Raw genomic sequence first — 269,857 nt, 5'->3', positions numbered from 1 at the left:
TTCTGTCTCTCACTGTTCAAATAAACCTACCATTCAAATTATAGAGTGATCATTTCTTTGTCAGTGGGCAAACGTACAAAATCAGCAGGGGATCAAATACTTTTTTCCCTCACTGTGTGTATATATATATATATATATATAATGCTAGTTTAACATGCCAGATATATAATAGTGGTTTTTATTCACCTCTGTGACCGTTTCCCCCTCCCTATCTTTCTCCACTCCCCCATCCATCTCTTCTTGTCTTCCATTATTTTATTAAATAGAAAACCCAACCAGCAGCTGGGGTGGATTGGGGAGGGGTCGGGAGTTAAGAGATCGAGGGCCTATAAATCACAAAATTAGACAATATTCTGTAGCGGGGGGCAGAAGGATGAGTGCATGCACATGAGTGTGTCGATGCCTCCTAAATGGTACCCAATCCCCTATATAGTGCCCTACTTTTGACCAGAGCCATATATGGGTCCTGGTCCAAAGAAGTCATTGGTTCACTTAGTTGGGTTGTTTTCTTTAAAACTGCTGGGTTATTTTAGTTAGTTTTGGTGTTCGGGAGCGTTCGGCAGTTTTTTTTCCGGCTGTTCGAGCAAACACATTTTTTTCTTGAGGCTAGTCGAAGTTCGGTAGCTGAAGACTACGCCCCTTCGTCAGTGATAAGTCAATAGTAGGGATTCTTCAATTAAGTGTTTGTTGTCATTCAACGACAGATGACTCGTTTTCTTGCACATTTTTTCACTTGAGAAATACTGCACCAAACATCTTACGAAAATGTAACATTTCCACCAAAACACCTCCAAAAAAGATCCAAATGAATTATCTTAGATTATTTTGAGGAAGTGTTCTTTTGCTGCGGCGTCAAACATTCAGAAAGACCCAGCTGATGGTTAAATTAACCTATGTTTGGGTAATCCCAACAAACCACGCAACCCAAAATAACTCAGCATGTGTTCTGTACAATATTTACCTATTGCTGGGTTACCAAAAAAACAAAATTGGGTTGTTTTAAACCCAGCATTTGTTTTGAGTGTAGGGAATAGGGTGCAGTTTGAGATGCAAAGATTAATGAAGGCAGTCAGTGACATGTCTCCTCCCCCAATGGGATTGTGAGCACGTTCTATGCCACATACAATTCAGCATGACCTGCTAGGCAGGGTGGGTTCTCCCTCTGAGGACTCAGTGTGGGCTTTAATGAGGCAGAACATTAGCTCAATCGCTTTAAATGGGTGGAGGCTAGCACAGCTGAGCCTTACACAACCCACCTCTCTCAACTCCCATACTGGTCCCCAGAAAGCAAAAGCAGTTGAAGGGAAGGTAGAAGGGATGGGGGGAGAGAGTAAAGAGGAGGCAGGGGGAGCCTTTGATTTTCACATCTAAAGGAAGCCCATTATGAAAAGGTTACACATACTGTAACTGAGAGAGAGAAATCCTGGTGTTGGTTCATAAATAGGTTATAGTTAGCTTAACAGGTTGAAGTGTGTATATAGGAATCAGCCAGAGGGTAGAGCTGCACTATAACAGAATATGGCTTTCCTGAAGAAAAAAGATCCCATTGCTCCAAAATCAGTTTGCAGCACCCTCAAGCGGCGAACTTGAGAACTGCTAAATAATGTTCACAACACAAACACAATGAATGACAGTCGATTTGCCACCAGCCAAGAGTCAACTCAAACAAACTGATGAGTTGAATTGAAAGTAGCTAACTACCTCTATTTGAACTTGTTTTGCACTCAGGTTGTTCTCACACTCATCAACCTCTAGTAACTAGGGGCTCTATTCAATCTGTATCGCTGAAGCATTACAAACAGCGAGATAGAAATGCAAAGCTAATTTCCTATTCTGCAGGGTTTCCCCTGAATGCAGTCTCCACTAACATGGGAACATTGCCTTTAAATTTCAATCACGCTGTAATGCTGCATTTCCGCGATATGGATTGTATAGAGCCCTAGATAGACTGAGTTTAAACAAAGTTTGGGGCAGCAAAGGCAGCAACTAATTTCAGTTTATGTGACTAAACAAATAAGTATGGTATAGAGAATCATTCTACCATCTTAACCGCTGTGAAATATATTTTCCATAACCCAAAATATTGTACTTTCAGCTGTTTGAAGCTGGTGTACAAAACCGAAAGTAAAAGATGCCAAATTGAAACTTAAGAACGGGAAGCATAGAAATAGTGCCCATTGAACAGATCTAGCGCTTCTTAGACTTGCTTTCATTGAGAATGACAGATCTATAACACACATTTATATGTGAATTTGGTCTGGTTGCCCAAAAAGGTACATATTGCAACTTTAACTAACAAGTTAGCTAGCTAGCTAACCTTGTGCGTGTACATTTACAATACGCCTACCAGACGTCACGGGAGCAGCAAGAAATAGGTTGTTTGCCAGAGTTCATCTTATTTAGCTAGTTAGTTAGCTATGGACTCAAGGCCTTTAATATGATGGGTTTTATTGTGACATGACTGCTCACCTTATCAAAACCTCAACCGAGAATTCGTAATGTGAATTTTTTATTCTCTTTCGAGTACCCGGCATCATAGAGACCAGCACTGGTCTGGAGTGGATTGAAATAGGCTTAACGACCTTCACAGCAAATTGGCCAGTGTTACCTTACTGAAATACTTCTAGTAAGTTGAACTGAAACTCAATGAAAGTCATTATTACTTAAAATGTTTATGTGGTACTGACTAAAAACTAAACGAAAAGTCCCATCAACTCTATTTTTTTAAAGGTCATGAAAAGTCCAAATCATGTTTTTCATGAAATTGTATGATATTTGAAGGAAACCAGATGAAAGTATGATGACCAAAGTAAGAAAAATGGCTTTAGCTTCTACATTGATAAAGTTTGATCATTACTGGTCCCCTCCCCCATGTCCAGAACCATACAACATTTTCCCTAAGTAAATGTTGGAATTTTCATTGGGAAGGAAGATGAAGTGTTTTCGAAAGCAATCTCATTTGCATGGGAAAATCCATCTTACCAATTACTACACATGGTTAATAACATCACTTTTGTTTGGCGCCAACTTCGCGGTGGGCTTTGAACAGTGCACCTGGCTCACGCCCGGGAGGTAGACCGGTTCCAAATCGAATGCAATCAACTGTCAGATGATGCAAAACACCAATGTTATCATGATGGTAAATAAGTACCGCCTTGTAACCAATATCGGAGAAGGTGTGTTTGTAGAGGGGCATGGTTTATATAGCTAGATAGCTACTACTGGTGCCAAAATGTGACAGTATGGTGTCAGCAAATATAAATAAAATGTTGCCCTATTCATCTTTGGCAAAGATACTTATATGTTTCCCATTTCATCTGTCTCTGATGTTAGCTAGTTACTGGCTAGCTAGGCTAAGTATTCACCCATGAATACTAAGCATTCAACACTATTGAATTGCTTCTAGTTTCTCTGTCCATCACTCTCCCACTCTATGTTGTTTCCAGAGCCCCATAAGGTTCTCCACTGCACTGAAATGCACAAATTGTGGTTTAGAGAGCAGATGTGCTGTGCATTAAAAAAAAAACGTTTTTGTAAGTTAGATTTTTGGGGGATTTGCTTTGATGTGCTCACAAGCTGTGCTGATGTCACTGAGAACTCTGTATCAGGTGCGCTTGCTATGCCATGTCAGAAACATGACGATTTCTCTGCGACACGTTTGTCACATAGAGGCGTTGACATCACAGGGATATGACATCACAGGGATACAGGGAGGAGTTGGTATCACACAGAAATACCAGGGCAGCAGGTAGCCTAGTGGTTAGAGTAATCGAAAGGTTTCTGGATCGAATCCCTGAGCTGACAAGGTACAAATCTGTTGTTCTGCCCCTGAACAAGGCAGTTTACCCACTGTTCCCCGGCAGGCTGTCATTGTCAATAAGAATTTGTTCTTAACTGACTTGCCTAGTTAAATAAATAAATAAAAGGAAACATGCTAATGTCACAGAGGTGGCAGGTAGCCTAGCGGTTAATAGCTTTGGGCCAGTAACCGAGAAGTCGCTGGTAAGAATCCTGAGCCAACTAGGTGAAAAATCTGCTGATGTGCCCTTGAGCAAGGCACTTAACCCTATTTGCTTTACCCTATCACAAAATTAGCTTGAGATGCTTTTACTGCAACACTGCATCCAAGTTGCTTGACATAGGCATTTCAAAGAGCTGTGAGTCAATGCAAGCTCATGAATATAAGCTCCCGACCCACTCAGCCTGTCTTTTCAAACTTCCCTGGTATTTAGCCATGAGAGGAAAATTACTTTTCAGAATGACTGTTCAGGACCTTTAAGTCAGTGTTTCCCAACAGGAGGTATGCATACCCCTAGGGGTAAGTGGGCAGTCCCTAGGGGATACATGGGAAGATAAAAAAAAAGTGAAGTGAAAAATATTGGGAAAAATATTACAAAAAAATCTATGTTCACGTTATTTAAATCTTAATAGGCAGCAAAACATTTACTGAGGTCACTGATGTAAAATATCTGGTTATTTTTATATGTATAGGCCTACTTTTTTACTTTAATTTCAGTGCATGTGCATTGAACTGCATTGAAGTGCACATGATCCTTTTCTGGTATCCTCTCAGAAACTATGATTGACAAGACAGCAGCTGATGAACTGAAGACTGTTCCATTGTCAAATGACACAGTGTGCCGTAGGTTGGATAACATGGGTGTTGATATTGTTGATCAAGTGGTGACATTTTTTTGATTCCGGTCTATTTTCTCTGCAGTTGGAGAATCAACTGATGTGTTTGTGCGATACAGAAACATTTAGGAATTTAATGAGCACATTCTGTTCTGCAAGAAGCTAATGGGGAGAACTACATGTGAGGATGTGTTTCACGTTATTCAAAGCTTTTTCTCAGATCACAATCTGGATTGGAAATCCTGTGTGCATGCATCGTGCTGCATCAATACCTGGTAGAGTGAAATTATTAATTGCCCACAGAAAGAAGGTAAATCCCACTGTATCATTCACAGAGAGGCGTTGGCCAGCAAGATAATGAGTCCTTGATTACATGATGTTTTGAATGACGCATTGCAAGTGATTCACTTTATCCAGTCCAGGCCTCTAAATTATCGACTGTTTGAAAGGCTCTGTGATGACAGTAGGAGCGGAGCAACAGCAGCTACTACTTCACACTGACGTTGGTTGGCTATCCAGAGGGGAAATGCTAAAGAGGCCTTTTGAGGTGCGCGCAGAAGTGATTTTCTGTCTGAGCACTCACACCCCCTTGTGGTTGTGCTAGAGGACAGACTGGGAAACCCGCCTTGCCTATCTTGCTGACGTGTTCAGGAAACTGAATAACCTGATTCTAACTATGCAAGGTAAAGACACACACATTCTAAACATGTATGACAAAGTGTGTGGATTCATGAAGAATATTAAACTCTGGGAGAGGAAATGTGAAAATGGGGATTTAAGTTGTTTCCAGCAGATTGACACCTACCTTTCTACAGGTGATGTTGACAGAGCTCCTATGGTGCAAATAGTAAGCTCACATGTATCTAAACTCAACAGTGAGTTCAATTCCTACTTCCCTGACATTGAAAACAAGTCTGCCAAACATGACTGGGTGCGAAAAAACATATTTTTGTGACATTTATGAATCACGCCGGTCGCAGATGCATGAGGGGGTACTTCAGGCAGGTCAAAGTGTTTTAGGGGTCCAGTACCTCAAAATAATTGGGAACCACTGCTTTAAGTTATGATAACGAATGCCATTTTTCACAGCGTGCTCTATTGTTGGTCGATTTGTTTGGAATTGTTTTTAATATTTGTGTTTTTTGCATGTACTTTGAGTGATTGAATAATCTCATGCTACACAAAGATACATAACATACATTTTTCTAAACTAATCCAATCCTTTAGCTAGATTTTTTGCACCCGTTACCATATCAATCTTGTTTGTATTTGTCACACAACAGTATTGTAATTTTATTGTTATTCTAAAACACAAAGATGGATGGTTGTTCTATTTTAAAAGGCTTAGCTAGTCTCTCAAATTGTCTCTAATTCTGGCACACATTATGAATGCAGGTTGTGGGTGAATAAAAATGTCAACTGTTGGATATCTTAACTCTAAATTCATCAATAAATCACTCAAAAACACAGAAAATAAAAACAATGGCTGAAAATCTAATTGCAGTAGAGAATGCTGGGAAGAAAGTTCATAAATATAATAATTGTTTTAAATTGAGTTGATGTGACATTTCGTTTAGTTAATACATTTTCATTTCTAGTGTTGATTCTGGTGTTAAATTAACTCTGTGTCAAATTAACAGTCATTGGTGTAAAAAAAACAGTGTTGGTGTTACAGTTTTTCTCGATTGTTTACACACATTTTCTGAAAGCATGCCTCATATTCTCAGAACTCTACACACAAATCAAAAAACATAACACAATGGGCAAAACCCCTCAATTCTCCAGCAAAATGAAACTTTACATTCAAAACAATGTTATTTCTTATCAAAATGGTATTTTGTTTTCAAATGACACACACAAACCATCATATGAATAGACATTTATAAGAACCAGTTGAACACTGATGTGCTCAATGTAAAACACTATGATGAATGGAAAACACTCCATTCATCATAATGACTTAGGCCTTTTTTTGGTTCAGTGTTGCCATTACTACAGACAGTACATACATAAGTGTGTTGTAAAATATTTGAGAATATTGTTTTTATACTCAGAACACACAAATACATGGTAACAAATGTATTTTATTTTTCCCACAAAAACAATGTACACAGTGTACATCCCATTCCCAACCAACACAAAGTTGCACATACAGTGGTCTACATACAAAACAGAAGAATTTAATGTATACAGTTACAGTAAAAAAATAAAAAATAAAAACATGCTGCATCCTCTGTTCTGTTGCGGTCTGGCCACAGCACCTCATCCACATCACAAGCAATGTTTTCCCTGGCCAAGCAGCAGGGGAAATATCGCCTAGCATGGCGATTCCAGCCATGAAAAGCATCAGCTGCTATATCTCCACATGCGTCTTCCATAGCTTGGAGAAGAGGTATACGCGTTTGTGGATTTCAGTCATACACTTTCCATCTCCAGGCAGAAAAAAATTCCTCAATAGGATTGAGGAATGGAGAATATGGAGGGAGATAAACAACTAAAAAGCGTGGGTGGGCAGTGAACCAGTTACGAACCAGAGCAGCCCTGTGGAAACTTACGTTGTCCCAAATGACAACGTACCTGAGCTGCTCTGGGCCATCTACCTGATCTGGTGGAATGAGTGTGTTGTGTAGGGTGTCCAGGAATGTGATCAGATGGGCGGTGTTGTAGGGGCCAAGGGTAGCATGGTGATGGATGACGCCGTGATGGGTAATCGCTGCACACATTGTGATGTTCCCTCCGCGCTGGCCAGGGACTTAAACAATGGCACGCTGGCCGATGTTATTCCTTCCCCTCTTTCGTCTTTTTGTGAGGTTGAATCCAACCTCATCAATGAAGATGAACTGGTGCTCCACTGCAGCCACCTCTATCTCAAGGACTCTCTGAAACACACATGACAATATCCGAAATAGACATGGAGTGGTCACTATTGTGAAGCACAATCATTATGATTACAATACTGAAATATGTATAATTTATACAGTGTTGAGAGTATGCATCAATTGTGGGATTGTATAGGACTCACTTGCACATAGTTATATTGCAATTCTTTGACTCTTTCTGAATTGCGTTCAAATGGCACCCTGTAGACCTGCTTCATCCTGAGATTATTTCTGCGCAAGACACGGACCAGTGTTGATAAGTTTTCTATTATTTTTCTTTGTATTTGCCGTAATGTTATGGCGTTATTTTCTAGGACCATGTTCATGATTTCAGTTTCCTGTTCAGGAGACAGAACACGTTCCCGACCACCTTGTGTTGGTAATCTTTCAGTTCTGCCAAACAAATAGTAAAATACTGTAAATACAAAGTAGGAATACATTTCCCAAATACTTGAAACATACTTTATTTTTACAGTCCTACAGAACAGTCCACAGGCAATACTGTACTACTGTACTCATTGAGTACTGTATTGATATGCAGTACTGCAATTTTCTAGTGAGAGTAGATTTCTTACCTATTCTCATTTTGGAATGTCCGGGTGATGGATGCTACAGTGTACCTGCTCAAATTTGGCTGTACTCTTTGCCCAGCCTCCCTCATTGTTAGACCATGGTTGACCACATGATCAACCAAAGTGGCTCGGATCTCATCAGAGATTACGGACCTTGGCCTTCCTCGTCCTCCTCCTCCTCCTCCTCTTACTCTCACTCTCACTCTCACTCTCACTCCTCTGGCTCTGCCTCTGTTTCCAATGTTGGCATCCATTGCTCCAAAACAGAAGAGCTCACCTGTTGCCCTTTTATGCTAAAGCTCTGATTGCTAATTGTAAAACTGTGTGACGGGTGTTTGCCCATGTGATGAGTCAGTGTGCATATTTGAATGGCAGTGTGTTCATCGTGAAAACAAAAGATGTTCTGCATGAAAATTGTGCCAAATGCAAAGAATTGTGTGTAGTGTTTTGAAAAAAGTGTTTTTTAGAACTGCAATTTGAGTGTAAAGCAGGAATTGTGCTTGTAGTTTAGCAGAATTGGTTCAGGGGGTTGGCGCATGAGTTACATGTTGTGGTCATTGTGTCTCAAGTACTAGTCTTTGTGTGTAAACAATTGAGAAAAACTGTAATAACCAGCATTAAACCAAAACCATGCCTATCATTATCCTCTTTCCCAGCACGCTCTCTTTATAGTTTTTTACAATCGTTTTTTCGGCATCTATGTTTTTGAGTTGACATGGCGTCAAATTTAATATACTAGAACCAACCAAGAAGGAAAAGAGCTGAGTGTGAGGGAAGCGGTGTGGTGAGGAAGATTGGCGTCCAAGTATCAAAATAAAATAAACGGCTTTCACTTGAAGTGACTGTAGTGAGATAAATTAAGTGCAATGGTAATTGTACACTGTAAACCCCAGTGTGCTGTCATTACTTTGAAGAAACCAATTGCACTTAATATATTTGAGCACAGTTAAAGTGATTTTGTAGTCATTATTCAAACCAACAGTCCCTGTAATGGGTCCAGATTTGAGTTGAATCAGCTTGAAGGTTCTGGGAAATTAACCAGAATTCTGCAAGACATATTATGCTGGTTTACAAAGTAATGTGTAATGTCTATTGGAGTCCAGCCAGACTAAAATATCCAATAGCTGACATGTACTGTATTCACTAGCAATGATAATGACTGCCAGGATTAGGAACAACATGACCAGACTATCTAAGGCCTAATGTATTTAAACTGGAACAACCATTTCAGTAATGGGTGCAAAACATCTAACTAAATGATTGGATTAGTTTAGAAAAATGTGTGGTATTTATCTTTGTGTAGCATAAGATGAATCAATAAATCACTCAAAACACAGATATTAAAAACAATTCCAAAAATATGCCTGCAGTAGAGCATGCTGGGACAAAAGTTAATTCATATCATAACTTTAAAACATTGTTGATCTCCTTTAGTTAATAACTTTTCATTTTTAGTGTTCATTCATTTAACTCTGTAACACTCATTGGTGTAAATGAACAACTCAAGAACCCCAATGCTGATGTTAATAACCAGTGTTAAACCAAAACCACGCCCATCATTATCCTATTTCCCAACATGCTCTATTGCAAGTCGATTTAAAAAAAAATGTTTCAGCATCTATGCATTGCATGTACAGTGGGGAGAACAAGTATTTGATACACTGCCGATTTTGCAGGTTTTCCTACTTACAAAGCATGTAGAGGTCTGTAATTGTTATCATAGGTACACTTCAACTGTGAGAGACGGAATCTAAAACAAAAATCCAGAAAATCACATTGTATGATTTTTAAGTAATTAATTTGCATTTTATTGCATGACATAAGTATTTATTTCCCTCATTAAAATGCAAATCAATTTATAACATTTTTGACATGCGTTTTTCTGGATATTTTTGTTGTTATTCTGTCTCTCACTGTTCAAATAAACCTACCATTAAAATTATAGACTGATAATTTCTTTGTAAGTGGGCAAACGTACAAAATCAGCAGGAGATCAAATACTTTTTTCCCCCACTGTATTTGTGATCATTGTTGAGTGGTCCCTGCAGTGTATGATCACAAATATGTGATTGGAACAGTAGCAGCAGAATGTATGATGTAACAAATGTGTCTAAACAATATTTTGTACTGATGGGAAATAAAAGTCTTCACAAATGTATTCTTCAATTTCACCTTTTATTGTAAAAGATAAATGTGAGCTTTATCATCCTAACATCACACGGAACACATCCACAGCTAAATTTATTCCATAACCAAGTCTAAATAACAGGTTGAGCTGACAAAAAAACAAAACACAAGTTAACAACCTAACAGCTAGACTTGTTTACAATGTACCACATCTGCGGTGAGCACAAGGGAGAAATGTAATATTGTTTAGAAAAGAGAGGCGTGTCAGCAAAGCTAACAGCAACTAAATTCTTTATGATGGCAGCCATGTTTGTTTATGTTTGACTTGGCGAAAACTCCCTAAACCCAGAATACCATTCACTATAAGACGCAAATAACATCAAAGTCAATGATGGCTGCGCCCATTGCCTGAAAAATATTAACTTAGTTTAACCACTTTTCAGCATATTACAAAACTTCAATGTACTTGTTTCAGTGTATACACTAACCGGAGCACATGCCTTGACAAGTTGTTTACTGTTTTTGACAAAGAAAAAAAGGTTATCACCTCACAGATCACATCAAATACAAGCCTAATGCCTAGTCTAACCATAGTGCGAAACCTAAACAGGGATGAAACCATTTTTTTTGCAGGGTTCATTTCATTTGTGGGAGGTTTTCAAGTAAATGGTGGGTAGAAATGGGGGAAGGTATCATGGGGGAATATGATGCAGGAAATATTATTATGATGGGAGATTTATCAATAAATGGGGGGCACACACAGGAGAAGTTTATATGCTAAATAAAAATAAAACCCCAGGTAAGGGGGGTCAGAGCTGGCAACCCTGAGGTACCAAAGTTACATCTGTGCGTAGAAGACAACTGGGAACTCGGAAAAAAGCGAGCTCCGACTGGGAAAAATTGTTTTGAACGGTTATCCAACTCGGAATGCCAACTCGGGAACTGTTTCTAGAGTGCCAACTTTCCGTCCTGAAGATCCCTGACGTCATGATTTGAACTAGTATTTTTCAGGGTTCCCAGTTGTATTGAAAGCACCATAAGTCCGTTGAGTGAACTATCCCTTGTTATAACTTCTTTGGTCTGACAGACGTTTACGTGACAATCAGAATGCATTGTATGATGTCAACAAACACAGCGCCACATATAGCCGGCAAATAGCTTAGCATTAGCTCATCATAATCAGTACAACCTTCAAAAAAGTATTTTACACATATGTGTCCATTACAATCTATGCAAGAATTGGAATGCATGATCTGTCACCAGTACTACAAAACATGAATAAAACAGTAAATACATTATGATTCATACATACATACAGTGTGCTACAGTAGAAACGATATACAGAAAATAAGCCACTCACTTTGATAGGAACGCACATGTCCAAAGTACAATTTGTAGGGAAAACAACAATGAAGGCAATGTGGGCGCCAGCCAGAAAATGTGCCAGGGGAAAAAGTTTGTGCAAGACCTGTTCTGACTAGAGATGCGCAATGTCTTCATACTTGATCTGGGGAAACACTGGGGAAGTGCTTGTGCTCTCATTGAAGAGAGAAGTTTGCAGGCTCAGTAAAGCCTCAAACATAATTGTCCGCAATAGTGAAATGGGCTACTTCTTATGTAAATAAATGAGGAGGCGGAACACACCTCAATTCAAACTGTTGTTAGAAAAAAAACTTGTTCGAAAATAATTAGAAATTGACAAGTTAAGACATGGCCCATAGATAATTAGCAGGCAGCGTGCCTTTGTTTGAGGGCAGCGTGGCTTATCTGTCCTGTTGCGTATCAATCACATTTTGGAACAGTGAGTGCATTCGGACATCACATGCATTCAAAAACTCACGCTGGGCCCATTACAGATATTTGGAACTTACACGTGAAAAGGTTAAAGGGAGATTTGACTCCCCGATAGAGTGGTGGGAAGTGTTCAAGGCCAGAACTAAGGGCTACTCAGGAGAATATGGCGGAGAACTAAGGGCTACTCAGGAGAATATGGCGGAGACAAACTTTGCAAAATAGGGTCAGTTTTGAACACAAGAACAAGACCCTACGATGTCTCAGCCTCCTCCAGCTAGAAGGGTGGGACATGGCCCGAGAGCTGGCTGACACCAAAGAATACCTTTCCACCCTCTATTGGGAAGAACAGAAGAAAATCCAGCACAAGTCAAAACTCCAGGGTCTGGAAGAGGAGGAGAAATGCACCCGCAGGGCACGGTCAAAGCAAAAACCCATCCAAGAAGTTCTACAATAGACTGTACGACATCAAGCATGATGACGAGGCTTGATGTCATACAGCCTATTGGAGAACTCCCTGGCCACCCCCAGGATGTCATCGCTGTTGGTCACAGAGTCCCCTTGGTCTAGACCAGAGGTGGGCAAGTCCAGTCCTCGAGGGCCTGATTGGTGTCACAGTTTTGCCCCAGCTAACACACCTGACTCTAACACTACTCCAATCCTTTTCCCTCTCGCTCTCCTCCAACACTACTCACTCTGCCCCTACTCAGATGGCATTGCGCCGTCGCAACCTTCGCTCTCTCTCTCCTGCTACTCTCTCCTCTTCCATCCTATCATCTCTTCCCTCTGCTCAATCCTTCTCCAACCAATCTCCTGATTCTGCTTCCTCAACCCTCCTCTCCTCCCTTTCTGCATCCTTTGACTCTCTATGTCCCCTATCCTCCCGGCCGGCTCGGTCCTCCCCTCCTGCTCCGTGGCTTGACGACTCATTGCGAGCTCACAGAACAGGGCTCCGGGCAGCTGAGCGGAAATGGAGGAAAACTAGCCTCCCTGCGGACCTGGCATCTTTTCACTCCCTCCTCTCTACATTTTCTTCCTCTGTTTCTGCTGCTAAAGCCACTTTCTACCACTCTAAATTCCAAGCATCTGCCTCTAACCCTAGGAAGCTCTTTGCCACCTTCTCCTCCCTCCTGAAACCTCCTCCCTCTCTGCGGATGACTTCGTCAACCATTTTGAAAAGAAGGTTGACGACATCCGATCCTTGTTTGTTAACCTGTTATGGCTAGGGGGCAGTATTTTCACGGCTGGATAAAAAACGTACCCGATTTAATCTGATTATTAGTCCTGCCCAGAAACTAGAATATGCATATAATTATTAGCTTGGGATAGAAAACACTCCAAAGTTTCTAAAACAGTTTGAATGGTGTCTGTGAGTATAACAGAACTCATTTGGCAGGCCAAAACGTGAGAAGATTCTGTACAGGAAGTACCCTGTCTGACCATTTCTTGCCCTTCTTTTTTATCTCTATCCATTACAAAGGATCTCTGCTGTTACATGACACTTCCTACGGCTGCCATGGGCTCTCAGAAGGCGGCAAAAAGCTGAATGACGTAATTCAAAGCCCTGGCTGAAACACACGAGCGCTTTTGCTAAGTGGTCTATCAGAGGACAAAGGGCTTAGGCTCGTGCACTGGCCGCCCCCGTCTTTCTGTTTTTCCCTCTATTTGCCGAAACACAGATTCCCGGTCGGAATATTATCGCTTTTTTATGAGAAAAATGGCATAAAAATTGATTTTAAACAGCGGTTGACATGCTTCGAAGTACGGTAATGAAATATTTAGAAATCTTTTGTCACGAAATGCGCCATGCGCACGACCCTTATTTACCATTCGGATAGTGTCTAGAACGCATGAACAAAACGCCGCTATTTGGATATAACGATGGATTATTTTGGACCAAACCAACATTTGTTATTGAAGTAGAAGTCCTGGGAGTGCATTCTGACGAAGAACAGGAAAGGTAATCAAACTTTTCTAATAGTAAATCTGATATTGGTGAGTGCTAAACTTGGTGGGTGTCTAAATAGCTAGCCCTGTGATGCCGGGCTATCTACTGAGAATATTGTAAAATGTGCTTTCACCGAAAAGCTATTTTAAAATCGGACATATCGAGTGCATAGAGGAGTTCTGTATCTATAATTCTTAAAATAATTGTTATGTTTTTTGTGAACGTTTATCGTGAGTAATTTAGTAAATTCACCGGAGGTTTGCGGGGGGTATGCTAGTTCTGAACGTCACATGCTAATGTAAAAAAGCTGGTTTTTGATATAAATATGAACTTGATTGAACAAAACATGCATGCATTGTATAACATAATGTCCTAGGGTTGTCATCTGATGAAGATCATCAAAGGTTAGTGCTGCATTTAGCTGGGGTTTTGTTTTTTGTGACATTATATGCTAGCTTGAAAAATGGGTAGTCTGATTATTTCTGGCTTGGTACTCTGCTGACATAATCTAATGTTTTGCTTTCGTTGTAAAGCCTTTTTGAAATCGGACAGTGTGGTTAGATTAACGAGAGTCTTGTCTTTAAAATGGTGTAAAATAGTCATATGTTTGAGAAATTGAAGTAATAGCATTTCTTAGGTATTTGAATAACGCGCCACGGGATTTCACTGGCTGTTACATAGGTGGGACGAAATCGTCCCACTGGCCCTAGAGAAGTTAAGGATAATCTTATCTTTAAAATGGTGTATAATACTTGTATGTTTGAGAAATGTGAATTATGAGATTTTTGTTGTTTTGAATTTGCCGCCCTGCTATTTCACTGGCTGTTGATAGTGTGTACCGCGGGTGGGACGCTAGCGTCCCAGATGTCCCAGAGAGGTTTTAAAGAACATATCTGATGTAAACGAATTGAGTGGTCATGTGATAATGAACTAGAATGTATTGGCCTGAACGTTGCACTGTCTCCCCAAATGTCTTTTACCCTCATTGGAATGTATAGACCACCTTCCATCAAAAGTGTGTTTTTTGATCAGTTTAATAACATGCTTTGGGAATGTGATTTTGGGAAAGAGGTCATCTTAATGGGGGATTTTAATATTAATTATGAAGACAAGTCTTGTAGGAAAACCCTCAAATGGATCACTAATACCTTTGACCTTACACAGCTAGTTAAAGGGCCAACCAAGGTGACTTGTTGCTCTAAAACACAGATTGATCCGGTGTTCAGTAATAAACCAGAGATAGTGACTAAATCATTCAATATGGTTACTGGGCTATCTGATCATAATCTGAGACTTATAGCCAGAAAGCTGTCTAAGAGCAGGTTTAACCACTCTACTGTTAGAAAGCCGTATCAACTAAGAATACCTAAGAGTGAATTAAACTATTTTGAAAACGCAATTAAGGGAATTAACTGGAACGATTTCTTGTCCTATACAGACGTGGAAGCTGATAGTCAGGTTTTTCTATCCACAATCCAGACTACAATAAATGGTTTCCTAAAGAAAATCAAATCCAAACCTGGCCAAAAGAGCCCTCTTCCTTGGCTAAATGGGGAAATCTGGAAATTGATGAAAGAACGAGATTATGCTCTAAAAATAGCCCTAAAATCCAAATTAGAGCATGACAGACGTAGGTTTACCATGTTGAGAAATAAGGTGATGAAAGAAATCAGACAGGCCAAGGCAAACTTTTATATTAACATAATTGGTGAAGCAAAGGGAAATTCTAAATTGATCTGGGAGAATCTAAAAAAGTTAACATGGAAAGACCATAGTAACACTGCAAAAAGACTAGAAATCATGGTGAATAACAATCTAACACAGGATGCAGTTGAAATAGCAATAGCCTTCAATTCCTACTTTATTGACTCTGTCAGGGTACTGACACAGAACCCCTCCACTGGTTTCTTGGGCTCAGTGCTAGTGAATGACACTCAACTTGTCTTCATCATAAGGGAGGTTCCTGAGTCAAAGGTGAACAAGGTGATTAGCTCACTAAAGAACTCTAAAGCCAAAGATGTGTTTGGGCTGGACTCTACCTTTCTTAAAAACTACAAAGAGTCACTCATTGGCCCCATTACTAAGGTCACCAACACATCTATTGGTCTGGGGGTGTTTCCAAGGGTATGGAAGTCGGCCATAATAACAGCCATCTTTAAATCGGGCGACCCTGCTGACGTGAGTAACTACAGGCCCATTAGTATACTACCTGTGGTGTAGAAGGTTGTTGAAAAGTGTGTAGCAGAACAACTGATAGCCTACCTCAACAACAGCCCCTTCACATTACACTCCATGCAGTTTGGCTTCAGAGCGAAACACTCCACAGAAACGACCAACTGCTTTCTTCTGGAAAATGTGAAGTCCAAGATGGACAAAGGGGGCAATACTGGGGCCCCTCCTGTTCAGCCTGTACATTAATGATCTGCCTTCTGTCTGTACTGGGTCTGAAGTTCAAATGTATGCAGATGATACAGTGATATATGTGCATGCAAAGAGCAAACAACAAGCTGCACAAGAACTCACTAGTGTAATGGTCCAGGTTACAAAGTGGCTCAGTGACTCGTGTTTGCATCTCAATGTGAAAAAAACTGTTTGCATGTTCTTCACAAAGAGGGCAACAGATGCTACTGAGCCAGATGTCTATGTGTCAAGGGAGAAGCTCCAGGTGGTATCTGATTTTAAGTACCTTGGCATCATACTTGATTCCAACCTCTCTTTTAAAAAGCATGTGAAAAAGGTCATTCAAATAACCAAATTCATGCTAGCTGGATTTTGTCTTGTTGCTTTTTGTTCTATGTTGCTCTGTCTGTATGCTATGTCTTGCTTGTCCTATGTTGCTCTGCGTGTGCTCACTGCTCAATGATTGTCTATATTGTAAGTGTTTTTAATAACCTGCCCAGGGACCTCGGTTGAAAATTCACCGGCTGGCTAAAACTGGTACTTTTACTGAAACATTCATTAATGTGCACTGTCCCTGTGAAAATAAAATAAACTCAAACCTCCTCTCCATCAACTACAATGACCATGATCAAGGCCCTCACCTACCCTCAGTAATAGCCCCAGACCAGACCTGCAGCATCCCCGGTAGGTCTATTAATGGCAACCTGCTCCTGGTGAGAGATCTCATCCTGCACTCTCAGGAGTGGAGGTCCCCTTTGGGTTCTTCTCAGCCTAGACCAGGAGAAGGCTTTTGACAGGGTTAGCCATGGCTTCATGCAGAGGGTGCTAACCAAGATTAACTTCCCCCAACACCTCATCCACTGGACTGAACTCTGCTACCAGAACATCACAAGCAGAGTTCTGGTAAACAACACCATCACAGACCCATTCCCCCATCAGATCCGACGTATGCCAAGGTAGCCCCTCTGCTATATGTCATCTACCTAGAGCCTTTCCTCCAGAAGATCAGGTCAACACCAGAAATCTCTGGCTACCAGAGGGAGAGGCTCAAAGCGGCTGCGGCGGCATACATGGACGACATCACCATCGGCGGCACAGATAGTTGCTCCATCGCCAACAAAGGTGTTGGACGACTACTGTGCAGCCACTGAGGTAAGAGTGAACTGTTGCTGTCACAGGACTGGCATGAGACTCACCACATCTTTCCCAGTCAAAACAAAGACCATTAAGCTGCTGGGGGTCGCCTACCAGAGGGATGGAGGTGGCTCCTTCAGCTGGGAGGAGACCATCCACCACCTTCAACACAAGATCTGAGAATGGAGCGCATAGTCCCTCACGATGACGGATAAGATCTTGGTCCTGAAGGCAATCGTTCTCCCCATTCTCTTGTACCAAGGCAGGGTGTTTCCCCAAGACAGAGCGACCATCATGAAGATCGAACTCATGATGTTCACTTTTGTCTGGGGTAGACAGATGGAGCGACTCAAGTGCAGCACCATGTACAAAGCAGTTGAATAATGGAGGGAAGGGGGTCCCAGACATCATTAACGTCATTAGGGCACAGGGACTATCCAACTTGGTCACCAACATAGAATAGAATATAACTTTATTATTCATCCAGGATGGGTATTTTTCTTTAGCATCACCTTCCATTAAAAGGATCACATACACATTCAGTGCATTCGGGCAGTATTCAGACCCCTTCACTTTTTCCACATTTTGATACATTACAGCCTTAATCTAAAGTGTATTAAATGGTTTTTTTCCCTCATCAATGTACAAACAATACCCCATAATGACAAAGCAAAAACAGGTTTTTATAAATGTTTGCAAATGTATAAAAAAAATGTAAACTGAAAATTCACTTTTACATAAGTATTCAGACTCTTTACTCAGTACTTTGTTGAAGCACCTTTGGCAGCGATTACAGCCTCGAGTCTTCTTGGGTATGACGCCGCAAGCTTGGCACACCTGTATTTGGGGAGTTTCTCACATTCTTCTCTGCAGATCCTCTCAAGCTCTGTCAGGTTGGATGGGGAGCGTAGCTGCACAGCTATTTTCAGATCTCTCCAGAGATGATCGATCGGGTTCAAGTCTGGGCTCTGGCTGGTTCACTCAAGGACATTCAGAGACTTGTCCCGAAGCCACTCCTGTGTTGTCTTGGCTGGGTGCTTAGGGTCATTGTTCTGATGGAAGGTGAACCATCGCCCCAGCAGGTTTTCATCAAGGATCTCTCTGTTTTTTGCTCCGTTCATCTTTCCCTCGATCCTGACTAGTCTCCCAGTCCCTACTACTGAAAAACATCCCCACATCATGATGCTGCCACCACCGTGCTTCACCAGACATGACGCCTGGCATTCAGGCCAAAGAGTTCAATCTTGGTTTCATCAGATCAGAGAATCTTGTTTCTCATGGTCTGAGAGTCCTTTAGGTGCCTTTTGGAAAACTCCAAGTGGGCTGTCATGTACATTTTACTGAGTAGTGGCTTCCATCTGGCCACTCTACCACAAAGGCCTGATTGGTGGCGTGCTGCAGAGATGGTTGTCCTTCTGGAAGGTTCTCCCATCTCCATAGAGAAACTCTGAAGCTCTGTCAGAGTGACCATAGGATTCTTGGTCACCTCCCTGACCAAGGCCCTTCTCCCCTGATTGCTCAATTTGGACAGGCGGCCAGCTTTAGGAAGAGTCTTGTTGGTTCCAAAATTCTTCCATTTAAGAATGGATGGAGGCCACTGTGTTCTCGGGGACCTTCAATGCTGCAAACATTTTTGGTACCCTTCCCCAGATCTGCACTTCAACACAATCCTGTCTCGGCGCTCTACAGACAATTCCTTCAACCTCATGGCTTGGTTTTTGCTCTCACATGCACTGTCAACTGTGGGACCTGATATAGACAGGTGTGGGCCTTTTTATTAATCATGTCCAATCAATTGAATTTACCACAGGTGGACTCCAATCAAGTTGTAGAAATATCTCAAGGATGATCAATGGAAACAGGATGCACCTGAGCTCAATTTGGAGTCTCATAGCAAAGGGTCTGAATACTTAAATAAGTGATTTATTTATTTTTTGCAAAAATGTCTAGAAACCTGTTCTCGCTTTGTCATTATGGGGTATTGTGAGTAGATTGATGAGTATCATTTTGTATTTAATGCATTTTAGAATAAGGCTGTAACGTACCAAAATGTGGAAAAGGAGAAGGGGTCGGAATACTTTTCAACTGCACTGTACATTCTCACATCTTTCACATTCAAACCAGTCAGTCCATCATATTGCATACACTAAAAACATAGAGGACATTGACACACTCACTCACAACCGACCGATGTCCCAACTTCACTGGATAGATAAGCACATATACAGCTATAATTAACCCTGCATTTAGTAGTCCTACAGCACAAAGAACAAATTAATATTTGAACACGTTCTTCTTGGCCATGGGCATTCTGAAGCACTGGCCAGAGGGAAGCCTCTCGAACTGAAGGTGTGGAGGGTGGGAGGGGTTGCCAACGAGAGCCATTGCCTTCTTTTTGGTTGCCTTGTTGAACAGACTGCTCAAATGTGCCTGCGGTCGACCAATTGTGTTTACTGGTTGTGTTTATTATTCTGGTAAATTTGCTTTTGCTCCTCACGCTCAGATTACTATACCAGACTGTCATATTGAACATGAGGATGCTCTCAACCAAGCTGCTGTATACCCTCTCCAGAACATCTTGGCTGACCAAAAACCCTTCAATTTCCTGATTAAAAGCAGGTGTTGGCTTGCTTTGTAAGAAATAAACAGTCTGCATTCTCTGTAAAACTCAGCTTGTTATCAATTTGTGTCTCAAGGTATTTGAAACACTCAACCACCTACACTGGTTGGTCGTTCAGAGAGAGTGGTTGGGACATTAGCAAGTTGTTGCCATTGATGATCAGCTCCTTTGTCTTTTCCACATTGATGTGGAGGGCACTTGACCGCTGTGTTCAGGGTCAGTTCATCAGAGAGGGCTCCATTCATGAGGACCCTCGGTGGGCAGTCAGTTAAAAAGTCTTTGATCCAACCTGCGAGGCCTCCGTTGACATTCAGGTCCAGTAGTCATTTCAGCAGTGGGTGTATTTGCATTATATACAAAGCTGAACTAAAATCAATAAATAAAATGTGTGCATATGACTTTGCATGTTGAAGGTGACTAGCCACCATGTTCACCAAGGTCAGGGCAGCATCCTCAGTCCCCCTCTGTGCCTTATAGGCAAACTGTAACAGGTCCAGTTGCTTTGCCATGGACAGGGTAAGGTGCTTACTAACAACCCTTTCCATGCATTTGGCCAGAATGGGCGTAAGGGCCACAGGTCGAAAGTCATTTGGTGATTTGGCCCCTGACTTCTTAGGCACCAGTACAATGGTTGACACCTTCTAGGAGTTTGGCACTGTACAGGTGCTCAGTAGGTGTTGAAACGGTCATGTGAAGACCAGCTTGAGCTGGTTGGCGCAAACCTTCAGACCATCCACAAGACGGAAAGGAAAGCCAAGTACTTTGAACGTTATTTTGCCACCCCTATCCTCAGAACCCTCAGACTCAGCACCATAGACCGCACTGTGCCCTACTGCTGGGACCTCCCACCAGTGTACAAGTGATAGATTTTGCCTTCAGGTCAGGTCTGCCCAAGGCTGGGCTGGCATCCTGGAAGTACAAGGACATCATGGCCCAAATCCGTTCCAAGGATGGAAGGACATTAAAACCTGTTAGGGACAGATGTTCCGCTAGCGGAACGCCTCACCAATATCCAATGGTATAGAGTGGCGCGAATTACAAATACCTCAAAAAGGCAAAAACTTCAATTTTTCAAACATATGACTATTTTACACCATTTTAAAGACAAGACTCTCCTTTATCTAACCACATTGTCCAATTTCAAAAAGGCTTTACAACGAAAGCAAAACATTAGATTATGTCAGGAGAGTACCCAGTACCCAAATCGGGTACGTTTTTTATCCGGCCGTGAAAATACTGCCCCCTATCCCAAACAGGTTAACATCTAAACCGCCCTCCGTGCCACCAAGACCAACCCCAGACCCATCCTCCGACTTTCAGCATCCAGCTTTGCCACCGCATCACTCCTCCTCCATGCCCCACGCCACCGACCATGCCCCCAGCACCATCCAAGGCTGATGGACACATCCTCTACTCTCCCCCCACCTTTCTCTCTCTCTCCATTTCTCTCTTCCCCTACCTCCCTATACACATATCAGTCTCACAGTACTGGCACCAGCCCAGAACAAGGAACCATTCACCCCCACAAGAGGGCGGAGGAGAGACCAAAGTTCAGACCTTCACCCGGAGTGAGCAGACCACAGGGGAGTGCCACCACTGACCTCCAGGTCTAGGGCTTCCTTGTGTGTCTTCTTGCTACTCAGGTTGTCCCTCCCTCCCCCTATAGATTCAGCACCAGTCCCATTTCCAGCATCAGCACCGACACAGCTCCCTGATTACAGTACCAGCACCAGAGCACCAGAGCACCACAGCACCAGAGGAGGTGTGGAGGAGGGACCAAAGATCAGACCTTCACCCGGAGTGAGCAGGCCAACAGGAAAGTACCACCCGGTCTGGGGCTCTATTGTGTGCTTCTTGTTCCTCAGGTTGTCCTTCCTCCCCTCTGCAGATCCAACACCAGTCTCAGTTCCAGACCCAGCACCAGAACATCAGACGAGATGGACCAAACATCTAACCTTCACCCAGAGAAGGCGGACCACAGGGGAGTGCCACCATTGACCTCTGGGTCTACAGTAGGGCTCCCTTGTGTGTCTGCTTGCTCCTCAGATTGTCCTTTCTCCCCACTACAGATCCCGACCCAGCACCTGGTTCCGAGACCCTAGTCCCAACACTAGACCCAGCACCAACCCATGTTTTCCAGTTTCAGTACAGAATTCAAACGGATCAGAGATACTCTCAAACGAACACTACTGTCAAAAAAAGATATAAAAAAAGAAAATGAACTGTTAAATGACACTAAAACTTTTATTTCTTTTTTTGTATATAAAATCTGATGCTTACTGATTATGTATTTTTTTCTTTACCTAATGCTTGCATTTGTTGCCATTTTTCTTGCATATTTTTTATTCAGTGACTACTGCTTACGATTTATTGACTTGACATATATTGAATTGATTGAATAACCTCCTTTAAGCTTCGTTAACTTGAATACAATTTGAATTATATATGACATGCATAACCAAATAAAATGACCTTAATCCTTAAATGTTTGAGCATTTTCACCATGTCCTTTTTTGATCTGTTTTGTCCTGCAGTTGATGTCAGTTTGGAAGCCTTTGTTAAGGTCTCTAGCAGTGCATGTGATATAAAACATCTAATATTCATGAATATGCTGTCTATGTGTAACACAGCCAACCTGCTTGCACCAATCCCTTGTAATGACAGTAAAATACAGTTAAATACAAACCCATCCTCTCCTCAATTAATTTAATTTATTCATTCATTCCGATTACAGTAGCATTTACTTTTTAAACAGTATAATAGAGTCAATTTTACGGTGTTGTGCTATGTCATTACACAGTACCTACATTGATACCATATTTATATTTATACTGTAATATGAAATACAGAATTCATGGCAAACTCTTTAGAGCCCTCAAACTCAATTCTGGACCTCGAAGCCAGTTCCATTGCATTTTTTTCATTGTTCCCCTCTAATCAGGGACTGAATTAGACCTGGGACACCAGGTGTGTGCAATGAATTATCGTGTAGAACAAAAAAGGCTCCAGACCTCATAGGGTAATAGTTGAGTACCCCTGCTTTAGAGTGTGGGCTCAAGGCTGTGTCAACGGTGAGTTGTGAGGCTCTTGGTGGCTGTGGACAGACTTAACGTTACAGATTTTGCAGTTTCATCTACCCCAGTGCAGAGCTGGGTGATTCCCCATAATGTGGAGGAAGATCCATGGATGGTGAGTCCTACACACAACCACCCCCCCTAGGTAAGGAACCCTCAGATCCCTTGAACCCCCGGGTATACCCCTCTGGATCAGTAGCCACCTCCTGGTGCACTGGTAGACATGTGGTCCTTCTTTCCACACACATACGTTTGCGTTATGTCTATGCATTTTTCTTACTTAATCATCTTGGTCATATGATCAGCAAGGACAGCTCAATTTATAGAACCTGATGGTTTTTGTCCCTCTCCCATGTTGTCAGAGAGAGGAGAGTTTATCGAACAGCCCAGCCTGCGAGGATCAGATTTGAAGAGGACCTGTCTAGTAAAGAAGGGATATCAGTGGAGAAAGAGGAGCAGAAAGGGAAAAGACAGGAGACCCAGCCTGGGAGATCTGTTTGATTGACACACTGGCTGATTTTAAACTGCCACTGAGTTTTTAATAATGTTTGATTATTATTATTTAATTATTTCCACTGAAATACAGGTGAACTCTGATTTTGAGATTCTAATTTTGAATGTAGGACAATTTTAGATGGTATTTATTTGAAGTAATTTACAATTTGTCAGAGATTATCTAGTTTGATCCCCTATTTTGTCATCAGTTTAGCAATATGTCAATGTTTTAATAAAATATCATCAAAAAAGTTGAAAAATAATATAAACAAATCCCAGAGTGGAATAGTAGTCCAACCACTCGATGTCACTGTTGTATTTTTTCATCTTTAGCATCCTCATACTGCGTGTGCGCATTCATTCGTGTGTGTGTGTGTGTGTGTGTGTGTGTGTGTGTGTGTGTGTGTGTGTGTGTGTGTGTGTGTGTGTGTGTGTGTGTGGGGGGGGGGGGGGGGGGGGGGGGGGGAGAGAGAGTGAGAGGTTATCCTGTGATCTTGTCCTTCACTAGGAAAATTAAACATGCACTAGTAGGTCATCTTTGACTGGTGTGGGGCTGATGGTGACCCCCTACGTCTTCTGACCCTCCATCTGTCCATGACATAGACATTTTGTAAAAAAACAATCATATTTAGCTAGGCAAGTCAGTTAAGAACAAATTCTTATTTACAATGACGGCCTACCGGGGAACAGTGCCTTGTTCAGGGGCAGAATGACAGATTTTTACCTTGTCAGCTTGGGACTTCAATCCTGCAACCTTTAGGTTCCTGTCCCACCGCTCTAACCACTGGGCTACCTGTCGCCCCAAAGATATGAATAGACAAAAACTGAAGTTTTCATCTGATGTGGATGTGAAGTTAAAAGGATTTGGGAAAGTCTGGGGAAAAGGATGATGACATTATGTCAGACTAGCCATCCCCAAATGTGTTCCTATCTGGGGCCATTAGCTATTCCCCAGAATGGCATATTGTCCAGAGTACTCTAAGAACTTATGAGCCCACTAAACAATAGCCTTACATAGACCTTTGATTTGTATATTCAGTATGCTGTGAAAGGTAATGAGAGTATGTTTCTACGTACAGTGGAATAATACCTGATAAGAAGAATGGATTTGGGAACCCTTTCAAGGGTATGCAGGTCCTCTTAAGCCTTTGTGTTAAGAAAGAAGTGGAAATTGTCGTATTATTGAATTCAATGAGACTTCTCTACCCGTGACCTGCTCATCCTCAGCGCCTATGTATGAAGGGTCCACCATCCCACACATATTTAACAAATAATGGAGACTAGCCACACACACATACCTACAAAATGGATGTGGGTGCATATTACCATCATCAGGAGTCTTATCTGGCAGTAGTGGTGCATGGGTAAAATCCCCGGGGAAGCCAAGCCCCCCACCCAAAAAAATGTGTTGTGATAATTGCGTTGTTTGCTCTATAACCTGTTAGTTCATATGCCTTGACACTGTAGCATACACATTGTTGGTTAAAGGCTTGTAAGTAAGCATTTCACGGTAAGGTCTACACCTGTTGTATTCGGCGCATGTGACAAATACAATTTGATTTGATTTGATATACTGTAGGCCTAAGGTTGAGACAATAAGAAGACACAGTGGCAGAATAAATTCACCACGCAAAAACTTAATCTGTTCAGTGAAGTCCACAAAACATATTGCATGTAACAAAGACCTACATGACCAACAGCACGGTCAAGCAAGGTAATGTTTCCGACATTGTCGGACTACTAAGCAGCTATTGATTTAGAACCACTGAGAGTTACCGCAAGTCACAAAGAAAACAGGAGCTGCCTCCACTATTCCAGCATCATTTCAAGTTCAACATTTTAAACATAATCTAATCACCTACAGTATGTTTAGTCTAATACAGTGACAACTAAAACATACCAAAAACAATTTAGTCAATCAACATAAGCTAAATATGACGTGGCTGTGTGTGTGTGTGTGTGTGTGTGTGTGTGTGTGTGTGTGTGTGTGTGTGTGTGTGTGTGTGTGTGTGTGTGTGTGTGTGTGTGTGTGTGTGTGTGTGTGTGTGTGTGTGTGTGTGTGTGTGTGTGTGTGCATACGTGCAAATAGAAAAAACATGTTGACTCACCCTACTTGTAGAGAAACGCCAATGCCATCCTCCTCTTTCATGTTGCCTAAACGGTCTATAACTGTCATACAGTACACACTTTAAGTTCTGGTTGTCCTAGGCTACCTGGCTAAAATGCTTGCTAGCCTAACGTCCTTTCTTGGGCCACGATGCGCCAGGCCAGCTAGTTAACATTAGTCTACTGTCACGTCCTGACCAGTAAGGGGTCATTTTGTTATTGTAGTATGGTCAGGACGTGGCAGGGGTGTGTTTGATTTATGTGTCTTGGGTTTTTGGGTAATGTTCTATGTTGTCTATTTCTATGTTTGAATGTCTATTTAGTCTATTTCTATGTTCAGGTTTTGGTTTGACCTCCAATTAGAAGCAGCTGTTCTTCGCTGCTTCTAATTGGAGGCCATATTTAAGTAGGGGGTTTTGGTCATTGGGTTTGTGGGTAGTTGTTTCTTTGTATAGCTGTGTAGCCTTACAGGACTGTCGTTCGTGTTTTTGTTTAGTGTTCATGTTTAAAAAAATAAAAGTATAAGTATGGACACTTACCACGCTGCGTATTGGTCCGATATTTCTTACTCCTCAGAAGACGAAGATCCTGACACCTACTACATCTAACGTTAGCTACATGTTGAACTTCCATCCTCTCAGGCCAGGGGCACAATGTATGAATGTATGGTTACATTAGAATCGCCGTTATAATCATTGGCCAGTACGGAAAATTAAGTCCGCAAGTCCAAATCCCTATCTCCAATTTAGTAAAGGGATGTTTTTAGCTAGCTAGCTAGTTAGCCATCGGAGGACAATGACCCAACGGGATGCAACAATTACGTTTTTTTTTGTCAATGACGTTTGGCTTCTGATGTGATTGTTCTGAAGTCAAATCCAAACGGGGTTCCCTTGACACTTTTTTTTGGTTCACCAGGACCATTCACAGCTGAGCACACTCAGTTTAGCTCAACACTGATTGGCTATTTTTATTTTTTATCAAGAAAGGCCAAATGCTTGCAGGCTTCTCTTGCATTCAATGTTATGTGCGGCAACAATGTCATACTCTTTTTGACCAGACAGCATCAGATAGATATACGCTACACATAGTGAGACAGAGGAGCGCTGTTTTGTTTACTCGGATGCTTTCTCCGGTTAGATACTTTCAGCCTCTTGCGAATTGAAGGACATTTATGAAACACAAAGACGAAAGATAAATTATTTACTATGTTTCTAGATTTTTTTTCTTGGTACATTTTTGGGGAAGCCTGGCTTACTTTGGCATCCATGAATACGCACCATTTATCTGGAGTTAAATTGGGATAGTGGATCAGTCTTAACATTTGTCAAAAATTGCCACTATATATTCAGTTTTGCTACACCCCCCACCCACCCCATGCACACACACACACACACTTTAACCTCCCCAGACCCACTCACATCACCACCACCAAACCCATTAGCCATGGGATTGATGTTGGGGGGTGGGAAGGAGGGAGAGTTACCTAATCCCTGTTAGGGTGGCGGCACACAGAGCATGTTAGTGCAGGGGCCAAAAGCTTCTGTCTCACTCTGATGACATGTTTGATCAGCCTTTTATAGATCAACCCTGCCCTTTACTTCTACAAGACTTAGCTTTCTGACCGCACATTGTCACTCCAATCAATACCTGAATAGTAAAAGAGTTAGGGTGAGAGGATGGTTGGGGCTGGGACCAGGGTTAGGGTGAGAGGATGGTTGGGGCTGGGACCATGGTTAGGGTGAGAGGATGGTTGGGGCTGGGACCAGGGTTAGGGTGAGAGGATGGTTGGGGCTGGGACCAGGGTTAGGGTGAGAGGATGGTTGGGGCTGGGACCAGGGTTAGGGTGAGAGGATGGTTGGGGCTGGGACCATGGTTAGGGTGAGAGGATGGTTGGGGCTGGGACCAGGGTTAGGGTGAGAGAATGGTTGGGGCTGGGACCATGGTTAGGGTGAGAGGATGGTTGGGGCTGGAACCAGTGTTAGGGTGAGAGGATGGTTGGGGCTGGGACCAGGGTTAGGGTTAGGGTGATTGGAGTGCTACAGACCAGGGTTAGGGTGAGAGGGTGGTTCATGCTGTACAGACCAGTGTTAGGGTACGATATTTGGTTGGGGGCTCTGCTGTGGAATGCATAGAGAGTGGCAGGAGGGATAGCAGACCTTGATGGAGGGACAAAAGAGCTGGACATCTGTCACACGCTACCGCACGCCCCTCACCCCCAACACAATAGAACCAGGGACAGGGGGGCCAAAGGAGAACAGGCTAGTTGTCGCTTTGACTCTACTATCTTTCTCCTTCAGCTCCACTCATCAGCCCCTCTTGAGCCTTTTGGGGGGTTCTCGACATGACACAATTGGTCCTTTGTTTCTCTTGACAATATTTACCCCGCCACCCATTTTACTCTCTGAAAACATTTATATCTTCCTTATTGAGAAATGCATGTTGCATATGTCCCCCATACTGTGTGTCCCCTTGTGTAGATGTGCAACTAGACTGGTTTAGGCCTTTCACTGGCTATGATGATGGGCCTGAAGTAGGTGACAGGGAATTCAGAATAATGAATGAATGTTTTCACCATGATAGAGGTATTACTTAAGGTGACACAATCACAGGGGCGCTATGAAGAATGTCACCTCAGAGGTTGGACAGCAACCAAGTATGCTGGTGGAATATTAAGACCACGCAGAATTTCCATGGGCACACCATTTTAGTATACCTCTTCCTTTGAAAATTACATCATCTCAAGTCAGTGCACTACAGTACGTATTCATTTAAATACAGAATGAAATCATTAGACCAAAAAGCAAGGCAGGGGATATTTGAACAGAGGGTTGGGTAGTGACAGGTGGGATGCTATGGGGTGGTAATGAAAGAGATAAATAAATGACCTGCTATCTCTTAAAAAAGATACTGCAATCAGGCATTTTGAGAGACTACTATAGAGACCATGTGGTCATGGTTGTCTAAGGTCTATTGAGTGTTTGATGATTGAGCGTGTACTTTATTGTAAGCCTTTCAATATGATATAACGGTTGAGGTTTTAATTGAATATGTTATATTCAACGGCTAGACCCTCCTCGACGTCATTTCCGGTCACAACTTGCAGACTTGTTAACATGCTGCTGTGCGTTTTGTTGCCAACCTTACTTTGCTACCTGACAACTTTACGGTTTTTACTTTTTAATTACCGTTTATATTTTTAGTTTTTCCCTCACTCAACTTTTTTCATTCAACTTTTTCACTACGGACGTTTTATCTGGACATGGTTCGTCAGGACTTCCAACAGCCGAAGCTAAGTAGTAACATTAACATGATGCCTTCTAATTGCAGTTGTTGTACTCATAATATACAGGAGAACGATCGCCTTACGGCGAGGATAGCTGTGCTGCAAGCCCAGCTTCAGACGCAATCGTTAGGCAAGGGTAATTTCAGCGTAGGAAAGGATGAAACAGCGTCTGTGCCACCAGTAAGTACAGATAGTAACGTTAGTATAAATCCCCTCGCACGGTTCCCGCAGCCAGACAACTGTCTCACAGCTTCTGGAGGGAAATGCTGTAGGAATACTCAACCGGTGACGCTCATTCAGCCAACAGAAACTTTCAACCGGTTCTCCCCATTAACCTCTTACATCTAGACGTTCCGCTAGCGGAACACCTGCTCCATTATCCAATGATGGGCGTGGCGCGAAATACAAACTCCTCTAAAATACAAAAACTTCAATTTTTCAAACATATGATTATTTCACAGCATTTTAAAGATAAGACTCTCCTTTATCTAACCACACTGTCCGATTTCAAAAAGGCTTTACAACGAAAACAAAACATTAGATTATGTCAGCAGAGTACCAAGCCAGAAATAATCAGACACCCATTTTTCAAGCTAGCATATAATGTCACAAAAACCTAGAAGACAGCTAAATGCAACACTAACCTTTGATGATCTTCATCAGATGACAACCCTAGGACATTATGTTATACAATACATGCATGTTTTGTTCAATCAAGTTCATATTTATATCAAAAACCAGCTTTTTACATTAGCATGTGACGTTCAGAACTAGCATACCCCCCGCAAACTTCCGGGGAATTCGCTAACATTTTACTAAATTACTCACGATAAACGTTCACAAAAAGCATAACAATTATTTTAAGAATTATAGATACAGACCTCCTCTATGCACTCGATATGTCCGATTTTAAAATAGCTTTTCGGTGAAAGCACATTTTGCAATATTCTAAGTACATAGCCCAGGCATCACGGGCTAGCTATTTAGACACCCGGCAAGTTTAGCACTCACCAATATCAGCTTTACTATTATAAAAGTTTCATTACCTTTTGTTGTCTTCGTCAGAATGCACTCCCAGGACTGCTACTTCAATAACAAATGTTGGTTTGCTCCAAAATAATCCATCGTTATATCCGAATAGCGGCGTTTTGTTCGTGCGTCCCAGACACTATCTGAAATGGTAAATCAGGGTCGTGCGCATGGCGCAATTCGTGACAAAAAAAATCTAAATATTCCATTACCGTACTTCGAAGCATGTCAACCGCTGTTTAAAATCCATTTTTATGCCATTTTTCTCGTAAAAAAGTGATAATATTCCGACCAGGAATCTCCTTTTAGCTAAACTGAGGAAAGTAAACAAAGCTTTCGGTCGACGCGGGCACGAGCCTGAGTCTCACAGTACTGTAACCAGCCACTACCCAAACGCGCTACTTTGTTTCAGCCAGAGCCTGCAAAGCCACGATTCAGCTTTTTAATCGCCTTCTGAGACCCTATGGCAGCCGTAGGAAGTGTCACGGGACAGCTAAGATCCTCACTCTTCAATAAACAGAGACAAGAAGAACGACACCTTGTCAGACAGGCCACTTCCTGCCTGAAACCTTGTCAGGTTTTTGCCTGCCAAATGAGTTCTGTTATACTCACAAACACCATTCAAACAGTTTTAGAAACTTTGGAGTGTTTTCTATCCATATGTAATAAGTATATGCATATTCTAGTTACTGGGTAGGAGTGGTAACCAGATTAAATCGGGTATGTTTTTTTATCCAGCCGTGAAAATACTGCCCCCTAGCCATAACAGGTTAAGCAGCGAGTCGGAGTTAGAGGCCGAGCCTTCTCTGGTCTCTACTCCTCCCGTTACAGGGTCTGAGACACCGAAGCTTCCCACCGTTAGCTCTGACAAATTGAAAACCCTAGTCATTGGCGACTCCATTACCCGCAGTATTAGACTTAAAACGAATCATCCAGCGATCATACACTGTTTACCAGGGGGCAGGGCTACCGACGTAAAGGCTAATCTGAAGATGGTGCTGGCTAAAGCTAAAACTGGCGAGTGTAGAGAGTATAGAGATATTGTTATCCACGTCGGCACCAACGATGTTAGGATGAAACAGTCAGAGGTCACCAAGCGCAACATAGCTTCAGCGTGTAAATCAGCTAGAAAGATGTGTCGGCATCAGTAATTGTCTCTGGCCCCCTCCCAGTTAGGGGGAGTGATGAGCTCTACAGCAGAGTCTCACAACTCAATCGCTGGTTGAAAACTGTTCTCTGCTCCTCCCAAAAGATAGAATTTGTAGATAATTGGCCCTCTTTCTGGGACTCACCCACAAACAGGACCAAGCCTGGTCTGTTGAGGAGTGACGGACTCCATCCTAGCTGGAGGGGTGCTCTCATCTTATCTACGAACATAGACAGGGCTCTAACTCCCCTAGCTCCACAATGAAATAGGGTGCACGCCAGGCAGCAGGCTGTTAGCCAGCCTGCCAGCTTAGTGGAGTCTGCCACTAGCACAGTCAGTTTAGTCAGCTCTGCTATCCCCATTGAGATTGTGTCTGTGCCTCGACCTAGGTTGGGCAAAACTAATCATGGCGGTGTTCGCCTTAGCAATCTCCCTAGAATAAAGACCTCCTCCATTACTGCCATTATTGAAAGAGATCGTGATACCTCACATCTCAAAATAGGGCTACTTAATGTTAGATCCCTCACTTCAAAGGCAGTTATAGTCAATGAACTAATCACTGATCATAATCTTGATGTGATTGGCCTGACTGAAACATGGCTTAAGCCTGATGAATTTACTGTGTTAAATGAGGCCTCACCTCCTGGTTACACTAGTGACCATATCCCCCGTGCATCCCGCAAAGGCAGAGGTGTTGCTAACATTTACGATAGCAAATTTCAATTTACAAAAAAACAACAACAACGTTTTCATCTTTTGAGGATCTAGTCATGAAATTTATGCAGCCTACTCAATCACTTTTTATAGCTACTGTTTACAGGCCTCCTGGGCCATATACAGCGTTCCTCACTGAGTTCCCTGAATTCCTATCGGACATTGTAGTCATAGCAGATAATATTCTAATTTTTGGTGACTTTAATATTCACGTGGAAAAGTCCACAGACCCACTCCAAAAGGCTTTTGGAGCCATCATCGACTCAGTGGGTTTTGTCCAACATGTCTCTGGACCTACCCACTGCCACAGTCATTCTCTGGACCTAGTTTTGTCCCATGGAATAAATGTTATGGATCTTAATGTTTTTCCCCATAATCCTGGACTATCGGACCACCATTTTATTATGTTTGCAATCACAACAAATAATCTGCTCAGATCCCAACCAAGGAGCATCAAAAGTCGTGCTATAAATTCTCAGACAACCCAAAGATTCCTTGATGCTCTTCCAGACTCCCTCTGCCTACCCAAGGACGTCAGAGGACAAAAATCAGTTAACCACCTAACTGAGGAACACAATTTAACCTTGCGCAATACCCTAGATGCAGTTGCACCCCTAAAAACTAAAAACATTTGTCATAAGAAACTAGCTCCCTGGTATACAGAAAATACACGAGCTCTGAAGCAAGATTCCAGAAAATTGGAACGGAAATGGCACCACACCAAACTGGAAGTCTTCCGACTAGCTTGGAAAGACAGTACCGTGCAGTATTGAAGAGCCCTCACTGCTGCTCGATCATCCTATTTTTCCAACTTAATTGAGGAAAATAAGAACAATCCGAAATCTCTTTTTGATACTGTCACAAAGCTAACTAAAAAGCAGCATTCTCCAAGAGAGGATGGCTTTCACTTCAGCAGTAATAAATTCATGAATTTCTTTGAGGAAAAGATCATGATCCTTAGAAAGCAAATTACGGACTCCTCTTTAAATCTGCGTATTCCTCCAAAGCTCCGTTGTCCTGAGTCTGCACAACTCTGCCAGGACCTAGGATCAAGGGAGACACTAAAGTGTTTTAGTACTATATCTCTTGACACAATGATGAAAATAATCATGGGCTCTAAAACTTCAGGCTGCATACTAGACCCTATTCCAAATAAACTACTGAAAGAGCTGCTTCCTGTGCTTGGCCCTCCTATGTTGAACATATTAAACATCTCTCTGTCCACCGGATGTGTACCAAACTCACTAAAAGTGGCAGTAATAAAGCCTCTCTTGAAAAAGCCAAACCTTGACCCAGAAAATATAAAAAACTGTCGGCCTATATCGAATCTTCCATTACTCTAAAAAATGTTAGAAAAAGCTGTTGCGCAGCAACTCACTGCCTTCCTAAAGACAAACAATGTATACGAAACGCTTCTGTCTGGTTTTAGACCCCATCATAACACTGAGACTGCATTTGTGAAGGTGGTAAATGACCTTTTAACCTGTTAGGGCTAGCGGGCAGTATTGACACGGCTGGATAAAAAACGTACCCGATTTAATCTGGTTACTACTCCTGCCCAGTAACTAGAATATGCATATAATTATTGGCTTTGGATAGAAAACACCCTAAAGTTTCTAAAACTGTTTGAATGGTCTCTGTGAGTATAACAGAACTCATATGGCAGGCAAAAACCTGAGAAGATTTCATGCAGGAAGTGGCCTGTCTGACAAGGTGTCGTTCTTCTTGCCTCTGTTTATTGAAGACTGAGGATCTCTGCTATAATGTGACACTTCCTACGGCTCCCATAGGCTCTCAGAAGGCGGCAAAAAGCTGAATCGTGGCTTTGCAGGCTCTGGTTGAAAAAAAGTAGCGCATTTGGGTAGTGGCTGGTTACAGTACTGTGAGACTCAGGCGCGTGCCCGCGTCGACCGAATGCTTTGTTTTCTTTCCTCTGTTTACCTAAACGCAGATTCCCGGTCGGAATATTATCGCTTTTTTACGAGAAAAATTGCATAAAAATTGATTTTAAACAGTGGTTGACATGCTTCGAAGTACGGTAATGGAATATTTAGAATTTTTTGGTCACGAATTGTGCCATGCTTGTGACCCTTATTTACACTTCGGATAGTGTCTTGAACGCATGAACAAAACGCCGCTATTTGGATATAACGATGGATTATTTTGGACCAAACCAATATTTGTTATTGAAGTAGCAGTCCTGGGAGTGCATTCTGACGAAGACAACAAAGGTAATCAAACTTTTGTAATAGTAAATCTGACTTTGGTCAGGGCTAAACTTGGTGGGTGCCTAAATAGCTAGCCGTGATGGCTGGGCTATCTACTGAGAATATTGCAAAATGTGCTTTCACCGAAAAGCTATTTTAAAATCGGACACCTCGATTGCACAAAGGAGTTCTGTATCTATAATTCTTAAAATAATTGTTATGTTTTTTGTGAACGTTTATCGTGTGTAATTTAGTAAATTCACCGGAGGTTTGCGGGGGGGTATGCTAGTTCTGAACGTCACATGCTAATGTAAAAAGCTGGTTTTTGATATAAATATGAACTTGATTGAACAAAACATGCATGTATTGTATAACATAATGTCCTAGGTGTGTCATCTGATGAAGATCATGAAAGGTTAGTGCTGCATTTAGCTGTCTTCTGGGTTTTTGTGACATTATATGCTAGCTTGAAAAATGGGTGTCTGATTATTTCTGGCTGGGTACTCTGCTGACATAATCTAATGTTTTGCTTTCGTTGTAAAGCCTTTTTGAAATCGGACAGTGTGGTTAGATTAACGAGAGTCTTGTCTTTAAAATGGTGTAAAATAGTCATATGTTTGAGAAATTGAAGTAATAGCATTTCTAAGGTATTTGAAAATCGCGCCACGGGATTACACTGGCTGTTGCGTAGGTGGGACGATTTCGTCCCGCCTAGCCCAGAGAGGTTAATGGCATCAGACCGAGGCTCTGCATCTGTCCTCTTGCTCCTAGATCTTAGTGCTGCGTTTGATACCATCAATCACCACATTCTTTTGGAGAGATTGGAAACCCAAATTGGTCTACACGGACAAGTTCTGGCCTGGTTTAGGTCTTATCTGTCGGAAAGATATCAGTTTGTCTCTGTGAATGGTTTGTCCTCTGACAAATCAACTGTAAATGTTGGTGTTCCTCAAGGTTCCGTTTTAGGACCGCTATTGTTTTCACTATATATTTTACCTCTTGGGGATGTCATTCGAAAACATAATGTTAAATTTCACTGCTATGCGGATGATACACAGCTGTATATTTCAATGAAACATGGTGAATCCGACAATTAATCTTGATGGTTGCACAGTTGTCTCAAATAAAACTGTGAAGGAGCTCGGCGTTACTCTGGACCCTGATCTCTCTTTTGAAGAACATATCAAGACTGTTTCAAGGAGAGCTTTTTTCCATCTACGTAACATTGCAAAAATCAGAAACTTTCTGTCCAAAAATTATGCTGAAAAATTCATCCATGCTTTTGTGACTTCTAGGTTGTACTACTGCAATGCTCTACTTTCCGGCTACCCAGATAAAGCACTAAATAAACTTCAGTTAGTGCTAAATACGGCTGCTAGAATCCTGACTAGAACCCCAAAAATGTGATCATATTACTCCAGTGCTAGCTGGCTTCCTGTTAAGGCAAGGGCTGATTTCAAGGTTTTACTGCTAACCTACAAAGCATTACATGGGCTTGCTCCTACCTATCTTTCTCATTTGGTCCTGCCGTACATACCTACACGTACGCTACGGTCACAAGACGCAGGCCTCCTAATTGTCCCTAGAATAGCTGGAGGCAGGGCTTTCTCCTATAGAGCTCCATTTTTATGGAATGGTCTGCCTACCCATGTGAGAGACGCAGACTCGGTCTCAACCTTTAAGTCTTTACTGAAGACTCATCTCTTCAGTAGGTCCTATGATTGAGTGTAGTCTGGCCCAGGAGTGTGAAGGTGAACGGAAATTCTCTGGAGCAACGAACCGCCCTTGCTGTCTCTGCCTGGCCGGTTCCCCTCTCTCCCCTGGGATTCTCTGCCTCTAACCCTATTACAGGGGCTGAGTCACTGCTTACTTGGTGTTCTTCCATGCCGTCCCTAGGAGGGGTACGTCACTTGAGTGGGTTGAGTCACTGACGTGGTCTTCCTGTCTGGGTTGGCACCCCCCCTTGGGTTGTGCCGTGGCAGAGATCTTTGTGGGCTATACTCGGCCTTGTCTCAGGATGGTAAGTTGGTGGTTGAAGATATCCCTCTAGTGGTGTGGGAGCTGTGCTTTGGCAAAGTGGGTGGGGTTATATCCTGCCTGTTTGGCCCTGTCCGGGGTATCATCGGATGGGGCCACAGTGTCTCCTGACCCCTCCAGTCTCAGCCTCCAGTATTTATGCTGCAGTAGTTTATGTGTTGGGGGCTAGGGTCAGTCTGTTATATCTGGAGTATTTCTCCTGTCTTATCCGGTGTCCTGTGTGAATTTAAGTATGCTCTCTCTAATTCTCTCTTTCTTTCTTTCTCTCTCTCGGAGGACCTGAGCCCTAGGACCATGCCTCAGGACTACCTGGCATGATGACTCCTTGCTGTCCCCAGGCCACCTGGCCCATGCTGCTGCTCCAGTTTCAAGTGTTTTGCCTGCGGCTATGGAACCCTGACCTGTTCACCGGATGTGCTACCTGTCCCAGACCTGCATTTTTGAACTCTCTAGAGACAGCAGGAGCGGTAGATATACTCTCAATGATCGGCTATGAAATGCCAACTGACATTTAATGTTGAGGTGCTGACTTGTTGCACCCTCGACAACTACTGTGATTACTATTATTTGACCATGCTGGTCATTTATGAACATTTGAACATCTTGGCCATGTTCTGTTATAATCTCCACCCGGCACAGCCAGAAGAGGACTGGCCACCCCTCATAGCCTGGTTCCTCTCTAGGTTTCTTCTTAGGTTTTTGGCCTTTCTAGGGAGTTTTTCCTAGCCACCATGCTTCTACACCTGCATTACTTGCTGTTTGGGGTTTTAGGCTGGGTTTCTGTACAGCCCTTTGAGATATCAGCTGATGTAAGAAGGGTGATATAAATAAATGTGATTTGATTTGATATTAGCTTTACCACCACCTTGAGAGATGATAAATTACACAGATTGAGAGGCTGTAAATCAGGATGAATCAAGTTGCTCTGGATCTGTAGTCGCTTCCATTGTTGTTTGGCATTCCTTTCTGAACTCTGTAGATCTACGGTTTGGACGCATTACCTTCAGAAGAGGACAAAGAGTAGCCGTCAAATAGACTCACAAATTACATTTGCAAAAATAATAGTTTGTGTGAGCAGTGGCGTAACGCAGTATTTCAGCGCCCCCCCCCCCCGCAAGGTCTGAGCGAGGGGATGTTTTTGTTTGCCATGGGGCAGAGAAAATGGTTCTGTTTTTGAGCTAATCTTATACTATTTTGCCATGGCGCCGTGAGATCGGCTAGGCAGAGAGCTCCTGTACATTTTGTAAATATTTAATATTTTGTATTTGTTTTTTGTTTGAATATTTTTATTTGGGGTTTTGAATAGCTAAATGAGTATAGATTAAGTCTGGGTTACATCTATTTGTTTGATGGCAAATCAGCTCTTTCAACATACTTTTGTATAGATAGTGTATGTGGACACCCCTTCAAAATAGTGGATTTGACTATTTCAGCCACACCTGTTGCTGGCAGGTGTATAAAATAGAGCACACAGCCATGCAATCTCCATAGACAAACATTGGCAGGAGAATGGCCTTGCTGAAGAGCTCAGTGACTTTCAACGTGGCGCCGTCATAGTACCCGAAGTCAGTTCATCAAATTTCTTCCCTGCTAAAGCTGCCCTGGTCAACTCTAAGTGCTGATATTGTGAAGTGGAAAAGTCTAGGAGCAACAATGGCTCAGCCGCAAAGTGGTAGGCCACAAAAGCTCACAGAACGTGACCGCGAGTGCTGAAGCGCGTAGCGCATAAGAATTGTCTGTCATTGGTTGCAACATTCACTCCCAAGTTCCAAACTGCCTCTGGAAGCAACGTCAGCACAATAACTGTTCGTCGGGAGCTTCATGAAATGGGTTTCCATGGTCGATTAGCCACACACAAGCCTAAGATCAATGCCAAGCGTCGGCTGGAGTGATGTAAAGCTTGCCACCATTGGACTCTGGAGCAGTGGAAACGCGTTCACTGGAATGATGAATCACGCTTCACCATCTGCCAGGAAAACGCTACCTCCCCCAATACATAGTGCCAACTGTAAAGTTTGGTGGAGAAGGAATAATGGTCTGGGGCTGTTTTTCATGATTCTGGCTAAGCCCCTTAGTTCCAGTGAAGGGAAATCTTAATGCTACAGCATACAAATTCATTCTAGGTGGTTCTGTGTTTCCAACTTTGTGGCAATAGTTTAGGGAAGGCCCGTTCCTGTTTCAGCGTGACAATGCCCACGTGCACAAAGCAAGGTCCATACAGAAATAGTTTGTTGAGTGTGAAAGAAATTGACTTGCCTGCACAGAGCCCTGAACTCAACCCCATCGAGCACCTTTGGGATGAATTGGAACGCCGACTGCGAGCCAGGCAAAATCACCCAACATCGATGTCCGACCTCACTAATGCTCTTGTGGCTGAATGGAAGCAAGTCCCCACAGCAATGTTCTAACATCTAGTGGAAAGCCATATTAATGCCTATGATTTTGGAACGAGGTGTTCAACAAGCAATACTTTTCCCCATGTAGTGTGTATATACAGTAGATTCGGGAAGTATTCAGATCCCTTCCCTTTATCCACATTTTTTACATTACAGCCTTATTCTAAAATGGATTAAATAATTTCCCCCCTCATTAATCTACACACAATACCCCATAATGACAAAGCAAAACATATTTTTAGAATTTTTGCAAATCTATTAAAAATAAGAAAACAGAACTTATTTACCTAAGAATCCAGACCCTTTGCTATGAGACTTGAAATTGCGTTTAGGTGCATCCTGTTTCCATTGATTATCCTTCAGATGTTTCTACAACTTGATTGGAGTCAACCTATGGTAAATTCAATTGACTGGACATGATTTGGAAAGGCGCACACCTGTCTATATAAGGTTCCACGGTTGACATGGCATGTCAAAGCAAAATCCAAGCCATGAGGTCGAAGGAATTGTCCGTAGAGCTCCGAGACAGGATTGTGTTGGGGCACAGATCTGGGGAAGGGTACCAAAAACATTCTGCAGCATTGAAGGTCCCCAAGAATACAGCGGCCTCTATCAATCTTAGATGGAAGAAGTTTGGACCCACGAAGACTCTCCTAGAGCTGGCCGCCTAGCCAAACTGAGCAATTGGGGGAGAAGGGCCTTGGTCATGGAGGTGACCAAGAACCCGATGGTCACTCTGACAGAGCTCTAGAGTTCCTCTGTGGCAATGGTTGTCCTTCTGGAAGGTTCTCCCATCTCTGCAGCTCTCCACCAATCAGGCCTTTATGGTAGTGACAGATGGAAGCCACTCCTCAGTAAAAGGCACATGACAGCCCACTTGGAGTTTGCCAGAAGGCACCTTAGGGACTTTCAGACCATGAGAAACAAGATTCTCTGGTCTGATGAAACCAAGATTGAACTCGTTGCCCTGAATGCCAAGCGTCACGTCTGGAGGAAACCTGGCACCATCCCTACGGTGAAGCATGGTGGTGGCAGCAGCATGCTGTGGGGATGTTTTTCAACGGCAGGGACTGGGAGACTAGTCAGGATCGAGACAAAGATGAATGGAGCAAAGTACAGAGAGATCCTTGATGAAAACCTGCTCCAGAGCGCTCAGGACCTCGGACTGGGGCGACGATTCACCTTCCAACAGGACAACCCTAAGCACACAGTGCCCCTGTAAAAACAATTTTGGACCCCCTTGTGGCCCCCCTAAATGTGGTGTGTGAAATAATTTTTACATAACAAATTTTTGCTATCATTCTTTTTTTACATCCATTATTAGACAGTGGCAACGATGATGATTATGAACATGGTCTTTTGCCTGCTAATGCCTGCAATGCAGTGAAGAAAACGATATGACAACAATAACGTCTAATGTAACTGGCCCCTCTAACAGTACAACTGGCCCCAGCTTGGCCCCCCCAGTTGAAATGGTCTAGCACCGCCACTGCTGTCGAGTGCTGCAAGACTTGCAGCTGGCCCAGAACAGAGTGGCACGTCTTGCTCTTCATTGTAATCAGAGGGCTAATATAAATACTATGCATGCCAGTCTTTCTTGGCTAAGAGTTGAGAGACTGACTGCATCACTTATTGTTTTTATAAGAAACATTTAATGTTGAAAATTCCAAATTGTTTGCATAGTCAACTTACACACAGCTCTGACACACACACTTACTCCACCAGACATGGCACCAGGGGCCTTTCACAGTCCCCAAATCCAGAACAAATTCAAGAAAGCGTACATTATTATATGGAGCCATTATTGCATGGAACTCCCTTCCATCTCATATTGCTCAAATGAAGAGCAAACCTGGTTTAAAAACCCTAGATAAAGCAAAACCTTACAGCACAATGCCTCTCCCCTATTGGACCTAGATAGTTTGTCTATGTATTGATATGTAGCCTAAATGTGAAATTTTTTAATTGATGTAGTTCTGTCCTTGAGCAGTTCTTGTCTATTAATGTTCTTTATTATGTCATGTTTTGTGTGGACCCCAGGAAGAGTATGGTATCCTAAAAAAATACCAAACTGGAACAACCATCTCCTATAATGGGTGAAATAAGTCCAACCACTTACAGACTGGGTTGTAAAAATGTATGTTTATTTATCTTTGTGTAGTATAAGATCAATTAATCAATCAATGTGCATGCAGAGAAATATCATAATGAGGCCCCTCCATGTCTTTTTCACTCAAAGTTAACGGAAATTAACTCACACAGTCATGGGAAGGTGGTAATTACCAGTTGTGAAGTCGTAAATACCAGTTGGATGCATTCACATGCTTTGAACTCGTTGAGAAACGCTGATTAGCTAATGGCCAACAAGCTGCGTCAACAATAAACAAAAAGTATAGCTGTCATGCTTGTAAACAAATTAGTGTTCGAAAACCTTTTTAGTAAATAGATTACATATGAATAAAATGTTGTTATAGAGGTAATTTCCTTAGTAGGTAATATCAGAGGGGAGAAGTGGGAGCTCAGGATGTTAGGCGAGTTTCCCACTAGTAATTACCAGTGGTAAATTTACTGAATGTGGTCAATTCCCACTTCCCGTTTGGTAATGAATGCAGCATTACAAAAACACCACCTGGTTAACACTTCATTTTACTCACTGCAGGTGGCGTCAATTTTAATCCCACTGGCGTTAACCCCACTGGAGTCAACACTCAGATATAATGGTGCTTTCAAGACAGCTGGGAACTCTTGGGGGGAGGGGGAACCGAGGTCAAATCATGACATCTGTGATCTTCAGTTTGGAAAGTTGGAACTCTAGAGGCCTGAGTTCCCAACTTGGAATTTCGAGTTGGATGACAGTTCAAAACCATTTTTTTCCCAGTCAGAGCTAGTTTAAAAATATATATATATATATTCATGTTCCAGTTTTGAACTCACTGAAGTCAGATTTCCTAGTTCCCAGTTGTTTTGAACGTGTCAACACCATTTTGTCTTTTTTTTCTTCTTCTTCACCAACTATGGAGTTGGGGAAACATGTGTGGACCTGAATTGTGATAACTGCGGTGGCCAAAACAAGAACAAGTTTGTGCTCTGGTATTGTGCCTGGCAGACCATGCACAAGCTCCACCACAGTCTGGACCTTCACTTCCTATTCACAGGCCACACCAAGTTTCCCCTGACTGGTGCTTCGGCCTCATCAAGCAGCGCATCAGAAAGACCAGAGTGAACACTTTGTCTGAGATCGCTGGTGTTGTGAAGGACAGCACTGTGACAGGGGTCAACATCCCACAGCTGGTTGGACTGGAGGATGGTACGGTGCTGGCGGAAAGCTATGGCTGCCAACAATACCTGACTCCATACTTCAGGCCGCTGCCACAGTTCAAGCAGTACCAGCACTTCAGGTGAATATAATTTTCATTGCATTGCATGAGGTTATTCTTCTTATCTACACTTGGGAGGTGAATTGATGCTGTGCAAGGTTGTAATGTCTATATTTTTTTGTTATTTACTGTTTTACAGCTTTGATGCTGCCTGGTGTTGTTGCCAAGGAGCATTCGGACTCAGTCGGGACCAGGTTTCAGCTGCTGGGCAACGCTGACATCCTTCCTCCCATAGATGGTCTTTCTGTACAAGCACCACCTGGACTGGACACAGCTAAACAAACTTATGTTTTTGAGAAGATCAGGGAGTTTTGTGACAAAGAGGCTATGGACATCAGATGCCCTTCAGCAAAGTCAAGGGCAGGACAGAAACAAGCTCTCCGAATATAGATTCCCTTGTTCATGCGTGGTTCGGACGGACCAGTCATCGGCACTATCTGCAGTGCCTTTATTCAAATGACTCTCTCCCAAACCACATGCCACACGTTGCTGCTACAATTTTTTTTCCTGCTGCTCAGCCACTTTACCCCTGATTATATGCATATAACTACCTCGTCTATCACTGATATTGATTTTGTTCTTGTACATACTGTATATTATTTTATTTATATTTACACGATCTATTTCTGATATTGCTACTATGCAAGTAACAATTTGGCTGTACCGTTTACATCTTCTGTAGAGACCCATCCACTTGGCAATATGTGGCTGGGGGTAATAGCATTTCTTTCACATGACCCATCAATTTATAGTGATGTGTCTGGGTAAGTGTCATCTAACATTTTTATCTGGACACTTTCTCTTAACTTTGAATTTTTCCTTTATTGTAGGCTACTACTTTGACCACTTTTAGTCTTAATCTTTACTACACTACTCACTGTTTAGCACATGACCTCACATGTGAATCCTTAAAGAGATGGGTGGGGCTGCCTCAAGAGGGTGTGAACAGTGCTGAATGGGTGTAGACAAAGGAGAGCTCTCCAGTAGGTACCAAAACATTCAAACTCAATTTTCTCAAAAGTGAGTTTATCAATTTTAAAAGCAGAATTACGATCCCATTGTTCCTCAAATGCAGTGTATGACATACCATTTTGTAGCTCTGAGTCTCTACTTTTATCCAATGTAAAAAACACAATTTCAAATTTTGCTACATAAAACCGATTTGAGCTAGTCGGTCACATATGCCACCATGATATATAGGCCTAATGGTTTCCACATGCTTCGGTTCGGCTGGCAGCTAAGCGAACCGAACGAGGGTGCTTGCATACCTTTTAAAAAAAGCAGAAATGGTACTGTTTGTCCATCTTGAGATGCTATAGCCAGTACACTTCCTCCTAATAGTCAGAATTAATCTAAGATAACTCAACAAATCTGTCAATAATGTTGATGGTTTTGCCGATGAGGTCTTAGTTGCCCAATTTTAAATCTAACTAAGATGTTTTCTCAAGTATTTCTCTCAAACTAGTCATCTGTCGTTGAATGACAACAAACACTTAATTGAAGAATCTTTCCTGTTGACCATTCACCGACAAAGGGGCATAGAGTTCAGCTACCGAACTTCGGCTTGCCTCAAGAAAAACTTTGTGCACTCGAACAGCCAAAGACAACTAACAAAAACTCACAAAATGTTGTCATAATATTATTAAATATTATATTTGCGAACTGTTTAGACTGGGAAGCATACATTAAGCTTAACTGTGGTCAGTTCATGTAAATCTGCAATAGAGTAGTCTCCATCCAGTGTTGTCTACATAAAGAGTCATCCATCCACCATCTAAAGAACCCTCAAACTATGCAGGTGTTGTCTTCCCATGGCAAGATCAGTACTGCAGTTAACCAGGTATCCATGTTATATGCCCATTCACCATGACCTGCAAATTTCAAGATTTTTAGGATAAGAAAACAAACTGGAGACAGAGTTTGGTATAGTCTCTTAATTTCCATGAAACACTTTATTTTTAAATACAGCCTTTTTTTGAGGGAGACTATAACAGTTCAAGCATCATCATCATTATTCCAAAACAGACATGTGAAACAACAGGAAATAAATATTTCCATGTACAACGTCTTCAAAATGAGGTAGAAATGGTTACAGAGAATGTACAAGATAAAATAATGTTACTACTGTATTTAAAAATTTAAAATCCCACTTTAGTTGGACAAACTTATCTCCATATACAACTTCACATTGGTGACGCTGAATAACATTAACTTGGGACAACAAAGAAAATAGGTCTAATCTTATTAGTAATTGGGTCTTAAAGCTTAATGCACATAGCATTATGAGTGTCAATTTACTGTTGCTAAGCGCTTTTCCAACGTCCTTTGATTTTCTGGACTCTGAAACTATTTGCTCAGCCTTTCACACAGTCAGCACTCAGTACTGATACAATTCTATAATGCTAACACAAAGTTAAATTTATAATGCTAATCTAACGTTTGTTAGATTATTATTAATTGGCATAGATGCACTCCACTGTGTCATATGTTGCTATTGTGGATGTTTTTCTGGTGCAGATGATTGAAGAGCTGCTGAAATAGAACTGAAATGTGTTATCACAAAACCTTGTGCACACATCTAGATGTGAAACTGTCATATGCCATACTTTCAGCCACTGACCACATCCTCCTATGTCAGTGGACTCTTACTACCGTAACCGCGCGGCAAAATAATGTTAATGTTCTCAAGATATCCCTGTTGCCAATAACGCCAAGGTAACATGTCGAAATGAATTTCGCCCTGTAGCACTCACATCAGTAGCCATGAAATGCTTTGAAACGCTGTTCATTGCTCACATCAACACCATCATCCCAGACACCCTGGACCCACTCCAATTTGCATACCTCCCCAACAGATCCACAGATAACGCAATCTCAATTGCACTCCACACTGCCATTTCCCACTTGGACAAAAGGAACACCTATGTGAGAATGCTATTTATTGAATACAGCTCAGCGTTCAACACCATAGTTCCCTCCAAGCTCATCACTAAGCTAAGGACCCTAGGACTGAACACCTCCCTCTGCAACTGGATCCTCGACTTTCTGTCGGGATGCCCCCAGGTGGTGAGGGTAGGCAACAACACATCCGTCATGCTGACACTCAACACGGGGCCCCTCAGGGGTGAGTGCTTAGTCCCCTTCTGTATTCCCTGTTCACCCACGACTGCATGACTCCAACACCATCATTGATTGCCGACGACACAACGGTGGTAAGCCTGATCACTGGAGATGATGAGACAGCCTATAAGGAGGAGGTCAGAGACCTGGCAGTGTGGTGCCAGAACAACAACCTCTCCCTCAACGTCAGCAAGACAAAGGAGCTGATTGTGGACTGCAGGAAACGGAGGGCCGAGCATCAACAGGGCTGTAGTGGAGCGGGTTGAGAGCTTCACGTTCTTCGGTGTCCACATTACTAAGGATCTATCATGTTCCAAACACACCAACACAGTTGTGAAGATTGCATGACAATGCCTTTCCCCCTCAGGAGGCTGAAAAGATTTGGCATGGGCCCCAGACACTCAAAGTTCTACAGCTGCACCTTTGTAGCCTATTTATTGTCTTACCTCCCTTATCCTACCTCATTTGCACACACTGTATATAGACTTTTTCTATTGTATTATTGACTGTTTGTTTGTTTATTCCATGTGTAACTCTGTGTTGTTGTTTGTGACGCACTGCTTTGCTTTATATTGGCCAGGTCAGAGTTGTAAATGAGAACTTGTTCTCAACTAGCCTACCTGGTTAAATAAAGGTGAAATAAAAAAAGAAATAGGCACAGTGAGGTCCAAGGTAACAAGGATGGATTCTCTGTGTCTCTACGGAGGCCCAGCAGCTGTATACTGTATGATGGTCTGTATAATACTCAATGTGAGGGTTACTGGACATTGATAAGATGGCTACTATAGAAAACACAAAGTAAAGAGGGGGGATGGGAGGTAAGAACTGTTACTGGGCTGTAAAGTCACGCAGAATTTAAGACATTTCAAAAACATATATAATGTAAGTTATAGATTACATTGATAGAAAGGTATTTGATGGATGTAGACATTCACTTCTTATATCTCTAAAAACTATTTTTGGTTTGAGCACTACAGGCTAAAAGTTGTCATTTCCATTTTGTCATAGGTTGTCAAAGTTTGTCCACCAAAAGTGTTTTTCCCGCTTTGCTAACTACATACTACTTCATGAAGATAATCACTCCACCAAAATCTACATGGGAAATAAATCTAAACACGAAGAAAATGTTTTATATATCTAAAAACATTATTGATGTACGTTATGGTATCTATTGTCCTTAGAAGAAAATATCTGAATTACATTCAACATTTCAGGCCTTGGTAGCAACCTCAAGTTTCAATTCACCAAGTTCAAAGACTGTGGCAGTGTACTTAGGGTGTTAACTTTTGAATGTACACAGCTGTGTGTGTGTGTGTGTGTGTGTGTGTGTGTGTGTGTGTGTGTGTGTGTGTGTGTGTGTGTGTGTGTGTGTGTGTGTGTGTGTGTGTGTAAGTGTGGATGCTAACATTGGTGGCCCTAAAAGCTCTGAGTTCGCTGAAGTTTACAGTATATGTGTATTACTACAAAGCCATGACTCCATTATAGCATCCATAAAGCTCCCTACAAACACCTTAAGGTAATACATTCATTCTTATGTTTTAATTCTGAGGCAACAATAACATTCCTGAGTATTCAATAACAAGACTACATATATTTCTTTTAAAAAGGCGAAAAGTAAACAAAAATGCATACATAAAAAAGAATACTGTCAGATTTAGGATTATAAGAATAGTACAGCATCTGTATGAAAACGACACATTTGGGAAATGCATTAGTTTGATAGTGCACTGCTTATAAGATGCTGTGTTAAAATGTGCATTCACTCTCCAGCTCACTCTCTCAAGTATGTTTCTACTTAACCATTTCTCTCTTTCAGCAGGTTTACGTATCTGAATGTATTGATAAAACTGCATGTAGCACTCCGTAATGAGATTAGATGTATGAGAGCGATTGAATGTGAAATTAACAAAAAGAGAAAGAGTGACTGAAACAAAACAAAACAAGCATGGGAGGGAAAACGTGGAGAGTGAGCTAAGGTAGTGATGAAAGGTAGAGGATGGGTAGAAAAAAGAGAGAACTGAGAAACCGGGAAAAGGGAATGGGTGAGAGGGGGGACATTTGTTTCCAAGCGAGGTATATGGAGGCACCAAGCCTCAGAAGAGACGTGATTGTGCTGGAGGTGTCAAGTTATTAAAATACACCACAAGAATGTTCTTCTCTACATTTTGGTTTGAGAGGATATGATTCTTATGGTGCTTGAGGGGGTATTGCAGTCAAAGGCCCTTTTCATATCAAGCGGCCACTCTAATTAAGAGAGCAACTCATCAAAAAAACACTTTCTGCCATAGTGGCAGATTGAAAAATAAATTGGATCCTGAGAGAAGCAGTAGGTAATCCATTCAGACAGACAGTGCTAAATCAGGCAATGTAGAACCCTCCCTCCCCATACCACCAACACCCACATCCAACCCACACCCCTACAGGACAAAGTGCCCCTTGACTCTTTGGAGAAAATCAAATAATTCAAATTGTAAAGATGTAAGAGGAGGATACAAGTCATTTGCCATTTTCTCTCCTGACTGGTTAGATCACATGACCTTTCTTTGCAATATCCAACGATTGTTTTCCCCCAGTTATTGGCTGAGTAAGTACTCTACTTGGTTTTCAAATGCCAATACAACGGAGGGACCCCCAGAGAGCTGTCTTCTCAAGTGCCTGACCTAGCGTCCTCCAGTGGGGTCCTCAGATCGTGCACGTGACGCAGGCGTCTTCATGGCCAGCCTCTGATGGGGAAAGCCGTGTTCCCCTCCTCCCCTGCTCTCCCCACCTAGGCCTGAGGGGCAGTACTCCCTCTGCCCACCATAAGGAGGCAACACCAGTTGCTTGCCAGGCTTGTAGGCCTGGCCTTCTGAGCCCGCCATGGCGTAGTCATTGCCGTGGTTCTTGCTGTGGCCATTTCCATGGACGTTGCCATACTTCCTGTACTGCGAGCCATCCCCCTCTCCTTCTCCCTCCTCCCCCTCTTCCACCATCTCAAAGGCCTTGCGTTTCAGTGGCCCTCCTGTTTCAGAGCCGGCCCGTAGGCTGTGACTGGAGTGTCCAAAGCTGCTCCCCACCACGGTGGACCGGGGTGTCAAGGAGGTGGAGGTGCTCAGCCCAGAGGGGAGGTAGGAGGCACTGGGGTGGCTGTAGCCAGATGCCAGGCTGGTTTGGGGGTGGGGGTAGCAGCCTGGCAGGTAGTTGTAGACTGGATTGTTAAGGTTGTAGTTGGTCACCAAGGTGGGGGTGGTATGCAGAGAGTGTAGAGAGGCTGGAGGAAGTGCTGAGCCTGTCTGGGGGTAGTATCCAGAGGAGAGGTAGCTGCTGTTGTAGGAGGGTGGGTAGTCCTGAGAGGGGGGGCCATTACAGGAGCCACTGCTGCTATATCCGGGATCAGAGGTCAAGTTACTGCTCACTACCGTCACACTGCCCGTGCCAGTGAGGCCCACTGATACTGAGCCCACTTTGGCCCCTGCACCCAGGGCCTCCAGCCCAGAGTAACACTCCATTCCCTGCCCCAGGGACCAGGGCTCAGCCTCGGTCTTCAGGAAAGACCCAGGCTCTGAGTATGCCCCTGGGGCAGGTCTCTCGTAGGGCAACTCCAGGCCTGTGTACTTCTCGGCATAGTGTTTTAACAAGGAGGAGGCAGTGAGGGCCGAGATGTCATCACTGGCCCAGGGGTAGCCGGCTGCAGGGGTGTAACCGCAGCGACCTGCGGTGGCGTAGGGATCGTGTTTGTGGACGGAGGGAGGGGAGGTTGTGGAGGACACATCTAGGTGCTGCTCAGGCCACTGGGACAGGGGGGCCATGTGCTCCGGAGACCAGTGCATTTTCAACAGACCTACAGATACAGAGAGAGGACCGAGAGAGAGCATGGTTATTCACCACATATTACTTTTTAACCTTTCAGTCCAGAGCAGACATAACTGCAGATTTTCAGGTTGTTCAGAGAACCATACCACATTGGTAATACACTAACTACATTCAAACAGATTGAGTTTATAAAATACAACATAGTTCCACTTTACTCTAGGTTTCATGGAGATTGTACCTCTTTCTCACTTGAAAACCCCAGGAGGTAAGGTTTTCTAAATAACCATTACAGTCCCGCAGACCATCGGAGCCTAATCCATTATAATGTATTTTCTTAGCAGTCCCATTTCTCCCCAGTGGCTCACACTGCTCCTACAGTTCTACTTGTGGAGGGGACCTAGTGCTCTGAGCTCCTCCATGCCGTGTTGTTACGAACAACACAGCCCCTGGCCTTGTCCCCACAGCGATAAGCCCGCTCCCTTCTGCCTCGCTCTCTCTCACTGGGACCATTGTTGTCCCTCTGTACAGGGCTCTGTGTGTGTGAGACCCCCACTCCACTCACTCACTCTAACACACACACACACACACACACACACACACACACACACACACACTCACACACACACACACACACTGGTGCAGTGTGTTCCACTGGGGCAGTGGTCGACCATTCTTTTTGATTGACTTTACAGGCTCTGTCTTTGGGCAGGCATTAGGCTGACATTCCAGGCATTGTAGAGCATTATTAAACTGTCCCGACCCTTTGAGCCTAGACCTGAGGGGCTACAACAGAACTGAGAGAGAGGGGAAGAGGGAGAGAGAAATAAGGGAAAGAGAGGGAGAGAAAGGTGGAGACAGAGTGAGGGGAGAGAGCGAAAGCAAAGAGAAACATGGGGTTGTTCACATGCTTTCCCCAATCCTAGTCAGTAGCATGGTGGTGAGGGTTTATTGTCTCAGTGTTGCGTTTGTTTACAATACAACTCTAGAGCACCTGGGGCCTACACCAGACTGTCTGATCTCTCCACAAACACACAAGTGCATACGCACGCGCACACTAACACACTAACACACTCCCTCTGTGTGTGTGGTTTAGTCACACATTGACCAGGACCACCAGATGGGCCGCTAAACGATCCACATGTTGATCCCTAAATGAAATGATCACTCAGTCCCATAATCCCACTCATCCAATCCAGAGATCCCAGGTCGCCCTGGCTGAGTCTCCCAGCCCCTCCCCAGCCAAGTCCCAATCCCCCCTGGAAATGTCTCTGTGAAATCCCCCCGATGCTCCAGGGAATTCCAGCCAGTCATGGGACTGTCCCTGTCCCCAGCTCAAAAACAAACACACCACTTCTGGCACAGAGTCGATAAACCCTTGGTAAAAATTGCACTCCTAAGGGAAATAATAAACACAATCTACACAGACACATCTATACTAGTGTACATACAAAAGCTTACAAAAAGGGACTTCAAGAGAAACACATAAACATAAGCAGAAACAGTCTGAGACACACACTGCCCCACACATGAAGGGGTCGTTCCATGAAAAGAGCACTTTTTGCATCCCTTTGATATTTTAAGGAGATATTGTGCACCAATATTGAATTTGATAAAACGTACTTAAATAGTACTTTAAAGTACTTTTACTTAAGTAGTTTTGGAGGGTATTTGTATTTTACTATTTATATTTGACAACTTTTTAACTCCACTAGATTCCTAAAGACAATAATATACGTTTTACTCCATACATTTTCTCTGACACCCAAAAATACTCGTTACATTTGGAATGCTTAGCAGCACAGGAAAATAGTCAAATTCACACACTTATCAAGAGAACATCCCTGGTCCTCCCTACTGCCTCTGATCTGGTGGACTCACAAAACATTTGTAAAGATGCTTGAGTGTTGGAGTGTGCCCCTGGCTATCCGTACATTTCCAAAACAAGAAAATTGTGCAGTCTGGTTTTCTTAAAGCAGGGTTTCCCAAAATCAGTCCTCGGGACCCAAAGGCGTGCATGTTTAGATTTTTGCCCTAGCACTACACAGCTGATTCAAATAATCAACTAATCATCAAGCTTTGATAATTTGAATCAGCTGTGCTGTGTTAAGGCAAAAAGTAAAACATGTAGCCCTTGGGGTCCTGAGGACCATGTATGGGAAACGCTGGCTTAAAGGAATGTGAAATTATTTATACTTTTACTTTTTAAGTATATTTGAGAAATTACATTTACTTTGATACTTAAGTAACATCAAATACTTTTAGACTTTTACTCAAGTATTATTTTACTGAGTGACTCACTTTTACATTAGTAATTATCTATAAAAATGATTTAGAGTCTAAGATGTTGGGGAGGGAGGTTGCTAAGCTGACATATGGAATTGTTTTAAGATGGTCATGCTATGTATCATTTAGCTATTTGATTTAGAATTTTAGGACTCCTTTAGGTATCCCCAAAAATTATCAAAAAATTGTGGGGGACAAAATGTTGATTTTGGTCTTTACTACTAAAGCCCATAGAAACTCATTGAATAACATATTCATAAATGGCAAAAAGGACAGTCAAAAAAATTATCATAATTCTAAATCTAAGAGATATAAAAAACTCTGGTGGATTGAGACGCAGATATCTCTATTGACAGATTTTAATGCAGATTTTCTTTGTTATGTAACTTAGACTGACTCACCGGTATGTCATTTGATTCTAAGGGGTTAAGGTATTTTTACTTTTACTCTAGTATGACAATTAGGTTATTTTTCCCCCACTGAATGAAGTGCCCTTTGATATAGACCCCCCCCCCCCCAAATGTTGTTAATCAGATTTGTTTTATATGAATAAAGACTTTCTGATGTGCCACAATTCAGCATTTTGACATGTCCCTCTGTGCACCCTCTGTGAATTTAAGATTTTAACCAACTTAACCCAAATATTTCTCCAACTTTTCACCATCATTGTAAATATTTTGTTGCTTTGACGAAGTCATTTCGTAAGATTATTTATTTGATGTGATGTGATGCAATGCATGTCCCTCATTTTAAGGTCAACCCTGTCAGTGAACTGAACTCTCATTTTAATGTGGTGAAACTATTCCTTTTTAAATAATATTTTCAAAAGAAATAGTGAACATCTAATAGTCAAATCATAGTGTATGTCACGACACCTACGGAAGGTGGTGCCCCTCCTTGCCCGGGCGGTGCTCGGCGGTCGTCGTCGCCGGCCTACTAGCTGCCACCAATCCTCTGTTTCACGTTCTGTTAGTTAGGTCTAGGATAGGCACGCACCTGTTTTGTATTAGTTGTTAATGGGGGGGTATTTAGGCTAGCTAGGTACGGTTGTGTTTTGTGCGGGATTGTTTTTGTCAGGGCTCATGTTTGGAAGTGAGGGTCTGTGTTTTCCTCTGCCAGTGTTTTACGCAGAGTTTATATTGGGCTGCGTCCCTGCATTATGTTTGGAGAGGGTGGTGCGTTTTATTTATACGCCCTGCCCGACCGTGCTTGTAGTTTTTTTGTGTGGATATATTAAAGAAGTATTCACGGAATCATCTGTCTCCTGCACTTGACTCTACCTCTCCTGCTTCCTTGAGCCACACCTTTTGACAGAATCCCGCACCAGTAAGAAAATGGAGTCAGCAGGAGCTTCAGCGCCAGCCCCGTCCATGGAAGAGAGGGTTGCTCAACACTCCACCCTCCTCCACCGTCTGGGTACCGCCATGGACCAGGTGCTGGCGCGCCTGGAGAGATGGGACCGAAGCGCTTCCGGCCCCACTGACCAGGCGGTTCAACAGCCGGCACCCCAACCAGCACACACAGCACCCAGTACCAGCGGGGTTAAACTCGACCCCCCCCCCCCCCCAGGGAGTACGATGGCACGGTCGCTGGGTGTAAGGGGTTCCTACTCCAGCTGGAGTTATACCTGGCGAATGTCCGTCCTCCTCCCTCGGGGGAGGAGAGTGTCAGCATCCTCATCTCGTGTCTCACGGGTAGAGCCCTGGTATGGGCCAACGCCGTTTGGGACAGTCCGGACTCAGCCAGGGACAACTACCTGGAGTTCACCTGCCGCTTCCAGGCAGTGTTTGATCATCCCCCGGAGGGGAGAGCGGCGGGGGAGCGGCTGTTCCACCTGAGACAGGAGACGAGGAGCGCGCAGGACTTTGCTCTTGAGTTCCGGACACTGGCCGCTGGAGCGGGGTGGAATGAGAGGGCCCTTATAGATCACTACTGGTGTAGTTTGAGGGAGGATGTCTGCCGGGAGTTAGCCTGTAGGGACACGACCATCACCCTGGACCAGGTGATTGACCTGTCTATCCGTTTGGACAATCGCTGGCCGCCCGCGGGCGTCCGAACCGGGCCCTGCTCATTCCACCTCCCAGCCCTCCTGCTCCCACGCTGCAGCCAGGAAGACCGGAGGGGAAGCCCTCTCCTGTACCGCCTGTGGTCGCAGAGGACACACTGTGGACCGGTGCTGGAGGAGCTCACCCGGGAGTCTAGAGGGCAGGTAGAGCGCTTCTTTGACACCTCAGGTGAGTCAGCACCAGCCTCACCCAGACCCCCCTGTCAGTCACAGGTATGCGTTAGTGTTCTTTCCCTCTTTTTCCCCTCACTCCCGGCTTAAGGCGCTAGTCGATTCAGACGCGGCAGGGAGTTTTCTGGATTGTGTGGTCGCCGCTAAGTTAGGGATTCCCTTGGTTCAGCTGGACCAACCCTTCCCTGTGCACGCCTTAGACAGTCGACCACTAGCGTCAGGGCTGGTCAGGGAGGTCACCATGCCACTGGTCATGGTAATGTGGGGGGGTCATGAGAAGAGTATCAGTCTCTTCCTCATTGATTCCCCGGCGTTTCCGGTGGTACTAGGGATCCCCTGGCTAGCCACTCACAACCCTAAGATTTCATGGAGACAGAGGGCTCTTAAGGGGTGGTCAAAGGAGTGCTTGGGCAGATGCATAAGAGTTTCCGTCGGTGCGACTACGGTGGAGAGTCTAGACCAAGTCTCTACCGTGCACATTCCCTCAGAGTATGCCGATTTGGCTATCACCTTCAGTAAAACGAAGGCGACCCAATTACCACCTCATCGACGAGGAGACTGTGCGATAAACCTCCAGGTAGGCGCTGCACTTCCCGTAGTCACGTGTATCCCCTGTCTCAGGAGGAGACAGTGGCTATGGAGACATACGTCACTGAATCCTTGAGGCAGGGATACATTCGCCCATCTAACTCACCCATCTCCTCGAGCTTCTTTTTTTGTGAAGAAGAAGGAGGGGGATCTGCGCCCGTGAATTGACTATAGAGGTCTAAATTCCATCACGGTGGGTTTCAGTTACCCGCTACCTCTCATCGCCTCGGCGGTAGAGTCATTTCACGGGGCGCGCTTCTTCATGAAATTAGATGTCAGGAGTGCATACAATCTGGTGCGTATCCGAGGGGGGGACGAGTGGAAAACTGCATTTAGTACCACATCTGGCCATTATGAGTACCTCGTCATGCCGTATGGGTTAAAGAATGCTCCCGCCGTCTTCCAATCCTTTGTGGACAAGATTCTCCGGGACCTGCTCGGTCAGGGTGTGGTGGTGTACTGGTGGAGCATGACCTATACGTCAAGGCTGAGAAATGTGAGCTCTCCAAGCCAGCCGTCTCTTTCCTGGGATATCGCATTTCCACATCCGGGGTGGTGATGGAATGTGACCGCATTTTGGCCGTGCGTAATTGGCCGACTCCCACCACGGTGAAGGAGGTGCAGCGGTTCTTGGGGTTTGCCAATTACTTTCGGAGGTTTATCTGGGGCTTTGGGCAGGTAGTGGCTCCCATCACCTCACTGATGAAGGGGGGCCCCGGTGCGGCTGCGGTGGTCGGCGGAGGCAGACAGGGCCTTTAGCCGTCTGAAAGCTCTGTTCACCGATGCTCTGGTGCTGGCCCATCCGGATCCCTCTTTGCCATTCATAGTAGAGGTGGATGCGTCCGAGCTGTGCTATCACAATGCTCGGGCACGCCACCGAAGCTTCGCCCCTGCGCTTTCTTCTCTAAGAAGTTGAGTCCGGCAGAGCGTAACTATGATGTGGGGGACAGGGAGTTGCTGGCTGTGGTAAGAGCCCTGAAGATGTGGAGACATTGGCTTGAGGGGGCGCGTCACCTTTTTCTCATCTGGACCGACTACCGTAACCTGGAGTACATCCGGGCGGCGAGGAGACTGAACCCTTGTCAAGCCAGGTGGACGATGTTCTTTGCGAGATTTCAGTTCACAATCTCGTACATCCCAGTTTCCCGGAACACTAAGGCCGACGCACTCTCGTCTCCATGACACCGAGGAACGGTCCACCGATCCCACCCCCATACTTCCAGCCTCCTGCCTGGTGGCACCGGTGGTCTGGGAGGTGGATGCGGATATCGAACGGGCGTTACGGGCGGAACCTACTCCTCCTCAGTGTCCCGTAAGTACGTCCCACTCGCTGTCCACGATCGGTTGATTTGGTGGGCGCACATGCTACCCTCCTCGGGTCACCCAGGGATTGAGCGTACGGTGCGTAGTCTTAGTGGGAAATACTGGTGGCCCACCTTGGGGAAGGATGTGAGGTGCTATGTCTCCTCTTGTTCGGTGTGTGCCCAGAGTAAGGCTCCTAGGCACTTGCCTAGAGGGAAATTACAGCCCCTCCTGGTTCCGCAGCGACCATGGTCCCACCTGGCGGTGGATTTCCTCACCAATCTCCCGCCGTCCCAGGGCAACACCGCGATCCTGGTCGTTGTGGACCGGTTCTCTAAGTCCTGCCGTCTGCTCCCTTTACCCGGTCTTCCTACAGCCCTGCAGACCGCGGAAGCTCTATTCACCCACGTCTTCCGGCACTACGGGGTCCCCAGTTCACGTCCCGGGTGTGGCGTGCATTTATGGAGCGACTGGGGGTCTCGGTCAGTTTGACCTCAGGGTTCCACCCCAAAAGTAATGGGCAGGTAGAGAGGATAAACCAGGATGTGGGCAGGTTTCTGCGGTCCTACTGCCGGGACCGGCCAGGGGAGTGGGCGAGGTTCGTGCCGTGGGCCGAGTTAGCTCAGAACTCTCTTCGCCACTCCTCGACCAACCTGTCACCTTTCCAATGTGTGTTGGGTTATCAGCTGGTCCTGGGGCCCTGGCATCAGAGCCAGACAGAGGCCCCTGCGGTGGAGGACTGGGTCCAGCGCTTGAGGGAGACCTGGAACGCCTCCAGGAATCACTGGAACGGGCCAGGGGACAACAAAAAAAGAGCGCAGACCGTCACCACAGTGAGGCCCCAGTGTTTGCCCCAGGGGAGAGAGTCTGGCTCTCAACCCGGAACCTGGCCCTCTGCCTGCCCTGCCGGAAACTGGGTCCGCGGTTTGTAGGGCCATTTAAAGTCCTGAGGAGAATAAACGAGGTGTGTTACAGGTTACAACTTCCTCCTTATTATCATATTAACCCCTCGTTTCATGTGTCTCTCCTCAGGCCGGTAGTAGATGGTCCGCTGCAGTTCGATGATGTGCTGGAGGTCCCTCCGCTCCCCCTGGACATCGAGGGGCCCCCGGCGTATACAGTCCGGTCCATCTTGGACTCCAGACACCGGGTGAGGGGTCTGCAGTACCTCGTGGACTGGGAGGGGTACGGCCCGGAGGAGAGGTGCTGGGTACCGGTGGGGGACATATTGGACCCAACGCTAATCCGGGAGTTCCACAGCCTCCACCCGGATCGCCCTGCGCCTCGCCCTCCGGGGCGTCCTCGAGGCTGGCGTCGGCGCGCTGCAGGAGCCACGCGTCAGGGGGGGTGGTTTCCCTCCTCGCCCGGGCGGCGCTCGGCGGTCGTCGTCGCCGGCCTGTTAGTTAGGTCTAGGATAGGCATGCACCTGTTTTGTATTAGTTGTTAGTGGGGGGGGGTTATTTAGGCTAGCTAGATAGGTTTGTGTTCTGTGCGGGATTGTTTTTGTCAGGGCTCATGTTTGGAAGTGAGGGTCTGTGTTTTCCTCTACCATTGTTTTACGCAGAGTTTATATTGGGCTGCGTCCCTGCGTTATGTTTGGAGAGGGTGGTGCGTTTTATTTATACGCCCTGCCCGACCGTGCTTGTATTTTTTTCGTGTGGATATATTAAATACGTATTCACGGAATCATCTGTCTCCTGCGCTTGACTCTACCTCTCCTGCTTCCTTGCGCCACACCTTGTGACAGTGTAAAAGAATGTGAGCTGGTTCTACACTTTTTGGACATTTCTCTGGTCTTTTGTGTTGAAAAACTGAGCTGGCCGAGCACAACACGTCACCACTGTTACCAGTAGATAGACAAGCTAGAAATGTTTTAACCTGTTATGGCTAGGGGGCAGTATTTTCACGGCCGGATAAAAAACGTACCCGATTTAATCTGATTATTACTCCTGCCCAGAAACTAGAATATGCATATAATTATTAGCTTTGGATAGAAAACACTCCAAAGTTTCTAAAACTGTTTGAATGGTGTCTGTGAGTTTAACAGAACTCATATGGCAGGCCAAAACCTGAGAAGATTCCATGCAGGAAGTGGCCTGTCTGACAAGTTGTGTTTCATCTTGGCTCTTTTTATTGAAGACTGAGGATCTTTGCTATAACGTGACACTTCCTACGGCTCCCATAGGCTCTCAGAGCCCGGGAAAAAGCTGAACGATATCGAGGCAGCTTCTGGCTGAAACACTTTATCGCCTTTGGCAAGTGGCCGATCAGAGTACTATGGGCTTAGGCGCGTGCCCGAGTCGACCCCATGCTTTATTTTCCTTCGTCTGTTTACCTAAACGCAGATTCCCGGTCGGAATATTATCGCTTTTTTATGACAAAAATGGCATAAAAATTGATTTTAAACAGCGGTTGACATGCTTCGAAGTACGGTAATGGAATATTTAGAATTTTTTTGTCACGAATTGCGCCATGCTCGTCACCCTTATTTACCCTTTCGGATAGTGTCTTGAACGCACGAACAAAACGCTGCTATTTGGATATAACTATGGATTATTTTGAACCAAACCAACATTTGATATTGAAGTAGAAGTCCTGGGAGTGCATTCTGACGAAGACAGCAAAGGTAATAACATTTTTCTTATAGTAAATCTGACTTTGGTGAGTGCTAAACTTGCTGGGTGTCTAAATAGCTAGCCCTGTGATGCCGGGCTATCTACTTAGAATATTGCAAAATGTGCTTTCACCGAAAAGCTATTTTAAAATCGGACATATCGAGTGCATAGAGGAGTTCTGTATCTATAATTCTTAAAATAATTGTTCTGCTTTTTGTGAACGTTTATCGTGAGTAATTTAGTAAATTCACCGGCAGTGTTCGGTGGGAATGCTAGTCACATGCTAGTCACATGCTAATGTAAAAAGCTGTTTTTTGATATAAATATGAACTTGATTGAACAAAACATGCATGTATTGTATAACATAATGTCCTAGGGTTGTCATCTGATGAAGATCATCAAAGGTTAGTGCTACATTTAGTTTTTGCATTTTTGAGGAATTTGAATAACGCGCCACGGGATTACACTGGCTGTTGAGTAGGTGGGACGCAAGCGTCCCACCTAGCCCATAGAGGATAACATAATGTCCTAGGAGTGTCATCTGATGAAGATCATCAAAGGTTAGTGCTGCATTTAGCTGTGGTTTTGTTTTTTGTGACATTATATGCTAGCTTGAAAAATGGGTGTCTGATTATTTCTGGCTGGGTACTCTGCTGACATAATCTAATGTTTTGCTTTCGCTGTAAAGCCTTTTTGAAATCGGACAGTGTGGTTAGATAAAGGAGAGTCTTGTCTTTAAAATGGTGTAAAATAGTCATATGTTTGAAAAATTGAAGTTTTGGGATTTTTGAGGAATTTGTAATTCGCGCCACGCCTATCATTGGATATTGGAGCAGGTGTTTCGCTAGCGGAACGTCTAGATGTAAGATTAACAATTGTGAAGCTTGACTTCAATTGACCCTCCCTGTTGTACACAAGCTTCCATTCCCACTCTAACAAGGGGATTTATTGCTGATTTAAGATTAAATCTCCAACCCTGTTGCAGTCAACCATGTTATCGTCAACCCTGTCCCTTTATTTGGAACTTAATTGGCACTTACTGTTGTCCTTTTTTTTCTCAAATTAATCTCTTAAAATTAGAAAACTATTTTTTTACTAAGTTGAACATATGTTCATGACAAAATGTTACAATTGGTTGAATTTGTGTGAGTGCACATGCATGTCTATGTTTACAGTAGTATTGATTCATAAAGGAGGGTGAGGAGATTTCAGACAAGATTAGGGAAAAACAGTGAGTATATAACACAGCCATCTGTATCAGATGATGTATGGGGAGTAGGGCATGGAGAAGAGGGGTGTGTTCGCTCCCCTAACCCTAATCTGGTCCCCCTTCCTCAGGGCTTAGAGGGGCACCTCTCATGGGTAAATCCTATCTGCAAGCTTACCAGGAGACTGAGATGATGAGAATGATGAGGTATAAGACGGCCTTACAGCCATGCATCTCATAATGTTTTTTTAATCATCATGTATGGGTGTTTTTGTTTATTATCATCTCTGTTGTTTTCCTTTTGTTGGAGGTTTATTCCTGTTTGTGATGTTGTGAGTCCTCAAAATCAGCGGTCCCCAACCTTTTTTGGGCCACGGACCGGTTTAATGTCAGACAATATTTTCATGGACCGGCCTTTAAGGTGTGGCGGATAAATACACAAAATAAAATGATACGACCGGCATAAAAACGGTGGTATTTTTTAAATATAATAATAAACGTGAATCCACTGTGTACTCGTATGCAACTTTGTTAGCAGCATCCTCGTAACATCGCACCAACAACATAACATGAGTAACATCCTCTCTGCCCACTAACACTCTCTGGTCGCTATGGTAATGTTTAAACATGCCTTAAAAATAAGATACAACACAAAAACAAATATAAAGTGCATGAAAAATACAACTCACCATAACGCTAAATCAGTGGGAGCCCTGAGCTTGTTTCTCTGCAACGAGACGGTCCCATCTAGGGGTAATGGGAGACAATGACACCCGAAGTGTGTTGCTTATGTCCAGTTTACACCATCATTTTGTTTTGGTTGCTGTCACTGCAGAAAATCCCGCTTCACACAAATAGGATGTCGGAAATGGCAACAGTGTTTTCAGTGCTGTTGTGGCGATCTCAGGGTATTCTGCCGTGACTTTAATCCAGAACACCGGCAGAGTTGTTGTCTCGAACATACTTTTAAGGCCGCCGTCATTTGCGATGTCCAGCAGTTGATCTTCTTCTTGCATAGACATGCTGGATTCACCTGGTTTGTCGACAAATGGGTCGCGGATCTATTCCTTGGCAGTTCGTGGGTCTTTGTGGTTGGGAAGTAGCGCTAAAACTCTTTTAAAAGCAAAGACAGGTGATCGTGCACCAGCTGGGACAATGAAGGCTCCGGCTCAGTCTCTTCCAAAATCCCCGCGAATGTTTAAAACATGTCAAATATACCTCTGTTCACGCGCCGTCCCCACAAATCCAGTTTGGCTTTAAATGCAGCTACTTTATCTGCCAACTTGAAGACAGTTGTCATTTTCCCCTGAAGTGACCGATTGAGTTCATTGAACAGGTTGAATATGTCGCACAAGTAAGCGAGTTTTGCGACCCATTCCTCGTCACTGAAATGTGCTGCCAGCAGTGACTTTTTTCTGAGAGAAATCTCTGCAGCGGCTCTTGTAATTTAAACACTCTGGCCAGCGATCTTCCTCGGGATAACCATCTTATTTCTGTGTATAAGAGAAGGTGTCTGTGCTCTGCGTTCATCTCCTCACAAAGCTGCTCGAACAGGCGCAAGTTAAGGGCTAGGGGGCAGTATTGAGAATTTTGAAAAAAATATGTGCCCATTTTTAACCTGTTGGGGATAGGGGGCAGTATTTGCACGGCCGGATAAAAAACGTACCCGATTTAATCTGGTTATTACTACTGCCCAGAAACTAGAATATGCATATAATTATTGGCTTTGGATAGAAAACACCCTAAAGTTTCTAAAACTGTTTGAATGGTGTCTGTGAGTATAACAGAACTCATATGGCAGGCAAACACCTGAGAAGATTCCTTACAGGAAGTGGCCTGTCTGACCATTTCTTGGGCTTCTACACTCTCTTTATTGAAAACTGAGGATCTCTGCTGTAACGTGACACTTCCTACGGCTCCCATAGGCTCTCAGAAGGCGGCAAACCGGTGAATGATGTCTTTGCAGGCCCTGGCTGAAAAACATTAGCGCATTTGGATAGTGGTCTATCAGAGGACAATGAGACTGAGGCGCGTGCACGAGGCGACACCATGTTTTTATTTTTTCGTCTTTGAACTAAAACAGGGTTTCCCGGTCGGAATATTATCGCTTTTTTACGAGAAAAATTGCATAAAAATTGATTTTAAACAGCGGTTGACATGCTTCGAAGTACGGTAATGGAATATTTAGAATTTTTTGTCACGAAACGCCTCGGGCGCGTCACCCTTCGTCACCCTTCGGATAGTGCCTTGAATGCACGAACAAAACAGAGGATATTTGAACATAACTATGGATTATTTTGAACCAAACCAACATTTGTTATTGAAGTAGAAGTCCTGAGAGTGCATTCTGACGAAGAACAGCAAAGGTAATCAAATTTCTCTAATAGTAAATCGGAGTTTGGTGAGGGCCAAACTTGGTGGGGTTCAAAATAGCTAGCCATGATGGCTGGGCTATCTACTCAGAATATTGCAAAATGTGCTTTTGCCGAAAAGTTTTTTTAAAATCGGACATAGCGATTGCATAAAGGAGTTCTGTATCTATAATTCTTAAAATAATTGTTATGTTTTTTGTGAACGTTTATCGTGAGTAATTTAGTAAATTCACCGGAAGTTTGTGGGGGGTATGCTAGTTCTGAACGTCACATGCTAATGTAAAAAGCTGGGTTTTGATATAAATATGAACTTGATTGAACAAAACATGCATGTATTGTATAACATAATGTCCTAGGTGTGTCATCTGATGAAGATCATCAAAGGTTAGTGCTGCATTTAGCTGTCTTCTGGGTTTTTGTGACATTATATGCTAGCTTGAAAAATGGGTGTCTGATTATTTCTAGCTGGGTACTCTGCTGACATAATCTAATGTTTTGCTTTCGTTGTAAAGCCTTTTTGAAATCGGACAGTGTGGTTAGATTAACGAGAGTCTTGTCTTTAAAATGGTGTAAAATAGTCATATGTTTGAGAAATTGAAGTAATAGCATTTCTAAGGTATTTGAATAACGCGCCACGGGATTCCACTGGCTGTTGAGTAGGTGGGACGATTTCGTCCCACATACCCTAGAGAGGTTAACTGCCTCCTACACCAACTCAGAAGCTAGGATATGCATATTATTAACAGATTTGGATAGAAAACACTCCTGATTTTCTAAAACTGTTTGAATGGTGTCTGTAAGTATAACAGAACTCATATGGCAGTCAAAACCCTGAGACAAATTCTAACAGGAAGTGGATATCTGATGTGTTGAATTACTTTTAAGCCTATGCCATTGAAACACACAGGGACTTATTAATCATTGAGCACTTCCTACGCCATCCACTAGATTTGAACAATCTTTACAAAGTGGTTTGAGTCTACTGTGAAAACTGACCGAACGAGAGGCTTGGAAAGTTGGTCATAAGTGGATGGCCTATACTACTCTGGTGCGCGAGTGCATGTTTGGGTACTCTCGTTCCAATACGTTTTAAAAGAGAATGCAATCGTCCGCCTTGAATATTATTGAAGTTCTGATTGAAAAAGGCCCTAATGATTTATGCTATACAATGTTTGACATGTTTGAACGAATGTAAATATATATTTTTCCCTCTTTGGTGAAGACAAGACCGGCGGGCGACGTTCATGTTTTTGAGTAGCCTACAGGACGCGCTAACAACACAGAGCTTTTTGGACATAAATTATGAGCTTTTTCGAACAAAACTACATTTGTTATGGACCTGGTATCCCTGGAAGTGCCTTCTGATGAAGATAATCAAAGGTAAGGGAATATTTACATAGTATTTTTGATTTTAGATCTCTCCAACATGGCGCCTAGTCTGTATCGCCAAGCCTATTTTTCTGAGCACAGCACCTCGTTTATTGCAAAGTGTGATTTCCCAGTAAAGTTATTTTTAAATCTGGCAATACGGTTGCGTTCACGAGATGTTAATCTATAATTCTTTGAATGACAATATAATATTTTACCAATGGTTTCGAATAGTAATTATTTAATTTGTTGTGCTGATTGACTGGCGGTATTGGAGGGAAAATATTTTCTCAACATCAACGCCATTGTAAAATGCTGTTTTTGGATATAAATATGAACTTGATAGAACAAAAAATGCATGTATTGTCTAACATAATGTCCTAGGAGTGTCATCTGATGAAGATTGTCAAAGGTTAGTGCATAATTTTAGCTGGTTTTCTGCTTTTGGTGACGCCTGTCTTTGCACTGATAAAACATTACACATAGCTATTTTCAATGTACTGTCCTAACATAATCTAACTTTATGCTTTCACCGTAAAGCCTTTTTGAAATCGGACAACGTGGTTAGATTAAGGAGATGTTTATCTTTTAAAGGGTGTAAGATAGTTGTATGTTTGAGAAATTTTAATTATGACATTTCATTGTTTTCAAATTTGGCGCCCTTGATATTTCACCTGCTGTTGATAGGGTGTACCAGGGGTGGGACGCTTGGTCTCCAAGTGCAGGGTGCTTGGTCTCCAAGTGGCGAAGCAGTTTTGAAGGCTTCATTGCCTCATTAGAGAGCCGGTCGCCGCATATTATGCAGAGCGGGCTTGGTGCGCGGGAATCACCTGTCGCGATAAATCCATATTTTAAGTAGGACTCCTGGTATTGTCTGTTAAATGCAGCTCGCTTTTTCTTGGAAGTCGTAGGCTCTTCTGTCTCCTCACTGGGCCTTTTCCGCTTTGCAAAGAAACTTTCCAAAGACGTTTGTTTTTTACTCATTTTGCTAGCTTGTGGGTTTAATTTTAGCGGCAACGTATCACGTGACCGAGACAAGCGTCAAGAGTGAGTCATAGACGGATGTAACAGAGGGAATCCGGACATTTTTCAAAATAAAACATCGTTCAGACTCAGATAATAAATAAAACGGAAATAATGTAAGTTATTTATTCTTTCTCTGCGGCCCGGTACCAAATGACCCACGGACAGGTACCGAAAATAATGTAAGTTATTTATTCTTTCTCTGCGGCCCGGTACCAAATGACCCACGGACCGGTACCGGCAGATACATGATGTGTAACTCAATTGTTTGCGATTGTTTATAGCTCAAAATTGTTTCAAGCCACTAGTTCCAAATACTGCCACCCGCGTGCATCGCATGCATCTAACAGTTTACTAAACTCTGGTTCTATAATCACCTCCTTATTCTGTACTAAGAGTTCCGACTTTGGACCTAACTCTCACTAGATGTTTTGACTGTGTGGATGAGTCATGTTGGGCGACTGAGATTGGAGGGGCATGTTTGTGCATATGTATGTGTGTGGCATACGTGTCAACACTGTCGTGTGGGCCCCAAAATGAGACAGCTGTTTTGAGCAGAGGGGCCTTCTCTCTCTGTGTCCAGCCTGTCCCTCAGCTCCTATTGTCCCCCCACGTCCCCTAACAAAGCCACGGGACCCCATTGTCTGACAGCAAATCCTATAAGAGCCCAAACATCTCACTAATTCAGACCACCAGCTCCATATATCCACCAGCAGTACTGACAGCTTACAAGGCGTGTGTGTGGTGCATGACTGCACATGTGTAATGAGTATTCCCAACAGGATAGTGGCTCCTGAAATCTGAGACCTGGAAGAAGTGAGCTAGAGTTAACCACCCTTATCCATCCACCACACACATGCCACACACATATATGCGCACACACACACATGCACCACGCTCCTCCTTCTTCTCCCCAGGGGTCAAGTGCTACCCTAACTCTACACCCCAGCTTTTGTTTTCCTGCCTTCAGGATGAAGGCCCTCACATGGATCCAACACGCCTCGAAGGACCAGGAAGCCAGTAAAACAGAATGATTGTGTGCCTGTGTGTGTGCGCGCCTGCATTAGTGTGTGTGCCTGCACAACGAATAGGGAAAAGGGGGCTTGTAAACAAGAGCTTGATCAATCCAATCAGAGGATGGCCAGTATGTGGACCCCCCCCCACCTCCTCCTTCAACACCATCCACTCTGTCCAGTTCTGTGAGAGAAAGCAGCTTTGTCTCGCTGGACTGGTCGTAATTACATAGCCAGGTGGAGAGACAATTTAGCTTCTGCGCTGATCTCTCTCTCTCTCTCTCTCTCTCTCTCTCTTACCTACCGTCAACCACCAACAAGGGCCAGTGTCCAAATTACCATTCCACAGCCAGCATAGACCATATGTGCTGTTCAAGTGTTGTGTTCCCTAGATCTCACAATAACGCAAATCAGTAGTACCATTAACACTGGAGAGACCAAACCCATTGGCATGTCTGATCTTACTAATTTTCTTATTTGTTATACACACTCTTATTTAGTTCTGCTCAACAATGAATCATGTGATCAGTTAACATATGGGCCAGAGTTTGTGCATGCATGTCATGCCCTGACCGTAGAGATCCTTATTATTCTCTATGTTTGATTAGGTCAGGGTGTGACTCGGGTGGGGAAGTCTATGTTTTTTCTTTCTTTGTTTTTGGGCCAGTGTGGTTCCTAATCAGAGGCAGCTGTCTAACGTTGTCTCTGATTGGGAATCATACTTATGCAGCCTGTTTTCCACCTGTGTTTGTGGGAGGTTGTTTTCTGTTTAGCATTCTGAGCCTGACAGAACTGTTCACTTTCGTTTTGTTTCTTTTGGTTATTCTTGTTTGAGTGTTTTCTTGAAAAAATTATCATGAACACTTACCACGCTGCGCTTTGGTCCACTTCTCCTTCGAACGACGAGCGTTACAACGCATTTGATCTGTGTGACCAGAAGAGCTGCTGGTGTGAATTATATCTCCTTCTTGGTAGTGGTCCACTGCACGGTCAGTGTGAGCAATTAAGGGTTAATTAGATGAATAACGGAGAGAGGGGAGGCGGGGAGGGGACATGGGCATGGGATTTGGAGTGTTTGCAAGGCATCAGAGGCACTGATAGATTGGACTGGATAATTTTCCCTAAGGGTAGGTAGCCTGACCACTCCAAAATCACTATTACTCAGTAACAATACACAAAGACTTCATTGCACACACATACTGTTGCTGAGAAAGTTGAATTGTGTTGTGTTTGACTGAGATACGCAGATAGGTCTGTGCGAAGACCAGGATGTTTGAGCATGCCGTGCAGGCCTGCCAAGCGGCAAGAGAGAGAATCCTGCAGATGACTTAGGCTATTGGAATGTATGGAATTCAGAGAGAGAGAGAGAGAGAGGGCTCTCTATCAGCTGCTCACACAGTATTCGTAAGTATTAATTTAAGCCATATCTGGATCAGTACGGAACGCATCAGATAACCAATGGGACATTAAACTCTTCCATTCCATTCTCTCCCTTTCTACCTTCCCTCTCCTCCCCTCCTGTTCCCCCTCTCTCTCTTTCCCTCCCTCAGACCTGTACTAACGTGTGTCCATGCCCTGCGTGGTTTAGGACACCCCTCCCCCACACTCGGTCTCTTTCAGCTCACACACTCATGTGGCCGGAGCTGCCTTGCCTCTTTGCTCATTGTGTCCACGCATATATCACTCTGCAGCTGACCAGTCCATCTGCCCTTCTCTCTCTCCCACCTCTGTCTCTAAATCCCCATCCTTATACTATTTCTCCATAAACATAGTCCTCTTTTTCCCTTCCTCCTTTCTTTGGGTTACTCTCTGCCTGCCCTTGGCTGTTTCTCCATGCATTCCTCTGTGTGGAATGGCTAAACGGTCACTCTGATCTTGCTGTTGGCTACAGACTGAACAAACTACATCATTGCAGGCCAGGGCTCTATAAGCCTTTACCACCTAATGAGGACCTTAAATCAACTGGACTCAAATGTGCTTAATGAGCTGTCATGAACACTATGGTGGCCTGATGTGTGTGTGTGTGTGTGTGTGTGTGTGTGTGTGTGTGTGTGTGTGTGTGTGTGTGTGTGTGGTGTGTGTGTGTGTGTGTGTGTGTGTGTGTGTGTAACAGAGAGAGAGAGTGTCTGTGTGTGCATGTGAATCCCTCCACACCACTCTAATTAGAGCTCATTTACACCCCGACACTAATGACCTGACTCTTATTCACAGAACTACTTCACCCCAAGCAACTGTTTAGCTACGATCCACAAAAAGTATTCACTACCATGTTTTTATCACACAATCCTAATTATGACGTGTGTGTGTGTGTGTGTGTGTGTGTGTGTGTGTGTGTGTGTGTGTGTGTGTGTGTGTGTGGTGTGTGTGTGTGTGTGTGTGTGTGTGTGAGAAAGTTTCTCTATGGGGAGAAATATAACACAGAAGTGTGAGTCTTTCCAAAAGCAGGTATGTTACAGACGTATGCTAAACAAACTCATCGCAGACAAGACACAAGGCATGTGTGTTCACACAATTCACTTCTTCTTTTCAAAACCCCCCCAAATAAAATTTTAGGCTCCAATAGAGATATTGCCTATAGTAGCGGTCCTGCTAGTACACAGAGGTAGGTAAGGTGTGTGTGTCCCTAATGTATTATTCAAATCATGTTAGGGTGGTAATCCTGTTAAACCTTCTCTTAATCAATAACATCAGTCAATATGAGCATATTCATTAGCTTGTCTTAGAGACCCCTCATGCAAAGCACACATGCATGTTGAAGCATAACAATCTATCTACCCAGCTATCACCAAAAATACACATCTATTTATGGGAATGCATTACTAAAAACAATAACAAGCTAGAAATGTGTCCGAAGAAAAGAATTAACATCCAAAACACACAACATAATGTACGCAGAGCCAATTCATTCTTTGGTTTAGTTTAACACCAAGGAATATCTAAGGATATGATGGCAGAGTCCAAGGGTGCTAAATTTACTCTCTCCGTGTGGATAAAGCGCTAAAATTATATAACGAGGAGGGACTGCTCACTGTGACATAATCAGTCCCCCACTGTACCGGCACACTTCAATTACATGGAGGATAGAGGATAGATAGAATATTCTCTACCCCAATAGATTGGACAGCAAGATCATTGTTGCACTGACTATACGCACACACACTGGACTCTACCCACACACTCCCACAAACTTACATTGACATCCTAACACACACACACACACACACACACACACACACACACACACACACACACACACACACACACACACACACACACACACACACACACACACACACACACACACACACACACACACACACACACACACACAGTGCATTTGGGAAAGTATTCAGACCCCTTGACTTTTTCCACATTTTGTTATGTTACAGCCTTATTCTGAATTGATTCAGAAATCTCCACACAATATCCCGTAATGAAAAAGTAAAAACAGGTTTTAAGAAATGTTTGCAAAAAAAAGACACCATATTTACATAAGAATTCAGATGCTTTGATATGAGACTCGAAATTGAGCTCAGGTGCATCCTGTTTCCATTGATCATCCTTCAGATGTTTCTACAACTTTATTGGAGTCCACCTGTGGTAAACACAATTGATTGGGCATGATTTGGAAAGGCACACACCTGTCTATATAAAATCCCACAGTTGACAGTGTATGTCAGAGCAAAAACCAAGCCATGAGGTCGAAGGAATTTTCTGTAGAGCTCCGAGACAGGATTGTTTCGAGGCACAGATCTAAGAACCCGATGGTCACTTTGACAGAGCTCTAGAGTTCCTCTGTGGAGATGGGAGAACCTTCCTGAAGGACAACCATCTCTGCAGCACTCCACCAATCAGTCCTTTATATTACAGTGGCCAGAAGGAAGCCACTCCTCAGTAAAAGGCACATGGCAGCCCACTTGGAGTTTGCCAAAAGGCACCTAAAGTCTCTCAGACCATGAGAAACAAGATTCTCTGGTCTGATGAAACCAAGATTGAACTCTCAGACTGGGGTGAAGATTCACCTTCCAACAGGACAATGACACTAAACACACATGACGCCAAGACAACACAGGAGTGGCTTCGGGACAAGTCTCTGAATGTCCTTGAATGGCCCAGCCAGAGCCTGGACTTGAATCCAATCGAACATCTCTGTAGAGACCTGAAAATAGCTGTGCAGCAACGCTCCCCATCCAACCTGACAGAGCGTGAGAGGATCTGTAGAGAAGAATGGGAGAAACTGCCCAAATACAGGTGTGCCAAGCTTGTAGCGTCATACCCAAAAAGACTTGAGGCTGTAATCACTGCTAAAGGTGCTTCAACAAAGTACTGAGTAAAGGGTCTGAATACTTATGTAAATGTAATATTTCATTTTTTTATTTTTAATATATTAGCAAACATTTCTAAAAACTTGTTTTTGTTTTGTCATTATCGGGTATTGTGTGTAGATTGATGAGGGGGGAAACACTATTAAATCCATTTTAGAATAAGGTTGTAAAGTAACAAAATATAGAAAAAGTCACGGTTCTGAATACTTTCCGAAGGCACTGTATATGTACATAGCTACCTCAATTACCTTGTACCCCTGCCCATTGACTGGTACTCCCTGTACATAGCCAAGTGACTTTTACTCATGATGGTTTTTGTTATTCACTGTATTTATGCCGCATGCCACTATTTCAAATTGTTTTAAACTCTGCATTGTTGGAAAGGGACTTTCACCCTAAGTCTACACCTGTTGTTTACAAAGCATGTGAGAAATACTAATTTATTGGATTTGTTTAAAACTAGCCTTAAACACGCTGGTGGTCGCCATTCAGAAATAGAGAGAGAAAGAGCAAGAGAGCCAGAGAGAAAGAGACAGCAACTCAGCTCTTTCTTTAAAATTCCTCAATGTGAAGCACAGAGAAGAGAGACTCAGCTGTTAGAGTTATTATTCCCTCTCCAATATCTCCTTTCCCAGCTCCCTCCCTCACTTCCCCTTTTCCACTGGCCGCAGGAGAAATGTCCAGGACTGAGTGTCAAGACTGAGAAAGACAACCATGTTAGCGCATGCACATGCGCGTGCACACACACACAGTGTACCCCCCATCCGCTCCATACACACACTTACTGTGAGGGGTGACAGGACTGAGCATTCTGCCGCCCTGCTCCCTGGTAAAGATTAGAGGACTGAGTCCACTCAGTGTTGGTGGAAGCGGGGACACACGTTACACTTTCTGCTGCTGGCTGGTCCCGCGCTGCTGGCCATCTGAGTGGGTCTGTTAGTGTTTGTTGTCATACACCACTCCATTGCTAGCCTCAGTACCCTCCACTACACACTGACGACTGGAAAGGAGAGAGAGCAGTGAGTTAGATAGCGCTGGAAAAATATAACACACCAATATGTACGTAATCACATAAAACTTGAAACATCAAAAAGCTGTATTCACTCTCTGGCTATATGTTCCCATTGAAGTGACCCAAATGCAAAGACTTATTCTCCTCCACAAGCGCGTTCATGCTCACTCACTACCACTTGCTCACTCTAACCCCCTAGGTCACTAGCTCACTTGGTTAGCCACTTGTTCACTCACATGCAAAAGTATTTACAGACCAGAAAAACAATTGTCAGAAGCACTTATTACTAATGCTAATACATATTTACTATGACTGAAAGGAATAATGTAATTGAGAGTAAAATCATCTAAAACGTGTAAAACCTTAATATTTCCGTACACATTAGGTCTATTATTGGAAAATGATGTTTTTTTTGATAAGCTAACGGGAATGGGAGTACTCTTCAGGAAAGGCATGTGCACAATCAAAACCAAACAATATATAGTGTTGCTCACAGTCTGAGTGTTTGTGTAACAGCGGTGCTAAACACTCTGACAGAAAGGGAACAGTTTCTGCCCTTAGACCATAAAACCACAATATCAACATCAGAAGAAAAATTACTAAAGAGTATCCAATCCTCTGGACCAATCCACATGTCCACACACTCACACAGTTACACACCAAAAAGAACCATCAGATCTTTGCACTTTGTCAAGTGTTGACGAATGCAGCTGTGTTATTACCATATAAAGCAAAAATGCAGGAAACAGGATGAAAATATGAAGATAACTGAGGAATTTGAGTATTAGAGATTATCAACATTTAAATAATAGACACATGGTAGACAAGAAAAAATGTAAATAAGGATTGAGAGAGTGGATTTTTTTTTTGATTTCTATCAGAGGACATAAATATCTAAATTCAACAGCAGGTTTAGAGAGGAAGAAATAAAGGGATATCACAAAACCAGATACGGGAGAGAAAGAGAAGAGAAAAGCAGAAAAGAATAGGAATGTGAAGTGCAGAGTGAGAGAAGAAAAACAGAACATAGATAGAAAAAGCAGGAAAATGAAAGAAACAGAAGGAAAGGAAGATAAAACTCTAAAACAAAATCCAGTCCTTACCTGCTCATGCTTGTATTTCCTTGATATGATGCATCCTATGTGGAAGCCAATAGAATAACCCACACGGTAAGGCAGTGTAGAGCAGTGGTGTGTATGGCCATCCCTCTTTTTCACTTCTGGGACCCTAACCTTCTCTCTCTGCTCTCCCACCCTCTCCCTCCCTTAGTGACAACAGAGCAGCACATGCATCCCCTCCCCCATCCACTCCTTCCCTTCCCTTCCCTTCCCCTCTCCCTCCCTCTCTTTTGTTAAAACTATTTAAGCAGGAAGGGAGAGGGAAAAAAGTGACCAATCATACCATGTCAGAGAGGTGTGTGTGTGTGTGTGTGCGTGTCTGCGTGTGCATGTGTAAAAAAGAGAGGATTGGTGTTTTCTAATTGTGACTTGTGCACTATTGAACACACATTCATCATACATACTGTAGATGCATGCATGCATGCATGCACACAGGCACATGCATACAGGCGGCTGAAAGGTGCTGAATTTTCTCCTTCAGCGCTCACATAGGAAGTTGAGTATATGACTTATTGATTATAACATTGATCTAAGCATTGATGTAATGTTGGGAGTGAAACAACTCCCCATGTCAATGACTAATACCTAACATTCCCCCTGCACATACAGTAAGTGTACAACACATTAGGAACACCTTCCTAATATTGAGTTGTACCTCCCACCCCTTTTTCCCTCAGAACATCCTCAATTTGTCGGGGCATGGACTCTACAAGGTGTCAAAATCATTCCACAGGGATGCTGGCCCATGTTGACTTCAATGCATCCCACAGTTGTGTCAAGTTGGATGGATGTCCTTTGGGTGGTGGACCATTGTTAATACACATGGGAAACTGTTGCGCGTGAAAAACCCACCAGTTTTCCAGTTCTTGACACACTCAAACCAGTGCGCCTGGCACTTACTACCATACCCCGTTCAAAGGCACTTCAATCTTTCGTCTTGCCCATTTACCCTCTGAATGGCACACATACACCAACACTCTGATGTCATCAGAGTGTGCAGCTGATCACTGTATGCTGGAAACACTTGGTTTGTTATTTTAACTAAAACATAACCAATCTTTGTTAAACATGAATACCAAACTTGTTTTTGCATGGATCCCGCAACGTGGTTAGCTTTTACGGCGTTCACATGTTGGATGCATCTCCGTCTTGTCGTTTGTCGTTATCCGACTGGCCGGTGTTTTGCCCGGAGTTCGTTCGCCAGGGGAGAAATCTCCTGTCTCTCCTCCCCCATCTGATAGCGAAGGAGCACAGCAAGAGGAGCATGGCAATCAACGATGGTCGCATGTCACGAGCCGTGGAACTCGAAGACAGCGGCCTCCGGTAAAACAGTCTACATTCCCAACGAGAGGCCCGGAGCGGATACAAACAACAAATAGTTTCGCCACCTTGGAGCCTGATCTTCCTGCACCATCGTTGCTGAGGATACCTGTTTCTGCGGCCGCTGTGCCTACCATCTGTCAGAGGCCTACACCATCCTGTGAAGTGTGGGAGTGGACGGATTTCCTCGTCCTTCTCGCAAGCTGTGATTTTGGGCAGCCCTATGGTAAGAAATGTGACTGTTCCTGGTGCAAAAACAACGTCCCATCCCGGGGCTCGAGTAAATTACATTACTAAGCTGCTCCCGAATGTATTACGCCAGGATATGGACATTAATTCTACCGTAGTACATGTGGGTTTTATTGACATAATGAATGACAGCTTTGAAAAGTCTAAACTGGATTTCAAAGAGCTGACTGACTCTCTGCTAAACACTAATAAAAGACCCATCATATCTGGCCCTGTGCCCTCTCTGAATCGTGGCATTGAACACTTTAACAGGATTCTTTCTCTTCACAACTGGCTACGTGATTATTGCAGCTCAATGGGTGTAACTTTTGTTGACAATTTCGCTACCTTTTGGAAACAAAACACGTTTTATAAGGAGGATGGGATCCACCCAAATCATTTGGGTTCCTGGATACTTTCACAGCCATATAAGGCTGCGGTAAGACAATGACTTATTAATGACACAAGCCCAGCTCAGTTACTCCCTACCATTGTGTCACTGAGTCATCATAATGCATCATAATGCAAATGTACATTATACCAGGGGCATTGGTAGACACAATGAAAGTAACCTAATTTAACCTGTCTGGGCTAGGGGGCAGTATTTTCACGGCCGGATAAAAAAACATATCCGATTTAAACTCGTTACTGCTCTTGCCCAGAAACGAGAATATGCATATTATTAGTAGATTTGGATAGAAAACACTCTAAAGTTTCTAAAACTGTTTGAATGGTGTCTGTGAGTATAACAGAACTCATATGGCAGGCAAAAACCTGAGACGATTCCAAGCAGGAAGTGGCCTGTCTGACAATTTGTAGTCCTTCTGTTGCATCTCTATCGAAATTACAGTATCTGCGCTGTTACGTGACACTTTCTAAGGCTTCCATTGGCTCTCTAAAGCCTTCAGAAAGCGGATTGACGCGTCTCCTGTCTCTGGGCAGATAACAGCAGCAGAGTTTGTCAGTGGTCTGCCTGGGGACAGAGAGACAGGAGATGCGCGTTCACAAGACCTCGCCATTCTTTTCTTTCCCTCTTTGAATGAATACAACGTTGTCCGGTTGGAATATTATTGCTATTTTATGAGAAAAATACCATAAAAAATGATTTTAAACAGCGTTTGACATGCTTCTAAGTACGGTAATGGAACATTTTGAATTTTTTTGTCTCGAATTGAGCTCGCGCGTTACCCTTTGGATAGTGACCTGAACGCACTAACAAAACGGAGGTATTTGGACATAACTATGGATTATTTGGAACAAAAACAACATTTCTTGCGGAAGTAGCAGTCCTGGGAGTGCATTCTGACGAAGATCAGCAAAGGTAATAACATTTTTCTAATACTAATTCTGAGTTTAGTGTGCCCCGAAGTTGGTGGGTGTCAAAATAGCTAGCCGTGATGGCTGAGCTATGTACTCAGAATATTGCAAAATGTGCTTTCTCCGAAAAGCTATTTTCAAATCTGACATAGCGATTGCATAAAGGAGTTCTGTATCTATAATTCTTAAAATAATTGTTAAGTATTTTGTCAACGTTTATGATGAGTAATTTAGTAAATTCACCGGAAGTTTTCGGTGGAAATACATTTTCTGAACATCACACGCCAATGTAAAAAGCTGTTTTTTGATATAAATATGAACTTGATTGAACAAAACATGCATGTATTGTATAACATAATGTCCTAGGAGTGTCATCTGATGAAGATCATCAATGGTTAGTGCTGCATTTAGCTGTGTTTTGGGTTTTTGTGACATATATGCTTGTTTGGAAAATGGCTGTGTGATTATTTTTAGCTCTGTACTCTCCTAACATAATCTAATGTTTTGCTTTCGCAGTAAAGCCTTTTGGAAATCAGACAATGTGGTTAGATTAACGAGAGTCTTATCTTTCAAATGGTGTAAAATAGTTTGAGGTTTTTGTATTTCGCGCCACGCTCTTCCATTGGATATTGGTGAGGTGTTCCGCTAGCGGAACCCCTAGATGAAATAAGTTTTAAGCCTACTAGAAAGTGTGTGCCCTCAGGCCTGGAGGGAAGCAAAAGTAATGCCACTACCCAAGAATAGTAAAGCCCCCTTTACTGGCTCAAATAGTTGACCAATCAGCCTGATACCAACCCGGAGTAAAGTTTTGGAAAAAAATTGTGTTTGACCAGATACAATGCTATTTTACAGTAAACAAATTGACAACAGACTTTCAGCATGCTTATAGGGAAGGACATTCAACAAGCACAGCACTTACACAAATGACTGTTGATTGGCCGAGAGAAAGTGATGATAAAAAGATTGTGGGGGCTGTTTTGTCAGAATTCAGTGCGGCTTCTGACATTATCGATCATAGTTTGCTGCTGAAAAAAACATATGTGTTATGGCTTTACACCCCCTGCTATATTGTAGATAAAGAGTTACCTGTCTAACAGAACACAGAGGGTGTCCTTTAACCTCTATGGGCTAGGTGGGACGCTTGCGTCCCACCTACTCAACAGCCAGTGTAATCCCGTATTCAAATACCTCAAAAATGCTATAACTTCAATTTTTCAAACATATGACTATTTTACACCATTTTAAAGACAAGACTCTCGTTAATCTAACCACACTGTCCGATTTCAAAAAGGCTTTACAACGAAAGCAAAACATTAGATTATGTCAGCAGAGTACCCAGCCAGAAATAATCAGACACCCATTTTTCAAGCTAGCATATAATGTCACATAAACCCAAACCACAGCTAAATGCAGCACTAACCTTTGATGATCTTCATCAGATGACAACCCTAGGACATGATGTTATACAATACATGCATGTTTTGTTCAATCAAGTTCATATTTATATCAAAAACCAGCTTTTTACATTAGCATGTGACTAGCATGTGACTAGCATTCCCACCGAACACTGCTGGTGAATTTACTAAATTACTCACGATAAACGTTCACAAAAAGCACAACAATTATTTTAAGAATTATAGATACAGAACTCCTCTATGCACTCGATATGTCCGATTTAAAAATTTTAAAATTTTGCAATATTCTCAGTAGATAGCCCGGCATCACAGGGCTAGCTATTTAGACACCCAGCAAGTTTAGCACTCACCAAAGTCAGATTTACTATAAGAAAAATGTTATTACCTTTGCTGTCTTCGTCAGAATGCACTCCCAGGACTTCTACTTCAATAACAAATGTTGGTTTGGTCCCAAATAATCCATTGTTATATCCAAATAGCGGCGTTTTGTTCGTGCGTTCAAGACACTATCCGAAAGGGTAAATAAGGGTGACGAGCATGGCGCAATTCGTGACAAAAAATGTCTAAATATTCCATTACCGTACTTCAAAGTATGTCAACCGCTGTTTAAAATCAATTTTTATGCCATTTTTCTCATAAAAAAGCGATAATATTCCGACCGGGAATCTGCGTTTAGGTAAACAGACGAAAGAAAATAAAGCATGGGGTCGACTCGGGCACGCGCCTAAGCCCATAGTACTCTGATCGGCCATTTGCCAAACGCGATAGTGTGTTTCAGCCAGAGGCTGTCTCGATATCGTTCAGCTTTTTCCCGGGCTCTGAGAGCCTATGGGAGCCGTAGGAAGTGTCACGTTATAGCAAAGATCCTCAGACTTCAATAAAAAGAGCCAAGATAAACAACAACTTGTCAGACAGGCCACTTCCTGCATGGAATCTTCTCAGGTTTTGGTCTGCCATATGAGTTCTGTTATACTCACAGACACCATTCAAACAGTTTTAGAACCTTTAGGGTGTTTTCTATCCAAAGCCAATAATTATATGCATATTCTAGTTACTGGGCAGGAGTAGTAACCAGATTAAACCGGGTACGTTTTTTTATCCGGCCGTGTCAATACTGCCCCCTAGCCCTAACAGGTTAATGGAAGCCTCTCCAACATAATCCAGATAGAATCAGGAATTCCCCAGGGTAGCTGTCTATGCCCCTTACTTTTTTCAATCTTTACTAACAACATGCTACTGGCTTTGAGTAAAGCCAATGTGTCTACGAATGCGGATGACTCAACACTATACACCTCAGCTACTACAACCACTGAAATGACTGCAACACTTAATAAAGAGCTGCAGTTAGTTTCACAATGGATGGCAAGGAAAAGGTTAGTCCTAAATATTTAAAAAACTAATAGCATTGTATTTGGGACAAATCATTCACTAAACCCTAAACCTCAACCAAATCCTGTAATAAATAATGTGGAAATTGAGCAAGTTGAAGTGACTAAACTGCTTGGAGTAACCCTGGATTGTAAACTGTCATGGTCAAAACATATTGAAACAACAGTAGCTAAAATGGGGAGAAATCTGTCCTTAATAAAGTGCTGCTCTACCTTCTTAAAAGCACTATCAACAAGGCAGGTCCTACAGGCTCTAGTTTTATCACACCTGGACTACTGTTCATTCGTGTGGTCAGGTGCCACAAAGAGGGACTTAGGAAAATTGTAATTGGCTCAGAACAGGTCAGCACGGCTGGCCCTTGGATGTACACAGAGAGCGAACATGAATAATATGCATGCCTCCTGTCTCAAAGTAGAGGAGAGATTGACTTCATCAATACTTGTATTTGTGAGAGGTATTGACATGTTGAAAGCACCAAGCTGTCTGTTTTAAATTACTAGTACACAGATCAGACACCCATGCATACCCCACAAGACATGCCACCAGAGGTCTCTTCACAATCCCCAAGTCCAGAACAGACTATGGGATGTGCACAGTACTACATAGAGCCATGACTACATGGAACTCTATTTCACATCAAGGAACTCATGCTATCAGTAGAAAAACAGATAAAAATACACCTTATGGAACAGCGGGGACTGTGAAGCAACACAAACATAGGCACAGACACATTCATACACACACAATAACATACACACTATTCTTCAGCGCCCAGAAACCTGCTCCTTTTACTCTCTGTTCTGAACACACTAGACGACCAGTTATTTTAGCCTTTAGCCGTACTCCTAGGAGTGTCATCTGATGAAGATCATCAAAGGTTAGTGCTGCATTTAGCTGTGGTTTTGGTTTTTGTGACATATATACTTGCTTTGAAAATGGCTGTGTGATTATTTTTGGCAGGGTACTCTCCTGACATAATCTAATGTTTTGCTTTCGCTGTAAAGCCTTTTTGAAATCGGGGCAATGTGGTTAGATTAACGAGAGTCTTATCTAGCAAATGGTGTAAAATAGTCATATGTTTGAGAAATTGAAGTTATAGCATTTTTGAGGTATTTGTATTTCGCGCCACGCGATTCCACTGGCTGTTGACTAGAGTGGGACGCAAACGTCCCACTGGCCCAGAGAGGTTAACCCAGGCCCTGCAGCCCCCCGGCATCACTCCCATTCCCCAGGCACTCTCATTTATTGACTTCTGTTACCGTAAAAGCATTGATTTCATGCATGTTAACATTAGAAGCCTCCTCCCTTAGTTTGTTTTATTCACTGCTTTAGCACATTCTGACAACCCGGATGTCCTAGCCGTGTCTGAATCCTGGCTTAGGAAGGCCACCAAAAATCCTGAAATGTCCATCCCTAACTATAACATTTTCTGACAAGATAGAACTGCGAAAGGGGGCTGAGTTGCAATCTACTGCAGAGATAGCCTGCCATAATAGCTGTCATAGTATCCAGGTCTGTGCCCAAACAATGCAAGCTTCAAAAGTGCTTTCCTCTCCATCTTAAATAAGTATGCCCCATTCAAAAACAAATGAACTATGAACAGATATAGCCCTTGGTCCACCACAGACTTGACTGCCCTTGACCAGCACAAAAACATCCTGTGGCATTCTGCATTAGCATCGAATAATCCCCGCGATATGCAACTTTTCAGGGAAGTCAGGAACCAATATACTCAGTCAGTTACAAACAGAAATTTGCTTCGTGTAGCACTAATTCCAAAAAGTTTTGGGACACTGTAAAGTCCATGGAGAATAAGAGCACCTCCTCCCAGCTGCCCACTGCACTGAGGGTAGGACACTGTCACCACCGATAAATCTACGATAATCGATAATTTCAATAAGCATTTTTCCACGGTTGGCCATGCTTTCCACCTGGCTACTCCAACATCTCAGCACCCCCTGCAGCAACTTTCCCAACCACCCCCCAATCCCGCTTCTCCTTCACCCCAATCCAAACAGCTGATGTTCTGAAAGAGCTGTATAATCTGGATCTCTACAAATCAGCTGAGCTAGACAATCTGGACCCTCTCTTTCTAAAATTATCATCCGAAATTGTTGCAACCCCTATTACTAGCCTATTCAACCTCTCTTTCGTATCGTCTGAAATCCCCGAAGATTGGAAAGCTGCCACGGTCAGCCCCCTCTTCAAAGGCGGAGACAATCTAGACCCAAACTGTTATAGACCTATATCCGTCCTGCCCTGCCTTTCTAAAATCTTCGAAAGCCATGTTAATAAACAGATCACTGATCATTTCGAATCCCACCGTACCTTCTCCGCTATGCAATCTGAGTTCCGAGCTGGTCATGGGTGCACCGCAGCCACGCTCAAGGACCTAAACGATATCATAACCGCCATCGATAAAAGACAATACTGTGCAGCCGTATCCATCGACCTGGCCAAGGCTTTCGACTCTGTCAATCACCACATTCGTATCGGCATGGCATCATGAGGGAGGGAAAATTATGTGGATAAATTGAAGCAATATCTCAAGACACAAGTCAGGATGTTAAAGCTTGGTCCCAAATGGACAATGACCCCAAGCATACTTCCAAAGTTGTGGCAAAATGGCTTAAGGACAACAAAGTCAAGGTATTGGAGTGGCCATCACAAAGCCCTGACCTCAACCCTATAGAAAATTTGTGAGCAGAAATGAAAAAGTGTGTGCGAGTAAGGAGGCTTACAAACCAGACTCAGTTACCCCAGCTCTGTCAGGAGGAATGGGCCAAAATTCACCCAACTTATTGTGGGAAGCTTGTGGAAGGCCACCCAAAACGTTTGACCCAAGTTAAACAATTTAAAGGCAATGCTACCAAATACGAATTGAGTGTATGTAAACTTCTGACCCACTGGGAATATGATGAAAGAAATAAAAGCTGAAATAAATCATTCTCTCTACTATTATTCTGACATTTCACATTCTTAAAATAAAGTGGTGATCCTAACTGACCTAAGACAGGAAATTTTTACTGGGATTAAATATCAGGAATTGTGAAAAACTGAGTTTACATTTATTTGCTTAACCTCCCTGGGCAAGGTGGGACGTTTTAATCAAGGTTAATAAGGACAGACGCTAGCGGAACGCCTCACCAATATTCAATGGTAGAGCGTGGCGTGAAATACAAATACCTCAAAAATGCTATAACTTCAATTTCTCAAACATATGACTATTTTACAGCATTTTAAAGACAAGACTCTCGCTAACGTTCACAAAATACATAACAATTATTTTAAGAATTATAGATACAGAACTCCTTTATGCAATCGCAGTGTCAGATTTGAAAATAGCTTTTTTCGGCGAAAGCACATTTTGCAATATTCTGAGTATATAGCCCGGCCATCACGGCTAGCTAATTTGACACCCACCAAGTTTGGCCCTCACCAAACTCAGATTTACTATAAGAAAAATTGGATTACCTTTGCTGTTCTTCGTCAGAATGCACTCCCAGGACTTCTACTTCAACAACAAATGTTGTTTTGGTTACAAAAATAATCCATAGTTATATTCAAATACCTCTGTTTTGTTCGTGCGTTCAGGTCAGTATCCAAAGGGTGACGCGCGAGCGCATTTCGTGACAAAAAAATGCAAAATATTCCATTACCGTACTTAGAAGCATGTCAAACGCTGTTTAGAATCAATTTTTATGCTATTTTTCTCGTAAAATAGCGATAATATTCCAACCGGGCGACATTGTATTCATTCAAAGGCTGAAAGAAAAAAATTGAGAATTCACATGAATGCGCATCTCCAGTGTCACTGTTCCCAGCCTGACCACTCACAAAATCTCCTGCTGTTTTTCGCCCAGAGACAGGAGAGACGTCATTCCCCTTTCTGGCGCCTTCTGAGAGCCAATGGAAGCCTTATAAAATGTCACGTTACAGCAGAGATGCTGTATTTTCGATAGAGATGCCACAGAAGGAGAACAAATTGTCATACAGGCCACTTCCTGCATGAAATCTTCTCAGGTTTTTGCCTGCCATATGAGTTCTGTTATACTCACAGACACCATTCAAACAGTTTTAGAAACTTTAGGGTGTTTTCTATCCAAAGCCAATAATTATATGCATATTCTAGTTACTGGGCAGGAGTAGTAACCAGATAAAATCGGGTACGTTTTTTATCCGGCCGTGCAAATACTGCCCCCTATCCCCAACAGGTTAAATAGGTCAACATACACAAGGCTGCGGGGCCAGACGGATTACCAGGACGTGTGCTCCGGGCATGTGCTGACCAACTGGCAGGTGTCTTTACTGACATTTTCAACATGTCCCTGATTGAGTCTGTAATACCAACATGTTTCAAGCAGATCACCAAGAACACAAAGGCAACCTGCCTAAATGACTACAGACCCGTAGCACTCACGTCCATAGCCATGAAGTGCTTTGAAAGGCTGGTAATGGCTCACATCAACACCATTATCCCAGAAACACTAGACCCACTCCAATTTGCATACCGCCAAAACAGATCCACAGATGATGCAATCTCTATTGCACCCCACACTGCCCTTTCCCACTTGGACAAAGGGAACACATCTGTAAGAGAATGCTATTCATTAACCTGTTAGAGCTAGGGGGCAGTATTGACACGGCTGGATAAAAAACGTACCCGATTTACTACTCCTGCCCAGTAACTAGAATATGCATATAAGGATCTCTGCTGTTACGTGACACTTCCTATGGCTGCCATGGGCTCTCAAAAGGCGGCAAAACGCTGAATCGTGGCTTTGCAGGCTCTGGCTGAAAAAAAGTAGCGCGTTTGGGTAGTGGCTGGTTACAGTACTGTGAGACTCAGGCTCGTGCCCGCGTCGACAGAATGCTTTGTTTTCTTTTGTCTGTTTACCTAAACGGAGATTCCCGGTCGGAATATTATCACGTTTTTACAAGAAAAATGGCATAAAAATGGATTTTAAACAGCGGTTGACATGCTTCGAAGTACGGTAATGGAATATTTAGAATTTTTTTGTCACGAATTGCGCCATGCTCGTAACCCTGATTTACCATTTCGGATAGTGTCTGGAACGCACGAACAAAACGCCGCTATTTGGATATAACGATGGATTATTTTGGACCAAACCAACATTTGTTATTGAAGTAGAAGTCCTGGGAGTGCATTCTGACGAAGACAACAAAGGTAATCAAACTTTTGTAATAGTAAATCTGACTTTGGTCAGGGCTAAACTTGGTGGGTGTCTAAATGGCTAGCCGTGATGGCTGGGCTATCTACTCAGAATATTGCAAAATGTGCTTTCACCGAAAAGCTATTTTAAAATCGGACACCTCGATTGCACAAAGGAGTTCTGTATCTATAATTCTTAAAATAATTGTTATGTTTTTTGTGAACGTTTATCGTGAGTAATTTAGTAAATTGTTAGAAAATTCCCCGGAAGTTTGCGGGGGGTATGCTAGTTCTGAACGTCACATGCTAATGTAAAAAGCTAGTTTTTGATATAAATATGAACTTGATTGAACAAAACATGCATGTATTGTATAACATAATGTCCTAGGATTGTCATCTGATGAAGATCATCAAAGGTTAGTGCTGCATTTAGCTGTCTTCTGGGTTTTTGTGACATTATATGCTAGCTTGAAAAATGGGTGTCTGATTATTTCTGGCTGGGTACTCTGCTGACATAATCTAATGTTTTGCTTTTGTTGTAAAGCCTTTTTGAAATCGGACAGTGTGGTTAGATTAACGAGAGTCTTGTCTTTAAAATGCTGTAAAATAGTCATATGTTTGAGAAATTGAAGTAATAGCATTTCTAAGGTATTTGAAAATCACGCCACGGGATTCAACTGGCTGTTGCGTAGGTGGGACGAATTCGTCCCGCCTAGCCCAGAGAGGTTAAGTTTGCAGACGACACAACAGTGATCAGGCCACAGTGGTAACAGTGGCCTGATCACCGACAACGACGAGACAGCCTATAAGGAGGAGGTCAGAGACCTGGCCGGGTGGTACCAAAATAACAACCTATCCCTCAACGTAACCAAGACTAAGGAGATGATTGTGGACTACAGGAAAAGGAGGACCGAGCACGCCCCCATTCTCATTGACGGGGCTGTAGTGGAGCACGTTGAGAGTTTCAAGTTCCTTGGTGTCCACATCACTAACAAACCAGAATGTTCCAAACACACCAAGACAGTCGTGAAGAGGGCATGACGAAGACTATTCCCCCTCAGGAAACTAAAATGATTTGGCATGGGTCCTGAGATCCTCGAAAGGTTCTACAGCTGCATCCTGACTGGTTGCATCACTGCCTGGTACGGCAATTGCTCGGCCTCCGACCGCAAGGCACTACAGAGGGTAGTGCGTACGGCCCAGTACATCACTGGGGCTAAGCTGCCTCCCATCCAGGACCTCTACACCAAGCGGTGTTAGAGGAAGGCCCTAAAAATTGTCAAAGACCCCAGCCACCCCCAGTCATAGACTGTTCTCTCTACTACCGCATGGCAAGCGGTACCGGAGTGCCAAGTCTAGGACAAAAAGGCTTCCCAGTTTTTACCCCTAAGCCATAAGACTCCTGAACAGGTTATCAAATGGCTACCCGTACTATCTGCATTGTGTGCCCCCCCAACCCCTCTTTTATGCTGCTGCTACCCTCTGTTTATCATATATGCATAGTGACTTTAACTATACATTCATGTACATACTACCTCAATTGGCCCGACCAACCAGTGCTACCGCACATTGGCTAACCGGGCTATCTGCATTGTGTCCCGCCACCCACCACCCGCCAACCCCTGTTTTACGCTACTGCTACTCTCTGTTCATCATATATGCATAGTCACTTCAACCATAGCTACATGTACATACCTCCCTCAATCAGCCTGACTAACCGGTGTCTGTATGTAGCCTCACTACTTTTATAGCCTCGCTACTGTATATAGCCTCACTACTGTTTTTCACTGTCTTTTTAATGTTGTTTTTATTTCTTTACTTACCTATTGTTCACCTAATACCTTTTTTGCACTATTAGTTAGAGCCTGTAAGTAAGCAATTCACTGTAAGGTGAATCACCTGTAGTGACAAATAAACTTTGATTTGATTTGACATTGGCATGTCATTTACAAAATAGTCCCCAACACTCTACTCAGAAAACTGGATGTGGTCTATCACAGTGCCATCCGTTTTGTCACCAAAACCCCATATACTACCCACCACTGCAACCTGTATGCTCTCGTTGGCTAGCCTTCACTACATATCCTTCGCCAAAACCACTGGCTCCAGGTCATCTATAAGTCTTTGCTAGGTAAAGCCCGACCTTATCTCAGCTCACTGGTCACCATAGCAACACATAGCAACATAGCAATCAGGAGATACAGCTGTCTGCAATTACCGACTCCTTCTGCAGCTTGAAAAGCCAGTGTTCCTTTGTTAGGAGAGAGATTATTTGTATGTCCTGTGTTTCGTTGTTGGTCTATATAATTTGTTGTAAAGTATTTTGTAGCCGGTCCTGCAGAGGTATGTTTATGTCAATAGGACTCAGTGTTTTTGACGATTGAAATTATTCACTTCAAGTTTGTATTATTCTCTTTCATTTGTTCCCGGGTGGGGAAAGGGAAGGCACCTTGGGAGTGCTTAGGTAAGAGGCATGAGGGTGTACATATACCCGTAGTTTGTACTCTGTCCATGCACACTAGGTAAGACCTGGTCGGACCACCCCCTGTATTTTGGTTAGCGCGCCAGGTGGCGTAAGGTTAGGTAAGTAGGCAGGTAAGGTAGGAGAGAGGACTCTAACTTCTACTTTCTTTGCTTTGGTTCCATCCAGCCCCTTTTTCCCACATTACCTTGTTAAGGAAATAAATTCCCAGTAAACGGTAATATTCTCTGTCTCTGTCATCCTTACCCTCACCTACAATCACATACCTCTTTCACTCCACCGGGAGTTGAGTATAGCAGGGTGTTGCGTTCCCCCTCTAAGAGGCGTGCGTAACAGCTGCCTTTCCATCCAGTTCTCTGCTGCCAATGACTGGACCGGATTGCAAAAATATCTGAAGCTGGGGTCTTATATCGCCCTCTCTAACTTTAACCTCTATGGGCTAGGCGGGACGAATTCGTCCCACCTACTCAACAGCCACTTGAAGCCTGTGGCGCGATTTTCAAAACCTTAAAAATCAATTTCTCAAACATATGACTATTTTACAGATATTTAAAGACAAGACTCTCGTTAATCTAACCACACTGTCCGATTTCAAAAAGGCTTTACAACGAAAGCAAAACATTAGATTATGTCAGCAGAGTACCAAGCCAGAAATAATCAGACACCCATTTTTCAAGCTAGCATATAATGTCACAAAAACCCAGAACACAGCTAAATGCAACACTAACCTTTGATGATCTTCATCAGATGACAACCCTAGGACATTATGTTATACAATACATGCATGTTTTGTTCAATCAAGTTCATATTTATATCAAAAACCAGCTTTTTACATTAGCATGTGACGTTCAGAACTAGCATACCCCCCGCAAACTTCCGGGGAATTCGCTAACATTTTACTAAATTACTCACGATAAACGTTCACAAAAAGCATAACAATTATTTTAAGAATTATAGATACAGACCTCCTCTATGCACTCGATATGTCCGATTTTAAAATAGCTTTTTGGTGAAAGCACATTTTGCAATATTCTAAGTACATAGCCCAGGCATCACGGGCTAGGTATTTAGACACCCGGCAAGTTTAGCACTCACCATAATCATATTTACTATTATAAAAGTTTGATTACCTTTTGTTGTCTTCGTCAGAATGCACTCCCAGGACTGCTACTTCAATAACAAATGTTGGTTTGGTCCAAAATAATCCATCGTTATATCCGAATAGCGCCGTTTTGTTCGTGCGTTCCAGACACTATCCGAAATGGTAAAGAAGGGTCGTGCGCATGGCGCAATTCGTGACAAAAAAATTCTAAATATTCCATTACCGTACTTTGAAGCATGTCAACCGCTGTTTAAAATCAATTTTTATGCCATTTTTCTCGTAGAAAAGCGATAATATTCCGACCGGGAATCTCCTTTTCGGCAAACAGAGGAAAAAATCACAAAGACGGGGGCGGTCAGGTCACGCGCCTAAGCCCAGAGTCCCTTGATCGGCCACTTGAGAAAGGCGATAATGTGTTTCAGCCTGGGGCTGGGATGACGACGTTCAGGTTTTTCCCGGGCTCTGAGCGCCTATGGACGACGTAGGAAGTGTCACGTTAGAGCAGAGATCCTTAGTAAAAGATAGAGATGGAAAAGAAGTTCAAGAAATGGTCAGACAGGCCACTTCCTGTAAAGGAATCTCTCAGGTTTTGACCTGCCATTTGAGTTCTGTTATACTCACAGACACCATTCAAACAGTTTTAGAAACTTTAGGGTGTTTTCTATCCATATGTAATAAGTATATGCATATTCTAGTTACTGGGTAGGAGTGGTAACCAGATTAAATCGGGTATGTTTTTTATCCAGCCGTGTCAATACTGCCCCCTAGCCCTAACAGGTTTTAAGCATCAGCTGTCAGAGCAGCTTACCGATCACTGTACCTGTACACAGCCGATCTGTAAATGGCACACCCAACTACCTCATCCCCATATTATTACTTACCCTCTTGCTCTTTTGCACCCCAGTATCTCTACATGCACATCATCATCTGCACATCTATCACTCCAGTATTAATGCTAAATTGTAATTATTTCGCCTCTATGGCATATTTATTGTATACCTCCCTACTCTTCTACATATGCACACACTGTACATAGATTTTTCTATTATTTTCTATTGTGTTATTGACTACGTTTGTTTAACTCTGTTTTTGTCGCACTGCTTTGCTTTATCTTGGCCAGGTCACAGTTGTAAATGAGAACTTGTTCTCAACTGGCCTACCTGGTTAAATAAAGGTGAAATAAAATAAACACACACGTACACATGGATTTTGTGTTGTAGATATGTAGTAGTGGAGTATGGGCCTGAGGGCACACAGTGTGTTGTGAATTCTGTAATGAATGTATTGTAATGTCTTAAAAATGTAAAACTGCCTTGGCAGCAGCTAATGGGGTTCCAGAATAAATACAAATACACAATCCCTGTCTCAGTTGTAAAAAATCCTCCTTGAACCTGTGTTCAAGGAGTGGATTTAACAAGTGACATCAATAAGGGATCATAGCTTTCACCCTTGATTCACCTGGTCAGTCTATGTCATGGAAAGAGCAGATGTTCTTAATGTTTTGTACACTAAGTGTATGTGTCACGTGTGCCTATAGTTCCATTTAGTCATTATTCCTTTTCCCTCGTGTGCTTCATTTTGAAATGAGTTACTTAAACATGCTTTAATATTTATTCCTAGTGTGTGCTGTGTTTTGGTTTACTTATTTGAGTGACTTTCCTTTGAATTGGTTAACCCCTTTCGAGCTCTCGTCTCATTGTGTGAATGAGTGTTAATTAAGGACCTGAGCCACGCCCCCAATACCTGAGGAGTATCGGGTTTAATGAGCTTCCCCTGCACAAAGGCAGCTCTCAGACAACATTCATGAGATTCAAGCAAACAACTGGAGAGGACAGGTGCCATAGGCTATGCTCAGCCACACCATTACCGCCGCGTCTGTGGAGAGGAGACTGGATGAGTGGCACCCTGGTCGGGAAGAGCTGATCGGAACGACCCTGCTCGGGATGAAGAGCCAAATGACGTGTGAGTGCGTACTAAAGGTTTTCAATATGATAATGTTACGGATTAAGCTTTCTCCAGAAATGGCCTGCTACGACAGAACTGCAGAGGCCAAAATTCCCGCATCGGAACCCTATGATGCCAACACCAAGGCGACGGAACGCTCCATGCCAAACAGCTATGGACTCTAGCGTGTATGTGGTGTGAGTGTGCCCAGGCCTGTCCATGTTTTGCATTCTGTGTTGCTTTTATCCTGTAACCCCCTTTTAATACTAAGAGAAAATTAAGATATTAAAGAACTTTAAATACTGTCTGCCTCCTGCCTGTGTCTGTGGTATTGTATTTGAAATAACTTCAGTTTTTGACATGCACACCCACGCACGCATGCATTGACAAACACAGACACTGCTGTAGTTCTGTATTTAGAGTTATGACGTAGGTGGGACACACTCATGCACTGCTCATGTTACTCGGATCATAAACACTCCAGTCCGCTGTACACCATACACAATCCTGCTGCTTACACCCTCCGCACACACATCTATCTCTGCCTCTTCACATGCAGGCAGACACACACACACACACACACACACACACACACACACACACACACACACACACACACACACACACACACACACACACACACACACACACACACACACACACACACACACACACACACACACACACCCCTATCCACAATCACACAGAATATGTTACTATCTTTGTGGTGACCTAAAATGTATTTCTATTCAAAATCCTATTTTTACAAACCCTAAGCCCTTACCCTAAAATAGCCTTGGTCCTCATGGGGACCTGGGAAATGTCTCCACAAGGGAGAATTGTCCTTGTTTTACCATCCTTACAGTCTACCCTAGTTCTTTATCTTCGGCTAGGTTGAGAAATAATATTGCCCCTATGGTGCATCTGTAGGAATGATGGTTGGCAACAAGGTTTCCAGCTCAGGGTATTAACTAAAAGGCAAAGCACAAGGACACAGGAGCACATAGGGGGTAGGATGAAGATTTGATGGTTTGTAAGGCCGGTAGATAAGTTTGCAAGATATACGTTTTGATGGGAAGTTGTGAGATGGCATGATCTTTCAGAACAGCCTTTCCCGAGTTTCCATAGAAAACTCATATTAAGGGAAGGACCATGGAAATGGGGAGTGGCTGATGGTTAGGGGTGACTAAAGGGGTTCAGAGGCCAGGTAGGAGGGTGATGGGAGGGATACCGCCATCCCATGAGGCACAATGGGTGGTGGTTCTGGAGGAGGGCAGAGTGCCTGAATGGCAATTGGAGGAAGGGGGCGGAGTTTGCCATCCATCACGCCAGTTGGAGGGTTTGGCTTGTTGGACGCAGGAGTAAGGCTTGGGTTTGGCTCTAGAGCACAGGAGGGGGGGTTGGAGGTGAAGGGTCCTCTTTTCCAGGAGCTGGGTTGGCCCCTAGGGTCAGAGTTGGAGGCCGATGCTTGGTAGGGATTGGTGCACTGTCCGCAGGAGGGGTCTTGGAGGGGCTGGCACGTTGGCCACAGAAGGGGGGCCTTGGAGGATTGGAGCCGGATTGACACCTTAATGTGGAGCCAGATTCGCGCCTTGAGGATCGGAGCCGGATTCTTGGCCCTTGGATGCGGAGCCGGATTTTCTCCTGGATGCGGAGCCGGGGTGACTCCTTGGAATTGTTCAGGCTTGGTTTCTATGGAGGCAGGTACGGTGGATTCCTCTGCGCCAGCAGGAGGAGGTTGAGGGGGTGCCAGTAAGATTAGCACCCCCCTCATCCTTAAGGATGGCACCGTTTTGCTGCAGTTGGACACCATTTCGCTTTATTGTGTTGTGGGTTGTGTGTAGGTTACTTTGGATGTATCTTAGCATGCCTAGGAGGAGCTGTAGCAGTTGTTCCTTCTTATACTCTTTGTGCGCCTGTGCCTTGTATGTGTCATAGTAAACTAGGCTGTCTGCCGGATCCATAGCAACAATCGAATCCGGCTCGAAGGACTGAGGAAATGGGTATAAAAGTATCTATATCCACAGTAAAATGAGTCCTATATCGACATAACCTGAAACAACGCTCAGCAATGAAGAAGCCATTGCTCCAAAACTGCCATAAAAAAGCCAGACTACGGTTTGCAACTGCACACGGAGACAAAGATCGTACTTTTTGGAGAAATGTCCTCTGGTCTGATGAAACAAAAATAGAACTGTTTGGCCATAATGACCATTGTTATGTTTGGATGAAAAAGGGGGAGGCTTGCAAGCCTGAAGAACACCATCCCAACCGTGAAGCACGGGGGTGACAGCATCATGTTGTGGGGGTGCTATGCTGCAGGAGGGACTGGTGCACTTCAAAACATAGATGGCATCATAAGGGAAGAAAATTACATGGATATATAGAAGCAACATCTCAAGACAAGTCAGGAAGTTAAAGTTTGGTCCCAAATGGACAATGACCAAATGGACAATGACCCCAAGCATACTTCCAAAGTTGTGTCAAAATGGCTTAAGGACAACAAAGTCAAGGTACTGGAGTGGCCATCACAAAGCCCTGACCTCAAGCCTATAGAACATTTGTGGGCAGAACTGAAAAACTATGTGTGAGCAAGGAGGCCTAAAACCCTGACTCAGTTACACCAGCTCTCTCAGGAGGAATGGGCCAAAATGATTGTGGGAAGCTTGTGGAAGGCTACCCAAATCGTTTGACCCAAGTTAAACAATTTAAAGGCAATGCTACCAAATATGAATTGAGTCTATGTAAACTTCTGACCCACTGGGAATGTGATGAAAGAAATAAAAGCTGAAATAAATCATTCTCTCTACTATTATTCTGACATTTCACATTCTTAGAATAAAGTGGTGATCCTAACTGACCTAAGACAGGGAAATTTTACTGGGATTAAATATCAGGAATTGTGAAAAACTGAGTTAAAATGTATTTTGCCAAGGTGTTTGTAAACTTATGTCTTCAACTGTATGGCAGGCAAACAAGTTCCCTACCTTCTCCCTTTTCCACTTGCCTCCTCCATTTTTGTGGTAGTGCTGTAATCAGTTGATTGTAAATTTGGATTGAGCAGATATTCCCATATATTTTTGATAACTGTGTATGTGACATAACTCCTCCATTTCTATTCATAATATCATTAATAAATATAATAAAAAAAATTAACATTTTTTTACATAAAGAATGTTTTTTCGTTAATCAATATATTTGAGTTTAACCATAACATTTGTTGTAATATTTGTTCTATCTTTTCAGGAGGATAAAACTGTAATTGAAACCAGCTTTATATGGCTTGTTTAAGAAAGGGCAATACTTTAAGCACAATTTCATTTTCAATTAATCGGAAACGAGAATTTGTAATCTGTATGAAGGCAAAAAAGCAATTTTTGAACAAAGGATAAGCTTTTCTTAATAATCTACTGGAGAATCATTTTGGGTTTAAGTATAACTTATGTATGAGTGAAGCTTTTAGTGAGAGGTTTAAAGCTTTAATATTGAATCATTTTAGCCCCACAAACTCATATTCAGTATATAAATAGACACTATTAATTTTGTATGGCTTAGCATTCCAAATAGAATGAAATATGTTTTGCTCATATGAGTTTAAAATTGAATCATCTGCAGTAGGCAATGCCATTAGTAAGTAAGTAAACTGTGATAGGACCAAAGAGTTAATCAATGTAATTTTTCCATAAATAGACAAGTATTTACCTCTCCATGGTTGCAAAATCTTAGCTATTTTTGCAAACTTTCTATTGAAATTAATTGTAAGTTAATTTATATTTTTTGAGATGTGAATACCAAGTATGTCTACTTCACATCCACCCATTTTATTGGTAAACTACAAGGTAGTGTAAACACTGTATTTTTTAACGATCCAATACATAATATGGTACACTTTTCATAATTAGGTTTTAATCCAAAGAGGCTAGAAAAGTTATTCAATGAGACTGTCCAGGGATCCAGATTGCAGACTTAAGAAAAAACTAGAGTCATCAGCATACATTGACACTTTTTTTATCCCCTGGATTTCTAAACCTTTGATGTTCTTGTTGGATCTAATTTTAATAGCAAGCATTTCAATGGCTTTAATAAATAGATATGGAGACAATGGATAGCCTTGTTTTACTCCTCTTAAAAGCCCAATACTTTCTGAGAAATAACCATTGTTTACTATTTTACATCTGGGGTTGCTGTACATAACTTCAACCCATTGTATAAGAGATTCACCAAAATTACAGTATTCCAGGCATTTATATATAAATTCTAATCCTACTTTATCAAACGCCTTTTCAAAATCTGCTATGAAGACCAGACCTGGTATCTTCAATGTTTCATAACGTTCAATTGTTTGAAGTAATTGTCGTATATATTATCTCCAATACATCATCCATGTAAAAACCTGTCTGATCAGGATGAACAATATCTGCTATAACCTTTTTTATTCTATATGTTATGCATTTCGCCAGGATTTTCGCATCACAACATTGAAACGCCTGACCTCTGTGATTGCCAACAAGGCTTTTGCTACCAAGTACTAAGTCATGTTTTGCAGAGGGGTCAAATACTTATTTCCCTCATTAAAATGCAACTCAATTTATAACATTTTTGACATGCGTTTTTCTGGATTTTTTTGTTGTTATTCTGTCTCTCACAGTTCAAATAAACCTACTATTAAAATTATAGACTGATAATTTCTTTGTCAGTGGGCAAACGTACAAAATCAGCAGGGGATCAAATACTTTTTTTCCTAACTGTAGCTCTAATTATATCCTGCTCTATTCTGACAAAAAAAGGAAGAAGGAAAAAGGAACATAGATTCTAATGGCTGCTAATGGCTGCAAGTAAAAAATGTGTCTTAGGCATCCCATTATATCCTGTTATATCGTGCCATGGCTGTGCCAGAGCCGACCGCAAGCCAACCCCGGGCACTCCCTTATGGGAAAGTTCAACTCACAATCGATTCTGCCACAGCATGACAGCAAAGAACACAGGTAATACTGAAAATCCAGAGCGAGTAAACCTGTTAAACCAACCCTCTCTCCACTCTACACATTATGTTTTATATTCCAGGGTCGTTGCTCTATCACCTCGGCTGTTTTACACCTAGGCCTATATCATTAGGATCAAGAATATAAAAGGTAGCGTAAATAGTTTATATAGAATAATATACACCTAATATACCTTTCTCTCGCTTCCATAAGCCAATTATTGTATTGGTTCTACCGTTAACTTGAATCACTTTATCCCAGTGTTAACCAGCCCACACACACTAGAGACAATAACCTTGTTGACAATACCTAATCCATCCATCCATCCATGTGTCACGGAAGTCGTAAGGATTAGACCAAAACGCAGCGGGAATGTGTATACTCATCTTCTTTTTAATAGGCAGAAAGAAGGAAAACCGAAACAAAACACACGTATACAAAAACAACGACGATAACAGTCTTGTCAGGCACACAGCTAAACAAGAAACAACTACCCACAAAATCCCATAGAAAACACCCCTCTTAAATAGGACCTTCAATTAGAAGCAACTAGGAGCAGCTGCTTCCAATTGAAGGTCAACCCAACAAACACCACATAGAAATAGACATACTAGAACATAACCCAACAAACCCCGAAACACTCTAAACAAACACCCCTCTCAAAACAGAACATAGCCCAACAAACCCCGAAACACTCTAAACAAACACACCCCTGCCACATCCTGACCAAACTACAATAACAAATAACCCCTTTACTGGTCAGGACGTGACACCATGTATCAGAACAATAATAATTCTTGACATGTTTTATATTGAGAAGTATTTTTTAAATGTAAAGGGTAATACCAATTATTTTAGGATTGTATAGGCCTATTCCAATAGAGAATCTAAGCAGGTTTTTAATTATATAGCCCTTCATCCTAGCCCCATGATACATCTATTCATATGACGTTTTATCTTAAAAGCTAATCATTCCGATTCACATCGGCGAACAATCTTCAAATTAAATACATAAAAAATCATAAAGAGAAAAAAGGTCAGCCTTACCCATCGTCGCCTTCCCCTAAATCATAACCTGATATTACATCCATATAGTCCAAAGTTCCATATTGCCTAAATAGAAAAAGGATACGTTTATCATACCCATTCTGCATTACCATAAGTCCAACCTTATTTGAAGTCCACATAGTCCACGGTTCCATAACGCACTAATAAAAACAACAACAAAAAGTTGTTCATGCAAAAAAAAAATGTTTTTGTAAAAAAACAATGAATCCATATTTGTACTGTGTAATGTGGTGCAAATGTGTATTGGGGACTTCTTCAACAGGAGGTAGATATCACTCACAGCCACGTTGTAATCTTCGAGTCCTTGAACATTTTATTATTTACATAGAATTTATCGACCACTAGATGAACATTCTGCTTCTCTGCTCAGAGCCTTTTGAAAGTGGGGTACAGGGCACATCGTTTCTCAACTATTTCATGAGGAACTTGTTCATTATTAGAGAATGGGGTTTTCTTCAATTCCCCACCCTGTTGTAACAAGGACATTTTCATTTTGTAGAGGATTAGCATAGCTACGATCGGACGGGGCCTTCCCTCTGCTCTGCTACCAAAATGGTGAGCTCTTTGAAAATCAATTGTTTCCACCCCAGCTAGCAATGAGGAATCGGCCCAGAAGCGGACCTCTTCCGGGGGCCGGAACTGATTGGATCGACCCGGAATCGGATGTCGGACTCGGCCCGGAATCAAAATGAATGACTGCCAGGAATCGGCCCAAGTACATCGGGCTGTTTATGTCTACTGGAATTCAGCCGACTTTGCTAGCATCCTAATCCCTGTCACATGACATCGGCCGAGTCTGACTCTCAGCCGAGTGCCCCGACTCTCAGCCGGAATCGGCCTAGACCCATTGTGCTAGCTGGGACCTGTTCGTCCGTCATCTTGAGATTACGTTTCATGAACACCTTGATTTTTTCCTCCGGTGACTGATAGTTTTCATTTTCATCCTCCTTTATTCCCATTATAAAAATATTATTTCTCATACTTCTGCACTTTAGATCAAGTAATTCGGCTTTCATTGTTTTATTATCATACCGTAGCCTCTCTGTGGTGTCTTTTAGGGAGTCCACGGTAGTTTTCAATATCTTATTTTCCACTCGTATTTCTTCTATTATTTTATTACTGTAATCCATTCCTGTTTTTAAGGCCTCAACCAACCCCAGTAGGCAATAGATCCCATTTTTTTAACTGCTCGCTCATACTTGTAAGCAATGCTCTATCTTTTGGAGACATAGTTATAAAAACGTCCCCCTCCAATGTTAAGTTTGGAATTTTAGACGGCGGCTTTCCTCCTGTTTTGCTCGCAGAACTCGAGGAAAGGTCTTCTCTTGTTCACTTCAATGTATCCGTTTCTTTTTTGAGCATATCAAAATTATGATCAATAAATAGTTCCAGATGATCTACATTATCTAGAATGTTTGTTTCGAAGTTATCAGCGAATCCTCAATTTTTGTGATTAATTCATGGGACAAGCTGTGCCTAACACACTGCCACCTGCCACGTCATCCACCCAGAGTATGGGCTTTTAAGGTGAGAGCTTACGCTGCCCTTTGATAAGCAGTGCCCACTTTGTCAAAGGCAGGGGCGCCAAATATTTTGCTTGTCCATTCCCAGCGTGCCTCTCCAGGGTGCTGTTGGAGAGACGCATCTCCGCAGCGCACCTCCAACGTTCCTTAAAAAAAAAAAAATTTTACAAAAACATCATGTACCAGGTACAGGATATGGTAGAAATAGTATGCAGCCTTTGTTCTGTGGCCTATAGGCTGGAGATAAAATGTATGACAATTTCATGAGATGGACACTTTTTACATCATGCAGGTTTCTCCGATCAAATAGCCTGACCTAAATGGCGCTCAATCAAATAAAAAATGATCTGTCATGTTAACAAGCAACATATCCTAAAAACAGGACAGGTCAAAGTAAAATGGACAATATGAAATGGACAATCACAACTGTTGCCCAGGAGTTTCACCCCATTGTCATGATCAGTGGTTTCACGTTTGTATCCATACATTTTTGACAAGCTGATCATAGCGAAAAAGAAAATACTTCTGCATTTCCTGCTGTGTAAACACATTGCAAATAGGCTCATAATAACTCCTGATAAAGTTGGGTAGCTGATATTCAGAGCTTAAATAGCCAAATTGATAAGTCATAGGAATCAGGACTAATACAGCCAATGCAATGGCCTGTTTTACAAATGGTGGGCCTACCACATGGATGGGCATTCATGTGGACTGACATGGTAGGCTACACCCCAGTAAGCACGAGCCAACGACTTTTTTTGGTCCTGTCCGGACGTCGTTCTTTTATGTTTTACAAACGGTAGGCTTACCACATAGATGGGCATTCATAAAATTAAATTTCAGACAACACCGTAGGCTACACCTCAGTAAGTATGGACTGATTCCAACCCCTTTTGGATGTCTTTTTTTGGTGCAGTTCCGGACCGTCCTTGATTTCCACATCAAAGGACATTGGTTTGTGGTCCCGTCCAGACCAAATCTGAACCAATCATAGACGTCTATTTTTGGTTCAGATTTTATCCAGTCTGAACCAGCCTTGATATGGCCCAAACATAGACTCCTATAAATGACCTCTTTTCAACTTTCATTCAGAACCAAAAATTAGCCTGATTTCAACATTTGGAAAATTGATATTTTCTACCTCTGTAAAATATGTATTTTCAGCATCAGAAAAATAAGTATTTTCAACTTTCATTCAGAAACTAAAATGAATCTGATTTCAATGTCAGGAAAATGCGTATTTTTCAATGTCCGGAAAAGATGCCTCAAAATATGACATTCATTGATTAACCCACCTGGTGGAGAGGCTCCCCATTAGCTGCTGTCAAAGCAGCAGCTACTCTTCCTGGGGTCCAGCAAAATTAAGGCAGTTTTGTCACTGCTCTCTAGGAATGGTGGGGAGGGGAGGTCAGGTGCAGGAGACCAAAAGTGCACTTGCAGAGCATGTTTATTCCAGAGTCCAAAAAAACCATGAACAGGCATAAATTAAACCAGACAAAATAGTCCACCCCAAAAAGTGCTGGGACGCAGTCCAGAGAGAAACGTAAGCTCACAATAGACAAAGAAAAATAAACGGAACCCCAAAACCCACAACAGGTAACAACAAACAATCCCGCACGAACCCAACCTAGACAAGCGAGACTAAATACCCCACTAATGACCCAGCTCAAAACAGGTGCAACAAAAACCAAACGAAAAGGGATCGTTGGCAGCTAGTAGACTGGCGACGATGACCGCCGAGCGCCGCCCGAACAGGGAGAGGAGCCACCTTCGGTAGAAATCGTGACAGTACCCCCCCCGATGCGCTGCTCCCGTAGCGCGCCGACGCCGGCCTCGAGGATGACCTGGAGGGCGAGGCGCAGGGTGAACCGGATGGAGGCTGTGGAACTCACGCAGCAGTGATGGGTCCAAGATGTCCCCCACCGGTACCCAGCACCTCTCCTCCGGATCGTACCCCTCCCAGTCCACGAGGTACTGCAGGCCCCCCACCCGACGCCTAGAGTCCAAGATGGAACTGACTGTGTACGCCGGGGCCCCCTCGATGTCCAGGGGGGGCGAAGGGACCTCTCGCACCTCAACGTCCTGCAGTGGACCAGCTACCACCGGCCTGAGGAGAGACACATGAAACGAGGGATTAATACGGTAGTAAGAGGGGAGCTGTAACCTATAACACACCTTGTTTATTCTCCTCAGGACTTTAAATGGCCCCACAAACCGCGGCCCCAGCTTCCGGCAGGGCAGGCAGAGGGGCAGGTTTCGGGTCAAGAGCCAGACCCGGTCCCCCGGCGCGAACACGGGGGCCTCACTGCGGTGGCGGTCAGCGCTCTCCTTCTGACGACCACAGGCCCGTGGTTAAGGGATCAGTTGCAGCTAGTAGACCGGCGACAACGACCGCCGAGCGCCGCCCGAACAGGGAGAGGAGCCACCTTCGGTAGAAGTCGTGACAAGTTTATACAATTTTAAAAACATTACAATACATTCACAGATTTCACAACACACTGTGTGCCCTCAGGCCCCTACTCCACCACTACCACATATCTACAGTACTAAATCCATGTGTATGTATAGTGTGTGTGTGTGTGTGTGTGTGCGTGCGTGTTTTTTTAAATCTAATTTTACTGCTGCGTCAGTTACTTGATGTGGAATAGAGTTTCATGTAGTCATGGCTCTATGTAGTACTGTTTTGAGGAATTAAGGTCACTGATTAGTAAATAACTCCCCTCACCTGGTTGTGTAGGTTTTAATTGAATGCAGAAATCAAAAACCAGCAGACACTAGGTCCTCCATGGAATGAGTTTGACACCCCTGCTGTAGTACTAACAGTAGTAGCAGTAGTAAGACTAGTAAGATGGCACCGGAGCAAAAGGAAGACGTTTTACGTGCCCCTAACCGATTGTGTTTTTTTTTTTTAATCTGCGTTTGTAACTTATTTTTTCACTCATTTTGTACATAATGTTGCCGCTACCTTCTCTTATTACGGAAATAACTTCTAGACATCAGGACTGCGATTACTCACAACGGACTAGCAGAATCCTTTTTTTCTTTAACGACTCTGACGAGCCCGAGGTGGAGGATATACGGCTCCCTCGGGAACAGGCCCCGACCCCCGTGATCTGCGTGAAGAGGAGGTGAGGAAAGAGAGACCGGAGAGCGGGCTGCCTTCTGAGAATTCGAAGGCGATCAAATAAATCCCCACTTCCCTCAATTCTGCTAGAAAATGTGCAATCTTTGGACAACAAAATCGATGAGTTACGGGGAAGATTAAACTACCAAAACTGTAACATCTTATGCTTCACGAAGTCGTGGCTGAACGACGACAATGTCAACATACAGCTGGCTGGTTATACGATGTACTGGCAGGATAGAACAGCGGCGTCTGGTAAGACAAGGGGCAGTGGACTATGTATTTTTGTAAATAACAGCTGGTATCAATGGAAGTCTCAAGCTATTGCTCGCCTGAGGTTGAGTATATCATGATAAGCTAAAGACCACACTACCTACCAAGAGAGTTCTCATCTGCATTCTTCACAGCTGTTTGCATACCACCTCAGTCAGAGGTTGGCACTAAGATAGCATTGAATGAGCTGTATTCCGCCATAAGCAAACAAGAAAACGCTCACCCAGAGTCGGCGCTCCTAGTAGCCGGGGACTTTAACACAGGGAATCTTAAATCAGTTTTACCAAATTTCTATCAGCATGTTAACCAGAGGGAAAATAACTCTGGATCACCTCTAGTCCACACACAGAGACACATACAAAGCTCTCCCCTGCCCTCCATTTGGCAAATCTGACCATAATTCCATCCTCCTGATTCCTGCTTACAAGCAAAAATAAAAGCAGGAAGCACCAATAACTAGATCAATAAAACATTTCAGATGAAGCAGATGCTAAGCTACAGGACTGTTGACTTGAATATGTTCCGGGATTCCTCCAATGGCATTGAGGAGTACACCACATATATCATTGGCTTCATCAATGGGTGCATTGATGACGTCTTCCCCACAGTGACCGTATGTACATACCCCAACCAGAAGCCATGGATTACAGGTAACATCCGCACTGAGCCAAAGGTTAGAGCTGCCTCTTTCAAGGAGCGGAACTCTAACCCGGAAGCTTATAATAAATCCCACTATGCCCTCCGACAAACAGGCAATGCATCAATACAGGACAAAGATCGAGTCGTACTACACCGGCTCTGATGCTCGCCGGATGTGGCAGGGCTTGCAAACCATTACAGACTACAAAGGGAAGCACAGCCGAGAGCTGCCCAGTGACACGAGCCTACCAGATGAGCTAAACTACTTATATGCTCGCTTCGAGGCAAATAACACTGAAACATGCATGAGAGAACCAGCTGTACCGGAAGACTGTGTGATCACGCTCTCCGCAGCCGATGTGAGTAAGACCTTTAGACAGGTCAACATTCACAAGGCAGCAGGGCAAGACAGATAACCAGGACGTGTACTGTGAGCATGCGCTGACCAACTAGCAAGTGTCTTCACTTACATTTTCAACCTCTCCCTGTCCGAGTCTGTAATATCAACATGTTTTAAGCAGACCACCATACTGCCTGTACCCAAGAACACTAAGATAACCTGCCTAAATGACTACCGACCCATAGCACTCACGTCTGTAGCCATAAAGTGTTTTGAAAGGCTGGTCATGGCTCACATCAACACCATCATCCCAGAAACCCTAGACCCACTCCAATTTGCATACGCCCCAACAGATCCACAGATGATGCAATCTCTATTACACCCCACACTGCCCTTTCCCACCTGGACAAAAGGAACACATCTGTAAGAGAATGCTATTAATTAAGTACAGCTCAGCGTTCAACACCATAGTGCCCTCAAAGCTCATCAATAAGCTAAGGACCCTGAGACTAAACACCTCCCTCTGCAACTGGATCCTGGACTTCCTGATGGGCCGCCCCAGGTAGTAAGGGTAGGTAACAACACATCCGCCACTCTGAGCCTCAACACGGGGGCCCCTCAGGGGTGCGTGCTCAGCCCCCTCCTGTACTCCCTGTTCACTCCTGACTGCACGGCCAGGCACGACTCCAACACCATCGTTAAATTTGCAAATGACACAACAGTGGTAGGCCATGTGACTAATAAAATTTGATTTGATTTGAAGACTAAGCATCAGGTCACCCAGAGGAGTAATTGCTAGTGCAAAGCTCAGCGCTTTCTCCTTTACCTGCTCTGCTGACAGACATTGAAAAACAGCCTCCCTGTTGTTGTTGTTCTACAGACCAGAAACAATCTATCTAAACAATCACAAATATGCTGGTGAAAGCAGTTTTTTTCATAAGATACAATGTAAACTCCTCACCAATAATACTTTTCAAACATAAAAGCCCTCCAGATATTGTTTCTCATGACATGAGACAACAGTGTGTCAGTGTATCTCTCATGACATTCATTGAGATATCCACACACAATTGTGTGTATCATAAACCAGGTCACTAGGACAAAGGCCATTACGAGTAATGATTGATGAAAAAAATGCTTTCGTCAGCAAGTTTTCAAACCAGGTCCACGATATAAAGAACATGGTGCCTGTGGCTGCCTCTCATGCTCACAAACACACTCAAATAGCACATATGGACACAAACACACATGACATGCACACGTGTGCTGCTTGTGATTCAGGGCAGTAACCCTACCCTGGTCCCTATCCCCCTGTGGGTGGGAATGTCACATGACCATACCTCCGAGAGGCTCAGCTGTTTGTTACTCTAATTCTGGCTGTGGCAGCTGAGCACTGCCTGGGACACTATCCTAGATCCACTGGAGGTAGAGGGGTTACATTTAGCCCCCGTGGTGCAGTAGGAGAGCTAATAGGGGGACCCGAGGATGGGGTAGAGGGGGATGGGGGATAATCTGAAGCAGCAATTCAAGGATATGTCCCACTATGGGTTGAAGAACCACAGGCTCTCTATATGGGGCGATTAGAGTCAGCAAGATTGTGTATGTGTGTGCGTACATGCGAGCATCTTCCCTGTGGCTCAGTTGGTAGAGCATGGTGTTTGCAATGCCAGGATGGTGTGTGCAATGCCAGGGTTGTGGGTTCGATTCCCACGGGGGGCCAGTACAAAAAAAAATACATAAAATGCATGAAATTAAATGAAATTAAATGTATGCTTTCACTACTGTAAGTCGCTCTGGATAAGAGTGTCTGCTAAAATGACTAAGATGTAAATGTAATGTGCATGTGTTTGCTCGTGCATGCATCTGTTTGTGTCAATATGAGGGACAGAAAGATAAAGAACCAAAGTAAATTGTGTGTGTGTAAGATCTCAATCCTTTCAACGAACTCGGATGCTGCATTTCACTGACAGAGAGAGAAAGCAACCAAAACAGAGACAGGAAAGCTTTGGACACAGAACAGGAAAAGTGTTTGTTGAGCTGGGCATTGTCTCTCAGAAACGCTGTCAGCACTCTTATACTTACTCATCAGGGCACATGGGCGCACCACACACACTTGTGTCCTTTCCTTCCTCAAGTACAGATCATCAATTAGCTGGCCAGAGTGTATGACAGTATCCCACAACCCTCCAACAGAGAACATGACAGTCCAGCAGCCTGCCTCTCCACTGCTAATACAGTCTAGTCATGGCTCAATACATTATAGTCACGGCTCGATTCACCTCCCTGTTTGTCATCCTCAGTTCCATTTAAATTCAGAAAATGAATTTACATTCCAATGGAATTTTGAGTAGTGCCTTCTATTAGCAATAAGGGATTTTTGGAATTGGCTGAATTAAAATGCAACTGAGCAGATCCCTGCTTCCTCTTCCTGTTGACCCTCTATGGGGTTCTAAGAGAAAGACCAGCGTTGATGGGGTTTCCTGAAAGAGCCAGATAGATGACTGACCAGATCATAAAAGCAAGTTTTAGAGAATGAACAAGAGAAGAATGGAGGTATGTGTCAGATCAGGATGTTGTGTTCCTCCCCCCATCCCACACACATACACACACAACCTCGGGGCTAGGTGTTTGAGTGGCTCATTGTTTCCTGGTTAGGAAAACACAATATCCAGAGCCTGGTAATGGAAGTTAGATGAATTGCTGACAAATCTGTATTCAGCAGCTCCCTTTCTCTTCCTCTGAAAGATTTATGACAGAGATTGATGGAGGGAAGGGCCGGGCATGAGAGCTGCCTCTGTTAGGGAGAAAGGGAAACAATGGTCTACTGACTGACTGAGAGAGAGACGTAAAACACCAAATAATGCATGCAGAGCAGAATTAGGCCAATGCTTGCTAATTATCAAAATCCAGAAAAGAGCCGTTAAATTCTACAACCACCTAATAGGAAGCGATTCCCAAATCTTCCATAACAAAGCCATCACCTACAGAGAAATGAGCTCTGTTCACAAACAGACCCCACAGAGCCAAGGACAGCAACACAATTAGACCAAATCATATGAGAGAGAGAGAGAGATCCATAGAATCTAACCACTTCTGGGAAAATTGGGAAACTCCAAACAAACAACAACACGAAGAGTTATCTATCCAAAAATGGAGATGTATGGATAAACCCCTTCTCCATCTTTTCGGTTTTATAACAAAGAACAAACAGCAAAAACATATACATGATCAAATACACTGGATTCTCCAATTACATGGAAAGAACAAAAATGACACAATACAAACCCTCCAACCCAAAAAGGCCTGTAGGGTTGATGGTATCCTAAAAAAAAATCTAAAATATACAGACCACAAATTCCAATTGGCTATACTTAAACTCTTTAACATCATCCTCAGCTCTGGCATATTCCCCAATATTTTGAACCACCCCAATAAACAAAGGTGGAGACAAATTTGACCCCGATAAAAGTGGTGTTGGGGGAAAACATACAACATTATAAAATCAATTTCCACAAACAACAAGTGTGCAGTAAAAATTGGCAAAAAACACATTTCTTTCCACAGGACCGGGGGATGAGACAAAATCAAATTAAATCAAGTTTTAATGGTCATATACACATGGTTAGCAGATGTTATTGCGAGTGTAGCAAAATGCTTGTGCTTCTAGTTCTGACAGTGCAGTAATATCTAACAAGTAATCTAACAATTCCACAGCAACTACCTAATATACACAATCTAAGTAAAGGGATGGAATATGAATATAGAGATATAAATATATGGATGAGCGATGACCGAGCGGCATAGGCAAGATGCAATAGATGGTATAAAAATACAGTATATACATATGGGATGAGTAATGCAAGATATGTAAATATTATTAAAGTGGCATTATTAAAGTGACTGGTGATTTATTTATTAAATTGGCCAATGATTTCAAGTATGTATGCAGGCAGCATCCTCTCTGTATTGGTGACTGCTGTTTAACAGTCTGATGGCCTTGAGATAGAAGCTATTTTTCAGTCTCTCGGCACCAGGTTTAATGCACCTGTACTGACCTCGCGTTCTGATGGTAGCGGGTGGTTGGCTCGGGTGGTTGTTGTCCTTGATGATCTTTTTGGCCTTCCTGTGACAACGGGTGGTGTAGGTGTCCTGGAGGGCAGGTAGTTTGCCCCCGGTGATGCGTTGTGCAGACCGAACCACCCTCTGGTGAGCTCTGCGGTTGTGGGCGGTGCAGTTGCCGTATCAGTCGGTGATACAGCCCGACAGGATGCTCTCAATTGTGCATCTGTAAAAGTTGGTGAGGTTTTTAGGTGACAAGCCAAATTTCTTCATCCTCCTGAGATTGAAGAGGTGCTATTGTGCCTTCTTCACCACACTGTCTGTCTGTGTGGGTGGACCATTTCAGTTTGTCCGTAATGTGTACGCCGAGGAACTTTAAACTTTCCATCTTCTCCACTACTGTCCTGTCAATGTGGATGGCGGGGGGTTGAGAGGTTTTTTTCCTGACACCTCCTCCCTATAGGCTGTCTCGTCGTTGTTGGTGATCAAGCCTACTACTGTTGTGTCATCTGCAAACTTCATGATTGAGTTGGAGGCGTGCATGGCCACACACTCATGGGTGAACAGGGAGTACAGGAGGGGTCTGAGCACGCACCCTTGTGGGGCCCCAGTGTTGAGGATCAGCGAAGTGGAGATGTTGTTTCCTACCTTCACCACCTGGGGGAGGCCCATCAAGATGTCCTGGACCCAATTGCACAGGGCGGCCAAAGGCCTCAAGCTTAATGATGAGCTTGGAGGGTTCTATGGTGTTGAATGCTGAGCTGTAGTCAATGAACAGCATTCTTACATAGGTATTCCTCTTGTCCAGATAGGATAGGGCAGTGTGCAGTGTGATGGTGATTGCATCGTCTGTGGACCTGTTAGGGCGGTATGCAAATGGTGTGGGTCTAGGGTGTCAGGTAAGGTGGAGGTGATATGATTCTTGACTAGTCTCTCAAAACACTTCATGATGGCAGCAGTGAGTGCTATGGGACGATAGTCAATTGGTTCAGTTACATTGGCCTTCTTGGGTACATGAACAACAGTGGCCATCTTGAAGCATGTGGGGACAGCAGACTGGGATAGGGAGAGATTGAATATGTCCATAAACCCACCAGCCAGCTGGTCTGCGCATGCTCCGAGCATGCGGTCAGGGATGGCGTCTGGGTCAGCAGCCTTGCTACCCAGATACCGTGGATAGATGGTGGAATTTGCGCAAAACTGAAAGCGCGAATCACCGCATTTAACCATGGAAAGATGACTGGGAATATGGCCGAATACAAACAGTGTAGTTATTCCTTCCTCAAGGCAATCAAACAAGCAAAATGTTGGTATAGGGACAAAGTGGAGTTGCAATTCAACAGCTCAGACATGAGACATATGTGGCAGGGTAAATAGGCAATCATGGACTACAAACAAATCAGCCACGTCACGGACACCGATGTCTTGCTTCCAGACAAAGTAAACACCTTCTTTGCCTGCTTTGAGGATAATACAGTGTCACCGACGCAGCCTGCTACCAAGGACTGCGGGCTGTCCCTCACCGACGTGAGTAAGACATTTAAAGATGTTAAAGCGTCTTCAGGCTAGGGTCCTTTTCTCTCAATTTCCGCCTTACTAGCGTGCCCAAAGTTAACTGCCTGTTGCTCAGGCCTTGAAGCCAGGATATGCATATAATTGGTACCATTGGAAAGAAGACACTTTGACATTTGTAGAAATGTTAAAAAAACAATCGGAAATTCTTTTTTTTTTGAGAGCCCATGCTCTTACAGTGGAGCGTATAGGGAAATAATCAAATCTAGCACCCAGTATGCAATTCCTATGGCTTCCACTGGGTGTCAGCACTCAATGTTCAAGGTTTCAGTTTTATGATTATTTATTTGAATTGCGCGCCCTCCAGTTTCACCGGAAGTTGTCCAGCTAGCGGGATGCCTAGCCTGAAGAAGTTTTTAAAACCTCTTGACGGTCTGGATGTCCGTCCCGTATGCGGGACGGACATCCAGCGGACATCCAGCGAAAAATCCTATCGCCATTAGCGTAACGAAATTTCATATATATTTTTTTCAAATGTAGGACTATGTTATATCGTTTTATAGATACACCTCTCCTGAATCGAACCACGTTGTCCGATTTCAAAAAGGCTTTACAGCAAAAGCAAAACATTAGATTATGTTAGAGGAGTATATCGTAAAAGTAGCCACATAGCCATTTTCCAACCAACCACATGCATCACAAATAACCAAAAAACAGCTAAATGCAGCACTAACCTTTGACAATCTTCATCAGATGACACTCCTAGGACATCATGTTACACAATACATGCATTCTTTTGTTCGATAAAGTTCATATTTATATATAAAAACAGCATTTTACATCGGCGCGTGACGTTGACTAACTATTTTCCCTCAAATGCATCCGGTGAAACAGCGCTACAATTTACTAAATTACTATTCGAAAACATTTTTAAAATGTAATATTGTCATTCTAAGATTTATAGACGAATATCTCTTGAAAGCACCTGTAATGCCAGATTTAAAAATAACTTTACTGGGTAATCACACTTTGCGATAAAAAGGGATGCGATACTCAGACAACTAGGCTAGCAATACAGGTCAGCGCCATCTTGGAACAATCGCACATCAAATCTACTCTTGTATACTATTGTCAATAATCCCTTACCTTTGATTATCTTCATCAGAAAGCACTTCCAGAAATCCCAGGTCCACAACAAATGTTTTTTTGTTCGAAAAAGTTAATCCTTTACGTCCCAATAGCTTGTTCTTGTTAGCGCGTTCTGAAGGCTGCTCCAAAAGTTCAGTCGGACGCGGGACTCCTCTTTCAATAAAATGCTTTTTTTAAAAAAATGTAGGTTCGTTCAAACATGTCAAACGTTGAATAACATAAATCTTTAGGGCCTTTTTCAACCACAGCTCCAATAAGATTCAAGGGGGACGATTGCATTGTCTTTCTAAACGTTTCGAAAGGGGAGGGTAGCCAGGGGCGCCGGCGTCATAATGGTGATGGCCCTCCTCATGTGACCACTTTCCACAGCCTCTCATTCTGTCAGTTTTCACAGTAGGAGACTCAAACCAGTTTGTAAAGATTGGGGACATCTAGTGGAAGCAATAGGAAGTGCTCAATGAACCATTGCTCACGGTGTGATTTATAGGCAAAGTGATGAAGTTGAGTCCGCAATTCAGAATTCCACATCCTGTTACGATCGGTCTCGGGGTTTTGACTGCCATATGAGTTCTGTTATACTCACAGACACCATTCAAACAGTTTTAGAAACTTTAGGGTATTTTCTATCCACAAGTATTAATTATATGCATATCCTAGCTTCTGAGTTTGAGTAGGAGGCCGTTTTAAATGGGCACAAATTCTTTTCAAAAATCTCTGTAGCGCCCCCTATCCTAGGCGACCGACAAGAGGTTAATAGTCACAGTGGGTACAACATCTCCAATGCACCGTTATAAATTCACTCACCATATTAATCTATATTATTCTCTGAGGCTACCCGGAACATATCCAAGTCCGCGTGATCAAAACAATCTTGAAGTGAGGATACCGATTGGTCAGACCAGCATTGAATAGTTCTTGTCACGGGTACACCCTGTTTGAGTTTCTGCCTATAGGACAGGAGGAGCAAAATGGAGTCGTGGTTAGATTTACCGAAGGGTGGGCGGGGGAGCCTTGTTCTCAAATTTGCTTTGTTAAAATCCCCAGATACAATAAATGCAGCCTCAGGATATATGGTTTCCAATTTGCATAGAGTCCAGTGAAGTTCCTTGAGGGCCATCTTGGTATCGGCTTGAGAGAGGATATACACGGCTGTGACAATAACTGACGAGAATTCTCTCGGGAGATAATATGGTCAGCATTTGATTATGAGAAATTCTAGGTCAGGTGAACAAAAGGACTTACACCATGAGTCGTTAATCATGAAGCACACACCCCCGCCCTTCTTCTTCCCAGATAGATGTTTATTTCTGTCGGCGCGATGCATAAAGAATCCAGGTGGCTGGATCGACTCTGACAACATATCCCGAGAGAGCCATGTTTCCGTGAAACAGAGTATGTTATTAAAAAGCATTTAAAAAATGTGCTATGTGTAACTCGTTCAGTTAACCAGGTGCACAGCTGTCCATTTGCAATGTCTTACAATGGGCATTTACCATCACAAATTTGACATGCTCTAATATACTGCCAAAATGCCAATTGACTGGCCCGTTGAACTCGGGATGGACGGGCAGTGATAGGGGTTCCTCTCCATCGCTCGTTGGTGTTGATTTCAGCCTGTCAATTTGGTGATGGTTCATCACTGTTTAAACTTATTGCAAACGGACAAAATTCAGCCATCAAGTCAGCATCCATTAGTCAATAAGATATCATTCTGACACCAAACTGATACATACTGACACCAAACCCACTTTGTCCAACTCGTTTAGAAGCCAACTATCACATATTTCAGAGCAGGCCCAAAATTCACAGCGCCTTCTGTTTAAATCATAATAAAAACTTAAAACATGTAGTTACATTCTAGCTGCGGGTCCAGTTCTGACATTATGTGTAGGCCTAGCTGAGGCAACCCCGAATCCCGAGTTTCGGCTCGATAGGTCATTCGGAGCCCGAGCAGAGACCTTAATTAGTGCTGAGAATTCACTTTTTCCAGGCGTTGCTACGGGGTCCCTGAATGAGCTATTGGACAGAAACTTTAGGGTCTGTCTCTATGCGTTTCAATGCACTTAGTCTGGTGATTCTGGGACTTTTCTATATGTCATAATTTTCGCGATGATCAAAATGAATTGAAGTCGTTGCAAATGGACGTGGCTGTTTCTTGGCCTGAGAACCTTCCAGAGCCTTATAACTCACCGTGCACTATCAACTTATGCTCTAGAACATGTATATAGGGCTTCAGAGCTCTAGGTCTGACGGTTCTTTGATAGTTCAAACACAGGTAACTATTGCAAGCTCTGTGTGTCTGTGAACCTCACACTGTGTCACTCCCCATTGACTGTGTGTGTGGTGTGTGTGTGTGTGTGTGTGTGTGTGTGTGTGTGTGGTGTGTGTGTGTGTGTGTGGTGTGTGTGTGTGTGTGTGTGTGTGTGTGCGCGCGTGTGTGTGTGTGTGTGTGTGTGTGTGTGAGTTCAGAAAATTACAGAAAATCACAGAAATCACGAAAAGCTCCGAAACCCACCTTCACGGAATTGTCTGAACACGCTGCAACTGGATCTATAACTTTTTTGAAGCGAAAACAACACATTTCTTTAACCATCACTGAACGGACGTAGAATTATTTCTCATAAATTACGATAGATAAATGGCTGGTTCTTTTTTTCCTTACACCGAAGGTTCATGTACTTTGACGTGAAGGGGTCAAATTAGCGCTCTATTACAGTGTTTGACCTTTACTCACAGAAAATGGGTTTTTAACTCAAAAAGCGTTGAGGTCTCGATGCCATCTTGTTTCTGGGCTAAAAGCCCATTTGGCCAAACCTGTGCTCGCCAAGTTTCGTCTTTGAAGTCTTATACGTTTATGAGAAATGGCCATGTAACTTTGGTGATGTTTTGTCCATTTGCAATAAGCAGCCAGTCGCCATCTGGTGAAATTTTCCGGAACAGCGGAAAAATAATATATTTTTTTACATTTTATAAAACGGAAACCAAATGTCCGAGAGACTTTATTTGATGACTTCCCAGAAGATCCAGCCCTGGGGCACGACCTAAGTCCATCGGCCTATTTTAAAAACACTCGCAGATGTCTAGTAATGGACCGTACATTTGCAATATGGAGATCCTCGTCAATCATACGGGTAATGCCATCGGCGTCCCTTATGTAAGAAAACATTAATTACTGTGCTCTATTTAAGTGATAATGCCAGAGAAGCCGGTGTTTGGAGGATATATTGGCACGGGTGTTGTTTGTCGAGGGCCAGGAAACCGGGCCAATATATCTTCCAAACATCGGCTTCGAGGTCATTATCACTTTTAGTCAACAGGTTACCAACATATTCAAATAATGATTGACATGCTTTTTACAGTGGAGATAAAGTTTATAAATTGTATCTCCATGCTATATATGGATCTGTTCAATTCTAGTTTCACAAATGATTTTAGTTTAGACATAATAATGTTCTAATATCTCTATATATTCTGAACCTGATTCAAATTGCATAAGATACAGTATATACAGTGGGGGGGAAAGTATTTGATCCCCTGCTGATTTTGTACGTTTTCCCACTTACAAAGAAATGATCAGTCTATAATTTTAATGGTAGGTTTATATGAACAGTGAGAGACCTAATAACAACCGATCCCGTAGAGGATAAGCCATTTAGGGGCCATTGCACCTTCAGGCAGTACATACTGTCTAAACCCGCAAAATATGGAATCAAGATCTGGGCTGCGTGGAACTTGCAAGTGTATACGGGAAAGCCAGATGGAGGAGCCCCTAAGAAGAACCAAGGGTTGCAGGTTGTCCTGGACATGACACAGGGACTCCATGGCCACAACGTCACATGCAATAACTTTTTTACTTACATTTCCGTTCACATTTACGTCATTTAGCAGACGCTCTTATCCAGAGCGACTTACAAATTGGTGCATTCACCTTATGATATCCAGTGGAACAACCACTTTACAATTGTACATCTATATCTTTTCTGGGGGGAGGGTTACTTCACCCAAACTGGGACAGGAGCTCCTCAAGAGGAAGCTGACGATGGTACGGACAGTACGAAAAAACAAGCCAGAGCTCCCACCTCAGCTGTTGAATACACGGAACAGGCCTGTCAATTCCTCAAAGCTTGTGTCCACTGCCTACACGTCCCTAGTGTCCTACGTGCCTAAGAAAGGCAAAAATGTGGTACTCATGAGTACGCTGCATAGGGATGGGAGAATCTGTGGCCAAGAACATCAAAAAACAGAAATCATAATGGATTACAATGCCACAAAAGGAGGGGTGGACAATTTAGACAAGCTGGTGACTGGCTACAGCTGCAAAGAAAAACCCTACACTGGCCACTTGTGATATTATTCAACATCTTGGACATCTTGGCGTACAACGCGTTTGTCATCTGGATGGCGTTGAACCCAGAGGGAAACTCCAGAGGAGATAGCACTTTCTCGAGGAGCTGGGCAAGGCATTGGTAAGACCTCAAATCCAGGGAAGGCAACATATCCCAAGAACCCCAGCTTCTGCAGCCAGTGAGGAGGATTCAGGAGGAGGATGCTGGTTCCCCATCCGCCTGACCCACAGAACCAACGACTCCAATACCGGAAGTAAGTGTGAGTGATGTTGTTGCGTGTGTGTTGGTGGGGTTGGGATTTGGGTTTGTGGGGTTGGGAGTGTTGGCCCTTGCCCTGACGGCCTAGGAACTAGGGTGTGTTCTGAAGAAGTTTCCCCTTTTTCCACACAGGTTGCAGGGGCGTGTGGCGGTACAATCTGAGGTTGGATTGTTGTGCTTTCGGATGATGTCAGTGCAGGCTGCGTTGGCCGCAGTTCCTGCACAGTTTGGGCATTCCGTAGTTCTGGACGGAGCCTGTGTTCTTCCCCACATTAGTTGTTGATAAAGCAGCAGCTACTCTTTCTGGGGTCCACACAAAACACAAAACATGAAACATGACAATACAGAACATTAACAGTGTTAAGAATTAACAAAAATTCAGGGGAGAGGAACAGACTTGAATGTAATGCTTAACCTGTTGGGTCTAGGGGGCAGCATTTGCACGTCTGGATAAAAAAAATGTACCCGATTTAATCTGGTTACTAATCCTACCCAGTAACTAGAATATGCATATACTTATTATATATGGATAGAAAACACTCTAAAGTTTCCAAAACTGTTTGAATGGTGTCTGTGAGTATAACAGAACTCATTTGGCAGGCAAAACCCTGAGACATTTTCTGACAGGAAGTGGATACCTGATGTGTTGTATTGACTTTAAACCTATCCCATTGAAAAACACAGGGGTTTAGGAATATTTTGGCACTTCCTATTGCTTCCACTAGATGTCACCAGCCTTTACAAAGTGTTTTGAGTCTTCTGGAGGGAGATCTGACCGAACAAGAGCCATGGAACGGTGATGTTCCATTAGACACCTGGCGCGCTAGTTCATGTTGGGTACCCTCGTTCCAATACGTTATAAAAGAGTATGCATTCGTCCACCTTGAATATTATTCATGTTCTGGTTAAAAAAGGCCCTAATGATTTATGCTATACAACGTTTGACATGTTTGAACGAACGGAAATATATTTTTTCCCCTCGTTCATGACGAGAAGTCCGGCTGGCTTACATCATGTGCTAACGAGACGGAGATTTTTGGACATAAATGATGAGCTTTTTTGAACAAAACTACATTCGTTATGGACCTGTGATACCTGGAAGTGACATCTGATGAAGAGAATCAAAGGTAATGGATTATTTACATAGTATTTTCGATTTTAGATCTCCCCAACATGACGTCTAGTCTGTATCGCAACGCGTATTTTTCTGGGCGCAGTGCTCAGATTATTGCAAAGTGTGATTTCCCAGTAAGGTTATTTTTAAATCTGGCAAGTTGATTGCGTTCAAGAGATGTAAATCTATAATTCTTTAAATGACAATATAATATTTTACCAATGTTTTCTAATTTTAATTATTTAATTTCTGACGCTGACTTGACTGCCGGTTATTGGAGGGAAACGATTTCCTCAACATCAATGCCATAGTAAAACGCTGTTTTTGTATATAAATATGAACTTGATAGAACTAAAAATGCATGCATTGTCTAACATAATGTCCTAGGAGTGTCATCTGATGGAGATTGTAAAAGGTTAGTGCATCATTTTAGCTGGTTTTATGGTTTTGGTGACCCTGTCTTTGACTTGACAAAACATTACACACAACTCTTGTAAATGTACTGTCCTAACATACTCTAAATTTATGCTTTCGCCGTAAAACCTTTTTGAAATCGTAAAACGTGGTTAGATTAAGGAGATGTTTATCTTTCAAATGGTGTAACATAGTTGTATTTTTGAAAAATTTGAATTTTGACATTTATTTGGATTCAAATTTGCCGCTCTTGAAATGCACCTGCTGTTGATGGAGTGCACCACGGGTGGCACGCTAGCGTCCGGATAAAGCACTAAATAAACTTCAGTTAGTGCTAAATACGGCTGCTAGAATCCTGACTAGAACCAAAAAATTTGATCATATTACTCCAGTGCTAGCCTCCCTACACTGGCTTCCTGTTAAGGCAAGGGCTGATTTCAAGGTTTTACTGCTAACCTACAAAGCATTACATGGGCTTGCTCCTACCTATCTTTCCGATTGGTCCTGCCGTACATACCTACACGTACGCTACGGTCACAAGACGCAGGCCTCCTAAGTGTCCCTAGAATTTCTAAGCAAACGGCTGGAGGTAGGGCTTTCTCCTATAGAGCTCCATTTTTATGGAATGGTCTGCCAGACTCAGAGACGCAGACTCAGTCTCAACCTTTAAGTCTTTACTGAAGACTTATCTCTTCAGTAGGTCCTATGATTAAGTATAGTCTGGCCCAGGAGTGTGAAGGTGAACGGAAAGGCTGGAGCAACGAACCGCCCTTGCTGTCTCTGCCTTGCCGGTTCCCCTCTTTCCACTGGGATTCTCTGCCTCTAACCCTTTTACAGGGGCTGAGTCACTGGCTTACTGGTGTTCTTCCATGCCGTCCATGGGAGGGGTGCGTCACTTGAGTGGGTTGAGTCACTGACGTGGTCTTCCTGTCTGGGTTGGCGCCCCCCCCTTGGGTTGTGCCATGGCGGAGATCGTTGTGGGCTATACTCGGCCTTGTCTTAGGACGGTAAGTTGGTGGTTGGAGACATCCCTCTAGTGGTGTGGGGGCTGTGCTTTGGCAAAGTGGGTGGGGTTATATCCTGCCTGTTTGGCCCTGTCCGGGGGTATCATCGGATGGGGCCACAGTGTCTTCTGATCCCTCCTGTCTCAGCCTCCAGTATTTATGCTGCAGTAGTTAATGTGTCGGGGGGCTAGGGTCAGTCTGTTACATCTGGAGTATTTCTCTTGTCTTATCCGGTGTCCTGTGTGAATTTAAATATGCTCTCTCTAATTCTCTCTTTCTCTCTTTCTGTCTTTCTCTCGGAGGACCTGAGCCCTAGGACCATGCCTCGGGACTACCTGGTATGATGACTCCTTGCTGTCCCCAGTCCACCTGGCCGTGCTGCTGCTCCAGTTTCAACTGTTCTGCCTGCGGCTATAGAACCCTGACCTGTTCACCGGACGTGCTTGTTGCACCCTCGACAACTACTATGATTATTATTATTTGACCATGCTGGTCATTTATGAACATTTTAACATTTTAACATCTTGACCATGTTCTGTTATAATATCCACCCTGCACAGCCAGAAGAGGACTGGCCACCCCTCATAGCCTGGTTCCTCTCTAGGTTTCTTCCTAGGTTTTTGGCCTTTCTAGGGAGTTTTTCCTAGGGAGTTTTTCCTAGCCACCGTGCTTCTTTCACATGCTTTGCTTGCTGTTTGGGGTTTTAGGCTGGGTTTCTGTACAGCACTTTGAGATATCAGCTGATGTACGAAGGGCTATATAAAAATAAATTTGATTTGATTTTTGATTTGATGAACGCAGCTCCTTAACAGCATCAGCTCATTGTTAATCAGCCTCCACACCTGTCCTTACTCTCCTTAAAACCCCTTACATCTAGATGTTCCGCTAGCGGAACACCGCTCCAATATCCAATGATAGGGCGTGGCGCAAATTACAAATTCCTCGAAAATCCGAAAACTTCAATTTTTCAAACATATGACTATTTTACACCATTTTAAAGACAAGACTCTCCTTTATCTAACCACACTGTCCGATTTCAAAAAGGATTTACAACGAAAGCAAAACATTAGATTATGTCAGGAGAGTATCCAGCCAGAAATAATCAGACACCCATTTTTCAAGCTAGCATATAATGTCACAAAAACCAAAACCACAGCTAAATGCAACACTAACCTTTGATGATCTTCATCAGATGACACTCCTAGGACATTATGTTATACAATACATGCATGTTTTGTTCAACCAAGTTCATATTTATATCAAAAACCAGCTTTTCACATTAGCATGTGATGCTCAGAACTAGCATTCCCACCTAACACTTCCGGTGAATTTACTAAATTACTCACGATAAACGTTCACAAAATACATAACAATTATTTCAAGAATTATAGATACAGAACTCCTTTATGCAATCGCGGTGTCCGATTTTAAAATAGCTTTTCGGTGAAAGCACATTTTGCAATATTCTGAGTAGATAGCCCGGCCATCACAGGCTAGCTATTTTGACACCCACCAAGTTTGGTACTCACCAAACTCAGATTTACTATAAGAAAAATTGGATTACCTTTGCTGTTCTTCGTCAGAATGCACTCCCAGGAATTCTACTTCAACAACAAATGTTTGTTTGGTTCCAAATAATCCATAGTTATATCCAAATAGCGGCATTTTGTTCGTGCGTTCAAGACACTATCCGAAGGGTAACCAAGGGTGACGCGCCGGCGCATATCGTGACAAAAAAATTCAAAATATTCCATTACCGTACTTTGAAGCATGTCAAACGCTGTTTAAAATCAATTTTTATGCGATTTTTCTTGTAAAATAGCGATAATATTCCGACCGGGAGTCGTTGTTTTCATTCAAAGACTGAAAATGTAAAATGGACTCTTCATGTGCACGCGCGCACCCGTCTCATTGTTCTCAGATCGACCACTATCCAAATGCGCTACTGTTTTTCAGCCATGGACTGCAAAGTCATCATTCAACGTTCTGGCGCCTTCTGAGAGCCATTGGGAGCCTTAGAAATTGTCACGTTACAGCAGAGATCCTCTGTTTTCAATAAAGAGGCTAAAGAAGGCCAAGAAATGGTCAGAGAGGGCACTTCCTGTTTGGAATCTTCTCAGGTTTTGGCCTGCCATATGAGTTCTGTTATACTCACAGACACCATTCAAACAGTTTTAGAAACTTTAGGGTGTTTTCTATCCAAATCAAACAATTATATGCATATTCTAGTTTCTGGGCAGGAGTAATAAACAGATTAAATCGAGTACGTTTTTTATCCTGCCATGAAAATACTGCCCCCTATCCCTAACAGGTTAATCACCACTGCCACCCCACTTAAACCTAACCAAACAGTGTTCTGCAGTGCATGCTGTGTTGCACGACACTGTGTTCTACTAGCATTATCAAGTTTACATGAGCAAGTTAATTGTTATCTTTTTTAGAATCTCACACCTGGTCAGGTTTAATTCCCTAACGTCTACTCTGTTTGTCTCCCAACCTCGCTATTAAAATCAGTTGACTCTTGGCTCTTCATGCTTTAGAGTTTTATTTCATTTTTAATTGCTGTCTTTAGGCTCTTTAAATCCCTCATTCCTCTCCTAACACAGAACAACAAGCTGCCTGCTTTCACAACATTTCCTCTGCGCCAAGCTAGCCAGCTACACGGCCCATTCCTAGCATGCTCTTCCAAACACATTTCACAATTACGTCCCTGCTTCACCAAACCCACAAGCGCATGCCGCGGCCAAATGTAAGCCGTATACCCAGTTCCTCAGTGGACCTGTGAGACCGTGCCACCAACAATCAAGTCCCGTCTATTCAACCATCGCCATTACAGTAATTCATTTTCAAGAATTCAATACATTCTATATTAATTTCCATTCATGTTAAGAGTAATTGATATACTTTGCTTGGCACTCTTCATTATGCCACTAAATTAAGCTTGTCCAGGGTCACGTGTGCCACATGTTTTGGCAGGACAGACGTATCATATTGCATCAGGTTATTGCAAAAGCACCATATTGGCCACATCCTTTCATCCTGTAGACTAGTCTTCTCACTCTAGAAATACCATCTTCATATCATTGCATGGCGTTCGTCCAGCCATGATTGTTTTCACATACTATGATCTCTCACTCTGTCGGAAAGGGGGCATGCTCTGAGGCCGTTAAAAGGGGTTCATCTTTACAATTTCTTAATTTTGACCAATACTGTTCTCGTAACTGGTTCACCTTGGCAGTATTCTACTCGCCTCAAGGCCTGCAGTCATTTGTCTCCTCCTCAGTCAGCAGTTCCAGTGCTGGTTCTGGATGCTGGTGGGGGGGTCCGGGGTGGTCCTTGGACTGGGGAGTCATGGCGGCCACGGTGATGACACTGTTACCGTTCAGTCTTCTCCATTCCTTCCGGAGATTCAGGCTATGTCCGCTCTACCAGAGAGTCAGCGCCAGTTGCGGTCAAGTCACTGTTACCGTTGTACATCAAAATAAAATAATAGTGAGACAGCGGGAATCAACCTCAAATCTCCACCAAGCAGAGTTGTGCGTAATGAAGAGAAAAGAGAGTCATATCTATATTTCAATTCGTCCTGGCGGGATTACAACCAGCAATAATTATGCCTGGGCTGAACCTCATTGGCTATGTCGTGTCTTTGGCTATGCCGGATTAAGTGATATGACATGCTATTCTATAAAATCATTTCTCTGTAATTAATATTAACTGATTAAGCTAATCAGGTAGATAATTAACTAGAAAGTCGGGGCACCACAAAATAATGTTTATAGAGCTGTTATCTTCCGAATCCTTTACATCAATAGCAGTCAATATTTCATTGTCACTTTGTTTAGTCTCATCTGAAAGTTGTAAATTCTTGTTTATCTTGGCGAACCCTGGCTAACAAGTTGAATCAGCAATAAAAAATGTCATTTAATTATTTATTTACTAAATACCTAAATAATCACACAGAATTACATATACACAGAATATATCATACATTGATTACAAATTATGTCATAAAGGAAAACGTCCTTAGCGGACGGAACAGATATGACAGCTGGTTACACAAAGCGTGGTTGGGCTTGAGTGAAAGAGCGGGAAGACTGAGTAACAAAGGGAGAAGCTATGCTATCGTAAATACAGAATCTTATGCATTCTAAATAACCGCCTATTTGAAAAAGGAAAATGGAATAAATATTTACTCTGAGCTGCGCTTCGGTAGATTGGTCTTAGATGGTTGTCCAGTATGGATCTCTGGTCCTCTGAAGACTGTCTAGTGGTGCACAGGAGCATGGTATAATGGATACTCTGTCCGTCCTCTCCTAGCCCACGTTTAGCGGGCGGAGGGGGTAGCACTTCTTTAGTGAATAAGAGTTCAAAGTTCATACCAAGTTGCCATACTTTAAGCTCATGCTATATTCTGGCTGGTATAGTCGAAATTCATCCTTCCGGCGTGTCGGTTGTGACCTTCACATTGAAATTCGATGCCAACTTTGTTAGGTTCTCGCTGATGTTGGCTTAGTTCTGTAGGTGGTCTTTGTCCTTTCAACGTGGGTACTGCCAGTCCGCACATCCTTGGAACAGGTTATTATCTGAGCCCTTTTAACCTGTTAGGGATAGGGGGCAGTATTTTCACGGCCGGATAAAAAACGTACCCGATTTAATCTGGTTACTACTCCTGCCCAGAAACTAGAATATGCATATAATTAGTAGATTTGGATAGAAAACACTCTTAAGTTTCTAAAACTGTTTGAATGGTGTCTGTGAGTATAACAGAACTCATATGGCAGGCCAAAACCTGAGAAGATTCTATATAGGAAGTGCCCTGTCTGACAATTTGTTCTCCTACTAGGGCATCTCTATCAAAAATACAGCATCTCTGCTGTAACGTGACATTTTCTAAGGCTTCCATTGGCTCTAGGAAGGTGCCAGAAAGTGGAATGAGAGCTCTCAAGTCTCTGGGCGAAAAACAGCAGGGGTTTTTGTGAGTGGTCCTTCTGAGAACAATGACACTGGAGATGCGCGTGCACGAGATGACTCCATGTTTTACTTTCAGTGTTTGAACGAATACAACGTCGCCCAGTTGGAATATTATCACTATTTTACGAGAAAAATGGCATAAAATTTGTATTTTAAACAGCGTTTGACATGCTTCAAAGTACGGTAATGGAATATTTTGAAATTTTTTGTCACGAAATGCGCCGGCGCGTCGCCCTTCAGATAATTACCTGAACGCATGAACAAAACAGAGCTATTTCAATATAACTATGGATTATTTCGAACCAAAACAACATTTGTTGTTGAAGTAGAAGTCCTGGGAGTGCATTCTGATGAAGAACAGCAAAGGTAATCCAATTTTTCTTATAGTAAATCTGAGTTTGGTGAGGGCCAAACTTGGTGGGTGTCAAAATAGCTAGCCGTGATGGCCGGGCTATGTTCTCAGAATATTGCAAAATGTGCTTTCACCCGAAAAGCTATTTTAAAATCGGACACCGCGATTGCATGAAGGAGTTCTGTATCTATAATTCTTAAAATAATTGTTATGTATTTTGTGAACATTAATCGTGAGTAATTTAGTAAATTCACCGGAAGTTTGCGGTGGGTATGCTAGTTCTGAGCATCACATGCTAATGTAAAAAGCTGGTTTTTGATATAAATATGAACTTGATTGAACAAAACATACATGTATAGTATAACATAATGTCCTAGGAATGTCATCTGATGATCATCAAAGGTTAGTGCTGCATTTAGCTGTGGTTTTGGTTTTTGTGACATATATGCTTGCTTTGAAAATGGCTGTGTGATTATTTTTGGGAGGGTACTCTCCTGACATAAACTAATGTTTTGCTTTCTCTGTAAAGCCTTTTTGAAATCGGTCAGTGTGGTTAGATTAACGAGAGTCTTATCTTTAAAATGGTGTAAAATAGTCATATGTTTGAGAAATTTAAGTTATAGCATTTTTGAGGTGTTTGTAATTCGCGCCACGCCATACTATTGGATATTGGTGAGGCGTTCCGCTAGCAAGTTACATTTTTGTCAAGGGGCTTATATAGGATTGGGAGAGAGGGCTGTGTTTCATAGTTTACAACCCATGTCTGTTTACTTGAGCAGAGCCTCTGAGTGAGCAGAGTGGTGTTCTTCTGACAAACTGTTCTCTCATTAAGAAGCTAAAAATTACATTTCATCTTTTCAGAAATAGTTTCATATTTAAACATTTAAATTGCACAACAATTCCATGTGAATCTGATAACTAGAATGTGTAGATTTTCCAAGATACAGTTTATGTCGTCCTATCATCAGTAATCATGTCTCAGACGCCAACTGAACTGACATCATATTCATTAAGTCCCAACGCATATTTTCAACTAGTTTGATAACCGAAATATGGTAAAATTTCAAATTTTTTGATGTCAACAGACTCTCTCTCAATGTTATCAAAGGGATTTTCAATAGTCACATCGGTAGAGTAGAGAGAGGAAAAAGGGGAAAGGTATTTATGGGGGTCATAAACCTCAGGCCAATGTCATGACAGCTACAATATTGCCTCTGCGAAGGAATACCAGAAGACAGCCACTCAAGCCTTTTCAACTCTGCCTTTCCACCGCTGCCTCTAGTGGAGGCAAGAAGAAGTGTAAAAAAGCAGCTTTGGGTACACTTCATTCTTGCCACCACTAGAGGTAGTGTGGTGGCAAGACTGAGTGGAAACTGTTTCGGTTCACGACCCAGACCCACTGTTGCTGACTCTACTCTCGCCTGGACTACTTCTGACACAGCATATACTACTGACACCTTTTTTTCTGTTTCTACTTAGATGCAAGATAATGTGCACCTGTCAGCTGAAACATCACGAAGTCTAAACAGCAAATTAGTGAAATGCAGCCCAAGGCACCATCTTCTCTTTCACATGTATAGCAGTCTGGTATGAGACAAAAAATTTGCCAGGGCTGACTAAATTTCGTCCCAAGTCGTCCCTGGCGTGGGCATAGGGTTAAGATTTCAACCAGCATTAATCACGCCTTGTCTGGACCTTATAGGTTATGATATCGCCTCTGTGAAAGAATACCAGAAGACAGCTACTCAAACTGTTTGCAGTATCTCACACAGGTTCTCATCAAATGGCATTTGTTTTTCTTACATTGGTATGTCTAGTAGTTAGTCCCCTACCTAACACTTTGGTGGATTCTTGATTACATGTAATTCTTGGCAAGGTGGGGTAGTTGCCTTTTTTCCTGTAGAAAACCAATATCGAGAGCAAAAGCATTTTGGGTAATCTGCACCACTGACTCAGCTGCAATGGGTCGCGAACCCAAAACCTTTTGTACTCAATATTGCCACCGCTGCCTCTAGTAGAGGCAAGAAGAAGTGTATAAAGTGGCTTTGGGTACACTTATTTCTTGCAACATTAGAGGCAAAGCTGAAACTATGGACCCAAACCTGCGGTTGCTTAGTCTATTCTCCCCTAGACTACTTCTGACACAGCATATAAACTCAGCAAAAAAGAAACATCCTCTCATTGTCAACTGCGTTTATTTTCAGCAAACCTAACATGTGTAAATATTTGTATGAACATAACATGATTCAACAACTGAGAAATAAACTGAACAAGTTCCACAGACATGTGACTAACAGAAATGGAGTAATGTGTCCCTGAACAAAGGGGGGGGTCAAAATCAAAAGTAGCAGTCAGTATCTGGTGTTGCCACCAGCTGCATTAAAACCTCTTTGGGATAGAGGACAGTATTTTCACGTCCGGATGAAAAGCATGCCCAAAGTAAACTGCCTGCTACTCAGGCCCAAAAGCTAAGATATGCATATAATTGGTAGATTTTGATAGAAAACACTCTACAGTTTCTAAAACGTTTAAAATAATGTCTGTGAGTATAACAGAACTTATTTGGCAAGCAAAACCCTGAGGACAAACCATCCAGGAAAACAATAATTGAGTTCACTGTGTTTTCTATTGGTTTCTATGGGAAACTAGATTTATGAGGCACCTGGTTGCAGTTCCTATGGCTTCTACTAGATGTCAACAGTCTTTAGAAATTGGTTGATGTTTTTCCTTTGAGAAATGAAGAAGTACGGCTATTCAGTATGAGTGTCAAGCCAAGTGGACTCTTTTGTTTGGTGCGCACAACGTGTAGCTCGCCCAATTTGATTTTATCCGCTATTGAACACAGTATATTCCTTGCTTAAATTTGATAGATTATTTATGTTTTAGGATACCTAAAGTTGGATTAGGAAAGTTGTTTGAAATGTTTGGACCAAGTTTACAGATAATTTATTAGATAATTTCTAGTCATGTTGGGCGAGTTGGAACCGGTGTTTTTCTGAATCAAACATGCCAAATAAATGGACATTTTGGGGATATAAAGAAGGAGTTTATCGAACAAAAGGACCATTTGTGATGTTTCTGGGACACATTGGAGTGCCAACAGAAGAAGATCTTGAAAGGTAAGGCATGAATTATATCGTTATTTCTGACTTTCGTGTCTCACCTCCCTGGTTGAAAAATGTTTGTCATGCATTTGTATACAGGGTGCTGTCCTCAGATAATCGCATGGTTTGCTTTTGCCATAAAGCTTTTTTGAAATCTGACATGGTGGCTGGATTAACAAGAAGTTAAGCTTTATTTTTATGTATTACACTTGTGATTTCATGAAAGTTAAATATTTATAGTAATTTAATTTGAATTTGGCGCTCTGCCATTTCACTTGATGTTGTCAAATCGATTCCGCTAAAGGGATTTGATCCCTAAGAAGTTTTCAATTACTGCAGTGCATCTCCTCCTCATTGACTGCACCAGATTTTCCAGTTCTTGTGTGAGATGTTACCCCACTCTTCCACCAAGGCACCTGCAAGTTCCCGGACATTTCTGGGGGGAATGGCCCTAGCCCTCACCCTCTTATCCAACAGGTCCCAGACGTGCTCAATGGGATTGAGCTCCCATCGCTGCCATGCAAGAACACTGACATACCTGTCTTGCAGGAAATCACGCACAGAACGAACAGTATGGCTGGTGGCATTGTCATGCTGGAGGGTCATGTCAGGATGACCCTGCAGGAAGGGTATCACATGAGGGAGGAGAATGTCTTCCCTGTAACGCACAGCGTTGAGATTGCCTGCAATGACAACAAGCTCAGTCCGATGATGCTGTGACACACCGCCCCAGACCATGACGAACCCTCCACCTCTATCCCGCTCCAGACTACAGGCCTCGGTGTAACGCTCATGCCTTCGACGATAAACGCGAATCCGACCATCAACTTTGGTGAGACAAGACCGCGTCTCGTCAGTGAAGAGCACTTTCTGCCAGTCCTGTCTGGTCCAGCGACGGTGGGTTTGTACCCATAGGCGATGTTGTTGCCGGTGATGTCTGGGGAGTACCTGCCTTACAACAGGCCTACAAGCCCTCAGTCCAGCCTCTCTCAGCCTATTGCGGACAATCTGAGCACTGATGGAGGGATTGTGAGTTCCATTTTCTTTTGGAAAAGTTTAATTGTTGCATTTCCTTTAAAAACAGCTCATATATTTTTGTACATCATTTTATACACATAAAAATGGCATAAAAGCATAAAACACAGCATTTGAATATTATATTTACATTTGATAAAAGTACATGTTGTTAAAAACAATCGAAACAACCATACATTTTTCTTGTAAAACATCCAATCTGTAAAAGCCATTTAAAATGTGCACAAATGATTTAACAAAAGTAAAACATTTTTAAGACATGAAAACATGTTAAAAAGTCCCTTTGTTAAAAAGCTGTCTTCGGTCCTTTGTACAGGAACGGGATGAGTCCTTATCAAGCTCGCCTCCTCCTGCTCTTCTGAATCAATAACCGTCCTGTCCTTTGGGGCCCAGAGGAGATCCCTCCCCTAGGCGCATCGCCCTAGGTGCCACAGCACTGTCAGCCGTGGTCGCCGGGACCTTGGGTGTTGTGGAGGACACTTCGCCTGGGGTCGAGGACCCCTTTTTTCTGTACCACCCCAGGGCTTCCGTGGCTACCATGGCCACTGTCTGGGGGGTGGTCTCTACTTGTTTCGCTACCAGCAGGTTGTTGGAGGGACACAGTGCATCCTTCAAACACGTGAGGGTGGGCCAGAGCTTAGTGAAGGACATTAAGTCCTCCCCTGCTGGCAGACATGGGGAGATCAGGGGTCCCTGGTGGCTCTGCGCTCCCAGAGCAAAAGCCTCACCGACTCATCTTGGCCGCAGCTTGGTTGGGGGCATGCTGATGTGCTCGCCATGCCCCGGGAGTGCATAACGGCCCTGACCGGGAGGATCTCGTGGGCGACCATCCAGGACAGGTCCCGGTGCCGATTCAGCAGAGCAGGATGGGCCACATTGCGCCAAACCATTGTGTGCTTGCCTATAGCAAGCCCGTGCACTGGACCCCCTGGTTCCCACTCGTGCACAAGACAGAGAAGAGAGCGGTGTTTAGTTAAGTAGAGCAGAAAGGAGAGGGGCGGGAGAGGATTTTAAGGTAGATGGGTCAAGTGTTTTATTGCAAGGGTTGCGCAGGGATTTTATCCTGTTATGGCTAGGGGGCAGTATTTTCACGGCCGGATAAAAAACGTACCCGATTTAATCTGATTATTACTCCTGCCCAGAAACTAGAATATGCATATAATTATAGAAAACACTCCAAAGTTTCTAAAACTGTTTGAATGGTGTCTGTGAGTATAACAGAACTCATTTGGCAGGCCAAAACCTGAGAAGATTCCATGCAGGAAGTGGCCCTGTCTGACAATTTCTTGCCCTTCTTGATTATCTCTATCCAATACAGGGGATCTCTGCTGTTACGTGACACTTCCTACGGCTCCCATGGGCTCTCAGAAGGCGGCAAAAAGCTGAATCGTGGCTTTGCAGGCTCTGGCTGAAAAACATTAGCGCGTTTGGATAGTGGCTGGTCACAGTACTGTGAGACTCAGGCTCGTGCACGAGTTGACTCCATGTTTTATCTTTGAACGAAAACCACCACTCCCGGTCGGAATATTATCGCTTTTTTACGAGAAAAAATGGCATAAAAATTGATTTTAAACAGCGGTTGACATGCTTCGAAGTACGGTAATGGAATATTTAGAATTTTTTTGTCACGAAATGCGTCGTGCGTGTGACCCTTCGTCACCCTTGGATAGTGTCTTGAACGCACGAACAAAACGCCGCTATTTGGATATAACAATGGATTATTTTGAACCAAACCAACATTTGTTATTGAAGTAGCAGTCCTGGGAGTGCATTCTGACGAAGAACACCAAAGGTAATCAAACTTTTATAATAGTAAATCTGATTTTGATGAGTGCTAAACTTGCTGGGTGTCTAAATAGCTAGCCCTGTGATGCCGGGCTATCTACTGAGAATATTGCAAAATGTGCTTTCACCGAAAATTCTATTTTAAAATCGGACATATCGAGTGCATAGAGGAGTTCTGTATCTATAATTCTTAAAATAATTGTTATGCTTTTTGTGAACGTTTATCGTGAGTAATTTAGTAAATTCACCGGCAGTGTTCGGTGGGAATGCTAGTCACATGCTAGTCACATGCTAATGTAAAAAGCTGGTTTTTGATATAAATATGAACTTGATTGAACAAAACATGCATGTATTGTATAACATAATGTCCTAGGGTTGTCATCTGATGAAGATCATCAAAGGTTAGTGCTACATTTAGCTGTGGTTTGGGTTTATGTGACATTATATGCTAGCTTGAAAAATGGGTGTCTGATTATTTCTGGCTGGGTACTCTGCTGACATAATCTAATGTTTTGCTTTCGTTGTAAAGCCTTTTTGAAATCGGACAGTGTGGTTAGATTAACGAGAGTCTTGTCTTTAAAATGGTGTAAAATAGTCATATGTTTGAGAAATTGAAGTAATAGCATTTCTAAGGTATTTGAATAATGCGCCACGGGATTCCACTGGCTATTGAGTAGGTGGGACGATTTCGTCCCACCTAGCCCAGAGAGAGGTTAGAGATGCCATCTGTTATGCTAGAGACAGAAACATGTGGCTTGAAGTCTTAAATTTAGATTTTGAAAAAGCTTTTGATCGGATCTCGCACCAGTACCTCTTCAAGGTACTGCAAAAAATGGGCTTCCTGGTCAGGTTCTTAGCTTGGGTAGGACTGCTGTATGGGGATATCACCAGCAAAATCCTTGTAAATGGGTATTTGTCAAAAGCAGTGGGAGTACAACGCTTCATCCATAAGGGCTATCCGTTATCTCCTCTTCTGTTTGTGGCCTGCATCAAACTACTGGCACAGGTCTTGCGAAGGGACCAACGGATCAGTAGGGTGGGTATCCCGGGGAGTGGGGGGGATGACCGCCGAGTGCATTTTTTACATGGATGACGTTAACATTTTATGCACTAACCTTTTATCTGTCAACAGGACCCTGGAAAGGACTGAGCTTCTGGGGCGAGACTGAACAGAGACAAGCCAGAAGCCCAATTTTTTGGACCATGGACAGACCCAGACTTGACCAGACTACCAATGACAGTTAACCTGTTGAGGGTAGGGGGCAGTACTGACACGGCTGGATAAAAAACGTACCCAATTTAATCTGGTTACTACTCCTGCCCAGTAACTAGAATATGCATGTAATTATTGGCTTTGCTTAGAAAACACTCCAAAGTTTCTAAAACTGTTTGAATGGTGTCTGTGAGTATAACAGAACTCAAATGGCAGGTCAAAACCTGAGAGATTCCTTTACAGGAAGTGGCCTGTCTGACCATTTATTGTCTTTCTTTGACATCTCTTTCTAAAACTTAGGATCTCTGCGGTAACGTGACACTTCCCACGGCTCCAATAGGCTCTCAGAGCCCGGGAAAAACCTGAATGTCGTCATTCCAGCCCCAGGCTGAAACACATTATCGCCTTTCTCAAGTGGCCGATCAAGGGACAGTGGGCTTAGGCGCGTGCACTGGCAGCCCCCGTCTTTGTGTTTTTTCCTCTGTTTACCGAAAAGGAGATTCCCGGTCAGAATATTATCGCTTTTTTACGAGATAAATTGCATAAAAATTGATTTTAAACAGCGGTTGACATGCTTCGAAGTACGGTAATGGAATATTTAGATTTTTTTTGTCACGAATTGCGCCATGCTCGTAACCCTGATTTACCCTTTAGGATAGTGTCTGGAACGCACGAACAAAACCTCGCTGTTTGGATATAACTATGGATTATTTGGGACCAAACCAACATTTGTTATTGAAGTAGAAGTCCTGGGAGTGCATTCTGACGAAGACAACAAAGGTAATAACATTTTTGTTATAGTAAATCTGATTTTGGTGAAGGCTAAACTTGCCGGGTGTCTAAATAGCTAGCCCGTGATGGCTCGGCTATGTACTTAGAATATTGCAAAATGTGCTTTCACCAAAAAGCTATTTTAAAATCGGACATATCGAGTGCATAGAGGAGTTCTGTATCTATAATTCTTAAAATAATTGTTATGCTTTTTGTGAACGTTTATCGTGAGTAATTTAGTAAATTGTTAGTAAATTCCCTGGAAGTTTGCTAGTTCTGAACGTCACATGCTAATGTAAAAAGCTGATTTTTGATATAAATATGAACTTGATTGAACAAAAAATGCATGTATTGTATAACATAATGTCCCTGTAGCTCAGTTGGTAGAGCATGGTGTTTGCAACGCATGGTGTTTGCAACGCCAGGGTTGTGGGTTCGATTCCCACGGGGGGCCACCACAGGAGAAAAAAAAAATAATTATGAAATGAAATGTATGCATTCACTACTGTAAGTCGCTCTGGATAAGAGCGTCTGCTAAATGACTAAAATGTAAATGTAAATGTCCTAGGGTTGTCATCTGATGAAGATCATCAAAGGTTAGTGCTGCATTTAGCTGTCTTCTGGGTTTTTGTGACATTATATGCTAGCTTGAAAAATGGGTGTCTGATTATTTCTGGCTGGGTACTCTGCTGACATAATCTAATGTTTTGCTTTCGTTGTAAAGCCTTTTTGAAATCGGACAGTGTGGGTAGATTAACGAGAGTCTTGTCTTTAAATAGCTGTAAAATAGTCATATGTTTGAGAAATTGAAGTAATTGGATTTTTAAGGTATTTGAAAATCGCGCCACTGGATTACACTGGCTGTTGCGTAGGTGGGACGAATTCGTCCCGCCTAGCCCAGAGAGGTTAACTTCTATGGGCTAGGTGGGACATTAGCGTCCCACTCTATTCAACAGCCAGTGGAATCGCGTGGCGCGAAATACAAATACCTCAAAAATGCAATAACTTCAATTTCTCAAACATATGACTATTTTACACCGTTTGAAAGATAAGACTCTCGTTAACCTCTCTAGGCTAGGCGGGACGAATTCGTCCCACCTACGTAACAGCCACTGCCAGCCTGTGGCGCGATTTTCAAAACCTTAAAAATCCTATTACTTCAATTTCTCAAACATATGACTATTTTACAGCCATTTAAAGACAAGACTCTCGTTAATCTAACCACACTGTCCGATTTCAAAAAGGCTTTACAACGAAAGCAAAACATTAGATTATGTCAGCAGAGTACCAAGCCAGAAATAATCAGACACCCATTTTTCAAGCCAGCATATAATGTCACCAAAACCCAGAAGACAGCTAAATGCAGCACTCACCTTTGATGATCTTCATCAGATGACAACCCTAGGACATTATGTTATACAATACATGCATGTTTTGTTCAATCAAGTTCATATTTATATCAAAAAACAGCTTTTTACATTAGCATGTGACGTTCAGAACTAGCATACCCCCCGCAAACTTCCGGGGAATTCGCTAACATTTTACTAAATTACTCACGATAAACGTTCACAAAAAGCATAACAATTATTTTAAGAATTATAGATACAGACCTCCTCTATGCACTCGATATGTCCGATTTTAAAATAGCTTTTTGGTGAAAGCACATTTTGCAATATTCTAAGTACATAGCCCAGGCATCACGGGCTCGCTATTTAGACACCCGGCAAGTTTAGCACTCACCATAATCATATTTACTATTATAAAAGTTTGATTACCTTTTGTTGTCTTCGTCAGAATGCACACCCAGGACTGCTACTTCAATAACAAATGTTGGTTTGGTCCAAAATAATCCATCGTTATATCCGAATAGCGGTGTTTTGTTCGTGCGTTCCAGACACTATCCGAAATAGTAAAGAAGTGTCGCGCGCATGGCGCAATTCGTGACAATAAAATTCTAAGTATTCCATTACCGTACTTCGAAGCATGTCAACCGCTGTTTAAAATCAATTTTTACGACATTTTTCTCGTAGAAAAGCGATAATATTCCGACAGGGAATCTCCTTTTCGGCAAACAGAGGAAAAAATCCCAAAGGCGGGGGCGGTCGGGGTCACGCGCATAAGCCAGTGTCCCTTGATCGGCCACTTGAGAAAGGCGATAATGTGTTTCAGCCTGGGGCTGGAATGACGACATTCTGTTTTTTCCCGGGCTCTGAGCGCCTATGGACGACGTGGGAAGTGTCACGTTAGAGCAGAGATCCTTAGTAAATGATAGAGATGGAAAAGAAGTTCAAGAAATGGTCAGACAGGCCACTTCCTGTAAAGGAATCTCTCAGGTTTTGACCTGCCATTTGAGTTCTGTTATACTGACAGACACCATTCAAACAGTTTTAGAAAATTTAGGGTGTTTTCTATCCATATGTAATAAGTATATGCATATTCTAGTTACTGGGTAGGAGTGGTAACCAGATTAAATCGGGTATGTTTTTTATCCAGCCGTGTCAATACTGCCCCCTATCCTAAACAGGTTAATCCAACCACGTTGTCCGATTTCAAAAAGGCTTTATAGCGAAAGCAAAACGTTAGATTATGTCAGGAGAGTACCCAGCCAAAATAATCACAGACATTTTCAAAGCAAGCATATATGTCACAAAAACCCAAACCACAGGTAAATGCAGCACTAACCTTCGATGATCTTCATCAGATGACACTCCTAGGACATTATGTTATACAATACATGCATTATTGTTCAATCAAGTTCATATTTATATAAAAAAAACCTGTTGCTGAGTCTATTCTCCCCAAGACTACTTCTGACTATATTTCAAGTCATTCCAAGCAGGGTTTTGGGATAAGTTTTCAACCAGCAATAATCACTCCTCAGCTGGACCTCACAGGTTATGATATCGCCTCTGCGAAAGAATATCAGGATACAGCTACTCAAACTGTTTGCAGTATCTCGCACAGCTTTCAGCAAACTGTATTATTTTTTGTTACATTGGTATGTCTAGCAGTTAGCCCCTACCTAACACTTTGGTGGATTCTTGATTGCATGTAATTAATGGCAAGGTGGGGTCCTTGTTCCATAGATGTTACCTTTTTTCCTGTACAAAACCAATATCGAGAGCAAAGCACTTTGGGTAATCAGCACCACTGGCTCAGCTGCAATGGGTCGCGAACCCAAAACCTTTTCAATTAAATCTTGCTGTCACTGCCTCTAGTGGAGGCAAGAAGAAGTGTGTAAAGTGGCTTTAGTTAACTTACTTCTTGCAACAATTAGAGGCAGTGTCGGGGCAAAGCTGAAATTGTGGGCCCAAACCCTCTATTGCTGAGTTTATTCTCCCCAACACTACTTCTGACACAGCGTATGTTACTGCCACCTTTTTTCTGTTTCTACCTAGTTGCAAGATAATGTTCACCTGTCTGCTGAAACATCAAACATTTTGAAGAGGAAATGAGTTTGATGCAGTCCATCTTTGGTCTTGACACTATCTTCTCTTTCACATATATAGCAGTCTCACATGAGACTATCAAAAATTGCCAGGGATGACTATATTTCAAGTTGCCCCAAGCGGGGTATTGGGTTAAGTTTTCAACCAGCAATAATGACGCCTCAGATGGACTTCATAGGCTATGATATCGCCACTGCAAAAGAATGTCAAATTACAGCTACTCAAACTGTTTGCAGTGTCTTGCACAGCTTCTCCGTTAACGGTATTATTGTGTTTTTACATCGGAATATCTAGAAGTTCGCCCCCTACTTAACACTTTGGTGGATTATTGATCACATGTAATTCATGGCAAGGTGGGGTACTTATACAATAGATGTTACCTTTTTCCAGTAGTAAAAAAAACTATATCGAGAGCAAAGCATTTTGGGTAATCTGCAGCACTGGCTCAGCTGCAATGGGTCACAAACCCAAAACCTTTTCAACTCAACCTAGTGGAGGCAAGAAAAAGTGTATAACCTGGCTTTGGGTACCTTACTTCTTGCAAGAATTAGAGGCAGTGTGAGGGCAAAGCTGAAAGTGTGGGCCCAAACCCCCCTGTTGCTGAGTCTATTCTCCCCAAGACTACTTCTGACTATATTTCAAGTCATTCCAAGCAGGGTTTTGGGATAAGTTTTCAACCAGCAATAATCACTCCTCAGCTGGACCTCACAGGTTATGATATCGCCTCTGCGAAAGAATATCAGGATACAGCTACTCAAACTGTTTGCAGTATCTCGCACAGCTTTCAGCAAACTGTATTATTTTTTGTTACATTGGTATGTCTAGCAGTTAGCCCCTACCTAACACTTTGGTGGATTCTTGATTGCATGTAATTAATGACAAGGTGGGGTCCTTGTTCCATAGATGTTACCTTTTTTCCTGTACAAAACCAATATCGAGAGCAAAGCACTTTGGGTAATCAGCACCAATGGCTCAGCTGCAATGGGTCGCGAACCCAAAACCTTTTCAATTAAATCTTGCTGTCACTGCCTCTAGTGGAGGCAAGAAGACGTGTGTAAAGTGGCTTTGGTTAACTTACTTCTTGCAACAATTAGAGGCAGTGTCGGGGCAAAGCTGAAATTTTGGGCCCAAACCCTCTATTGCTGAGTTTATTCTCCCCAACACTACTTCTGACACAGCGTATGCTACTGCCACCTTTTTTCTGTTTCTACCTAGTTGCAAGATAATGTTCACCTGTCTGCTGAAACATCAAACATTTTGAAGAGGAAATGAGTTTGATGCAGTCCATCTTTGGTCTTGACACTATCTTCTCTTTCACATATATAGCAGTCTCACATGAGACTATCAAAAATTGCCAGGGATGACTATATTTCAAGTTGCCCCAAGCGGGGTATTGGGTTAAGTTTTCAACCAGCAATAATGACGCCTCAGATGGACTTCATAGGCTATGATATCGCCACTGCAAAAGAATGTCAAATTACAGCTACTCAAACTGTTTGCAGTGTCTTGCACAGCTTCTCCGTTAACGGTATTATTGTGTTTTTACATCGGAATATCTAGAAGTTCGCCCCCTACTTAACACTTTGGTGGATTATTGATCACATGTAATTCATGGCAAGGTGGGGTACTTATACAATAGATGTTACCTTTTTCCAGTAGTAAAAAAAACTATATCGAGAGCAAAGCATTTTGGGTAATCTGCAGCACTGGCTCAGCTGCAATGGGTCACAAACCCAAAACCTTTTCAACTCAACCTAGTGGAGGCAAGAAAAAGTGTATAACCTGGCTTTGGGTACCTTACTTCTTGCAAGAATTAGAGGCAGTGTGAGGGCAAAGCTGAAAGTGTGGGCCCAAACCCCCCTGTTGCTGAGTCTATTCTCCCCAAGACTACTTCTGACTATATTTCAAGTCATTCCAAGCAGGGTTTTGGGATAAGTTTTCAACCAGCAATAATCACTCCTCAGCTGGACCTCACAGGTTATGATATCGCCTCTGCGAAAGAATATCAGGATACAGCTACTCAAACTGTTTGCAGTATCTCGCACAGCTTTCAGCAAACTGTATTATTTTTTGTTACATTGGTATGTCTAGCAGTTAGCCCCTACCTAACACTTTGGTGGATTCTTGATTGCATGTAATTAATGACAAGGTGGGGTCCTTGTTCCATAGATGTTACCTTTTTTCCTGTACAAAACCAATATCGAGAGCAAAGCACTTTGGGTAATCAGCACCAATGGCTCAGCTGCAATGGGTCGCGAACCCAAAACCTTTTCAATTAAATCTTGCTGTCACTGCCTCTAGTGGAGGCAAGAAGAAGTGTGTAAAGTGGCTTTGGTTAACTTACTTCTTGCAACAATTAGAGGCAGTGTCGGGGCAAAGCTGAAATTGTGGGCCCAAACCCTCTATTGCTGAGTTTATTCTCCCCAACACTACTTCTGACACAGCGTATGCTACTGCCACCTTTTTTCTGTTTCTACCTAGTTGCAAGATAATGTTCACCTGTCTGCTGAAACATTTAACATTTTGAAGAGAAAATGAGTTTGATGCAGTCCATCTTTGGTCTTGGCACTATCTTCTCTTTTACATTTATAGCAGTCTCACATGAGACTATCAAAAATTGCCAGGGATGACTATATTTCAAGTTGCCCCAAGCGGGGTATTGGGTTAAGTTTTCAACCAGCAATAATGACGCCTCAGATGGACTTCATAGGCTATGATATCGCCACTGCAAAAGAATGTCAAATTACAGCTACTCAAACTGTTTGCAGTGTCTTGCACAGCTTCTCCGTTAACGGTATTATTGTGTTTTTACATCGGAATGTCTAGAAGTTCGCCCCCTACTTAACACTTTGGTGGAATCTTGATCACATGTAATTCATGGCAAGGTGGGGTACTTATACAATAGATGTTACTTTTTTCCAGTAGTAAAAAAAACTATATCGAGAGCAAAGCATTTTGGGTAATCTGCAGCACTGGCTCAGCTGCAATGGGTCACAAACCCAAAACTTTTTCAACTCAACCTAGTGGAGGCAAGAAAAACTGTATAACCTGGCTTTGGGTACCTTACTTCTTGCAAGAATTAGAGGCAGTGTGAGGGCAAAGCTGAAAGTGTGGGCCCAAACCCCCCTGTTGCTGAGTCTATTCTCCCCAAGACTACTTCTGACTATATTTCAAGTCATTCCAAGCAGGGTTTTGGGATAAGTTTTCAACCAGCAATAATCACTCCTCAGCTGGACCTCACAGGTTATGATATCGCCTCTGCGAAAGAATATCAGGATACAGCTACTCAAACTGTTTGCAGTATCTCGCACAGCTTTCAGCAAACTGTATTATTTTTTGTTACATTGGTATGTCTAGCAGTTAGCCCCTACCTAACACTTTGGTGGATTCTTGATTGCATGTAATTAATGGCAAGGTGGGGTCCTTGTTCCATAGATGTTACCTTTTTTCCTGTACAAAACCAATATCGAGAGCAAAGCACTTTGGGTAATCAGCACCACTGGCTCAGCTGCAATGGGTCGCGAACCCAAAACCTTTTCAATTAAATCTTGCTGTCACTGCCTCTAGTGGAGGCAAGAAGAAGTGTGTAAAGTGGCTTTGGTTAACTTACTTCTTGCAACAATTAGAGGCAGTGTCGGGGCAAAGCTGAAATTGTGGGCCCAAACCCTCTATTGCTGAGTTTATTCTCCCCAACACTACTTCTGACACAGCGTATGTTACTGCCACCTTTTTTCTGTTTCTACCTAGTTGCAAGATAATGTTCACCTGTCTGCTGAAACATCAAACATTTTGAAGAGGAAATGAGTTTGATGCAGTCCATCTTTGGTCTTGACACTATCTTCTCTTTCACATATATAGCAGTCTCACATGAGACTATCAAAAATTGCCAGGGATGACTATATTTCAAGTTGCCCCAAGCAGGGTATTGGGTTAAGTTTTCAACCAGCAATAATCACACCTTAGATGGACTTCATAGGCTATGATATCGCCACTGCAAAAGAATGTCAAATTACAGCTACTCAAACTGTTTGCAGTGTCTTGCACAGCTTCTCCGTTAACGGTATTATTGTGTTTTTACATCGGAATGTCTAGAAGTTCGCCCCCTACTTAACACTTTGGTGGAATCTTGATCACATGTAATTCATGGCAAGGTGGGGTACTTATACAATAGATGTTACTTTTTTCCAGTAGTAAAAAAAACTATATCGAGAGCAAAGCATTTTGGGTAATCTGCAGCACTGGCTCAGCTGCAATGGGTCACAAACCCAAAACTTTTTCAACTCAACCTAGTGGAGGCAAGAAAAACTGTATAACCTGGCTTTGGGTACCTTACTTCTTGCAAGAATTAGAGGCAGTGTGAGGGCAAAGCTGAAAGTGTGGGCCCAAACCCCCCTGTTGCTGAGTCTATTCTCCCCAAGACTACTTCTGACTATATTTCAAGTCATTCCAAGCAGGGTTTTGGGATAAGTTTTCAACCAGCAATAATCACTCCTCAGCTGGACCTCACAGGTTATGATATCGCCTCTGCGAAAGAATATCAGGATACAGCTACTCAAACTGTTTGCAGTATCTCGCACAGCTTTCAGCAAACTGTATTATTTTTTGTTACATTGGTATGTCTAGCAGTTAGCCCCTACCTAACACTTTGGTGGATTCTTGATTGCATGTAATTAATGGCAAGGTGGGGTCCTTGTTCCATAGATGTTACCTTTTTTCCTGTACAAAACCAATATCGAGAGCAAAGCACTTTGGGTAATCAGCACCACTGGCTCAGCTGCAATGGGTCGCGAACCCAAAACCTTTTCAATTAAATCTTGCTGTCACTGCCTCTAGTGGAGGCAAGAAGAAGTGTGTAAAGTGGCTTTGGTTAACTTACTTCTTGCAACAATTAGAGGCAGTGTCGGGGCAAAGCTGAAATTGTGGGCCCAAACCCTCTATTGCTGAGTTTATTCTCCCCAACACTACTTCTGACACAGCGTATGTTACTGCCACCTTTTTTCTGTTTCTACCTAGTTGCAAGATAATGTTCACCTGTCTGCTGAAACATCAAACATTTTGAAGAGGAAATGAGTTTGATGCAGTCCATCTTTGGTCTTGACACTATCTTCTCTTTCACATATATAGCAGTCTCACATGAGACTATCAAAAATTGCCAGGGATGACTATATTTCAAGTTGCCCCAAGCGGGGTATTGGGTTAAGTTTTCAACCAACAATAATGACGCCTCAGATGGACTTCATAGGCTATGATATCGCCACTGCAAAAGAATGTCAAATTACAGCTACTCAAACTGTTTGCAGTGTCTTGCACAGCTTCTCCGTTAACGGTATTATTGTGTTTTTACATCGGAATATCTAGAAGTTCGCCCCCTACTTAACACTTTGGTGGATTATTGATCACATGTAATTCATGGCAAGGTGGGGTACTTATACAATAGATGTTACCTTTTTCCAGTAGTAAAAAAAACTATATCGAGAGCAAAGCATTTTGGGTAATCTGCAGCACTGGCTCAGCTGCAATGGGTCACAAACCCAAAACCTTTTCAACTCAACCTAGTGGAGGCAAGAAAAACTGTATAACCTGGCTTTGGGTACCTTACTTCTTGCAAGAATTAGAGGCAGTGTGAGGGCAAAGCTGAAAGTGTGGGCCCAAACCCCCCTGTTGCTGAGTCTATTCTCCCCAAGACTACTTCTGACTATATTTCAAGTCATTCCAAGCAGGGTTTTGGGATAAGTTTTCAACCAGCAATAATCACTCCTCAGCTGGACCTCACAGGTTATGATATCGCCTCTGCAAAAGAATATCAGGATACAGCTACTCAAACTGTTTGCAGTATCTCGCACAGCTTTCAGCAAACTGTATTATTTTTTGTTACATTGGTATGTCTAGCAGTTAGCCCCTACCTAACACTTTGGTGGATTCTTGATTGCATGTAATTAATGACAAGGTGGGGTCCTTGTTCCATAGATGTTACCTTTTTTCCTGTACAAAACCAATATCGAGAGCAAAGCACTTTGGGTAATCAGCACCACTGGCTCAGCTGCAATGGGTCGCGAACCCAAAACCTTTTCAATTAAATCTTGCTGTCACTGCCTCTAGTGGAGGCAAGAAGAAGTGTGTAAAGTGGCTTTGGTTAACTTACTTCTTGCAACAATTAGAGGCAGTGTCGGGGCAAAGCTGAAATTGTGGGCCCAAACCCTCTATTGCTGAGTTTATTCTCCCCAACACTACTTCTGACACAGCGTATCTTACTGCCACCTTTTTTCTGTTTCTACCTAGTTGCAAGATAATGGTCACCTGTCTGCTGAAACATCAAACATTTTGAAGAGGAAATGAGTTTGATGCAGTCCATCTTTGGTCTTGGCACTATCTTCTCTTTCATATATATAGCAGTCTCACATGAGACTATCAAAAATTGCCAGGGATGACTATATTTCAAGTCGCCCCAAGCGGGGTATTGGGTTAAGTTTTCAACCAGCAATAATCACGCCTCAGATGGACTTCATAGGCTATGATATCGCCACTGCAAAAGAATGTCAAATTACAGCTACTCAAACTGTTTGCAGTGTCTTGCACAGCTTCTCCGTTAACGGTATTATTGTGTTTTTACATCGGAATGTCTAGAAGTTCGCCCCCTACTTAACACTTTGGTGGATTCTTGATCACATGTAATTCATGGCAAGGTGGGGTACTTATACAATAGATGTTACTTTTTTCCAGTAGTAAAAAAAACTATATCGAGAGCAAAGCATTTTGGGTAATCTGCAGCACTGGCTCAGCTGCAATGGGTCACAAACCCAAAACCTTTTCAACTCAACCTAGTGGAGGCAAGAAAAAGTGTATAACCTGGCTTTGGGTACCTTACTTCTTGCAAGAATTAGAGGCAGTGTGAGGGCAAAGCTGAAAGTGTGGGCCCAAACCCCCCTGTTGCTGAGTCTATTCTCCCCAAGACTACTTCTGACTATATTTCAAGTCATTCCAAGCAGGGTTTTGGGATAAGTTTTCAACCAGCAATAATCACTCCTCAGCTGGACCTCACAGGTTATGATATCGCCTCTGTGAAAGAATATCAGGATACAGCTACTCAAACTGTTTGCAGTATCTCGCACAGCTTTCAGCAAACTGTATTATTTTTTGTTACATTGGTATGTCTAGCAGTTAGCCCCTACCTAACACTTTGGTGGATTCTTGATTGCATGTAATTAATGGCAAGGTGGGGTCCTTGTTCCATAGATGTTACCTTTTTTCCTGTACAAAACCAATATCGAGAGCAAAGCACTTTGGGTAATCAGCACCACTGGCTCAGCTGCAATGGGTCGCGAACCCAAAACCTTTTCAATTAAATCTTGTGTCGCTGCCTCTAGTGGAGGCAAGAAGAAGTGTGTAAAGTGGCTTTGGTTAACTTACTTCTTGCAACAATTAGAGGCAGTGTCGGGGCAAAGCTGAAATTGTGGGCCCAAACCCTCTATTGCTGAGTTTATTCTCCCCAACACTACTTCTGACACAGCGTATGCTACTGCCACCTTTTTTCTGTTTCTACCTAGTTGCAAGATAATGTTCACCTGTCTGCTGAAACATCAAACATTTTGAAGAGGAAATGAGTTTGATGCAGTCCATCTTTGGTCTTGGCACTATCTTCTCTTTCACATATATAGCAGTCTCACATGAGACTATCAAAAATTGCCAGGGAAGACTATATTTCAAGTCGCCCCAAGCGGGGTATTGGGTTAAGTTTTCAACCAGCAATAATCACGCCTCAGATGGACTTCATAGGCTATGATATCGCCACTGCAAAAGAATGTCAAATTAAAGCTACTCAAACTGTTTGCAGTGTCTTGCACAGCTTCTCCGTTAACGGTATTATTGTGTTTTTACATCGGAATGTCTAGAAGTTCGCCCCCTACTTAACACTTTGGTGGATTCTTGATCACATGTAATTCATGGCAAGGTGGGGTACTTATACAATAGAGGTTACTTTTTTCCAGTAGTAAAAAAAAACTATATCGAGAGCAAAGCATTTTGGGTAATCTGCAGCACTGGCACAGCTGCAATGGGTCACAAACACAAAACCTTTTCAACTCAACCTAGTGGAGGCAAGAAAAAGTGTATAACCTGGCTTTGGGTACCTTACTTCTTGCAAGAATTAGAGGCAGTGTGAGGGCAAAGCTGAAAGTGTGGGCCCGAACCCCCCTGTTGCTGAGTCTATTCTCCCCAAGACTACTTCTGACTATATTTCAAGTCATTCCAAGCAGGGTTTTGGGATAAGTTTTCAACCAGCAATAATCACTCCTCAGCTGGACCTCACAGGTTATGATATCGCCTCTGCGAAAGAATATCAGGATACAGCAACTCAAACTGTTTGCAGTATCTCGCACAGCTTTCAGCAAACTGTATTATTTTTTGTTACATTGGTATGTCTAGCAGTTAGCCCCTACCTAACACTTTGGTGGATTCTTGATTGCATGTAATTAATGGCAAGGTGGGGTCCTTGTTCCATAGATGTTACCTTTTTTCCTGTACAAAACCAATATCGAGAGCAAAGCACTTTGGGTAATCAGCACCACTGGCTCAGCTGCAATGGGTCGCGAACCCAAAACCTTTTCAATTAAATCTTGCTGTCGCTGCCTCTAGTGGAGGCAAGAAGAAGTGTGTAAAGTGGCTTTGGTTAACTTACTTCTTGCAACAATTAGAGGCAGTGTCGGGGCAAAGCTGAAATTGTGGGCCCAAACCCTCTATTGCTGAGTTTATTCTCCCCAACACTACTTCTGACACAGTGTATGCTACTGCCACCTTTTTTCTGTTTCTACCTAGTTGCAAGATAATGTTCACCTTTCTGCTGAAACATCAAACATTTTGAAGAGGAAATTAGTTTGATGCAGTCCATCTTTGGTCTTGGCACTATCTTCTCTTTCACATATATAGCAGTCTCACATGAGACTATCAAAAATTGCCAGGGATGACTATATTTCAAGTCGCCCCAAGCAGGTGTTTTTGGGTTAAGTTTTCAACTGCAATAATCACGCCTCAGATGGACTTCATAGGCTATGATATCGCCACTGCAAAAGAATGTCAAATTACAGCTACTCAAACTGTTTGCAGTGTCTTGCACAGCTTCTCCGTTAACGGTATTATTGTGTTTTTACATCGGAATGTCTAGAAGTTCGCCCCCTACTTGACACTTTGGTGGATTCTTGATCACATGTAATTCATGGCAAGGTGGGGTACTTATACAATAGATGTTACTTTTTTCCAGTAGTAAAAAAAACTATATCGAGAGCAAAGCATTTTGGGTAATCTGCAGCACTGGCTCAGCTGCAATGGGTCACAAACCCAAAACCTTTTCAACTCAACCTAGTGGAGGCAAGAAAAAGTGTATAACCTGGCTTTGGGTACCTTACTTCTTGCAAGAATTAGAGGCAGTGTGAGGGCAAAGCTGAAAGTGTGGGCCCAAACCCCCCTGTTGCTGAGTCTATTCTCCCCAAGACTACTTCTGACTATATTTCAAGTCATTCCAAGCAGGGTTTTGGGATAAGTTTTCAACCAGCAATAATCACTCCTCAGCTGGACCTCACAGGTTATGATATCGCCTCTGCGAAAGAATATCAGGATACAGCAACTCAAACTGTTTGCAGTATCTCGCACAGCTTTCAGCAAACTGTATTATTTTTTGTTACATTGGTATGTCTAGCAGTTAGCCCCTACCTAACACTTTGGTGGATTCTTGATTGCATGTAATTAATGGCAAGGTGGGGTCCTTGTTCCATAGATGTTACCTTTTTTCCTGTACAAAACCAATATCGAGAGCAAAGCACTTTGGGTAATCAGCACCACTGGCTCAGCTGCAATGGGTCGCGAACCCAAAACCTTTTCAATTAAATCTTGCTGTCGCTGCCTCTAGTGGAGGCAAGAAGAAGTGTGTAAAGTGGCTTTGGTTAACTTACTTCTTGCAACAATTAGAGGCAGTGTCGGGGCAAAGCTGAAATTGTGGGCCCAAACCCTCTATTGCTGAGTTTATTCTCCCCAACACTACTTCTGACACAGCGTATGCTACTGCCACCTTTTTTCTGTTTCTACCTAGTTGCAAGATAATGTTCACCTGTCTGCTGAAACATCAAACATTTTGAAGAGGAAATGAGTTTGATGCAGTCCATCTTTGGTCTTGGCACTATCTTCTCTTTCACATATATAGCAGTCTCACATGAGACTATCAAAAATTGCCAGGGAAGACTATATTTCAAGTCGCCCCAAGCGGGGTATTGGGTTAAGTTTTCAACCAGCAATAATCACGCCTCAGATGGACTTCATAGGCTATGATATCGCCACTGCAAAAGAATGTCAAATTAAAGCTACTCAAACTGTTTGCAGTGTCTTGCACAGCTTCTCCGTTAACGGTATTATTGTGTTTTTACATCGGAATGTCTAGAAGTTCGCCCCCTACTTAACACTTTGGTGGATTCTTGATCACATGTAATTCATGGCAAGGTGGGGTACTTATACAATAGAGGTTACTTTTTTCCAGTAGTAAAAAAAAACTATATCGAGAGCAAAGCATTTTGGGTAATCTGCAGCACTGGCACAGCTGCAATGGGTCACAAACACAAAACCTTTTCAACTCAACCTAGTGGAGGCAAGAAAAAGTGTATAACCTGGCTTTGGGTACCTTACTTCTTGCAAGAATTAGAGGCAGTGTGAGGGCAAAGCTGAAAGTGTGGGCCCGAACCCCCCTGTTGCTGAGTCTATTCTCCCCAAGACTACTTCTGACTATATTTCAAGTCATTCCAAGCAGGGTTTTGGGATAAGTTTTCAACCAGCAATAATCACTCCTCAGCTGGACCTCACAGGTTATGATATCGCCTCTGCGAAAGAATATCAGGATACAGCTACTCAAACTGTTTGCAGTATCTCGCACAGCTTTCAGCAAACTGTATTATTTTTTTGTTACATTGGTATGTCTAGCAGTTAGCCCCTACCTAACACTTTGGTGGATTCTTGATTGCATGTAATTAATGGCAAGGTGGGGTCCTTGTTCAATAGATGTTACCTTTTTTCCTGTACAAAACCAATATCGAGAGCAAAGCCCTTTGGGTAATCATCACCACTGGCTCAGCTGCAATGGGTCGCGAACCCAAAACCTTTTCAATTAAATCTTGCTGTCGCTGCCTCTAGTGGAGGCAAGAAGAAGTGTGTAAAGTGGCTTTGGTTAACTTACTTCTTGCAACAATTAGAGGCAGTGTCGGGGCAAAGCTGAAATTGTGGGCTCAAACCCTCTATTGCTGAGTTTATTCTCCCCAACACTACTTCTGACACAGCGTATGCTACTGCCACCTTTTTTCTGTTTCTACCTAATTGCAAGATAATGTTCACCTGTCTGCTGAAACATCAAACATTTTGAAGAGGAAATGAGTTTGATGCAGTCCATCTTTGGTCTTGGCACTATCTTCTCTTTCACATATATAGCAGTCTCACATGAGACTATCAAAAATTGCCAGGGATGACTATATTTCAAGTCGCCCCAAGCGGGGTATTGGGTTAAGTTTTCAACCAGCAATAATCACACCTCAGATGGACTTCATAGACTATGATATCGCCACTGCAAAAGAATGTCAAATTACAGCTACTCAAACTGTTTGCAGTGTCTTGCACAGCTTCTCCGTTAACGGTATTATTGTGTTTTTACATCGGAATGTCTAGAAGTTCGCCCCCTACTTAACACTTTGGTGGATTATTGATCACATGTAATTCATGGCAAGGTGGGGTACTTATACAATAGATGTTACTTTTTTCCAGTAGTAAAAAAAACTATATCGAGAGCAAAGCATTTTGGGTAATCTGCAGCACTGGCTCAGCTGCAATGGGTCACAAACCCAAAACCTTTTCAACTCAACCTAGTGGAGGCAAGAAAAAGTGTATAACCTGGCTTTGGGTACCTTACTTCTTGCAAGAATTAGAGGCAGTGTGAGGGCAAAGCTGAAAGTGTGGGCCCAAACCCCCCTGTTGCTGAGTCTATTCTCCCCAAGACTACTTCTGACTATATTTCAAGTCATTCCAAGCAGGGTTTTGGGATAAGTTTTCAACCAGCAATAATCACTCCTCAGCTGGACCTCACAGGTTATGATATCGCCTCTGCGAAAGAATATCAGGATACAGCAACTCAAACTGTTTGCAGTATCTCGCACAGCTTTCAGCAAACTGTATTATTTTTTGTTACATTGGTATGTCTAGCAGTTAGCCCCTACCTAACACTTTGGTGGATTCTTGATTGCATGTAATTAATGGCAAGGTGGGGTCCTTGTTCCATAGATGTTACCTTTTTTCCTGTACAAAACCAATATCGAGAGCAAAGCACTTTGGGTAATCAGCACCACTGGCTCAGCTGCAATGGGTCGCGAACCCAAAACCTTTTCAATTAAATCTTGCTGTCGCTGCCTCTAGTGAAGGCAAGAAGAAGTGTGTAAAGTGGCTTTGGTTAACTTACTTCTTGCAACAATTAGAGGTAGTGTCGGGGCAAAGCTGAAATTGTGGGCCCAAACCCTCTATTGCTGAGTTTATTCTACCCAACACTACTTCTGACACAGCGTATGCTACTGCCACCTTTTTTCTGTTTCTACCTAGTTGCAAGATAATGTTCACCTGTCTGCTGAAACATCAAACATTTTGAAGAGGAAATGAGTTTGATGCAGTCCATCTTTGGTCTTGGCACTATCTTCTCTTTCACATATATAGCAGTCTCACATGAGACTATCAAAAATTGCCAGGGAAGACTATATTTCAAGTCACCCCAAGCGGGGTATTGGGTTAAGTTTTCAACCAGCAATAATCACGCCTCAGATGGACTTCATAAGCTATGATATCGCCACTGCAAAAGAATGTCAAATTACAGCTACTCAAACTGTTTGCAGTGTCTTGCACAGCTTCTCCGTTAACGGTATTATTGTGTTTTTACATCGGAATGTCTAGAAGTTCGCCCCCTACTTGACACTTTGGTGGATTCTTGATCACATGTAATTCATGGCAAGGTGGGGTACTTATACAATAGATGTTACTTTTTTCCAGTAGTAAAAAAAACTATATCGAGAGCAAAGCATTTTGGGTAATCTGCAGCACTGGCTCAGCTGCAATGGGTCACAAACCCAAAACCTTTTCAACTCAACCTAGTGGAGGCAAGAAAAAGTGTATAACCTGGCTTTGGGTACCTTACTTCTTGCAAGAATTAGAGGCAGTGTGAGGGCAAAGCTGAAAGTGTGGGCCCAAACCCCCCTGTTGCTGAGTCTATTCTCCCCAAGACTACTTCTGACTATATTTCAAGTCATTCCAAGCAGGGTTTTGGGATAAGTTTTCAACCAGCAATAATCACTCCTCAGCTGGACCTCACAGGTTATGATATCGCCTCTGCGAAAGAATATCAGGATACAGCAACTCAAACTGTTTGCAGTATCTCGCACAGCTTTCAGCAAACTGTATTATTTTTTGTTACATTGGTATGTCTAGCAGTTAGCCCCTACCTAACACTTTGGTGGATTCTTGATTGCATGTAATTAATGGCAAGGTGGGGTCCTTGTTCCATAGATGTTACCTTTTTTCCTGTACAAAACCAATATCGAGAGCAAAGCACTTTGGGTAATCAGCACCACTGGCTCAGCTGCAATGGGTCGCGAACCCAAAACCTTTTCAATTAAATCTTGCTGTCGCTGCCTCTAGTGGAGGCAAGAAGAAGTGTGTAAAGTGGCTTTGGTTAACTTACTTCTTGCAACAATTAGAGGCAGTGTCGGGGCAAAGCTGAAATTGTGGGCCCAAACCCTCTATTGCTGAGTTTATTCTCCCCAACACTACTTCTGACACAGCGTATGCTACTGCCACCTTTTTTCTGTTTCTACCTAGTTGCAAGATAATGTTCACCTGTCTGCTGAAACATCAAACATTTTGAAGAGGAAATGAGTTTGATGCAGTCCATCTTTGGTCTTGGCACTATCTTCTCTTTCACATATATAGCAGTCTCACATGAGACTATCAAAAATTGCCAGGGAAGACTATATTTCAAGTCGCCCCAAGCGGGGTATTGGGTTAAGTTTTCAACCAGCAATAATCACGCCTCAGATGGACTTCATAGGCTATGATATCGCCACTGCAAAAGAATGTCAAATTAAAGCTACTCAAACTGTTTGCAGTGTCTTGCACAGCTTCTCCGTTAACGGTATTATTGTGTTTTTACATCGGAATGTCTAGAAGTTCGCCCCCTACTTAACACTTTGGTGGATTCTTGATCACATGTAATTCATGGCAAGGTGGGGTACTTATACAATAGAGGTTACTTTTTTCCAGTAGTAAAAAAAAACTATATCGAGAGCAAAGCATTTTGGGTAATCTGCAGCACTGGCACAGCTGCAATGGGTCACAAACACAAAACCTTTTCAACTCAACCTAGTGGAGGCAAGAAAAAGTGTATAACCTGGCTTTGGGTACCTTACTTCTTGCAAGAATTAGAGGCAGTGTGAGGGCAAAGCTGAAAGTGTGGGCCCGAACCCCCCTGTTGCTGAGTCTATTCTCCCCAAGACTACTTCTGACTATATTTCAAGTCATTCCAAGCAGGGTTTTGGGATAAGTTTTCAACCAGCAATAATCACTCCTCAGCTGGACCTCACAGGTTATGATATCGCCTCTGCGAAAGAATATCAGGATACAGCTACTCAAACTGTTTGCAGTATCTCGCACAGCTTTCAGCAAACTGTATTATTTTTTTGTTACATTGGTATGTCTAGCAGTTAGCCCCTACCTAACACTTTGGTGGATTCTTGATTGCATGTAATTAATGGCAAGGTGGGGTCCTTGTTCAATAGATGTTACCTTTTTTCCTGTACAAAACCAATATCGAGAGCAAAGCCCTTTGGGTAATCATCACCACTGGCTCAGCTGCAATGGGTCGCGAACCCAAAACCTTTTCAATTAAATCTTGCTGTCGCTGCCTCTAGTGGAGGCAAGAAGAAGTGTGTAAAGTGGCTTTGGTTAACTTACTTCTTGCAACAATTAGAGGCAGTGTCGGGGCAAAGCTGAAATTGTGGGCTCAAACCCTCTATTGCTGAGTTTATTCTCCCCAACACTACTTCTGACACAGCGTATGCTACTGCCACCTTTTTTCTGTTTCTACCTAATTGCAAGATAATGTTCACCTGTCTGCTGAAACATCAAACATTTTGAAGAGGAAATGAGTTTGATGCAGTCCATCTTTGGTCTTGGCACTATCTTCTCTTTCACATATATAGCAGTCTCACATGAGACTATCAAAAATTGCCAGGGAAGACTATATTTCAAGTCACCCCAAGCGGGGTATTGGGTTAAGTTTTCAACCAGCAATAATCACGCCTCAGATGGACTTCATAAGCTATGATATCGCCACTGCAAAAGAATGTCAAATTACAGCTACTCAAACTGTTTGCAGTGTCTTGCACAGCTTCTCCGTTAACGGTATTATTGTGTTTTTACATCGGAATGTCTAGAAGTTCGCCCCCTACTTGACACTTTGGTGGATTCTTGATCACATGTAATTCATGGCAAGGTGGGGTACTTATACAATAGATGTTACTTTTTTCCAGTAGTAAAAAAAACTATATCGAGAGCAAAGCATTTTGGGTAATCTGCAGCACTGGCTCAGCTGCAATGGGTCACAAACCCAAAACCTTTTCAACTCAACCTAGTGGAGGCAAGAAAAAGTGTATAACCTGGCTTTGGGTACCTTACTTCTTGCAAGAATTAGAGGCAGTGTGAGGGCAAAGCTGAAAGTGTGGGCCCAAACCCCCCTGTTGCTGAGTCTATTCTCCCCAAGACTACTTCTGACTATATTTCAAGTCATTCCAAGCAGGGTTTTGGGATAAGTTTTCAACCAGCAATAATCACTCCTCAGCTGGACCTCACAGGTTATGATATCGCCTCTGCGAAAGAATATCAGGATACAGCAACTCAAACTGTTTGCAGTATCTCGCACAGCTTTCAGCAAACTGTATTATTTTTTGTTACATTGGTATGTCTAGCAGTTAGCCCCTACCTAACACTTTGGTGGATTCTTGATTGCATGTAATTAATGGCAAGGTGGGGTCCTTGTTCCATAGATGTTACCTTTTTTCCTGTACAAAACCAATATCGAGAGCAAAGCACTTTGGGTAATCAGCACCACTGGCTCAGCTGCAATGGGTCGCGAACCCAAAACCTTTTCAATTAAATCTTGCTGTCGCTGCCTCTAGTGGAGGCAAGAAGAAGTGTGTAAAGTGGCTTTGGTTAACTTACTTCTTGCAACAATTAGAGGCAGTGTCGGGGCAAAGCTGAAATTGTGGGCCCAAACCCTCTATTGCTGAGTTTATTCTCCCCAACACTACTTCTGACACAGCGTATGCTACTGCCACCTTTTTTCTGTTTCTACCTAGTTGCAAGATAATGTTCACCTGTCTGCTGAAACATCAAACATTTTGAAGAGGAAATGAGTTTGATGCAGTCCATCTTTGGTCTTGGCACTATCTTCTCTTTCACATATATAGCAGTCTCACATGAGACTATCAAAAATTGCCAGGGAAGACTATATTTCAAGTCGCCCCAAGCGGGGTATTGGGTTAAGTTTTCAACCAGCAATAATCACGCCTCAGATGGACTTCATAGGCTATGATATCGCCACTGCAAAAGAATGTCAAATTAAAGCTACTCAAACTGTTTGCAGTGTCTTGCACAGCTTCTCCGTTAACGGTATTATTGTGTTTTTACATCGGAATGTCTAGAAGTTCGCCCCCTACTTAACACTTTGGTGGATTCTTGATCACATGTAATTCATGGCAAGGTGGGGTACTTATACAATAGAGGTTACTTTTTTCCAGTAGTAAAAAAAAACTATATCGAGAGCAAAGCATTTTGGGTAATCTGCAGCACTGGCACAGCTGCAATGGGTCACAAACACAAAACCTTTTCAACTCAACCTAGTGGAGGCAAGAAAAAGTGTATAACCTGGCTTTGGGTACCTTACTTCTTGCAAGAATTAGAGGCAGTGTGAGGGCAAAGCTGAAAGTGTGGGCCCGAACCCCCCTGTTGCTGAGTCTATTCTCCCCAAGACTACTTCTGACTATATTTCAAGTCATTCCAAGCAGGGTTTTGGGATAAGTTTTCAACCAGCAATAATCACTCCTCAGCTGGACCTCACAGGTTATGATATCGCCTCTGCGAAAGAATATCAGGATACAGCTACTCAAACTGTTTGCAGTATCTCGCACAGCTTTCAGCAAACTGTATTATTTTTTTGTTACATTGGTATGTCTAGCAGTTAGCCCCTACCTAACACTTTGGTGGATTCTTGATTGCATGTAATTAATGGCAAGGTGGGGTCCTTGTTCAATAGATGTTACCTTTTTTCCTGTACAAAACCAATATCGAGAGCAAAGCCCTTTGGGTAATCATCACCACTGGCTCAGCTGCAATGGGTCGCGAACCCAAAACCTTTTCAATTAAATCTTGCTGTCGCTGCCTCTAGTGGAGGCAAGAAGAAGTGTGTAAAGTGGCTTTGGTTAACTTACTTCTTGCAACAATTAGAGGCAGTGTCGGGGCAAAGCTGAAATTGTGGGCTCAAACCCTCTATTGCTGAGTTTATTCTCCCCAACACTACTTCTGACACAGCGTATGCTACTGCCACCTTTTTTCTGTTTCTACCTAATTGCAAGATAATGTTCACCTGTCTGCTGAAACATCAAACATTTTGAAGAGGAAATGAGTTTGATGCAGTCCATCTTTGGTCTTGGCACTATCTTCTCTTTCACATATATAGCAGTCTCACATGAGACTATCAAAAATTGCCAGGGATGACTATATTTCAAGTCGCCCCAAGCGGGGTATTGGGTTAAGTTTTCAACCAGCAATAATCACACCTCAGATGGACTTCATAGACTATGATATCGCCACTGCAAAAGAATGTCAAATTACAGCTACTCAAACTGTTTGCAGTGTCTTGCACAGCTTCTCCGTTAACGGTATTATTGTGTTTTTACATCGGAATGTCTAGAAGTTCGCCCCCTACTTAACACTTTGGTGGATTATTGATCACATGTAATTCATGGCAAGGTGGGGTACTTATACAATAGATGTTACTTTTTTCCAGTAGTAAAAAAAACTATATCGAGAGCAAAGCATTTTGGGTAATCTGCAGCACTGGCTCAGCTGCAATGGGTCACAAACCCAAAACCTTTTCAACTCAACCTAGTGGAGGCAAGAAAAAGTGTATAACCTGGCTTTGGGTACCTTACTTCTTGCAAGAATTAGAGGCAGTGTGAGGGCAAAGCTGAAAGTGTGGGCCCAAACCCCCCTGTTGCTGAGTCTATTCTCCCCAAGACTACTTCTGACTATATTTCAAGTCATTCCAAGCAGGGTTTTGGGATAAGTTTTCAACCAGCAATAATCACTCCTCAGCTGGACCTCACAGGTTATGATATCGCCTCTGCGAAAGAATATCAGGATACAGCAACTCAAACTGTTTGCAGTATCTCGCACAGCTTTCAGCAAACTGTATTATTTTTTGTTACATTGGTATGTCTAGCAGTTAGCCCCTACCTAACACTTTGGTGGATTCTTGATTGCATGTAATTAATGGCAAGGTGGGGTCCTTGTTCCATAGATGTTACCTTTTTTCCTGTACAAAACCAATATCGAGAGCAAAGCACTTTGGGTAATCAGCACCACTGGCTCAGCTGCAATGGGTCGCGAACCCAAAACCTTTTCAATTAAATCTTGCTGTCGCTGCCTCTAGTGAAGGCAAGAAGAAGTGTGTAAAGTGGCTTTGGTTAACTTACTTCTTGCAACAATTAGAGGTAGTGTCGGGGCAAAGCTGAAATTGTGGGCCCAAACCCTCTATTGCTGAGTTTATTCTACCCAACACTACTTCTGACACAGCGTATGCTACTGCCACCTTTTTTCTGTTTCTACCTAGTTGCAAGATAATGTTCACCTGTCTGCTGAAACATCAAACATTTTGAAGAGGAAATGAGTTTGATGCAGTCCATCTTTGGTCTTGGCACTATCTTCTCTTTCACATATATAGCAGTCTCACATGAGACTATCAAAAATTGCCAGGGAAGACTATATTTCAAGTCGCCCCAAGCGGGGTATTGGGTTAAGTTTTCAACCAGCAATAATCACGCCTCAGATGGACTTCATAAGCTATGATATCGCCACTGCAAAAGAATGTCAAATTACAGCTACTCAAACTGTTTGCAGTGTCTTGCACAGCTTCTCCGTTAACGGTATTATTGTGTTTTTACATCGGAATGTCTAGAAGTTCGCCCCCTACTTAACACTTTGGTGGATTCTTGATCACATGTAATTCATGGCAAGGTGGGGTACTTATACAATAGATGTTACTTTTTTCCAGTAGTAAAAAAAACTATATCGAGAGCAAAGCATTTTGGGTAATCTGCAGCACTGGCTCAGCTGCAATGGGTCACAAACCCAAAACCTTTTCAACTCAACCTAGTGGAGGCAAGAAAAAGTGTATAACCTGGCTTTGGGTACCTTACTTCTTGCAAGAATTAGAGGCAGTGTGAGGGCAAAGCTGAAAGTGTGGGCCCAAACCCCCCTGTTGCTGAGTCTATTCTCCCCAAGACTACTTCTGACTATATTTCAAGTCATTCCAAGCAGGGTTTTGGGATAAGTTTTCAACCAGAAATAATCACTCCTCAGCTGGACCTCACAGGTTATGATATCGCCTCTGCGAAAGAATATCAGGATACAGCAACTCAAACTGTTTGCAGTATCTCGCACAGCTTTCAGCAAACTGTATTATTTTTTGTTACATTGGTATGTCTAGCAGTTAGCCCCTACCTAACACTTTGGTGGATTCTTGATTGCATGTAATTAATGGCAAGGTGGGGTCCTTGTTCCATAGATGTTACCTTTTTTCCTGTACAAAACCAATATCGAGAGCAAAGCACTTTGGGTAATCAGCACCACTGGCTCAGCTGCAATGGGTCGCGAACCCAAAACCTTTTCAATTAAATCTTGCTGTCGCTGCCTCTAGTGGAGGCAAGAAGAAGTGTGTAAAGTGGCTTTGGTTAACTTACTTCTTGCAACAATTAGAGGCAGTGTCGGGGCAAAGCTGAAATTGTGGGCCCAAACCCTCTATTGCTGAGTTTATTCTCCCCAACACTACTTCTGACACAGCGTATGCTACTGCCACCTTCTTTCTGTTTCTACCTAATTGCAAGATAATGTTCACCTGTCTGCTGAAACATCAAACATTTTTAAGAGGAAATGAGTTTGATGCAGTCCATCTTTGGTCTTGGCACTATCTTCTCTTTCACATATATAGCAGTCTCACATGAGACTATCAAAAATTGCCAGGGATGACTATATTTCAAGTCACCCCAAGCGGGGTATTGGGTTAAGTTTTCAATCAGCAATAATCACACCTCAGATGGACTTCATAGGCTATGATATCGCCACTGCAAAAGAATGTCAAATTACAGCTACTCAAACTGTTTGCAGTGTCTTGCACAGCTTCTCCGTTAACGGTATTATTGTGTTTTTACATCGGAATGTCTAGAAGTTCGCCCCCTACTTAACACTTTGGTGGATTCTTGATCACATGTAATTCATGGCAAGGTGGGGTACTTATACAATAGATGTTACTTTTTTCCAGTAGTAAAAAAAACAATATCGAGAGCAAAGCATTTTGGGTAATCTGCAGCACTGGCTCAGCTGCAATGGGTCACAAACCCAAAACCTTTTCAACTCAACCTAGTGGAGGCAAGAAAAAGTGTATAACCTGGCTTTGGGTACCTTACTTCTTGCAAGAATTAGAGGCAGTGTGAGGGCAAAGCTGAAAGAGTGGGCCCAAACCCCCCTGTTGCTGAGTCTATTCTCCCCAAGACTACTTCTGACTATATTTCAAGTCATTCCAAGCAGGGTTTTGGGATAAGTTTTCAACCAGCAATAATCACTCCTCAGCTGGACCTCACAGGTTATGATATCGCCTCTGCGAAAGAATATCAGGATACAGCAACTCAAACTGTTTGCAGTATCTCGCACAGCTTTCAGCAAACTGTATTATTTTTTGTTACATTGGTATGTCTAGCAGTTAGCCCCTACCTAACACTTTGGTGGATTCTTGATTGCATGTAATTAATGGCAAGGTGGGGTCCTTGTTCCATAGATGTTACCTTTTTTCCTGTACAAAACCAATATCGAGAGCAAAGCACTTTGGGTAATCAGCACCACTGGCTCAGCTGCAATGGGTCGCGAACCCAAAACCTTTTCAATTAAATCTTGCTGTCGCTGCCTCTAGTGGAGGCAAGAAGAAGTGTGTAAAGTGGCTTTGGTTAACTTACTTCTTGCAACAATTAGAGGCAGTGTCGGGGCAAAGCTGAAATTGTGGGCCCAAACCCTCTATTGCTGAGTTTATTCTCCCCAACACTACTTCTGACACAGCGTATGCTACTGCCACCTTCTTTCTGTTTCTACCTAATTGCAAGATAATGTTCACCTGTCTGCTGAAACATCAAACATTTTTAAGAGGAAATGAGTTTGATGCAGTCCATCTTTGGTCTTGGCACTATCTTCTCTTTCACATATATAGCAGTCTCACATGAGACTATCAAAAATTGCCAGGGATGACTATATTTCAAGTCACCCCAAGCGGGGTATTGGGTTAAGTTTTCAATCAGCAATAATCACACCTCAGATGGACTTCATAGGCTATGATATCGCCACTGCAAAAGAATGTCAAATTACAGCTACTCAAACTGTTTGCAGTGTCTTGCACAGCTTCTCCGTTAACGGTATTATTGTGTTTTTACATCGGAATGTCTAGAAGTTCGCCCCCTACTTAACACTTTGGTGGATTCTTGATCACATGTAATTCATGGCAAGGTGGGGTACTTATACAATAGATGTTACTTTTTTCCAGTAGTAAAAAAAACTATATCGAGAGCAAAGCATTTTGGGTAATCTGCAGCACTGGCTCAGCTGCAATGGGTCACAAACCCAAAACCTTTTCAACTCAACCTAGTGGAGGCAAGAAAAAGTGTATAACCTGGCTTTGGGTACCTTACTTCTTGCAAGAATTAGAGGCAGTGTGAGGGCAAAGCTGAAAGAGTGGGCCCAAACCCCCCTGTTGCTGAGTCTATTCTCCCCAAGACTACTTCTGACTATATTTCAAGTCATTCCAAGCAGGGTTTTGGGATAAGTTTTCAACCAGCAATAATCACTCCTCAGCTGGACCTCACAGGTTATGATATCGCCTCTGCGAAAGAATATCAGGATACAGCAACTCAAACTGTTTGCAGTATCTCGCACAGCTTTCAGCAAACTGTATTATTTTTTGTTACATTGGTATGTCTAGCAGTTAGCCCCTACCTAACACTTTGGTGGATTCTTGATTGCATGTAATTAATGGCAAGGTGGGGTCCTTGTTCCATAGATGTTACCTTTTTTCCTGTACAAAACCAATATCGAGAGCAAAGCACTTTGGGTAATCAGCACCACTGGCTCAGCTGCAATGGGTCGCGAACCCAAAACCTTTTCAATTAAATCTTGCTGTCGCTGCCTCTAGTGGAGGCAAGAAGAAGTGTGTAAAGTGGCTTTGGTTAACTTACTTCTTGCAACAATTAGAGGCAGTGTCGGGGCAAAGCTGAAATTGTGGGCCCAAACCCTCTATTGCTGAGTTTATTCTCCCCAACACTACTTCTGACACAGCGTATGCTACTGCCACCTTTTTTCTGTTTCTACCTAGTTGCAAGATAATGTTCACCTTTCTGCTGAAACATCAAACATTTTGAAGAGGAAATTAGTTTGATGCAGTCCATCTTTGGTCTTGGCACTATCTTCTCTTTCACATATATAGCAGTCTCACATGAGACTATCAAAAATTGCCAGGGATGACTATATTTCAAGTCGCCCCAAGCAGGTGTTATTGGGTTAAGTTTTCAACTGCAATAATCACGCCTCAGATGGACTTCATAGGCTATGATATCGCCACTGCAAAAGAATGTCAAATTACAGCTACTCAAACTGTTTGCAGTGTCTTGCACAGCTTCTCCGTTAACGGTATTATTGTGTTTTTACATCGGAATGTCTAGAAGTTCGCCCCCTACTTGACACTTTGGTGGATTCTTGATCACATGTAATTCATGGCAAGGTGGGGTACTTATACAATAGATGTTACTTTTTTCCAGTAGTAAAAAAAACTATATCGAGAGCAAAGCATTTTGGGTAATCTGCAGCACTGGCTCAGCTGCAATGGGTCACAAACCCAAAACCTTTTCAACTCAACCTAGTGGAGGCAAGAAAAAGTGTATAACCTGGCTTTGGGTACCTTACTTCTTGCAAGAATTAGAGGCAGTGTGAGGGCAAAGCTGAAAGTGTGGGCCCAAACCCCCCTGTTGCTGAGTCTATTCTCCCCAAGACTACTTCTGACTATATTTCAAGTCATTCCAAGCAGGGTTTTGGGATAAGTTTTCAACCAGCAATAATCACTCCTCAGCTGGACCTCACAGGTTATGATATCGCCTCTGCGAAAGAATATCAGGATACAGCAACTCAAACTGTTTGCAGTATCTCGCACAGCTTTCAGCAAACTGTATTATTTTTTGTTACATTGGTATGTCTAGCAGTTAGCCCCTACCTAACACTTTGGTGGATTCTTGATTGCATGTAATTAATGGCAAGGTGGGGTCCTTGTTCCATAGATGTTACCTTTTTTCCTGTACAAAACCAATATCGAGAGCAAAGCACTTTGGGTAATCAGCACCACTGGCTCAGCTGCAATGGGTCGCGAACCCAAAACCTTTTCAATTAAATCTTGCTGTCGCTGCCTCTAGTGGAGGCAAGAAGAAGTGTGTAAAGTGGCTTTGGTTAACTTACTTCTTGCAACAATTAGAGGCAGTGTCGGGGCAAAGCTGAAATTGTGGGCCCAAACCCTCTATTGCTGAGTTTATTCTCCCCAACACTACTTCTGACACAGCGTATGCTACTGCCACCTTCTTTCTGTTTCTACCTAATTGCAAGATAATGTTCACCTGTCTGCTGAAACATCAAACATTTTTAAGAGGAAATGAGTTTGATGCAGTCCATCTTTGGTCTTGGCACTATCTTCTCTTTCACATATATAGCAGTCTCACATGAGACTATCAAAAATTGCCAGGGATGACTATATTTCAAGTCACCCCAAGCGGGGTATTGGGTTAAGTTTTCAATCAGCAATAATCACACCTCAGATGGACTTCATAGGCTATGATATCGCCACTGCAAAAGAATGTCAAATTACAGCTACTCAAACTGTTTGCAGTGTCTTGCACAGCTTCTCCGTTAACGGTATTATTGTGTTTTTACATCGGAATGTCTAGAAGTTCGCCCCCTACTTAACACTTTGGTGGATTCTTGATCACATGTAATTCATGGCAAGGTGGGGTACTTATACAATAGATGTTACTTTTTTCCAGTAGTAAAAAAAACTATATCGAGAGCAAAGCATTTTGGGTAATCTGCAGCACTGGCTCAGCTGCAATGGGTCACAAACCCAAAACCTTTTCAACTCAACCTAGTGGAGGCAAGAAAAAGTGTATAACCTGGCTTTGGGTACCTTACTTCTTGCAAGAATTAGAGGCAGTGTGAGGGCAAAGCTGAAAGTGTGGGCCCAAACCCCCCTGTTGCTGAGTCTATTCTCCCCAAGACTACTTCTGACTATATTTCAAGTCATTCCAAGCAGGGTTTTGGGATAAGTTTTCAACCAGCAATAATCACTCCTCAGCTGGACCTCACAGGTTATGATATCGCCTCTGCGAAAGAATATCAGGATACAGCAACTCAAACTGTTTGCAGTATCTCGCACAGCTTTCAGCAAACTGTATTATTTTTTGTTACATTGGTATGTCTAGCAGTTAGCCCCTACCTAACACTTTGGTGGATTCTTGATTGCATGTAATTAATGGCAAGGTGGGGTCCTTGTTCCATAGATGTTACCTTTTTTCCTGTACAAAACCAATATCGAGAGCAAAGCACTTTGGGTAATCAGCACCACTGGCTCAGCTGCAATGGGTCGCGAACCCAAAACCTTTTCAATTAAATCTTGCTGTCGCTGCCTCTAGTGGAGGCAAGAAGAAGTGTGTAAAGTGGCTTTGGTTAACTTACTTCTTGCAACAATTAGAGGCAGTGTCGGGGCAAAGCTGAAATTGTGGGCCCAAACCCTCTATTGCTGAGTTTATTCTCCCCAACACTACTTCTGACACAGCGTATGCTACTGCCACCTTTTTTCTGTTTCTACCTAGTTGCAAGATAATGTTCACCTTTCTGCTGAAACATCAAACATTTTGAAGAGGAAATTAGTTTGATGCAGTCCATCTTTGGTCTTGGCACTATCTTCTCTTTCACATATATAGCAGTCTCACATGAGACTATCAAAAATTGCCAGGGATGACTATATTTCAAGTCGCCCCAAGCAGGTGTTATTGGGTTAAGTTTTCAACTGCAATAATCACGCCTCAGATGGACTTCATAGGCTATGATATCGCCACTGCAAAAGAATGTCAAATTACAGCTACTCAAACTGTTTGCAGTGTCTTGCACAGCTTCTCCGTTAACGGTATTATTGTGTTTTTACATCGGAATATCTAGAAGTTCGCCCCCTACTTAACACTTTGGTGGATTATTGATCACATGTAATTCATGGCAAGGTGGGGTACTTATACAATAGATGTTACTTTTTTCAGTAGTAAAAAAAACTATATCGAGAGCAAAGCATTTTGGGTAATCTGCAGAACTGGCTCAGCTGCAATGGGTCACAAACCCAAAACCTTTTCAACTCAACCTAGTGGTGTCAAGAAAAAGTGTATAACCTGGCTTTGGGTACCTTACTTCTTGCAAGAATTAGAGGCAGTGTGAGGGCAAAGCTGAAAGTGTGGGCCCAAACCCCCCTGTTGCTGAGTCTATTCTCCCCAAGACTACTTCTGACTATATTTCAAGTCATTCCAAGCAGGGTTTTGGGATAAGTTTTCAACCAGCAATAATCACTCCTCAGCTGGACCTCACAGGTTATGATATAGCCTCTGCGAAAGAATATCAGGATACAGCTACTCAAACTGTTTGCAGTATCTCGCACAGCTTTCAGCAAACTGTATTATTTTTTGTTACATTGGTATGTCTAGCAGTTAGCCCCTACCTAACACTTTGGATGATTCTTGATTGCATGTAATTAATGGCAAGGTGGGGTCCTTGTTCCATAGATGTTACCTTTTTTCCTGTACAAAACCAATATCGAGAGCAAAGCACTTTGGGTAATCAGCACCACTGGCTCAGCTGCAATGGGTCGCGAACCCAAAACCTTTTCAATTAAATCTTGCTGTCACTGCCTCTAGTGGAGGCAAGAAGAAGTGTGTAAAGTGGCTTTGGTTAACTTACTTCTTGCAACAATTAGAGGCAGTGTCGGGGCAAAGCTGAAATTGTGGGCCCAAACCCTCTATTGCTGAGTTTATTCTCCCCAACACTACTTCTGACACAGCGTATGTTACTGCCACCTTTTTTCTGTTTCTACCTAGTTGCAAGATAATGTTCACCTGTCTGCTGAAACATCAAACATTTTGAAGAGGAAATGAGTTTGATGCAGTCCATCTTTGGTCTTGGCACTATCTTCTTTTTCACATATATAGCAGTCTCACATGAGACTATCAAAAATTGCCAGGGATGACTATATTTGAAGTCGCCCCAAGCGGGGTATTGGGTTAAGTTTTCAACCAGCAATAATCACGCCTCAGATGGACTTCATAGGCTATGATATCGCCACTGCAAAAGAATGTCAAATTAAAGCTACTCAAACTGTTTGCAGTGTCTTGCACAGCTTCTCCGTTAACGGTATTATTGTGTTTTTACATCGGAATGTCTAGAAGTTCGCCCCCTACTTAACACTTTGGTGGATTCTTGATCACATGTAATTCATGGCAAGGTGGGGTACTTATACAATAGATGTTACTTTTTTCCAGTAGTAAAAAAAACTATATCGAGAGCAAAGCATTTTGGGTAATCTGCAGCACTGGCTCAGCTGCAATGGGTCACAAACCCAAAACCTTTTCAACTCAACCTAGTGGAGGCAAGAAAAAGTGTATAACCTGGCTTTGGGTACCTTACTTCTTGCAAGAATTAGAGGCAGTGTGAGGGCAAAGCTGAAAGTGTGGGCCCAAACCCCCCTGTTGCTGAGTCTATTCTCCCCAAGACTACTTCTGACTATATTTCAAGTCATTCCAAGCAGGGTTTTGGGATAAGTTTTCAACCAGCAATAATCACTCCTCAGCTGGACCTCACAGGTTATGATATAGCCTCTGCGAAAGAATATCAGGATACAGCTACTCAAACTGTTTGCAGTATCTCGCACAGCTTTCAGCAAACTGTATTATTTTTTGTTACATTGGTATGTCTAGCAGTTAGCCCCTACCTAACACTTTGGATGATTCTTGATTGCATGTAATTAATGGCAAGGTGGGGTCCTTGTTCCATAGATGTTACCTTTTTTCCTGTACAAAACCAATATCGAGAGCAAAGCACTTTGGGTAATCAGCACCACTGGCTCAGCTGCAATGGGTCGCGAACCCAAAACCTTTTCAATTAAATCTTGCTGTCACTGCCTCTAGTGGAGGCAAGAAGAAGTGTGTAAAGTGGCTTTGGTTAACTTACTTCTTGCAACAATTAGAGGCAGTGTCGGGGCAAAGCTGAAATTGTGGGCCCAAACCCTCTATTGCTGAGTTTATTCTCCCCAACACTACTTCTGACACAGCGTATGTTACTGCCACCTTTTTTCTGTTTCTACCTAGTTGCAAGATAATGTTCACCTGTCTGCTGAAACATCAAACATTTTGAAGAGGAAATGAGTTTGATGCAGTCCATCTTTGGTCTTGGCACTATCTTCTTTTTCACATATATAGCAGTCTCACATGAGACTATCAAAAATTGCCAGGGATGACTATATTTGAAGTCGCCCCAAGCGGGGTATTGGGTTAAGTTTTCAACCAGCAATAATCACGCCTCAGATGGACTTCATAGGCTATGATATCGCCACTGCAAAAGAATGTCAAATTAAAGCTACTCAAACTGTTTGCAGTGTCTTGCACAGCTTCTCCGTTAACGGTATTATTGTGTTTTTACATCGGAATGTCTAGAAGTTCGCCCCCTACTTAACACTTTGGTGGATTCTTGATCACATGTAATTCATGGCAAGGTGGGGTACTTATACAATAGATGTTACTTTTTTCCAGTAGTAAAAAAAACTATATCGAGAGCAAAGCATTTTGGGTAATCTGCAGCACTGGCTCAGCTGCAATGGGTCACAAACCCAAAACCTTTTCAACTCAACCTAGTGGAGGCAAGAAAAAGTGTATAACCTGGCTTTGGGTACCTTACTTCTTGCAAGAATTAGAGGCAGTGTGAGGGCAAAGCTGAAAGTGTGGGCCCAAACCCCCCTGTTGCTGAGTCTATTCTCCCCAAGACTACTTCTGACTATATTTCAAGTCATTCCAAGCAGGGTTTTGGGATAAGTTTTCAACCAGCAATAATCACTCCTCAGCTGGACCTCACAGGTTATGATATCGCCTCTGCGAAAGAATATCAGGATACAGCAACTCAAACTGTTTGCAGTATCTCGCACAGCTTTCAGCAAACTGTATTATTTTTTGTTACATTGGTATGTCTAGCAGTTAGCCCCTACCTAACACTTTGGTGGATTCTTGATTGCATGTAATTAATGGCAAGGTGGGGTCCTTGTTCCATAGATGTTACCTTTTTTCCTGTACAAAACCAATATCGAGAGCAAAGCACTTTGGGTAATCAGCACCACTGGCTCAGCTGCAATGGGTCGCGAACCCAAAACCTTTTCAATTAAATCTTGCTGTCGCTGCCTCTAGTGGAGGCAAGAAGAAGTGTGTAAAGTGGCTTTGGTTAACTTACTTCTTGCAACAATTAGAGGCAGTGTCGGGGCAAAGCTGAAATTGTGGGCCCAAACCCTCTATTGCTGAGTTTATTCTCCCCAACACTACTTCTGACACAGCGTATGCTACTGCCACCTTCTTTCTGTTTCTACCTAATTGCAAGATAATGTTCACCTGTCTGCTGAAACATCAAACATTTTTAAGAGGAAATGAGTTTGATGCAGTCCATCTTTGGTCTTGGCACTATCTTCTCTTTCACATATATAGCAGTCTCACATGAGACTATCAAAAATTGCCAGGGATGACTATATTTCAAGTCACCCCAAGCGGGGTATTGGGTTAAGTTTTCAATCAGCAATAATCACACCTCAGATGGACTTCATAGGCTATGATATCGCCACTGCAAAAGAATGTCAAATTACAGCTACTCAAACTGTTTGCAGTGTCTTGCACAGCTTCTCCGTTAACGGTATTATTGTGTTTTTACATCGGAATGTCTAGAAGTTCGCCCCCTACTTAACACTTTGGTGGATTCTTGATCACATGTAATTCATGGCAAGGTGGGGTACTTATACAATAGATGTTACTTTTTTCCAGTAGTAAAAAAAACTATATCGAGAGCAAAGCATTTTGGGTAATCTGCAGCACTGGCTCAGCTGCAATGGGTCACAAACCCAAAACCTTTTCAACTCAACCTAGTGGAGGCAAGAAAAAGTGTATAACCTGGCTTTGGGTACCTTACTTCTTGCAAGAATTAGAGGCAGTGTGAGGGCAAAGCTGAAAGTGTGGGCCCAAACCCCCCTGTTGCTGAGTCTATTCTCCCCAAGACTACTTCTGACTATATTTCAAGTCATTCCAAGCAGGGTTTTGGGATAAGTTTTCAACCAGCAATAATCACTCCTCAGCTGGACCTCACAGGTTATGATATCGCCTCTGCGAAAGAATATCAGGATACAGCAACTCAAACTGTTTGCAGTATCTCGCACAGCTTTCAGCAAACTGTATTATTTTTTGTTACATTGGTATGTCTAGCAGTTAGCCCCTACCTAACACTTTGGTGGATTCTTGATTGCATGTAATTAATGGCAAGGTGGGGTCCTTGTTCCATAGATGTTACCTTTTTTCCTGTACAAAACCAATATCGAGAGCAAAGCACTTTGGGTAATCAGCACCACTGGCTCAGCTGCAATGGGTCGCGAACCCAAAACCTTTTCAATTAAATCTTGCTGTCGCTGCCTCTAGTGGAGGCAAGAAGAAGTGTGTAAAGTGGCTTTGGTTAACTTACTTCTTGCAACAATTAGAGGCAGTGTCGGGGCAAAGCTGAAATTGTGGGCCCAAACCCTCTATTGCTGAGTTTATTCTCCCCAACACTACTTCTGACACAGCGTATGCTACTGCCACCTTTTTTCTGTTTCTACCTAGTTGCAAGATAATGTTCACCTTTCTGCTGAAACATCAAACATTTTGAAGAGGAAATTAGTTTGATGCAGTCCATCTTTGGTCTTGGCACTATCTTCTCTTTCACATATATAGCAGTCTCACATGAGACTATCAAAAATTGCCAGGGATGACTATATTTCAAGTCGCCCCAAGCAGGTGTTATTGGGTTAAGTTTTCAACTGCAATAATCACGCCTCAGATGGACTTCATAGGCTATGATATCGCCACTGCAAAAGAATGTCAAATTACAGCTACTCAAACTGTTTGCAGTGTCTTGCACAGCTTCTCCGTTAACGGTATTATTGTGTTTTTACATCGGAATATCTAGAAGTTCGCCCCCTACTTAACACTTTGGTGGATTATTGATCACATGTAATTCATGGCAAGGTGGGGTACTTATACAATAGATGTTACTTTTTTCAGTAGTAAAAAAAACTATATCGAGAGCAAAGCATTTTGGGTAATCTGCAGAACTGGCTCAGCTGCAATGGGTCACAAACCCAAAACCTTTTCAACTCAACCTAGTGGTGTCAAGAAAAAGTGTATAACCTGGCTTTGGGTACCTTACTTCTTGCAAGAATTAGAGGCAGTGTGAGGGCAAAGCTGAAAGTGTGGGCCCAAACCCCCCTGTTGCTGAGTCTATTCTCCCCAAGACTACTTCTGACTATATTTCAAGTCATTCCAAGCAGGGTTTTGGGATAAGTTTTCAACCAGCAATAATCACTCCTCAGCTGGACCTCACAGGTTATGATATAGCCTCTGCGAAAGAATATCAGGATACAGCTACTCAAACTGTTTGCAGTATCTCGCACAGCTTTCAGCAAACTGTATTATTTTTTGTTACATTGGTATGTCTAGCAGTTAGCCCCTACCTAACACTTTGGATGATTCTTGATTGCATGTAATTAATGGCAAGGTGGGGTCCTTGTTCCATAGATGTTACCTTTTTTCCTGTACAAAACCAATATCGAGAGCAAAGCACTTTGGGTAATCAGCACCACTGGCTCAGCTGCAATGGGTCGCGAACCCAAAACCTTTTCAATTAAATCTTGCTGTCACTGCCTCTAGTGGAGGCAAGAAGAAGTGTGTAAAGTGGCTTTGGTTAACTTACTTCTTGCAACAATTAGAGGCAGTGTCGGGGCAAAGCTGAAATTGTGGGCCCAAACCCTCTATTGCTGAGTTTATTCTCCCCAACACTACTTCTGACACAGCGTATGTTACTGCCACCTTTTTTCTGTTTCTACCTAGTTGCAAGATAATGTTCACCTGTCTGCTGAAACATCAAACATTTTGAAGAGGAAATGAGTTTGATGCAGTCCATCTTTGGTCTTGGCACTATCTTCTTTTTCACATATATAGCAGTCTCACATGAGACTATCAAAAATTGCCAGGGATGACTATATTTGAAGTCGCCCCAAGCGGGGTATTGGGTTAAGTTTTCAACCAGCAATAATCACGCCTCAGATGGACTTCATAGGCTATGATATCGCCACTGCAAAAGAATGTCAAATTAAAGCTACTCAAACTGTTTGCAGTGTCTTGCACAGCTTCTCCGTTAACGGTATTATTGTGTTTTTACATCGGAATGTCTAGAAGTTCGCCCCCTACTTAACACTTTGGTGGATTCTTGATCACATGTAATTCATGGCAAGGTGGGGTACTTATACAATAGATGTTACTTTTTTCCAGTAGTAAAAAAAACTATATCGAGAGCAAAGCATTTTGGGTAATCTGCAGCACTGGCTCAGCTGCAATGGGTCACAAACCCAAAACCTTTTCAACTCAACCTAGTGGAGGCAAGAAAAAGTGTATAACCTGGCTTTGGGTACCTTACTTCTTGCAAGAATTAGAGGCAGTGTGAGGGCAAAGCTGAAAGTGTGGGCCCAAACCCCCCTGTTGCTGAGTCTATTCTCCCCAAGACTACTTCTGACTATATTTCAAGTCATTCCAAGCAGGGTTTTGGGATAAGTTTTCAACCAGCAATAATCACTCCTCAGCTGGACCTCACAGGTTATGATATAGCCTCTGCGAAAGAATATCAGGATACAGCTACTCAAACTGTTTGCAGTATCTCGCACAGCTTTCAGCAAACTGTATTATTTTTTGTTACATTGGTATGTCTAGCAGTTAGCCCCTACCTAACACTTTGGATGATTCTTGATTGCATGTAATTAATGGCAAGGTGGGGTCCTTGTTCCATAGATGTTACCTTTTTTCCTGTACAAAACCAATATCGAGAGCAAAGCACTTTGGGTAATCAGCACCACTGGCTCAGCTGCAATGGGTCGCGAACCCAAAACCTTTTCAATTAAATCTTGCTGTCACTGCCTCTAGTGGAGGCAAGAAGAAGTGTGTAAAGTGGCTTTGGTTAACTTACTTCTTGCAACAATTAGAGGCAGTGTCGGGGCAAAGCTGAAATTGTGGGCCCAAACCCTCTATTGCTGAGTTTATTCTCCCCAACACTACTTCTGACACAGCGTATGTTACTGCCACCTTTTTTCTGTTTCTACCTAGTTGCAAGATAATGTTCACCTGTCTGCTGAAACATCAAACATTTTGAAGAGGAAATGAGTTTGATGCAGTCCATCTTTGGTCTTGGCACTATCTTCTTTTTCACATATATAGCAGTCTCACATGAGACTATCAAAAATTGCCAGGGATGACTATATTTGAAGTCGCCCCAAGCGGGGTATTGGGTTAAGTTTTCAACCAGCAATAATCACGCCTCAGATGGACTTCATAGGCTATGATATCGCCACTGCAAAAGAATGTCAAATTAAAGCTACTCAAACTGTTTGCAGTGTCTTGCACAGCTTCTCCGTTAACGGTATTATTGTGTTTTTACATCGGAATGTCTAGAAGTTCGCCCCCTACTTAACACTTTGGTGGATTCTTGATCACATGTAATTCATGGCAAGGTGGGGTACTTATACAATAGATGTTACTTTTTTCCAGTAGTAAAAAAAACTATATCGAGAGCAAAGCATTTTGGGTAATCTGCAGCACTGGCTCAGCTGCAATGGGTCACAAACCCAAAACCTTTTCAACTCAACCTAGTGGAGGCAAGAAAAAGTGTATAACCTGGCTTTGGGTACCTTACTTCTTGCAAGAATTAGAGGCAGTGTGAGGGCAAAGCTGAAAGTGTGGGCCCAAACCCCCCTGTTGCTGAGTCTATTCTCCCCAAGACTACTTCTGACTATATTTCAAGTCATTCCAAGCAGGGTTTTGGGATAAGTTTTCAACCAGCAATAATCACTCCTCAGCTGGACCTCACAGGTTATGATATCGCCTCTGCGAAAGAATATCAGGATACAGCTACTCAAACTGTTTGCAGTATCTCGCACAGCTTTCAGCAAACTGTATTATTTTTTGTTACATTGGTATGTCTAGCAGTTAGCCCCTACCTAACACTTTGGATGATTCTTGATTGCATGTAATTAATGGCAAGGTGGGGTCCTTGTTCCATAGATGTTACCTTTTTTCCTGTACAAAACCAATATCGAGAGCAAAGCACTTTGGGTAATCAGCACCACTGGCTCAGCTGCAATGGGTCGCGAACCCAAAACCTTTTCAATTAAATCTTGCTGTCGCTGCCTCTAGTGGAGGCAAGAAGAAGTGTGTAAAGTGGCTTTGGTTAACTTACTTCTTGCAACAATTAGAGGCAGTGTCGGGGCAAAGCTGAAATTGTGGGCCCAAACCCTCTATTGCTGAGTTTATTCTCCCCAACACTACTTCTGACACAGCGTATGTTACTGCCACCTTTTTTCTGTTTCTACCTAGTTGCAAGATAATGTTCACCTGTCTGCTGAAACATCAAACATTTTGAAGAGGAAATGAGTTTGATGCAGTCCATCTTTGGTCTTGGCACTATCTTCTTTTTCACATATATAGCAGTCTCACATGAGACTATCAAAAATTGCCAGGGATGACTATATTTGAAGTCGCCCCAAGCGGGGTATTGGGTTAAGTTTTCAACCAGCAATAATCACGCCTCAGATGGACTTCATAGGCTATGATATCGCCACTGCAAAAGAATGTCAAATTAAAGCTACTCAAACTGTTTGCAGTGTCTTGCACAGCTTCTCCGTTAACGGTATTATTGTGTTTTTACATCGGAATGTCTAGAAGTTCGCCCCCTACTTAACACTTTGGTGGATTCTTGATCACATGTAATTCATGGCAAGGTGGGGTACTTATACAATAGATGTTACTTTTTTCCAGTAGTAAAAAAAACTATATCGAGAGCAAAGCATTTTGGGTAATCTGCAGCACTGGCTCAGCTGCAATGGGTCACAAACCCAAAACCTTTTCAACTCAACCTAGTGGAGGCAAGAAAAAGTGTATAACCTGGCTTTGGGTACCTTACTTCTTGCAAGAATTAGAGGCAGTGTGAGGGCAAAGCTGAAAGTGTGGGCCCAAACCCCCCTGTTGCTGAGTCTATTCTCCCCAAGACTACTTCTGACTATATTTCAAGTCATTCCAAGCAGGGTTTTGGGATACGTTTTCAACCAGCAATAATCACTCCTCAGCTGGACCTCACAGGTTATGATATCGCCTCTGCGAAAGAATATCAGGATACAGCTACTCAAACTGTTTGCAGTATCTCGCACAGCTTTCAGCAAACTGTATTATTTTTTTGTTACATTGGTATGTCTAGCAGTTAGCCCCTACCTAACACTTTGGTGGATTCTTGATTGCATGTAATTAATGGCAAGGTGGGGTCCTTGTTCGATAGATGTTACCTTTTTTCCTGTACAAAACCAATATCGAGAGCAAAGCACTTTGGGTAATCATCACCACTGGCTCAGCTGCAATGGGTCGCGAACCCAAAACCTTTTCAATTAAATCTTGCTGTCGCTGCCTCTAGTGGAGGCAAGAAGAAGTGTGTAAAGTGGCTTTGGTTAACTTACTTCTTGCAACAATTAGAGGCAGTGTCGGGGCAAAGCTGAAATTGTGGGCCCAAACCCTCTATTGCTGAGTTTATTCTCCCCAACACTACTTCTGACACAGCGTATGCTACTGCCACCTTTTTTCTGTTTCTACCTAGTTGCAAGATAATGTTCACCTGTCTGCTGAAACATCAAACATTTTGAAGAGGAAATGAGTTTGATGCAGTCCATCTTTGGTCTTGGCACTATCTTCTCTTTCACATATATAGCAGTCTCACATGAGACTATCAAAAATTGCCAGGGTTGACTATATTTCAAGTCGCCCCAAGCGGGGTATTGGGTTAAGTTTTCAACCAGCAATAATCACGCCTCAGATGGACTTCATACACTATGATATCGACACTGCAAAAGAATGTCAAATAACTCAAACTGTTTGCAGTGTCTTGCACAGCTTCTCCGTTAACGGTATTATTGTGTTTTTACATCGGAATATCTAGAAGTTCGCCCCCTACTTAACACTTTGGTGGATTATTGATCACATGTAATTCATGGCAAGGTGGGGTACTTATACAATAGATGTTACTTTTTCCAGTAGTAAAAAAAACTATATCGAGAGCAAAGCATTTTGGGTAATCTGCAGCACTGGCTCAGCTGCAATGGGTCACAAACCCAAAACCTTTTCAACTCAACCTAGTGGTGTCAAGAAAAAGTGTATAACCTGGCTTTGGGTACCTTACTTCTTGCAAGAATTAGAGGCAGTGTGAGGGCAAAGCTGAAAGTGTGGGCCCAAACCCCCCTGTTGCTGAGTCTATTCTCCCCAAGACTACTTCTGACTATATTTCAAGTCATTCCAAGCAGGGTTTTGGGATAAGTTTTCAACCAGCAATAATCACTCCTCAGCTGGACCTCACAGGTTATGATATAGCCTCTGCGAAAGAATATCAGGATACAGCTACTCAAACTGTTTGCAGTATCTCGCACAGCTTTCAGCAAACTGTATTATTTTTTGTTACATTGGTATGTCTAGCAGTTAGCCCCTACCTAACACTTTGGATGATTCTTGATTGCATGTAATTAATGGCAAGGTGGGGTCCTTGTTCCATAGATGTTACCTTTTTTCCTGTACAAAACCAATATCGAGAGCAAAGCACTTTGGGTAATCAGCACCACTGGCTCAGCTGCAATGGGTCGCGAACCCAAAACCTTTTCAATTAAATCTTGCTGTCACTGCCTCTAGTGGAGGCAAGAAGAAGTGTGTAAAGTGGCTTTGGTTAACTTACTTCTTGCAACAATTAGAGGCAGTGTCGGGGCAAAGCTGAAATTGTGGGCCCAAACCCTCTATTGCTGAGTTTATTCTCCCCAACACTACTTCTGACACAGCGTATGTTACTGCCACCTTTTTTCTGTTTCTACCTAGTTGCAAGATAATGTTCACCTGTCTGCTGAAACATCAAACATTTTGAAGAGGAAATGAGTTTGATGCAGTCCATCTTTGGTCTTGGCACTATCTTCTTTTTCACATATATAGCAGTCTCACATGAGACTATCAAAAATTGCCAGGGATGACTATATTTGAAGTCGCCCCAAGCGGGGTATTGGGTTAAGTTTTCAACCAGCAATAATCACGCCTCAGATGGACTTCATAGGCTATGATATCGCCACTGCAAAAGAATGTCAAATTAAAGCTACTCAAACTGTTTGCAGTGTCTTGCACAGCTTCTCCGTTAACGGTATTATTGTGTTTTTACATCGGAATGTCTAGAAGTTCGCCCCCTACTTAACACTTTGGTGGATTCTTGATCACATGTAATTCATGGCAAGGTGGGGTACTTATACAATAGATGTTACTTTTTTCCAGTAGTAAAAAAAACTATATCGAGAGCAAAGCATTTTGGGTAATCTGCAGCACTGGCTCAGCTGCAATGGGTCACAAACCCAAAACCTTTTCAACTCAACCTAGTGGAGGCAAGAAAAAGTGTATAACCTGGCTTTGGGTACCTTACTTCTTGCAAGAATTAGAGGCAGTGTGAGGGCAAAGCTGAAAGTGTGGGCCCAAACCCCCCTGTTGCTGAGTCTATTCTCCCCAAGACTACTTCTGACTATATTTCAAGTCATTCCAAGCAGGGTTTTGGGATAAGTTTTCAACCAGCAATAATCACTCCTCAGCTGGACCTCACAGGTTATGATATCGCCTCTGCGAAAGAATATCAGGATACAGCTACTCAAACTGTTTGCAGTATCTCGCACAGCTTTCAGCAAACTGTATTATTTTTTTGTTACATTGGTATGTCTAGCAGTTAGCCCCTACCTAACACTTTGGTGGATTCTTGATTGCATGTAATTAATGGCAAGGTGGGGTCCTTGTTCAATAGATGTTACCTTTTTTCCTGTACAAAACCAATATCGAGAGCAAAGCCCTTTGGGTAATCATCACCACTGGCTCAGCTGCAATGGGTCGCGAACCCAAAACCTTTTCAATTAAATCTTGCTGTCGCTGCCTCTAGTGGAGGCAAGAAGAAGTGTGTAAAGTGGCTTTGGTTAACTTACTTCTTGCAACAATTAGAGGCAGTGTCGGGGCAAAGCTGAAATTGTGGGCCCAAAACCTCTATTGCTGAGTTTATTCTCCCCAACACTACTTCTGACACAGCGTATGCTACTGCCACCTTTTTTCTGTTTCTACCTAGTTGCAAGATAATGTTCACCTGTCTGCTGAAACATCAAACATTTTGAAGAGGAAATGAGTTTGATGCAGTCCATCTTTGGTCTTGGCACTATCTTCTCTTTCACATATATAGCAGTCTCACATGAGACTACCAAAAATTGCCAGGGATGACTATATTTCAAGTCGCCCCAAGCGGGGTATTGGGTTAAGTTTTCAACCAGCAATAATCACGCCTCAGATGGACTTCATAGGCTATGATATCGCCACTGCAAAAGAATGTCAAATTACAGCTACTCAAACTGTTTGCAGTGTCTTGCACAGCTTCTCCGTTAACGGTATTATTGTGTTTTTACATCGGAATGTCTAGAAGTTCGCCCCCTACTTAACACTTTGGTGGATTCTTGATCACATGTAATTCATGGCAAGGTGGGGTACTTATACAATAGATGTTACTTTTTTCCAGTAGTAAAAAAAACTATATCGAGAGCAAAGCATTTTGGGTAATCTGCAGCACTGGCTCAGCTGCAATGGGTCACAAACCCAAAACCTTTTCAACTCAACCTAGTGGAGGCAAGAAAAAGTGTATAACCTGGCTTTGGGTACCTTACTTCTTGCAAGAATTAGAGGCAGTGTGAGGGCAAAGCTGAAAGTGTGGGCCCAAACCCCCCTGTTGCTGAGTCTATTCTCCCCAAGACTACTTCTGACTATATTTCAAGTCATTCCAAGCAGGGTTTTGGGATAAGTTTTCAACCAGCAATAATCACTCCTCAGCTGGACCTCACAGGTTATGATATCGCCTCTGCGAAAGAATATCAGGATACAGCTACTCAAACTGTTTGCAGTATCTCGCACAGCTTTCAGCAAACTGTATTATTTTTTTGTTACATTGGTATGTCTAGCAGTTAGCCCCTACCTAACACTTTGGTGGATTCTTGATTGCATGTAATTAATGGCAAGGTGGGGTCCTTGTTCAATAGATGTTACCTTTTTTCCTGTACAAAACCAATATCGAGAGCAAAGCCCTTTGGGTAATCATCACCACTGGCTCAGCTGCAATGGGTCGCGAACCCAAAACCTTTTCAATTAAATCTTGCTGTCGCTGCCTCTAGTGGAGGCAAGAAGAAGTGTGTAAAGTGGCTTTGGTTAACTTACTTCTTGCAACAATTAGAGGCAGTGTCGGGGCAAAGCTGAAATTGTGGGCCCAAACCCTCTATTGCTGAGTTTATTCTCCCCAACACTACTTCTGACACAGCGTATGCTACTGCCACCTTTTTTCTGTTTCTACCTAGTTGCAAGATAATGTTCAGCTGTCTGCTGAAACATCAAACATTTTGAAGAGGAAATTAGTTTGATGCAGTCCATCTTTGGTCTTGGCACTATCTTCTCTTTCACATATACAGCAGTCTCACATAAGACTATCAAAAATTGCCAGGTAAGACTATATTTCAAGTCGCCCCAAGCGGGGTATTGGGTTAAGTTTTCAACCAGCAATAATCAGGCCTCAGATGGACTTCATAGGCTATGATATCACCACTGCAAAAGAATGTCAAATTAAAGCTACTCAAACTGTTTGCAGTGTCATGCACAGCTTCTCCGTTAACGGTATTATTGTGTTTTTACATCGGAATGTCTAGAAGTTCGCCCCCTACTTAACACTTTGGTGGATTCTTGATCACATGTAATTCATGGCAAGGTGGGGTACTTATACAATAGATGTTACTTTTTTCCAGTAGTAAAAAAATATATATCGAGAGCAAAGCATTTTGGGTAATCTGCAGCACTGGCTCAGCTGCAATGGGTCACAAACCCAAAACCTTTTCAACTCAACCTAGTGGAGGCAAGAAAAAGTGTAGAACCTGGCTTTGGGTACCTTACTTCTTGCAAGAATTAGAGGCAGTGTGAGGGCAAAGCTGAAAGTGTGGGCCCGAACCCCCCTGTTGCTGAGTCTATTCTCCCCAAGACTACTTCTGACTATATTTCAAGTCATTCCAAGCAGGGTTTTGGGATAAGTTTTCAACCAGCAATAATCACTCCTCAGCTGGACCTCACAGGTTATGATATCGCGTCTGCAAAAGAATATCAGGATACAGCTACTCAAACTGTTTGCAGTATCCTGCACAGCTTTCAGCAAACTGTATTATTTTTTGTTACATTGGTATGTCTAGCAGTTAGCCCCTACCTAACACTTTGGTGGATTCTTGATTGCATGTAATTAATGGCAAGGTGGGGTCCTTGTTCCATAGATGTTACCTTTTTTCCTGTACAAAACCAATATCGAGAGCAAAGCACTTTGGGTAATCAGCACCACTGGCTCAGCTGCAATGGGTCGCGAACCCAAAACCCTTTCAATTAAATCTTGCTGTCGCTGCCTCTAGTGGAGGCAAGAAGAAGTGTGTAAAGTGGCTTTGGTTAACTTACTTCTTGCAACAATTAGAGGCAGTGTCGGGGCAAAGCTGAAATTGTGGGCCCAAACCCTCTATTGCTGAGTTTATTCTCCCCAACACCACTTCTGACACAGCGTATGCTACTGCCACCTTTTTTCTGTTTCTACCTAGTTGCAAGATAATGTTCAGCTGTCTGCTGAAACATCAAACATTTTGAAGAGGAAATTAGTTTGATGCAGTCCATCTTTGGTCTTGGCACTATCTTCTCTTTCACATATATAGCAGTCTCACATAAGACTATCAAAAATTGCCAGGGAAAACTATATTTCAAGTCGCCCCAAGCGTGGTATTGGGTTAAGTTTTCAACCAGCAATAATCACGCCTCAGATGGACTTCATAGGCTATGATATCGCCACTGCAAAAGAATGTCACATTAAAGCTACTCAAACTGTTTGCAGTGTCATGCACAGCTTCTCCGTTAACGGTATTATTGTGTTTTTACATCGGAATGTCTAGAAGTTCGCCCCCTACTTAACACTTTGGTGGATTCTTGATCACATGTAATTCATGGCAAGGTGGGGTACTTATACAATAGATGTTACTTTTTTCCAGTAGTAAAAAAAACTATATCGAGAGCAAAGCATTTTGGGTAATCTGCAGCACTGGCTCAGCTGCAATGGGTCACAAACCCAAAACCTTTTCAACTCAACCTAGTGTAGGCAAGAAAAAGTGTAGAACCTGGCTTTGGGTACCTTACTTCTTGCAAGAATTAGAGGCAGTGTGAGGGCAAAGCTGAAAGTGTGGGCCCGAACCCCCCTGTTGCTGAGTCTATTCTCCCCAAGACTACTTCTGACTATATTTCAAGTCATTCCAAGCAGGGTTTTGGGATAAGTTTTCAACCAGCAATAATCACTCCTCAGCTGGACCTCACAGGTTATGATATCGCGTCTGCAAAAGAATATCAGGATACAGCTACTCAAACTGTTTGCAGTATCCTGCACAGCTTTCAGCAAACTGTATTATTTTTTGTTACATTGGTATGTCTAGCAGTTAGCCCCTACCTAACACTTTGGTGGATTCTTGATTGCATGTAATTAATGGCAAGGTGGGGTCCTTGTTCCATAGATGTTACCTTTTTTCCTGTACAAAACCAATATCGAGAGCAAAGCACTTTGGGTAATCAGCACCACTGGCTCAGCTGCAATGGGTCGCGAACCCAAAACCCTTTCAATTAAATCTTGCTGTCGCTGCCTCTAGTGGAGGCAAGAAGAAGTGTGTAAAGTGGCTTTGGTTAACTTACTTCTTGCAACAATTAGAGGCAGTGTCGGGGCAAAGCTGAAATTGTGGGCCCAAACCCTCTATTGCTGAGTTTATTCTCCCCAACACCACTTCTGACACAGCGTATGCTACTGCCACCTTTTTTCTGTTTCTACCTAGTTGCAAGATAATGTTCAGCTGTCTGCTGAAACATCAAACATTTTGAAGAGGAAATTAGTTTGATGCAGTCCATCTTTGGTCTTGGCACTATCTTCTCTTTCACATATATAGCAGTCTCACATAAGACTATCAAAAATTGCCAGGGAAGACTATATTTCAAGTCGCCCCAAGCGTGGTATTGGGTTAAGTTTTCAACCAGCAATAATCACGCCTCAGATGGACTTCATAGGCTATGATATCGCCACTGCAAAAGAATGTCACATTAAAGCTACTCAAACTGTTTGCAGTGTCATGCACAGCTTCTCCGTTAACGGTATTATTGTGTTTTTACATCGGAATGTCTAGAAGTTCGCCCCCTACTTAACACTTTGGTGGATTCTTGATCACATGTAATTCATGGCAAGGTGGGGTACTTATACAATAGATGTTACTTTTTTCCAGTAGTAAAAAAAACTATATCGAGAGCAAAGCATTTTGGGTAATCTGCAGCACTGGCTCAGCTGCAATGGGTCACAAACCCAAAACCTTTTCAACTCAACCTAGTGGAGGCAAGAAAAAGTGTAGAACCTGGCTTTGGGTACCTTACTTCTTGCAAGAATTAGAGGCAGTGTGAGGGCAAAGCTGAAAGTGTGGGCCCGAACCCCCCTGTTGCTGAGTCTATTCTCCCCAAGACTACTTCTGACTATATTTCAAGTCATTCCAAGCAGGGTTTTGGGATAAGTTTTCAACCAGCAATAATCACTCCTCAGCTGGACCTCACAGGTTATGATATCGCGTCTGCAAAAGAATATCAGGATACAGCTACTCAAACTGTTTGCAGTATCCTGCACAGCTTTCAGCAAACTGTATTATTTTTTGTTACATTGGTATGTCTAGCAGTTAGCCCCTACCTAACACTTTGGTGGATTCTTGATTGCATGTAATTAATGGCAAGGTGGGGTCCTTGTTCCATAGATGTTACCTTTTTTCCTGTACAAAACCAATATCGAGAGCAAAGCACTTTGGGTAATCAGCACCACTGGCTCAGCTGCAATGGGTCGCGAACCCAAAACCCTTTCAATTAAATCTTGCTGTCGCTGCCTCTAGTGGAGGCAAGAAGAAGTGTGTAAAGTGGCTTTGGTTAACTTACTTCTTGCAACAATTAGAGGCAGTGTCGGGGCAAAGCTGAAATTGTGGGCCCAAACCCTCTATTGCTGAGTTTATTCTCCCCAACACCACTTCTGACACAGCGTATGCTACTGCCACCTTTTTTCTGTTTCTACCTAGTTGCAAGATAATGTTCAGCTGTCTGCTGAAACATCAAACATTTTGAAGAGGAAATTAGTTTGATGCAGTCCATCTTTGGTCTTGGCACTATCTTCTCTTTCACATATATAGCAGTCTCACATAAGACTATCAAAAATTGCCAGGGAAGACTATATTTCAAGTCGCCTCAAGCGTGGTATTGGGTTAAGTTTTCAACCAGCAATAATCAGGCCTGAGATGGACTTCATAGGCTATGATATCACCACTGCAAAAGAATTTGAAATTAAAGCTACTCAAACTGTTTGCAGTGTCATGCACAGCTTCTCCGTTAACGGTATTATTGTGTTTTTACATCGGAATGTCTAGAAGTTCGCCCCCTACTTAACACTTTGGTGGATTCTTGATCACATGTAATTCATGGCAAGGTGGGGTACTTATACAATAGATGTTACTTTTTCCAGTAGTAAAAAAAACTATATCGAGAGCAAAGCATTTTGGGTAATCTGCAGCACTGGCTCAGCTGCAATGGGTCACAAACCCAAAACCTTTTCAACTCAACCTAGTGTAGGCAAGAAAAAGTGTAGAACCTGGCTTTGGGTACCTTACTTCTTGCAAGAATTAGAGGCAGTGTGAGGGCAAAGCTGAAAGTGTGGGCCCGAACCCCCCTGTTGCTGAGTCTATTCTCCCCAAGACTACTTCTGACTATATTTCAAGTCATTCCAAGCAGGGTTTTGGGATAAGTTTTCAACCAGCAATAATCACTCCTCAGCTGGACCTCACAGGTTATGATATCGCCTCTGCGAAAGAATATCAGGATACAGCTACTCAAACTGTTTGCAGTATCCTGCACAGCTTTCAGCAAACTGTATTATTTTTTGTTACATTGGTATGTCTAGCAGTTAGCCCCTACCTAACACTTTGGTGGATTCTTGATTGCATGTAATTAATGGCAAGGTGGGGTCCTTGTTCCATAGATGTTACCTTTTTTCCTGTACAAAACCAATATCGAGAGCAAAGCCCTTTGGGTAATCATCACCACTGGCTCAGCTGCAATGGGTCGCGAACCCAAAACCTTTTCAATTAAATCTTGCTGTCGCTGCCTCTAGTGGAGGCAAGAAGAAGTGTGTAAAGTGGCTTTGGTTAACTTACTTCTTGCAACAATTAGAGGCAGTGTCGGGGCAAAGCTGAAATTGTGGGCCCAAACCCTCTATTGCTGAGTTTATTCTCCCCAACACTACTTCTGACACAGCGTATGCTACTGCCACCTTTTTTCTGTTTCTACCTAGTTGCAAGATAATGTTCAGCTGTCTGCTGAAACATCAAACATTTTGAAGAGGAAATTAGTTTGATGCAGTCCATCTTTGGTCTTGGCACTATCTTCTCTTTCACATATATAGCAGTCTCACATAAGACTATCAAAAATTGCCAGGGAAGACTATATTTCAAGTCGCCCCAAGCGTGGTATTGGGTTAAGTTTTCAACCAGCAATAATCACGCCTCAGATGGACTTCATAGGCTATGATATCGCCACTGCAAAAGAATGTCACATTTAAGCTACTCAAACTGTTTGCAGTGTCATGCACAGCTTCTCCGTTAACGGTATTATTGTGTTTTTACATCGGAATGTCTAGAAGTTCGCCCCCTACTTAACACTTTGGTGGATTCTTGATCACATGTAATTCATGGCAAGGTGGGGTACTTATACAATAGATGTTACTTTTTTCCAGTAGTAAAAAAAACTATATCGAGAGCAAAGCATTTTGGGTAATCTGCAGCACTGGCTCAGCTGCAATGGGTCACAAACCCAAAACCTTTTCAACTCAACCTAGTGGAGGCAAGAAAAAGTGTATAACCTGGCTTTGGGTACCTTACTTCTTGCAAGAATTAGAGGCAGTGTGAGGGCAAAGCTGAAAGTGTGGGCCCAAACCCCCCTGTTGCTGAGTCTATTCTCCCCAAGACTACTTCTGACTATATTTCAAGTCATTCCAAGCAGGGTTTTGGGATAAGTTTTCAACCAGCAATAATCACTCCTCAGCTGGACCTCACAGGTTATGATATCGCCTCTGCGAAAGAATATCAGGATACAGCTACTCAAACTGTTTGCAGTATCTCGCACAGCTTTCAGCAAACTGTATTATTTTTTTGTTACATTGGTATGTCTAGCAGTTAGCCCCTACCTAACACTTTGGTGGATTCTTGATTGCATGTAATTAATGGCAAGGTGGGGTCCTTGTTCAATAGATGTTACCTTTTTTCCTGTACAAAACCAATATCGAGAGCAAAGCCCTTTGGGTAATCATCACCACTGGCTCAGCTGCAATGGGTCGCGAACCCAAAACCTTTTCAATTAAATCTTGCTGTCGCTGCCTCTAGTGGAGGCAAGAAGAAGTGTGTAAAGTGGCTTTGGTTAACTTACTTCTTGCAACAATTAGAGGCAGTGTCGGGGCAAAGCTGAAATTGTGGGCCCAAACCCTCTATTGCTGAGTTTATTCTCCCCAACACTACTTCTGACACAGCGTATGCTACTGCCACCTTTTTTCTGTTTCTACCTAGTTGCAAGATAATGTTCACCTGTCTGCTGAAACATGAAACATTTTGAAGTGGAAATGAGTTTGATGCAGTCCATCTTTGGTCTTGGCACTATCTTCTTTTTCACATATATAGCAGTCTCACATGAGATTATCAAATATTGCCAGGGATGACTATATTTGAAGTCGCCCCAAGCGGGGTATTGGGTTAAGTTTTCAACCAGCAATAATCACGCCTCAGATGGACTTCATAGGCTATGATATCGCCACTGCAAAAGAATGTCAAATTAAAGCTACTCAAACTGTTTGCAGTGTCTTGCACATCTTCTCCGTTAACGGTATTATTGTGTTTTTACATCGGAATGTCTAGAAGTTCGCCCCCTACTTAACACTTTGGTGGATTCTTGATCACATGTAATTCATGGCAAGGTGGGGTACTTATACAATAGATGTTACTTTTTTCCAGTAGTAAAAAAAACTATATCGAGAGCAAAGCATTTTGGGTAATCTGCAGCACTGGCTCAGCTGCAATGGGTCACAAACCCAAAACCTTTTCAACTCAACCTAGTGGAGGCAAGAAAAAGTGTATAACCTGGCTTTGGGTACCTTACTTCTTGCAAGAATTAGAGGCAGTGTGAGGGCAAAGCTGAAAGTGTGGGCCCAAACCCCCCTGTTGCTGAGTCTATTCTCCCCAAGACTACTTCTGACTATATTTCAAGTCATTCCAAGCAGGGTTTTGGGATAAGTTTTCAACCAGCAATAATCACTCCTCAGCTGGACGTCACAGGTTATGATATCGCCTCTGCGAAAGAATATCAGGATACAGCTACTCAAACTGTTTGCAGTATCTCGCACAGCTTTCAGCAAACTGTATTATTTTTTGTTACATTGGTATGTCTAGCACTTAGCCCCTACCTAACACTTTGGTGGATTCTTGATTGCATGTAATTAATGGCAAGGTGGGGTCCTTGTTCCATAGATGTTACCTTTTTTCCTGTACAAAACCAATATCGAGAGCAAAGCCCTTTGGGTAATCATCACCACTGGCTCAGCTGCAATGGGTCGCGAACCCAAAACCTTTTCAATTAAATCTTGCTGTCGCTGCCTCTAGTGGAGGCAAGAAGAAGTGTGTAAAGTGGCTTTGGTTAACTTACTTCTTGCAACAATTAGAGGCAGTGTCGGGGCAAAGCTGAAATTGTGGGCCCAAACCCTCTATTGCTGAGTTTATTCTCCCCAACACTACTTCTGACACAGCGTATGCTACTGCCACCTTTTTTCTTTTTCTACCTAGTTGCAAGAAAATGTTCACCTGTCTTCTGAAACATGAAACATTTTGAAGTGGAAATGAGTTTGACGCAGTCCATCTTTGGTCTTGGCACTATCTTCTTTTTCACATATATAGCAGTCTCACATGAGACTATCAAATATTGCCAGGGATGACTATATTTGAAGTCGCCCCAAGCGGGGTATTGGGTTAAGTTTTCAACCAGCAATAATCACGCCTCAGATGGACTTCATAGGCTATGATATCGCCACTGCAAAAGAATGTCAAATTAAAGCTACTCAAAGTGTTTGCAGTGTCTTGCACAGCTTCTCCGTTAATGGTATTATTGTGTTTTTACATCGGAATGTCTAGAAGTTCGCCCCCTACTTAACACTTTGGTGGATTCTTGATCACATGTAATTCATGGCAAGGTGGGGTACTTATACAATAGATGTTACTTTTTTCCAGTAGTAAAAAAAACTATATCGAGAGCAAAGCATTTTGGGTAATCTGCAGCACTGGCTCAGCTGCAATGGGTAACAAACCCAAAACCTTTTCAACTCAACCTAGTGGAGGCAAGAAAAAGTGTATAACCTGGCTTTGGGTACCTTACTTCTTGCAAGAATTAGAGGCAGTGTGAGGGCAAAGCTGAAAGTGTGGGCCCAAACCCCCCTGTTGCTGAGTCTATTCTCCCCAAGACTACTTCTGACTATATTTCAAGTCATTCCAAGCAGGGTTTTGGGATAAGTTTTCAACCAGCAATAATCACTCCTCAGCTGGACCTCACAGGTTATGATATCGCCTCTGCGAAAGAATATCAGGATACAGCTACTCAAACTGTTTGCAGTATCTCGCACAGCTTTCAGCAAACTGTATTATTTTTTTGTTACATTGGTATGTCTAGCAGTTAGCCCCTACCTAACACTTTGGTGGATTCTTGATTGCATGTAATTAATGGCAAGGTGGGGTCCTTGTTCAATAGATGTTACCTTTTTTCCTGTACAAAACCAATATCGAGAGCAAAGCCCTTTGGGTAATCATCACCACTGGCTCAGCTGCAATGGGTCGCGAACCCAAAACCTTTTCAATTAAATCTTGCTGTCGCTGCCTCTAGTGGAGGCAAGAAGAAGTGTGTAAAGTGGCTTTGGTTAACTTACTTCTTGCAACAATTAGAGGCAGTGTCGGGGCAAAGCTGAAATTGTGGGCCCAAACCCTCTATTGCTGAGTTTATTCTCCCCAACACTACTTCTGACACAGCGTATGCTACTGCCACCTTTTTTCTTTTTCTACCTAGTTGCAAGATAATGTTCACCTGTCTGCTGAAACATCAAACATTTTGAAGAGGAAATGAGTTTGATGCAGTCCATCTTTGGTCTTGGCACTATCTTCGCTTTCACATATATAGCAGTCTCACATGAGACTATCAAAAATTGCCATAGATGACTATATTTCAAGTCGCCCCAAGCGGGGTATTGGGTTAAGTTTTCAACCAGCAATAATCACGCCTCAGATAGACTTCATAGGCTATGATATAGCCACTGCAAAAGAATGTCAAATTAAAGCTACTCAAACTGTTTGCAGTGTCTTGCACAGCTTCTCCGTTAACGGTATTATTGTGTTTTTACATCGGAATGTCTAGAAGTTCGCCCCCTACTTAACACTTTGGTGGATTCTTGATCACATGTAATTCATGGCAAGGTGGGGTACTTATACAATAGATGTTACTTTTTTCCAGTAGTAAAAAAAACTATATCGAGAGCAAAGCATTTTGGGTAATCTGCAGCACTGGCTCAGCTGCAATGGGTCACAAACCCAAAACCTTTTCAACTCAACCTAGTGGAGGCAAGAAAAAGTGTATAACCTGGCTTTGGGTACCTTACTTCTTGCAAGAATTAGAGGCAGTGTGAGGGCAAAGCTGAAAGTGTGGGCCCAAACCCCCCTGTTGCTGAGTCTATTCTCCCCAAGACTACTTCTGACTATATTTCAAGTCATTCCAAGCAGGGTTTTGGGATAAGTTTTCAACCAGCAATAATCACTCCTCAGCTGGACCTCACAGGTTATGATATCGCCTCTGCGAAAGAATATCAGGATACAGCTACTCAAACTGTTTGCAGTATCTCGCACAGCTTTCAGCAAACTGTATTATTTTTTGTTACATTGGTATGTCTAGCAGTTAGCCCCTACCTAACACTTTGGTGGATTCTTGATTGCATGTAATTAATGGCAAGGTGGGGTCCTTGTTCCATAGATGTTACCTTTTTTCCTGTACAAAAGCAATATCGAGAGCAAAGCACTTTGGGTAATCAGCACCACTGGCTCAGCTGCAATGGGTCGCGAACCCAAAACCTTTTCAATTAAATCTTGCTGTCACTGCCTCTAGTGGAGGCAAGAAGAAGTGTGTAAAGTGGCTTTGGTTAACTTACTTCTTGCAACAATTAGAGGCAGTGTCGGGGCAAAGCTGAAATTGTGGGCCCAAACCCTCTATTGCTGAGTTTATTCTCCCCAACACTACTTCTGACACAGCGTATGCTACTGCCACCTTTTTTCTGTTTCTACCTAGTTGCAAGATAATGTTCACCTGTCTGCTGAAACATCAAACATTTTGAAGAGGAAATGAGTTTGATGCAGTCCATCTTTGGTCTTGGCACTATCTTCTCTTTCACATATATAGCAGTCTCACATGAGACTATCAAAAATTGCCAGGGATGACTATATTTCAAGTCGCCCCAAGCGGGGTATTGGGTTAAGTTTTCAACCAGCAATAATCACGCCTCAGATGGACTTCATAGGCTATGATATCGCCACTGCAAAAGAATGTCAAATTACAGCTACTCAAACTGTTTGCAGTGTCTTGCACAGCTTCTCCGTTAACGGTATTATTGTGTTTTTACATCGGAATGTCTAGAAGTTCGCCCCCTACTTAACACTTTGGTGGATTCTTGATCACATGTAATTCATGGCAAGGTGGGGTACTTATACAATAGATGTTACTTTTTTCCAGTAGTAAAAAAAACTATATCGAGAGCAAAGCATTTTGGGTAATCTGCAGCACTGGCTCAGCTGCAATGGGTCACAAACCCAAAACCTTTTCAACTCAACCTAGTGGAGGCAAGAAAAAGTGTATAACCTGGCTTTGGGTACCTTACTTCTTGCAAGAATTAGAGGCAGTGTGAGGGCAAAGCTGAAAGTGTGGGCCCAAACCCCCCTGTTGCTGAGTCTATTCTCCCCAAGACTACTTCTGACTATATTTCAAGTCATTCCAAGCAGGGTTTTGGGATAAGTTTTCAACCAGCAATAATCACTCCTCAGCTGGACCTCACAGGTTATGATATCGCCTCTGCGAAAGAATATCAGGATACAGCTACTCAAACTGTTTGCAGTATCTCGCACAGCTTTCAGCAAACTGTATTATTTTTTGTTACATTGGTATGTCTAGCAGTTAGCCCCTACCTAACACTTTGGTGGATTCTTGATTGCATGTAATTAATTGCAAGGTGGGGTCCTTGTTCCATAGATGTTACCTTTTTTCCTGTACAAAAGCAATATCGAGAGCAAAGCACTTTGGGTAATCAGCACCACTGGCTCAGCTGCAATGGGTCGCGAACCCAAAACCTTTTCAATTAAATCTTGCTGTCACTGCCTCTAGTGGAGGCAAGAAGAAGTGTGTAAAGTGGCTTTGGTTAACTTACTTCTTGCAACAATTAGAGGCAGTGTCGGGGCAAAGCTGAAATTGTGGGCCCAAACCCTCTATTGCTGAGTTTATTCTCCCTAACACTACTTCTGACACAGCGTATGCTACTGCCACCTTTATTCTGTTTCTACCTAGTTGCAAGATAATGTTCACCTGTCTGCTGAAACATCAAACATTTTGAAGAGGAAATGAGTTTGATGCAGTCCATCTTTGGTCTTGGCACTATCTTCTCTTTCACATATATAGCAGTCTCACATGAGACTATCAAAAATTGCCAGGGATGACTATATTTCAAGTCGCCCCAAGCGGGGTATTGGGTTAAGTTTTCAACCAGCAATAATCACGCCTCAGATGGACTTCATAGGCTATGATATCGCCACTGCAAAAGAATGTCAAATTACAGCTACTCAAACTGTTTGCAGTGTCTTGCACAGCTTCTCCGTTAACGGTATTATTGTGTTTTTACATCGGAATGTCTAGAAGTTCGCCCCCTACTTAACACTTTGGTGGATTCCTGATCACATGTAATTCATGGCAAGGTGGGGTACTTATACAATAGATGTTACTTTTTTCCAGTAGTAAAAAAAACTATATCGAGAGCAAAGCATTTTGGGTAATCTGCAGCACTGGCTCAGCTGCAATGGGTCACAAACCCAAAACCTTTTCAACTCAACCTAGTGGAGGCAAGAAAAAGTGTATAACCTGGCTTTGGGTACCTTACTTCTTGCAAGAATTAGAGGCAGTGTGAGGGCAAAGCTGAAAGTGTGGGCCCAAACCCCCCTGTTGCTGAGTCTATTCTCCCCAAGACTAATTCTGACTATATTTCAAGTCATTCCAAGCAGGGTTTTGGGATAAGTTTTCAACCAGCAATAATCACTCCTCACCTGGACCTCACAGGTTATGATATCGCCTCTGCGAAAGAATTTCAGGATACAGCTACTCAAACTGTTTGCAGTATCTCGCACAGCTTTCAGCAAACTGTATTATTTTTTGTTACATTGGTATGTCTAGCAGTTAGCCCCTACCTAACACTTTGGTGGATTCTTGATTGCATGTAATTAATGGCAAGGTGGGGTCCTTGTTCCATAGATGTTACCTTTTTTCCTGTACAAAAGCAATATCGAGAGCAAAGCACTTTGGGTAATCAGCACCACTGGCTCAGCTGCAATGGGTCGCGAACCCAAAACCTTTTCAATTAAATCTTGCTGTCACTGCCTCTAGTGGAGGCAAGAAGAAGTGTGTAAAGTGGCTTTGGTTAACTTACTTCTTGCAACAATTAGAGGCAGTGTCGGGGCAAAGCTGAAATTGTGGGCCCAAACCCTCTATTGCTGAGTTTATTCTCCCCAACACTACTTCTGACACAGCGTATGCTACTGCCACCTTTTTTCTGTTTCTACCTAGTTGCAAGATAATGTTCACCTGTCTGCTGAAACATCAAACATTTTGAAGAGGAAATGAGTTTGATGCAGTCCATCTTTGGACTTGGCACTATCTTCTCTTTCACATATATAGCAGTCTCACATGAGACTATCAAAAATTGCCAGGAATGACTATATTTCAAGTCGCCCCAAGCGGGGTATTGGGTTAAGTTTTCAACCAGCAATAATCACGGCTCAGATGGACTTCATAGGCTATGATATCGCCACTGCAAAAGACTGTCAAATTACAGCTACTCAAACTGTTTGCAGTGTCTTGCACAGCTTCTCCGTTAACGGTATTATTGTGTTTTTACATTGGAATGTCTAGAAGTTCGCCCCCTACTTAACACTTTGGTGGATTCTTGATCACATGTAATTCATGGCAAGGTGGGGTACTTATACAATAGATGTTACTTTTTTCCAGTAGTAAAAAAAACTATATCGAGAGCAAAGCATTTTGGGTAATCTGCAGCACTGGCTCAGCTGCAATGGGTCACAAACCCAAAACCTTTTCAACTCAACCTAGTGGAGGCAAGAAAAAGTGTATAACCTGGCTTTGGGTACCTTACTTCTTGCAAGAATTAGAGGCAGTGTGAGGGCAAAGCTGAAAGTGTGGGCCCAAACCCCCCTGTTGCTGAGTCTATTCTCCCCAAGACTACTTCTGACTATATTTCAAGTCATTCCAAGCAGGGTTTTGGGATAAGTTTTCAACCAGCAATAATCACTCCTCAGCTGGACCTCACAGGTTATGATATCGCCTCTGCGAAAGAATATCAGGATACAGCTACTCAAACTGTTTGCAGTATCTCGCACAGCTTTCAGCAAACTGTATTATTTTTTTGTTACATTGGTATGTCTAGCAGTTAGCCCCTACCTAACACTTTGGTGGATTCTTGATTGCATGTAATTAATGGCAAGGTGGGGTCCTTGTTCAATAGATGTTACCTTTTTTCCTGTACAAAACCAATATCGAGAGCAAAGCCCTTTGGGTAATCATCACCACTGGCTCAGCTGCAATGGGTCGCGAACCCAAAACCTTTTCAATTAAATCTTGCTGTCGCTGCCTCTAGTGGAGGCAAGAAGAAGTGTGTAAAGTGGCTTTGGTTAACTTACTTCTTGCAACAATTAGAGGCAGTGTCGGGGCAAAGCTGAAATTGTGGGCCCAAACCCTCTATTGCTGAGTTTATTCTCCCCAACACTACTTCTGACACAGCGTATGCTACTGCCACCTTTTTTCTGTTTCTACCTAGTTGCAAGATAATGTTCACCTGTCTGCTGAAACATGAAACATTTTGAAGTGGAAATGAGTTTGATGCAGTCCATCTTTGGTCTTGGCACTATCTTCTTTTTCACATATATAGCAGTCTCACATGAGATTATCAAATATTGCCAGGGATGACTATATTTGAAGTCGCCCCAAGCGGGGTATTGGGTTAAGTTTTCAACCAGCAATAACCACGCCTCAGATGGACTTCATAGGCTATGATATCGCCACTGCAAAAGAATGTCAAATTAAAGCTACTCAAACTGTTTGCAGTGTCTTGCACATCTTCTCCGTTAACGGTATTATTGTGTTTTTACATCGGAATGTCTAGAAGTTCGCCCCCTACTTAACACTTTGGTGGATTCTTGATCACATGTAATTCATGGCAAGGTGGGGTACTTATACAATAGATGTTACTTTTTTCCAGTAGTAAAAAAAACTATATCGAGAGCAAAGCATTTTGGGTAATCTGCAGCACTGGCTCAGCTGCAATGGGTCACAAACCCAAAACCTTTTCAACTCAACCTAGTGGAGGCAAGAAAAAGTGTATAACCTGGCTTTGGGTACCTTACTTCTTGCAAGAATTAGAGGCAGTGTGAGGGCAAAGCTGAAAGTGTGGGCCCAAACCCCCCTGTTGCTGAGTCTATTCTCCCCAAGACTACTTCTGACTATATTTCAAGTCATTCCAAGCAGGGTTTTGGGATAAGTTTTCAACCAGCAATAATCACTCCTCAGCTGGACCTCACAGGTTATGATATCGCCTCTGCGAAAGAATATCAGGATACAGCTACTCAAACTGTTTGCAGTATCTCGCACAGCTTTCAGCAAACTGTATTATTTTTTGTTACATTGGTATGTCTAGCACTTAGCCCCTACCTAACACTTTGGTGGATTCTTGATTGCATGTAATTAATGGCAAGGTGGGGTCCTTGTTCCATAGATGTTACCTTTTTTCCTGTACAAAACCAATATCGAGAGCAAAGCACTTTGGGTAATCAGCACCACTGGCTCAGCTGCAATGGGTCGCGAACCCAAAACCCTTTCAATTAAATCTTGCTGTCGCTGCCTCTAGTGGAGGCAAGAAGAAGTGTGTAAAGTGGCTTTGGTTAACTTACTTCTTGCAACAATTAGAGGCAGTGTCGGGGCAAAGCTGAAATTGTGGGCCCAAACCCTCTATTGCTGAGTTTATTCTCCCCAACACTACTTCTGACACAGCGTATGCTACTGCCACCTTTTTTCTGTTTCTACCTAGTTGCAAGATAATGTTCACCTGTCTGCTGAAACATCAAACATTTTGAAGAGGAAATGAGTTTGATGCAGTCCATCTTTGGACTTGGCACTATCTTCTCTTTCACATATATAGCAGTCTCACATGAGACTATCAAAAATTGCCAGGAATGACTATATTTCAAGTCGCCCCAAGCGGGGTATTGGGTTAAGTTTTCAACCAGCAATAATCACGGCTCAGATGGACTTCATAGGCTATGATATCGCCACTGCAAAAGACTGTCAAATTACAGCTACTCAAACTGTTTGCAGTGTCTTGCACAGCTTCTCCGTTAACGGTATTATTGTGTTTTTACATTGGAATGTCTAGAAGTTCGCCCCCTACTTAACACTTTGGTGGATTCTTGATCACATGTAATTCATGGCAAGGTGGGGTACTTATACAATAGATGTTACTTTTTTCCAGTAGTAAAAAAAACTATATCGAGAGCAAAGCATTTTGGGTAATCTGCAGCACTGGCTCAGCTGCAATGGGTCACAAACCCAAAACCTTTTCAACTCAACCTAGTGGAGGCAAGAAAAAGTGTATAACCTGGCTTTGGGTACCTTACTTCTTGCAAGAATTAGAGGCAGTGTGAGGGCAAAGCTGAAAGTGTGGGCCCAAACCCCCCTGTTGCTGAGTCTATTCTCCCCAAGACTACTTCTGACTATATTTCAAGTCATTCCAAGCAGGGTTTTGGGATAAGTTTTCAACCAGCAATAATCACTCCTCAGCTGGACCTCACAGGTTATGATATCGCCTCTGCGAAAGAATATCAGGATACAGCTACTCAAACTGTTTGCAGTATCTCGCACAGCTTTCAGCAAACTGTATTATTTTTTTGTTACATTGGTATGTCTAGCAGTTAGCCCCTACCTAACACTTTGGTGGATTCTTGATTGCATGTAATTAATGGCAAGGTGGGGTCCTTGTTCAATAGATGTTACCTTTTTTCCTGTACAAAACCAATATCGAGAGCAAAGCCCTTTGGGTAATCATCACCACTGGCTCAGCTGCAATGGGTCGCGAACCCAAAACCTTTTCAATTAAATCTTGCTGTCGCTGCCTCTAGTGGAGGCAAGAAGAAGTGTGTAAAGTGGCTTTGGTTAACTTACTTCTTGCAACAATTAGAGGCAGTGTCGGGGCAAAGCTGAAATTGTGGGCCCAAACCCTCTATTGCTGAGTTTATTCTCCCCAACACTACTTCTGACACAGCGTATGCTACTGCCACCTTTTTTCTGTTTCTACCTAGTTGCAAGATAATGTTCACCTGTCTGCTGAAACATGAAACATTTTGAAGTGGAAATGAGTTTGATGCAGTCCATCTTTGGTCTTGGCACTATCTTCTTTTTCACATATATAGCAGTCTCACATGAGATTATCAAATATTGCCAGGGATGACTATATTTGAAGTCGCCCCAAGCGGGGTATTGGGTTAAGTTTTCAACCAGCAATAATCACGCCTCAGATGGACTTCATAGGCTATGATATCGCCACTGCAAAAGAATGTCAAATTAAAGCTACTCAAACTGTTTGCAGTGTCTTGCACATCTTCTCCGTTAACGGTATTATTGTGTTTTTACATCGGAATGTCTAGAAGTTCGCCCCCTACTTAACACTTTGGTGGATTCTTGATCACATGTAATTCATGGCAAGGTGGGGTACTTATACAATAGATGTTACTTTTTTCCAGTAGTAAAAAAAACTATATCGAGAGCAAAGCATTTTGGGTAATCTGCAGCACTGGCTCAGCTGCAATGGGTCACAAACCCAAAACCTTTTCAACTCAACCTAGTGGAGGCAAGAAAAAGTGTATAACCTGGCTTTGGGTACCTTACTTCTTGCAAGAATTAGAGGCAGTGTGAGGGCAAAGCTGAAAGTGTGGGCCCAAACCCCCCTGTTGCTGAGTCTATTCTCCCCAAGACTACTTCTGACTATATTTCAAGTCACTCCAAGCAGGGTTTTGGGATAAGTTTTCAACCAGCAATAATCACTCCTCAGCTGGACCTCACAGGTTATGATATCGCCTCTGCGAAAGAATATCAGGATACAGCTACTCAAACTGTTTGCAGTATCTCGCACAGCTTTCAGCAAACTGTATTATTTTTTGTTACATTGGTATGTCTAGCACTTAGCCCCTACCTAACACTTTGGTGGATTCTTGATTGCATGTAATTAATGGCAAGGTGGGGTCCTTGTTCCATAGATGTTACCTTTTTTCCTGTACAAAACCAATATCGAGAGCAAAGCACTTTGGGTAATCAGCACCACTGGCTCAGCTGCAATGGGTCGCGAACCCAAAACCCTTTCAATTAAATCTTGCTGTCGCTGCCTCTAGTGGAGGCAAGAAGAAGTGTGTAAAGTGGCTTTGGTTAACTTACTTCTTGCAACAATTAGAGGCAGTGTCGGGGCAAAGCTGAAATTGTGGGCCCAAACCCTCTATTGCTGAGTTTATTCTCCCCAACACTACTTCTGACACAGCGTATGCTACTGCCACCTTTTTTCTGTTTCTACCTAGTTGCAAGATAATGTTCACCTGTCTGCTGAAACATCAAACATTTTGAAGAGGAAATGAGTTTGATGCAGTCCATCTTTGGTCTTGGCACTATCTTCTCTTTCACATATATAGCAGTCTCACATGAGACTATCAAAAATTGCCAGGAATGACTATATTTCAAGTCGCCCCAAGCGGGGTATTGGGTTAAGTTTTCAACCAGCAATAATCACGCCTCAGATGGACTTCATAGGCTATGATATCGCCACTGCAAAAGAATGTCAAATTAAAGCTACTCAAACTGTTTGCAGTGTCTTGCACAGCTTCTCCGTTAACGGTATTATTGTGTTTTTACATCGGAATGTCTAGAAGTTCGCCCCCTACTTAACACTTTGGTGGATTCTTGATCACATGTAATTCATGGCAAGGTGGGGTACTTATACAATAGATGTTACTTTTTTCCAGTAGTTAAAAAAACTATATCGAGAGCAAAGCATTTTGGGTAATCTGCAGCACTGGCTCAGCTGCAATGGGTCACAAACCCAAAACCTTTTCAACTCAACCTAGTGGAGGCAAGAAAAAGTGTATAACCTGGCTTTGGGTACCTTACTTCTTGCAAGAATTAGAGGCAGTGTGAGGGCAAAGCTGAAAGTGTGGGCCCGAACCCCCCTGTTGCTGAGTCTATTCTCCCCAAGACTACTTCTGACTATATTTCAAGTCATTCCAAGCAGGGTTTTGGGATAAGTTTTCAACCAGCAATAATCACTCCTCAGCTGGACCTCACAGGTTATGATATCGCCTCTGCGAAAGAATATCAGGATACAGCTACTCAAACTGTTTGCAGTATCTCGCACAGCTTTCAGCAAACTGTATTATTTTTTGTTACATTGGTATGTCTAGCAGTTAGCACCTACCTAACACTTTGGTGGATTCTTGATTGCATGTAATTAATGGCAAGGTGGGGTCCTTGTTCCATAGATGTTACCTTTTTTCCTGTACAAAACCAATATCGAGAGCAAAGCACTTTGGGTAATCATCACCACTGGCTCAGCTGCAATGGGTCGCGAACCCAAAACCTTTTCAATTAAATCTTGCTGTCACTGCCTCTAGTGGAGGAAAGAAGAAGAAGTGTGTAAAGTGGCTTTGGTTAACTTACTTCTTGCAACAATTAGAGGCAGTGTCGGGGCAAAGCTGAAATTGTGGGCCCAAACCCTCTATTGCTGAGTTTATTCTCCCCAACACTACTTCTGACACAGCATATGCTACTGCCACCTTTTTTCTGTTTCTACCTAGTTGCAAGATAATGTTCACCTGTCTGCTGAAACATCAAACATTTTGAAGAGGAAATGAGTTTGATGCAGTCCATCTTTGGTCTTGGCACTATCTTCTCTTTCACATATATAGCAGTCTCACATGAGACTATCAAAAATTGCCAGGGAAGACTATATTTCAAGTCGCCCCAAGCGGGGTATTGGGTTAAGTTTTCAACCAGCAATAATCGCGCCTCAGATGGACTGCATAGGCTATGATATCGCCACTGCAAAAGAATGTCAAATTAAAGCTACTCAAACTGTTTGCAGTGTCTTGCACAGCTTCTCCGTTAACGGTATTATTGTGTTTTTACATCGGAATGTCTAGAAGTTCGCCCCCTACTTAACACTTTGGTGGATTCTTGATCACATGTAATTCATGGCAAGGTGGGGTACTTATATAATAGATGTTACTTTTTTCCAGTAGTAAAAAAAACTATATCGAGAGCAAAGCATTTTGGGTAATCTGCAGCACTGGCTCAGCTGCAATGGGTCACAAACCCAAAACCTTTTCAACTCAACCTAGTGGAGGCAAGAAAAAGTGTATAACCTGGCTTTGGGTACCTTACTTCTTGCAAGAATTAGAGGCAGTGTGAGGGCAAAGCTGAAAGTGTGGGCCCAAACCCCCCTGTTGCTGAGTCTATTCTCCCCAAGACTACTTCTGACTATATTTCAAGTCATTCCAAGCAGGGTTTTGGGATAAGTTTTCAACCAGCAATAATCACTCCTCAGCTGGACCTCACAGGTTATGATATCGCCTCTGCGAAAGAATATCAGGATACAGCTACTCAAACTGTTTGCAGTATCTCGCACAGCTTTCAGCAAACTGTATTATTTTTTGTTACATTGGTATGTCTAGCAGTTAGCCCCTACCTAACACTTTGGTGGATTCTTGATTGCATGTAATTAATGGCAAGGTGGGGTCCTTGTTCAATAGATGTTACCTTTTTTCCTGTACAAAACCAATATCGAGAGCAAAGCCCTTTGGGTAATCAGCACCACTGGCTCAGCTGCAATGGGTCGCGAACCCAAAACCTTTTCAATTAAATCTTGCTGTCGCTGCCTCTAGTGGAGGCAAGAAGAAGTGTGTAAAGTGGCTTTGGTTAACTTACTTCTTGCAACAATTAGAGGCAGTGTCGGGGCAAAGCTGAAATTGTGGGCCCAAACCCTCTATTGCTGAGTTTATTCTCCCCAACACTACTTCTGACACAGCATATGCTACTGCCACCTTTTTTCTGTTTCTACCTAGTTGCAAGATAATGTTCACCTGTCTGCTGAAACATCAAACATTTTGAAGAGGAAATGAGTTTGATGCAGTCCATCTTTGGTCTTGGCACTATCTTCTCTTTCACATATATAGCAGTCTCACATGAGACTATCAAAAATTGCCAGGGAAGACTATATTTCAAGTCGCCCCAAGCGGGGTATTGGGTTAAGTTTTCAACCAGCAATAATCGCGCCTCAAATGGACTGCATAGGCTATGATATCGCCACTGCAAAAGAATGTCAAATTAAAGCTACTCAAACTGTTTGCAGTGTCTTGCACAGCTTCTCCGTTAACGGTATTATTGTGTTTTTACATCGGAATGTCTAGAAGTTCGCCCCCTACTTAACACTTTGGTGGATTCTTGATCACATGTAATTCATGGCAAGGTGGGGTACTTATATAATAGATGTTACTTTTAACCAGTAGTAAAAAAAACTATATCGAGAGCAAAGCATTTTGGGTAATCTGCAGCACTGGCTCAGCTGCAATGGGTCACAAACCCAAAACCTTTTCAACTCAACCTAGTGGAGGCAAGAAAAAGTGTATAACCTGGCTTTGGGTACCTTACTTCTTGCAAGAATTAGAGGCAGTGTGAGGGCAAAGCTGAAAGTGTGGGCCCAAACCCCCCTGTTGCTGAGTCTATTCTCCCCAAGACTACTTCTGACTATATTTCAAGTCATTCCAAGCAGGGTTTTGGGATAAGTTTTCAACCAGCAATAATCACTCCTCAGCTGGACCTCACAGGTTATGATATCGCCTCTGCGAAAGAATATCAGGATACAGCTACTCAAACTGTTTGCAGTATCTCGCACAGCTTTCAGCAAACTGTATTATTTTTTGTTACATTGGTATGTCTAGCACTTAGCCCCTACCTAACACTTTGGTGGATTCTTGATTGCATGTAATTAATGGCAAGGTGGGGTCCTTGTTCCATAGATGTTACCTTTTTTCCTGTACAAAACCAATATCGAGAGCAAAGCACTTTGGGTAATCAGCACCACTGGCTCAGCTGCAATGGGTCGCGAACCCAAAACCCTTTCAATTAAATCTTGCTGTCGCTGCCTCTAGTGGAGGCAAGAAGAAGTGTGTAAAGTGGCTTTGGTTAACTTACTTCTTGCAACAATTAGAGGCAGTGTCGGGGCAAAGCTGAAATTGTGGGCCCAAACCCTCTATTGCTGAGTTTATTCTCCCCAACACTACTTCTGACACAGCGTATGCTACTGCCACCTTTTTTCTGTTTCTACCTAGTTGCAAGATAATGTTCACCTGTCTGCTGAAACATCAAACATTTTGAAGAGGAAATGAGTTTGATGCAGTCCATCTTTTGTCTTGGCACTATCTTCTCTTTCACATATATAGCAGTCTCACATGAGACTATCAAAAATTGCCAGGGAAGACTATATTTCAAGTCGCCCCAAGCGGGGTATTGGGTTAAGTTTTCAACCAGCAATAATCGCGCCTCAAATGGACTGCATAGGCTATGATATCGCCACTGCAAAAGAATGTCAAATTAAAGCTACTCAAACTGTTTGCAGTGTCTTGCACAGCTTCTCCGTTAACGGTATTATTGTGTTTTTACATCGGAATGTCTAGAAGTTCGCCCCCTACTTAACACTTTGGTGGATTCTTGATCACATGTAATTCATGGCAAGGTGGGGTACTTATATAATAGATGTTACTTTTTTCCAGTAGTAAAAAAAACTATATCGAGAGCAAAGCATTTTGGGTAATCTGCAGCACTGGCTCAGCTGCAATGGGTCACAAACCCAAAACCTTTTCAACTCAACCTAGTGGAGGCAAGAAAAAGTGTATAACCTGGCTTTGGGTACCTTACTTCTTGCAAGAATTAGAGGCAGTGTGAGGGCAAAGCTGAAAGTGTGGGCCCAAACCCCCCTGTTGCTGAGTCTATTCTCCCCAAGACTACTTCTGACTATATTTCAAGTCATTCCAAGCAGGGTTTTGGGATAAGTTTTCAACCAGCAATAATCACTCCTCAGCTGGACCTCACAGGTTATGATATCGCCTCTGCGAAAGAATATCAGGATACAGCTACTCAAACTGTTTGCAGTATCTCGCACAGCTTTCAGCAAACTGTATTATTTTTTGTTACATTGGTATGTCTAGCAGTTAGCCCCTACCTAACACTTTGGTGGATTCTTGATTGCATGTAATTAATGGCAAGGTGGGGTCCTTGTTCAATAGATGTTACCTTTTTTCCTGTACAAAACCAATATCGAGAGCAAAGCCCTTTGGGTAATCAGCACCACTGGCTCAGCTGCAATGGGTCGCGAACCCAAAACCTTTTCAATTAAATCTTGCTGTCACTGCCTCTAGTGGAGGCAAGAAGAAGTGTGTAAAGTGGCTTTGGTTAACTTACTTCTTGCAACAATTAGAGGCAGTGTCGGGGCAAAGCTGAAATTGTGGGCCCAAACCCTCTATTGCTGAGTTTATTCTCCCCAACACTACTTCTGACACAGCGTATGCTACTGCCACCTTTTTTCTGTTTCTACCTAGTTGCAAGATAATGTTCACCTGTCTGCTGAAACATCAAACATTTTGAAGAGGAAATGAGTTTGATGCAGTCCATCTTTGGTCTTGGCACTATCTTCTCTTTCACATATATAGCAGTCTCACATGAGACTAGCAAAAATTGCCAGGGATGACTATATTTCAAGTCGCCCCAAGCGGGGTATTGGGTTAAGTTTTCAACCAGCAATAATCACGCCTCAGATGGACTTCATAGGCTATGATATCGCCACTGCAGAAGAATGTCAAATTACAGCTACTCAAACTGTTTGCAGTGTCTTGCACAGCTTCTCCGTTAACGGTATTATTGTGTTTTTACATCGGAATGTCTAGAAGTTCGCCCCCTACTTAACACTTTGGTGGATTCTTGATCACATGTAATTCATGGCAAGGTGGGGTACTTATACAATAGATGTTACTTTTTTCCAGTAGTAAAAAAAACTATATCGAGAGCAAAGCATTTTGGGTAATCTGCAGCACTGGCTCAGCTGCAATGGGTCACAAACCCAAAACCTTTTCAACTCAACCTAGTGGAGGCAAGAAAAAGTGTATAACCTGGCTTTGGGTACCTTACTTCTTGCAAGAATTAGAGGCAGTGTGAGGGCAAAGCTGAAAGTGTGGGCCCAAACCCCCCTGTTGCTGAGTCTATTCTCCCCAAGACTACTTCTGACTATATTTCAAGTCATTCCAAGCAGGGTTTTGGGATAAGTTTTCAACCAGCAATAATCACTCCTCAGCTGGACCTCACAGGTTATGATATCGCCTCTGCGAAAGAATATCAGGATACAGCTACTCAAACTGTTTGCAGTATCTCGCACAGCTTTCAGCAAACTGTATTATTTTTTGTTACATTGGTATGTCTAGCAGTTAGCCCCTACCTAACACTTTGGTGGATTCTTGATTGCATGTAATTAATTGCAAGGTGGGGTCCTTGTTCCATAGATGTTACCTTTTTTCCTGTACAAAAGCAATATCGAGAGCAAAGCACTTTGGGTAATCAGCACCACTGGCTCAGCTGCAATGGGTCGCGAACCCAAAACCTTTTCAATTAAATCTTGCTGTCGCTGCCTCTAGTGGAGGCAAGAAGAAGTGTGTAAAGTGGCTTTGGTTAACTTACTTCTTGCAACAATTAGAGGCAGTGTCGGGGCAAAGCTGAAATTGTGGGCCCAAACCCTCTATTGCTGAGTTTATTCTCCCCAACACTACTTCTGACACAGCGTATGCTACTGCCACCTTTTTTCTGTTTCTACCTAGTTGCAAGATAATGTTCACCTGTCTGCTGAAACATCAAACATTTTGAAGAGGAAATGAGTTTGATGCAGTCCATCTTTGGTCTTGGCACTATCTTCTCTTTCACATATATAGCAGTCTCACATGAGACTATCAAAAATTGCCAGGGATGACTATATTTCAAGTCGCCCCAAGCGGGGTATTGGGTTAAGTTTTCAACCAGCAATAATCACGCCTCAGATGGACTTCATAGGCTATGATATCGCCACTGCAAAAGAATGTCAAATTACAGCTACTCAAACTGTTTGCAGTGTCTTGCACAGCTTCTCCGTTAACGGTATTATTGTGTTTTTACATCGGAATGTCTAGAAGTTCGCCCCCTACTTAACACTTTGGTGGATTCCTGATCACATGTAATTCATGGCAAGGTGGGGTACTTATACAATAGATGTTACTTTTTTCCAGTAGTAAAAAAAACTATATCGAGAGCAAAGCATTTTGGGTAATCTGCAGCACTGGCTCAGCTGCAATGGGTCACAAACCCAAAACCTTTTCAACTCAACCTAGTGGAGGCAAGAAAAAGTGTATAACCTGGCTTTGGGTACCTTACTTCTTGCAAGAATTAGAGGCAGTGTGAGGGCAAAGCTGAAAGTGTGGGCCCAAACCCCCCTGTTGCTGAGTCTATTCTCCCCAAGACTACTTCTGACTATATTTCAAGTCATTCCAAGCAGGGTTTTGGGATAAGTTTTCAACCAGCAATAATCACTCCTCAGCTGGACCTCACAGGTTATGATATCGCCTCTGCGAAAGAATATCAGGATACAGCTACTCAAACTGTTTGCAGTATCTCGCACAGCTTTCAGCAAACTGTATTATTTTTTGTTACATTGGTATGTCTAGCAGTTAGCCCCTACCTAACACTTTGGTGGATTCTTGATTGCATGTAATTAATGGCAAGGTGGGGTCCTTGTTCCATAGATGTTACCTTTTTTCCTGTACAAAAGCAATATCGAGAGCAAAGCACTTTGGGTAATCAGCACCACTGGCTCAGCTGCAATGGGTCGCGAACCCAAAACCTTTTCAATTAAATCTTGCTGTCACTGCCTCTAGTGGAGGCAAGAAGAAGTGTGTAAAGTGGCTTTGGTTAACTTACTTCTTGCAACAATTAGAGGCAGTGTCGGGGCAAAGCTGAAATTGTGGGCCCAAACCCTCTATTGCTGAGTTTATTCTCCCCAACACTACTTCTGACACAGCGTATGCTACTGCCACCTTTTTTCTGTTTCTACCTAGTTGCAAGATAATGTTCACCTGTCTGCTGAAACATCAAACATTTTGAAGAGGAAATGAGTTTGATGCAGTCCATCTTTGGTCTTGGCACTATCTTCTCTTTCACATATATAGCAGTCTCACATGAGACTATCAAAAATTGCCAGGGATGACTATATTTCAAGTCGCCCCAAGCGGGGTATTGGGTTAAGTTTTCAACCAGCAATAATCACGCCTCAGATGGACTTCATAGGCTATGATATCGCCACTGCAAAAGAATGTCAAATTACAGCTACTCAAACTGTTTGCAGTGTCTTGCACAGCTTCTCCGTTAACGGTATTATTGTGTTTTTACATCGGAATGTCTAGAAGTTCGCCCCCTACTTAACACTTTGGTGGATTCTTGATCACATGTAATTCATGGCAAGGTGGGGTACTTATACAATAGATGTTACTTTTTTCCAGTAGTAAAAAAAACTATATCGAGAGCAAAGCATTTTGGGTAATCTGCAGCACTGGCTCAGCTGCAATGGGTCACAAACCCAAAACCTTTTCAACTCAACCTAGTGGAGGCAAGAAAAAGTGTATAACCTGGCTTTGGGTACCTTACTTCTTGCAAGAATTAGAGGCAGTGTGAGGGCAAAGCTGAAAGTGTGGGCCCAAACCCCCCTGTTGCTGAGTCTATTCTCCCCAAGACTACTTCTGACTATATTTCAAGTCATTCCAAGCAGGGTTTTGGGATAAGTTTTCAACCAGCAATAATCACTCCTCAGCTGGACCTCACAGGTTATGATATCGCCTCTGCGAAAGAATATCAGGATACAGCTACTCAAACTGTTTGCAGTATCTCGCACAGCTTTCAGCAAACTGTATTATTTTTTGTTACATTGGTATGTCTAGCAGTTAGCCCCTACCTAACACTTTGGTGGATTCTTGATTGCATGTAATTAATGGCAAGGTGGGGTCCTTGTTCCATAGATGTTACCTTTTTTCCTGTACAAAAGCAATATCGAGAGCAAAGCACTTTGGGTAATCAGCACCACTGGCTCAGCTGCAATGGGTCGCGAACCCAAAACCTTTTCAATTAAATCTTGCTGTCACTGCCTCTAGTGGAGGCAAGAAGAAGTGTGTAAAGTGGCTTTGGTTAACTTACTTCTTGCAACAATTAGAGGCAGTGTCGGGGCAAAGCTGAAATTGTGGGCCCAAACCCTCTATTGCTGAGTTTATTCTCCCCAACACTACTTCTGACACAGCGTATGCTACTGCCACCTTTTTTCTGTTTCTACCTAGTTGCAAGATAATGTTCACCTGTCTGCTGAAACATCAAACATTTTGAAGAGGAAATGAGTTTGATGCAGTCCATCTTTGGTCTTGGCACTATCTTCTTTTTCACATATATAGCAGTCTCACATGAGATTATCAAATATTGCCAGGGATGACTATATTTGAAGTCGCCCCAAGCGGGGTATTGGGTTAAGTTTTCAACCAGCAATAATCACGCCTCAGATGGACTTCATAGGCTATGATATCGCCACTGCAAAAGAATGTCAAATTAAAGCTACTCAAACTGTTTGCAGTGTCTTGCACATCTTCTCCGTTAACGGTATTATTGTGTTTTTACATCGGAATGTCTAGAAGTTCGCCCCCTACTTAACACTTTGGTGGATTCTTGATCACATGTAATTCATGGCAAGGTGGGGTACTTATACAATAGATGTTACTTTTTTCCAGTAGTAAAAAAAACTATATCGAGAGCAAAGCATTTTGGGTAATCTGCAGCACTGGCTCAGCTGCAATGGGTCACAAACCCAAAACCTTTTCAACTCAACCTAGTGGAGGCAAGAAAAAGTGTATAACCTGGCTTTGGGTACCTTACTTCTTGCAAGAATTAGAGGCAGTGTGAGGGCAAAGCTGAAAGTGTGGGCCCAAACCCCCCTGTTGCTGAGTCTATTCTCCCCAAGACTACTTCTGACTATATTTCAAGTCACTCCAAGCAGGGTTTTGGGATAAGTTTTCAACCAGCAATAATCACTCCTCAGCTGGACCTCACAGGTTATGATATCGCCTCTGCGAAAGAATATCAGGATACAGCTACTCAAACTGTTTGCAGTATCTCGCACAGCTTTCAGCAAACTGTATTATTTTTTGTTACATTGGTATGTCTAGCACTTAGCCCCTACCTAACACTTTGGTGGATTCTTGATTGCATGTAATTAATGGCAAGGTGGGGTCCTTGTTCCATAGATGTTACCTTTTTTCCTGTACAAAACCAATATCGAGAGCAAAGCACTTTGGGTAATCAGCACCACTGGCTCAGCTGCAATGGGTCGCGAACCCAAAACCCTTTCAATTAAATCTTGCTGTCGCTGCCTCTAGTGGAGGCAAGAAGAAGTGTGTAAAGTGGCTTTGGTTAACTTACTTCTTGCAACAATTAGAGGCAGTGTCGGGGCAAAGCTGAAATTGTGGGCCCAAACCCTCTATTGCTGAGTTTATTCTCCCCAACACTACTTCTGACACAGCGTATGCTACTGCCACCTTTTTTCTGTTTCTACCTAGTTGCAAGATAATGTTCACCTGTCTGCTGAAACATCAAACATTTTGAAGAGGAAATGAGTTTGATGCAGTCCATCTTTGGTCTTGGCACTATCTTCTCTTTCACATATATAGCAGTCTCACATGAGACTATCAAAAATTGCCAGGAATGACTATATTTCAAGTCGCCCCAAGCGGGGTATTGGGTTAAGTTTTCAACCAGCAATAATCACGCCTCAGATGGACTTCATAGGCTATGATATCGCCACTGCAAAAGAATGTCAAATTAAAGCTACTCAAACTGTTTGCAGTGTCTTGCACAGCTTCTCCGTTAACGGTATTATTGTGTTTTTACATCGGAATGTCTAGAAGTTCGCCCCCTACTTAACACTTTGGTGGATTCTTGATCACATGTAATTCATGGCAAGGTGGGGTACTTATACAATAGATGTTACTTTTTTCCAGTAGTTAAAAAAACTATATCGAGAGCAAAGCATTTTGGGTAATCTGCAGCACTGGCTCAGCTGCAATGGGTCACAAACCCAAAACCTTTTCAACTCAACCTAGTGGAGGCAAGAAAAAGTGTATAACCTGGCTTTGGGTACCTTACTTCTTGCAAGAATTAGAGGCAGTGTGAGGGCAAAGCTGAAAGTGTGGGCCCGAACCCCCCTGTTGCTGAGTCTATTCTCCCCAAGACTACTTCTGACTATATTTCAAGTCATTCCAAGCAGGGTTTTGGGATAAGTTTTCAACCAGCAATAATCACTCCTCAGCTGGACCTCACAGGTTATGATATCGCCTCTGCGAAAGAATATCAGGATACAGCTACTCAAACTGTTTGCAGTATCTCGCACAGCTTTCAGCAAACTGTATTATTTTTTGTTACATTGGTATGTCTAGCAGTTAGCACCTACCTAACACTTTGGTGGATTCTTGATTGCATGTAATTAATGGCAAGGTGGGGTCCTTGTTCCATAGATGTTACCTTTTTTCCTGTACAAAACCAATATCGAGAGCAAAGCACTTTGGGTAATCATCACCACTGGCTCAGCTGCAATGGGTCGCGAACCCAAAACCTTTTCAATTAAATCTTGCTGTCACTGCCTCTAGTGGAGGAAAGAAGAAGAAGTGTGTAAAGTGGCTTTGGTTAACTTACTTCTTGCAACAATTAGAGGCAGTGTCGGGGCAAAGCTGAAATTGTGGGCCCAAACCCTCTATTGCTGAGTTTATTCTCCCCAACACTACTTCTGACACAGCATATGCTACTGCCACCTTTTTTCTGTTTCTACCTAGTTGCAAGATAATGTTCACCTGTCTGCTGAAACATCAAACATTTTGAAGAGGAAATGAGTTTGATGCAGTCCATCTTTGGTCTTGGCACTATCTTCTCTTTCACATATATAGCAGTCTCACATGAGACTATCAAAAATTGCCAGGGAAGACTATATTTCAAGTCGCCCCAAGCGGGGTATTGGGTTAAGTTTTCAACCAGCAATAATCGCGCCTCAAATGGACTGCATAGGCTATGATATCGCCACTGCAAAAGAATGTCAAATTAAAGCTACTCAAACTGTTTGCAGTGTCTTGCACAGCTTCTCCGTTAACGGTATTATTGTGTTTTTACATCGGAATGTCTAGAAGTTCGCCCCCTACTTAACACTTTGGTGGATTCTTGATCACATGTAATTCATGGCAAGGTGGGGTACTTATATAATAGATGTTACTTTTAACCAGTAGTAAAAAAAACTATATCGAGAGCAAAGCATTTTGGGTAATCTGCAGCACTGGCTCAGCTGCAATGGGTCACAAACCCAAAACCTTTTCAACTCAACCTAGTGGAGGCAAGAAAAAGTGTATAACCTGGCTTTGGGTACCTTACTTCTTGCAAGAATTAGAGGCAGTGTGAGGGCAAAGCTGAAAGTGTGGGCCCAAACCCCCCTGTTGCTGAGTCTATTCTCCCCAAGACTACTTCTGACTATATTTCAAGTCATTCCAAGCAGGGTTTTGGGATAAGTTTTCAACCAGCAATAATCACTCCTCAGCTGGACCTCACAGGTTATGATATCGCCTCTGCGAAAGAATATCAGGATACAGCTACTCAAACTGTTTGCAGTATCTCGCACAGCTTTCAGCAAACTGTATTATTTTTTGTTACATTGGTATGTCTAGCACTTAGCCCCTACCTAACACTTTGGTGGATTCTTGATTGCATGTAATTAATGGCAAGGTGGGGTCCTTGTTCCATAGATGTTACCTTTTTTCCTGTACAAAACCAATATCGAGAGCAAAGCACTTTGGGTAATCAGCACCACTGGCTCAGCTGCAATGGGTCGCGAACCCAAAACCCTTTCAATTAAATCTTGCTGTCGCTGCCTCTAGTGGAGGCAAGAAGAAGTGTGTAAAGTGGCTTTGGTTAACTTACTTCTTGCAACAATTAGAGGCAGTGTCGGGGCAAAGCTGAAATTGTGGGCCCAAACCCTCTATTGCTGAGTTTATTCTCCCCAACACTACTTCTGACACAGCGTATGCTACTGCCACCTTTTTTCTGTTTCTACCTAGTTGCAAGATAATGTTCACCTGTCTGCTGAAACATCAAACATTTTGAAGAGGAAATGAGTTTGATGCAGTCCATCTTTGGTCTTGGCACTATCTTCTCTTTCACATATATAGCAGTCTCACATGAGACTATCAAAAATTGCCAGGGAAGACTATATTTCAAGTCGCCCCAAGCGGGGTATTGGGTTAAGTTTTCAACCAGCAATAATCGCGCCTCAAATGGACTGCATAGGCTATGATATCGCCACTGCAAAAGAATGTCAAATTAAAGCTACTCAAACTGTTTGCAGTGTCTTGCACAGCTTCTCCGTTAACGGTATTATTGTGTTTTTACATCGGAATGTCTAGAAGTTCGCCCCCTACTTAACACTTTGGTGGATTCTTGATCACATGTAATTCATGGCAAGGTGGGGTACTTATATAATAGATGTTACTTTTTTCCAGTAGTAAAAAAAACTATATCGAGAGCAAAGCATTTTGGGTAATCTGCAGCACTGGCTCAGCTGCAATGGGTCACAAACCCAAAACCTTTTCAACTCAACCTAGTGGAGGCAAGAAAAAGTGTATAACCTGGCTTTGGGTACCTTACTTCTTGCAAGAATTAGAGGCAGTGTGAGGGCAAAGCTGAAAGTGTGGGCCCAAACCCCCCTGTTGCTGAGTCTATTCTCCCCAAGACTACTTCTGACTATATTTCAAGTCATTCCAAGCAGGGTTTTGGGATAAGTTTTCAACCAGCAATAATCACTCCTCAGCTGGACCTCACAGGTTATGATATCGCCTCTGCGAAAGAATATCAGGATACAGCTACTCAAACTGTTTGCAGTATCTCGCACAGCTTTCAGCAAACTGTATTATTTTTTGTTACATTGGTATGTCTAGCAGTTAGCCCCTACCTAACACTTTGGTGGATTCTTGATTGCATGTAATTAATGGCAAGGTGGGGTCCTTGTTCAATAGATGTTACCTTTTTTCCTGTACAAAACCAATATCGAGAGCAAAGCCCTTTGGGTAATCAGCACCACTGGCTCAGCTGCAATGGGTCGCGAACCCAAAACCTTTTCAATTAAATCTTGCTGTCACTGCCTCTAGTGGAGGCAAGAAGAAGTGTGTAAAGTGGCTTTGGTTAACTTACTTCTTGCAACAATTAGAGGCAGTGTCGGGGCAAAGCTGAAATTGTGGGCCCAAACCCTCTATTGCTGAGTTTATTCTCCCCAACACTACTTCTGACACAGCGTATGCTACTGCCACCTTTTTTCTGTTTCTACCTAGTTGCAAGATAATGTTCACCTGTCTGCTGAAACATCAAACATTTTGAAGAGGAAATGAGTTTGATGCAGTCCATCTTTGGTCTTGGCACTATCTTCTCTTTCACATATATAGCAGTCTCACATGAGACTAGCAAAAATTGCCAGGGATGACTATATTTCAAGTCGCCCCAAGCGGGGTATTGGGTTAAGTTTTCAACCAGCAATAATCACGCCTCAGATGGACTTCATAGGCTATGATATCGCCACTGCAGAAGAATGTCAAATTACAGCTACTCAAACTGTTTGCAGTGTCTTGCACAGCTTCTCCGTTAACGGTATTATTGTGTTTTTACATCGGAATGTCTAGAAGTTCGCCCCCTACTTAACACTTTGGTGGATTCTTGATCACATGTAATTCATGGCAAGGTGGGGTACTTATACAATAGATGTTACTTTTTTCCAGTAGTAAAAAAAACTATATCGAGAGCAAAGCATTTTGGGTAATCTGCAGCACTGGCTCAGCTGCAATGGGTCACAAACCCAAAACCTTTTCAACTCAACCTAGTGGAGGCAAGAAAAAGTGTATAACCTGGCTTTGGGTACCTTACTTCTTGCAAGAATTAGAGGCAGTGTGAGGGCAAAGCTGAAAGTGTGGGCCCAAACCCCCCTGTTGCTGAGTCTATTCTCCCCAAGACTACTTCTGACTATATTTCAAGTCATTCCAAGCAGGGTTTTGGGATAAGTTTTCAACCAGCAATAATCACTCCTCAGCTGGACCTCACAGGTTATGATATCGCCTCTGCGAAAGAATATCAGGATACAGCTACTCAAACTGTTTGCAGTATCTCGCACAGCTTTCAGCAAACTGTATTATTTTTTGTTACATTGGTATGTCTAGCAGTTAGCCCCTACCTAACACTTTGGTGGATTCTTGATTGCATGTAATTAATTGCAAGGTGGGGTCCTTGTTCCATAGATGTTACCTTTTTTCCTGTACAAAAGCAATATCGAGAGCAAAGCACTTTGGGTAATCAGCACCACTGGCTCAGCTGCAATGGGTCGCGAACCCAAAACCTTTTCAATTAAATCTTGCTGTCGCTGCCTCTAGTGGAGGCAAGAAGAAGTGTGTAAAGTGGCTTTGGTTAACTTACTTCTTGCAACAATTAGAGGCAGTGTCGGGGCAAAGCTGAAATTGTGGGCCCAAACCCTCTATTGCTGAGTTTATTCTCCCCAACACTACTTCTGACACAGCGTATGCTACTGCCACCTTTTTTCTGTTTCTACCTAGTTGCAAGATAATGTTCACCTGTCTGCTGAAACATCAAACATTTTGAAGAGGAAATGAGTTTGATGCAGTCCATCTTTGGTCTTGGCACTATCTTCTCTTTCACATATATAGCAGTCTCACATGAGACTATCAAAAATTGCCAGGGATGACTATATTTCAAGTCGCCCCAAGCGGGGTATTGGGTTAAGTTTTCAACCAGCAATAATCACGCCTCAGATGGACTTCATAGGCTATGATATCGCCACTGCAAAAGAATGTCAAATTACAGCTACTCAAACTGTTTGCAGTGTCTTGCACAGCTTCTCCGTTAACGGTATTATTGTGTTTTTACATCGGAATGTCTAGAAGTTCGCCCCCTACTTAACACTTTGGTGGATTCCTGATCACATGTAATTCATGGCAAGGTGGGGTACTTATACAATAGATGTTACTTTTTTCCAGTAGTAAAAAAAACTATATCGAGAGCAAAGCATTTTGGGTAATCTGCAGCACTGGCTCAGCTGCAATGGGTCACAAACCCAAAACCTTTTCAACTCAACCTAGTGGAGGCAAGAAAAAGTGTATAACCTGGCTTTGGGTACCTTACTTCTTGCAAGAATTAGAGGCAGTGTGAGGGCAAAGCTGAAAGTGTGGGCCCAAACCCCCCTGTTGCTGAGTCTATTCTCCCCAAGACTACTTCTGACTATATTTCAAGTCATTCCAAGCAGGGTTTTGGGATAAGTTTTCAACCAGCAATAATCACTCCTCAGCTGGACCTCACAGGTTATGATATCGCCTCTGCGAAAGAATATCAGGATACAGCTACTCAAACTGTTTGCAGTATCTCGCACAGCTTTCAGCAAACTGTATTATTTTTTGTTACATTGGTATGTCTAGCAGTTAGCCCCTACCTAACACTTTGGTGGATTCTTGATTGCATGTAATTAATGGCAAGGTGGGGTCCTTGTTCCATAGATGTTACCTTTTTTCCTGTACAAAAGCAATATCGAGAGCAAAGCACTTTGGGTAATCAGCACCACTGGCTCAGCTGCAATGGGTCGCGAACCCAAAACCTTTTCAATTAAATCTTGCTGTCACTGCCTCTAGTGGAGGCAAGAAGAAGTGTGTAAAGTGGCTTTGGTTAACTTACTTCTTGCAACAATTAGAGGCAGTGTCGGGGCAAAGCTGAAATTGTGGGCCCAAACCCTCTATTGCTGAGTTTATTCTCCCCAACACTACTTCTGACACAGCGTATGCTACTGCCACCTTTTTTCTGTTTCTACCTAGTTGCAAGATAATGTTCACCTGTCTGCTGAAACATCAAACATTTTGAAGAGGAAATGAGTTTGATGCAGTCCATCTTTGGTCTTGGCACTATCTTCTCTTTCACATATATAGCAGTCTCACATGAGACTATCAAAAATTGCCAGGGATGACTATATTTCAAGTCGCCCCAAGCGGGGTATTGGGTTAAGTTTTCAACCAGCAATAATCACGCCTCAGATGGACTTCATAGGCTATGATATCGCCACTGCAAAAGAATGTCAAATTACAGCTACTCAAACTGTTTGCAGTGTCTTGCACAGCTTCTCCGTTAACGGTATTATTGTGTTTTTACATCGGAATGTCTAGAAGTTCGCCCCCTACTTAACACTTTGGTGGATTCTTGATCACATGTAATTCATGGCAAGGTGGGGTACTTATACAATAGATGTTACTTTTTTCCAGTAGTAAAAAAAACTATATCGAGAGCAAAGCATTTTGGGTAATCTGCAGCACTGGCTCAGCTGCAATGGGTCACAAACCCAAAACCTTTTCAACTCAACCTAGTGGAGGCAAGAAAAAGTGTATAACCTGGCTTTGGGTACCTTACTTCTTGCAAGAATTAGAGGCAGTGTGAGGGCAAAGCTGAAAGTGTGGGCCCAAACCCCCCTGTTGCTGAGTCTATTCTCCCCAAGACTACTTCTGACTATATTTCAAGTCATTCCAAGCAGGGTTTTGGGATAAGTTTTCAACCAGCAATAATCACTCCTCAGCTGGACCTCACAGGTTATGATATCGCCTCTGCGAAAGAATATCAGGATACAGCTACTCAAACTGTTTGCAGTATCTCGCACAGCTTTCAGCAAACTGTATTATTTTTTGTTACATTGGTATGTCTAGCAGTTAGCCCCTACCTAACACTTTGGTGGATTCTTGATTGCATGTAATTAATGGCAAGGTGGGGTCCTTGTTCCATAGATGTTACCTTTTTTCCTGTACAAAAGCAATATCGAGAGCAAAGCACTTTGGGTAATCAGCACCACTGGCTCAGCTGCAATGGGTCGCGAACCCAAAACCTTTTCAATTAAATCTTGCTGTCACTGCCTCTAGTGGAGGCAAGAAGAAGTGTGTAAAGTGGCTTTGGTTAACTTACTTCTTGCAACAATTAGAGGCAGTGTCGGGGCAAAGCTGAAATTGTGGGCCCAAACCCTCTATTGCTGAGTTTATTCTCCCCAACACTACTTCTGACACAGCGTATGCTACTGCCACCTTTTTTCTGTTTCTACCTAGTTGCAAGATAATGTTCACCTGTCTGCTGAAACATCAAACATTTTGAAGAGGAAATGAGTTTGATGCAGTCCATCTTTGGTCTTGGCACTATCTTCTCTTTCACATATATAGCAGTCTCACATGAGACTATCAAAAATTGCCAGGGATGACTATATTTCAAGTCGCCCCAAGCGGGGTATTGGGTTAAGTTTTCAACCAGCAATAATCACGCCTCAGATGGACTTCATAGGCTATGATATCGCCACTGCAAAAGAATGTCAAATTACAGCTACTCAAACTGTTTGCAGTGTCTTGCACAGCTTCTCCGTTAACGGTATTATTGTGTTTTTACATCGGAATGTCTAGAAGTTCGCCCCCTACTTAACACTTTGGTGGATTCCTGATCACATGTAATTCATGGCAAGGTGGGGTACTTATACAATAGATGTTACTTTTTTCCAGTAGTAAAAAAAACTATATCGAGAGCAAAGCATTTTGGGTAATCTGCAGCACTGGCTCAGCTGCAATGGGTCACAAACCCAAAACCTTTTCAACTCAACCTAGTGGAGGCAAGAAAAAGTGTATAACCTGGCTTTGGGTACCTTACTTCTTGCAAGAATTAGAGGCAGTGTGAGGGCAAAGCTGAAAGTGTGGGCCCAAACCCCCCTGTTGCTGAGTCTATTCTCCCCAAGACTACTTCTGACTATATTTCAAGTCATTCCAAGCAGGGTTTTGGGATAAGTTTTCAACCAGCAATAATCACTCCTCAGCTGGACCTCACAGGTTATGATATCGCCTCTGCGAAAGAATATCAGGATACAGCTACTCAAACTGTTTGCAGTATCTCGCACAGCTTTCAGCAAACTGTATTATTTTTTGTTACATTGGTATGTCTAGCAGTTAGCCCCTACCTAACACTTTGGTGGATTCTTGATTGCATGTAATTAATGGCAAGGTGGGGTCCTTGTTCCATAGATGTTACCTTTTTTCCTGTACAAAAGCAATATCGAGAGCAAAGCACTTTGGGTAATCAGCACCACTGGCTCAGCTGCAATGGGTCGCGAACCCAAAACCTTTTCAATTAAATCTTGCTGTCACTGCCTCTAGTGGAGGCAAGAAGAAGTGTGTAAAGTGGCTTTGGTTAACTTACTTCTTGCAACAATTAGAGGCAGTGTCGGGGCAAAGCTGAAATTGTGGGCCCAAACCCTCTATTGCTGAGTTTATTCTCCCCAACACTACTTCTGACACAGCGTATGCTACTGCCACCTTTTTTCTGTTTCTACCTAGTTGCAAGATAATGTTCACCTGTCTGCTGAAACATCAAACATTTTGAAGAGGAAATGAGTTTGATGCAGTCCATCTTTGGTCTTGGCACTATCTTCTCTTTCACATATATAGCAGTCTCACATGAGACTATCAAAAATTGCCAGGGATGACTATATTTGAAGTCGCCCCAAGCGGGGTATTGGGTTAAGTTTTCAACCAGCAATAATCACGCCTCAGATGGACTTCATAGGCTATGATATCGCCACTGCAAAAGAATGTCAAATTACAGCTACTCAAACTGTTTGCAGTGTCTTGCACAGCTTCTCCGTTAACGGTATTATTGTGTTTTTACATCGGAATGTCTAGAAGTTCGCCCCCTACTTAACACTTTGGTGGATTCTTGATCACATGTAATTCATGGCAAGGTGGGGTACTTATACAATAGATGTTACTTTTTTCCAGTAGTAAAAAAAATTATATCGAGAGCAAAGCATTTTGGGTAATCTGCAGCACTGGCTCAGCTGCAATGGGTCACAAACCCAAAACCTTTTCAACTCAACCTAGTGGAGGCAAGAAAAAGTGTATAACCTGGCTTTGGGTACCTTACTTCTTGCAAGAATTAGAGGCAGTGTGAGGGCAAAGCTGAAAGTGTGGGCCCAAACCCCCCTGTTGCTGAGTCTATTCTCCCCAAGACTACTTCTGACTATATTTCAAGTCATTCCAAGCAGGGTTTTGGGATAAGTTTTCAACCAGCAATAATCACTCCTCAGCTGGACCTCACAGGTTATGATATCGCCTCTGCGAAAGAATATCAGGATACAGCTACTCAAACTGTTTGCAGTATCTCGCACAGCTTTCAGCAAACTGTATTATTTTTTGTTACATTGGTATGTCTAGCAGTTAGCCCCTACCTAACACTTTGGTGGATTCTTGATTGCATGTAATTAATGGCAAGGTGGGGTCCTTGTTCCATAGATGTTACCTTTTTTCCTGTACAAAAGCAATATCGAGAGCAAAGCACTTTGGGTAATCAGCACCACTGGCTCAGCTGCAATGGGTCGCGAACCCAAAACCTTTTCAATTAAATCTTGCTGTCACTGCCTCTAGTGGAGGCAAGAAGAAGTGTGTAAAGTGGCTTTGGTTAACTTACTTCTTGCAACAATTAGAGGCAGTGTCGGGGCAAAGCTGAAATTGTGGGCCCAAACCCTCTATTGCTGAGTTTATTCTCCCCAACACTACTTCTGACACAGCGTATGCTACTGCCACCTTTTTTCTGTTTCTACCTAGTTGCAAGATAATGTTCACCTGTCTGCTGAAACATCAAACATTTTGAAGAGGAAATGAGTTTGATGCAGTCCATCTTTGGTCTTGGCACTATCTTCTCTTTCACATATATAGCAGTCTCACATGAGACTATCAAAAATTGCCAGGGATGACTATATTTCAAGTCGCCCCAAGCGGGGTATTGGGTTAAGTTTTCAACCAGCAATAATCACGCCTCAGATGGACTTCATAGGCTATGATATCGCCACTGCAAAAGAATGTCAAATTACAGCTACTCAAACTGTTTGCAGTGTCTTGCACAGCTTCTCCGTTAACGGTATTATTGTGTTTTTACATCGGAATGTCTAGAAGTTCGCCCCCTACTTAACACTTTGGTGGATTCTTGATCACATGTAATTCATGGCAAGGTGGGGTACTTATACAATAGATGTTACTTTTTTCCAGTAGTAAAAAAAACTATATCGAGAGCAAAGCATTTTGGGTAATCTGCAGCACTGGCTCAGCTGCAATGGGTCACAAACCCAAAACCTTTTCAACTCAACCTGGTGGAGGCAAGAAAAAGTGTATAACCTGGCTTTGGGTACCTTACTTCTTGCAAGAATTAGAGGCAGTGTGAGGGCAAAGCTGAAAGTGTGGGCCCAAACCCCCCTGTTGCTGAGTCTATTCTCCCCAAGACTACTTCTGACTATATTTCAAGTCATTCCAAGCAGGGTTTTGGGATAAGTTTTCAACCAGCAATAATCACTCCTCAGCTGGACCTCACAGGTTATGATATCGCCTCTGCGAAAGAATATCAGGATACAGCTACTCAAACTGTTTGCAGTATCTCGCACAGCTTTCAGCAAACTGTATTATTTTTTGTTACATTGGTATGTCTAGCAGTTAGCCCCTACCTAACACTTTGGTGGATTCTTGATTGCATGTAATTAATGGCAAGGTGGGGTCCTTGTTCCATAGATGTTACCTTTTTTCCTGTACAAAAGCAATATCGAGAGCAAAGCACTTTGGGTAATCAGCACCACTGGCTCAGCTGCAATGGGTCGCGAACCCAAAACCTTTTCAATTAAATCTTGCTGTCACTGCCTCTAGTGGAGGCAAGAAGAAGTGTGTAAAGTGGCTTTGGTTAACTTACTTCTTGCAACAATTAGAGGCAGTGTCGGGGCAAAGCTGAAATTGTGGGCCCAAACCCTCTATTGCTGAGTTTATTCTCCCCAACACTACTTCTGACACAGCGTATGCTACTGCCACCTTTTTTCTGTTTCTACCTAGTTGCAAGATAATGTTCACCTGTCTGCTGAAACATCAAACATTTTGAAGAGGAAATGAGTTTGATGCAGTCCATCTTTGGTCTTGGCACTATCTTCTCTTTCACATATATAGCAGTCTCACATGAGACTATCCAAAATTGCCAGGGATGACTATATTTCAAGTCGCCCCAAGCGGGGTATTGGGTTAAGTTTTCAACCAGCAATAATCACGCCTCAGATGGACTTCATAGGCTATGATATCGCCACTGCAAAAGAATGTCAAATTACAGCTACTCAAACTGTTTGCAGTGTCTTGCACAGCTTCTCCGTTAACGGTATTATTGTGTTTTTACATCGGAATGTCTAGAAGTTCGCCCCCTACTTAACACTTTGGTGGATTCTTGATCACATGTAATTCATGGCAAGGTGGGGTACTTATACAATAGATGTTACTTTTTTCCAGTAGTAAAAAAAACTATATCGAGAGCAAAGCATTTTGGGTAATCTGCAGCACTGGCTCAGCTGCAATGGGTCACAAACCCAAAACCTTTTCAACTCAACCTAGTGGAGGCAAGAAAAAGTGTATAACCTGGCTTTGGGTACCTTACTTCTTGCAAGAATTAGAGGCAGTGTGAGGGCAAAGCTGAAAGTGTGGGCCCAAACCCCCCTGTTGCTGAGTCTATTCTCCCCAAGACTACTTCTGACTATATTTCAAGTCATTCCAAGCAGGGTTTTGGGATAAGTTTTCAACCAGCAATAATCACTCCTCAGCTGGACCTCACAGGTTATGATATCGCCTCTGCGAAAGAATATCAGGATACAGCTACTCAAACTGTTTGCAGTATCTCGCACAGCTTTCAGCAAACTGTATTATTTTTTGTTACATTGGTATGTCTAGCAGTTAGCCCCTACCTAACACTTTGGTGGATTCTTGATTGCATGTAATTAATGGCAAGGTGGGGTCCTTGTTCCATAGATGTTACCTTTTTTACTGTACAAAACCAATATCGAGAGCAAAGCACTTTGGGTAATCAGCACCACTGGCTCAGCTGCAATGGGTCGCGAACCCAAAACCTTTTCAATTAAATCTTGCTGTCACTGCCTCTAGTGGAGGCAAGAAGAAGTGTGTAAAGTGGCTTTGGTTAACTTACTTCTTGCAACAATTAGAGGCAGTGTCGGGGCAAAGCTGAAATTGTGGGCCCAAACCCTCTATTGCTGAGTTTATTCTCCCCAACACTACTTCTGACACAGCGTATGCTACTGCCACCTTTTTTCTGTTTCTACCTAGTTGCAAGATAATGTTCACCTGTCTGCTGAAACATCAAACATTTTGAAGAGGAAATGAGTTTGATGCAGTCCATCTTTGGTCTTGGCACTATCTTCTCTTTCACATATATAGCAGTCTCACATGAGACTATCAAAAATTGCCAGGGATGACTATATTTCAAGTCGCCCCAAGCGGGTTATTGGGTTAAGTTTTCAACCAGCAATAATCACGCCTCAGATGGACTTCATAGGCTATGATATCGCCACTGCAAAAGAATGTCAAATTACAGCTACTCAAACTGTTTGCAGTGTCTTGCACAGCTTCTCCGTTAACGGTATTATTGTGTTTTTACATCGGAATGTCTAGAAGTTCGCCCCCTACTTAACACTTTGGTGGATTCTTGATCACATGTAATTCATGGCAAGGTGGGGTACTTATACAATAGATGTTACTTTTTTCCAGTAGTAAAAAAAACTATATCGAGAGCAAAGCATTTTGGGTAATCTGCAGCACTGGCTCAGCTGCAATGGGTCACAAACCCAAAACCTTTTCAACTCAACCTAGTGGAGGCAAGAAAAAGTGTATAACCTGGCTTTGGGTACCTTACTTCTTGCAAGAATTAGAGGCAGTGTGAGGGCAAAGCTGAAAGTGTGGGCCCAAACCCCCCTGTTGCTGAGTCTATTCTCCCCAAGACTACTTCTGACTATATTTCAAGTCATTCCAAGCAGGGTTTTGGGATAAGTTTTCAACCAGCAATAATCACTCCTCAGCTGGACCTCACAGGTTATGATATCGCCTCTGCGAAAGAATATCAGGATACAGCTACTCAAACTGTTTGCAGTATCTCGCACAGCTTTCAGCAAACTGTATTATTTTTTGTTACATTGGTATGTCTAGCAGTTAGCCCCTACCTAACACTTTGGTGGATTCTTGATTGCATGTAATTAATGGCAAGGTGGGGTCCTTGTTCCATAGATGTTACCTTTTTTACTGTACAAAACCAATATCGAGAGCAAAGCACTTTGGGTAATCAGCACCACTGGCTCAGCTGCAATGGGTCGCGAACCCAAAACCTTTTCAATTAAATCTTGCTGTCACTGCCTCTAGTGGAGGCAAGAAGAAGTGTGTAAAGTGGCTTTGGTTAACTTACTTCTTGCAACAATTAGAGGCAGTGTCGGGGCAAAGCTGAAATTGTGGGCCCAAACCCTCTATTGCTGAGTTTATTCTCCCCAACACTACTTCTGACACAGCGTATGCTACTGCCACCTTTTTTCTGTTTCTACCTAGTTGCAAGATAATGTTCACCTGTCTGCTGAAACATCAAACATTTTGAAGAGGAAATGAGTTTGATGCAGTCCATCTTTGGTCTTGGCACTATCTTCTCTTTCACATATATAGCAGTCTCACATGAGACTATCAAAAATTGCCAGGGATGACTATATTTCAAGTCGCCCCAAGCGGGTTATTGGGTTAAGTTTTCAACCAGCAATAATCACGCCTCAGATGGACTTCATAGGCTATGATATCGCCACTGCAAAAGAATGTCAAATTACAGCTACTCAAACTGTTTGCAGTGTCTTGCACAGCTTCTCCGTTAACGGTATTATTGTGTTTTTACATCGGAATGTCTAGAAGTTCGCCCCCTACTTAACACTTTGGTGGATTCTTGATCACATGTAATTCATGGCAAGGTGGGGTACTTATACAATAGATGTTACTTTTTTCCAGTAGTAAAAAAAACTATATCGAGAGCAAAGCATTTTGGGTAATCTGCAGCACTGGCTCAGCTGCAATGGGTCACAAACCCAAAACCTTTTCAACTCAACCTAGTGGAGGCAAGAAAAAGTGTATAACCTGGCTTTGGGTACCTTACTTCTTGCAAGAATTAGAGGCAGTGTGAGGGCAAAGCTGAAAGTGTGGGCCCAAACCCCCCTGTTGCTGAGTCTATTCTCCCCAAGACTACTTCTGACTATATTTCAAGTCATTCCAAGCAGGGTTTTGGGATAAGTTTTCAACCAGCAATAATCACTCCTCAGCTGGACCTCACAGGTTATGATATCGCCTCTGCGAAAGAATATCAGGATACAGCTACTCAAACTGTTTGCAGTATCTCGCACAGCTTTCAGCAAACTGTATTATTTTTTGTTACATTGGTATGTCTAGCAGTTAGCCCCTACCTAACACTTTGGTGGATTCTTGATTGCATGTAATTAATGGCAAGGTGGGGTCCTTGTTCCATAGATGTTACCTTTTTTACTGTACAAAACCAATATCGAGAGCAAAGCACTTTGGGTAATCAGCACCACTGGCTCAGCTGCAATGGGTCGCGAACCCAAAACCTTTTCAATTAAATCTTGCTGTCACTGCCTCTAGTGGAGGCAAGAAGAAGTGTGTAAAGTGGCTTTGGTTAACTTACTTCTTGCAACAATTAGAGGCAGTGTCGGGGCAAAGCTGAAATTGTGGGCCCAAACCCTCTATTGCTGAGTTTATTCTCCCCAACACTACTTCTGACACAGCGTATGCTACTGCCACCTTTTTTCTGTTTCTACCTAGTTGCAAGATAATGTTCACCTGTCTGCTGAAACATCAAACATTTTGAAGAGGAAATGAGTTTGATGCAGTCCATCTTTGGTCTTGGCACTATCTTCTCTTTCACATATATAGCAGTCTCACATGAGACTATCAAAAATTGCCAGGGATGACTATATTTCAAGTCGCCCCAACCGGGTTATTGGGTTAAGTTTTCAACCAGCAATAATCACGCCTCAGATGGACTTCATAGGCTATGATATCGCCACTGCAAAAGAATGTCAAATTACAGCTACTCAAACTGTTTGCAGTGTCTTGCACAGCTTCTCCGTTAACGGTATTATTGTGTTTTTACATCGGAATGTCTAGAAGTTCGCCCCCTACTTAACACTTTGGTGGATTCTTGATCACATGTAATTCATGGCAAGGTGGGGTACTTATACAATAGATGTTACTTTTTTCCAGTAGTAAAAAAAACTATATCGAGAGCAAAGCATTTTGGGTAATCTGCAGCACTGGCTCAGCTGCAATGGGTCACAAACCCAAAACCTTTTCAACTCAACCTAGTGGAGGCAAGAAAAAGTGTATAACCTGGCTTTGGGTACCTTACTTCTTGCAAGAATTAGAGGCAGTGTGAGGGCAAAGCTGAAAGTGTGGGCCCAAACCCCCCTGTTGCTGAGTCTATTCTCCCCAAGACTACTTCTGACTATATTTCAAGTCATTCCAAGCAGGGTTTTGGGATAAGTTTTCAACCAGCAATAATCACTCCTCAGCTGGACCTCACAGGTTATGATATCGCCTCTGCGAAAGAATATCAGGATACAGCTACTCAAACTGTTTGCAGTATCTCGCACAGCTTTCAGCAAACTGTATTATTTTTTGTTACATTGGTATGTCTAGCAGTTAGCCCCTACCTAACACTTTGGTGGATTCTTGATTGCATGTAATTAATGGCAAGGTGGGGTCCTTGTTCCATAGATGTTACCTTTTTTCCTGTACAAAACCAATATCGAGAGCAAAGCACTTTGGGTAATCAGCACCACTGGCTCAGCTGCAATGGGTCGCGAACCCAAAACCTTTTCAAATAAATCTTCCTGTCACTGCCTCTAGTGGAGGCAAGAAGAAGTGTGTAAAGTGGCTTTGGTTAACTTACTTCTTGCAACAATTAGAGGCAGTGTCGGGGCAAAGCTGAAATTGTGGGCCCAAACCCTCTATTGCTGAGTTTATTCTCCCCAACACTACTTCTGACACAGCGTATGCTACTGCCACCTTTTTTCTGTTTCTACCTAGTTGCAAGATAATGTTCACCTGTCTGCTGAAACATCAAACATTTTGAAGAGGAAATGAGTTTGATGCAGTCCATCTTTGGTCTTGGCACTATCTTCTCTTTCACATATATAGCAGTCTCACATGAGACTATCAAAAATTGCCAGGGAAGACTATATTTCAAGTCGCCCCAAGCGGGGTATTGGGTTAAGTTTTCAACCAGCAATAATCACGCCTCAGATGGACTTCATAGGCTATGATATCGCCACTGCAAAAGAATGTCAAATTAAAGCTATTCATACTGTTTGCAGTGTCTTGCACAGCTTCTCCGTTAACGGTATTATTGTGTTTTTACATCGGAATGTCTAGAAGTTCGCCCCCTACTTAACACTTTGGTGGATTCTTGATCACATGTAATTCATGGCAAGGTGGGGTACTTATACAATAGATGTTACTTTTTTCCAGTAGTAAAAAAAACTATATCGAGAGCAAAGCATTTTGGGTAATCTGCAGCACTGGCTCAGCTGCAATGGGTCACAAACCCAAAACCTTTTCAACTCAACCTAGTGGAGGCAAGAAAAAGTGTATAACCTGGCTTTGGGTACCTTACTTCTTGCAAGAATTAGAGGCAGTGTGAGGGCAAAGCTGAAAGTGTGGGCCCGAACCCCCCTGTTGCTGAGTCTATTCTCCCCAAGACTACTTCTGACTATATTTCAAGTCATTCCAAGCAGGGTTTTGGGATAAGTTTTCAACCAGCAATAATCACTCCTCAGCTGGACCTCACAGGTTATGATATCGCCTCTGCGAAAGAATATCAGGATACAGCTACTCAAACTGTTTGCAGTATCTCGCACAGCTTTCAGCAAACTGTATTATTTTTTGTTACATTGGTATGTCTAGCAGTTAGCCCCTACCTAACACTTTGGTGGATTCTTGATTGCATGTAATTAATGGCAAGGTGGGGTCCTTGTTCCATAGATGTTACCTTTTTTCCTGTACAAAACCAATATCGAGAGCAAAGCACTTTGGGTAATCAGCACCACTGGCTCAGCTGCAATGGGTCGCGAACCCAAAACCTTTTCAAATAAATCTTCCTGTCACTGCCTCTAGTGGAGGCAAGAAGAAGTGTGTAAAGTGGCTTTGGTTAACTTACTTCTTGCAACAATTAGAGGCAGTGTCGGGGCAAAGCTGAAATTTTGGGCCCAAACCCTCTATTGCTGAGTTTATTCTCCCCAACACTACTTCTGACACAGCGTATGCTACTGCCACCTTTTTTCTGTTACTACCTAGTTGCAAGATAATGTTCACCTGTCTGCTGAAACATCAAACATTTTGAAGAGGAAATGAGTTTGATGCAGTCCATCTTTGGTCTTGGCACTATCTTCTCTTTCACATATATAGCAGTCTCACATGAGACTATCAAAAATTGCCAGGGATGACTATATTTCAAGTCGCCCCAAGCGGGGTATTGGGTTAAGTTTTCAACCAGCAATAATCACGCCTCAGATGGACTTCATAGGCTATGATATCGCCACTGCAAAAGAATGTCAAATTACAGCTATTCATACTGTTTGCAGTGTCTTGCACAGCTTCTCCGTTAACGGTATTATTGTGTTTTTACATCGGAATGTCTAGAAGTTCGCCCCCTACTTAACACTTTGGTGGATTCTTGATCACATGTAATTCATGGCAAGGTGGGGTACTTATACAATAGATGTTACTTTTTTCCAGTAGTAAAAAAAACTATATCGAGAGCAAAGCATTTTGGGTAATCTGCAGCACTGGCTCAGCTGCAATGGGTCACAAACCCAAAACCTTTTCAACTCAACCTAGTGGAGGCAAGAAAAAGTGTATAACCTGGCTTTGGGTACCTTACTTCTTGCAAGAATTAGAGGCAGTGTGAGGGCAAAGCTGAAAGTGTGGGCCCGAACCCCCCTGTTGCTGAGTCTATTCTCCCCAAGACTACTTCTGACTATATTTCAAGTCATTCCAAGCAGGGTTTTGGGATAAGTTTTCAACCAGCAATAATCACTCCTCAGCTGGACCTCACAGGTTATGATATCGCCTCTGCGAAAGAATATCAGGATACAGCTACTCAAACTGTTTGCAGTATCTCGCACAGCTTTCAGCAAACTGTATTATTTTTTGTTACATTGGTATGTCTAGCAGTTAGCCCCTACCTAACACTTTGGTGGATTCTTGATTGCATGTAATTAATGGCAAGGTGGGGTCCTTGTTCCATAGATGTTACCTTTTTTCCTGTACAAAACCAATATCGAGAGCAAAGCACTTTGGGTAATCAGCACCACTGGCTCAGCTGCAATGGGTCGCGAACCCAAAACCTTTTCAAATAAATCTTCCTGTCACTGCCTCTAGTGGAGGCAAGAAGAAGTGTGTAAAGTGGCTTTGGTTAACTTACTTCTTGCAACAATTAGAGGCAGTGTCGGGGCAAAGCTGAAATTTTGGGCCCAAACCCTCTATTGCTGAGTTTATTCTCCCCAACACTACTTCTGACACAGCGTATGCTACTGCCACCTTTTTTCTGTTACTACCTAGTTGCAAGATAATGTTCACCTGTCTGCTGAAACATCAAACATTTTGAAGAGGAAATGAGTTTGATGCAGTCCATCTTTGGTCTTGGCACTATCTTCTCTTTCACATATATAGCAGTCTCACATGAGACTATCAAAAATTGCCAGGGATGACTATATTTCAAGTCGCCCCAAGCGGGGTATTGGGTTAAGTTTTCAACCAGCAATAATCACGCCTCAGATGGACTTCATAGGCTATGATATCGCCACTGCAAAAGAATGTCAAATTACAGCTATTCATACTGTTTGCAGTGTCTTGCACAGCTTCTCCGTTAACGGTATTATTGTGTTTTTACATCGGAATGTCTAGAAGTTCGCCCCCTACTTAACACTTTGGTGGATTCTTGATCACATGTAATTCATGGCAAGGTGGGGTACTTATACAATAGATGTTACTTTTTTCCAGTAGTAAAAAAAACTATATCGAGAGCAAAGCATTTTGGGTAATCTGCAGCACTGGCTCAGCTGCAATGGGTCACAAACCCAAAACCTTTTCAACTCAACCTAGTGGAGGCAAGAAAAAGTGTATAACCTGGCTTTGGGTACCTTACTTCTTGCAAGAATTAGAGGCAGTGTGAGGGCAAAGCTGAAAGTGTGGGCCCGAACCCCCCTGTTGCTGAGTCTATTCTCCCCAAGACTACTTCTGACTATATTTCAAGTCATTCCAAGCAGGGTTTTGGGATAAGTTTTCAACCAGCAATAATCACTCCTCAGCTGGACCTCACAGGTTATGATATCGCCTCTGCGAAAGAATATCAGGATACAGCTACTCAAACTGTTTGCAGTATCTCGCACAGCTTTCAGCAAACTGTATTATTTTTTGTTACATTGGTATGTCTAGCAGTTAGCCCCTACCTAACACTTTGGTGGATTCTTGATTGCATGTAATTAATGGCAAGGTGGGGTCCTTGTTCCATAGATGTTACCTTTTTTCCTGTACAAAACCAATATCGAGAGCAAAGCACTTTGGGTAATCAGCACCACTGGCTCAGCTGCAATGGGTCGCGAACCCAAAACCTTTTCAAATAAATCTTCCTGTCACTGCCTCTAGTGGAGGCAAGAAGAAGTGTGTAAAGTGGCTTTGGTTAACTTACTTCTTGCAACAATTAGAGGCAGTGTCGGGGCAAAGCTGAAATTTTGGGCCCAAACCCTCTATTGCTGAGTTTATTCTCCCCAACACTACTTCTGACACAGCGTATGCTACTGCCACCTTTTTTCTGTTACTACCTAGTTGCAAGATAATGTTCACCTGTCTGCTGAAACATCAAACATTTTGAAGAGGAAATGAGTTTGATGCAGTCCATCTTTGGTCTTGGCACTATCTTCTCTTTCACATATATAGCAGTCTCACATGAGACTATCAAAAATTGCCAGGGATGACTATATTTCAAGTCGCCCCAAGCGGGGTATTGGGTTAAGTTTTCAACCAGCAATAATCACACCTCAGATGGACTTCATAGGCTATGATATCGCCACTGCAAAAGAATGTCAAATTACAGCTACTCAAACTGTTTGCAGTGTCTTGCACAGCTTCTCCGTTAACGGTATTATTGTGTTTTTACATCGGAATGTCTAGAAGTTCGCCCCCTACTTAACACTTTGGTGGATTCTTGATCACATGTAATTCATGGCAAGGTGGGGTACTTATACAATAGATGTTACTTTTTTCCAGTAGTAAAAAAAACTATATCGAGAGCAAAGCATTTTGGGTAATCTGCAGCACTGGCTCAGCTGCAATGGGTCACAAACCCAAAACCTTTTCAACTCAACCTAGTGGAGGCAAGAAAAAGTGTATAACCTGGCTTTGGGTACCTTACTTCTTGCAAGAATTAGAGGCAGTGTGAGGGCAAAGCTGAAAGTGTGGGCCCAAACCCCCCTGTTGCTGAGTCTATTCTCCCCAAGACTACTTCTGACTATATTTCAAGTCATTCCAAGCAGGGTTTTGGGATAAGTTTTCAACCAGCAATAATCACTCCTCAGCTGGACCTCACAGGTTATGATATCGCCTCTGCGAAAGAATATCAGGATACAGCTACTCAAACTGTTTGCAGTATCTCGCACAGCTTTCAGCAAACTGTATTATTTTTTGTTACATTGGTATGTCTAGCAGTTAGCCCCTACCTAACACTTTGGTAGATTCTTGATTGCATGTAATTAATGGCAAGGTGGGGTCCTTGTTCCATAGATGTTACCTTTTTTCCTGTACAAAACCAATATCGAGAGCAAAGCACTTTGGGTAATCAGCACCACTGGCTCAGCTGCAATGGGTCGCGAACCCAAAACCTTTTCAATTAAATCTGGCTGTCACTGCCTCTAGTGGAGGCAAGAAGAAGTGTGTAAAGTGGCTTTGGTTAACTTACTTCTTGCAACAATTAGAGGCAGTGTCGGGGCAAAGCTGAAATTGTGGGCCCAAACCCTCTATTGCTGAGTTTACTCTCCCCAACACTACTTCTGACACAGCATATGCTACTGCCATCTTTTTTCTGTTTCTACCTAGTTGCAAGATAATGTTCACCTGTCTGCTGAAACATCAAACATTTTGAAGAGGAAATGAGTTTGATGCAGTCCATCTTTGGTCTTGGCACTATCTTCTCTTTCACATATATAGCAGTCTCACATGAGACTATCAAAAATTGCCAGGGAAGACTATATTTCAAGTCGCCCCAAGCGGGGTATTGGGTTAAGTTTTCAACCAGCAATAATCACGCCTCAGATGGACTTCATAGGCTATGATATCGCCACTGCAAAAGAATGTCAAATTAAAGCTATTCATACTGTTTGCAGTGTCTTGCACAGCTTCTCCGTTAACGGTATTATTGTGTTTTTACATCGGAATGTCTAGAAGTTCGCCCCCTACTTAACACTTTGGTGGATTCTTGATCACATGTAATTCATGGAAAGGTGGGGTACTTATACAATAGATGTTACTTTTTTCCAGTAGTAAAAAAAACTATATCGAGAGCAAAGCATTTTGGGTAATCTGCAGCACTGGCTCAGCTGCAATGGGTCACAAACCCAAAACCTTTTCAACTCAACCTAGTGGAGGCAAGAAAAAGTGTATAACCTGGCTTTGGGTACCTTACTTCTTGCAAGAATTAGAGGCAGTGTGAGGGCAAAGCTGAAAGTGTGGGCCCAAACCCCCCTGTTGCTGAGTCTATTCTCCCCAAGACTACTTCTGACTATATTTCAAGTCATTCCAAGCAGGGTTTTGGGATAAGTTTTCAACCAGCAATAATCACTCCTCAGCTGGACCTCACAGGTTATGATATCGCCTCTGCGAAAGAATATCAGGATACAGCTACTCAAACTGTTTGCAGTATCTCGCACAGCTTTCAGCAAACTGTATTATTTTTTGTTACATTGGTATGTCTAGCAGTTAGCCCCTACCTAACACTTTGGTGGATTCTTGATTGCATGTAATTAATGGCAAGGTGTGGTCCTTGTTCCATAGATGTTACCTTTTTTCCTGTACAAAACCAATATCGAGAGCAAAGCACTTTGGGTAATCAGCACCACTGGCTCAGCTGCAATGGGTCGCGAACCCAAAACCTTTTCAAATAAATCTTCCTGTCACTGCCTCTAGTGGAGGCAAGAAGAAGTGTGTAAAGTGGCTTTGGTTAACTTACTTCTTGCAACAATTAGAGGCAGTGTCGGGGCAAAGCTGAAATTGTGGGCCCAAACCCTCTATTGCTGAGTTTATTCTCCCCAACACTACTTCTGACACAGCGTATGCTACTGCCACCTTTTTTCTGTTTCTACCTAGTTGCAAGATAATGTTCACCTGTCTGCTGAAACATCAAACATTTTGAAGAGGAAATGAGTTTGATGCAGTCCATCTTTGGTCTTGGCACTATCTTCTCTTTCACATATATAGCAGTCTCACATGAGACTATCAAAAATTGCCAGGGAAGACTATATTTCAAGTCGCCCCAAGCGGGGTATTGGGTTAAGTTTTCAACCAGCAATAATCACGCCTCAGATGGACTTCATAGGCTATGATATCGCCACTGCAAAAGAATGTCAAATTAAAGCTATTCATACTGTTTGCAGTGTCTTGCACAGCTTCTCCGTTAACGGTATTATTGTGTTTTTACATCGGAATGTCTAGAAGTTCGCCCCCTACTTAACACTTTGGTGGATTCTTGATCACATGTAATTCATGGCAAGGTGGGGTACTTATACAATAGATGTTACTTTTTTCCAGTAGTAAAAAAAACTATATCGAGAGCAAAGCATTTTGGGTAATCTGCAGCACTGGCTCAGCTGCAATGGGTCACAAACCCAAAACCTTTTCAACTCAACCTAGTGGAGGCAAGAAAAAGTGTATAACCTGGCTTTGGGTACCTTACTTCTTGCAAGAATTAGAGGCAGTGTGAGGGCAAAGCTGAAAGTGTGGGCCCGAACCCCCCTGTTGCTGAGTCTATTCTCCCCAAGACTACTTCTGACTATATTTCAAGTCATTCCAAGCAGGGTTTTGGGATAAGTTTTCAACCAGCAATAATCACTCCTCAGCTGGACCTCACAGGTTATGATATCGCCTCTGCGAAAGAATATCAGGATACAGCTACTCAAACTGTTTGCAGTATCTCGCACAGCTTTCAGCAAACTGTATTATTTTTTGTTACATTGGTATGTCTAGCAGTTAGCCCCTACCTAACACTTTGGTGGATTCTTGATTGCATGTAATTAATGGCAAGGTGGGGTCCTTGTTCCATAGATGTTACCTTTTTTCCTGTACAAAACCAATATCGAGAGCAAAGCACTTTGGGTAATCAGCACCACTGGCTCAGCTGCAATGGGTCGCGAACCCAAAACCTTTTCAATTAAATCTTGCTGTCACTGCCTCTAGTGGAGGCAAGAAGAAGTGTGTAAAGTGGCTTTGGTTAACTTACTTCTTGCAACAATTAGAGGCAGTGTCGGGGCAAAGCTGAAATTGTGGGCCCAAACCCTCTATTGCTGAGTTTACTCTCCCCAACACTACTTCTGACACAGCGTATGCTACTGCCATCTTTTTTCAGTTTCTACCTAGTTGCAAGATAATGTTCACCTGTCTGCTGAAACATCAAACATTTTGAAGAGGAAATGAGTTTGATGCAGTCCATCTTTGGTCTTGGCACTATCTTCTCTTTCACATATATAGCAGTCTCACATAAGACTATCAAAAATTGACAGGGAAGACTATATTTCAAGTCGCCCCAAGCGGGGTATTGGGTTAAGTTTTCAACCAGCAATAATCACACCTCAGATGGATTTCATAGGCTATGATATCCCCACTGCAAAAGAATGTCAAATTAAAGCTACTCAAACTGTTTGCAGTGTCTTGCACAGCTTCTCCGTTAACGGTATTATTGTGTTTTTACATCGGAATGTCTAGAAGTTCGCCCCCTACTTAACACTTTGGTGGATTCTTGATCACATGTAATTCATGGCAAGGTGGGGTACTTATACAATAGATGTTACTTTTTTCCAGTAGTAAAAAAAACTATATCGAGAGCAAAGCATTTTGGGTAATCTGCAGCACTGGCTCAGCTGCAATGGGTCACAAACCCAAAACCTTTTCAACTCAACCTAGTGGAGGCAAGAAAAAGTGTATAACCTGGCTTTGGGTACCTTACTTCTTGCAAGAATTAGAGGCAGTGTGAGGGCAAAGCTGAAAGTGTGGGCCCAAACCCCCCTGTTGCTGAGTCTATTCTCCCCAAGACTACTTCTGACTATATTTCAAGTCATTCCAAGCAGGGTTTTGGGATAAGTTTTCAACCAGCAATAATCACTCCTCAGCTGGACCTCACAGGTTATGATATCGCCTCTGCGAAAGAATATCAGGATACAGCTACTCAAACTGTTTGCAGTATCTCGCACAGCTTTCAGCAAACTGTATTATTTTTTGTTACATTGGTATGTCTAGCAGTTAGCCCCTACCTAACACTTTGGTGGATTCTTGATTGCATGTAATTAATGGCAAGGTGGGGTCCTTGTTCCATAGATGTTACCTTTTTTCCTGTACAAAACCAATATCGAGAGCAAAGCACTTTGGGTAATCAGCACCAATGGGTCGCGAACCCAAAACCTTTTCAATTAAATCTTGCTGTCACTGCCTCTAGTGGAGGCAAGAAGAAGTGTGTAAAGTGGCTTTGGTTAACTTACTTCTTGCAACAATTAGAGGCAGTGTCGGGGCAAAGCCGAAATTGTGGGCCCAAACCCTCTTTTGCTGAGTTTATTCTCCCCAACACTACTTCTGACACAGCGTATGCTACTGCCACCTTTTTTCTGTTTCTACCTAGTTGCAAGATAATGTTCACCTGTCTGCTGAAACATCAAACATTTTGAAGAGGAAATGAGTTTGATGCAGTCCATCTTTGGTCTTGGCACTATCTTCTCTTTCACATATATAGCAGTCTCACATGAGACTATCAAAAATTGCCAGGGAAGACTATATTTCAAGTCGCCCCAAGCGGGGTATTGGGTTAAGTTTTCAACCAGCAATAATCACGCCTCAGATGGACTTCATAGGCTATGATATCGCCACTGCAAAAGAATGTCAAATTAAAGCTATTCATACTGTTTGCAGTGTCTTGCACAGCTTCTCCGTTAACGGTATTATTGTGTTTTTACATCGGAATGTCTAGAAGTTCGCCCCCTACTTAACACTTTGGTGGATTCTTGATCACATGTAATTCATGGCAAGGTGGGGTACTTATACAATAGATGTTACTTTTTTCCAGTAGTAAAGAAAACTATATCGAGAGCAAAGCATTTTGGGTAATCTGCAGCACTGGCTCAGCTGCAATGGGTCACAAACCCAAAACCTTTTCAACTCAACCTAGTGGAGGCAAGAAAAAGTGTATAACCTGGCTTTGGGTACCTTACTTCTTGCAAGAATTAGAGGCAGTGTGAGGGCAAAGCTGAAAGTGTGGGCCCGAACCCCCCTGTTGCTGAGTCTATTCTCCCCAAGACTACTTCTGACTATATTTCAAGTCATTCCAAGCAGGGTTTTGGGATAAGTTTTCAACCAGCAATAATCACTCCTCAGCTGGACCTCACAGGTTATGATATCGCCTCTGCGAAAGAATATCAGGATACAGCTACTCAAACTGTTTGCAGTATCTCGCACAGCTTTCAGCAAACTGTATTATTTTTTGTTACATTGGTATGTCTAGCAGTTAGCCCCTACCTAACACTTTGGTGGATTCTTGATTGCATGTAATTAATGGCAAGGTGGGGTCCTTGTTCCATAGATGTTACCTTTTTTCCTGTACAAAACCAATATCGAGAGCAAAGCACTTTGGGTAATCAGCACCAATGGGTCGCGAACCCAAAACCTTTTCAATTAAATCTTGCTGTCACTGCCTCTAGTGGAGGCAAGAAGAAGTGTGTAAAGTGGCTTTGGTTAACTTACTTCTTGCAACAATTAGAGGCAGTGTCGGGGCAAAGCTGAAATTGTGGGCCCAAACCCTCTATTGCTGAGTTTATTCTCCCCAACACTACTTCTGACACAGCGTATGCTACTGCCACCTTTTTTCTGTTCCTACCTAGTTGCAAGATAATGTTCACCTGTCTGCTGAAACATCAAACATTTTGAAGAGGAAATGAGTTTGATGCAGTCCATCTTTGGTCTTGGCACTATCTTCTCTTTCACATATATAGCAGTCTCACATGAGACTATCAAAAATTGCCAGGGATGACTATATTTCAAGTCGCCCCAAGCGGGGTATTGGGTTAAGTTTTCAACCAGCAATAATCACGCCTCAGATGGACTTCATAGGCTATGATATCGCCACTAGAAAAGAATGTCAAACTACAGCTACTCAAACTGTTTGCAGTGTCTTGCACAGCTTCTCCGTTAACGGTATTATTGTGTTTTTACATCGGAATGTCTAGAAGTTCGCCCCCTACTTAACACTTTGGTGGATTCTTGATCACATGTAATTCATGGCAAGGTGGGGTACTTATACAATAGATGTTACTTTTTTCCAGTAGTAAAAAAAACTATATCGAGAGCAAAGCATTTTGGGTAATCTGCAGCACTGGCTCAGCTGCAATGGGTCACAAACCCAAAACCTTTTCAACTCAACCTAGTGGAGGCAAGAAAAAGTGTATAACCTGGCTTTGGGTACCTTACTTCTTGCAAGAATTAGAGGCAGTGTGAGGGCAAAGCTGAAAGTGTGGGCCCAAACCCCCCTGTTGCTGAGTCTATTCTCCCCAAGACTACTTCTGACTATATTTCAAGTCATTCCAAGCAGGGTTTTGGGATAAGTTTTCAACCAGCAATAATCACTCCTCAGCTGGACCTCACAGGTTATGATATCGCCTCTGCGAAAGAATATCAGGATACAGCTACTCAAACTGTTTGCAGTATCTCGCACAGCTTTCAGCAAACTGTATTATTTTTTGTTACATTGGTATGTCTAGCAGTTAGCCCCTACCTAACACTTTGGTGGATTCTTGATTGCATGTAATTAATGGCAAGGTGGGGTCCTTGTTCCATAGATGTTACCTTTTTTCCTGTACAAAACCAATATCGAGAGCAAAGCACTTTGGGTAATCAGCACCAATGGGTCGCGAACCCAAAACCTTTTCAATTAAATCTTGCTGTCACTGCCTCTAGTGGAGGCAAGAAGAAGTGTGTAAAGTGGCTTTGGTTAACTTACTTCTTGCAACAATTAGAGGCAGTGTCGGGGCAAAGCCGAAATTGTGGGCCCAAACCCTCTTTTGCTGAGTTTATTCTCCCCAACACTACTTCTGACACAGCGTATGCTACTGCCACCTTTTTTCTGTTTCTACCTAGTTGCAAGATAATGTTCACCTGTCTGCTGAAACATCAAACATTTTGAAGAGGAAATGAGTTTGATGCAGTCCATCTTTGGTCTTGGCACTATCTTCTCTTTCACATATATAGCAGTCTCACATGAGACTATCAAAAATTGCCAGGGAAGACTATATTTCAAGTCGCCCCAAGCGGGGTATTGGGTTAAGTTTTCAACCAGCAATAATCACGCCTCAGATGGACTTCATAGGCTATGATATCGCCACTGCAAAAGAATGTCAAATTAAAGCTATTCATACTGTTTGCAGTGTCTTGCACAGCTTCTCCGTTAACGGTATTATTGTGTTTTTACATCGGAATGTCTAGAAGTTCGCCCCCTACTTAACACTTTGGTGGATTCTTGATCACATGTAATTCATGGCAAGGTGGGGTACTTATACAATAGATGTTACTTTTTTCCAGTAGTAAAAAAAACTATATCGAGAGCAAAGCATTTTGGGTAATCTGCAGCACTGGCTCAGCTGCAATGGGTCACAAACCCAAAACCTTTTCAACTCAACCTAGTGGAGGCAAGAAAAAGTGTATAACCTGGCTTTGGGTACCTTACTTCTTGCAAGAATTAGAGGCAGTGTGAGGGCAAAGCTGAAAGTGTGGGCCCGAACCCCCCTGTTGCTGAGTCTATTCTCCCCAAGACTACTTCTGACTATATTTCAAGTCATTCCAAGCAGGGTTTTGGGATAAGTTTTCAACCAGCAATAATCACTCCTCAGCTGGACCTCACAGGTTATGATATCGCCTCTGCGAAAGAATATCAGGATACAGCTACTCAAACTGTTTGCAGTATCTCGCACAGCTTTCAGCAAACTGTATTATTTTTTGTTACATTGGTATGTCTAGCAGTTAGCCCCTACCTAACACTTTGGTGGATTCTTGATTGCATGTAATTAATGGCAAGGTGGGGTCCTTGTTCCATAGATGTTACCTTTTTTCCTGTACAAAACCAATATCGAGAGCAAAGCACTTTGGGTAATCAGCACCACTGGCTCAGCTGCAATGGGTCGCGAACCCAAAACCTTTTCAAATAAATCTTCCTGTCACTGCCTCTAGTGGAGGCAAGAAGAAGTGTGTAAAGTGGCTTTGGTTAACTTACTTCTTGCAACAATTAGAGGCAGTGTCGGGGCAAAGCTGAAATTGTGGGCCCAAACCCTCTATTGCTGAGTTTATTCTCCCCAACACTACTTCTGACACAGCGTATGCTACTGCCACCTTTTTTCTGTTTCTACCTAGTTGCAAGATAATGTTCACCTGTCTGCTGAAACATCAAACATTTTGAAGAGGAAATGAGTTTGATGCAGTCCATCTTTGGTCTTGGCACTATCTTCTCTTTCACATATATAGCAGTCTCACATGAAACTATCAAAAATTGCCAGGGAAGACTATATTTCAAGTCGCCCCAAGCAGGGTATTGGGTTAAGTTTTCAACCAGCAATAATCACACCTCAGATGGACTTCATAGGCTATGATATCGCCACTGCAAAAGAATGTCAAATTAAAGCTATTCATACTGTTTGCAGTGTCTTGCACAGCTTCTCCGTTAACGGTATTATTGTGTTTTTACATCGGAATGTCTAGAAGTTCGCCCCCTACTTAACACTTTGGTGGATTCTTGATCACATGTAATTCATGGCAAGGTGGGGTACTTATACAATAGATGTTACTTTTTTCCAGTAGTAAAGAAAACTATATCGAGAGCAAAGCATTTTGGGTAATCTGCAGCACTGGCTCAGCTGCAATCGGTCACAAACCCAAAACCTTTTCAACTCAACCTAGTGGAGGCAAGAAAAAGTGTATAACCTGGCTTTGGGTACCTTACTTCTTGCAAGAATTAGAGGCAGTGTGAGGGCAAAGCTGAAAGTGTGGGCCCGAACCCCCCTGTTGCTGAGTCTATTCTCCCCAAGACTACTTCTGACTATATTTCAAGTCATTCCAAGCAGGGTTTTGGGATAAGTTTTCAACCAGCAATAATCACTCCTCAGCTGGACCTCACAGGTTATGATATCGCCTCTGCGAAAGAATATCAGGATACAGCTACTCAAACTGTTTGCAGTATCTCGCACAGCTTTCAGCAAACTGTATTATTTTTTTGTTACATTGGTATGTCTAGCAGTTAGCCCCTACCTAACACTTTGGTGGATTCTTGATTGCATGTAATTAATGGCAAGGTGGGGTCCTTGTTCCATAGATGTTACCTTTTTTCCTGTACAAAACCAATATCAAGAGCAAAGCACTTTGGGTAATCAGCACCAATGGGTCGCGAACCCAAAACCTTTTCAATTAAATCTTGCTGTCACTGCCTCTAGTGGAGGCAAGAAGAAGTGTGTAAAGTGGCTTTGGTTAACTTACTTCTTGCAACAATTAGAGGCAGTGTCGGGGCAAAGCTGAAATTGTGGGCCCAAACCCTCTATTGCTGAGTTTATTCTCCCCAACACTACTTCTGACACAGCGTATGCTACTGCCACCTTTTTTCTGTTCCTACCTAGTTGCAAGATAATGTTCACCTGTCTGCTGAAACATCAAACATTTTGAAGAGGAAATGAGTTTGATGCAGTCCATCTTTGGTCTTGGCACTATCTTCTCTTTCACATATATAGCAGTCTCACATGAGACTATCAAAAATTGCCAGGGATGACTATATTTCAAGTCGCCCCAAGCGGGGTATTGGGTTAAGTTTTCAACCAGCAATAATCACGCCTCAGATGGACTTCATAGGCTATGATATCGCCACTAGAAAAGAATGTCAAACTACAGCTACTCAAACTGTTTGCAGTGTCTTGCACAGCTTCTCCGTTAACGGTATTATTGTGTTTTTACATCGGAATGTCTAGAAGTTCGCCCCCTACTTAACACTTTGGTGGATTCTTGATCACATGTAATTCATGGCAAGGTGGGGTACTTATACAATAGATGTTACTTTTTTCCAGTAGTAAAAAAAACTATATCGAGAGCAAAGCATTTTGGGTAATCTGCAGCACTGGCTCAGCTGCAATGGGTCACAAACCCAAAACCTTTTCAACTCAACCTAGTGGAGGCAAGAAAAAGTGTATAACCTGGCTTTGGGTACCTTACTTCTTGCAAGAATTAGAGGCAGTGTGAGGGCAAAGCTGAAAGTGTGGGCCCAAACCCCCCTGTTGCTGAGTCTATTCTCCCCAAGACTACTTCTGACTATATTTCAAGTCATTCCAAGCAGGGTTTTGGGATAAGTTTTCAACCAGCAATAATCACTCCTCAGCTGGACCTCACAGGTTATGATATCGCCTCTGCGAAAGAATATCAGGATACAGCTACTCAAACTGTTTGCAGTATCTCGCACAGCTTTCAGCAAACTGTATTATTTTTTGTTACATTGGTATGTCTAGCAGTTAGCCCCTACCTAACACTTTGGTGGATTCTTGATTGCATGTAATTAATGGCAAGGTGGGGTCCTTGTTCCATAGATGTTACCTTTTTTCCTGTACAAAACCAATATCGAGAGCAAAGCACTTTGGGTAATCAGCACCAATGGGTCGCGAACCCAAAACCTTTTCAATTAAATCTTGCTGTCACTGCCTCTAGTGGAGGCACGAAGAAGTGTGTAAAGTGGCTTTGGTTAACTTACTTCTTGCAACAATTAGAGGCAGTGTCGGGGCAAAGCCGAAATTGTGGGCCCAAACCCTCTTTTGCTGAGTTTATTCTCCCCAACACTACTTCTGACACAGCGTATGCTACTGCCACCTTTTTTCTGTTTCTACCTAGTTGCAAGATAATGTTCACCTGTCTGCTGAAACATCAAACATTTTGAAGAGGAAATGAGTTTGATGCAGTCCATCTTTGGTCTTGGCACTATCTTCTCTTTCACATATATAGCAGTCTCACATGAGACTATCAAAAATTGCCAGGGAAGACTATATTTCAAGTCGCCCCAAGCGGGGTATTGGGTTAAGTTTTCAACCAGCAATAATCACGCCTCAGATGGACTTCATAGGCTATGATATCGCCACTGCAAAAGAATGTCAAATTAAAGCTATTCATACTGTTTGCAGTGTCTTGCACAGCTTCTCCGTTAACGGTATTATTGTGTTTTTACATCGGAATGTCTAGAAGTTCGCCCCCTACTTAACACTTTGGTGGATTCTTGATCACATGTAATTCATGGCAAGGTGGGGTACTTATACAATAGATGTTACTTTTTTCCAGTAGTAAAGAAAACTATATCGAGAGCAAAGCATTTTGGGTAATCTGCAGCACTGGCTCAGCTGCAATGGGTCACAAACCCAAAACCTTTTCAACTCAACCTAGTGGAGGCAAGAAAAAGTGTATAACCTGGCTTTGGGTACCTTACTTCTTGCAAGAATTAGAGGCAGTGTGAGGGCAAAGCTGAAAGTGTGGGCCCGAACCCCCCTGTTGCTGAGTCTATTCTCCCCAAGACTACTTCTGACTATATTTCAAGTCATTCCAAGCAGGGTTTTGGGATAAGTTTTCAACCAGCAATAATCACTCCTCAGCTGGACCTCACAGGTTATGATATCGCCTCTGCGAAAGAATATCAGGATACAGCTACTCAAACTGTTTGCAGTATCTCGCACAGCTTTCAGCAAACTGTATTATTTTTTGTTACATTGGTATGTCTAGCAGTTAGCCCCTACCTAACACTTTGGTGGATTCTTGATTGCATGTAATTAATGGCAAGGTGGGGTCCTTGTTCCATAGATGTTACCTTTTTTCCTGTACAAAACCAATATCGAGAGCAAAGCACTTTGGGTAATCAGCACCAATGGGTCGCGAACCCAAAACCTTTTCAATTAAATCTTGCTGTCACTGCCTCTAGTGGAGGCAAGAAGAAGTGTGTAAAGTGGCTTTGGTTAACTTACTTCTTGCAACAATTAGAGGCAGTGTCGGGGCAAAGCTGAAATTGTGGGCCCAAACCCTCTATTGCTGAGTTTATTCTCCCCAACACTACTTCTGACACAGCGTATGCTACTGCCACCTTTTTTCTGTTCCTACCTAGTTGCAAGATAATGTTCACCTGTCTGCTGAAACATCAAACATTTTGAAGAGGAAATGAGTTTGATGCAGTCCATCTTAGGTCTTGGCACTATCTTCTCTTTCACATATATAGCAGTCTCACATGAGACTATCAAAAATTGCCAGGGATGACTATATTTCAAGTCGCCCCAAGCGGGGTATTGGGTTAAGTTTTCAACCAGCAATAATCACGCCTCAGATGGACTTCATAGGCTATGATATCGCCACTAGAAAAGAATGTCAAACTACAGCTACTCAAACTGTTTGCAGTGTCTTGCACAGCTTCTCCGTTAACGGTATTATTGTGTTTTTACATCGGAATGTCTAGAAGTTCGCCCCCTACTTAACACTTTGGTGGATTCTTGATCACATGTAATTCATGGCAAGGTGGGGTACTTATACAATAGATGTTACTTTTTTCCAGTAGTAAAAAAAACTATATCGAGAGCAAAGCATTTTGGGTAATCTGCAGCACTGGCTCAGCTGCAATGGGTCACAAACCCAAAACCTTTTCAACTCAACCTAGTGGAGGCAAGAAAAAGTGTATAACCTGGCTTTGGGTACCTTACTTCTTGCAAGAATTAGAGGCAGTGTGAGGGCAAAGCTGAAAGTGTGGGCCCAAACCCCCCTGTTGCTGAGTCTATTCTCCCCAAGACTACTTCTGACTATATTTCAAGTCATTCCAAGCAGGGTTTTGGGATAAGTTTTCAACCAGCAATAATCACTCCTCAGCTGGACCTCACAGGTTATGATATCGCCTCTGCGAAAGAATATCAGGATACAGCTACTCAAACTGTTTGCAGTATCTCGCACAGCTTTCAGCAAACTGTATTATTTTTTGTTACATTGGTATGTCTAGCAGTTAGCCCCTACCTAACACTTTGGTGGATTCTTGATTGCATGTAATTAATGGCAAGGTGGGGTCCTTGTTCCATAGATGTTACCTTTTTTCCTGTACAAAACCAATATCGAGAGCAAAGCACTTTGGGTAATCAGCACCAATGGGTCGCGAACCCAAAACCTTTTCAATTAAATCTTGCTGTCACTGCCTCTAGTGGAGGCAAGAAGAAGTGTGTAAAGTGGCTTTGGTTAACTTACTTCTTGCAACAATTAGAGGCAGTGTCGGGGCAAAGCCGAAATTGTGGGCCCAAACCCTCTTTTGCTGAGTTTATTCTCCCCAACACTACTTCTGACACAGCGTATGCTACTGCCACCTTTTTTCTGTTTCTACCTAGTTGCAAGATAATGTTCACCTGTCTGCTGAAACATCAAACATTTTGAAGAGGAAATGAGTTTGATGCAGTCCATCTTTGGTCTTGGCACTATCTTCTCTTTCACATATATAGCAGTCTCACATGAGACTATCAAAAATTGCCAGGGAAGACTATATTTCAAGTCGCCCCAAGCGGGGTATTGGGTTAAGTTTTCAACCAGCAATAATCACGCCTCAGATGGACTTCATAGGCTATGATATCGCCACTGCAAAAGAATGTCAAATTAAAGCTATTCATACTGTTTGCAGTGTCTTGCACAGCTTCTCCGTTAACGGTATTATTGTGTTTTTACATCGGAATGTCTAGAAGTTCGCCCCCTACTTAACACTTTGGTGGATTCTTGATCACATGTAATTCATGGCAAGGTGGGGTACTTATACAATAGATGTTACTTTTTTCCAGTAGTAAAAAAAACTATATCGAGAGCAAAGCATTTTGGGTAATCTGCAGCACTGGCTCAGCTGCAATGGGTCACAAACCCAAAACCTTTTCAACTCAACCTAGTGGAGGCAAGAAAAAGTGTATAACCTGGCTTTGGGTACCTTACTTCTTGCAAGAATTAGAGGCAGTGTGAGGGCAAAGCTGAAAGTGTGGGCCCGAACCCCCCTGTTGCTGAGTCTATTCTCCCCAAGACTACTTCTGACTATATTTCAAGTCATTCCAAGCAGGGTTTTGGGATAAGTTTTCAACCAGCAATAATCACTCCTCAGCTGGACCTCACAGGTTATGATATCGCCTCTGCGAAAGAATATCAGGATACAGCTACTCAAACTGTTTGCAGTATCTCGCACAGCTTTCAGCAAACTGTATTATTTTTTGTTACATTGGTATGTCTAGCAGTTAGCCCCTACCTAACACTTTGGTGGATTCTTGATTGCATGTAATTAATGGCAAGGTGGGGTCCTTGTTCCATAGATGTTACCTTTTTTCCTGTACAAAACCAATATCGAGAGCAAAGCACTTTGGGTAATCAGCACCACTGGCTCAGCTGCAATGGGTCGCGAACCCAAAACCTTTTCAAATAAATCTTCCTGTCACTGCCTCTAGTGGAGGCAAGAAGAAGTGTGTAAAGTGGCTTTGGTTAACTTACTTCTTGCAACAATTAGAGGCAGTGTCGGGGCAAAGCTGAAATTGTGGGCCCAAACCCTCTATTGCTGAGTTTATTCTCCCCAACACTACTTCTGACACAGCGTATGCTACTGCCACCTTTTTTCTGTTTCTACCTAGTTGCAAGATAATGTTCACCTGTCTGCTGAAACATCAAACATTTTGAAGAGGAAATGAGTTTGATGCAGTCCATCTTTGGTCTTGGCACTATCTTCTCTTTCACATATATAGCAGTCTCACATGAGACTATCAAAAATTGCCAGGGATGACTATATTTCAAGTCACCCCAAGCGGGGTATTGGGTTAAGTTTTCAACCAGCAATAATCACGCCTCAGATGGACTTCATAGGCTATGATATCGCCACTGCAAAAGAATGTCAAATTACAGCTACTCAAACTGTTTGCAGTGTCTTGCACAGCTTCTCCGTTAACATTTACATTTACATTTAAGTCATTTAGCAGACGCTCTTATCCAGAGCGACTTACAAATTGGTGCATTCACCTTATAATATCCAGTGGAACAACCACTTTACAATAGTGCATCTAAATCTTTAAGGGGGGGGGGTTAGAAGGATTACTTTATCCTATCCCAGGTATTCCTTGAAGAGGTGGGGTTTCAGGTGTCTCCGGAAGGTGGTGATTGACTCCGCTGTCCTGGCGTCGTGAGGGAGCTTGTTCCACCATTGGGGTGCCAGAGCAGCGAACAGTTTTGACTGGGCTGAGCGGGAACTGTGCTTCCTCAGAGGTAGGGAGGCGAGCAGGCCAGAGGTGGATGAACGGAGTGCCCTTGTTTGGGTGTAGGGCCTGATCAGAGCCTGAAGGTACGGAGGTGCCGTTCCCCTCACAGCTCCGTAGGCAAGCACCATGGTCTTGTAGCGGATGCGAGCTTCGACTGGAAGCCAGTGGAGAGAGCGGAGGAGCGGGGTGACTTGAGAGAACTTGGGAAGGTTGAACACCAGACGGGCTGCGGCGTTCTGGATGAGTTGTAGGGGTTTAATGGCACAGGCAGGGAGCCCAGCCAACAGCGAGTTGCAATAATCCAGACGGGAGATGACAAGTGCCTGGATTAGGACCTGCGCCGCTTCCTGTGTGAGGCAGGGTCGTACTCTGCGAATGTTGTAGAGCATGAACCTACAGGATCGGGTCACCGCCTTGATGTTGGTGGAGAACGACAGGGTGTTGTCCAGGGTCACGCCAAGGCTCTTAGCACTCTGGGAGGAGGACACAAGGGAGTTGTCAACCGTGATGGCGAGATCATGGAACGGGCAGTTCTTCCCCTGGAGGAAGAGCAGCTCCGTCTTGCCGAGGTTCAGCTTGAGGTGGTGATCCGTCATCCACACTGATATGTCTGCCAGACATGCAGAGATGCGATTCGCCACCTGGTTGTCAGAAGGGGGAAAGGAGAAGATGAATTGTGTGTCATCTGCATAGCAATGATATGAGAGACCATGTGAGGATATGACAGAGCCAAGTGACTTGGTGTATAGCGAGAATAGGAGTGGGCCAAGAACAGAGCCCTGGGGGACACCAGTGGTGAGAGCACGTGGTGCGGAGACAGATTCTCGCCACGCCACCTGGTAGGAGCGACCTGTCAGGTAGGACGCAATCCAAGCGTGGGCGGCGCCGGAGATGCCCAGCTCGGAGAGGGTGGAGAGGAGGATCTGATGGTTCACGGTATCAAAGGCAGCAGATAGGTCTAGAAGGATGAGAGCAGAGGAGAGAGAGTTAGCTTTAGCAGTGCGGAGAGCCTCCGTGACACAGAGAAGAGCAGTCTCAGTTGAATGCCCAGTCTTGAAACCTGACTGATTAGGATCAAGAAGGTCATTCTGAGAGAGATAGCAAGAGAGCTGGCCAAGGACGGCACGTTCAAGAGTTTTGGAGAGAAAGGAAAGAAGGGATACTGGTCTGTAGTTGTTGACATCGGAGGGATCGAGTGTAGGTTTTTTCAGAAGGGGTGCAACTCTCGCTCTCTTGAAGACGGAAGGGACGTAGCCAGCGGTCAAGGATGAGTTGATGAGCGAGGTGAGGTAGGGGAGAAGGTCTCCGGAAATGGTCTGGAGAAGAGAGGAGGGGATAGGGTCAAGTGGGCAGGTTGTTGGGCGGCCGGCCGTCACAAGACGCGAGATTTCATCTGGAGAGAGAGGGGAGAAAGAGGTCAAAGCACAGGGTAGGGCAGTGTGAGCAGGACCAGCAGTGTCGTTTGACTTAGCAAACGAGGATCGGATGTCGTCAACCTTCTTTTCAAAATGGTTGACGAAGTCATCCGCAGAGAGGGAGGAGGGGGGGGGGGGAGGGGGAGGAGGATTCAGGAGGGAGGAGAAGGTAGCAAAGAGCTTCCTAGGGTTAGAGGCAGATGCTTGGAGTTTAGAGTGGTAGAAAGTGGCTTTAGCAGCAGAGACAGAAGAGGAAAATGTAGAGAGGAGGGAGTGAAAGGATGCCAGGTCCGCAGGGAGGCGAGTTTTCCTCCATTTCCGCTCGGCTGCCCGGAGCCCTGTTCTGTGAGCTCGCAGTGAGTCGTCGAGCCACGGAGCAGGAGGGGAGGACCGAGCCGGCCTGGAGGATAGGGGACAGAGGAAATCAAAGGATGCAGAGAGGGAGGAGAGGAGGGTTGAGGAGGCAGAATCAGGAGATAGGTTGGAGAAGGTTTGAGCAGAGGGAAGAGATGATAGGATGGAAGAGGAGAGAGTAGCGGGAGAGAGAGAGCGAAGGTTGGGACGGCGCAATACCATCCGAGTAGGGGCAGAGTGAGAAGTGTTGGATGAGAGCGAGAGGGAAAAGGATACAAGGTAGTGGTCGGAGACTTGGAGGGGAGTTGCAATGAGATTAGTGGAAGAACAGCATCTAGTAAAGATGAGGTCAAGCGTATTGCCTGCCTTGTGAGTAGGGGGGGAAGGTGAGAGGGTGAGGTCGAAAGAGGAGAGGAGTGGAAAGAAGGAGGCAGAGAGGAATGAGTCGAAGGTAGACGTGGGGAGGTTAAAGTCACCCAGAACTGTGAGAGGTGAGCCATCCTCAGGAAAGGAACTTATCAAGGCGTCAAGCTCATTGATGAACTCTCCAAGGGAACCTGGAGGGCGATAAATGATAAGGATGTTAAGCTTGAAAGGGCTGGTAACTGTGACAGCATGGAATTCAAATGAGGAGATAGACAGATGGGTCAGGGGAGAAAGAGAGAATGTCCACTTGGGAGAGATGAGGATTCCAGTGCCACCACCCCGCTGGCTCGATGCTCCAGGGGTATGCGAGAACACGTAGTCAGACGAGGAGAGAGCAGTAGGAGTAGCAGTGTTATCTGTGGTAATCCATGTTTCCATCAGCGCCAGGAAGTCTAGGGACTGGAGGGTAGCATAGGCTGAGATGAACTCAGCCTTGTTGGCCGCAGACCGGCAGTTCCAGAGGCTGCCGGAGACCTGGAACTCCACGTGGGTCGTGCGCGCTGGGACCACCAGGTTAGAGTGGCAGCGGCCACGCGGTGTGGAGCGTTTGTATGGCCTGTGCAGAGGAGAGAGAACAGGGATAGACAGACACATAGTAGACAAGCTACAGAAGAGGCTAAGCTAATGCAAAGGAGATTGGAATGACAAGTGGACTACACGTCTCGAATGTTCAGGAAGTTAAGCTTACGTTGCAAAAATCTTATTGACTAAAATGATACAGTACTGCTGGCTGGTGGAGTAGGCTAGCTAGCAGTGGCTGCGTTGTTGACTATGAACGTGTAGCTGGCTAGGTAACCTCGATAGTTTCAGTACTACACCTTGTCATGATACAAAGCAACTTTGTAGCTAGCTAGCTAACATAACACTAATCAAGACGTTCCTTGTAATGTATTTAGTTTCTACAATGCTGCTCGTCGGTAATAGTTGGCTGGGTTAGGAAAAATGGCGTCGCGGGGGACGGAAATAGCTGGCTAGCTAACCTCGATGGCTGGCAAGCTAACAATTATCAAGCTATGACAAAGACAACTAAGTAGCTAGCTAAGTAACACTGCACTAGTCAAATCGTTCCGTTGTAAAGTATTAGTATCTACAGCGCTGCTAGTCGGTAACGGTTGGCTAGCTGGCAGTGGGTTAATGATGACTAGGTGTGTTGACTAAGTCAGGCGCCGCGTCGCGGCTGGCTAGCTCACCTCGATAATACTCAAACTCAAACTACACAATTATCTTAGATACAGAGACAGCAAAGACAACTATGTAGCTGGGTAACTAACACTAACACCACACTAATCAAGTCGTTACGTTGTAATGTAATAGTTTCTGCAGTGCTGCTAGTCGGTAGAAGTTGGCTAGCTAGCAGCAGTGATGACTAGCTAGCTAGCAGCTAGCAGTGTTGACTACGTTAGGAGGACGAAGATAGCTAGCCTCGATAATTACTCAATTACTCTAAACTACACAATTATCTTTGATACAAAGACGGCTAGCTAAGAAGAATTGCTCAGATCAAACAAATCAAGCCGTTGTAATGTAGTGAAGTGTAATATTACCTGTGGAGCGAAGCGTGGTGCGACTGCTCGCTCCAAACCGGAAGTCTCAGAATTAACGGTATTATTGTGTTTTTACATCGGAATGTCTAGAAGTTCGCCCCCTACTTAACACTTTGGTGGATTCTTGATTACATGTAATTCATGGCAAGGTGGGGTACTTATACAATAGATGTTACTTTTTTCCAGTAGTAAAAAAAACTATATCGAGAGCAAAGCATTTTGGGTAATCTGCAGCACTGGCTCAGCTGCAATGGGTCACAAACCCAAAACCTTTTCAACTCAACCTAGTGGAGGCAAGAAAAAGTGTATAACCTGGCTTTGGGTACCTTACTTCTTGCAAGAATTAGAGGCAGTGTGAGGGCAAAGCTGAAAGTGTGGGCCCAAACCCCCCTGTTGCTGAGTCTATTCTCCCCAAGACTACTTCTGACTATATTTCAAGTCATTGCAAGCAGGGTTTTGGGATAAGTTTTCAACCAGCAATAATCACTCCTCAGCTGGACCTCACAGGTTATGATATCGCCTCTGCGAAAGAATATCAGGATACAGCTACTCAAACTGTTTGCAGTATCTCGCACAGCTTTCAGCAAACTGTATTATTTTTTGTTACATTGGTATGTCTAGCAGTTAGCCCCTACTTAACACTTTGGTGGATTCTTGATTGCATGTAATTGTTAAGTTTTCAACCAGCAATAATCACGCCTCAGATGGACTTCATAGGCTATGATGTCGCCTCTGAGAAAGAATATCAGAATACAGCTACTCAAACTGATCTATAATTCTTTGAATAACAGTTTAATATTTTATCAACGTTTATGATGAGTATTTCTATAAATTGATGTGCTCATTCACCGGAAGTTTTCGGAGGAAAAGCATTTACAGGGCCAATGTAAAATGGGTTTTTGGATATAAATATGAACTTTATCGAGCGAAACATTCATGTATTTTGTAACATGAAGTCCTATGAGTGCCATCTGATGAAGATCAGCAAAGGTTAGTGCTTAATTTTAGCTGTATTTCTGTTTTCTTTGACGCCTGTCCTTGCTTGGAAAATGGCTGTGTGGCTTTTATTTTTTAGGCACTGTCCTAACATAATCTAATGTTTTGCTTTCACCGTAAAGCCTTTTTGAAATCGTACAACGTGGTTGGATTAAGAAGAAGTGTATCTTTAAAATGGTGTAAAATAGTTGTATGTTTGAGAAATTTGAATTATGAGATTTTTGCTGTTTGAATTTGCCCCCCTGCTATTTCACTGGCTGTGTCCCGCAGGTGAGACGCTACCGTACCACATAGCCCATACTAGTTAATTAGCTTTCATCTTTTCACAAATTGTTTCATATTTAAACATTTAAATTGCACAAAAATTCCATGTGAATCTGATAACTATAATGTGTAGACTTTCCAAGATACAGTTTATGTCATCCTATCATTAGTAATAATGTCTCAGATGACAACTGATCTGACATCATATTCTTTAAGTACCAACGCATATTTTCAGCTGGTTGGATTACCGAAATATGGTTCCTTTCCCCACCCTTGATGTTATAAGACTCACTCCATGTTAACAAAGGACCTTCCAAGAGTCACTCTGTAGAGTAGGGAGAGAGAAAAGGGGAAAGGTATTTATGGGGGTCATAAACCTGCCCCAACAGGCCAACTTCATGTCACAGGGGAAAGTTGGTACATTTGCCCTCCATCATCAAGGACGTGACAATGGTTAATAAAATCTCTGTCACATCTGCTCCTACTACCCCCCCCCTGGTGTTCATCCGATGTCTTCTTGGCCTGCAGTTCTTCCACCGTTCTTCCACCGTTCTTCCACCGTTCTTCCACCGTTCTCTCTCTCTCTCTCTCTCTCTCTCTCTCTCTCTCTCTCTCTCTCTCTCTCTCTCTCCTCTCTCTCTCTCTCTCTCTCTCTCTCTCTGTGTGATTATGTGGTTGGAGACAGGTGTGCTGGAGTCAGAGCAGATCCCTGCCAGCCTCAAATTGTTCCATAAATCAAGACCTCTACATATTTCTCATTCCTGCCAGATCGTAATCTCAGTCAGTTGTTATCCTAGCCTTTTGTTAGTTCTCAAGATCCTGTTGCTCTGCTGTGCTTGTTTCCCTGCCTTACACCGATTTGTGCTCTCATTGCAGTTACCGCTCTGTCTCTGGCTCCTGTCTCCTGTACCACATCTCACCACCCAACCACCGTGCTCTGGATTTCACTCACCACCACTACCTTGGATTCCTCTCAGGACCTGTTAACCCTGTTCAACTCAGTCAACTCCAACCTCACTCTACACTTCTGGTTTTTCTGCAACTCATCTGAGCTACCCCGGTTCTGCACTCCATATCTCTGTGTACAATAAACATTTTGGTTCATTCATCCCTGCTTCTGCATCTGAGTCCGCTCTTGGGTTCCCCCAATCTCCCCATTTCTGCCCATTTCTTTATCACTTAGAACTTCAATAATATTCCAACCAGACGATTGCAATGTCTTGAAAAACGTTTTGGAACACAGCTAACTCTCACGTGAATGCGCGCCAATGAACGCCAGTACCTTCCTGAGTCAACAACTTCCAACTTCCTCTGCTTGCTCTCTGTTCACCATAGACACCTCAAACAACTTTCTAAAGACTGTTGACATCTAGTGGAAGCCTTAGGAAGTGCAAAATGAACCCTAAGTCACTGTGTTCGATAGGCAATGACTTGAAAGGACTACATGCACCAGAATTCTCACTTCCAGGTTAGATTTTTCTCAGGTTTTTGCCTGCCATATGAGTTCTGTTATACTCACAGACATCATTCAAACAATTTTAGAAACTTCACAGTGTTTTCTATCCAAATCTACTAATAATATGCATATTCTAGTTCCTGGGCCCGAGTAGTAGGCCATTTAATTTGGGTACGTTTTTCATCCGGCCGTGAAAATACTGCCCCCTACCCTAGAGAGGTTTTAACATTTGTTAATTATAGAGTCTTCCCACTAGGATGTAGCTGGATAAATGGAACATGTGATTCTAACTGGCCCGTTAAAATGAATGTGGGGCACACCACTATTCAGGCAGAAACAGACAAGCGTTCTCCACATCAATATGGCTCAGCTACGTTTACTGATCATTATTGGATCTGTGGTGATAATGCATACATTTATTTACCAACAAATTGGACAGGGTGCTGTGTTTTTGGTAAACTGAATATATCCATTGTTGTAATGCATAAAACAAACTTCTCTATTCCAAGCAGATTAAAACGGATTTGAAGGAGCATTTCACAATTGAATGACGTTCCAATTGAGTCACAACGATCCTCGAAACTTGAGAAGTTTCGGAAAATGCCGATGAGTTAGATCGATTGGGATAGACCGATTGGAATATCATTTAGAATCTTCGGTAAATCTAACCACTTCAGGATTTTCAATAATGAGACCGGAATTGCAAGTTTCTCGCCTCACGGCTATACAGAATAGAGTAGCACTTGGCATGTTACTAGCACGGGAAGGGGGAGTGTGCCAAATGATAGGCGAACATTGCTGTACATTCATACCCCAGGGTGAGGGTAACTTGACTATTGTAGTGGAACATCTGAAAGAGCTCAGCGGTAATCTCGCAAAAGAACACCAACCAGACAACGATTGGAATCCGTTTGGATGGGTTAAATCATTATTTGGTGTTATGGGAGCAACAGTTTTTCATTGGCTCATTTATGGCCTAGTAATCCTTTTTGCTGTACTATTTCTTATTGTCTGTGTTATAAATCTTTGTTGTAAAGTGCTGGATACTGCCCTTACTATGCCATTGCTTGTTGATCATGCTGACTTTGAGGATGATGATGAGAATAATGATGTATCTATAAATGATAGAATGCCTGACTTCCCAGACCTATTTCCCATTCCTGATTACATATCTGATGATGAGGACCCTAACCATGATCTTAGGGCTAAGGGTATTGAACTAATGATCCACTCAATTTGTAAGAAATGTCCCAAGGTAGGTAGATGTTCTTGGTGTTAAAAATCAATGAATGGTAAGGATGGACATTTTTAACCATTCTGACCCCTACCTTTGTGCATGGTGCCTGTGTGATGACTGTCCTATTTGCTGTAATGAAGCTTGTGTGTGTGATTTTATTTTTTATGTTTCATTTTCTGTTATAGATTGACTGTGTTTGGATAAGAATGGTCTAAAACTCAGCAACCCAAATGATGGTTGTTTTTAATGGATGAAATATCAGGCACAAACCTTGTTTGTTTAAATGTATGTTTACCAATAATCATGTAATGCTTGTACCCTTAAATTGTTGTGGAAGAAACTTAGTTTCTTGAGAGGGGAATGTGACAGAAAAAAATATGTTTTTACCTCATTTGGTGGATATTTAACAATTATTTACTTAACAAACAGTAAGATATTTCTGTTCTGCTAATGCTGTGTTAAAGAGATGGTTTCCACTCTAGCTTCCTGCAGTTAGTCTGGGCATCTGGTTAAGGTGATAAAAACCTAAAAGCTGGCATTCCATGGACAAGATGTGATGTGTGGGGAAACTAAGCCTAGTTGGAAGTAAAACAACATCCCATGCAGATATCCAGGAGATGGACCAAGGTGGCTTATGGAAAGCTTAGAAATGACTGACTAAGCATTTAGGGCCTTTATAAGATCTGTTTTTTCATTATCAGTTAAGCTCTCAGCAACACAACTTAGAGTGTGCGGTTGACGGTTTCATTCTTGAAATAATGAATTGATGTCTCTCTCAGTACTGAAATTTCCACTACAAGTCCTCAACTGGGAGCTTCATTAAATAGTACCCGCAAAACACCAGTCTCAACATCAACAGTGAAGAGGTGACTCCGGGATGCTGGCCTTCTTGCACAGTTGTGCACCGGGACCTACCACTCCTCTTTCTATTCTGGTTAGAGCCAGTTTGCACTGTTCTGTGAAGGGAGCAGTACACAGCGTTGTACAAGATCTTCAGTTTCTTGGCAGTTTCTCACATGGAATAGCCTTCATTTCTCAGAACAAGAATAGACTGACGAGTTTCAGAAGAAAGTTATTTGTTTCTGGCCATTTTGAGCCTGTAATTGAACCCACAAATGCTGATGCTCCAGATACTCAACTAGTCTAAAGAAGGCCAGTTTAATTGCTTCTTTAATCAGATCAAAAGTTTTTAGCTGTGCTAACATAATTGCAAAATGGGTTTCTAATGATCAATTAGCCTTTTAAAATGATAAACTTGGATTAGCTAACACAATGTGCCATTGGAACACAGGAGTGATGGTTGCTGATAATGGGCCTCTGTACGCCTATGTAGATATTCCATAAAAAATCTGCCGTTTCCAGCTACAATACTCATTTACAACATTAACAATGACTACACTGTATTTCTGATCAATTTGATGTTATTTTAATGGACAAAAAAATTGGCTTTTCTTTCAAAACCATGGACATTTCCAAGCGACCCCAAACTTTTGAACGGTAGTGTGTATCTTTCAACTATGCTGTGATGTTTAACGTACAATTTCAATCTATCTAATCGAATAGAATCCACAGATTGCGAGTTGAAGATAAATACTTTTACTAAGAGTATTAGTATATTAGTAATTGACTGACCCGGTCTCTCCAGATCTCCCATCAGCACTATTTCTAGGGTCAATTTTAGATCAATGTTATGCATTTTCAGCCATTCCTGAACCAGAGACCAGAAACAGGCTACCTGCGGGCAATACCAAAATAATTGGTCTATTGATTCTGTATCCTCACATCAAAATGTGCAGAGCTTGGATGATTTTATGCCCTAAATATTCAACATTGTGTTGGTGGCAAGAATTCTACATAATAATTTTAGCTGAAAGCACAAAGTCTTGAATCTTGCGTCGTTTTATATATTAACTCATGGAATCGGTACATCAAAAATCTCTTCCCAACTATTTTTCAATCTGTACAGCACAGTTGTCAACATCCTGATCCTCAAATGAAATTGGTATACTTTCCTATTTTTATTCCTCTGCGAGTTTTGATCCTTTATTTTGGGCAGACAGACCAGTTCCCTACCTCCTCCCGCTGCCACCTGCCTCCTCCATTTTTGGGGTAATGCTGTAGTCAATTGGTTGTACTCTTGGATTGAGCAGACCTACCCGTACAATTCTGATAACTCCATGAAAGCTATAACTCGACCATTCCAATTTACAATATCATTTAAGAACAAAATATCCTTTTCAAACATATTTCCCATAAACACAGGTATTTTATCAAACAGCACATTTGAATTCAGCCACAATATTTGTTCTGTCTTTTCAGGGGGATGAAATTGAAATTGTAGCCATCTCTGCAATTCTTGTTTGAAAAAGAGAGATACTTTGAAAAAAGTATCATTTTTCATTAATCGAAAATGAGACATGGCAATCTGCACAAAGGCAAAATGGCAACTTTTAAACAATGGATGAGCTTTTCTTAGTAATCTACTTGAAAACCACTCTTTACCACCCCTGATCCCTCCACCCTAGCCCCTACGGACCCAGATCTGTCTCCCATGGTCCTTACTGCACCTGACTTTACTGCACGACTCCCAAAAACCGCTGTCCCATCTGAGAGACTGGCTCACACTCCTAGAACCCTAGCCCCTATGGGCCCAGATCTGTCCCCCATGGTCCTTACTGCACCTGACTTGACTGCACGACTCCCAAAAAACCCTGTCCCCTCTGAGAGACCTGCTCCCCCTCCTAGAACAGGCAGGGACCTGGTGCCTTTTTACACTTGGGTGAGCTCTGACAGCAAATCTTACTCCAGGATAGACCTCCTCCTCCTGAACCAGACCCTTACAGCATCAGGCACCACATCATCAGCCACTTTCTTCTCAGACCACAGACAACTCAGTATGACTGGACACCTCCCAGCGACACAGACTGTTCGAGGAAAGGGACTATGGAAACTAAACACCACTTTACTGACCACCAGACTCAACAACCAATACACCACGCAGCTGAAGAGCTGGAGCTTGGGCTTTTTCAATTACCCCCTTGAGTGGTGGGAAATGGTCAAGGAGAGAACCAAACACCTTTACATCAAGGCAGGCAAAACAAAAGGCAAAAGAGAACAACTCAACAAACTCAACCAATGATTACAACGCCAATCTGACCTCCAGCCAGCAGTCTTCGATATGGCACCCAAAATAGCAGAAACCAAACACAGACTTGCACTCTTACACAGGCAGGAACACCAGAAAATCAAACACACAAGCAAAATCCAACACCTACAATAGGACGAGAAGTGCACCAAACACTTTTTCAAACAAATCAGATGAAAGAAACAAACAATAGACTCACTGAAAGACAACCAACAGACACTGCAGACTGACAATCAGGCCATTAACAACATCATTAGAGACTCTACAATAACCTATACAACAGACAGCCACATAACAGCCACATAACCCTAATCCCTCAACACCAGGAAGAGAATGAGGTGGACCTGTTGCTGGAAGACCTCACACCTTAAGCAATGGTAAGACACGAGGTCCAGATGGGCTCCCTGCTGAGTTTTACATAATATTCTGGGAAAACCTCAAAGTCAGTCTGGGTGGGATTACAGTAGCATGTACAGGGAGGGCAGGTTAGCTCTGTCAATGCAGGAAAGTGCAATCAAGGGAGAAGCTACTGAGCACAAGAACTGGCGCCCCATCAGTCTTTTGGGCTCAGACTACAAGGTACTAGCGAAAGCAGACATGACTAGGATGCAAAGTTCGCTCCCGTAGGTTGTTGGTTCCGACCAGACTAGTGGTGCTCCGGGGAGGGCGGCTCTAGCAACCTCTCCACCATCAAATCAGATGTTTTATGTTTACTAAATAAACTAAAGGTATTTCTTATTTTTTATTGTAGTAGTAACAAGAAAATTACAGAACAATAAGGGGGCTATATACAGGGGGTACAGGTACAGAGTCAATGTGCGGGGGTACAGGTTAGTCGAGGTAATTTGTAAAGTGACTATGCATAGATAATAAACAGTGAGTAGCAAAAGTGTCAAAACAAAGTGGGAGGGGTAAATGTAAATAGCCGGGTGGCCATTTGATTAATTGTGCAGCAGTCTTATGGCTTGGGGGTATAAGCTGTTAAGGAGCCTTTTGGTCCTAGACTTGGCGCTCCGGTACCGCTTGCCATGTGGTAGCAGAGAGAACAGTCTATGACTTGGGTGACTGGAGTCTGACAATTCTTTGGGCCTTCCTTTGACACCGGCTAGTATATAGGTCCTGGATGTCAGGAAGCTTGGGCCCAGTGATGTACTGGGCCATAGGCACTACCCTCTGTAGCGCCTTATGGTCAGATGCAGAGCAGTTGCCATACCAGGCAGTGATGCAACCGGTCAGGATACTCTCAATGGTGCAACTGTAGAACTTTTTTAGTATCTGGGAACCCATGCCATTTATTAAAGTGGCCAGTGATTGTGTCTCAATGTAGGCCGTGGTCTCTCTGAGTTAGTGATTGCTGTTTAGCAGTCTGATGGCCTTGAGATAGAAGCTGTTTTTCAGTCTTTTGGTCCCAGCTTTGATGCACCTGTACTGACCTCACCTTCTGGATGGTAGCGGTGTGAACAGGCAGTGGCTCGGGTGGTTGTGTCCTTGATGATCTTTTTGGCCTTCCTGTGACATCAGGTGGTGTAGGTGTCATGGAGGGCAGTGAGAGGTTGTTTTCCTGACACCACACTGCGAATGCACTCACCTCCTCCCTGTAGGCTGTCTCGTCGTTGTTGGTAATCAAGCCCACTTGATGATTGAGTTGGATGTGTGCATGGCTTGGTTACGCAGTCGGGGGTGAACAAGGAGTACAGGAGGGGGCTGAGCACGCACCCTTGTGGGGCCCCAGCATTGAGGGTCAGCGAAGTGAAGATGTTGTTTCCTACCTTCTCCACCGCCCGTCAGAAAGTCCAGGACCCAATTGCACAGGGCAAAATTCAGACCCAGGTCCTCCAGCTTGATGATGAGCTTGGAGGGTACTATGGTGTTGAATGCTGAGCTGTAGTCAATGAAGAGCGTTCTTACATAGGTATTCCTTTTGTCCAGATGGAATAGGGCAGTGTGCAGTGTGATGGCGATTGCGCCATCTGTGGACCTGTTGGGGTGGTATGCAAACTGAAGTGGGTCAATGGTGGCCGGTAAGATGGAGGTGATATGATCCTTGACTAGTCTCTCAAAGCACTTCATGATGACAGAAGTGAGTGCTACGGGGCGTTAGTCATTTAGTTCAGTTATCGTTGCCTTCTTGGGTACAGGAACAGTGGTAGCCATCTTGAAGCATGTGGGGACAACAGATTGGGATAGGGAGCGATTGAATATGTCCGTAAACACACCAGCCAGCTGGTCTGAGCATGCTCTGAGGTCACGGCTAGGGAGGCTGTCTGGGCCAGCAGCCTTGCGAGGGTTAACACATTTAAATGTTTTACTCACGTCAGCCACGGAGAAGGAGAAGGGGGGCACAGTCCTTGTTAGCGGGCCGCGACGGTGGCACTGTATTATCCTCAAAGCGGGCAAAGGTGTTAAGTTTGTCTGGAAGCGTGATGCCAGTGTCCGTGACGTGGCTGATTTTCTTTTTGTAGTCAGTGATTTCCTGTAGACCCTGCCACATACTTCTCGTGTCTGAGCCGTTGAATTGCAACTCCATCTTGTCCCTGTACCGGCATTTCGCTTGTTTGATTGCCTTACGGAGGGAATAACTACACTGTTTATATTCAGTCATATTCCCAGACCTCTTTCTATGGTTAAATGCGATGGATCGTGCTTTCAGTTTTGAGTGAATGCCGCCATCCATCCACGGTTTCTGGTTAGGGTAGGTTTTAATAGTCACAGTGGGTACAACATCTCCAATGCACTTCTTTATAAATGCACTCACCAAGTCAGCGTATAGGTCGATGTTGTTCTCTGAGGCTGCCCGGAACATATTTCAGTCCGCGTAATCAAAACAATCTTCAAGCGTGGCTTCCGATTGGTCGGACCAGCCGTGAATGGTTCTCATCATTGGTACATCCTGTTTGAGTTTCTGCCTATAAGACGGTAGGAGCAAGATGGCGTCGTGGTCAGATTTGCCGAAGGGAGAGCGGGGGAGGGCTTTGTATGCATCGCGGAAGTTTGATTATGTGTAAGATGTTAGACAAGGGGGTTAAGGGGATCCCTAACATCCTACTCATGGTAGCAGTGCAGGGCCTTAGCTACACCATCTCCAACATAAAGAAAAGAAGAAAAAAAACAATAAGACCAGCATCTTCAACAGTTTCTACGTCTCCAACACGATCAGACCACTAAGGCTCTGTACCCTTGACCATATGAACCCTTACTCATGGAACCCCCCAAAATACTACAAAGACCCGACACACACAAGCCAGAACTGGTCATTCAAAGCCCTCAGAATAACACATCACAGACAGAAACACAGTCACTGTCATCCCCTCACTGACCACAGATCAAAGTACAACAGTATGTAACAACCAGTGGAGGCTGGTGGGAGGAACTATAGGACAGGCTCATTTTAATGGCTGGAATGGAATAAATGGAACGGTATCAAACATATGGAAAGCACGTTTGACTCCTTTCCATTTATAAAATTTCAACCATTATAATAATCCCTTCCTACTATAGCTCCTCTCACCAGCCTCCACTGGGAGAAACAGACACAAAGACATAGCATGGATGGCTGCTGTTTCCCCACCAGGGTTCTCATGTTCAGCAGGGGCAGGAGTATAGCCAGGAAGGACTCATGCCCACATGGCTGTAGTGCGAAAGAAACAGAAGAGCACATTCTTTGTCAATGCGAGGTGACACAAAACATCTGGCTAATAACCTCTGCTTATCTCACCAGACTCTCTGGGATGGCTGCGGTGACCCTCCAGGGCATCCTCTTCGGACCACCTAGAGGGACCTCGAACACGCTAAGAGAGGAAAGCCTGGAGGGTCCTCAGTGCCACAAAGCAGGTCGTATGGGACATCAGAAACACCAAAATGTTTTACAAACAGGACACACTCCCCATCGTCACCTCCCGCATCATCTAAAAGGCCATCCAGGACTACATCACACTGGACACTCAGGACAAGACACCACCAACAGCCACTGGAAGATCACTGGACCAAAGGACATCACCATCACCCGCCTTCCACCGTCCCTACAAACTCTGCACCGACCACCATGACCCCTAGCCCAGACCTCCTCACCTCCAACCCAACAGAGGTAAAAAGCCGTCACCTTGCAACCGAACCCTCCTATAGCTGTGCCAAATACTGGACTTTCCAACCACCATGACCGTCCTGCAACTCATTATATTGACCCTGAATGCAGTCATATTTGATATATTTTATTCATTTTTTAATTTCACCTTTATTTAACCAGGTAGGCAAGTTGAGAACAAGTTCTCATTTACAATTGCGACCTGGCCAAGATAAAGCAAAGCAGTTCGACACATACAACAACACAGAGTTACACATGGAGTAAAACAAACATACAGTCAATAATACAGTAGAAATATAAGTCTATATACAATGTGAGCAAATGAGGTGTGATAAGGGAGGTAAAGGCAAAAAAGGCCATGGTGGCAAAGTAAATAAAATATAGCAAGTAAAACACTGGAATGGTAGATTTGTAGTGGAAGAAAGTGCAAAGTAGAAATAGAAATAATGGGGTGCAAAGGAGCAAAATAAATAAATAAATAAATACAGTAGGGGAAGTGGTAGTTGTATGGGCTAAATTATAGATGGGCTATGTACAGGTACAGTGATCTGTGAGCTGCTCTGACAGCTGGTGCTTAAAGCTAGTGAGGGAGATAAGTGTTTCCAGTTTCAGAGATTTTTGTAGTTTGTTCCAGTCATTGGCAGCAGAGAACTGGAAGGAGAGACGGCCATAGGAGGAATTGGCTTTGGGGGTGACCAGGGAGATATACCTGCTGGAGCGCGTGCTACAGATGGGTGCTGCTATGGTGGGTGACCAGTGAGCTGAGATAAAGGGGGACTTTACCTAGCAGGGTCTTGTAGATGACCTGGAGCCAGTGGAATTGGCGACGAGTATGAAGAGAGGGCCAGCCAACGAGAGCGTACAGGTCGCAGTGGTGGGTAGTATATGGGGCTTTGGTGACAAAACGGATGGCACTGTGATAGACTGCATCCAGTTTATTGAGTAGGGTATTGGAGGCTATTTTGTAAATGACATCGCCGAAGTCGAGGATCGGTAGGATGGTCAGTTTTACGAGGGTATGTTTGGCAGCATGAGTGAAGGATGCTTTGTTGCGAAATAGGAAGCCAATTCTAGATTTTACTTTGGATTGGAGGAGTAGGATAAGAGGAGGAGTAGCAGTAGGCTAAAAGCTATGAGAATTGGTCATCTATGACGTCCGGAATAGAGAGTAAAAGGAGCAGGTAAAAGCATATTATAAACAGTACCAGTCAAAAGTTTGGACACACCTGCTCATTCCATGGTTTTTCTTTATTTTTACTATTTTCTAGATTGTAGAATAATGGTGAGGACATCAAAACTATTAAATAACACATATGGAATCATGTAGTAACCTTGATGACAGTTTTGCACACGCTTGGCATTCTCTCAACCAGCTTCATGAGGTAGCCAACTGGAATGCATTTCAATTAACAGGTGTGCCAATTTGAAAGTTAATTTGTGGAATGTCTTTCCTTCTTAATGAGTTTGAGCCAATCAGTTGTGTTGTGACAAGGTATGGATGATTTATAGTACATAGCCCTATCTTGTAAAAGACCAAGTCAATATTATGACAAGAACAGCTCAAATAATCAAAGAGCAACGACAGTTCATCATTACTTTAAAACATGAATGTCAGTCAATACAGAAAATGTCAAGAACTTTGAACGTTTCTTCAAGTGCAGTCACAAAAATCATCAAGCGCTATGATGAAACTGGCTCTCATGAGGACCACCACAGGAAAGGAAGACCCAGAGTTACCTCTTAAATAGGGATAGTGATGTGCTGGGCCATACGCACTATCCTCTGTAGCGCATTGCGGTCAATGGCAAGCATTTGCCATACCAAGCGATGATACAGCCAGTCAAGATGCTCTCAATGGTGCAGCTGTCAGTGGCATGTGTTCATGGATGCCAAGGGAGCCAGGCTTCCCCAAAAAATGTACCAAAAACAAAACAAATAAACATACAAAATAATTATTATTTTGTCTCTGTGTTTCATAAATTTCCTTCAATTCACAAGAGGCTGAATGTATCTCACCAGTTAAAGCATCCGAGTGAACGAAACAGCACCCCTCCGTCTCAGTATGTGTAGAGTATCTACAGTATCTGAAGCTGTCTGGTCAGAAAGAGTATGACATTGTTGCCGCCCGTAGCATTGAATGCAAGGGAAGCCAGCGAGCATTTGGCCTCTCTTGATAAAAAATGAATAAAAATGATTGCCAATCAGCGTTGAGATAGACTGAGTGAGCTCAGCTGTGAATGGTCCTGGCGCACAATAAAAAGTGTCAATGTAAGACAGTTTAGATTTGACTTCAGACCAATCACATAACAAACCAAACGTCATTATTAACAGAAAACATCTTGTTGTGTTGTCCTCCGGTGCCTAGCTAGCTAGCTAAAATCATCCCTTTCCTAAATTAGCCACGGATGGAGATAGAGATTTGTACTTGTGGTTTTACTTAAATCTCTGTACTGGCCAATGATTATAACGGCAATTCTGATCCAACCATAAATTCATACATTGTGCCCTTGGCCTGAGAGAATGGAAGTTCAACAACGTAGCTTGATGTAGTATGCTAATGTTAACTAGCTGGCCTGGCACATCTTTGCAAATGAAAGGAAGTTAGGCTAGCGACTAGCAAACAAGTATTTTAGCCAGGTAGTCTAGGACAACAAAAATAAAAATAAAAACTTTATGACAAAATGTACTTTAGGCAACATGAAAGAGGAGGAAAGCATTGGTGAGTCAACATGTTTTTTCAACTTGCATGCACGCACACATACACCACGTACACACACAGAAATCAGTACCATGGACAGCCACATCATATTTAGCTTACGTTGATTGGACTAAATCGTTTTTGGTATCTTTTAGTTGTCACTGTATTACACTAAGCATTGGTGATTTGATGATATTGAAGTTGAAATGGTGCTGGAATAGTGGAGGCAGCTCCTGTTTTCATTGCGCCTTGCGGTAACTCCGTGGTTTAACTAAACATTTTTGGAAAATGTCGGAAACATTACCTTGCTTTACCATGCTGTAGGTCATGTTTGTTACATGCAGTATGTTTTGTGGACTTCAACAGACAGTTGTTGCTCTCCAGTTTTGTAATGAAACAAAATGTGTGGTTTAATTTATTCTGCCACTGTCTTCTTATTATCTCGGCCTTAGGCCTATATGTCAAGGTGTCAAGGCATATGAACTAACAGGTTATAGAGCAAAAAACGCTATTATCACAACACATAGGTTGTAATATGGCTTTTTCTTCTGAAATTCCCTGTGATTTTACCCACGCGCCCCTACTGACAGCTGTAGAACCTTTTAAGGTCATGAGGGCCCATGCCAAATCTTTTCAGCCTCCTGAGGTAATAGTGTCACGTCCTGACCAGAACAGGGGCTGTTTGTTATTATAGTTTGGTCATGGCGTGGCAGGGGGTGTTTGTTTAGGGTGTTTCGGGGTTGTTTGGGTTATGTTCTATGTTAGTGTATTTCTATGTTATTTCTAGTTGGTCTATTTCTATGTGGTGTTTATTGGGTTGACCTTCAATTGGAGGCAGCTGCTTCTCGTTGCCTCTGATTGAAGGTCCTATTTATAGGTGTGTTTGTTCTATGGGGGTTGGGGGGGGGGGGGGGGGGGTGTAGTTATTTCCTGGTTTAGTGTTTGTTGCACCTGACGGGACTGTTTGGAGTCGTTTGTTTTGTATACGTGTTTATTTTGTTTTTCCTTCTTCAAATAAAAAAGAAGATGAGTATACATTTTCCCGCTGCGTGTTGGGCCACTCCTTACGACAATCGTGACAAATAGCCTCATGCCCTCCTCACGACAGTGTTGGTGTGTTTGAACCATGATAGGCCCTTAGTGCTGTGGACACCGAGGAACTTGAAGCTCTCGACGCTCTCGACGCGCTCCACTACAGCCCTGTCGATTTCAATGGGGGCGTGTTCTGCCCTCTGTTTCCTGTAGTCTACGATAAGCTCCTTTGTCTTGCCCACATTGAGGGAGAGGTTGCTGCCCTGGCACCATACTGACTCCCAATAGGCTGTCTCATTGTCGGTGATCAAGCCTACCACCGTTGTGTCATCGGTGCATATTGAACAATTATATTGCAAAGTACAGCCTTACCTAAGTATCTTGGGTCCATAAAATGGGGTATCAGCCTACTCAGTGACACCACAGAACACAACTGTCAAAGTCCTGCAATATTAGCTACAACACTAATATTTATAAACTCTTCATAGTTGTGATCTCTGGGTGTCACTTAGTAGGCTGATACTCCATTTCATGGACCCAAGATCCATAGGTAAGGCTGTACATTGCAATATGAATGTTCACTACACAGTAAGTTGACTGGTGAGCTAATATGGCTCTTTCCCCAGAGGTGACAAAGTCCTGCAATAAGAGCCACAACGCTAATATTTGTGTAAACACTTCACAGTTGTGTTCTGGATTGATACCCCAGTTCATGGACCCAAGATCCATAGCTAAAGCTGTACCATTGCAATATGAATGTTAAATACACACAACAGGCTGAATAGTGAGGGGATTTCCCACAGTTAAAGTCCTGCAATAGGAGATATGACGCTAATGTTTGTGTAAACCCTTCACAGTTGTAAACATTTCAGGGACCAAAGATCCATAGGCAAGGCTGTACAATGCATACAATAAGCCCCAATGCAATTCTGAAGTTTAATAGAGCCACAGTGCGATTTCAACTGATTTAGATTTTTGGGTCAAATGAACGAATTGTCTTTTATTGAATTTATATAACAACATTCCAAACTTGTTAAGCATTATCTTGTCCAAATATGGAATGATTCCACTATTCGTATCTGTTTGCATCGGTTTCAATTTGGGACTTTAATTTTGAAGGCGAACCACAAATTCTACTATTATGGCTAATCGTTATTGTGGCTAGCTTCACATAGGTGCAAAAGCAGGCAAAAGCAATGAGCAACTGCACCATGACATTGATCTACCATTGGTGTGTTAGATACCACCCACATGAGTTTGATTGACACCCCCTCATTATCATATTGGAGGAGGAAATACAGAAATAAATGAATGAATAAATATATAAATAAAATGAATAAAATAATTAAAGTTTGAACAATTAGATAATGCATAGATAATAATTAAATACATACAGATATGTAGAGAAAATATATACATTTTTATCAGTATTTTTGAATTTCCTTGCTCATTTAATTATGTGTTGATTTATTGTTTTATTTATCTATTTATGTATGCAATTATTTATTTATTAATTTTGGATCTTCCATATCTCCTCACCTTCTTCTCCAACCCATTGGATGAGAAAGCCAGAGGTCCCGCCCCACTGACCATCACCTCCAATGGGTTTTGAGAAGAGGTGAGGCGAGAGCAGGAAGGACACAAGCATTCTGCAATTGAGATTCTCCCAGTGTGTAGGAACTTGAGGCAGGAGGCAGGAGGCGGGATTGCGCAGGTGTGCAGGTAGCAGTTGGGTCAAGGCAGTCAAAAGGAAGCAAAATGGTGCAAGAGGCAGCTGGGGGAATAAAAGCACCATGGGAGGACAGGTGAGTTCACAGTGAGTGTAGAAATGACCGTGAGCATGATATTTGAAGCTTAGATACAGATATTTTTATTGGTAAATGATTTGCCACATATTTAATAACCCCATTATCTGTATTCAACTAATTGCCTGGGAATGTTTGTATTTTCTGTATTGCATGGTAATGGCATTATGCTGAGACTCCTATTTTTCACTATAAAATATATACTAAATAAAAACCAATGTTCCACAGAACATTGTACTAAAACACATTTACAGGAAGGACTATGCAGCTACAACATTTGGTAACAGAATAAAACTGAGGGAGATTTTAACATCATTCTGTTACCAAACCTTTTTCCAGTAAATTACATTTTTTTCTCGTTTTACTGTGGAAATTGTTGAAAGTAGTCATTGTCATACTTTACAATCAATGTTTTTTGTTTGGCATACAGCATAATTCCGTTACCATGGAATTGCCCATAGGCTACTCACTGTCTGACTATATAGATTACTGCACTTCATTGCTCATCGGGGGAGAAGATATTGTGAGTGTCTTTTCATACCTGATAATGAACTAATTATTGTAGACTTGTCTAGTCTGAGATGTGGCAGTACATATTTAATCTCTATTATTGAGTGGGCTAGGTGACGAGGTAGCTGTAACTAGGTAAGAATAATTGCATGTCAACATTGTGCATTAGGATTTCTGCCCTTTGTTTGTGTGCATGTGTTTTTTTGGTGAGCATGACCATTGTCTGTGAAAAGCCTCAGGTGCATGTGGGAGGGGTGTATATATAATTCACTCCAGAGTGGGTGGGTGGATGGAGGTTGGGCAAAACAGGTGACAGTGTTTGTTTCGGCTCGCCACAGATTAACAACCACCTGACCCAGATCACTACCCACTGGCTGTGTCATTTTAAGAGAACCTGCCCTACAGACAGCTAACAGCAGAACCTGTGGCTGTGTTTGAAAGTGTAAAATTCATGATGCATTGTGGGTAAATGGTGACTGACTGATCTATAAATATTAATAAGTAGTTATTTATGATGCAAGGTGATTTGTAGATCAGTCGGCAGTTGCCTTCACTGTCGGCTTCACTCTGTGAAGTGACTGCTTAGTCTACACTGTAAAAAAAATCCTGTTGTTTTTACGGTAATTTACTGGCAACCTGTAAGTTGCTGAAAAAATGTCCAGTATGTTAGAAACTTTACAGTAATGTACTGGTAAACCAAAGTTAATTTTGAATTTATGGTAACATACTGAACCTGTTTCTTTACAGTAACTTACAGGTAATTGGCTGCCAGTAAGCCACTTTAAAAACAAAAGGGTATCATTTTTTTGGTGTATACATACACAGCAAATTCTCCAGTGTTAGATAAACACAGATTCTGTTAAGTTTAATACTGGTCCAGTGTCTATACGGGTCAACACTTTTCAGTGTTAAATTAACACACTGCTTAGTATAAAGCCTTATTTGCATATTTCCCAGAGTGCCTTGCTGTTCGAGTGAATTGTAGTTACAACCCAAGACTGTATTTGTTAGTGAAAGAGACATGGTTGTTGCATTCATCTGTTTTCTGACTTGTGGCCTTCACCAAGTGAGCTCCTAAATATACATGTAATTAATTAAATAATAGTACAACAAATTTTTAGGTCCTGCTTTGAGAGCCTAATGTTACCCTAATGCAGTGGCCTGACATTTGTGGTTTTCCAGCCTGCAAGTCACATTGTAATGAACTGTAAAGGGATGTGTAATTCTTATTGGAATCCAACCAGAGTGAGGATATCCAACCGCAACCTGCATTCAGAATGATTGCCGGGTTTGGGAACATAAATGATGAGACTACCTAAACCATCTGTACTGAAACAAACATTTCAGTAATGGGTGCAACAAGTCCAATTAACAGATTGTATTAGTTTAGAAAAATGTTTGTTATTTATTTGAGTAGCATAAGATTAATTCATCCATCAATACAAAAACAATTCTAAAAATCAACCTGCAATAGAGAATGCTGGGAAATATGGTAATGATGCCATGGTTTTGGTTTAACACTGGTTATTAATACCCACACTTGGGTTCATTTACAGCAATGAGTGTTAATTTAACACCTGAATCAACACTCTAAATGTTACACTGAAAAATCAACACTAGGCGATTTAGGAGTAACGGTTGGATCAGAGCTTGCATATGCCTGTGCCATAAAGGTCCAGACCTATTGGCTGATAGTAGGCTAACTACAGCATGATGATTATCGATTCTCTCCTTAGATGACCAGAGAGAAGGGGACACCAGAGTGACAGATTTCAGCCAACCCTGAGAGCAGCATGCAGCACATGCCTCGTAAGAACACACACACACACACACACACACACACACACACACACACACACACACACACACACACACACACACACACACACACACACACACACACACACACACACACACACACACACACACACACACACACGATGTTGGCGGCATAATGTATGGCTGCCACTTTGCTTTTTAGTTATAATTTTGCAGAAAATGTATCCTCTACCATTTCTTATGATCAACAAGAACTTTTAAACATCAGATCGACCGTTACTAACCTCAATTCCAGCTTCGACTTCAACTCTGCGCCGAGGTCTTTGTGTAATTTACAACCCATTTTTCAGGCTATCCAAGAGGAAACGCTGGTGAAAAGAGGTGAAGGGAAAACCGGTGTCACGACTTCCGCCGAAGTTGGTGCCTCTCCTTGTTCGGGTGGTGTTCGGCGGTCATCGTCACCGGCCTTCTAGCTACAACCGATCCACGTTTCTTTTTCCATTTGTTATGTCTTGATTGTTCATACCTGGATCCCGTCTCATTATGATTATTTACTTATTTAACCCTCTGGTTCTCAGTATGTTTTGTGTGTGATTGTTTGCTTGTCGTCGTGTTAGTTGGTTTGTGTCAGGATTGTTTATTCCTGCGTGGATTTTAAGTTTCTCCGTGAGTAAAGTACGTTATTTTACTCAGTTCTGTGTCCTGCGCTTGACTCTATCCTCACCTCCACGTAACTGACGCTGACAACCGGCCACATTCTATTGGACAATGTACAGTCTATTGATAATAAAATGGATCAACTCCCTTCGCGGATTTGCTATCAACGGGACTCTCGTAACTGAAATATTCTCTGCTTTTCTGTAACATGCACTGTAACAAATTGCTGTACATTTACAGCAAAACTTTGAGTTAACTACTGAAATTATAAATTACTTAAATGCGTCACCTTCTCCAATGTAAACATGGCGTCTACTGGCTGTCAACAATGAAATATACTGCTCAAAAAAATAAAGGGAACACTTAAACAACACATCCTAGATCTGAATGAAAGAAATAATCTTATTAAATACTTTTTTCTTTACATAGTTGAATGTGCTGACAACAAAATCACACAAAAATAATCAATGGAAATCCAATTTATCAACCCATGGAGGTCTGGATTTGGAGTCACACTCAAAATTAAAGTGGAAAACCACACTACAGGCTGATCCAACTTTGATGTAATGTCCTTAAAACAAGTCAAAATGAGGCTCAGTAGTGTGTGTGGCCTCCACGTGCCTGTATGACCTCCCTACAATGCCTGGGCATGCTCCTGATGAGGTGGCGGATGGTCTCCTGAGGGATCTCCTCCCAGACCTGGACTAAAGCATCCGCCAACTCCTGGACAGTCTGTGGTGCAACGTGGCGTTGGTGGATGGAGCGAGACATGATGTCCCAGATGTGCTCAATTGGATTCAGGTCTGGGGAACGGGTGGACCAGTCCATAGCATCAATGCCTTCCTCTTGCAGGAACTGCTGACACACTCCAGCCACATGAGGTCTAGCATTGTCTTGCATTAGGAGGAACCCAGGGCCAACCGCACCAGCATATGGTCTCACAAGGGGTCTGAGGATCTCATCTCGGTACCTAATGGCAGTCAGGCTACCTCTGGCGAGCACATGGAGGGCTGTGCGGCCCCCCAAAGAAATGTCACCCCACACCATGACTGACCCACCGCCAAACCGGTCATGCTGGAGAATGTAGCAGGCAGCAGAACGTTCTCCACGGCGTCTCCAGACTCTGTCACGTCTGTCACGTGTTCAGTGTGAACCTGCTTTCATCTGTGAAGAGCATAGGGCGCCAGTGGCGAATTTTCCAATCTTGGTGTTCTCTGGCAAATGCCAAACGTCCTGCACGGTGTTGGGCTGTAAGCACGGTGTTGGGCTGTAAGCACGGTGTTGGGCTGTAAGCACAACCCCCACCTGTGGACGTCAGGACCTCATACCACCCCATGGAGTCTGTTTCTGACCGTTTGAGCAGACACATGCACATTTGTGGCCTGCTGGAGGTCATTTTGCAGGGCTTTGGCAGTGCTTCTCCTGCTCCTCCTTGCACAAAGGCGGAGGTAGCGGTCCTGCTGCTGGGTTGTTGCCTTCCTACGGCCTCCTCCACGTCTCCTGATGTACTGGCCTGTCTCGTGGTAGCGCCTCCATGCTCTGGACACTACGCTGACAGACACAGCAAACCTTCTTGCCACAGCTCGCATTGATGTGCCATCCTGGATGAGCTGCACTACTTGAGCCACTTGTGTGGGTTGTAGAATCCGTCTCATGCTACCACTAGAGTGAAAACACCGGCAGCATTCAAAAGTGACCAAAACATCAGCCAGGAAGCATTGGAACTGAGAAGTGGTCTGTGGTCCCCACCTGCAGAACCACTCCTTTATTGGGGGTGTCTTGCTAATTGCCTATAATTTCCACCTGTTGTCTATTCCATTTGCACAACAGCATGTGAAATTTATTGTCAATCAGTGTTGCTTCCTAAGTGGACAGTTTGATTTCACAGAAGTGTGATTGACTTGGAGTTACATTGTGTTGTTTAAGTGTTCCCTTTATTTTTTTGAGCAGTGTAAAAGACAAAACACTTTTTTTGCAAATATATATTTTATTATTTATTTTTTACAGTCTTAATATATTATTTTAATAGATGCCTAAAACTCACAAGTTTTGAAAAACTCACTAACGCTTCTGTAACGCTCGTGCCCTTGGAATGAGTGCAACTAATACCAAACTCCTCTCCAAAAAGACACAACATGCAGGCAAGCTAAATTGTGAGCCAGGGCAACACACTGGCTAAACACAAAACCAATTGACTGCCTACCCTTGAAAGACAATCAGCCACCAAGTTGTCCTTACCACGGACATGTCTGATTTCAGGGGGAAACTCCTGCAATATCCATAGTAACTTTCCTCTCATGATTTTCCTCAGTGGAATGGCCTTTGGGAAACGAGTGGCAGCGCACATGATGATTAAGAGAAACTAGTTACCACTCTTTGCTTTGGGCAAAGGACCAACACAATCCACCAGAACCCTTCTGAAAGGTTAGTCAAAACCAGGAATAGGCTGCAAAGGTGCAACCGACACGGCTTGGTTAGGTTTATCCGTCTGCTGGCAAACTCGACAGGATTTACAGTAAGCCACAACATCCTGTTTCAGACCAGGCCAAAAGAAGTTATGCAAGATATGGTCATACGCCCTGTTGACCCAAAGATGGCATGCTATACTACCATCGTGAGCCAACCTCAGTATCTCTTGTTGAAGTATAACTGGAATGACAATTTGAGATACACTGGGCCAATCGTCTTGCCCAGAAGTGGTGTGAGAATGCCATTTCTTCATTAGAACACCATCTCTGTCAAAGTAACCCACGTGAACTTCCTCAAACTCCTCCGGACATATTTCAGCAAAAAATAGGAGAGAGGGAAACATCTTTACTCTTTTCAGCAATCAGTTGCTTCCTAGACATCGAAGTGTCAACTGTAGGAACCCTCTCTTCCTTCAGTGGTCCAACAAACTCGCTCACCTTTGGGGTTTTCAAAGGAGAGGTCAACTCAGGAGGTTTAGCGAAATCAGGATCACCCATAAATGTCTCGGACAGATCAACCATGGTGGGATCCCTGACATCCTCAACACTGCCGATCACTAACGAGGTGACACCAATCGGTGCACCCTATGTGCTAATGAGGCTCCCAAGTGGCGCTGCGGTTTAAGGCACTACATCGCAGTGCTTGAGGTGTCACTACAGACCCTGGTTTGATCCCGGGCTGCATCACAACCGGCTGTGATCGGGAGTCCTGTAGGGCGACGCACAATTGGCCCGGCGTCGTCCTGTGTTAGGCCGTCATTGTAAAATTAAAATGTGTTCTTAACTGACTTTCCTAGTTAAATAAAAAAACATGCTATACATGCTATTGTCCAACCTCAAAACATACATGGAAAAAATAAACCTATAACAAGGGGTATGCATCTTCAGCAACAGCAAATAGTGTGTTGACTCTAGTGCAGTGGAAGTCCCGATCCATTGTTCACCCGTCTTGGAATACCTGATGGTCAACCTATCCAGAGAGCTTTCATCTGTTATCGTGACTACTGTATATATTCCTCCTTAGGACAAGAAAAAAAATGAACTGTACGAGGCTATGAACAAGCAGGAAACCATGAACCCGGAGGCTGCTTTTCTTGTTGCCAGGGATTTTAATTCCACTTCATTAAGACATGTAACACCCAACTTCCCTCGACATGTTTCTTTCATCACTAGGAGCGATAAAAACCACTGTTACTCTATCCACAAGCAAGCATACAAAGGCCCTCCCTCATCCCCCCCTTTCGGCAAATCAGATCATAACTCTATACTGCACAAGCAGAAGCTTAAACAGGAAGTACCTGTGATGTTCTCCGTTGGGAAATGGTCATCCGAATCGGAGGGTATGCTACGAGAGGGGTTGGTGCTGGAACTAGAAATCCGTGCTATTGCTGGGGCCGGGACTGGATACCATGGGTTGATGCTGGGTCTGGTGTTGGGACTAGGGACCAGGAACCAGGGCTGCTGCAGGTACTGGGTCTGAATCTGGGTTTGTAGAGGGGAGGAAGGACAACCTGAGGAGCCAGCAGACACACAAGGGAGCCCTAGATCCAGAGGTCAATGGTGATACTCCCTTGTGACCTGCTCGCTCTGGGTGGAGGTTTGATCTTTGGTTCTTCCTCCACGCCTCATCTGGTGCTGGGGCTTCTGCTGCAAAATGGCTACTGGGATAGTGCTGGGCCAGATCTGGGTCTGTAGAGGGGATGAAGGACAACCTGAGGAGCCAGTGGACACTCAAGACCCGGAGGTTAGTGATGGGACTCGCCTGTGGCATGCTCGCTCCGTGCGTAGGTCTAGAGCTTTGGTCCTTCCTCCTCGCCTCTTCTGGTGTGGTGAAGAATGGCTCCTGGTTCTGGTCTGTTTCTGTGAGAGGGATAGGTGTAGAGCGAGGAAAGGGGAGAGACATGGAGAGGGAGAAGGGGTGTGGTGGAGAGTATTTTCAGTGGCCTGGGCTGGTGCTGAAGGAGGAGCGATGTGGCGGCAAGGCTGGGCGATAGTGGGAACATGGCCTTGGCACACTCACCAACAGGTGGTACATGTATTTGGTGTGAGTGCCTCCAAGAGGGCAGTTCTCTGTACGTACCTTGTGCCATCTATGAATTGATTCCTTCGTGGGGAGGCAAACATGAACAGTCGTCTGAGGAACGTCCTTCTGTTCGGAGTGTGTTGTCAGGGTCATGATGATGGGTTATTGGGGAGGTCTGATCACACACACTCACACTGTCACACACACACACCTAATTTGCTCACACACACAACACGCACACACATTCATACTGACTCTATACACACGCACGTACACATTGACCTACAATCATCATATACGCTGCTACTAGCCTGTTTATCATACAGTATATCCTGATGCCTAGTCACCTTACCCCTATACATATCTAACCCTACCACTCCAGTATCCCTGCACATTGTAAATATGGTATTGGCACTGACCTGTATATACAGTGGGGGGAAAAAGTATTTGATCCCCTGCTGATTTTGTACGTTTGCCCACTTACAAATAAATGATCAGTCTATAATTTTAATAGTAGGTTTATTTGAACAGTGAGAGACAGAATTACAAAAAAATCCAGAAAAACGCATGTCAAAAATGTTTTAAATGATTTGCATTTTAATGAGGGAAATAAGTATTTGACCCCTCTGCAAAACATGACTTAGTACTTGGTGGCAAAACCCTTGTTGGCAATCACAGAGGTCAGACTTTTCTTGTAGTTGGCCACCAGGTTTGCACACATCTCAGGAGGGATTTTGTCCCACTCCTCTTTGCAGATCTTCTCCAAGTCATTAAGGTTTCGAGGCTGACGTTTGGCAACTCTAACCTTCAGCTCCCTCCACAGATTTTCTATGAGATTAAGGTCTGGAGACTGGCTAGGCCACTCCAGGACCTTAATGTGCTTCTTCTGGAGCCACTCCTTTGTTGCCTTGGCCGTGTGTTTTGTGTCATTGTCATGCTGGAATACCCATCCATGACCCATTTTCAATGCCCTGGCTTAGGGAAGGAGGTTCTCACCCAAAATTTGACGGTACATGGCCCCGTCTATCGTCCCTTTGATGCGGTGAAGTTGTCCTGTCCCCTTAGCAGAAAAACACCCCCAAAACATAATGTTTCCACCTCCATGTTTGACGGTTCTTGGGGTCAAAGGCAGCATTCCTCCTCCTCCAAACACGGCGAGTTGAGTTGATGTCAAAGAGCTCCATTTTGGTCGCATCTGACCACAACACTTTCACCAGTTGTCCTCTGAGTCATTCAGATGTTCATTGGCAAACTTCAGACGGGCATGTATATGTATTCTTGAGCAGGGGGACCTTGCGGGCGCTGCAGGATTTCAGTTCTTCACGGCGTAGTGTGTTACCAATTGTTTTCTTGGTGACTATGGTCCCAGCTGCCTTGAGATCATTGACAAGATCCTCCCGTGTAGTTCTGGGCTGATTCCTCACCATTCTCATGATCATTGCAACTCCACGAGGTGAGATCTTGCATGGAGCCCCAGGCCGAGGGAGATTGACAGTTCTTTTGTGTTTCTTCCATTTGCGAATAATCGCACCAAATGTTGTCACCTTCTCACCAAGCTGCTTGGCAATGGTCTTGTAGCCCATTCCAGCCTTGTGTAGGTCTACAATCTTGTCCCTGACATCCTTGGAGAGCTCTTTGGTCTTGGCCATGGTGGAGAGTTTGGAATCTGATTGATTGATTTCTTCTGTGGACAGGTGTCTTTTTTACAGGTAACAAGCTGCGGTTAGGAGCACTCCCTTTAAGAGTGTGCTCCTAATCTCAGCTTGTTACCTGCATAAAAGACACCTGGGAGCCAGAAATCTTTCTGATTGAGTGGGGGTCAAATACTTATTTCCCTCATTAAAATGCAAATCAATTTATAACATTTCTGACATGCGTTTTTCTGGATATTTTTGTTGTTATTCTGTCTCTCACTGTTCAAATAAACCTACCATTAAAATTATACACTGATCCTTTCTTTGTCAGTGGGCAAACGTACAAATTCAGCAGGGGATCAAATACTTTTTCCCCCCCACTGTAGCTTACTTACTTCTTACTTCTTATTTCTATTTGTCGTGTTTTTGTTTTACTTGACTTTTTAATACTTTTTTATTGTACTACTGACAATAAAACAGCAACATTTTCTCTCAGACCTTGCGAGGGGCCCCGCAAAACTGTGGTACGCCACTGACACCATACTGTATACTAAATGTATGCCTGTTTTCCCCCATAGAGGGGAGAGTGCGTTGCAGTCCGTTTAACCTGCCAGAGATAAACCCAGACAGGCTGAAGACTGCCAAGGCTCTGGTGGAGAAGGCTGTCCAGGTAAGACAGTTGTCTCTCTCAGAGGCGTCATGCCCATAGGGAGCACAGGGGCACAAAGTTAGGTTCCCAATCTCCCAACCTCTTAACTAGCTACCAAGAAGCCATTTCAGGCTATCAATCAAGTTAGAGTAGCTAGCTTGTCTAACTATCTTGCATGCTGGCAAGGTTGGTAGACTTTAGAAAAGCAAGCAATAACTTATATTTCTATATTTAAGGTGACTGAGAACACATTCACAGCAATGACCTAGGGAATAGTTACATGGGAGAGGAGGAATGAGACAATTGGAAGCTGGGGATGATTAGGTGGCCATGATGGTATGAGGGCCAGATTAGGAATTTAGCCAGGAAACCAGTATTAACACCCCTACTCTTACAAAAAGTGCCATGGGATCTTTAGCGACCACCGAGAGTCAGGACATCCGAAAGACAACATCTTACATAGGGAAATGTCCCCAATCACTGTTCTGGGGCATAAGACCAGAGGAAAGACCACCACCTACTGGCCCTCCAACACCACTTCCAGCAGCATCTGGTTTCCCATCCAGGGACAGATGATGAGCAATCCTGCTTAGCGTCAAAGGCAAGCCAGCAGTGGGATGCATGGTGGTATGCTGCTGGCAAACTAAATGTATTGAATAAGACTCCCATTCCTTTAAAAAAAAAAAAAGATTTTAGCAGAGAAGCCCCTCAGCCATCCTCACATACTTTTTTGGTCCCCTTTAGATTTTTGGGGTGCATGAGGCCCCTGGTCTCTTCTCTCCACACAACCACTGTCTGGGCCTACAACAGACACACCACAACCAACACATTGCCTACAGCAGTGGTCACCCACCCTGGCCACACTGAAGAGCGACAGGGTATGCAGGGTTTGGCTCCAGCCCAGCACTAAGGCACCTGATTCACACCTGATCCAAAGGCTAGAGGAAAAAGCCTTCATACACTGCAGCTCTCCTGGATCAGGGCTGCAGACCAACTGACCTAAAGACACTTTCCTACCCTCTCTCTCTCTCTCAGCTGCGGAGGGTTTTCTCTGTACAGGGCCCCTATCCTGTGATCCGTGCTGCCTTGCAGGCCAGAGGTTGGGTGGAGCGTCGACTGCCACGCCCCGCCCCAAAACCAGCAGGCCATTGTCATGGTGAAGACGATGGTGAGGATGGGGATGACAGTAATGATGGCAACGGTAAGACGGAAGCTCTTCATTGGGCAAGCACATTAGGTTTGAATACATTTGTCAACCTACAATCAGACAGTGGCAAGGAAACTTTCAAGGAAGAAACTTGCTCTTGTGAGGTATTCTGTAGTCCACAAAGGCTGTAAGAGAGACTTCAACAGTTTTAAGTTTGAGCCTACTCATACAGTATAAGGTAAAGCAGAATCCCTGCTAATGGTATGGATAGGGCACTTAGATTAATAGCTGTAGTGTAAATGTAATGGAGAATAAGATACAACCTGAGCCCATACCACATCAACCAAGATATGTCACACCGCACACATCACTCTCCTGTCAGGACAGAGCTTGTCATCGCTCGAGTAAGAAGTTGACCCCGACCACAAATCTAGGATCAGATTAGCCTACTAAAAACCTAATCTTAACCATTAGGGGGATTCAAAAATATTTGGTCCTGTATCAGTGGTTAGGAGCAACTACCTTCTCCCATGTCTAGTCCTATGTTCTACATACTTTTATTCTCTCTTCTTTTTCAGACAGAGGGGTGAAGGGGGCGAGGGGGCACGACCCTGATGACATGTATGACCTCATGGTGAGCTGCTGTTTGATGTGGCGTCATTGCTAGATTTTCCCCTTTCCTGTCACTCTTTCACTCACCCTTTCTTCCCCCAGTCTCGTCTGGTGCGAAATGAAACAACATACTTCTACTGGACGACACGGAGGGATGAGATTGACTGCCGCTCGTTACGGAAGGACCAGATGACCAATCACTATGCAAAGTCGGGCACTTTTACCACCAAGGTCACAGTCTGAATACAGATTGCACTCAATTCACTTAAGGAAATAACGGGAATACTCAGGCTACATTCTAGTGCCTCTCTCTCCCTCCCTTCTATTCTATTTTATTCTATTATCCTACTATTCTTTTCTTTACTTTATTCTATTTTATTCAGGGATACATAATATGAGTAATTATAATCTCTCTCTCTCTCTCTCTCTCTCTCTTTCTCTCTCTCAGGTGGGTCTGTGTGTGAACTTGAGGAACCTTCAGTGGTTTGATGCTACAAACCCAGACACATTCTTCCCACGATGCTACAGGCTCGGGGCAGACGATGAGAAACATGCCTTCATTGGTCAGGTCACTCTCTAACTGTCATTCTGTCCTGCACCCCAAGATGCATGTCTTTCTTCCTGTGATAGCTCAAGGTAGTAGTTTCCCTTAGGATCAGATGACCTTAACCCAAAGTCTCTAACCTTAACCATTAAAGGAATGTAACAGTATCTGATCCTGTATCAGTGGTTAGAGAGACCTTCTACCCACTTCTCCCTGAAGGCACTTGTCCTTCTGCAAGCACCTCTCCATCCCCAATTCACAGTCAACATTACTGTATAGTACATGTTTATTATGAATGTCTAATTGAAAAAAATCCTATTTTTCATTATCCTTTCTTTCTCTTTCTCTGGCCCCGCTCCCCTTCTCTCTCATCCACTTTTTTAGAAGACTTCAGGAGGACCGCATGTACTAGTCTACTCCAGCACATAGTGGAACGGAGTGATGGAGAGGGAAGAGAGCGAGTAGAGGCAGAGGAAGAAAAGGTGGAAGAGAACTTGTCACAATCCGAGGGTATCAGAGTGATATACTGCACACACACAATAAATTGCAATACATTGTGCCATTCTCAATGTCAAGCCAATACGTCTTCCCCAGGCCCTAGGAAACGCAGAGCAACTCGATTGGTCAGTCCAAGAATGATTGACAAGGCTTTGCACGTATGCCAGGAGTTTCTCAACAGCTTGGACCACATTGACATTGATGTCACCATGGAAACGCCACCCTCCCTCACAGAACAGCAGTGGGTCAAGTTCATGCATGACTACTACCTGGTCGTCCAGTGAGTGTGTTGTGTGTAGTCAAGGGCTATTAGTTAGTCATTCATAGCTTCATTGTCTTTGCTCAGCTAACCCATAGGTACATACTAGCACTCGACTAAGGTATTTGGTTCAAATACCCCCCTCTGTGTTTCTCCCTCCCTCTCTCTGTGTGTGTGTGCTCGTAGTGAAGGTGTGGGGATTGAGGGCAGTGGTGTGTATGTGGAGCGTTGTCAGGCCATGCTGAATAGACTACAGGTGTGTCCACAGCTGGAGACGGATGGCCTCCACAACATCTGGATCATCAAACCAGGGGCCAAGTCACGGGGCAGGGGTGAGGCTGGCTCTGTCTGTGTGTGTGTCTGAGGGACAAGTTGATATGATGCGTGGGGCTGGTTGGGTGTGTGTCATAGGGTTTGCTGTGTATGTTAATGTTTATTTTAACGTTCATGTGTTTTTGTAACTCTTTCTCTTTCATATCTTATTAATGTCTACCCTTACACCCTCATTCCCCCGCTTTCTTTCCTTGTACTCCTCTCTCTCTCTCTCCCTCTCGTTGTCGTTGTCCCTCTTTCCTATCTTATATGCCATTCTCTTTTTGTCTCTCCCCACTATCTCCCTCCCTCTCAATCACCCTCTCTCTCCTCCTCCCACTCCCCTCCAGGTATAATGTGTATGAATCGCCTGGAGGAGATCTTGAGGCTGGTGGACAGTGACCCGTCCCTAATCAAGGACAGTAAGTGGGTGGTGCAGAAGTACCTGGAGCGCCCCCTGTTGGTCTATGCCACCAAGTTCGACCTGCGCCAGTGGTTCCTGGTCACAGACTGGAACCCCCTGACCGTGTGGTTCTACCGCGAGTGCTACCTGCGCTTCTCCACCCAACCCTACTCCACACAGACCCTGGATAGGTAAGAGAGAAGTGGGGGGGGGGGGGTGAGTGTGAAAGGTGGAGGGGGGAGAATGAATGAATGAGAGAGAGAGAGAGAGAGAGAGAGAGAGAGAGAGAGAGAGAGAGAGAGAGAGAGAGAGAGAGAGAACTTGCTTATTTACCTGATCCACATCAGTTTTCCTTTATCAAGGGGTATTCTAGAGCAGTAATACCAAAAATATCAATAGTCCATTCTGTCCATCTCTCGCTTTCTCTCTCTGCCTCCATCAGCTCAGTCCACCTGTGCAACAACTCCATTCAGAAGCATTTCCAGCCGTCTCAATGGCGCCACCCGGAGGTGCCCAAGGACAACATGTGGTCGTGCTCCCAGTTCCGGGCCTTCCTGCGTGCCCAGGGCCAGGGGGCATCGTGGGGGGCGCTGGTGGTGCCTGGGATGCAGCGGGCAGTGGTCCACGCCCTCCAGACTGCCCAGGACCTGGTGGAGGGGCGCAGGGGCAGCTTTGAGCTCTACGGGGCAGACTTCATGCTGGGTCGGGACCTGAGGCCCTGGCTACTGGAGATCAACGCCAGCCCTACGATGGCCCCCTCCACGGCAGTCACCGCCCGCCTCTGCCCTGCCGTGCAGCTGGATACCCTCAAGGTGGTGCTGGACCGACGGGCGGACCCTGGTGCCTATACAGGGGGCTTTCAGCTCATCTACAAACAGGTGAGGCCAAGGATATATTAATAGACAGACATACATGCAGATCATTCGGACACAAGCTTGATGATCACATATGATGAGTCTATGCAGACTATGCAAAGCATTCCCAGGTACTATAAGGCATGAATAATACCCAGGCCCCATCAGGAGTGTGTGAACATATCTCTTTTCCTCATTCTCCCAGGCTACAGTTGAAGTCCCTCAGTACATGGGAGTTAACCTCCTGGTGGAGGGAGCCCCACTAAGACGACCCCGACTGCCCCCACATAGAATCCGTGTCATCCTTGACCCCCCTCTCACCACACACATTCACACCCGTACCAACCAGTCAGCCCCAGAAGCAGAAGACAAACCCTCCAGTCATAGACCATCCCCATGCCGCCGCCCCTCGGGCAAAGAGAACCAATCAGGGTTAAGGGGGAATAGGTTCCACAAACGAGATGAAGAGGGTGGAGCTCTGGGGCGCCAGCACACCTCCCCTACTCTGAGGTTGTCTCAGAGAATGGCAACAGAGCGCCCTCTGGCACTCCACGGCGAGCACCAGAAGAGGGCTCGTTGCCTGGGGATGAGTCTGAGCAGCAATTGGCCTCTCCGCCTGGTACCCAGGACTCTGTCCCACTCCCTTAGCACCCCCTGTGGCATATTAGGGGGTGACACCCACCCCTCTCAACCTAACCCCCACCCCAGGCCTGCCCCAGGACCCCGCACCGCCCGACCCTTCCTCCCCCAGTCCTCCCTGGGACCACCACGCAAGGCTCCAACCCGGAGCCTGCCCACACTCTACGGCCCCATCCCAGCCCTGGAGGTCTTTGGCCTGCGCCCCAGCCCACTGACAGAACCCTTATCTGGGCCCTGCCCAACTCTGGCCTCCGACCCTGGCCTCCGCATACACCAGTTCCTCCCCCACTTCCACAGGCAGGCTATGGCCACCTATAAAGGAGACTGCGCCAGCGGAGGACCCAAATCCTCTTGACGTAAATCCTTATCTGAAACATAAGGGAAAACACAAAACTGACTTTGGCTTAGCATCTATGGGTAACGTCATAATGTACTTGACACACGGGGCTTTGCAGGGAGGAAACGATCTCTTAAACTGTCATCATGTGTTAATTACTCACTTTTGGAATTTTATTTGTCTTGAAGAACTGTCATCATGTGTTACTTACTCACTTTTGGAATTTTATTTGTCTTGAAAGTAAAATTAAATAGAACATGAAATAAAGACTTTCCATCTATGAAGTTAATGTGTCTTGTATTCAGTGTTAGACTACACATACAGGACCTCCTGCAGATATCACTATCAGTGATCCTAAGGATGAGTTTTTGTTAACTGGGTTCTTCCTGTATTGGTAATTGTATTTGGTTATACATAAATGATAGATAATTCAAATGGCATTCAAGTGAAAAAGTTTTTAAAAAGGTATTCAACCATTTCAGGAAATATCTAGTCAATATATCCTAAGCAACCAATCAGTTAACTCAAAAGTAGACAAGGAAAAAAAGCAGATTACAAAAGAAATCACAATTTAATTTATTTGTTTAACAATGGTTGCTGAATGTAAATCTTGCCTGTCTGAATGCTGAATGTAGATATTGTCTGTCTTTTTTATTTAATCCTGAGTGGTTGGTCTGGTGGAGTGGTTGGCGGTCTGTCTGTGTCTTTTTATTGGGGGAGGGGAAGGGGTGAGGTCTGAGTTGGGATGGGATGGCATTGGTTGGATGGGGTGAGCGCTGTGGTGGCTGCTGCTGTGTCCAGGGTTGTCAGAGGGGTTGGTGCTGTGACTGAAAACTGGAAACTGTGCTGG

The 269,857-nt window shown here is 43.0% G+C and overlaps 2 protein-coding genes and 167 non-coding genes across 169 annotated transcripts; 1 reads left to right on the top strand and 168 right to left on the bottom strand.

Annotated features, from left to right (window-relative positions):
* Positions 1 to 43,890: 43,890 nt before the first annotated feature.
* On the bottom strand, positions 43,891 to 71,497 carry LOC106565597 (fidgetin-like protein 2). The gene is made up of 3 exons (XM_014132901.3): positions 71,331 to 71,497; positions 70,001 to 70,215; positions 43,891 to 48,911 (listed from the first exon to the last, which is right to left on the bottom strand). The coding sequence occupies exons 2-3, from the start codon at positions 70,023 to 70,025 to the stop codon at positions 47,752 to 47,754; spliced, it is 1,185 nt and encodes a 394-aa protein (XP_013988376.2). The 5' UTR covers positions 70,026 to 70,215; positions 71,331 to 71,497; the 3' UTR covers positions 43,891 to 47,751.
* Positions 71,498 to 120,426: 48,929 nt separating this feature from the next.
* On the bottom strand, positions 120,427 to 120,572 carry LOC123725755 (U4 spliceosomal RNA). The gene has a single exon (XR_006758269.1). It is a non-coding gene; the product is annotated as a U4 spliceosomal RNA (small nuclear RNA).
* Positions 120,573 to 129,536: 8,964 nt separating this feature from the next.
* Positions 129,537 to 129,672, bottom strand: LOC123725691 (U4 spliceosomal RNA). The gene has a single exon (XR_006758207.1). It is a non-coding gene; the product is annotated as a U4 spliceosomal RNA (small nuclear RNA).
* Positions 129,673 to 130,263: 591 nt separating this feature from the next.
* Positions 130,264 to 130,405, bottom strand: LOC123725679 (U4 spliceosomal RNA). The gene has a single exon (XR_006758196.1). It is a non-coding gene; the product is annotated as a U4 spliceosomal RNA (small nuclear RNA).
* Positions 130,406 to 130,802: 397 nt separating this feature from the next.
* Positions 130,803 to 130,938, bottom strand: LOC123725749 (U4 spliceosomal RNA). The gene has a single exon (XR_006758263.1). It is a non-coding gene; the product is annotated as a U4 spliceosomal RNA (small nuclear RNA).
* A 591-nt stretch (positions 130,939 to 131,529) lies between these two features.
* LOC123725669 (U4 spliceosomal RNA) lies at positions 131,530 to 131,671 on the bottom strand. The gene has a single exon (XR_006758186.2). It is a non-coding gene; the product is annotated as a U4 spliceosomal RNA (small nuclear RNA).
* A 397-nt stretch (positions 131,672 to 132,068) lies between these two features.
* On the bottom strand, positions 132,069 to 132,204 carry LOC123725729 (U4 spliceosomal RNA). The gene has a single exon (XR_006758243.1). It is a non-coding gene; the product is annotated as a U4 spliceosomal RNA (small nuclear RNA).
* Positions 132,205 to 132,795: 591 nt separating this feature from the next.
* Positions 132,796 to 132,937, bottom strand: LOC123725668 (U4 spliceosomal RNA). The gene has a single exon (XR_006758185.2). It is a non-coding gene; the product is annotated as a U4 spliceosomal RNA (small nuclear RNA).
* A 397-nt stretch (positions 132,938 to 133,334) lies between these two features.
* Positions 133,335 to 133,470, bottom strand: LOC123725728 (U4 spliceosomal RNA). The gene has a single exon (XR_006758242.1). It is a non-coding gene; the product is annotated as a U4 spliceosomal RNA (small nuclear RNA).
* Positions 133,471 to 134,061: 591 nt separating this feature from the next.
* LOC123725678 (U4 spliceosomal RNA) lies at positions 134,062 to 134,203 on the bottom strand. Its single transcript, XR_006758195.2, has one exon. It is a non-coding gene; the product is annotated as a U4 spliceosomal RNA (small nuclear RNA).
* Positions 134,204 to 134,600: 397 nt separating this feature from the next.
* On the bottom strand, positions 134,601 to 134,736 carry LOC123725748 (U4 spliceosomal RNA). Its single transcript, XR_006758262.1, has one exon. It is a non-coding gene; the product is annotated as a U4 spliceosomal RNA (small nuclear RNA).
* Positions 134,737 to 135,327: 591 nt separating this feature from the next.
* Positions 135,328 to 135,469, bottom strand: LOC145859611 (U4 spliceosomal RNA). The gene has a single exon (XR_014379858.1). It is a non-coding gene; the product is annotated as a U4 spliceosomal RNA (small nuclear RNA).
* A 397-nt stretch (positions 135,470 to 135,866) lies between these two features.
* Positions 135,867 to 136,002, bottom strand: LOC145859648 (U4 spliceosomal RNA). The gene has a single exon (XR_014379894.1). It is a non-coding gene; the product is annotated as a U4 spliceosomal RNA (small nuclear RNA).
* Positions 136,003 to 136,593: 591 nt separating this feature from the next.
* On the bottom strand, positions 136,594 to 136,735 carry LOC145859671 (U4 spliceosomal RNA). Its single transcript, XR_014379913.1, has one exon. It is a non-coding gene; the product is annotated as a U4 spliceosomal RNA (small nuclear RNA).
* Positions 136,736 to 137,132: 397 nt separating this feature from the next.
* Positions 137,133 to 137,268, bottom strand: LOC145859652 (U4 spliceosomal RNA). The gene has a single exon (XR_014379898.1). It is a non-coding gene; the product is annotated as a U4 spliceosomal RNA (small nuclear RNA).
* Positions 137,269 to 137,858: 590 nt separating this feature from the next.
* Positions 137,859 to 138,000, bottom strand: LOC145859666 (U4 spliceosomal RNA). Its single transcript, XR_014379908.1, has one exon. It is a non-coding gene; the product is annotated as a U4 spliceosomal RNA (small nuclear RNA).
* A 398-nt stretch (positions 138,001 to 138,398) lies between these two features.
* Positions 138,399 to 138,534, bottom strand: LOC123725743 (U4 spliceosomal RNA). Its single transcript, XR_006758257.1, has one exon. It is a non-coding gene; the product is annotated as a U4 spliceosomal RNA (small nuclear RNA).
* Positions 138,535 to 139,125: 591 nt separating this feature from the next.
* Positions 139,126 to 139,268, bottom strand: LOC145859615 (U4 spliceosomal RNA). The gene has a single exon (XR_014379862.1). It is a non-coding gene; the product is annotated as a U4 spliceosomal RNA (small nuclear RNA).
* A 397-nt stretch (positions 139,269 to 139,665) lies between these two features.
* On the bottom strand, positions 139,666 to 139,801 carry LOC145859647 (U4 spliceosomal RNA). Its single transcript, XR_014379893.1, has one exon. It is a non-coding gene; the product is annotated as a U4 spliceosomal RNA (small nuclear RNA).
* A 591-nt stretch (positions 139,802 to 140,392) lies between these two features.
* LOC145859662 (U4 spliceosomal RNA) lies at positions 140,393 to 140,534 on the bottom strand. The gene has a single exon (XR_014379907.1). It is a non-coding gene; the product is annotated as a U4 spliceosomal RNA (small nuclear RNA).
* Positions 140,535 to 140,932: 398 nt separating this feature from the next.
* Positions 140,933 to 141,068, bottom strand: LOC145859646 (U4 spliceosomal RNA). Its single transcript, XR_014379892.1, has one exon. It is a non-coding gene; the product is annotated as a U4 spliceosomal RNA (small nuclear RNA).
* A 592-nt stretch (positions 141,069 to 141,660) lies between these two features.
* Positions 141,661 to 141,802, bottom strand: LOC145859603 (U4 spliceosomal RNA). The gene has a single exon (XR_014379850.1). It is a non-coding gene; the product is annotated as a U4 spliceosomal RNA (small nuclear RNA).
* A 397-nt stretch (positions 141,803 to 142,199) lies between these two features.
* On the bottom strand, positions 142,200 to 142,335 carry LOC145859645 (U4 spliceosomal RNA). Its single transcript, XR_014379891.1, has one exon. It is a non-coding gene; the product is annotated as a U4 spliceosomal RNA (small nuclear RNA).
* A 591-nt stretch (positions 142,336 to 142,926) lies between these two features.
* On the bottom strand, positions 142,927 to 143,068 carry LOC145859676 (U4 spliceosomal RNA). The gene has a single exon (XR_014379918.1). It is a non-coding gene; the product is annotated as a U4 spliceosomal RNA (small nuclear RNA).
* A 397-nt stretch (positions 143,069 to 143,465) lies between these two features.
* Positions 143,466 to 143,601, bottom strand: LOC123725730 (U4 spliceosomal RNA). Its single transcript, XR_006758244.1, has one exon. It is a non-coding gene; the product is annotated as a U4 spliceosomal RNA (small nuclear RNA).
* A 591-nt stretch (positions 143,602 to 144,192) lies between these two features.
* LOC123725677 (U4 spliceosomal RNA) lies at positions 144,193 to 144,334 on the bottom strand. The gene has a single exon (XR_006758194.2). It is a non-coding gene; the product is annotated as a U4 spliceosomal RNA (small nuclear RNA).
* Positions 144,335 to 144,732: 398 nt separating this feature from the next.
* Positions 144,733 to 144,868, bottom strand: LOC145859644 (U4 spliceosomal RNA). Its single transcript, XR_014379890.1, has one exon. It is a non-coding gene; the product is annotated as a U4 spliceosomal RNA (small nuclear RNA).
* Positions 144,869 to 145,460: 592 nt separating this feature from the next.
* On the bottom strand, positions 145,461 to 145,602 carry LOC145859675 (U4 spliceosomal RNA). Its single transcript, XR_014379917.1, has one exon. It is a non-coding gene; the product is annotated as a U4 spliceosomal RNA (small nuclear RNA).
* Positions 145,603 to 145,999: 397 nt separating this feature from the next.
* Positions 146,000 to 146,135, bottom strand: LOC123725752 (U4 spliceosomal RNA). Its single transcript, XR_006758266.2, has one exon. It is a non-coding gene; the product is annotated as a U4 spliceosomal RNA (small nuclear RNA).
* Positions 146,136 to 146,726: 591 nt separating this feature from the next.
* Positions 146,727 to 146,868, bottom strand: LOC145859658 (U4 spliceosomal RNA). The gene has a single exon (XR_014379904.1). It is a non-coding gene; the product is annotated as a U4 spliceosomal RNA (small nuclear RNA).
* A 398-nt stretch (positions 146,869 to 147,266) lies between these two features.
* LOC145859643 (U4 spliceosomal RNA) lies at positions 147,267 to 147,402 on the bottom strand. Its single transcript, XR_014379889.1, has one exon. It is a non-coding gene; the product is annotated as a U4 spliceosomal RNA (small nuclear RNA).
* A 592-nt stretch (positions 147,403 to 147,994) lies between these two features.
* On the bottom strand, positions 147,995 to 148,136 carry LOC145859602 (U4 spliceosomal RNA). Its single transcript, XR_014379849.1, has one exon. It is a non-coding gene; the product is annotated as a U4 spliceosomal RNA (small nuclear RNA).
* A 397-nt stretch (positions 148,137 to 148,533) lies between these two features.
* LOC145859642 (U4 spliceosomal RNA) lies at positions 148,534 to 148,669 on the bottom strand. Its single transcript, XR_014379888.1, has one exon. It is a non-coding gene; the product is annotated as a U4 spliceosomal RNA (small nuclear RNA).
* Positions 148,670 to 149,260: 591 nt separating this feature from the next.
* Positions 149,261 to 149,402, bottom strand: LOC123725820 (U4 spliceosomal RNA). The gene has a single exon (XR_006758333.2). It is a non-coding gene; the product is annotated as a U4 spliceosomal RNA (small nuclear RNA).
* Positions 149,403 to 149,799: 397 nt separating this feature from the next.
* Positions 149,800 to 149,935, bottom strand: LOC145859654 (U4 spliceosomal RNA). The gene has a single exon (XR_014379900.1). It is a non-coding gene; the product is annotated as a U4 spliceosomal RNA (small nuclear RNA).
* A 591-nt stretch (positions 149,936 to 150,526) lies between these two features.
* LOC145859674 (U4 spliceosomal RNA) lies at positions 150,527 to 150,668 on the bottom strand. Its single transcript, XR_014379916.1, has one exon. It is a non-coding gene; the product is annotated as a U4 spliceosomal RNA (small nuclear RNA).
* A 397-nt stretch (positions 150,669 to 151,065) lies between these two features.
* Positions 151,066 to 151,201, bottom strand: LOC145859641 (U4 spliceosomal RNA). Its single transcript, XR_014379887.1, has one exon. It is a non-coding gene; the product is annotated as a U4 spliceosomal RNA (small nuclear RNA).
* Positions 151,202 to 151,792: 591 nt separating this feature from the next.
* On the bottom strand, positions 151,793 to 151,934 carry LOC145859673 (U4 spliceosomal RNA). Its single transcript, XR_014379915.1, has one exon. It is a non-coding gene; the product is annotated as a U4 spliceosomal RNA (small nuclear RNA).
* A 397-nt stretch (positions 151,935 to 152,331) lies between these two features.
* Positions 152,332 to 152,467, bottom strand: LOC145859640 (U4 spliceosomal RNA). Its single transcript, XR_014379886.1, has one exon. It is a non-coding gene; the product is annotated as a U4 spliceosomal RNA (small nuclear RNA).
* A 591-nt stretch (positions 152,468 to 153,058) lies between these two features.
* Positions 153,059 to 153,201, bottom strand: LOC145859614 (U4 spliceosomal RNA). The gene has a single exon (XR_014379861.1). It is a non-coding gene; the product is annotated as a U4 spliceosomal RNA (small nuclear RNA).
* A 397-nt stretch (positions 153,202 to 153,598) lies between these two features.
* On the bottom strand, positions 153,599 to 153,734 carry LOC145859639 (U4 spliceosomal RNA). Its single transcript, XR_014379885.1, has one exon. It is a non-coding gene; the product is annotated as a U4 spliceosomal RNA (small nuclear RNA).
* Positions 153,735 to 154,325: 591 nt separating this feature from the next.
* On the bottom strand, positions 154,326 to 154,467 carry LOC123725816 (U4 spliceosomal RNA). Its single transcript, XR_006758329.2, has one exon. It is a non-coding gene; the product is annotated as a U4 spliceosomal RNA (small nuclear RNA).
* Positions 154,468 to 154,864: 397 nt separating this feature from the next.
* LOC145859638 (U4 spliceosomal RNA) lies at positions 154,865 to 155,000 on the bottom strand. Its single transcript, XR_014379884.1, has one exon. It is a non-coding gene; the product is annotated as a U4 spliceosomal RNA (small nuclear RNA).
* Positions 155,001 to 155,591: 591 nt separating this feature from the next.
* On the bottom strand, positions 155,592 to 155,734 carry LOC145859613 (U4 spliceosomal RNA). The gene has a single exon (XR_014379860.1). It is a non-coding gene; the product is annotated as a U4 spliceosomal RNA (small nuclear RNA).
* A 396-nt stretch (positions 155,735 to 156,130) lies between these two features.
* LOC145859620 (U4 spliceosomal RNA) lies at positions 156,131 to 156,266 on the bottom strand. The gene has a single exon (XR_014379867.1). It is a non-coding gene; the product is annotated as a U4 spliceosomal RNA (small nuclear RNA).
* A 591-nt stretch (positions 156,267 to 156,857) lies between these two features.
* On the bottom strand, positions 156,858 to 156,999 carry LOC145859669 (U4 spliceosomal RNA). The gene has a single exon (XR_014379911.1). It is a non-coding gene; the product is annotated as a U4 spliceosomal RNA (small nuclear RNA).
* A 397-nt stretch (positions 157,000 to 157,396) lies between these two features.
* On the bottom strand, positions 157,397 to 157,532 carry LOC145859619 (U4 spliceosomal RNA). Its single transcript, XR_014379866.1, has one exon. It is a non-coding gene; the product is annotated as a U4 spliceosomal RNA (small nuclear RNA).
* A 591-nt stretch (positions 157,533 to 158,123) lies between these two features.
* LOC123725817 (U4 spliceosomal RNA) lies at positions 158,124 to 158,265 on the bottom strand. Its single transcript, XR_006758330.2, has one exon. It is a non-coding gene; the product is annotated as a U4 spliceosomal RNA (small nuclear RNA).
* A 397-nt stretch (positions 158,266 to 158,662) lies between these two features.
* On the bottom strand, positions 158,663 to 158,798 carry LOC145859637 (U4 spliceosomal RNA). Its single transcript, XR_014379883.1, has one exon. It is a non-coding gene; the product is annotated as a U4 spliceosomal RNA (small nuclear RNA).
* A 591-nt stretch (positions 158,799 to 159,389) lies between these two features.
* Positions 159,390 to 159,531, bottom strand: LOC145859672 (U4 spliceosomal RNA). The gene has a single exon (XR_014379914.1). It is a non-coding gene; the product is annotated as a U4 spliceosomal RNA (small nuclear RNA).
* Positions 159,532 to 159,928: 397 nt separating this feature from the next.
* Positions 159,929 to 160,064, bottom strand: LOC123725711 (U4 spliceosomal RNA). Its single transcript, XR_006758227.1, has one exon. It is a non-coding gene; the product is annotated as a U4 spliceosomal RNA (small nuclear RNA).
* Positions 160,065 to 160,655: 591 nt separating this feature from the next.
* LOC123725815 (U4 spliceosomal RNA) lies at positions 160,656 to 160,798 on the bottom strand. Its single transcript, XR_006758328.2, has one exon. It is a non-coding gene; the product is annotated as a U4 spliceosomal RNA (small nuclear RNA).
* A 396-nt stretch (positions 160,799 to 161,194) lies between these two features.
* LOC123725742 (U4 spliceosomal RNA) lies at positions 161,195 to 161,330 on the bottom strand. The gene has a single exon (XR_006758256.2). It is a non-coding gene; the product is annotated as a U4 spliceosomal RNA (small nuclear RNA).
* Positions 161,331 to 161,921: 591 nt separating this feature from the next.
* LOC123725814 (U4 spliceosomal RNA) lies at positions 161,922 to 162,063 on the bottom strand. The gene has a single exon (XR_006758327.2). It is a non-coding gene; the product is annotated as a U4 spliceosomal RNA (small nuclear RNA).
* A 397-nt stretch (positions 162,064 to 162,460) lies between these two features.
* On the bottom strand, positions 162,461 to 162,596 carry LOC145859618 (U4 spliceosomal RNA). The gene has a single exon (XR_014379865.1). It is a non-coding gene; the product is annotated as a U4 spliceosomal RNA (small nuclear RNA).
* A 591-nt stretch (positions 162,597 to 163,187) lies between these two features.
* Positions 163,188 to 163,329, bottom strand: LOC123725813 (U4 spliceosomal RNA). The gene has a single exon (XR_006758326.2). It is a non-coding gene; the product is annotated as a U4 spliceosomal RNA (small nuclear RNA).
* Positions 163,330 to 163,726: 397 nt separating this feature from the next.
* On the bottom strand, positions 163,727 to 163,862 carry LOC145859636 (U4 spliceosomal RNA). Its single transcript, XR_014379882.1, has one exon. It is a non-coding gene; the product is annotated as a U4 spliceosomal RNA (small nuclear RNA).
* Positions 163,863 to 164,453: 591 nt separating this feature from the next.
* On the bottom strand, positions 164,454 to 164,595 carry LOC145859668 (U4 spliceosomal RNA). Its single transcript, XR_014379910.1, has one exon. It is a non-coding gene; the product is annotated as a U4 spliceosomal RNA (small nuclear RNA).
* A 397-nt stretch (positions 164,596 to 164,992) lies between these two features.
* On the bottom strand, positions 164,993 to 165,128 carry LOC145859653 (U4 spliceosomal RNA). The gene has a single exon (XR_014379899.1). It is a non-coding gene; the product is annotated as a U4 spliceosomal RNA (small nuclear RNA).
* Positions 165,129 to 165,720: 592 nt separating this feature from the next.
* Positions 165,721 to 165,862, bottom strand: LOC145859612 (U4 spliceosomal RNA). Its single transcript, XR_014379859.1, has one exon. It is a non-coding gene; the product is annotated as a U4 spliceosomal RNA (small nuclear RNA).
* A 390-nt stretch (positions 165,863 to 166,252) lies between these two features.
* LOC145859617 (U4 spliceosomal RNA) lies at positions 166,253 to 166,388 on the bottom strand. Its single transcript, XR_014379864.1, has one exon. It is a non-coding gene; the product is annotated as a U4 spliceosomal RNA (small nuclear RNA).
* A 591-nt stretch (positions 166,389 to 166,979) lies between these two features.
* Positions 166,980 to 167,121, bottom strand: LOC145859667 (U4 spliceosomal RNA). The gene has a single exon (XR_014379909.1). It is a non-coding gene; the product is annotated as a U4 spliceosomal RNA (small nuclear RNA).
* Positions 167,122 to 167,518: 397 nt separating this feature from the next.
* LOC145859635 (U4 spliceosomal RNA) lies at positions 167,519 to 167,654 on the bottom strand. The gene has a single exon (XR_014379881.1). It is a non-coding gene; the product is annotated as a U4 spliceosomal RNA (small nuclear RNA).
* Positions 167,655 to 168,246: 592 nt separating this feature from the next.
* LOC123725826 (U4 spliceosomal RNA) lies at positions 168,247 to 168,388 on the bottom strand. The gene has a single exon (XR_006758339.2). It is a non-coding gene; the product is annotated as a U4 spliceosomal RNA (small nuclear RNA).
* Positions 168,389 to 168,785: 397 nt separating this feature from the next.
* LOC145859634 (U4 spliceosomal RNA) lies at positions 168,786 to 168,921 on the bottom strand. Its single transcript, XR_014379880.1, has one exon. It is a non-coding gene; the product is annotated as a U4 spliceosomal RNA (small nuclear RNA).
* Positions 168,922 to 169,513: 592 nt separating this feature from the next.
* On the bottom strand, positions 169,514 to 169,655 carry LOC145859606 (U4 spliceosomal RNA). The gene has a single exon (XR_014379853.1). It is a non-coding gene; the product is annotated as a U4 spliceosomal RNA (small nuclear RNA).
* A 397-nt stretch (positions 169,656 to 170,052) lies between these two features.
* On the bottom strand, positions 170,053 to 170,188 carry LOC145859657 (U4 spliceosomal RNA). Its single transcript, XR_014379903.1, has one exon. It is a non-coding gene; the product is annotated as a U4 spliceosomal RNA (small nuclear RNA).
* A 591-nt stretch (positions 170,189 to 170,779) lies between these two features.
* Positions 170,780 to 170,921, bottom strand: LOC145859601 (U4 spliceosomal RNA). The gene has a single exon (XR_014379848.1). It is a non-coding gene; the product is annotated as a U4 spliceosomal RNA (small nuclear RNA).
* A 397-nt stretch (positions 170,922 to 171,318) lies between these two features.
* Positions 171,319 to 171,454, bottom strand: LOC145859656 (U4 spliceosomal RNA). The gene has a single exon (XR_014379902.1). It is a non-coding gene; the product is annotated as a U4 spliceosomal RNA (small nuclear RNA).
* A 591-nt stretch (positions 171,455 to 172,045) lies between these two features.
* Positions 172,046 to 172,187, bottom strand: LOC145859595 (U4 spliceosomal RNA). Its single transcript, XR_014379842.1, has one exon. It is a non-coding gene; the product is annotated as a U4 spliceosomal RNA (small nuclear RNA).
* Positions 172,188 to 172,584: 397 nt separating this feature from the next.
* LOC145859655 (U4 spliceosomal RNA) lies at positions 172,585 to 172,720 on the bottom strand. The gene has a single exon (XR_014379901.1). It is a non-coding gene; the product is annotated as a U4 spliceosomal RNA (small nuclear RNA).
* A 591-nt stretch (positions 172,721 to 173,311) lies between these two features.
* On the bottom strand, positions 173,312 to 173,453 carry LOC145859616 (U4 spliceosomal RNA). Its single transcript, XR_014379863.1, has one exon. It is a non-coding gene; the product is annotated as a U4 spliceosomal RNA (small nuclear RNA).
* A 396-nt stretch (positions 173,454 to 173,849) lies between these two features.
* LOC123725753 (U4 spliceosomal RNA) lies at positions 173,850 to 173,985 on the bottom strand. The gene has a single exon (XR_006758267.2). It is a non-coding gene; the product is annotated as a U4 spliceosomal RNA (small nuclear RNA).
* Positions 173,986 to 174,576: 591 nt separating this feature from the next.
* LOC145859594 (U4 spliceosomal RNA) lies at positions 174,577 to 174,718 on the bottom strand. The gene has a single exon (XR_014379841.1). It is a non-coding gene; the product is annotated as a U4 spliceosomal RNA (small nuclear RNA).
* Positions 174,719 to 175,115: 397 nt separating this feature from the next.
* LOC145859633 (U4 spliceosomal RNA) lies at positions 175,116 to 175,251 on the bottom strand. The gene has a single exon (XR_014379879.1). It is a non-coding gene; the product is annotated as a U4 spliceosomal RNA (small nuclear RNA).
* Positions 175,252 to 175,843: 592 nt separating this feature from the next.
* LOC145859599 (U4 spliceosomal RNA) lies at positions 175,844 to 175,985 on the bottom strand. The gene has a single exon (XR_014379846.1). It is a non-coding gene; the product is annotated as a U4 spliceosomal RNA (small nuclear RNA).
* Positions 175,986 to 176,382: 397 nt separating this feature from the next.
* On the bottom strand, positions 176,383 to 176,518 carry LOC145859651 (U4 spliceosomal RNA). Its single transcript, XR_014379897.1, has one exon. It is a non-coding gene; the product is annotated as a U4 spliceosomal RNA (small nuclear RNA).
* A 591-nt stretch (positions 176,519 to 177,109) lies between these two features.
* On the bottom strand, positions 177,110 to 177,251 carry LOC145859600 (U4 spliceosomal RNA). Its single transcript, XR_014379847.1, has one exon. It is a non-coding gene; the product is annotated as a U4 spliceosomal RNA (small nuclear RNA).
* Positions 177,252 to 177,648: 397 nt separating this feature from the next.
* Positions 177,649 to 177,784, bottom strand: LOC145859632 (U4 spliceosomal RNA). Its single transcript, XR_014379878.1, has one exon. It is a non-coding gene; the product is annotated as a U4 spliceosomal RNA (small nuclear RNA).
* A 592-nt stretch (positions 177,785 to 178,376) lies between these two features.
* Positions 178,377 to 178,518, bottom strand: LOC145859596 (U4 spliceosomal RNA). The gene has a single exon (XR_014379843.1). It is a non-coding gene; the product is annotated as a U4 spliceosomal RNA (small nuclear RNA).
* A 397-nt stretch (positions 178,519 to 178,915) lies between these two features.
* LOC123725750 (U4 spliceosomal RNA) lies at positions 178,916 to 179,051 on the bottom strand. The gene has a single exon (XR_006758264.1). It is a non-coding gene; the product is annotated as a U4 spliceosomal RNA (small nuclear RNA).
* A 591-nt stretch (positions 179,052 to 179,642) lies between these two features.
* On the bottom strand, positions 179,643 to 179,784 carry LOC145859670 (U4 spliceosomal RNA). The gene has a single exon (XR_014379912.1). It is a non-coding gene; the product is annotated as a U4 spliceosomal RNA (small nuclear RNA).
* Positions 179,785 to 180,181: 397 nt separating this feature from the next.
* On the bottom strand, positions 180,182 to 180,317 carry LOC123725686 (U4 spliceosomal RNA). Its single transcript, XR_006758202.2, has one exon. It is a non-coding gene; the product is annotated as a U4 spliceosomal RNA (small nuclear RNA).
* A 591-nt stretch (positions 180,318 to 180,908) lies between these two features.
* Positions 180,909 to 181,050, bottom strand: LOC123725829 (U4 spliceosomal RNA). The gene has a single exon (XR_006758342.1). It is a non-coding gene; the product is annotated as a U4 spliceosomal RNA (small nuclear RNA).
* A 398-nt stretch (positions 181,051 to 181,448) lies between these two features.
* LOC123725746 (U4 spliceosomal RNA) lies at positions 181,449 to 181,583 on the bottom strand. Its single transcript, XR_006758260.2, has one exon. It is a non-coding gene; the product is annotated as a U4 spliceosomal RNA (small nuclear RNA).
* A 591-nt stretch (positions 181,584 to 182,174) lies between these two features.
* Positions 182,175 to 182,316, bottom strand: LOC123725680 (U4 spliceosomal RNA). Its single transcript, XR_006758197.2, has one exon. It is a non-coding gene; the product is annotated as a U4 spliceosomal RNA (small nuclear RNA).
* A 397-nt stretch (positions 182,317 to 182,713) lies between these two features.
* On the bottom strand, positions 182,714 to 182,849 carry LOC123725745 (U4 spliceosomal RNA). The gene has a single exon (XR_006758259.1). It is a non-coding gene; the product is annotated as a U4 spliceosomal RNA (small nuclear RNA).
* Positions 182,850 to 183,441: 592 nt separating this feature from the next.
* Positions 183,442 to 183,583, bottom strand: LOC123725681 (U4 spliceosomal RNA). Its single transcript, XR_006758198.2, has one exon. It is a non-coding gene; the product is annotated as a U4 spliceosomal RNA (small nuclear RNA).
* A 397-nt stretch (positions 183,584 to 183,980) lies between these two features.
* On the bottom strand, positions 183,981 to 184,116 carry LOC123725744 (U4 spliceosomal RNA). Its single transcript, XR_006758258.1, has one exon. It is a non-coding gene; the product is annotated as a U4 spliceosomal RNA (small nuclear RNA).
* A 591-nt stretch (positions 184,117 to 184,707) lies between these two features.
* Positions 184,708 to 184,849, bottom strand: LOC123725676 (U4 spliceosomal RNA). The gene has a single exon (XR_006758193.2). It is a non-coding gene; the product is annotated as a U4 spliceosomal RNA (small nuclear RNA).
* Positions 184,850 to 185,246: 397 nt separating this feature from the next.
* On the bottom strand, positions 185,247 to 185,382 carry LOC145859631 (U4 spliceosomal RNA). The gene has a single exon (XR_014379877.1). It is a non-coding gene; the product is annotated as a U4 spliceosomal RNA (small nuclear RNA).
* A 592-nt stretch (positions 185,383 to 185,974) lies between these two features.
* Positions 185,975 to 186,116, bottom strand: LOC145859598 (U4 spliceosomal RNA). The gene has a single exon (XR_014379845.1). It is a non-coding gene; the product is annotated as a U4 spliceosomal RNA (small nuclear RNA).
* Positions 186,117 to 186,514: 398 nt separating this feature from the next.
* On the bottom strand, positions 186,515 to 186,649 carry LOC145859650 (U4 spliceosomal RNA). The gene has a single exon (XR_014379896.1). It is a non-coding gene; the product is annotated as a U4 spliceosomal RNA (small nuclear RNA).
* Positions 186,650 to 187,240: 591 nt separating this feature from the next.
* On the bottom strand, positions 187,241 to 187,382 carry LOC123725672 (U4 spliceosomal RNA). The gene has a single exon (XR_006758189.2). It is a non-coding gene; the product is annotated as a U4 spliceosomal RNA (small nuclear RNA).
* Positions 187,383 to 187,779: 397 nt separating this feature from the next.
* LOC145859630 (U4 spliceosomal RNA) lies at positions 187,780 to 187,915 on the bottom strand. The gene has a single exon (XR_014379876.1). It is a non-coding gene; the product is annotated as a U4 spliceosomal RNA (small nuclear RNA).
* Positions 187,916 to 188,509: 594 nt separating this feature from the next.
* Positions 188,510 to 188,651, bottom strand: LOC145859605 (U4 spliceosomal RNA). Its single transcript, XR_014379852.1, has one exon. It is a non-coding gene; the product is annotated as a U4 spliceosomal RNA (small nuclear RNA).
* A 397-nt stretch (positions 188,652 to 189,048) lies between these two features.
* Positions 189,049 to 189,184, bottom strand: LOC145859629 (U4 spliceosomal RNA). Its single transcript, XR_014379875.1, has one exon. It is a non-coding gene; the product is annotated as a U4 spliceosomal RNA (small nuclear RNA).
* A 591-nt stretch (positions 189,185 to 189,775) lies between these two features.
* LOC145859610 (U4 spliceosomal RNA) lies at positions 189,776 to 189,917 on the bottom strand. Its single transcript, XR_014379857.1, has one exon. It is a non-coding gene; the product is annotated as a U4 spliceosomal RNA (small nuclear RNA).
* A 397-nt stretch (positions 189,918 to 190,314) lies between these two features.
* Positions 190,315 to 190,450, bottom strand: LOC145859628 (U4 spliceosomal RNA). Its single transcript, XR_014379874.1, has one exon. It is a non-coding gene; the product is annotated as a U4 spliceosomal RNA (small nuclear RNA).
* A 591-nt stretch (positions 190,451 to 191,041) lies between these two features.
* On the bottom strand, positions 191,042 to 191,183 carry LOC145859609 (U4 spliceosomal RNA). The gene has a single exon (XR_014379856.1). It is a non-coding gene; the product is annotated as a U4 spliceosomal RNA (small nuclear RNA).
* Positions 191,184 to 191,580: 397 nt separating this feature from the next.
* Positions 191,581 to 191,716, bottom strand: LOC145859627 (U4 spliceosomal RNA). Its single transcript, XR_014379873.1, has one exon. It is a non-coding gene; the product is annotated as a U4 spliceosomal RNA (small nuclear RNA).
* A 591-nt stretch (positions 191,717 to 192,307) lies between these two features.
* LOC145859593 (U4 spliceosomal RNA) lies at positions 192,308 to 192,449 on the bottom strand. The gene has a single exon (XR_014379840.1). It is a non-coding gene; the product is annotated as a U4 spliceosomal RNA (small nuclear RNA).
* Positions 192,450 to 192,846: 397 nt separating this feature from the next.
* Positions 192,847 to 192,982, bottom strand: LOC145859626 (U4 spliceosomal RNA). Its single transcript, XR_014379872.1, has one exon. It is a non-coding gene; the product is annotated as a U4 spliceosomal RNA (small nuclear RNA).
* A 591-nt stretch (positions 192,983 to 193,573) lies between these two features.
* LOC123725828 (U4 spliceosomal RNA) lies at positions 193,574 to 193,715 on the bottom strand. Its single transcript, XR_006758341.1, has one exon. It is a non-coding gene; the product is annotated as a U4 spliceosomal RNA (small nuclear RNA).
* Positions 193,716 to 194,112: 397 nt separating this feature from the next.
* LOC145859625 (U4 spliceosomal RNA) lies at positions 194,113 to 194,248 on the bottom strand. The gene has a single exon (XR_014379871.1). It is a non-coding gene; the product is annotated as a U4 spliceosomal RNA (small nuclear RNA).
* A 591-nt stretch (positions 194,249 to 194,839) lies between these two features.
* LOC123725827 (U4 spliceosomal RNA) lies at positions 194,840 to 194,981 on the bottom strand. Its single transcript, XR_006758340.1, has one exon. It is a non-coding gene; the product is annotated as a U4 spliceosomal RNA (small nuclear RNA).
* A 397-nt stretch (positions 194,982 to 195,378) lies between these two features.
* Positions 195,379 to 195,514, bottom strand: LOC145859624 (U4 spliceosomal RNA). The gene has a single exon (XR_014379870.1). It is a non-coding gene; the product is annotated as a U4 spliceosomal RNA (small nuclear RNA).
* A 591-nt stretch (positions 195,515 to 196,105) lies between these two features.
* On the bottom strand, positions 196,106 to 196,247 carry LOC145859597 (U4 spliceosomal RNA). The gene has a single exon (XR_014379844.1). It is a non-coding gene; the product is annotated as a U4 spliceosomal RNA (small nuclear RNA).
* Positions 196,248 to 196,645: 398 nt separating this feature from the next.
* LOC145859649 (U4 spliceosomal RNA) lies at positions 196,646 to 196,780 on the bottom strand. Its single transcript, XR_014379895.1, has one exon. It is a non-coding gene; the product is annotated as a U4 spliceosomal RNA (small nuclear RNA).
* A 591-nt stretch (positions 196,781 to 197,371) lies between these two features.
* On the bottom strand, positions 197,372 to 197,513 carry LOC145859591 (U4 spliceosomal RNA). The gene has a single exon (XR_014379838.1). It is a non-coding gene; the product is annotated as a U4 spliceosomal RNA (small nuclear RNA).
* A 397-nt stretch (positions 197,514 to 197,910) lies between these two features.
* LOC123725721 (U4 spliceosomal RNA) lies at positions 197,911 to 198,046 on the bottom strand. The gene has a single exon (XR_006758236.1). It is a non-coding gene; the product is annotated as a U4 spliceosomal RNA (small nuclear RNA).
* A 594-nt stretch (positions 198,047 to 198,640) lies between these two features.
* On the bottom strand, positions 198,641 to 198,782 carry LOC145859608 (U4 spliceosomal RNA). Its single transcript, XR_014379855.1, has one exon. It is a non-coding gene; the product is annotated as a U4 spliceosomal RNA (small nuclear RNA).
* A 397-nt stretch (positions 198,783 to 199,179) lies between these two features.
* Positions 199,180 to 199,315, bottom strand: LOC123725720 (U4 spliceosomal RNA). Its single transcript, XR_006758235.1, has one exon. It is a non-coding gene; the product is annotated as a U4 spliceosomal RNA (small nuclear RNA).
* A 591-nt stretch (positions 199,316 to 199,906) lies between these two features.
* LOC145859607 (U4 spliceosomal RNA) lies at positions 199,907 to 200,048 on the bottom strand. The gene has a single exon (XR_014379854.1). It is a non-coding gene; the product is annotated as a U4 spliceosomal RNA (small nuclear RNA).
* A 397-nt stretch (positions 200,049 to 200,445) lies between these two features.
* Positions 200,446 to 200,581, bottom strand: LOC145859623 (U4 spliceosomal RNA). The gene has a single exon (XR_014379869.1). It is a non-coding gene; the product is annotated as a U4 spliceosomal RNA (small nuclear RNA).
* Positions 200,582 to 201,172: 591 nt separating this feature from the next.
* LOC145859592 (U4 spliceosomal RNA) lies at positions 201,173 to 201,314 on the bottom strand. The gene has a single exon (XR_014379839.1). It is a non-coding gene; the product is annotated as a U4 spliceosomal RNA (small nuclear RNA).
* Positions 201,315 to 201,711: 397 nt separating this feature from the next.
* Positions 201,712 to 201,847, bottom strand: LOC123725719 (U4 spliceosomal RNA). Its single transcript, XR_006758234.1, has one exon. It is a non-coding gene; the product is annotated as a U4 spliceosomal RNA (small nuclear RNA).
* Positions 201,848 to 202,438: 591 nt separating this feature from the next.
* Positions 202,439 to 202,580, bottom strand: LOC123725824 (U4 spliceosomal RNA). The gene has a single exon (XR_006758337.1). It is a non-coding gene; the product is annotated as a U4 spliceosomal RNA (small nuclear RNA).
* A 397-nt stretch (positions 202,581 to 202,977) lies between these two features.
* On the bottom strand, positions 202,978 to 203,113 carry LOC145859621 (U4 spliceosomal RNA). Its single transcript, XR_014379868.1, has one exon. It is a non-coding gene; the product is annotated as a U4 spliceosomal RNA (small nuclear RNA).
* A 591-nt stretch (positions 203,114 to 203,704) lies between these two features.
* LOC123725822 (U4 spliceosomal RNA) lies at positions 203,705 to 203,846 on the bottom strand. The gene has a single exon (XR_006758335.1). It is a non-coding gene; the product is annotated as a U4 spliceosomal RNA (small nuclear RNA).
* A 397-nt stretch (positions 203,847 to 204,243) lies between these two features.
* Positions 204,244 to 204,379, bottom strand: LOC123725718 (U4 spliceosomal RNA). Its single transcript, XR_006758233.1, has one exon. It is a non-coding gene; the product is annotated as a U4 spliceosomal RNA (small nuclear RNA).
* A 591-nt stretch (positions 204,380 to 204,970) lies between these two features.
* Positions 204,971 to 205,112, bottom strand: LOC123725821 (U4 spliceosomal RNA). The gene has a single exon (XR_006758334.1). It is a non-coding gene; the product is annotated as a U4 spliceosomal RNA (small nuclear RNA).
* A 397-nt stretch (positions 205,113 to 205,509) lies between these two features.
* LOC123725717 (U4 spliceosomal RNA) lies at positions 205,510 to 205,645 on the bottom strand. The gene has a single exon (XR_006758232.1). It is a non-coding gene; the product is annotated as a U4 spliceosomal RNA (small nuclear RNA).
* A 591-nt stretch (positions 205,646 to 206,236) lies between these two features.
* LOC123725674 (U4 spliceosomal RNA) lies at positions 206,237 to 206,378 on the bottom strand. The gene has a single exon (XR_006758191.2). It is a non-coding gene; the product is annotated as a U4 spliceosomal RNA (small nuclear RNA).
* Positions 206,379 to 206,775: 397 nt separating this feature from the next.
* On the bottom strand, positions 206,776 to 206,911 carry LOC123725716 (U4 spliceosomal RNA). Its single transcript, XR_006758231.1, has one exon. It is a non-coding gene; the product is annotated as a U4 spliceosomal RNA (small nuclear RNA).
* A 591-nt stretch (positions 206,912 to 207,502) lies between these two features.
* LOC123725819 (U4 spliceosomal RNA) lies at positions 207,503 to 207,644 on the bottom strand. The gene has a single exon (XR_006758332.1). It is a non-coding gene; the product is annotated as a U4 spliceosomal RNA (small nuclear RNA).
* Positions 207,645 to 208,041: 397 nt separating this feature from the next.
* Positions 208,042 to 208,177, bottom strand: LOC123725715 (U4 spliceosomal RNA). Its single transcript, XR_006758230.1, has one exon. It is a non-coding gene; the product is annotated as a U4 spliceosomal RNA (small nuclear RNA).
* A 591-nt stretch (positions 208,178 to 208,768) lies between these two features.
* LOC123725818 (U4 spliceosomal RNA) lies at positions 208,769 to 208,910 on the bottom strand. Its single transcript, XR_006758331.2, has one exon. It is a non-coding gene; the product is annotated as a U4 spliceosomal RNA (small nuclear RNA).
* Positions 208,911 to 209,307: 397 nt separating this feature from the next.
* On the bottom strand, positions 209,308 to 209,443 carry LOC123725713 (U4 spliceosomal RNA). The gene has a single exon (XR_006758229.1). It is a non-coding gene; the product is annotated as a U4 spliceosomal RNA (small nuclear RNA).
* Positions 209,444 to 210,034: 591 nt separating this feature from the next.
* On the bottom strand, positions 210,035 to 210,176 carry LOC123739557 (U4 spliceosomal RNA). Its single transcript, XR_006767752.2, has one exon. It is a non-coding gene; the product is annotated as a U4 spliceosomal RNA (small nuclear RNA).
* A 397-nt stretch (positions 210,177 to 210,573) lies between these two features.
* On the bottom strand, positions 210,574 to 210,709 carry LOC123739566 (U4 spliceosomal RNA). Its single transcript, XR_006767761.1, has one exon. It is a non-coding gene; the product is annotated as a U4 spliceosomal RNA (small nuclear RNA).
* A 591-nt stretch (positions 210,710 to 211,300) lies between these two features.
* Positions 211,301 to 211,442, bottom strand: LOC123739556 (U4 spliceosomal RNA). The gene has a single exon (XR_006767751.2). It is a non-coding gene; the product is annotated as a U4 spliceosomal RNA (small nuclear RNA).
* A 397-nt stretch (positions 211,443 to 211,839) lies between these two features.
* LOC123739565 (U4 spliceosomal RNA) lies at positions 211,840 to 211,975 on the bottom strand. Its single transcript, XR_006767760.1, has one exon. It is a non-coding gene; the product is annotated as a U4 spliceosomal RNA (small nuclear RNA).
* A 591-nt stretch (positions 211,976 to 212,566) lies between these two features.
* LOC123739555 (U4 spliceosomal RNA) lies at positions 212,567 to 212,708 on the bottom strand. The gene has a single exon (XR_006767750.2). It is a non-coding gene; the product is annotated as a U4 spliceosomal RNA (small nuclear RNA).
* A 397-nt stretch (positions 212,709 to 213,105) lies between these two features.
* LOC123739564 (U4 spliceosomal RNA) lies at positions 213,106 to 213,241 on the bottom strand. The gene has a single exon (XR_006767759.1). It is a non-coding gene; the product is annotated as a U4 spliceosomal RNA (small nuclear RNA).
* Positions 213,242 to 213,832: 591 nt separating this feature from the next.
* Positions 213,833 to 213,974, bottom strand: LOC123739563 (U4 spliceosomal RNA). The gene has a single exon (XR_006767758.1). It is a non-coding gene; the product is annotated as a U4 spliceosomal RNA (small nuclear RNA).
* A 397-nt stretch (positions 213,975 to 214,371) lies between these two features.
* Positions 214,372 to 214,507, bottom strand: LOC123739562 (U4 spliceosomal RNA). Its single transcript, XR_006767757.1, has one exon. It is a non-coding gene; the product is annotated as a U4 spliceosomal RNA (small nuclear RNA).
* Positions 214,508 to 215,098: 591 nt separating this feature from the next.
* On the bottom strand, positions 215,099 to 215,240 carry LOC123739554 (U4 spliceosomal RNA). Its single transcript, XR_006767749.1, has one exon. It is a non-coding gene; the product is annotated as a U4 spliceosomal RNA (small nuclear RNA).
* Positions 215,241 to 215,637: 397 nt separating this feature from the next.
* LOC123739567 (U4 spliceosomal RNA) lies at positions 215,638 to 215,773 on the bottom strand. The gene has a single exon (XR_006767762.1). It is a non-coding gene; the product is annotated as a U4 spliceosomal RNA (small nuclear RNA).
* Positions 215,774 to 216,364: 591 nt separating this feature from the next.
* LOC123739553 (U4 spliceosomal RNA) lies at positions 216,365 to 216,506 on the bottom strand. The gene has a single exon (XR_006767748.1). It is a non-coding gene; the product is annotated as a U4 spliceosomal RNA (small nuclear RNA).
* A 397-nt stretch (positions 216,507 to 216,903) lies between these two features.
* On the bottom strand, positions 216,904 to 217,039 carry LOC123739561 (U4 spliceosomal RNA). The gene has a single exon (XR_006767756.1). It is a non-coding gene; the product is annotated as a U4 spliceosomal RNA (small nuclear RNA).
* A 591-nt stretch (positions 217,040 to 217,630) lies between these two features.
* Positions 217,631 to 217,772, bottom strand: LOC123739552 (U4 spliceosomal RNA). The gene has a single exon (XR_006767747.2). It is a non-coding gene; the product is annotated as a U4 spliceosomal RNA (small nuclear RNA).
* A 397-nt stretch (positions 217,773 to 218,169) lies between these two features.
* Positions 218,170 to 218,305, bottom strand: LOC123739560 (U4 spliceosomal RNA). Its single transcript, XR_006767755.1, has one exon. It is a non-coding gene; the product is annotated as a U4 spliceosomal RNA (small nuclear RNA).
* Positions 218,306 to 218,896: 591 nt separating this feature from the next.
* LOC123739571 (U4 spliceosomal RNA) lies at positions 218,897 to 219,038 on the bottom strand. The gene has a single exon (XR_006767765.2). It is a non-coding gene; the product is annotated as a U4 spliceosomal RNA (small nuclear RNA).
* Positions 219,039 to 219,435: 397 nt separating this feature from the next.
* LOC123739559 (U4 spliceosomal RNA) lies at positions 219,436 to 219,571 on the bottom strand. Its single transcript, XR_006767754.1, has one exon. It is a non-coding gene; the product is annotated as a U4 spliceosomal RNA (small nuclear RNA).
* Positions 219,572 to 220,162: 591 nt separating this feature from the next.
* Positions 220,163 to 220,304, bottom strand: LOC123739570 (U4 spliceosomal RNA). The gene has a single exon (XR_006767764.2). It is a non-coding gene; the product is annotated as a U4 spliceosomal RNA (small nuclear RNA).
* A 397-nt stretch (positions 220,305 to 220,701) lies between these two features.
* LOC123739558 (U4 spliceosomal RNA) lies at positions 220,702 to 220,837 on the bottom strand. The gene has a single exon (XR_006767753.1). It is a non-coding gene; the product is annotated as a U4 spliceosomal RNA (small nuclear RNA).
* Positions 220,838 to 221,428: 591 nt separating this feature from the next.
* Positions 221,429 to 221,570, bottom strand: LOC123739569 (U4 spliceosomal RNA). Its single transcript, XR_006767763.2, has one exon. It is a non-coding gene; the product is annotated as a U4 spliceosomal RNA (small nuclear RNA).
* A 397-nt stretch (positions 221,571 to 221,967) lies between these two features.
* On the bottom strand, positions 221,968 to 222,103 carry LOC123725698 (U4 spliceosomal RNA). Its single transcript, XR_006758214.1, has one exon. It is a non-coding gene; the product is annotated as a U4 spliceosomal RNA (small nuclear RNA).
* Positions 222,104 to 222,680: 577 nt separating this feature from the next.
* Positions 222,681 to 222,822, bottom strand: LOC123725758 (U4 spliceosomal RNA). The gene has a single exon (XR_006758272.1). It is a non-coding gene; the product is annotated as a U4 spliceosomal RNA (small nuclear RNA).
* Positions 222,823 to 223,219: 397 nt separating this feature from the next.
* Positions 223,220 to 223,355, bottom strand: LOC123725697 (U4 spliceosomal RNA). Its single transcript, XR_006758213.1, has one exon. It is a non-coding gene; the product is annotated as a U4 spliceosomal RNA (small nuclear RNA).
* Positions 223,356 to 223,932: 577 nt separating this feature from the next.
* On the bottom strand, positions 223,933 to 224,074 carry LOC123725791 (U4 spliceosomal RNA). The gene has a single exon (XR_006758304.2). It is a non-coding gene; the product is annotated as a U4 spliceosomal RNA (small nuclear RNA).
* Positions 224,075 to 224,471: 397 nt separating this feature from the next.
* LOC123725696 (U4 spliceosomal RNA) lies at positions 224,472 to 224,607 on the bottom strand. The gene has a single exon (XR_006758212.1). It is a non-coding gene; the product is annotated as a U4 spliceosomal RNA (small nuclear RNA).
* A 577-nt stretch (positions 224,608 to 225,184) lies between these two features.
* Positions 225,185 to 225,326, bottom strand: LOC123725780 (U4 spliceosomal RNA). Its single transcript, XR_006758294.2, has one exon. It is a non-coding gene; the product is annotated as a U4 spliceosomal RNA (small nuclear RNA).
* Positions 225,327 to 225,723: 397 nt separating this feature from the next.
* LOC123725695 (U4 spliceosomal RNA) lies at positions 225,724 to 225,859 on the bottom strand. The gene has a single exon (XR_006758211.1). It is a non-coding gene; the product is annotated as a U4 spliceosomal RNA (small nuclear RNA).
* Positions 225,860 to 226,450: 591 nt separating this feature from the next.
* Positions 226,451 to 226,592, bottom strand: LOC123725747 (U4 spliceosomal RNA). Its single transcript, XR_006758261.2, has one exon. It is a non-coding gene; the product is annotated as a U4 spliceosomal RNA (small nuclear RNA).
* Positions 226,593 to 226,989: 397 nt separating this feature from the next.
* Positions 226,990 to 227,125, bottom strand: LOC123725694 (U4 spliceosomal RNA). Its single transcript, XR_006758210.1, has one exon. It is a non-coding gene; the product is annotated as a U4 spliceosomal RNA (small nuclear RNA).
* Positions 227,126 to 227,703: 578 nt separating this feature from the next.
* Positions 227,704 to 227,845, bottom strand: LOC145859604 (U4 spliceosomal RNA). Its single transcript, XR_014379851.1, has one exon. It is a non-coding gene; the product is annotated as a U4 spliceosomal RNA (small nuclear RNA).
* A 397-nt stretch (positions 227,846 to 228,242) lies between these two features.
* LOC123725732 (U4 spliceosomal RNA) lies at positions 228,243 to 228,378 on the bottom strand. The gene has a single exon (XR_006758246.1). It is a non-coding gene; the product is annotated as a U4 spliceosomal RNA (small nuclear RNA).
* A 577-nt stretch (positions 228,379 to 228,955) lies between these two features.
* LOC123725683 (U4 spliceosomal RNA) lies at positions 228,956 to 229,097 on the bottom strand. The gene has a single exon (XR_006758200.2). It is a non-coding gene; the product is annotated as a U4 spliceosomal RNA (small nuclear RNA).
* A 397-nt stretch (positions 229,098 to 229,494) lies between these two features.
* Positions 229,495 to 229,630, bottom strand: LOC123725731 (U4 spliceosomal RNA). The gene has a single exon (XR_006758245.1). It is a non-coding gene; the product is annotated as a U4 spliceosomal RNA (small nuclear RNA).
* Positions 229,631 to 230,207: 577 nt separating this feature from the next.
* Positions 230,208 to 230,349, bottom strand: LOC123725769 (U4 spliceosomal RNA). The gene has a single exon (XR_006758283.2). It is a non-coding gene; the product is annotated as a U4 spliceosomal RNA (small nuclear RNA).
* Positions 230,350 to 230,746: 397 nt separating this feature from the next.
* Positions 230,747 to 230,882, bottom strand: LOC123725693 (U4 spliceosomal RNA). The gene has a single exon (XR_006758209.1). It is a non-coding gene; the product is annotated as a U4 spliceosomal RNA (small nuclear RNA).
* A 577-nt stretch (positions 230,883 to 231,459) lies between these two features.
* LOC123725673 (U4 spliceosomal RNA) lies at positions 231,460 to 231,601 on the bottom strand. Its single transcript, XR_006758190.2, has one exon. It is a non-coding gene; the product is annotated as a U4 spliceosomal RNA (small nuclear RNA).
* Positions 231,602 to 231,998: 397 nt separating this feature from the next.
* Positions 231,999 to 232,134, bottom strand: LOC123725692 (U4 spliceosomal RNA). The gene has a single exon (XR_006758208.1). It is a non-coding gene; the product is annotated as a U4 spliceosomal RNA (small nuclear RNA).
* Positions 232,135 to 232,725: 591 nt separating this feature from the next.
* Positions 232,726 to 232,867, bottom strand: LOC123725812 (U4 spliceosomal RNA). Its single transcript, XR_006758325.2, has one exon. It is a non-coding gene; the product is annotated as a U4 spliceosomal RNA (small nuclear RNA).
* A 4,499-nt stretch (positions 232,868 to 237,366) lies between these two features.
* On the bottom strand, positions 237,367 to 237,502 carry LOC123725690 (U4 spliceosomal RNA). The gene has a single exon (XR_006758206.1). It is a non-coding gene; the product is annotated as a U4 spliceosomal RNA (small nuclear RNA).
* A 71-nt stretch (positions 237,503 to 237,573) lies between these two features.
* LOC123725754 (U4 spliceosomal RNA) lies at positions 237,574 to 237,712 on the bottom strand. The gene has a single exon (XR_006758268.1). It is a non-coding gene; the product is annotated as a U4 spliceosomal RNA (small nuclear RNA).
* A 15,847-nt stretch (positions 237,713 to 253,559) lies between these two features.
* ttll3 (tubulin tyrosine ligase-like family, member 3) lies at positions 253,560 to 269,291 on the top strand. Its single transcript, XM_014132700.3, has 13 exons — positions 253,560 to 253,682; positions 255,929 to 256,001; positions 263,332 to 263,423; positions 264,438 to 264,603; positions 265,128 to 265,183; positions 265,264 to 265,392; positions 265,610 to 265,724; positions 266,090 to 266,215; positions 266,300 to 266,483; positions 266,649 to 266,794; positions 267,125 to 267,368; positions 267,620 to 268,055; positions 268,237 to 269,291. Exons 2-13 carry the CDS (start codon positions 255,986 to 255,988, stop codon positions 269,023 to 269,025), a joined length of 2,499 nt encoding a protein of 832 aa, XP_013988175.1. The 5' UTR covers positions 253,560 to 253,682; positions 255,929 to 255,985; the 3' UTR covers positions 269,026 to 269,291.
* The last annotated feature ends 566 nt before the right edge of the window (positions 269,292 to 269,857 follow it).

Source organism: Salmo salar, chromosome 12 (assembly GCF_965601325.2).
Source record: "Salmo salar chromosome 12, fSalSal1, whole genome shotgun sequence".
NCBI lineage: Eukaryota > Metazoa > Chordata > Actinopteri > Salmoniformes > Salmonidae > Salmo > Salmo salar.
This window is presented reverse-complemented; position numbering and strand designations above follow the sequence as displayed.

Coding starts and splice junctions, on each gene's coding strand:
- LOC106565597 (XM_014132901.3), bottom strand. CDS start 70,025: ATGCTCAGTCCTGTCACCCCTCACA. Junction 48,912..70,000: donor CAGTCCTGTCACCCCTCACA/GTAAGTGTGTGT, acceptor CTGTATCTGTAG/GTCTGTTGAAAATGCACTGG.
- ttll3 (XM_014132700.3), top strand. Junction 266,795..267,124: donor GGCCAAGTCACGGGGCAGGG/GTGAGGCTGGCT, acceptor ACTCCCCTCCAG/GTATAATGTGTATGAATCGC. Junction 267,369..267,619: donor TCCACACAGACCCTGGATAG/GTAAGAGAGAAG, acceptor TGCCTCCATCAG/CTCAGTCCACCTGTGCAACA.